The 243,793-nt window shown below is 47.1% G+C and overlaps 5 protein-coding genes, 1 long non-coding RNA gene, 1 other non-coding gene and 2 pseudogenes across 13 annotated transcripts; 3 read left to right on the top strand and 6 right to left on the bottom strand.

Moving 5' to 3' along the window:
• Positions 1-848: 848 nt before the first annotated feature.
• ZZEF1 (zinc finger ZZ-type and EF-hand domain containing 1) lies at positions 849-108,561 on the bottom strand. Of its 2 annotated transcripts, none has more exons than XM_061605360.1 (55): positions 107,773-108,561; positions 96,514-96,658; positions 91,398-91,592; positions 90,132-90,303; positions 87,915-88,114; positions 83,482-83,692; positions 81,835-81,951; positions 80,144-80,322; positions 78,658-78,756; positions 75,978-76,069; positions 74,380-74,528; positions 73,600-73,711; positions 72,665-72,877; positions 71,930-72,030; positions 71,026-71,195; positions 69,801-69,931; positions 68,407-68,477; positions 66,431-66,545; positions 65,418-65,577; positions 64,886-65,007; positions 64,657-64,779; positions 62,582-62,748; positions 60,692-60,773; positions 59,551-59,752; positions 57,934-58,082; positions 56,537-56,777; positions 54,676-54,755; positions 53,188-53,281; positions 51,192-51,684; positions 49,632-49,796; positions 47,667-47,786; positions 42,251-42,412; positions 39,091-39,220; positions 36,888-37,026; positions 35,634-35,799; positions 34,017-34,279; positions 33,275-33,423; positions 30,006-30,180; positions 27,862-27,998; positions 27,270-27,547; positions 24,188-24,362; positions 22,645-22,777; positions 20,767-20,963; positions 19,476-19,595; positions 18,439-18,627; positions 16,571-16,671; positions 14,901-15,036; positions 13,604-13,981; positions 12,153-12,296; positions 10,129-10,297; positions 7,694-7,792; positions 5,350-5,515; positions 4,696-4,846; positions 4,100-4,171; positions 849-1,367 (listed from the first exon to the last, which is right to left on the bottom strand). In XM_061605360.1, exons 1-55 carry the CDS (start codon positions 108,292-108,294, stop codon positions 1,293-1,295), a joined length of 9,096 nt encoding a protein of 3,031 aa, XP_061461344.1. In that variant the 5' UTR covers positions 108,295-108,561; the 3' UTR covers positions 849-1,292. The 2 variants fall into 2 exon arrangements, with proteins under 2 accessions (XP_061461344.1, XP_061461345.1); XM_061605361.1 differs by having other exon boundaries at positions 13,604-13,963; positions 107,773-108,559.
• On the bottom strand, positions 37,820-37,939 carry LOC133374518 (5S ribosomal RNA). The gene has a single exon (XR_009759913.1). It is a non-coding gene; the product is annotated as a 5S ribosomal RNA (ribosomal RNA).
• Positions 108,562-110,861: 2,300 nt separating the features above from the next.
• On the top strand, positions 110,862-117,809 carry LOC133374428 (uncharacterized). 3 transcript variants are annotated; one of them, XR_009759892.1, is made up of 4 exons: positions 110,862-111,002; positions 114,843-115,093; positions 115,260-115,480; positions 116,824-117,809. It is a non-coding gene; the product is annotated as an uncharacterized LOC133374428 (long non-coding RNA). The 3 variants fall into 3 exon arrangements; XR_009759893.1 differs by having other exon boundaries at positions 115,214-115,480; XR_009759891.1 differs by having other exon boundaries at positions 114,843-115,480.
• Positions 112,665-112,819, top strand: LOC133374509 (small nucleolar RNA U3; annotated as a pseudogene).
• Positions 117,810-119,892: 2,083 nt separating the features above from the next.
• Positions 119,893-131,925, bottom strand: UPK3B (uroplakin 3B). 2 transcript variants are annotated; one of them, XM_061604699.1, is made up of 6 exons: positions 131,869-131,925; positions 126,820-126,969; positions 124,735-124,960; positions 123,214-123,290; positions 122,021-122,150; positions 119,893-120,182 (listed from the first exon to the last, which is right to left on the bottom strand). In XM_061604699.1, the coding sequence occupies exons 2-6, from the start codon at positions 126,929-126,931 to the stop codon at positions 120,059-120,061; spliced, it is 669 nt and encodes a 222-aa protein (XP_061460683.1). In that variant the 5' UTR covers positions 126,932-126,969; positions 131,869-131,925; the 3' UTR covers positions 119,893-120,058. The 2 variants fall into 2 exon arrangements, with proteins under 2 accessions (XP_061460683.1, XP_061460681.1); XM_061604697.1 differs by lacking the exon at positions 131,869-131,925 and adding an exon at positions 130,651-130,734.
• A 5,466-nt stretch (positions 131,926-137,391) lies between these two features.
• Positions 137,392-152,838, bottom strand: LOC133374482 (uroplakin-3b-like). Its single transcript, XM_061605506.1, has 8 exons — positions 152,768-152,838; positions 151,988-152,191; positions 148,326-148,453; positions 147,066-147,215; positions 145,337-145,556; positions 142,179-142,255; positions 141,510-141,639; positions 137,392-138,459 (listed from the first exon to the last, which is right to left on the bottom strand). Exons 1-8 carry the CDS (start codon positions 152,836-152,838, stop codon positions 138,285-138,287), a joined length of 1,155 nt encoding a protein of 384 aa, XP_061461490.1. The 3' UTR covers positions 137,392-138,284.
• A 6,914-nt stretch (positions 152,839-159,752) lies between these two features.
• DTX2 (deltex E3 ubiquitin ligase 2) lies at positions 159,753-192,332 on the bottom strand. Of its 3 annotated transcripts, none has more exons than XM_061604694.1 (10): positions 192,141-192,332; positions 187,283-187,680; positions 183,149-183,767; positions 178,297-178,355; positions 171,902-172,033; positions 166,672-166,742; positions 165,498-165,656; positions 164,931-165,092; positions 162,728-162,817; positions 159,753-160,292 (listed from the first exon to the last, which is right to left on the bottom strand). In XM_061604694.1, the coding sequence occupies exons 2-10, from the start codon at positions 187,560-187,562 to the stop codon at positions 160,068-160,070; spliced, it is 1,797 nt and encodes a 598-aa protein (XP_061460678.1). In that variant the 5' UTR covers positions 187,563-187,680; positions 192,141-192,332; the 3' UTR covers positions 159,753-160,067. The 3 variants fall into 3 exon arrangements, with proteins under 3 accessions (XP_061460678.1, XP_061460679.1, XP_061460680.1); XM_061604695.1 differs by lacking the exon at positions 192,141-192,332 and adding an exon at positions 191,672-191,693; XM_061604696.1 differs by lacking the exon at positions 171,902-172,033 and having other exon boundaries at positions 192,141-192,330.
• Positions 192,333-198,723: 6,391 nt separating this feature from the next.
• On the bottom strand, positions 198,724-198,842 carry LOC133374549 (5S ribosomal RNA; annotated as a pseudogene).
• Positions 198,843-199,295: 453 nt separating this feature from the next.
• SSC4D (scavenger receptor cysteine rich family member with 4 domains) lies at positions 199,296-225,384 on the top strand. The gene is made up of 10 exons (XM_061605505.1): positions 199,296-199,413; positions 202,246-202,281; positions 205,472-205,777; positions 209,236-209,307; positions 212,180-212,494; positions 215,119-215,199; positions 216,794-216,871; positions 219,275-219,586; positions 222,745-222,822; positions 225,068-225,384. Exons 1-10 carry the CDS (start codon positions 199,296-199,298, stop codon positions 225,382-225,384), a joined length of 1,713 nt encoding a protein of 570 aa, XP_061461489.1.
• The last annotated feature ends 18,409 nt before the right edge of the window (positions 225,385-243,793 follow it).

The following is a 243,793-nucleotide window of genomic DNA, read 5'->3' as shown; positions in this document are numbered from 1 at the left end:
CCACCACTTCCCACTTGCCGACACCGGCTGGCCACCTTGCTGCTCTGGTCATGCAGCTGCACCAGCCCTCAGAACTCTGAGAAAGACATTGAAGCACAGCAGACGTCTTGCACGTATAACGCAGGACCAAATAATAATAAATGAAACAAAAGCTTGCAACTTTGGAGCAAATGCGCAACGCCCTTGCCTTTCGTGCTGCTTGTCCTTGGGGGGAGGAAGAAGCCCCCTTGACTTCCCTCCCAGGACAAGAGATTAAAGCCAATTTATTTCCACCTCGGAAGCCTCCCTGCGTATTCCACATTCAGGAGGAACAATGGGGTTATTGCTGTGTGAAGCCAGATGGGCTAGGCGCTCGTCACTTGACAGCTGACCACATCCTACCTCGCCAGCATTTGAGGTGAGGGACAACCCCGCTGTACGTCCCCCTCCTCCCCTCCAGATGCAATCTTGGGGAGAAGCAACTGTCCCTTTATCGCGCCTCCTCATGGAACAACTAGGGCAGCTTCCAGGCAACAAGTCCTCAGTCCCAGGAGAGAAATCAGGGCTGCTGGCGGAGGAACAGCATCCAGCGGAAAAAGCAGAGGAGTCAGCCTTTCAAGGAGGGCCTCCCGACACGTTCGTTCCATGAATCCATGCAGGATTGTCCTCTCCCCTTCCCCCCCTTATCATTGCCGATGGCTGCAAGCTGCCCCCTTTGCTGGGGGTGCAGCCGAAGAAGATCCAAAGGCGCAGCCTTGAGGATTTGTCAGCCTCGAGGCACTTTCAGATTCCTCCTGTTGCATCCTCAGCCAGGCAGATACCATGGGCGGGACCCGCTTCAAGTTCAAAAAGACACTTCAAGTCACACATTCTCAGTTCATTGCTCAGTTTATAGGAAAGGTCGGGGAGGACGACAGCCAGGAGACAGCCTGTGTCGTCATCGTTTGGGGGAGGCTTCATCCCCTCTCGCCCCCCTCTACTCTTTCCTTGTTCTCCTTCCAAAATTCAGAGAAAGTAAATACTGTTCCACAGGCATGCTACAATAGAAGTGCATACATAACTCGAGGTGACGCGCGAGGTGCTCCGGAGAGAATGCACCCAGTTTCCTTGGGAGCGCGCTTTTTGCTTTTACAGAATCTACATTTAGGGTGGCAGGAAGGTTGGCTGGCTGGCTGCCTGCAGAGTGCACGTGCACTGAGGCAGAAGCGGCCCCCTTTTTTCTCTTCCCCTGGTCCCTGAACAGAGCGAAGGCGCTCGCCCTCGCAGTGCCTACAGACAAGAACTTTCCAGCTCCAAGCCGCAAACAGCCATGATTAAACATTCCAGGGGCTTGTCGACTTGTTGGGATAGTTAATGGCAAGGCTAATAGCAGCAATGTTTTTCAGGGCCTGTTTGGAAAGAGAGGAGAGTTGAGAGTCAAAGGCTTGCTGGAGTGAGCATATCACACTCGTTCTCAAGCAGCTTCCTTCACTCCCAGTTTGTTTTCTGGGCCCAGTTCAAAGTGCTGGTTTGGGACCTTCCAAAACTAGCTTTCCGAACGTTTTGGACTACAACTCCCATCAGCCCCAGCCCGAGACTGTGAGCTCTTGTCACATGAACAGTAACAGGAAGCGAATCTATATTTCATACTGCAACCTGCTTTAAGCCCTTCCTCTGCCAAGGGCACTCGTCAGATCAACACAAACTTTGCACCAAGGAAATCCAGAAGGCAGCGCTTGAAACGCAACCTTGGGAAACGAGCACAGCTCAGTGGTAGAGGGCATGTTCTGCAAGCAGGAAGGCCCCATCTTCAGTCCCCAACGGCAACTCCCTGAAGCCCTAGAGAGCTGCTGCCAGTTTGTGTAGGCAGCATTGAGCTGAACGGACCAACGGTTTCACCCAGTACATAGCTGCCTGTTATGATCCCTAAAGCCAGGGGCTCCTAAACCTTTGCCTTCGTGGACCGCGTGAAAACTGCGGGGCCACTTAAGGACTTCTCTGCCTATTGCGGCAATTGCAACGCGCTACGCCAGACGCTGTATGACTTTACTTGCTTCTTTAATTCCTTATACTGTATTTTAAAGTGTTACAATCATACATTCCGTAGAATTCAAATTACAAAATGCAGTGTAAGAAATAAAGGGAGCAACAGTAATACAACTAAAACTCTGGTTTTGACCTATAAAGCCCTTTACAGCTTGGGACTCCAACGCCTTCTGGAACGTCCCTCCCAATATCAACCTACCCGGACCCTGAGATGATCTTCTGAGGCTCTTCCCCGGGTCCCCCTGTGATGTTCCTATATTAATGTATATATGGTAAGTGTTGGTTGTTTAGAAGATACATGGTAAGTAGAGTGAAAGAGGAGGGGGAGTGAATGGGCAGTAGAATGCGAGATGATTGGCTGAGTGTTTAAAATGGCTGAACGTATAAAAGGAAGAGTGAGAGTGGAATCGGGGGGGAGAAGAGAAAGAGTGGGTTGTTTGGTGGGGTTGGAGAGAGTGTTTTACCAGGAGAGAGTGGAGAAGGAGGGAGGTGGAGTTCGGATTAGTATTGAGTAAAACCATATGCTTATGTGCCTTAAGAAGAAATCCTGTTAATCTTGTTAGCTTTGTTATCTGTAATAAATACTTAATTTGGTTTACCAAAGGCCTGATCCTTGGCTGGGGTTTCACAGACCAGAAGGGAGGGTAAGGTAATGACCAAGGCTGAAGGGGAACTGTAACAAATGGTGGCAGCGGTGAAGAGAATAACAATACCAGTATTCAGAGTCTCTGGGAATACTAGTATTGGGACGTTACTGGTGGTTGCCTAGCAGGGGGATCTGTTGAGATCTGTGCTAGAGCGGGGAGAGAAACCATAAGAGAGTGCGGTCCAGACTGGTGGAGTCCCTGGTGGTGCCTAGTGACAGGCAGTAACCACGAGCAGGTAGGAACCTGACAGGGAGAGCCAGGGAAGGACGCCTCAACCCCCCCCTCTGAGGGAGGCCTGGAAGGCAGTGCCAAGGGAGAGGACCTTCTCGGTTGTGGCTTCCTGTTGGTGGAATGCGCTCCTCAGCTAGGTCCGCCTGGCGCCTTCCTTTTCAACGCCAGGTAAAGACTTATCTTTTTTCCCAGGCATTTGATAAGACTGAGATGATGATGTTTGTATTAGTGTCCTGCCAAAGCTTTCTGTGACTGTGGGGTGGCGGCGGCAGTTGTTTTAGTGTTTTGTTTTTGTGGTATGGAATATTTATTTTTGTTTATAACAATGTTGTAAGTCGCTTGGAGACCACCTTTTTGTAACATGGATGGGGGGGCAGAACCTCTGGCCCTCCAGTTGTCACTGGCCAACAACTCCCATAATCTGGTCACGCTGGGGTTGATGGGAGTCCAGCATCATCTGGGAGGGAGAGGGGGAACAGGACCTCCCTCCATCTCTGTCTTGCAACCTTCTGTCCAAGCACCAGCCAGGCTCAGACTTAGGCCATACCTGTACTAGTATGATACCACTTCAACAGTCATGGCTTCCCTCCCTCGAATCCTGGGAATTGTAGTTTGCCAAGGGTTCTGAGAGGACACCCATGTTCCCTTCACAGAGCTACAATTCCCAGAGTGGTTTAGCAGTCAGTCCTCCTTCCCAGGGAACTCTGGGAATTGGAGCTCTGGGAGGGGTTTCCTAACAACTCTCAGCACCCTTAACCAAGTACAGTTCCCAGGATTCTCGGGATGGGGGAAACCGTGACTGTTTAAAGCGGAATGACACTGCTGTAAATGTGTTGAGCAAAGAGTTGGGAGTCACGTAAGATTTAATCTCATGGCGCTACAGGCTGTTAGACTGCAGAAATTGGCTTCTCCTAGTAAGATGTTTGACTTAGTTTCAGCCCAAAGTATGCAGAGCCTGCTGATGATGACTGGATCTTACTAGCAATGTCAGTGAAAGCCCTCCCGTGAGCTTCACTGCCTCCTTCCTGTTCCTAATTATTTCTATCTCGCCACGGAGCTTCCCTTCTTGCTCAAACCCAAGTGCTGCTTTCTCGTCTCAACTGTCTCCGGGTGCAGCAAGGAATGCAAACCTGTCATAGAAGCAGCCTCTAGTGCAGGGGGAGCGACAGCCACTTTGGGACAGGAGAGAAATCAGTTGGCCCTCCTGGAGGCTTTACCTGTGCTGTAGAGCCGTGAAGATGGTCTTCTGTATTTAAGGCAAGCAAGTAATCCTGCAGAGATCCAACTTCCTAAAAAGCAGAAAAGGCAAATGAGAAGAGCCATGAGCAAAAACCCAAGAAAAAGCTTCTAACTGAGAGTGCATTTTTCACAAATAGATTGCACGAGGGAAATAAACTAACCCTCCCCCCAAGACCAGATTAGGAAGTCTTGTGATTTCATTTCAAAGGTTTGTCTTGTGTGTGCTGGGCTGCAAACAGACCCAATTGCAACAGGCTGAAGTCTTCAACTGGACAGCTGCGGAATGCTCTTTTCAAGCGTGCCTTGAGAAAAGGTCAAAACAGGGGCTCCATGCAGGCAAAGTTCCAGCACAAGTCTCGGGAAAAGAGCGCCGTTCTCGGCAGCGAGAGACTAACTTCAGCCTGATGCTGCTTCTCACGGAGATCACGTTCGGTACCCGAGAAAACACTGCTGTTCAGCAAAAGAAAAGAGAACAAGGGGAGGGAGAGAAAGAGAGAGAGAAAAGGAAGAACAGCCCAATCTATTGGTCTGTAAGTTGTTCCCAGCACAAGAGAGAAGAAAAAACCCCACTTACGCCGACTCTGCTCTCGGTCACAAAGAACAGCTCGGTGAGCGCCCGGTGAAGTGGGAGGAGGATCCCCGACTTGGTCACGTCGTGGAGCAGGCTGTTTTCCATGCAGCTAAAAAGATGCCAGAGCGGCTTCAGCAAAGTGAGGTCACACTCCCTGGAAAGAAAGGAGGCTGGAATTGACACGAAGGACTAAAGAACAGCTGCATGTACTGTCTGCCCTGCAAGTCCCAATGGGCACTGGTCGCGGCTGCTAAATGCTCTGGCTTTCAGTAAGGCAGAACTGCCGTGTTCTCAGGGCAGGTCCGTAGCTCAGGCTTTTGCACACAGGAAGTCCCACTTTTAGTATTTCCGGGTAAGCAGGAGAGGGCAGCTTCCCCCACCCCAGTCGAGGGCCGCATTCCTTTGGGGGCAATCTGCCGGGGGCCAAATGCCAGTGATGGGCAGAGTCAGAGATTAACTAGTCCAAAATAAATTCCCACCATGGTGGCCTCAGATCAGAATTCCCTGTGCAGGTCATCTCAGAAGAAAGTCATGAGACCGCATTTCAAAAAGGAAGTCATGAGACATCAAATCTTTTTTTTAAAAGGTGGGGAGGTTTTTGTTTTTAATGACTGGGAGCTTACTGAGAAAGAGGGGAGCTGAGTTTGGTAGACATACCTCTCGCAGCAGCGCTGAACAATCTTTAGGAGCAGATGGATGGCCTTCAATCGCTGGTGGCCCGTTTGTCTGCAGGCCACCCCCACTTGCCACTCCCAAACTTTGGCCAGCGGGATATGGGGGAATACCCTTTCCTCTGACAGCGTCTGCTTCAAGATCTCAAAGCCTGGAATTCAAACACACATTGTACACAACCCACAGTGCCACTCCAATTCTCCGATAAATGTGTTCCTTCTTCCTCACTTGTAATTCTACCCAGACACTTCCTTCTCTAAGCCAGCCTTCCCCAGTCTGGGGATGTGTTTTGGTCTACAGCGCCCATCAGCCTCAGCTGGCATGGTTGTAGGATGCCAGGGCTGATGGGAGTTGTAGTCCAAAAGAACCCCAAAACAAAAACATCCAGAGGGCGCCAGATTGGGGAAGGTCGGTCTCAACATTTTCAACCAAGCCAGCTTACAAAACTATTTAAAGCCACCAACAGTTAACAAAAGACAGGAATCAAAAGAGCAGGCCCACAACAGATTAATAAGCAAAGGTAGCTAGCAAAAGTCAGTTAAAGTTTGCTTATTTGGCGTAAGGAGGGGGAACTTGTAGTCCTCCATACACACACATCAATTTATTAGATTTATATCCTGCCCTACCTTCCAGAAGGAGCCCATGACAAGCACTTTAAAACATCTTAAAAACAAAAGACTTTAAAGCATATTGAAACAAAACATATTTAAAAACATTTTATCTTAAACAGCCATTCCAGCACAGACGAGGATTGGGGTAATGTCTCTACTTAAAAGGCTTGTTGAAAGAGGAAGGTCTTCAGTAGGCACCAAAAAGATAACAGAGATGGTGCCTGTCTAATATTTAAGGGAGGGAATTCCACAGTGTAGGTGTCACCACACTAAAGGCCTGTTTTCTATTTTGTGAGGAACGGACCTCTTGATGAGATGGTATCTGCAGGAGGCCCTCACCTGCAGACTGCAATGAGCAGCTGGGTATATAAGGCGTAAGACGATCTTTCAGATATCCTGGTCCCAAGCTGTATAGGGCTTTGTACACCAAAGCTAGAACCTTGAACTTGGCCCGGTAGCAAATGGGCAGCCAGTGCAATGATTTCAGCAGCAGGGTGACATGTTGGCGATACCCTGCCCCAGTGAGCAGTTGTGTCACTGCATTTTGCACCAGCTGCAGCTTCTGGACCAACCTCGAGGGCAGCCCCACATAGAGGACATTACAGTAATCAAGCCTGGAGGTTACCAATACATGGACAACAGTGGTCAGGCTATCCTGGGCCAGAAATGGCTGCAGCTGTCTTACCAGCCAAAGCTGGTAAAAGGCACTCCTAGCCACTGAGGTCACCTGGGCCTCTAGTGACAAAGACGGATCCGGGAGCACCCCCAGACTATGGACCTGCTCTTTCAGAGGGAGTATGATCTCATCCAAAGCAGGCAATTGACCAATTAACTGAACTCGGGAACCATCAACCCACAGTGCCTCTGTCTTGCTAGGATTCAGACTTGAGCTGATCCAGGGCTTGCACGGCCTCTCCTGATACAGATGTTACAGGGAAATAGAGCGGGGTATCATCAGCATACTGCTGACACCTCACCTCAAATTTCCTGATGACCACTCCCAAGGGTTTCATATAGATGTTAAACAGCATGGGGGACAAGGTGGTACCCTGCAGCACCCCACAGCACAACGGACAGGGGGCCGAAAGACAGTCACCCAATGCTATTCTCTGACAGCGACCCTGGAGATAGGATCGGAATCACTGTAAAACAGTGCCTCCAATACCCATCTTACCAAGTCAGCCCAGAAGGATACCATGGTCAATGGTATCAAAAGTCGCAGAGGGATCAAGTAAGAATAACAGGGTCACACACACCCTTGTCCTTCTCCTGATAAAAGTCATCCATCAGGGCGACCAAGGCCGATTCAGTCCCATAACCAGGCCTGAACCCAGACCGTAATGGGTCAAGACAAACCAGGGTCAAGACAATCCATTTCATCCAAGAGTACTTGCAATTACTGGGCCACAACCCTCTCAATCACTTTCCCTAAAAAGGGAGTATTTGCGACCGGGCAGTAGTTGTCACTGCTGGGACCACTCCCTCTCGCAGAGACGTGTTAACCACACCCTGGATTCACTCAGTCATACATTTTGACATCAGTTTCTATGCCAAGCAAAGAAAACACAACCAGTTTGTGTTGTATCTTCTCGTGTTTTCCCTGCCTCCCCCTCATGACCTGGGGAAAGCTCACAGGCCTTTACTCAGAGATTCCTGACCATCACAAGAAAAGCAAAACTACAACAATCCTCAGCTCATGACTCTTGAAAAGGACTTACCTGTCTGGAACCTCCCCAGGTGACCTGCAGTCACTGTAAACTTATAGCCCCATTCCGTGTTGCTCATGTCTGTGGTGAATCGATAGTACAGGGTATCTCCTGTAGAAGCAAGAAAAGAAAATTTTTCTCCTGAACTGGGTCAGCAAGTTAAAAAAGAGGCTTCCCTGTGTTCATTCGCTCTCTCTGTCGAGGAAGGAATGATTCTTAAAAAGCACATCTGCAACACCACTTGCCATCTACGAGTTTTATAAGAACTTGTATGAAAAAATGGTTTGTATCTATAATTAAGGGTAATCTGATGCCTTGTTATATGAGGGCACCGTTAGAATTTATCAAAATGAATCTAACCCATTAAGGGATTAAAAACGGTGCAGTCCTGGGGAAGGCTGGGGCTGATGGGAACTGTAGTCCAAGGCCTCTGTAGAGCATCTGTAGGGATGGTGGAGAGAAATTCGATCCAGTTTGCATTTAAGGCCAACTCTGTCAAATCTGCACTTTCTGAAACAATATGAGAAGCAAAACATAGCCATCCGTCGAAATTTGCACTTATATGAATTTTCTGCTGTTCTCCAACCAGAGTTTGAAAATGCTGAAGAATTTTCACAAGGAATTAAAATGCTTTTTTCCCAGTCTTGTTAAATTGTTCGGTTTTTACGTTTGCCGCCCGGGGCTCCTTTGGGAGGAAAGGCAGGATAGAAATTCAATAAATAAATAAAAACAAAATCAAATTGCTGCAGAAATATGGAGAACTGAATTTCAGACAGGAGAAATTAGAAACTGAGAGGACTGATCTTTACATCCCTACAGGTATCAGGGTGGGGAAGGCTAGCACAGAATATAACACAGCCATGGTGAAAAATCACCAGGGCCTGATGAGAACGTAGTAACCAAAGCTTTGTTGTGAAAGAATATTGTTCAGGTCATCTTGACAAGAGACAAGTGCAGTTCTGAGGGTCAGGCTTGTTTCCACACGTGCTTGTTTCACCACATTTCGCCTGTCGATTCCTTGCAGTATTCCCGTATGCTACACAGACCAGGATCATGTCTCCAACTTTGTAACGTGATAGAAACAAGGAAAAAATAGCAGCTCAAAGCATTTTTATACTTGAGCCAGTACGTCCTCCTGAATGCACCTCAAAGAACCATAAAATCACCCGCTTTTTAATTAAATGTTGTAATGTACAGGAGGCAAATTGCTTAAAAAGATTTCTGCACCAAGGAGACAATTTGCAAGACAAAACAGGATTCTGATCCCAGATGCTGAAATGTCTGCTACCCACAAAGTGCTTATAAATTACCAAGTTTTCTGCATTTTTTTTTTAATTTTCAACAGGCAACATGTTCTTAACAGAGGCAGGATTTCATGGATCTCTGTACATTAATAAACCTCTCCATAACGATGCTAAGGAAGCGATGACTCACAGCATAGGAGAAGACATATGGTGTTTTTTGTTCTCTGCCAAGTTAACAAAACGCACAAGAGCTAAGGGGGTTGTTGAGAGAAGAAATTAGGTCAAAGCTGAACCCCAGCAGTCAGCACCCACTTTGAAAGGAAAAGAGAACAGACCAAATCCTCAGAACATGCTAGATCACATAATATTAGCACTGGAAGAATGGAACCCACAGTCATTCAGTGAATGTGATGAGTTTATGACAGGGATGTGGAGGTGTGTGGCTTCCCAGCTGTTGTTACACCTCCAACTCCCATCAGCCTCCAGCCAGCATGACCAATGATCAGGGATGATGGGAGTCAAGTACGTGGTGGCCACTCATAACCTTTGTCAACTGTGAGGGGCATTCTACCAAACCGCCAGACTCTCCAACCACCCTCTGGAGGGACTTGTTCCCGCATTGTTGAAGGAGCTCCTTAGTCTGCGCATGGGAATTTATGTCTGACTTAATTTAGTTCCTAGACCGTCACTTCCTAAGCTGTACAATAGGGCCCCACTCATACGGCGGGTTACGTTCTGGACCCCCGCTGAAAAACGAAAACCGCTACAAAGCGGAACTCATTGAATAGAATGGTGCGCAATGCCCGAAAACCACTGTAAAAGTAGAACAAGCGCCGTTTGAGTGGGGCTTTAGTTTAATTGTGTCTAATTGAGACCGCCGCATTAGCAAAACGCTGTAAAGCGGGGCCCTACTGTACTGATTTTTGTATCTATGCATCACCAGAAAGTGGCAGAGCTATGTTTGCTAGTTTCTTTATATTGTTCTTTTTAAATATATATATATATATATACTGATCTTTACATCCCTACAGGTATCCCTATAGATATTTTGTATCTATGCATCACCAGAAAGTGGCAGAGCTATGTTTGCTAGTTTCTTTATATTGTTCTTTTTAAATATATATATATGTTGCTACAATTTATAACACAGCTCTATATAGCTGTGTTATAAATTGTAGCAACAGAAAGGTTCCCTCCCCATACCTGGAAGCTCAAAATCAGTCCATTTGTGCGGAGGTCCGCTGAAGGTGTGCCGGTCATGGATGAAGTCGCAGCTGCTGGCTACGATCAGCTCATCACAGCCCTCTTCAGTGTTACACTGAGGATCAAATTTGATGGAGAGGTATATTGCACCAGGGATGTGAACCTTATCCTGTGGAAAAGAGCAGATGCCAGCATTAAACGGAGTACCAAGAGTTCCAAGCACACATCAATGTGCGGTTCGAAAGGCAGCTGTTGGCAGAATGCATGCAAGGAAGGGGGGGACACAGCCCAATCAGCAAACAGGGATGTCCGGTAGCGATCTGGGATTTAAAAAGAGGCAACTTCAGGAAGAGGCTAGGAATCCGCTGAGTGAGCTGCCGGGGACCTTGTGCACTCTGGCCTCAATGCCCCATTCAAAAGCCAACAGGGAATGAGAAATGGCACCCTTTGACAGGCAGATGGCAAAATGGGATCTGGACTGGCCAGGCCACAAATATCCTCTCACCTAGTACGTGGAGTGCTCATGCAGGGGAATCCAAATCCCAGCCCAAATCCTACATTGATCATGACTCGCATCAGAGCCACCTAGCTCTAGGTAAAGCTACATGGACCAGAAGGCAAAATGACAGGCTTCCCAATTTAGGGGAAGACACACTACACAGTTTCTTATTAATTATGGTTACCCGGGCTTTCAAGGAGCTCATGCACGGAGCTCTCCCTGCTGCTTGTTTTATCTGCACAGTCACCCTGGTAGGCAGGCTGAGCTGACCAAGAGTGACTTCATGTGCTTTCGATCGGAAAGCAGGTTTCCCTCGCCTGAGTCTACTCACTACACCTCCCTGGCTTTAAGGTCCACCGATTCCTACAGGCCTTCTCAACAGTTAGCAGAGTCACTCTTGGCAACTCTAAATCAGGAGGAGTGGGACACCTCAGGCCTTGACTGTCAAAAGTATTAATTAATTCACTTTCCATCTCCCGCTACACTGATATCCTTTAGTTAGGGTTGCTGGGGTTTAAACCTGGGACCTCCCGAATGCTACACATGAGCTCTCCCACTGAACTGTGGCCATTCTGCAAGGAGCTTCTCAGCCACCACGTGCAACTACTTATACCATAATACCTCTTCCCAGAAAGGGAACAGAAACCCAGTCGTTTTAGAAGGCTCTTCAGAAGCAAAACCAGTTGAGAACGACACATGTGAAGCTGTCCCGATCTGCGTGTTGAGTTTTCGGAACGTTACAGAAGAGACACAGCCAACTCGTTCCGTCGTTGAATTTGCGAATCCTCCCTGAGCGATGCCGCTTAGGAAGCGTGACGCAGCTCACCAGGAGCAAACTTCAGTTTCGCTTTCCTTTCTGTTTTGTCAGTTATGGCCAGGCAGGAACTAGAGGCAGCCTTGCCTTGACTCTAAGAAAACCCTACTGGCATTTGCAGGATTGTTTTCACGGTAAAAAACACCGAGGCTCATTCCCTCAGGGTGGGGCCTGGGGGCCAAATGTGGCCCTCCAGGCCTCTCCGTCTGGCCCTCGGGACCTGCTTTGCAACCACCGTGTGTGGTTTTGCCTAGCATGCATCCTTGAACGCTGACAATGCCTCTTGCTTTCTTGGATGGAGGATGGGGAGGGGTGGGTGAGCATGCGAGAGACGGTAGCCATCTGCACGAAGATTAACATTTGCATTCGTGCCTCTGCCCCCGCCCACCACTGGCATGTGGTCCCTGGATGGTGGTCTAGGGGGGGAATGTGGCCCTCAAGCTGAAAAAGGTTCCCCGCCCGCCTTACTTAGAAATCTGCCTTCACAAGTAAAGCCAGCAAAGTCTTTTCTCTTCTGAATTCTTTCCTAGAATCATAGAATAGTAGAGTTGGAAGGGGCCTGTAAGGCCATAAAGTCCAACCCCCTGCTCAATGCAGGGATCCAAATCAAAGCATTCCCGACAGGTGGCTGTCCATGCCCCCACCGCCCTCCCCTGACACAGCTGTCACCTATATTCCATACAGCTGATGTCAAACAACTGGGCACGGTACCTCAAAATTTGTATTGTTGTTATAGGGATGCTTAGATTCCCGCACTTGTACAGCCATCCCAGGCTCCTCCATGAACTGACAGGCTGTAAGCACCATCGTAGCCAGCATGCTCTTGTTGCATCCATGGAGCACTTTCAGGAGAATCTTTAGGGAGACAGGAAGGAAGACGCAAATTAATCTGCTGCACAAAACAAACGCTGGTTAGCAAAACGCAGCGTGTGTGTGTTAGTCCTGGCAGCAGCGGTCAGCATAGTCAGGTGCCTGCTTAGGGGTCAGAAGGGGCCACTAGCTCAGCTCCTCCCCACATTAACCCCAACTGCAGTGCCCTTTTTATTATTATTTAATACACAGAAACTTTTTTACAAAAAAAAAAGTCTCACAGTGACTTAACCAGATAAAATACAACACTTAAAACCAGAAAATTTAAAGCAATGTATAACGAAAACATACAATGCTCATCCAGTGATATAACACTGAGGACAAATCCTGCCCGCCCCATTAAAAGATTAGCAAAAGGGAAGGATGAACAAGAACAAAAAACCCGGGGAAGTAACACAACTTTAAGAGGGAAGCGTCACACACACCGTTCACAGACAAGCAGTAGAGGAGGACTTACTAAAATACACACTGACTGCAAACGGCCTCAGAGCAAGCCAGACTCACGTCCTGTCTAACCGACAGACGGGGTCAGTCTGGGGAGAGGGATGGCTCCTCCCGCCCAGAGAGGAGGCGGAAGACTGCAAAGCACTCTGCCTGTCACTCCCAGAGGGAGGATCATCCCTGACAACAGAGGTCCCTCCACTCCAGTCTGGCAAAGAGGCCCATCCGCAGCATTCGCTGAAAACTGTACACAGTGAAGTTGCCAGAGGCATCTCTCTGTGGGAAGGGAGTTCCACCACTTTTAACAAGGCTAGCCACAGATCCTCCACATCCACACTGGAAACCCGTTTCAAACCCAGCCTGGTTAGTTGCAGATAAGGCAGAATTTGTGGGGAGGGGGAGAAGGAGAGGGGATTTGCTCAGGGTGGACTGTGGGAGGAAGGCTGCAATGCTATGCATCTCCTACCCGCAGGTAATAAATAAGCCTCTTTGGTTACACCTGGACAAGGCCTCTCCTTTCATACAAAACTCTAATATAATCCCACCCGCCATTCTACCAGGTAAATCCTTTAAAACGGGATCAAATCCTTCCTCATTCCATTATAACACACGCAGAACAAAACACAAACGCGGCAACGTTTCCGTTGACAAAGGGATCCAGCCAAAGGAAAAATACTGTTATGACTCCCAAGCTTGCATCCAGCATTTTCAAAAAATTAAACTTGCCCCAGCACAAAGTTTCTTAACTTCAGGGGGCAGATCAACGCCTTGATTCTCTGGTAGGTGTTAAAGCACCTTTTCCGAAACCACCATCCTCCAGAATCGGGAGGTTCTCTCTGGGAAGTTGTTACCTTCTCGCACAGCTGTTTCTCCTCCAGCTGCAAGAGCATATCCAGGATGTACGTCATATGAGCCGGGCTGCTGAGCTCCAACATCTCCTCGGTTATTGCCACGTCGTCGGGCCACTCGGCCAACAACAAAGCAAGGACGTGCCTGGCGTAGAGGACAGCCGTGGCCTCGTTGACCCGGTAGAGGTAGCCCCGCACGGCCTTTTTGCTCCTCGAGTCCAGCTCCTTGCGCAGGAGGACAGAGCTCTTGGTGCGGCGCTGTTTGGCGTAGCTGAGCTGGAGGTCACTTTCTGTGTTGGTGATGAGCTTCTGGGTGATGGGGTTGGATTCTTCGGTGGCCTTGTTGCAGGGGGCGGGCTTGGACTGCAAGAGAGGAGCAGGCTGGAGAGATTCAGGATTGCTTCGCTTCAAAATCCACCACTATTTACACCACCCTGGGGCTTTCTAGGCAAATGCTGCCCACACATTTTTGGGTGCCTGTTTTCCATAGCTACAACAGGAGCACAGGACTAAATCAGACTATTGGTCTGTCTAGCTCAGTATTGCCTATGCTGATTGGTAGATCTAGATGACTAGAAATTAACGGTGAGGTAGTTTAGGCTGCAAGACAGCGATTAGCCCAAATGAGCATCATGGCCAAGCTGGGATTCAAACCTAGGTCTCCCATGCCCTGAGGAACCTGTGGCCCTCCCAGGCTATGGTCTGAAGGCACATGAGGCCAGCTCCCTGCTGAAGCTAAGCAGGGTCAGGTCTGGTCAGTGCCTGGATGGGAGACCGTCTGGGAACCATATGTAAGCCGCCTTGGGTTTCTATCATGAAAAGAAAGGCGGGGTATAAATGTAATAAATAAATAAATAAATAAATAAAATAATGTTGCTAAACTACAACTCCAATCAGCCCCAGCCAGCATGGCCATTGGCCAGGGATGATGGGAGTTGTAGTTCAGCAATATCTGGAGGGCCAAAGGCTCCCCACACCTGTCCTAGTCTAACCATTACACCTCACTGAAACAGACATGGCAATTTGCCACCAAAGATTCTTAATGTGGCTCTGTCTAACAAAACGACAACATCTGTGAACCTCTCGACAACAGATTTTATATATCCCTCATAATTCCATCTTCTTCTGCATACTCCTGTTCTTAGGAGTTCTGTACTTTGCGCATGTGGGATTCCCCCCCCCCCAATTTGCTTACTTGAGTACTTTGAAATATTTGTTTTACTTATATCATTAGACGCTCCTAGCATACAAAGAACGTGGAAGAGTGTAAAAGAAATCCTTCTCAAGATAGCACACTCACCAGACACGGCAGAATAATCATGTCTGTATCCAGTGCTTTGGAACTCTGCTCCTCTGGCCGCAAATGCTTGCTTGGCTGCCATTTTTGAGCCAGCGTCCGGATCCTCTCATCTGTTGTCACGACATCGCCATCAAATCTTTACGAACACACACAAACATTTTACAGTCAAAAGGCAGCAACTTAAATAAAACAAACAAGCCAGGATTTGAATGAAAAGCCTTGCTTATTTCCATTTTCAATGATACTTCCCCAGAAACTATCTTGTTTGCAATAAACATATGCAAGATTTCTACAAAGTAGCTAATATTGTATGCCTTTCAGCTTTAATTTGCAAGATGCAAATGGTGTCAAAAGCTGACCTAGCTGACAGCAAGGAGCCTACCCCCTCCCACCCTTTCTCTAAGAGTGCAGTGCAGGGAAAGCCAATATAGTACCCTCTAGATGATGTTGGACACCAGCCTCCTGCCCTCCAGCAGCCACCACAGTCAATGATCAGGGGTGATGGTAGTTGGAGTCCAACCTCGTTTAGAGGGCACCACGATAGCCGCTCCTGGTATACTGGAATTCCTTGACGCCAAGGCAGTCAGCGTGTCACTAGGCCGCTTCATTGCAGAATACAGTGTATTCTGAACGATAAATTGGTCCTCTGTACAAAATAATTCCCTGCCCACCAAACCAACTTAGGCAAATACCTTCTTTTTGAAAAGTTGCTCCACTCTTCCCCACAACAGTTAACAGTTCATTTTAAAAAAACCCAAACCCTCCTTCCCCACCTCATCCCCGGCAACAAGCCTTTTAAGCAGAGACCTCATCCCAGTCTGCATCCATGTTGGAAGCTGTTTTAAGACTTTTAAAAGATTTTCTTTTTAAAGATGTTTTTAAGAATGTTTTATAGATGTTTTTAGTATTTTATCGCCTGTTTGCCGCCATGGGCTCCTTTTGGAAGGCAGGGCAGCATATAAAGTTAATATTAAATACATAAACATATGATTCTTAAAGCTGCCAATGCTCTTTTCCTCTTTTATTTTTTTCTTCTTACATCTGTATCCCACCTTTCTTTCATTGAGGAACCCAAGGCAGCATAAATGCTGTTCCTGGGCAGTTTTATTCCATTTATTTTATTTTATTCATAAGAACGTAAGAAGAGCCTGCTGGATCAGGCCAGTGGCCCATCTAGTCCAGCATCCTGTTCTCACAGTGGCCATCCAGATGCCAGTTATGGGAAGCCCGCAAGCAGGACCCGAGTGCAAGAACACTCTCCCCTCCTGAGGCTTCCGGCAACTGGTTTTCAGAAGCATGCTGCCTCTGACTAGGGTGGCAGAGCACAGCCATCACGGCTAGTAGCCATTGATAGCCCTGTCCTCCATGAATTTGTCCAATCTTCTTTTAAAGCCATCCAAGCTGGTGCCCATAACTGTGTCTTGTGGGAGCAATTCAAGTAGTTTTAAAGTGTTTTTAGTGCTTTTGTTTGCCGCCCTGGGCTCCTACTGGGAGGAAGGGCGGGATATAAATCAAATCAAATAAACAAACAAACCATCCAAAGCACTGACTGGACCCACACCTGCTTAGCTTCAGCGAGGTTCCAACATCAGCTGTTTGTTTCAACGCCCATCAGCCACTTCATGCCCCTATAGCGTTTCATTTTCAGCTACCTTTGAAAGCTCCCTTACCTCTTCTGAACCTCCAGGAAGAAAGAATCTGTCCGCTTCATTTGCAATTCGTACATGGCCCGTAGGATATGCAAAGGGGCGTCAAGGGCATCGTGAGTCATCTGAAATTAAGTTCAAAGAGGTTAGGTGAGGAAGAAAAAGTGAATGGTGTTCTTTTCACTTCTTTGGACTATGATGCAACACTGGATGTGGAGTTCTCCAGATCCCCTCCTCTGAGGGAGGCTTGGAGGGTGGTGACAAGGGAGACGGCCTTTTCAGTTGTGGCTCCCTGTCTGTAGAGCGCTCTCCCCAGCAAGGTCCATTTGGCGCCTTCCTTGACATCTTTTCAATGCTTTTTTCCCCAGGCTTTTGATAGACTAGGGCAGCCTTTCCCAACTAGTGGGCCACCAGATGTTGTTGGACCACAATTCCCATCTTTCCTGACCATTGGCAATGCTGGCTGAGGCTGACGGGAGTTGCGGTCCAACAACATCTGGTGGCCCCACTAGTTGGGAAAGGCTGGACTAGGATGATACTGTTTGTTACCATTTGTTATTGGCGCACTGCCAATATTTTCTGCGGCTGTATGGGGAAGGTTTCTTTTTTGTTGTTTTGGGGTTTTTTTAGGGAATGATGTGTGTTTTTTACAGTTTTGTAAGTTGCTTGGAGACCTTTGGGTAGCAAGTGCGTAACAAATCGAAATCTAAACAACAATAGCAACAACAACAACCACCAGCTATGGAAGCCCCTAATTCTACACCAGGCAGTCCAACACCCGTACTCATTAAACTTTTTTTGTCCACACTGTTAGGATTTGTGAGACTGCAGAATCTGGAATTCCTGTTCCCAAATCTATCAGTTCATTCCATTTTATTCCACCTAACCCAAGAACTAACAGAGCTTCACCCAAAGTTGCTGGGACAAAGACGGAACAGCACCAGTCATCATCCTGCGGCACCTCAACAGACTAGTAACAGATTTACAAAAGCGTAAGCCTCCTATGGACTGGAGTCCACTTCAGAGAACACTCCACGCATCTGATGAAGTGGGCGCTGGCCTACAAAAAGCTCATGCTGTGTTTAAATATGCCACAGGACTTTTTTCTCTCTGTGTTTGCAGCTGTTAATGGACCAGACCTGGTGGCGGGGTCTCGAACTTGGGAGTATAGAGAATGAAACTGGAGGTGAATCTTGGTGAGGACAGAATGTGGCTCTAAGTGATAAAATCTCAGTGTGAAACAAATGGCAAGACTGGCCACCATAACAGCAAGATGCTGCCTGTGAGGAAGCATCAAGATCCTGCAAATTCCTGACTCAGATATCTAGGCCTATCTCCTGTCATGATGGCCAGAAACACACCCTTTTTAATTCAAGGAAGATGGGGATGAGGAGCGTCAGGCCTGGGGGCCAAATCCAGCCCTCCAGGGGCCCCCTCTCTTTGGCCTTTGGGACTCTCTCCAGGGTACAGCCCCTCCCTAACCTACATCTCCATTTCCCAGGCCACACCCCATGTCCACCCTGCTTTGCTTCCTTGAGTATCTGCCTGGCTTGATAATGTCCCGCTTGATAATGACTTTTGCTTGCCTAGATGGAGGAAAGAGGGTTTGTGTGTGTGCATATGTGACTGTGTGCAGAAACTAGCCAACTGTACCAGGGTAAAGTTTACATCTATTGCTTCACACACTTTTGCCTCTGACCCTGCCCACCAGTGGCACGTGGCCTCCAAAGGCTATCCAGATGAAAATGCAGCCCATGAGCTGAAAAACAGTTGCCCACCCTCGAAGTAAGAGCCCAGCTACTATGGGACTGTGCTGCATGGAACAACGGTAGCCTTGCCAATTCCTAGACTCTCCCACACCCCATCAACCCCCACACCCCACCAAAGCGTACCAGGAAGCATATTTTGGTGGTTTCATCCAAGCCCTCCAGTGGATCGAGCCTGTTCTGGTCAGCGTCGGTGGGGGTGACAACAGACTGGTTGACTGCTTGGTCTTGATCCCTTTCACCGAGTTCTGGGCCCTTGTGCTCAGCCAGGGAGTTCATTTCCTTTTTCGATGAGTACAGCATGATCGACAAGATCTGTAAAAGGGCGATAAAGGCTAAATACAACTTGGGTGCAGAGGGGAGACCGCTCCAGTGACAACCTGTGGATTGGCCTTTGCCAATCGGGTGACTTCCAGATGTTTTGGACTGCAACTTCCTGATAGGCCGAAACATCAGAGGCCACCAGGGTGGGAAAAGACGCTACAGGCACATCCTTGACTACAGCTTTATATTCACACACACCCCACTTTTAGCAACGCAGCAACACTTTATCTTTCCAACCAGCCTGAGATTACTATCATATGCAATATACACAGATTGGAATGATGCAAACAGCTCATGGACGTCTGTGCACAACAAGCTCCTACATGGAGACAAGTATCAGCAGGTCCAGGTGCACCATGGGAAGTGTATATCCGATATCAGCAGAGACCCAGGACAGGGGCACCAGATTCATTCAGTTTTGCTTTGTGTCTTGGCTGAGGCGCAATTAAAACAACCGGAATGACAAAGAGGGTAAAACTACTGGGATGAGAAGGGTTTAGACTGCAATCCAATAGACACACCCCTGGGAGTAAGAGCCACTTAACCCAGTGGAGCTTACTTCTAAGCAGACATGTTTTGGATTGCAGCCTTAGCAGTGTTCAGGTGTTCAGAAGAATGAACGAGGGCTCAAACTCAACAGAGTCGGCATCTCCTTCCAGACCGCCACGCTCGACGCGCAAGAGATCAGGAGAGGAAGAGCCGAGGTGGCGCAAGCATGCCTAGACCCCTCCTCCACTATCCTGGAATGACTGAAGAGAGCTGCTGTAGATGAACAAAAGGTGAGAAGGCCAATTCAGCATGCGAGGACACAGCCATCTCGGAGCAAGCCGTTGCGTTACCTCCAAGTCTCGGAGAAGCCAGGTCTTACTGAAGCCCGTTCCTTTGCTGCACTTCTTCACCAACAGTTTAAGCAAACCCGTCTGAAGAAAGGCAGTGCGGATTTCTTCGAAGGCATGCATCTGTCAAAGACAGGGGAGGAAATGATTCAACTGGGGAAACCTGGCACATCGCAGCCTAGCTGGGAGACTCCATGCAGGATGTGGCCGTCATGTCACCTTTCCCTCTTCAAGGTTACGATGTGACGCTCAAGTTACGCTTTCTGCATCGCTCCTTCTGCTGCCTCTGACGAACAGCACATTATACTTGAGAGGCGCTGGACGTAAGGAGAAACAGGAGCCCATACGAAGAATGGAAATGTACTTCCAGCACCTGTCTGAGGTTTACCTCGTTTCTTTGCTCTGAGGGATTGGCACCCCTCTACTTTCTTACAACCCCAACAGGTTTTATTGGACGCAGAATTAATCTGTTAGCAGCGGCTCCCCAAACTTTCCCCCCCCGCCGCGGACCACTTGAAAATTGCTGAGGGTCTTGGCGGACCGCTTGAAAGATTCTTCCGCCTGTGACAGCCGCTGCGCTACCTGCCATATAATTTTAATTGTATTTTATTGCTTCTTCTATCCCATTACGATTTGCATATTTTTAGCACTTCGGTTTGCCGCCCTGGGCTCCTGCTGGGAGGAAGGGCGGGGTATCAATCAATCAATCAAATGTTCTTGTATTTTTGTTGCATTACAATTGCATTCCATACTACAAAGGAAATAAAAAACAATTAAAAATCAATATGAATTGATGCCGCAGAGCACCTGAATGAAGCTCGCTGACTGCTTGGGAGTGCTTGGACCAGTTTGAGAACCCCTGACCTATGGAACTCTCTGCTGCAAGTTGTGGTGAAGACCACTGGCTTAGTTGGTTAGAATATAAGAGCTTGCTGGATCAGGCCAGTGGCCCTCCTAAGGTCAGCATCCTGTTCTCACATAGCCAACCAGATGCCCACTATGGGAAGCCCACAAGCAGGACCTGAGCGCTACAGCAATCTCCCCTCCTGCGGTTTCTAGCAACTGGTATTTGGAAGAATACAGCCTCTGATTATGGAGACAGAGCATAGTCAACATGACCAGCCGCCCCCGATAGCCTTATCTTCCATGTGTTTCCCTAAACTTCTTTTAGAGACATCCAAGCTGGTGGCCATCACTGACTCATATGGGAGCGAATTCCATAATTCAGCTATGCACTGTGTGAAGCAGTAACATTCAGCCCACATCCAGCTCTGCCCACTGCACCATACTATACCTTAAGCGTTCGGTAAAGTCCCTTTAGAGCAAGAGATAAGACCCAGGTTGCTTCGACGGCCTCTGGAAAGCTGCTGTCGATGCTGGTCTGGAGGAGATGGCTAGCTATGAACACAAAGTGCTGGAGGTATCGCCGCAGCCGGCACAGAGACTCGTGGTCATCATGTCCACATGGCTGAACTAGCTGGAGGTCTTTCACTAGAAACCAGAAAAAGACAACCGCGCAGGTCTCTGTTGGGAGCTTGGCCTGGTTCAGCACTGTTTATAATCACGTTGGCCTCGACCTAGCACCTGAAATCAGCCTTTCCCAGCTTTTGGGTGCCCAGACGTCGCTGGACTACAACTCCCATCAACCCCGGCGAGCATGGCTAATGGTCAAGAATTATGGGAACTGTAGTCCAGCAACATCTGGGGACCCAAAGGCTTGGAAAGGCTGCCAAAGCTACATTGAGAACATAAACACAGATTCTGCTGGTTTTTTAAAAAATGAAAGTGAAAAGCAAGTATGCCTGTAGGATCTCTGCTGGAGGAGTGTTCCATAGCACGGGATTGGCAACACTGAACGCTTCACCTCAGGTTGAGGCCAGTTGAGGCTCTGTAACACAGTTTTGGGAAAAGCTAACAGCGCTCCTCCGGATGGTCTCAGTGATTAAGCTGGGATATAAGGGCTCAGACAGTCCTCAAGGTATCCTGGACCCAAGTTGGTCAGGGGTTTATATATCAACACAAGAAGCTTCATCCTTTGCCTAACACAAGTTACACTGACTACATTAATACAAACATCAATTGTTCTTTTTTAAATTAAAAAAAAAAAACTGTTTTCAGCTATGTGTAAAAGCGAAATGCTGCTTCTGCACCAAAATAACCTCAACACAGGCAAGAGGGTAGACAAAAGATTTTATGGTGCCGTGGCATCTATTTTGCAAATCACCTTTTAAGTAGCTACTTCTACACTTCTATCTGATTAGATAGATATTAATTTATCTGCATCTGCCAACGGCATTCACCATTTAAGTATAAAACACAAAGATATGAACAGCTAAAAATCATTAAACTAAAACACCAATCATTCTGTAGAAAAGAAGCATAACAGTACTAAACAGATAAAAACTACCTACTCGACTAGAATTTTAAAATTGTACGCTTTCAGATTCAGGGCATTGCAGTGGCCCTGTTCTAATAAAATAAAGCATCAAACTGTGATTAATGCAACGTTCCAAACACCCAAGCACTTGAAGGCCACACTCAGAGTCCACTCCATGGCCCATGTTTTTCAGGAGGGATTAAATCAGAACTTCCTGCAACCATGAAACACGAAGGGATAGCCTGGCTAGTATAGTTCATGCACTGGTGATTTCACAGTTGGGTTCCTGCAATTCACTTTACGTAAAAAAAAATGGAAATGGACTGCCTTCAAATCAATCCCAACTTATGGCGACCCTACGAATAGGGTGTTCATGGTAAGCGGTATCCAGAGGGGGTTTACCGTTGCCTCCCTCTCAGGCTAGTCCTCCCCAGCTGGCTAGGGCCGGCTCAGCTTGCCACAGCTGCACAAGCCAGCCCCTTCCTTGTCCTCAAGTGCCACCTGGGGGGCAACTGGGCTCCTTGGGACTCTGCAGCTTGCCCACGGCTGCACAGGTGGCAGGGCACGTAACCCCTGAGCCACTCCCTGTGGGGGTGATCTTTAGCTGGCCCTTGACACCCAGGAGACAAGAGCAGGGATTTGTACTCACAGACTCTGGACTCCCAGCCAGGCTCTCCTCCCCACTGGGCTATACCAGCTGTTCACTTTACATAGGGCTGCCTTTAACATGGCTTCTGACAGCAGCACAGAGTGGGATTATGTTGAGATTTAAGTTGAAAGAGAGAGATGGCGAACCTGCTTTCCTCTTCCGTGTTGTAATGTCCACGACGACCGCCCTGTTCTTCTCTGTGAAGTGCTTGAGGATGATCACATTGTGGGCCTCATTCGCATTGTCCATATACACAGACCGGGTCCCCATGCACAGAACCTACAACAGTGGGAGAGGGAGAGAGAATTCCAAAAAGCATTGTTCAATCATTGATGACCGTGACTAACTTGTCCTGAACATTCAGTATCAAACCACCTCTCCCCACATAATTGGAGGCCCTTCTTCGCATGTGCACTTCCATGGGAGGTTTGGAGGGTGGCGATACAAGGAAGGGCCTTTTCAGTGGTGGCCATCTTAAGGCACCAGACAAAGACCTCTCTTTTCCCAGGCCTTGGCCCTTGATGTGTGGGCTCTCAGCTGTTGATGATCTCTTCCATTAGGGTGGGTCCTGTATACCTGCCCTTTATTTGTATTGATCGTGCATGTTTTAACTGGTTTTTAACTGGCAGACATGTTTTTAGGTTTTATTGACTCTGTTGTTTTTAAACTGTTAATGTCAGTCACTTTATTTATTTATTTATTTATTTATTATTTCAATTTATATACCGCCCTTAGCAAAATAGCTCTCAGGGCGGTGAACAAACAAGATAAAATACAATATATCATAATAAAAATACAAAAACATATACAAACAAACAACAAAAAGCACAGCAAAAACAAAATAAATACTACAAAAATTAAAATACAGATTAAAAGATTAAAAAAGTTAAGAAGATTAAAATGCCTGGGAGCATAAAAAGGTCTTTACCTGGCGCCGAAAAGATGGACGTGTAGGCGCCAGGCGTACCTCTTCGGGGAGGCTGTTCCACAACTCAGGGGCCACCACAGAAAAGGCCCTAGATCTAGTAACCACCCTCCGGGCTTCCCGATGGGTTGGTACCCGGAGGAGGGCCTTAGATTCTGAACGAAGTGAACGGGTAGGTTCGTAGCGAGAGAGGCGTTCCACAAGGTATTGAGGTCCCACGCCGTGTAAGGCTTTATAGGTCAAAACCAGCACCTTGAATCTCGCCCGGAAGCAAATAGGGAGCCAGTGCAGACGCGCCAGAATAGGTGTTATATGCGAAGACCGACTGATCCTCGTCAATAGTCTGGCAGCCGCGTTCTGCACCAGCTGAAGCTTCCGAACTGTCTTCAAGGGCAGCCCTACGTAGAGCGCATTACAGTAATCCAATCTTGAAGTTACCAGAGCGTGGACAACGGAGGCGAGGTCGTCCCTGTCCAGATAGGGGCGTAGTTGGGTTACCAGACGAAGATGGTAAAACGCATTCCGTGCCACCGAGGCCACTTGGGCCTCGAGAGACAGGGAAGAGTCGAGAAGAACCCCCAAACTACGTACCTGTTCTTTCAGGGGGAGTGTAACCCCATCCAGAACAGGGTAAGCATCCACCATCTGACTTTGGGTCATCTTGGTGAGAAAAGCAACCAACAAACATAAATAATAACAGCAGCAGCAATTTTCATGCTATTTCGGAAACCGTTCTGCAACACCACTTAGCTTAACGTCCTCACCTCTGGAAACCCGACAAGCACCAATAAGGCAAAGATGTTGGTGTGTTTCAGCTGGAAGGGTAGCTGCTTGATGCAGTGGTCTGTGAACGCAGCAATCACGGCGTGCCACTGGGCAGAGGAGTTCAGCGCTTGCAGGATGTCGGCCATCGTGCAGGCCCAGTCTAGGCCTACGCGGCTGAAAAGCAACAGGTTTTTGTTTTTTTTAGAATGAGTGGCATGCCGCCCTGGGCTCCTACTGGGAGAAAGGGCAGGATATAACCCTAATAAGTAAATAAATAATAAATGTTTAGATATGCGTGCATGCATGCTTTATGCCTCAAAAACAAGCAACAACCAATCAAGTTAGGCACTCCCCCTCCTCCTTGATGCCTACTGGGGATTTCTCAGCGATAATATCAGCAAGGGCAGACAAGCTTTCCTGAAAAAGACAGCTGGCCGGCCTGCCACGGCCAGTTTCCCTTTGAAAGGACGAGGCAGATGTTGCAATTGCGTATGCTGCTTCAGAAGGGCAAAAGCCCTTCAAAAGCCACAGAGCCACTTTTAGCGACAAATGACAACAGCCTTCACCGACTAGATCAAGTGGACCAGGATGGTGGTGATGGAAGCCCCCTTCAATATGCTTCCAGGCTGGTGCAGCAAAGAGGTCGGGAACAAGCCTGTCCCGGTCACATGAAAACAGCAAGACCAGCTCAGGAGCCAGTGGTTCTTGTGCTGGCCCAGGTGCGTCCTCCAAATGCGAGAAGTTTCTGGTGGCTACCAGCAGAGCAGATACCACCTGTGGGACCTTCTGCCCAACCACAATTTGGGTGGGGGTATTTGGATGCTTCCTTGCCACTGCCACAGCTGGGCAGAACCGGGCAGAGGAAGCGCTCTGTCCCACCTGAACTGCCTCCCGCACGGCGGATCAAGGGGTTGGATGGCTCTGCTCTCTTAAGTCGAACGAAATGGCCAAGACTGTCAAATGTTCTTATTTATTTATTACATTTATACCCCGCCTTTCTTTCCATGATAGAAACCCAAGGCGCTTACATACAGTTCCCAGGCGGTCTCCCGTCCAGGCCCTGACCAGACCTGACCCTGCTTAGCTGCAGCAGGGAGCTGGCCTCACGTGACTTCAGAACATTGCCTGGGAATGAATGTTCTTCATTCTACACTATGGCGCCACTGAGCCTGAACTCACCTTATGCCAGGAGCGAAGGATCCTCAAGCCCTCAACTCCCTGCGAGTTCAGATACTGGTGCCCACCCCCTCCCCAATTTGATTCCTGGGAGAAACACTGGTAGAAAAGCCAATGGCGATGGCCTAAGTCAGGGGTGGGCAACCTCTGGTGCGTGCCAGGCTTCCCCATTTGGCCTGTGAGGATGTTTACAACTAGGCGTGGCAAGGAGAAAGTGGGCAGAGGAAAGCTTTTCTCCCTCTCTCATAATACTAGAACTCGTGGACATACAAAGAAGCTGAATGCTGGAAGATTCAGGAGAGACAAAAGGAAGGACTTCTACACACAGCACGGAGTTAGAACTATGGGATCCGCTCCTCCAAGGGGCAGCGACGGACATCAACCTGGATGCCCTTAGAAACAGGATCAGACAAATCCACGGAGAAGGCTGCCAACGGCTGCCAGCCATGATGGCTGCGCTCTGCCTCCACGGCTGGAGCAGCATGCTTCCAAACACCAGTTGCTGGAAACTGCAGGAGGGGAGAGCTGCTCTTGCGCTCAGGTCCTGCTTGTGGGCTTCCTATAGGCATCTGTTTGGCCACTGTGAGAACAGGAGGCTGGACTTGACGGGCCACTGGCCTGATCCAGCTTATTTTCCCTAAGCCGTGCCCACCTGATATCCTTCTGGGTTGTCAGGTGTGGGGCAAGTACCGACGTAGCTTCAAAGGAAGAATCGGAAGCTTGAAGTGAGCTCCTGATTGTTCCTTCGCTGGAGAAACACATGGAACCAATTACTAGAGAGGTGGTGGGCTCTCTGACACTGGAGGCCTTCAAGAGGCAGCTGGACAGCCATCTGTCGGGAATGCTTTGATTTGGATTCCTGCATTGAGCAGGGGGTTGGACTAGATGGCCTTGTAGGCCCCTTCCAGCTCTACTGTTCTATGGTTCTATGTTCCTCCCCACCCATTGGCTGATGGATGGGGGAGGAGAGCACCAAGTGGTCTCCCTTGAAGCTGCTGCTGCTGGAATGAAGGTGTTCCTCTTCATTCTGGCAGCAGTTTCAATGCAAACCTCTCAGTACTAGAGGAGCAGCAAAGGCCCTTGCGCTGGGCTCGCAAGCACCCAGCGACGCAGCTGGCTGTCAGGCGCTCCTTGGGTAGGTGCCGTGCAACAGACTTTTACAGATGGCCGGGACAAACCTCCTGTCCGTTATCTGACATCATAATGCCATCGGGTGATTGACAGGTGGACTGTCCCACCCCGTCAAAAGTTGGCCCACACGAATGGGGCTCATCTGACCACAAAGAAGGCTGCCCACATCTGAAGGGCACGCAACCGGTGGCCTTCCGGGTGTTGCTGGACTACAACTCCCATCATCCCTCATGGTTTTGCCTGCTGCAGGGGCTGGTAAGATCTGGAGTCCCTCATCATCTGGAAGGCGCCCCTAAGATTGATGTGGAGGTAGACATTCCTTCAGGTTAGGCAAGTGGTGAAAAGGAGAAAGGATGGGGCCTCTCACTAGAGGCCTCCCACATCTGCAACTCTTCCTCCAGGAAGGCCCACCTGGTACCAAACCAAGCATCATTTGGGTGCCAGATGAGTACTTTATTTGCCCCACCCTTTCAGAAAGTTATGTGAATGGTTTTAACATCATGGCCGTCTCTTACTGATTCCTAGATTTTACCAGTAACGTAAATGCTTCCATCCAGCCCTGCTATTTTATCCTTGGTGGTGTTACGTTTTTCTTTATTATTACTGTTATGAAAGAAGCCCTAGTTTTTTTTTTTAAAAAAAGAAAACCCTTGCGAATTTATACAGTAAATATTGTCCTTTGCTACAAACAGGCATTCAACGGTAGATGAGGAAAAAAAAGTTGTTCAGACAAGTTTGAAACCTGCTAGAACAAAGTTGCAGTTCGACATGCACCTGTCTAGGCAAACCGCTCCCAGGCTGAAGAGGAGATGGGTTGTCTTCCAGCCTTCTGGCACAGTGGATCCATCACCAGTTGCAACAAGGCTATGCTTGGCCGAGAGGGCCTTGGTTACGGCAGCATCTACTTCTGAGGGCGTCAGCCTCCAGATCAACTGGCCTAGGAGCCCCAAGGTTAAATGGTAGGTTTCATTCAAGTGGCCGGCATTGGAGATCACAACTTGAAACATGAGCGGGAGGATCTGGTCCAGGTTAATCAGAGACATTGTTAAGCCCTGCAAAGAGAGAGAGAGAAAAAGAGGTGGAAATCAGAGGGCTGGTGAGGAGACTCACTCCTTTTCAGTTTTATGCTTCTCTCCACTTCAGGGATGGGAAAACCTGCAGCCCTCCAGATATTGTTGGGACTCTGCCTCCCATCAGCCCCAGCTAGCCTGGCCAACGGTTAGGAAGGATGAGAGCTACAGTCCAAAACATCTGGAGGGCACCAGCTTGACAAAGGCCCTCTTCTTCGCATCTTCCATTACCCACTCACTTCCTGAGTTCTTCCCACCCAGGAATTCCCTTCCTGCCTTCCTGAGTTTGTTCTTACTGTTTTCAAACGAGGTAACATGGCAGCCAGCAGCCCAAGAATCCTCTTCTGGGAACATTCAGCAAATACCTCCTCTTGACTAGGCATTATCTTTTCTTCAGCTTGGTCTGGAGTCAAGATATCGGCAACTTCAGTATCTATTTAAAAAATAAAATAATCCCCCCAAATGCAGTTGAGGTGGTTGATTCACAGTGCACACATCCAATCCGTAACAATACAGGTGGGTTCGTATTTCCTCATCAGGGGTGGTATCCAATGTTAGACCTATTCAGAGTAGACCCATTGAAGTTAACAGACATGACTTAGACTTATTAATTTCAATGGGTCTCCTCTTGAGTAGGATTTAGCGGACCACACCCCCATGTCTTAATGGCCAAATAAGGGCAGGCTAAAGGCTCATGTACTCCCTCTAAATGCATGGCTTCCCCCGCTTTGCTGCCATCCTTGGTGCAGTGTGACATCGGCAACGTGCTAACCATGGTTAGCTTTAACTTTCCTTACATTCTTATCAGTAAACAAGAGCCCTGCTGGATCAGACCAAAGGCTGTCTAGTCCAGAGTCCTGTTTCCTACAGTGAGCAACCAGCGGGAAATGAGCACAATAGCCCTCCTCTGCACTGGTATTCAGAGGCACGTTGTCTTGGATCCTGGAGGTAGCATTTAGCCGTACCTTCAGTGAATTTGTCTAATCCACCATCTAAGTTGGTGGCCACCATAACATCCGGTAACTATTTCCACGGTTTAACTCTGCACTGTGGAAAACACAGAAGAGAGAGTTTTGGAAAGGCATAGCTGTTTTCAATGGATAGTATGGGCGAGATACACTGTTACTTTTTGAAGTATCCTCATAAGTGCATCCTTTCTAGGGCTGGAAGCAAGATGAGGCCCTGTACAGTTAAAAGATGAAAAATATATAAAAAGTTAAAAACAAAAACAGTACATAAGGTGGAGCAACCCTTCTTAGGGCCAGCACAATTTATACAGGTTTAGAGTATCAAATTCTAGTTGTAGCTTCCCAATATGAATGTTACAGTAAACTCTGGTTAGCACTAAAATGCGAACAGGAAGTGATGCTGTGTTTTCAGAGTGCAGGATGGGGAACACAGCATCAATTCCTGTTCGCATTTTAGTGCTAACCAAGGTTTACTGTAACATTCATATCGGGAAGCTACAACTAGAATTTGCTACTCTAAACCTGTATAAATTGTGCTGGCCCTAAGAAGGGTTGCTCCACCTTATGTACTGTTTTTGTTTTTAACTTTTTATATATTTTTCATCTTTTAACTTTATTTTTATTTTAACTTTTTTAATAAGTGTAAGTCGCTTTGAGTGTGCGTATGTGTGTAGAAAGAGCGACCAACACATTTAATAAATAGACTATTCACTCTCATTTCTCCATTTTTAAAATAAAATGTAGTCTGTAAGCACGACGACTGGGGTTGTCTTGAATTTAATTTTGAATGGTACTTAGTAGGATTTAGGCAATTCAGAAATTATTAATATCAACTACTACATGTTATTACCCCCTGCAGACATATGGGAAGCTTCAAAAGTGCGATTGGTGGGGACGCGAGATAGGGCCTTCTCGGTGACTGCTCCTAGGTTCTGGAACTCCCTTCCTAGGGAGGCACGAATGGCCCCCTCCTTGCCAACCTTCCGTCGGCAAGTAAACACTTTTTTATTCCGACAGGCTTTTGGATAGAAGGTGTTTAGGATTGGGCTTTACAAGGCTTGTTTTATTGTTTTATATTATTATTTGTATTATTTTAAATTGTTTTTAGATTTTTAAGTGCCTTTCACGGTTTTAAGGTTGTGCATAGTTTAATTGTATGTTTTTAACTACATGTAGTTCTATTTGTAAGGCCCCCTGAGTTCCAGTTTGGAAAAAGGGCGGGGTAAAAATAACATTCCAATTCAATTCAAATTTGTGTACATTTTTTAAAAATTGTTTTTATTGTTGTATTTTTCTTTGCTGCCCTGGGTTCCTTTGAGAGGAAAGGCAGGACATATAATTTAACACCGAACAAAACAAAACAGGCATTTGGAAATTTTCTGGCAACTTTGAACAAGTGTGTATACATGAGAAAGGAAAAGGAGAGCGACTCGTACAGTATTTTTAGGAAACAAATAGGAAGTAATCTTTACCTGCAGTTACAGTTTCCTTTGCCGGGATGTCTGTATTAGAAGCAAGCTTCTCTCTCTCTTGTACTACCACCTCTGTTTTCGGTGGAAGGCCGTTGGAAGGCTTGCTCTCAGTTTTCACTTTACGCGCTCGTTGGGTGTCTACAGAGGCCTGGATTCTGTTGGCATCTCCAGTCCCCTACAAACAAATTACAGACTAAAAATCGCGACCATTCTTTCATGCAGTTAGCAAGTCTGACTTGGCAAGAGCTACAAAAAATCTTTGTACAACCAGTTTTAGAGCAGAGGTGGAATACTTGTAAGTCCAAGAAGCTAATTTCATGTGGATTGTAGAAAAAGGTGAAAAATGGGTGGGCCACCCACCTTTGACTAAGGTACCACCCACCAGTTTTACAGCTCCTGTGTCCGGGTGAACATCTGAATATGGCATGTAGGTCCAAGAGCAAATATTTGTTTGTTTGTTTAATTTATATCCCACACTTCTTCCCAGAAGGAGCCCAGGGTGGCAATATATATTTGTCGGTACATAACAGTAGTCCCTGCCCGGACAGGCTGCTCTTTGGACCTTCCTGCAATTAGCTCAAAGGGTCAAGGATTATCAATACCTCGGCACAGTCATCAACCAAAATGGAGACAATAGTCAAGAAATCAGAAGGAGGCTAGGACTGGGGAGGGCAGCTGTGAGAGAACTAGAAAAGGTCCTCAAATGCAAAGATGTATCACTGAACACCAAAGTCAGGATCATTCGGACCATGGTATTCCCGATCTCTATGTATGGATGTGAAAGTTGGACAGTGAACAAAGCGGATAAGAAAAAAATAACTCATTTGAAATGTGGTGTTGGAGGAGAGCTTTGCGCATACCATGGACTGCGAAAAAGACAAATAATTGGGTGTTGGAACAAATTAAACCAGAAATGTCACTAGAAGCTAAAAAAGATGAAACTGAGGTTATCATACTTTGGACACATCATGAGAAGACGTGATTCACTAAAAAAGACAATAATGCTGGGAAAAACAGAAGGGAGTAGAAAAAGAGGAAGGCCAAACAAGAGATGGATTGATTCCATAAAAGAAGCCACGGACCTGAACTTACAAGATCTGAACAGGGTGGTTCATGACAGATGCTCTTGGAGGTCACTGATTCATAGGGTCGCCATAAGTCGTAATCGACTTGAAGGCACATAACAACAACAACATCTGGTTGTGGGTAAAATGAGTTTTCAAGAGTTGCCAATTCAACATGCTTTCAAACCTTCTTTGCACTAAGAGCAGCCTGTGCGGTCCTGGAGACAGGGCTTGTATGTGCACTGCTCCCCCCCCCGCTTTACACATCCTGCATGAAGCCTGAATGTGATCACTGCAGTTGAGGATTGCGCGCACACATGTAATTGTGACAAACAAAACAGGTTTTTTTTTATTTTTCTAGCAAAGCTTTTTGGCTTCCGCCGTTATAGGTAAGTTAGCAGCTGGTGAAGGTGGAAGCCAAAGAGTTTTGCTTGAAAAATAAAAAACCTGTTTTGTTCATCACAGTTGTGTGTCTATTTTAAAAGGGATTAATGGAATCCTTGCAGGGAACCACAGCAAGCTTGGGTGAAGTTCTGTTTGTTGCTTTTAAAATTCTGTCTGTAGGCATAGATGTGTGCAAACAGAGAGAGATAGGCTGGTGTACAGTCCTGCAACTGACAGGAAACTGCCTTCTAGAGTCAGACTGCTGGTCCATCTAGCTCAGTATTGTCCACACAGACTGGCAGCTGCTCTCCAGGACTTCAGGCAGGGAGTCCCTCCCAGCCCTACCTGGAGATGCCATCGGGGATTGAACTTGGGAATTTCAGCATGCAAGGCAGAGGCTCTGCCCCACTGAGCTATGCCCCTTCCCTGCAGCCAAGGGACAGGGCCTGATCAACTGCCGGCTGCAACTTGACCAAACTGGGCTGCCCTCGGGGAGGTTCTCTCCTGCCAGCCAGAGGAGCTGGTTCCCACTTGAGTCATGATCCTGATGGGTCCCTCACTGCTAGAGAACAGGGAACCCCATCCTCACTCTTCAAGTACATGAAAGGTTCCCACACAGAGGAGGGCCGGGATCTCTTCTCGATCGTCCCAGAGTGCAGGACACGGAATAATGGGCTCAAGTTGCAGGAAGCCAGATTTCGACTGGACATCAGGAAAACTTCCTAACTGTTAGAGCCATACGACAATGGAACCAATGACCTAGAGAGGCAGTGGGCTCTGTGACACTGGAGGCCTTCAAGAGGCAGCTGGACAGCCATCTGTCGGGAATGCTTTGATTTGGATCCCTGCATTGAGCAGGGGGTTGGACTAGATGGCCTTATAGGCTCCTTCCAACTCTACTATTCTATGATTCTCACTGTGACGGAGGAAACTGCGGTGCATGACACTGTGAGAATCAACGGCAGCTTCTCCCGGCCCAGAAAAGGGAGGGGGTGGTTGGTAGTATGTGGAAGAACGAGAGAGAGAACACCAGTGCTCAATGAATGGGCACACTTGCCGTGTTCATTGCCAAGATGAGATCTTCATTTTCTAGACCCATTAAGTATTAGCTATCAGTTTGAAAGCACCACAAATCTTCAAAGTGCTTGTAAAATAAGCCCCAAACTAGGAGAGGTTACCATTCGGCCCCCAGGCAGCCATCATCTGGCCCCACCCACCACTTATGCCCCTTTGTTGACCACAAAGGATTCTGCATCAACGACAGCATTCGCACGTCAAAGTAAAAGCTACTGTTAGTATTAGTATTATTTATACCCCGCCTTTTGGCCAAAGGCCCTCAAGGCGGCTTCCAAGAAAAATAAACACAGGTAACAAGTCACCGTGTTAAGGCAAGGCTTATTACCGGCTCACCACCTGTGCTTTGAGCAAAACAAACTGTGATCCCCCAGTTTGGACACAGCGCTAAGTCAGGGGCCGTGGGTCTTATATATTTATATCCCACCTTCCCTCCCGTGGAATCGGAGCCAACGTACTCTGTTTCACCTGTCTGGTTATAGCTGCAAAAATCTGTATGCACAGGCCCGTTTTTGTCCACTTGGCACCCTCCAGCTATTTTGGATCATAACTCCCATCAGTTCCAGCCAGCATGGCCATAGGGTTCAAAGGCTGATGAGAGATGTAGTCCAAAACATATGGAGGGTAAAAGGCAGGCAAGATTTGTCACAGCTGCCCCGTGTCACAAAAAGAGATCAGTCTGAAGCATAATTTTTTAAAAAATATTTACATTGTAGCATCATTTTTTACATATATATATTTATTTACGTTGCAATGGGTGAAAGGTACAGGCATCTTAATGGCTTCCGGCGCCTCCTCTACTCTACCGTCTGTGGAGTTATCAACAGACAGCATCGCCTTCTCAGAGGAAGATTCACCCTCTGGCAACATACAGAGCAGAGCAAGGCTTTTCAAACCTAGATGCAAGGGAGAGAGAAAGATGTTGAAGAGTGGAATATGAACGGGCCAAATCCTAAATGTGCATGGGGGGGCAGAGTGGGGGGGAAGAGGAGAAAGACATTCAACGCTCATTAAGGGCAAAATTCTGGAACTTCACGGAGTTCAGATAATGAACTCCCCCCCCCACCCACCCCAAAGTGGAAGGAATCCAAAGGGCCTGGTCGTAATGTGCTCGCCTCCATTGCCGACAGCCTTCCCTCCAGGTTATAATCCCTATTCTCTGGCCAACTGACCCCTAAGAAGGGATGGGGGGCAAGTAAAACCAAAGCTGGGTCTCGCAGAGTCCAGTGCAACTGAAGCATGTCTTGACTGTGGGGCATTAGGAATACAGGATGCTGCCCCACAGCGAGTGAAAACATTGGTCCATCTTGCTCAGTACAGTGACAGCCAGGGTTTCAGCCAGAGATCTCTCCCCGCCCTACCTGGAGATGTTGGGGACCACAAAGCCCTCTGGAAGACAATGGGCCTTAAATAGGCTGGAGAGCCTGTGCCAGAATACCACCCCTCCCCCTGATGCTTTAGCCTGGGTCTGAGCAATGTCTCAGTTCACCTTTTCTATGCTGCACTTTCATCAGGCAATCCCCAATGAGTTGGATGCACTCCTGCTGCAGGGTCCTGGCATGAGCGACAACTTTGGGGTCGAGCGCCTCGCCATCCACCTGCTCGCCACTGGACAAGTCGGCGCTGTGGAGAGCCAGCGCGGAAAACAGCAGCCAGGAGTAGTTGTGGAGGTAAGGCTGGATGAGTCTATGGCGGTCGCTGATCCGCATGGTCATCATTGGGTATGCCGTGACGCTGTGGGTGGGCAGGTGGCTGAAATGGAGGAAGGAAGACTTCTTGTTAAAAGGCAGGCCGGCATTGCTACTAGGAAAACGTCAATGGTACACCTGCGCTTGTGTACATGCACAAGGTGGGTCTTGTGCTACGAAGGGATCCCTGGGGTCATGTGGGCCCGTGACCCGTCTCTGCAATCTGCAGAGGGCCTTCTCAGTGGTGGCTCCCAAATTATGGAATGATCTCCATAACAAGGTGCGCCTGGTGCCAACACTGTTATCTTTTCGGCACCAGGTCTTCTCCCAGGCATTTTAGCATGTGTTTTAAATTGCTTTTAAAAGATGTGTTTTTAAATTTGTATATATTTTTTTTAGTTACTGTAAACTGCCCAGAGAGCTTTGGCTATGGGGTGGTATATAATTACAATAAATAAATAAATAAATAAATTCTTGACTATCATCCACCACCAACTGTACTGCAATAGGGAATCAGACACCAGGCGCCTGCTTCTCTGTGAGTTGGAATGACCCCTCTCCCAAACATGGGACCGACTCAGGGGTAGCCAATGTGGAACCCTCCCCATAAGTTGTTGGACAACAGCTCTACCAACCCTAGCCCTAGCCCTGCTCAGGGATGATGCAAATTGCAATCGAACCCCTTTAGAGGGCATCACATTGCCTACCACTGTGCTCTGTGACTACGACTTCTCCTCAAGCTGGTTATTTTTGTTTTGGTTTCACTGCATGCTTATAAAAACATCTCTGTGAGTCGCTTATAGAGGACTACAGTCGAAAACTGGATCTGCATCTAAACAAACTGCACACTTAAGGGCTGGGAGGGCAGAAGGCGGATCACAGCCTCCTTGTAGATCACTTAGCGATCTGTAGTAGATTGGCAAGGGTATCTGGCTCCCAACCTTTTAATAACAATAAAATGATGTTTTCCACCTAAGTTACTGTGGACAGCCAACATTCTAAAGGTTGGGAAAGGATCTCCCCACAAAAGGAGCCCCCCCCCCGGAGGGGGTAACCAGAAGAGTTGGGTGAGAAGGTAATGTGGGCTCCATACAGTTCTAGTACTGGGAACGAATTCATAGGGTCAGTATGTATTCAAAAACAGACTGTTCTTTATTTCTAAAGGTATGTCTTTCACACCTGGCCCTGGTTGGTAGACCTGAGGGTGGAGGGTTAGGGTTAGTGATAGACCCAAGTAGACCTAACAAAGCCTGCCCACCCCAGCTTGGGGTAGATGAGGAGAACGGCTGAGCAAACTGCAGCTGGGGATATCAAGGATGCCCCCTCTTCCGGGGTAATGTCAACAAGCAGAGATGCAAGACTCCCAAGGGTGACCACACGAAGATTCAGCCTCTCCTGGAAGGTAGAATGCACAGTACCTATCAGAATACTTCTTTGCAGAATAACACCCAAAGCAAAGGTCAAAATCTTCACACACATTGCAATTCATACGCTGGCCAACGATGATGCCTTGGCAGTGATCGCAGGCATATTCCATGCTGACCATGTCATGGTTAGCCTCATGCCTTTCGGGTCTCACTCCGCCTACGTGGGAGGCAAAAGGAATGAAAAATCAGCACGGGTGCCAGAAGCGGCGATCAATCAGCGTCCATGTCGCTATCACGGCCAAACTATTGTATTGTGAACAGGTGCCCGGTTGGCGCGGACCATGCGACAGGGCCTTTTCAGTGGTAGCTCTGTTTGTGGAATGCCCTCCTCAGTGAGATGCACCTGTCTCCATCACTGCTGACTTTCAGGAGGAGTTTGGAAACATTCCTGTTGACCCAGACATTCGATGGCTGAAGGGGGCTTTTCCTAGCAACTTGAAGATTACAAACAATGTTTTCCAGCTGTGTTTTATAATATTTTTAACTACATTTTAGAATGTTTTTCTTTCTCTTGTTCAATTGTTTTGTTTATGCTTGCTGTCCTGGGCTCCTGCTGGGAGGATGGCAGGATATAAATCAAATAATACATAAAACAAAATAAATTCAAACCCTCCTCCTCAAGGAGAGAGTTGCATACACAAGCAAAAGATCCATCGCCTCCGCTGGTGGAACATTTCAAGTGGTGAAATCGGTTTTGCATGTGTAGGAACTGCCCTGCTGGATGTGTACAAGACACATCTCGCAGCAGCCAATCGGGCGTCTCTGGGAAACTAGCAAGCTGGCCAAACAAACAGCACCTCCCTCTAAACATGGAGGTTCCATTTACCTATCCCAGCTAATCACCTGGAGAGAACAAGGATCGTGTCCCACCCAAGTTCTAAGCCTGGCTCTTCCATTTCCTGGACCCTCTAGAACATGGATGAACCATGTTGGGCTTGGGTTGCCGGGAGGCTGACAACAGCTAGAAGGCCGCAGGTTCCCCACTGTGAAAGGCTGCCTGCGGGAGGTGGGGGAAGATTGAGGAGAAGGAGGAAGTGGGTAAGATGAAGTTCCCATTCTCTGCTGGGAAAGCTAGTGGGCAGATGATGATGATGATGAATGGGAATCCACACCTGACCACCCCCTTCTTCACAAAGACAAACCACTTCCTGTATGCCTAGGTATTTTAATATTCCCAAGTTGTATACCCTCTTTATTCCTGTATGTGTGGCTAGTAGCACCCATTTTAAAATTCACCTGGCTTACCCAAAAAGCACGTTTTACAAAGATCCATGTCGTTGCACTGCAAACAGCGGTAACGATGCCAAGGAGCGATCTCGTCACACCCGTCGCACGAGATGTCTACGTGTAGCAGGTCGCAGTAGCGAGCTATGAACAAGTGCATCTGGAACAAGACACAGAAACGCTTCTCGTTTAATTTGCTTGCCCAAAACCCACCTTTGGACGAACAATGAAGTGTCACGACCTTGCCTTTGCCTAACGCAGGTGCGACTCACGAGCCAGCTGAGCTACAAATACAGATGGATGGATCAGCACATTTCTGGTCCATGTCAGCTTTGCGTGTATTCATTAATAAATCCTGTTTCTGCATTCATCTTACAACACCCTCCCTGAACCTGGTGCCCTCCAGAGGTTTTGGACTACAACTCCCATCAGCCCCAACCACCACAGCTGGGGGTTGTACTCCACAACCTCTAGAGGGCACCAGTTAGGGTGAGCCTACAAATTCTTTTTAAAAGGCCTACACACACAAAAAAGAAAAAGAACAATATTCAATGCTAGCCCGTCTCAGATTAGGCTCACTGAAATAGACATGGCTAACTTTTTTGTTGTTGTTATATACCTTCAGAGAGCCAGTGTGGTATAGTGGTTAAGGTGGTGGGCTACGAGCTGGGAGACCAGGGTTCAAATCCCCACACCCATGAAGCTCACTGGGTGACCTTGGGTAGTCACAGCCTCAGAGGGAGGCAATGGTAAAACCCCTCTGAATACTGCTTACCATGAAAACCCTCTTCACAGGGTCGCCATAAGTCGGGATCGACTTGAATGCGGTCCATTTCCATTCATATGCCTTCAAGTCGATGACGCCTTAGACAACCCTATGAACCTTTTGGATGTATTCATAGGGTTTTCATGGTAAGAGGTACTCAGAGGTGGTTTCCCATTGCCTTCCTCTGAGCCTACGGCACCCGGTATTGCCAGGCGGTCTCCCATCCAAGTACTAACCAGGCCTGACCCTGCTTTAGCTTCTGAGATCAGACGAGATCGGGTGTGTTCAGGGTAGTATGGCCGTAGGCATGGCTAACTTGGGTACATTAATTTCAATGGGTCTACTCTCAGGAGGACTTAGTTGTCTATGGCCCTAGGGTGGGAAGTCTGCTCAGTTTAAGATCAGTTACATTAGCAGTTAACAGGGAAAGGGCTTCTCAGTAGCAGTCCCTACACAATGGAGGTGGCGTGGTTGGCTCCCTGAACTGCAATAGTGTAAAAAAGGGTTTTACAACAGCTGAATTATAAATTTTAATGCATTCTTGTTTGCTTTTTGCATGTCTAAAGTTTTATGATAATATGGTTGCATTTTGATGGTTATGTTCAGCTTGTTGGCTTGGGTAGACTTAACCCTGAAAGGCTATCTAAATGCATAAATAGAACAGAAGATTAAAACTTAGAAAAAAATAACTAAAAAATAAAATGAAATTATGCCCTCCAAAACACCCCCGACTGTGGAAACAAGTTAGCGCACTCCCAGGGCCGTTCAGTGAACTTTGTGGCTCGGCAGGATTGAATTAGACCCTTTCACAGCCAACGGCACCCAATTGCCCTCTTGCGTTTAAGACAAACTCTTGCGTCCCTGGTGTCAGGTCCAGCTTTTGCAGGAAGGTCCCTGGGCAAGACATCTTCTATAGGCATCCCTCTCTGCAACAGGCCCAGAGGTCTCTTGTCAGTGTCCCTGGGCAAGACATCTTCTATAGGCATCCCTCTCTGCAACAGGCCCAGAGGTCTCTTGTCAGTGTCCCTGGGCAAGACATCTTCTATAGGCATCCCTCTCTGCAACAGGCCCAGAGGTCTCTTGTCAGTGTCCCTTAACCCCCAGCACTGTAGGTATGGGTCCTCAGCAGATGCCCAACCACGCTGACCCTCCTTCCCAGCCCTGCCTCCCTCCTTGGAAATAGAAATGGACTGCCTTCATGTCGATTCCAACTTAGGGCGACCCTACGAATAGGGTTTTCATGGTAAGCAGTATTCAGAAGGGGTTTACCATTGCCTCCTTCTGAGGCTGAGAGGCAATGACTGGCCCACGGTCACCCAGTGAGCTTCGTGGCTGTGTGCGGATTCGAACCCTGGTCTCCCAGGTCGTAGTCTGACACCTTAACCACTACGCCGCACTGGCTCTCCCCCACTTCTTAACCTATTCCAAAAACCACATCAACGCTTTTATTCTGATGACCTTCCTCTGCTTCTCTGGGTCTGCTTGGCTTATCTTGTCACACCAGCTTTCAAAGACTCCTTCTTGACACTCGTCCATCCACTCGGAGTTCTGTTTGTAGTCTGCAAGTTCCTCTTCTTCGCTCCTCGGGCTGAGGACAGAAGCACAACATTAAAAGCTTTCTACTTGAACGGCCAGACTGAAAGAATGGCCGAAAGAGAGAAAAAGAGAAAAGGCTGCAATGCTTAACAGATTAAAAACCTTTGATTAAGTAAAAAGATCAAAGACCCTCCGTGGTGCAGATTGGTAAGCGGCGGTAACGCAGCCGAAAGCTCTGCTCACAGCCGGAGTTCGATTCCAACGGAAGGAGGAAGTCGAATCTCCGGGAAAAGGGGTCGAGGTCCACTCAGCCTTCTATCGATCCGTGGTCGGTAAAATGAGTACCCGGCATATGCTGGGGGGTGAAGAAAGGCCGGGGAAGGAACTGGCAATCCCACCCCATATATACGGTCTGCCTAGTAAACGTCGCAAGACGTCACCCTAAGAGTCGGAAACGACTCGCACTACAAGTGTGGGGACACCTTTACCTTTTTAAAGTAAAAAGATGCTTCTAATTAATCTGTTTCAAACTTCAAAATTGTAGGCCGACCCTGGTGTTCCAGATAGGAGCTGGAGTGAACAGTGAATCACCTACATTTATAGAAGTTAATTTCATTATTTCATTGTAGTGTCCCACCCTCGTCTGGAGAGTGTGTCAAGACCCTTCAGCCCAGCCTGAAAGTTGAGGAGGAGTACCACCCCCAAAGCCCTGCAGTTCTTTTGAGAGTCTGTGTGTCCTGGCCCCCAACCAAGAAGCAGACTCAGGAAGCAGGATTTTCCTGCATTAAGTTTTATTCAAGAATCCACTACAGGAATGCATCATCACAAGGCATAAATCAAGATTACAGAAACACACCGAACGTATCTCCAAGCACTGTGGAGGCAGCAAGACTTCGCAACAGGGAAACGCAAATATTGCAGGACTTATGCCTCAATGAGTAGCAGTGTCTGCATACTATGGCTTAATTCTCGGTCATTCTAGCCTTTTTTCTATCAAGCACAAGCACCTTCAAGGAACTGATACTAACCTTGATTTATGTATTTGATTTATTATTTGATTTATGTCCTGCCCTTCCTCCCAGCAGGAGCCCAGGACAGGATGTAAATCTTGAGATGAATCTGCCATCTGGCCTTTCTCCTTGATGCTGGACGCTTTCGTTGTCTTCCTCAGCTAGATCTGAGCTGGATGCCCAGTGGGAATTCCTTTCTCCCCGTCAGAGTCAATGAGGGGGGAAGTTTGTGGGCGTTCCTTGACAGAAATACTTTCGGAGCATGAAACGGCCCGAGGCTTCTGGAAGCATTTTCTCCAGAGATACTCCAGCAGCCACTTTCCAAATGTCTGCAACTCCCTTATTTCCCAAACCTGCCAAGGGGTCTCCGTGGAGCCCATGACACTCTGCCTCAAGGATGCAACAAGTATAGGCCAATGTATGGTCCTGAGCTACAACCTGCAACTTAGGAGAAGGGCAGGGGCCTGGAGATATCAACTCTATGGCACAGTGGCGGTACCCTGGTTTGTAGAGTGACCCCCTAGAGAGGCTCACTTAGCACCTATGCTGTTGGCTTTTCGGCACGAGGTGGGGACCTTTTTATTTTTCCACACTTCTTAATGTTTTTTTAAGTTCTCTGAACAATTGCTCTTTATTATTTTTATTATATCTAATTAAAAACTGATCTCTGTCAATGTTCTAATTTTTTACTTTTATTTGTGAACCCCTCAGAAAAAAATTGTGAATGGGTGGCACAGAAATGTTTGATGCACTCCCAAATTTGTGGATCTCTGAAAATAATTTGTGGATCTGCAAGCATTAAACCTGTCCATTTTACATCTCTTTTTGTTGTCTATTAAGATTAATGCTTTTAAAAATACTTTGGGCAACTGACTAAATCTTTTGGAAAGACCACCTTCTCCCATATGTACTTACCTGTACCTTAAGATCCTCTCTGGGGGCCTTGCTCTGAGTGCCCCGTCAAACGAACTGCGGTGATTAAAGTCCATAAAGAAGGCCTTTTCAGTGGTGGCACTCTGGTTATGGAACAGCCTTCCAAGGGAAGCTGGCCTGGCACCAGCCTTGTCATCTTTTCTGTGACCTCTCTGTTCACACAGGTCTTTTAAATACCTGATGTAGCCTGGCATTCTCTGTTTTTAAATGTATGTTTTAACTTTGACGGGGCGGAGGGGGGGATGAGTTTCGGTTTTTGTTGCAGATTTCATGGTTTTATGTCTTGATTTGTATTTAAAATGTATTTATACTTATTTATTGTAAGCCATTCAGAGAACTTTATGTTATGGGACAGCATGCAAATATCGTTAAACAAAAATGCCTGGCCGTACAGTAAACTCTCGCCCGCGAGAGGCACAGGAACAAACATGGAATCCTGCAATGCAGGAGGCTGATCTATTAGTCCAAATTACAAATAGCTCAGTCCCCAAACAGTTTGACCTCTAGGCTCCCGCATTTGCTGCCCAGGGGCCTTTGGGAGGAAGGTGTTGGATGCAAATTTAATAATAAATTAATAGATAAAGGGCGGCAAGGAAAAAAAGGGCTCTATGATAGTTTTCTCTAGAAAGTAACTCTTGCAAGAAACAGTAACTGCTTTGCAGAAATATCTTCATTTTGCATTATCTCTGTTATCTTTTCGGCCTATTGAAGACCTTCCTCTTTTAAGCTGAGACCTATCCCAGTCTGTGTTGGAATTGCTTTGTAATATGTTTGGTTAGACCTTCTTTTTAAAATGTTTTTAATCTTAGAATATGTTTTGAAAGCTTTTTTAAGAAAAGTTTTTACAGATGTTTTGTTTTAATGTGTTAGAGTTTGTTTTTATGATGTTTCAAAGATTATGGTGCTTTTGTTTGCCGTCCTGGGCTCCTCCTGGGAGGAAGGGTGGGATATAAATCATCATCATCATCATCATCATCAATAATAATAATAATAATAATAATTTTCATTCTTTAAGATTTCTACACCACCTTTCAAGCCAAGAGCCCCTCAAAGCAGTACTGGGCAGATTCAACTTTTCCAGCCAGCATTCTTTCATTTTCCTGTTTTGTTTCTTAACACAGAGACTCTTCCTGACTTACCAGATTACGCTGTCATGAGCACTTATGTTCTCTCGCGACATGGTGATAAGGAGGTGTGGTAGCTGTATATCAACAAAGAAGGAAAGGTCACTTGGCTCCCAACCCATATCCAAGAGGTGAAGGAGGGACGTCTGCACGCAGGACAAGGCTGGGAGCAGAGATCTAAACAAACAGGAGAGACAAACCAGGGTGGCAGAATTAAAACATGGAGGGGCAAAGTTGCAGATGGCTGAAGTGAGGAAGAAAGGGGACAAAGGGGCTTTCATTTCGATGTGTGGGGGGGAAGGGGGACAAGATAGGAGAACATGACAAAATTTGAGGAATTTACGCATGGTGTGGAGAACTGAAACCATTTCTTCTCTTTTCTCCCCCCCCCTTCTCTACTCATAATACTAGACCCTTAGAGACACCCCGTACAATTTACTGATTGTAGATTCAGGGCAGCCAAGGAGAAAGTGTTTTTCAGAAAACACATAATTTATGGAATTGGCTACCACAGGATCTGGTAATAATTGCTGGTTTAGGATGCTTTAAAGGGAGATAAGACAAATTAATGGGAGAGAAGAGGATCAGCAGTGGCTGTTAGTCACGACAGTAATACGGGACCTTGAAGCGCAGAGGCAATCAACCTCTTGGGAGGCAAAACAGCAAATGGAGAGTGCTCCTTTCCTGGCTTGGGGGCTTCTTGGTGACATCTGGCAAGCCACTGTATGAAACTGAACCCTGGATTGGGTGAACTCTTTTGGTCTGATCTAGCTGGGCTGCTTTTATGGTTTTCTGAACCAGGCTTTGGTAGATTAACCCACATTCTGCTCCTCTGCCAGAATCAACGGCTGTTTGGTCATAACAGTGAAAGTAAGAGCCTTCTCCGTACCCAAAGCACTGAATCACACTTCCATTCCAGAGACACACAAGCTTATCAGTAGAAAATATACTGCAGATTAAACATAGGAATGGCCCAAGCAAAAGCAGGATCCAATAGTGGATTGTCAAAACAGGCTACAATTCAGAAAGCATTCTTTGATATGGTCAAGTTCTTAATGTTCCCAGTGCCCATGAACTTTCGGGTGGTCTGCTTTCTAAAAAGCCAAGGAGGCACTTCCGGGAAGGGTGACTTCGCTTGTGCCTGCTTTTGAGATGGGCTCCCGCCGCAGAAGAAGCTTATTCAGATATAAATCAGTCAGAACATTTTTTTTTTGACTGATGAAATTTCTCCCGGGCAGGGAGAAACGTAGAGATCAACCTCAAAAGCCTGTTTTTGTTGGGAGGACTGGATTTCATTAATTTATGAGAAAAGGTCCAGCCAGCAATGCCGGACGGACTTCCGAACAAGCTCTATCTGATTAATGCGATACGTTTATCTTTTCTTCAAAGAGAAAACGGACTAACAGGCAAGCACCCTTCTTTCTATCTTTTTTTTACTTGGTTTAAATTGTTGCAGCAAAAAGAGATTTGTCAAATGAATCAGCTTTAAAGAACTTCTGGGTGAGCTATAACTCTTCTCTGTTATTCACGAAATTAACAGCTTATCTCTGTTTCTATTGCAAAAAGCTGTCCTGGAAGTGCATTCTAAAGATATAAACAGAAGAGGGATTTCTATTCCGAGGAACATTATATTGTCTGGGACTATTCTCTTTTTGGTCTATTTTATTTTGACGAATCTGCTTCTTCACGACGCCACTAACTGTTTTGATGCTGGGAACTAAATTTGTTTTGTATTCTTGAACATAAAGAGATAAGGCAGGCTGCTCTGTTTATACTGTGATGTCATCAAGCCTGGAATATTAACCCAATTGTTGCTGAAATAAGAAGTGGTTCTTCTTTATTTTTGTTTTGTTTTGTTTTCGTGGTTTTAAAAATGGCAATCAAGAAAGTGGCTGAGAATCTGGAAGTAATTATGTTTCAGAAAATAATGGATGAGATTGAGATAACGAAACAAACCCTGCGACAGGGCAGTAAGGAGCTGAAAATTGAACTGAGCAAAATGACGCAGGAGCTTAAAGAAATAGGGGATCCTGTGAGAGAGGAGAATGAGATCAGAGATGAGAAAAGAAAAAATAAAGGGAAGATACAAGCCCTGGAGATTGGAACAAATGTGGAATTGGAAAAAGATCTGGAGTTTATGGATATTAGAAATAAAATCTACTGTTTGGAATTTAACGTTATCTCTGAAGAAATTAATGAAGATATTAGAGATAAAGTTATCAATGGCTTGGATAATCTTCTGGACTGGAATGACGTGATGGAGCTTGATATAGAGAAAATCTATGGAATTAACTGCAGCCATGTGACAATGGAAAAACTCTCAAGAGATGAGCCAGTGCATTTTGTAAAAAAGAAGAACAGAGATATGACTTTACAACAATATTTCAGCAACTTATTCAGAATTGATGGCAAGAAAATATTTGGGATAGAGGAAATTCCCATCAGACTCTTATTATATGACTATGGCTATGACAGCAAGATTATTATGGAATACTGATAATGGAAGATTGGACACTGAAATTACTGGACTTAACAGGACTATTGAAGATGGAAGATGGAATTAATATGGATAATGGAATAATGGCTATTGAAATTATTGGACCTAACAGATTTTGATGAGATGGATTAATCGATATGTTTATTTGGACTATGGTTATGACAATAAGATTATTATTATTATTAACGAGATGGATTAATCGACATGTTTATTTGGAGAAAAATTGATAGATATATTTCTTAAAGAATTGAAACCTCTCTTTGACTTTTTGTGGAAAGAATAAAGTAATGTTTATGAGATTTGATGATTAATTAAGATAACTACTGGAGGAAAGTGATTTTATAATATAATTTAAGAGACAGGATTGTTATATATTGTAGACCTATAACTGATTTGATCTGTGACAAATGGGAAGTCAACATTTTATTTTTTTGTTTAATCATTTTTGTTTTGTTTTGTTTTTTGTCTTTGAATGTTTTATGATTTTGTTTTGTATGTTTTATGAAAATTTGAATAAAAATTATTGTAAAAAAAAAAATAAAAAGCCAAGGAGGGAGGGGGGAGAGATTAGTGACGGAGACCATGCTTTACATGCAGAATGTCCTAAGTTCAGCGCTTGGTATCTCCAGCTAGAGGACCAATTAAGGAGTACCAGGCAGCTTGAGACCTTGGAGAGTCTCTCCTTTGAGCATCTAGGACAGATGGGGCTTGAATAAATATTACTATTATTAGTTAAAGCATTTATATGCCGCTTTTCAGGCCAACCTCACAAAGCGGTTTGCATGTTTCTTACCCGTTTCCCCATTACACAGTGATTTCAGAGTGAGCTGCAACTAGAACTGTTTCCAATTCAGTTACTAAAAACAAGGCAGGCAAGCTTAGAGATGCGAAGGCCCGGAAAAAAACCAGAAAAATTCAGGGGGGGAAACAGGTTTTTTTCATAGTCTTTTTTTTTCCTGAAAAATTGAAAAAAAATGGATGATGGAATGTTTTATTTTAGCATGATGAATAAAATGTTTGATTGAATATTGTTCCCCCCCTTTTTTTTCTCAGTTCTTTTTATGGGAATGGATGCTTTATGTCTGCTTGACACTGTGAAGGACTAGCGGAGACATAATTAATTTTCCTGGTTATTAATGTTGATGGTTTCTTCTGGGTTTTTTAAATTGTTTTTTGCCTGATCCTCATAAACTGGCAAAACGAAAGAGGTTCCTTACAGTTCAGGAGCTTGTAGATTCATTCGTTATGAAAAAAACTAAAAATTTTAAAAAGTAAATTCAATTTGTAATAACTGTTTGAATAAAATGTACTTTTAATATGGCAAATGTGATAATTTTATGCCAAACCAACTTGTACTTAATTACATTTGATGTTCCTAAAGTAACAAAATGACTTTCAATCTGTAAAAAGTGCTAATATCACATTTTTTCAGTTTTTCCAAAAAACCCCAGAAAAAAAACCCTGTTTTTTCCATGGCTTCAACATTTCCAGAAATTTTACATCTCTAGGCAAGCTGTGACCAACCCACTAAAGACATCCGCCCTGGCAGGAGATTCCGCTAAATGTCTGGGCAAATAACCAGGCCTTCAGGTAGTCCCTAAAACGTAAAGAGGAGGTATCTTGATGAGGACACAATGGCTACCTAGGAAGCGGTGGACGGAGGGGGCTTATTAGGCTCCATTCAGGGGGAATCTCAGAGCAACTACCATCCCTTATCGCCAACAAGAGAAAAACACGGACTCAGGGCAGCCACCAGGGGGCAAAGTACAATCAAGAAGATCAAGGTGGGGCAGAAACCGGGGGAAGGAGAAGGCTTCCTCCTCCTCCCTAGGAGCGTTGGGGTTTTTTTTGCAGAGACAAGTCCCTGCAGGTAAAGACTATCTAGGCAGAACATCAGAGCTCCTTGAACTTCCCATTGCTCTGCTTCCTGTGGGCTGCCTGTAACTTCAGAAACAGCAGCCTGAGGCTGAGCCTCTGGCATGCGCCTTGGTCTGTGTGCCCTTGTGTGTATACAATGTGCACTGAGGGATGACCTGGGAACTAGGAAATTAGCCTCAAATTGGTGTGACATTTTAACACTTGGGGTTTCTTGACCCACGGTTGCATTCAACTCCTTTTGGTGTTTTACCAGAATGATGGTTCCAACTTATGACCAGTGACAATAACGGAAAGAAAAGTTTGTAGAACCGGACTCTCCAGCTGCTTTTAAGCACACTAAGATTTCAGTTTTCATTAGTTGCAGGTCAGATTTGGAAAGTAGTTAAGTTGGGCTCTTCTGTAGAATCCTACTGACCCTAATGATCTTGCTGTGTGTTGTCTGGTGGCTCAACTGATTCAGCCAGAGTACAAGATTGCAAATCTACTGTTTGTCGAAGATTTGGCAAAGCTGGCAGAATCCCCTCCTGTGGCCAATTCCCAAACTCCCAGTATTTGCACTGATGGTGGTAAAGTGTTGCTCTCTCATGGCAGTAACCGGGGAACAAGCCAACTTCAGTAAATTGTCCAAAGAATTCTCACAAATTAAACAAAAAGATCTAGGTCTGCTCCAAGAGAAGCTGACTTGGGTCTTCTGAAAGTACAAGCAAGTTTTTGTTTTTAAAAAATCTTACATTTATATCTTGCCTCTCTTCCATGAAGGAACCCAAGGAGGCATACATGGGGGTCCCCAGTGGTCTCCCACCCAGGGACTGACTAGACCTAGACCTGCTTAGCTTCAGCAAAGTGGTGGACTCATGTGCCTTCAGACCATACCTTGGTCCAACATGAAAGTGTCCAAGCAAGCAGACAAGAATTTACAAGGCCTCCTTTTGCAACATGACCAGCTACTACCTAAGGGGGACAATTACCAGGGTGGGCAGGGTAATGTGCAACAATTTTTTTTTAAAGAATCTTGTACGCTTTAAGAGAGAGAGGGAGGGAGAAAGATATCCATACTTGTCATTGAGGTTGTTAAATCCTTTCAGAGCATTGACCAAAAAGAGAAGGAGCTCATAGTAGGATTCCCGTATTTCCCGATGTAGCGCAGCTCCGCAGCCTTCCAAGTGTCCAAAATAACTGGAAAAGAAGTGCAACTGCTGAACCGCTTGGAGGCCTCTTGTTATCCACGAAGAAACACCGTTTACGGTAAGAACAAACTGTTCCTTCTATAAGCCTGTCACTGACTAGCTACTTTGATCTACCACGGCATTTACACCGGCCATTCTTGTTTTGATCACCCACCACATCCTCCTCTATGGCATGCAAGGGCCAAACCAGACAAGATGTGGGAAATCTGCGACCAGACCCTCTTGATGTTTTCATTTTAACTCAAACATAGTTGCTGGGGGCCCTGACCAGCGTGTGTGATGAGTTAATCAACCCTTCCAATTCTAACTTCCTGCCCTGCCTGCTCCAACCTCCATGGGATGGAGTATTTTGTCTGTCTTTTTCTGTCCCAGAGCAGCTAGCCGGCTGGTTGGGGAGTATTAGATTCAGGAAATAACAAAGATGGAAAGGTTTTAATTCCCCCCCTCCCAAATGATTAGATCATTTCTCTAATCAAGATCAAGTCCACCTACAGTGGCTTTAAAAGTTTTATTTTGAATAAATAAAAAACAGAAAATCAGGAGATCTGATCATGCACGTCCATGGCTGTTTCAGCCCTTAATCTAACCAGGTGACTACAGTTACTGCTTATACGGGGTGATATTCAACACTAGTACTACTCAGAGCAGACTCACTGAAGTTAATAGACATGGCTAAGTTAGGTTCATTAATTTCAGTGGGTCTACTCTGAAGAGAACCTAGTTGAATATGGCCCACTAACTTCCCCCCCCCCTTAAAAAATAGCAGCTATGGTTCTACCTGTGCTATTTCTGCTCTGGGTGGACCCAGTTTGCCTGCTTCCCTTTTGTAGCAAAATCTGGAACTAGAGAGGGATATATGGTTTCGGCCCAGTCTATCTGAAGGAGCGCCTCCAACATCATCAGGGATGCCGCCCAACAAGATCAGCCTCAAAAGGCCTTCTCTCTATCCCACCAGTTAAAACAGCTAGACTGGTGAGGACTAGGGAGAGGGCTTTTTCAATTGTGGCCCCCACTCTGTGGAATTCCCTTCCAAATGATCTCCGCCAGGCCCCCTCTATGATGAGCTTCCGCCGGGCCTTGAAGACCTGCCTCTTCAGGCAGGTTTTTGGGGTGGGTTAGGTTTTATAATTATTGTTGAGATTTTTAATGTATTTGTATGTTTTTATTTTGTACGTCGCCCAGAGTGGCTGGACAGCCAGCCAGATGGGCGACTAATAAATTTAATAAATAAATAAACTTAGAAAACATATCAGGGTTTTTGTGTGTGTTTTTTAAGATTTCAATTGTCTTAAAGAACCACCGCCTAGTTTAAAACAGAACCTAAATATAATACAAAATTTGCACTCATGAACTCCTAAAACTGGAGAAACAAGATCAATCCTCCTCTATCAAGCATACTGAAGTTATAAACTCTCCCTAAACAAAAGGTCAAACAAGCAGGGATAATACATACCTTGAGCTAGTCCCAAGATCATGCGTCAAAATACGACAATGTACAACAGGTTGTGTATTGCATTATTGGGGCAAATTATGAGCATTTGCCTCTACAACCAAGCAGCGTGATTTCCCATGTCAGAGAGGAAACACCTTCCTGCACATCTCTCCTGTCTCTAGCCCAGCGACCCCCAAACTGGTGCTCCCAGATGTTTGGAACTACAACTCCCATCAGCCCTAGCATACTGGCCTGAGGTTCCCCACCTTGATACAGAGACAACGCTAAGCTAGCTGGACCTGATTTAGTGCAAGTCAGCTGCCTACATTCCACTCCCTACCAATCTGAGCTAAAAATTAGCGGTTGCCCGTGCTGGAAGTTAGCTTCCTTCCACGTTCTTACTTTGTGAAGTCTTTTTGGCAAGCCAGAAGTTCCAACAGGAATATAATGCAGGGCGGGACGAAACAGTGAGGTTGGCTGAGGGACTCTAGGCACTGGCGGATCATCTTCAGCTCTTCCAAGATGCTTTTGGCTTGAGCTTTTCTCAGAGCAAGGACTTGCAGCACACTAGAAGAAACGCACACGTGAGGACAGAGCGGCAACCAAGCGGCAACCAAGCAGCAAGCACGGGAGCATTCACCCAAGCAGAACAAAATGGGGCAGGAATGCAGAGGAATGTCCTTTAAACCACGGGTGTGAGGAGCCTGTGACCCTCCAGTTGTTCCCAGACTCTAACTCCTGACCTGGCCATGCGGGACGGGGATTGATCGCAGCTCAAGACCGATACCATCTGTAGGCTCCACGTATTCCTTACACCGGCTATAAAACCTGTCGCTCTGGAGCTCATCGTTGCTCATCCAGTTGTTTATTTACTACCACTACCACTACTAGATTTATATCCCAGTTGCCGGGCCCAATTCAAGGTGTTGGTTTTGACCTTTAAATCCCTATGCGGTTTTGGCCCAGTCTATCTAAAGGAGCGCCTCCAGCATCATCAGCCATGCCGCCCAACAAGATCAGCCTCAAAAGACCTTCTCTCCATCCCATCAGTCAAAACAGCCAAACTGGTGAGGACGAGAGAGAGGGCTTTTTCAGTTGTGGCCCCCACCCTGTGGAACTCTCTCCCAAATGATCTCCGCCAGGCCCCTTCTATGATGAGTTTCCGCCGGACCTTGAAGACCTGGCTCTTCAGGCAGGCTTTTGGGGTGGGCTAGATTTTATCCTCATTGTTTTTAGATTTTTAATGTCTAGGTATTGTATGCCTATGTTGTACGTCACTCAGAGTGGCTGGACAGCCAGCCAGATGGGCGACTAATAAATTCAATAAATAAATAAATAAATAATAATAATCCCGCCCTTCCTCCCAGGAGCCCTGTTGAGCCTCACAGGTCCATATATTTTATTTAACAAAAGTTTGCATACCGCTGGGTACATAAAATAAAAATAAATAAATAAAAAGTCAGTTCAATAAATACTATCTATTGTCATCTGAGAGGAATGCTGAGATCCTAACACCAGTAACATGTTAAATCTCAGGACCCCAAGGTAACAACAACTAAGTTGGCCGGCCCGGCCCCCTTACCCCTTAAAAAAAGGTAAAGGTAAAGGTGTCCCCGCACTTATAGTGCAAGTCGTTTCCAACTCTCAGGGTGACGTCTTGCGACGTTTACTAGGCAGACCGTATATATGAGGTGGGATTGCCAGTTCCATCCCCGGCCTTTCTTTACCCCCCAGCGTATGCCGGGTACTCATTTTGCCGACCACGGATGGATGGAAGGCTGAGTGGACCTCGACCCCTTTTCCCGGAGATTCGACTTCCTCCTTCCGTTGGAATCGAACTCCGGCCGTGAGCAGAGCTTTCGGCTACATTACCACCGCTTACCACTCTGCACCACGGAGGATCTGTACCCCTTAAAGCCCACCCCTAAAGATAAACAAAGACGGATATCCTATCTGGCCCACCTTTCATGAGAAAGAGATTGGTCCTTAATGAAGTCCAAGATGTGTTTCAGGACGGGATATTTCTCCTTAATGCTAGGCACAGGCTTGGACTCTTCCATTGAGCGGAAGGAGAGCAGCCGGAGCCGCCCCCGGCTGAATGGAGGCTTCCGTGTGGGTGTAGAGGGAGGGGACAGAGTCTCTTCTTGCTCTGAGAGGGCACTGTCGAGGGACCTGCTTTGGGACGCAGGAGACGTTTCTGTCTGTGGGGAGTCTGGCCCCTGCTTTCTCTTCGAGTCCCAGACAGTTGCTTGACCTCCCTCTGGGAAAACAAAACCAGTCACTCCAAAGGCAGGCGATGAATCCGATGCCTGGAAATCCGCTTCTACTAAAGAGCTCGCCCTCTGGAGTTTGTCCTTCTGGCATTGCTCCACGTGATCCACGTCACGGCCTTCCGCTTTGGTCCGTGCAGGCAAAAAACTGAGTAGCAGGAGGCTTTTCTGGATGCACTGCTGGGCTGTCACAGAACAACACAGGCATCAAACGAATGGCATAAATGGGTTCCTGCCGCCCTGCTGCATTACAGAAAACGTTGTGTGCCTCATACCCTCTGAGGAGCATTGAGTTATTTAATAAATGCATTCTGCCCACCTTGCAATGTAACGGTTCTCACTGTGGAGAACAAAATTAAACACACACGCGCGCAAATAGAACTGTTGGGAGAAGATGATGAGTTGGTGGAAACCAGAGCAGCAGTACTATTAGGAACGGAAAGCACCATCTTAGAAGAAGGTTCCCCTCTACGTAAGAGAGAACAGGGAATTCCTCCCTCTAAACCGATGGCTGCTGTAACAAAGGTGTGCACCATCTGGAAACAAAGGAAGTATGACTGTTGTTTCAGAACTGCTGCTTTTAACCAAATGCAAAGTTGTTTTATTTACTTATTTGTTGCATTTACACCCCGCCTTTCTTTCACCATGGAACCCAAGGCGGCATACATGTTCCCAGGCAGTCTTTCATCCAGGCACTGACCAGACCCAAACCTGCTTCGCTGCTGCAAGGCGGTGGCCTCGTGTGCCTTCAGGCCATCGCCTGGGACAAGTTATGCAAGTCTACATCAATAGCTGATTCACCAAGACCGTTTTAATCAGCTGACAGCCCTAAAGCGTAAGCCAATCTTGCGAGCGACCCAGAAGCTGAGGCTCGGGCAATTTGCTCGACTGCTCATTGGGGCGGAATGTTGCCATCATAGTACTCCACAGCTGAAAGAATTGCACTGGCTGCCAATTAGCTACTGGGCTCGGCTTGAGTTGCTCGTATTGGTGTACAAAGCCCTGTACAGCTTGGGACCAGGAGACCACCTCCTGTACATACCCAACCAATCACTACACTGCACAGAAGAGGTCGGGCTCCTGCAGATACCATCCACTCAGCAGGTCTGTTCTGCACAAAGCCAGATTCAGGGCTATAGTGTGGTGGCACCTATCCTCAAATCCCCTCCCGCTGCATACCCGACAGGCACCTTCTCTACTGTCTCTTCGGCAACTTCTAAATTTCATTTCATTTCAACTGCTAAAGACATTCCTCTTTCTAAAATCTTTCTCTCAGTTGCCATCTGTCTTGGAACAGAAATGATTTTATACATGTGCCGTTTTAAATAATTTTTATAATTGTTTAATTGTTATATACATATCTATCTGTAACTGTTTTTATATAGGGAACTGTATCATACATGTTATATTGTAAATTGCTTCAGGGCATGCAATTCTTAAATGAAATAAATGATGTCATCAGAGTAATAATCATCTTGTTGAATGGCACGCAAAGTATTTTGGAGGAATTCAGCGGCCCTAACTGTCCATGGGTGTTTCTTCGAAAATCTCCCCCCACAAAAAAAAACACACACACACAAAAGATCTGCTCCCACTGAGCCCAAGAGCACACCCTTTTTAGAGTTTGGCAATCGCAGGAGTGCAGGCAGCAAGAGTTCAAAGAGAGGCAAATGCACAAGAACACTTACCAAGGGTTTCTGGGTTTACCTCGGTCATCTCGCTGGCCCGATTCTCTTCCCCATCACTTCCATGGTCCACGAGGAACCTCTGTTTCATTTCTAGCTGTAGAAAGTTTTGTTTTGTTTTTAAAAAAAAGAGTTTAAAGTTCTTTCAAAATTTGCCATTCCCAGGTAATTTTGATGGAATCTGCTTGCAGAAATGTTGAAGTAGAGCAACAACAGCAAAAGGCTTCAGTCCACAAACTAAAAAAACAACAACCCACCACAACTATTTACATGGAAAACCTGAGGGCCAGTTTATCTAGGACAGATTTCTTGCCTGGTGAATGGCTTTCTGGTGGGAATGAACACAAACATGCACGTACAGATGACCCTGTATGTGAGTTTCCTCGACAGTCTGACACAGTTAGAAACAAACTATGGCTTTCTGTGAATGAGCAGTGCACTGGTGCACCTTGCTCAAATCGCGCCTGCCCACCCCCCTTTACTAAGCTGGGTGGAAATCATCTACAGCACTGGCTCAGCGGCGTACGTGAACCAGTGCTCATGGTTTGTTTCTTTCCAAAAACAAGCCATCAGCAGAATCCAACATTTGCTTCTATCTGTGGTTTACAATCACATGCAAAATGGGGCCATAGTGTGTTTACATGTGCACATTAAAAGAAGAAGCAAGCTTCATGCAGTTTCCTACACGTGTAGGAAGTCTTTTAACTTGTGAAGCGAACCTTCAAAAGTGGCTATGTACTGCCTCCAGTATCGAGGATGGAATGCCTGTGAATGCCAGTTGCTGGGAATCACGAGTGGAGAGTGTGCTGTTTTGCTCAAATTCTGGCTTGTGGGCTTCCTATCGGCATCTGGTTGGCCACTGTGGGAACAGGATGATGAACTAGATGGGCCTTTGGTCAGATCTGACAGGGCTCTCCAGCAGAGGTGTGAAACCTGAGCAGAGCTTGGAAAAATTACTTTTTTGAACTACAACTCCCATGAGCCCAATCCAGTGGCCATACTGGCTGGGGCTGATGGGAGTTGTAGTTTAAAAAAAAAGAGTAAATTTTCCAAGCTCTGAACCTGAGTCAGGGCTGTACCACTTTGGATGGCAGACACAGGCTCACATGGAGGATTGCTCTTGCACACAGAAAACTAGGGTGTTGGGGAGAAGGATTTTACTTGGCCTTTTCCCTAACATGCTTGGTTCATGTTGGTGTCCCATCTGCAGTCTACTGGTACAGCCAAGGAACAGGTTGACCAACACTGTGAGCAGGCCTGACTTTACAAGGCTTCCCTAACAGAGCGAGGGAATGTGGAAGGGACAGACCAGTGCGGCTGATGCTACTTAAAAAAATAAAAAAATCAAATGCTTAAAAGAAATGTCCATAAAGCTTAGAGAAATTACAAAACAAGGCTGAGACCAAGTCAGGAAATGAGCACAACAGAAAAAAATTTAGTGGCAGACGTTCTCCAGATCTGAAGGTGGGGGATTGAGAGAGAAAATCTTACCATCCATATTCTGATACCATCAGCTAGGGAATATACTTGTGCAAACTCTTCATTCAAAGGCGTTTTGCCTCCGCTGTTGACTGCAGGGGGGAAAAGGAAAAAGAGCCTTTAAAGCCCATTCTCATCACCCAAGCCAACTTGAAGATGAAAGTAAGTAACTCCAGAGGCTGTGACAGACCTCTGCCACCACCTCAAATCAACAAACAAACATGCTGTTGCCACATGGTCAGTTTATACAAACTATAGAACTGAGGGCCAAAACTCTCTCTGGCCTGGTCAATGTCAGCCTGCAGGCGTAGAATCAAATGTTTTAATGTTTGCAGAGCCATTTGGGGGTCAGAGAAGCGAGCTTAACCCAGGTCTATTAAACATACTGTTTTTCTATACATAGGGGAGATCCCCCCCCCTTACATCGTCCGGAAAAGTACAATCTAGGGAAAGCTTTATCACTTGTTTCTGCTGCTTGTATAAACTGGCCTTTAGGCTGACTAATTTATAAGCGTATTTCTATGCTGTCATATCACAGAATAGCAGGGTGTGTGCAAACTCTACAACATAATGCAAATATTTCTTAAAGGGACTGGCTAATCAATGTAAACATCTGCAAGTGTCTGTTGTTGTTATGTGTTGATTACCACTTATGGCGACCCTCTGAATCAGTGACCTCCAAGAGCATCTGTTTATAAACCACCCTGTTCAGATCTTGTAAGTTCAGGTCTGTGGCTTCCTTCATGGAGTCAATCCATCTCTTGTTTGGCCTTCCTCTTTTTCTACTCCTTTCTGTTTTTCCCAGCATTATGGTCTTTTCTAATGAATCATGTCTTCTCATTATGTGTCCAAAGTATGGTAACCTCAGTTTCATCATTTTAGCTTCTAGTGACAGTTCTGGTTTAATTTGTTCTAACACCCAATTATTTGTCTTTTTTACAGTCCATGGTATGCGCAAACCTCTCCTCCAACTCCACATTTCAAACGAGTTGGTTGTCTGCGGGCATTAAAAAAAGGTCTTCAAGTTAAAAGCAAGGGAGCCTGTTATATCTGTGCTGGAAGAGTGTTCCACAGCATGGGACCAGCAATGCTAAATGCCCAACATATAGTGGAAGCCAGGTGAGGGACAGCTAATAGTGCTCCTCCGGAGGATTTCAGTGATTGGGCTAAAGAAACATGATTCTTTAAGGACTATGTTACCAATTGACAGTCATTATCTACCAGATGCCGTTGGCCCTCATCTAGTCCAAAAACAAAATATGTTGGTTCAGGATTATGCCAAGAGGCTGTGGCTATGCCACAAGAACTGATCCATACACAGCCTTTTCCCATGAAGAGACGACAAAGACATTTTTCCAAACAGACATAGCGGCATAGAGAAAGGAAGAATGAGTGAGTGAAGGTGTGTGTGGACCCACACATGCACACAGTAGCAAGCAGCCATAATTTTTTTTTAAAAAAAGTTTCACTCTAGCTCCTTTACCAGGGTGGGGGCAAGCCCATTAGTTCTCATGCAGGCATCTCTGATCCTGCATTTCAAAAAGAGAGAGAGACACACAAGAGCCTCCACACATAAACATGTTTCTGAGCTTTGCAGATATGACTGACTGTGAATGATTGTTGAGCTCGATGAACCAGTGTGACCTACAAGAGCTTTGCCTGCAATTTTGAAAGCAAAAAAGACAACTGATTTTTTTCCCATGCCAAGCTCAGTTGCCTTATCCAAGCCAAGGGGCTGCAGGTTTTCACCTGTATGTAAAGTGACTGTAAATATTATTTGCAAGAAACATACAAGCCACACTTTTACAGCTGAATTATATAAATGTGACTAGTAGTTTCATTACACACACATATTCACTAATGTAAGAGTTACCATATTTCTGAAGCTTCTCATACAAATCTGGACAGAGGTAAACCAAAGCAGCAAATGTAGACTGGACAGCTTGATCAATAGTGGAACCAGCAACTATATCAGTCTTTGGGGCCTGTTTTTTACATGCCTGCACAAATCCTTTGAAAAGTTCAGAATTTGGCCCACAGAACTCCTGGGCAGAGTCTGACTTCGAGAAGTCAAGGAGAAAATTATGACAGTTGTTGGCATTAGAGTTCATGGCCTGAAAAGAACATAAAAAGAGGTTTTGTTGGCAACAGCTCCCACCCCAAAGTAGGTGATTATTTCCATAATCCTGACCGAACAAGAAAATAAACGGCCTATAAAAAAACCTAAAGATAAAGGCTGCAGCTCAGAGGTAGTGTTAAACCATGGTTTTTAGTGTTACCAGAATGACCTTAGTCTCCCTGGGGTCATACACCTCCTCCTTCCCAGCAAAGTCACAAAGAGATCAGAAGCGTCCACTTCCATTTCAGATTACCCACAGTTTAGTGCGTCATCCAACCCCTAAACTGTAGTTAATCTTAACTATGGTTAGCAAAAGCTCACTATAAGTCATTGGGTGGTTTTGGTTTTTTTTTTAAAAAAATCAACTAAATGCCTGAAAAAAGCACAGGCAGGAAGCAGTCTTTTGGCTTTTGTACTGTATTTGGCTTTGCAGGGGTGTGGGGGCTTCACTTTATCCACAGTCACTGGACTGCGGTGAAGGAAAGAGGAAGTCACTGCTAACTAATCGGAAGGAGAGCAGCGGACGTCCAGACCATGCTGCCTAAAGGCTAGATGGCAACAATGAAGCCGCATCTCCGGGGGTGGGAGCCCCCTTTGTTATGGAGCAAACAGGACTGGAACTGGAGAGGAGGTTTCTCCCATTGGAAAGAATGGAGCACAGCCCAATTTGCAGGGGGAAGAGGTGGACTACTCAAGTTGCCCTCCTCCACTGCTGGGGTGTACTACAGCTTCACTGCACTATGGCACAGAGCTGTAGTTACCACCTTAGTAACCAACAACCCTTGTGCCAGCGATAACCCTGCTTGGTGACTGGAGAGCAAATTACAGCTTTCCTCATCATACTTCTGGCCCATCCCATCCTCGGCCCTTGGAAGTGGTGGGCAGAAGGCGGAGCCATAGTCAATGACAGGCAGAGCCAACTCATTCTAGTTCTGTCTCCATCCTCCTTCTCCTCCTCCCTGCCGAGTTCTACAAGGAGCAACGCGGAGACTAAGGAAAGGGAAGCTAGCAAGCAGTGGTTGTGAGAAGACAGGCAAGGGGTGGTGGTGGCTGAGGGCAGACTGAGACCAGCCTCCACTGAGCCCTGGTCATCTCTTGCTAAAGCTCTCCGTGCACTAGCACAACTAGCTTTAAGAAGCTGATTTAAATACCTCTTTATTTTCCGGGGGTGTTTGGCTGTGATCACTGCTTCCAGGCCTGTGCTCAGAACGCATCTGATGCCTGAAGACTGGCTTCCACAGAGGAGAGTTAAGAACAGCCGTCACTTTTGCAGGAGACAATTCTGTTCCGTTTCCTACCTCTGGAGAAGGGAAAACAAACAAACAGGTGGAATCAGATGGAATAGAGGCTATGCATCTGCTACATTAAGTATCTCCTTCATATTTCTAGTCCTTCAGCCTTAAATCTATGGAAAGCGAAAAGGAAATTAAACAGAGAAACCAGCCAACGTACAGGATGCCTTGTGGGTTCTACAATATGAAATAGGCACCTCTCATCTCCCCTCTTTTTGGGGCTCAAGATACATGTACAACGTTCTTGTCTTGGGACATTTCAAATAGTACTTTTTTTGGTAAGCCACCTTCAACTATTGTTGGGGAGGAGGGGTATAAATTTGTTCACTTTGTTGCATCAGTAACCAGGCCAAGGGATGTCAGAACTGGCCAATGAGATTCACCGCCGAGAGCGACCTGAACCTCAGATCGCATGATCAGAGCCCCACATACTACTTAGTGTAGCAGCTAAAAGGGCGCCCAATTGTGAATTGCTGTGAGTTTTTCTAAATTAAGAGAGATAGTTTTAAAAAAACCTAATGAATAAATAATTGCCAGAAAAGCACAAGAGACTGGAGACGATTGTGCTGTCCCACTTTCTTATCAAGCACCTTCTTCCCCTTCTCATGACATCAAGGATCCTCGCCCCGGACACCTTTCAAGTCATGCTTTTGGGGGAGGGAGCAGGGCAAGTCAGCCAAGGGCTGTGTGCCGATGTCAGGTATCAGTTTTACAATGGTACTGGTTATCCAGTTCTTTATTTCTTTTCTGTTTGAGTCCAGAGTTGGTTCCTTTCTTCAGCATAATCCTTGGCCAAAAAGATCCATTGACAATGGATTGTACCCAGCTAAGTTCTACTCTGAGTAAACTCCTTAAAGTCAATGGACCTAGGTTAGCCATTAATTTCAATGGGTCTACTCTGAGTATGACCAACACTGAATACAACCCAAGAATGCTGGATACAACTCTGGGTGCCGATTACCTACTGGGCTAGGTTCAAGGTGCTGGTGTACAAGCCCTAATATAGGTTGGGACAGAAGATTATCTCAAGCCCAACCAATCACTGTGTTCTGCAGGGGGAGAGGGCACCCTGTAGATGCCATCCTATCAGGAAGCCCGTTCTGCACAATGCTGGAATTGGGCCTTTGGTGTGGCGACATTTACCCCTTTGGAACTCCCTTCCACTGCATATCAGACAGGCACCTTCTCTATTGTCTTTTTGGCACCTGTTTCATAAATGAAATCCTTGTCTTCCTCAACTACAAGACTAGCAGCGCCCGCCAGATACTGCTGGACTACCACTTTCATCAGTCCTGACCACTGACAGCAGTAGCTGCAGGAGCTGATAGGAGATGAGAATCCAGAAACATCTCCAGAGCCTCATGTTGACTACCCCTGCCAACCCCCTTGGCTCCACAACCCCTACCCCCAATTAGTGAAAGCACCAACGACTCAGAAACAAAGGAAAAAAAAGAGGGGACGCCTTACTCAACTCACCTCGTAGGGATTTCAACACCATACTCTGAGAAGCCAGGCGCCCCATAAGCCTGGCCACAAGAAGATGTAGATCCAGGCCCCAGGAAACTTCCACATCCGGCAAGCCGTATGCAGTGACGGAGAATTTGTAGCCCCACTCGTTGTTACTGCTGTCTGAGTGAAAGAGAAACTGCAGCCGAGGGCCAGCCTTAAAGGTCACTTTCTACAGAGTAACAAAACAGGTGAGGTTTTTGCCACGGGTCACACGACAGGAAGTCATATCAGGGCGACGAACGCCAACCCAACATCCCTTTCACCACGCTTCCGGCTCTCCCAAGCAGTACATGTCCCCAGCTAAATAAATGTGCTGTATTTTTATTATAGGAAAGCCATCCTGGGAAGTTTTAAATTGGAGGATGAAAAGCAAATCTATTAAAACCTGGGCATTCTAAAACAAAGCTTTCCATTCCAAGGGCTCTATCCCACGCTCGCCCTACTCAGAGTAGACCCATTGACTAACTTAGGTTTCATTACTTTCAACAGGTCAACTTTTGAGTAGAACTTAGCTGGCAACAACCCCAAGAGTTCTACAAAAAGCTTGGCAGCGTGCTTGAAACTTCAGCCTGCAGCACTGAGGTCTAGAAATCTGTAGATTTAACAACTGCTTTTCAGTCTTGAAAACTGCAGTCTCTTTGGTCAGCAAGAGGTGACGGCTCACTACGCAAGCTTCTGGAGCTGAGCGAGATCGACATTGCCTAGTCGCAATGAAGGCTTTAATCCCTTTTCAAGTGGTCTAAAAGACACGCTCCTGACTGTGAACTAGTGTAGGGATTTCAGCACCATATTCTGAGAAGCCAGGTGCCCCGTTATTGTTGAACTACAATTCCGATGTTGTTGGACTACAATTCCGATCATTCCTTGACCACTGCCCATGTTAGCTGGGGCTAAGGAGGGATGTTGTCCCCCAAAATCTGGAGGGTCACAGGTGAGCCACCTCTGCTCTTCACCTCCCTTCACCTCAGAAGTCAGAAGATTCATGGTTTTCCTTCAAGAACCTCCTACTATAGTTGCAAGCAAAAAAAACAAGGCATAGCTGAACGTGACAGCAATGCAGAAGGTTGACATGTCACTCAAAAGTCTCGCTTGCTCTCAAGTCACTCACCTCGGGCCACTTGTCCGTCCCAACTTTGGTATCGTAGCGAGTTTTCCCGCCTCTGGCATCGGTAAATTCCAGATAATCATACCTACAAAGATGTATTTGTGCAGCACGTGTTAATTCACAAAAGTTCTAAAGTACCTTCAGAACCGCCTGATCCCTTACGCTGCACCGTGACCACCAAGTTCCTCTGATGGGACACATCTGAAGGTGCCCCTGATATTTGCTTGGCCTTCACTAAGGACTGAGCCTTCCCTGTGGAACTCCCTGCCAATAACAAGGTTCAGCAGGAACCGTTCCTGCCTTCTTTTAGATGTTCCTAAAAACGTTACTTACACAGGCCTTTGAAATGAGAATTTCCAATAAGTATTTATGGGCTTTTTCTCCCCTGATGTTTTCACTTTTATAATGTTTGTATGGTGTACACTGCCCTGTATTCTTCTATACAAAAGTGCAGCTTAGAAATGAATAAAACAAATCTCTTTAATTGTGCGTTGTGTGTGGAGGGGGTGACTAATCGGGACAGTCAGGTGTGCAAGCGATACCTGCATGACAATCCTCATGGCGCAGAGTCGAGGGCACACTCCCAATTAGCCAGAGCTCTCCCTGGTTTGGAAAGATCAGCAATTTGGGGGCGGGGGGGGTCTGCTGTGGAAGATGGAAAAGCCGAATGGGAAGGAGCGCAGCATTGGAAGTGTAAACCCTGCCAGGGAAATGGCAGAAAGCCTGCTCCCACCCAGCCAGGTGCCCTTGAGCTGGAGAGAAGCTTCCAAAGAGCAAGGACAAAGAGAGGCACAGGTAGCAGCTCAGAAAGAGCTGTGCTTAAAAATGAGGCAGAGGAAGGAGCTCTTTCTGCTCAGGAAGTGAACGCTACAGGGCCAGGTTAGGAGTAACTCCTTTCCCCCAGCTGAGGTCCAAAGGGCACCCAAGGATTGCCTTAACTGTGCCCTTCACCCTGGGATAGAAAATCAAATACAGACACCACAGACTGGCTACAAGGGGCTGGGCATGCATGTGGGTATGACGTTAAGGGCCTCTGCTTGCTCCAGCCAAAGGAGTGTTTTGGGAAGCGGCTAGCCAAACATATACAGTCAGGCCAGAGATCATAGGAGACAAACCTAGTGTTATCTGTCCTACTGACAGGAGCTCTCCTGCCCCTGCTACCCGAGCCTTTTAACTGCAGATGCCATTGAGGATTGAACCTGGGAGCTTCTGAATCCAAAGCAGGAGCTCTCCCACTGAGCTACGGTCCCCACTAAGAGGCCGAGCCCTGAACAAATGGTTGCTAGTCTAAATTAACAGCAGGGTCACCATTTGATGGGGGGGGGGCAAAAGCAGCCATCATGCAAAGCCACAGGCTCCTCTTGCAGAAGGCACTTACTATCATTATTATTAAATTTATTCACATACTGCATTTTCCACAAATACACATGTGCTCAAAGAGGTCCACACAAATAGTCCAAATGCAACAGCACACCACGTAATAAAAAGTATAATCACTACCTTAATATATATATACATCAAAGCATAAATGAGCATAAAGCTCAACAAGAAAGCCAAAGCAAAAATATTTAAAAACTAGCCCCCAAGCTGATACAAAAATCTCTCCCATCCCCCCAACCCCCATAGCTCAACCCAAAGGGCCCGAAAGTCTTCTGAAAGAGGCTGCTTTTGAAGGCTTCCAGGGCTGGAGGGTGGGGCAAGGCAGGTGGAAACAGCTTCCTCTGATGACAAACCGAGTCTCTCTCCCCTCACTTGGCTCGTCTTCGCAGGCGAAGCCAAACGCAGGAAGCGTTCTCACGCAAGCGCTTCTTGAAGTAGCCCACTGACAATAAAGCCCAGAGGAGACTTTAACACGGCAGTCGCACTCAAGACAGGAAACTGCTGCAAAGTTACCTCCTCTCCGTTTCACATCTGTCATCAAACTCCACCTCGAAGTACGTCGCCCCCGGACAAAGGAAGGCCGTGACATCATGGCAATTGTTCTCGTAGTTATGGGGAGATTCCATGGCCCACGTTCGCAGGACCACCGGCTGCTCTTGCTGCCAGCTGTCCATGCCCACCTGGCACAAAGAAAGACCATCTTAAAAAAGAGAGCAAGGATGGGTCGACTCACCAGAATCCAACCTCGGAAAAGAAAGTCCCAGATAACCCAGCGTAATCCAGAGCTTGGAATCAGGTCAAGACTGGAGCCCTTGGAAGCACACACTTAGGCCTGCCTACCCATAATAATAACAAATAATAAAATTTTATTTATTAGTCGCCCATCTGTCCGAATTATCTCTTGCCATGGTATCTTCATACCCCAAGGCTTAAAGCAGACTGTACAGCAGCGTTTATATTGTTTGGACTTGGGCCCTCTTGTCAACATCCCCCTCTTTGCATTACTTGACACAGGAGGAGGCTATGCTCATTTCACTGTTATCCCACTTTATGTAGAAAACGCACTCAATGCAGCAAAATATTGTGTGTGTAGGTAAAGGTAAAGGTGTCCCCGCACTTGTACTGCGAGTCGTTTCCGACTCTTAGGGTGACGTCTTGCAGCGTTTACTAGGCAGACCATATATATGGGGTGGGATTGCCAGTTCCGTCCCCGGCCTTTCTTTACCCCCCAGCGTATGCCGGGTACTCATTTTACCAACCACGGATGGATGGAAGGCTGAGTGGACCTCGACCCCTTTTACCGGAGATTCGAGTTCCTCCTTCCGTTGCAATCGAACTCCGGCCGTGAGCAGAGCTTCAGCTGCGTTACCGCTGCTTACCACTCTGCGCCACGGAGGGTCTATATGTATGTGTGTGTATCTCGCCAGCGGCTGCCTTTAATCAGGCGTGCTGCCGCATTCTGTACCAGTTGCAGCTTCCAGACCTTTTCAAGGGTAGCCCCACGCAGAGCACATTACAGTAGTCTAGGCAAGAGGAGACCAGGGCATGTACCACCGATGGGAGCAGATGGTTGGGAAGGTAGGGGCGCAGCCTCCGTATCAGATGGACTTGATACAGCGCCGCCCGGCTCACAGCCGAGACCTGAGCCTCCATGGACAGCTGGGAGTCAAGAATGATCCCGAGGCTGCGGACCTGGTCTTTCAGGGGCAATTGTACCCCACTGAGCACCAGGTCAGCATCCCCCAACCTTCCCTTGCCTCCCACGAATAGTACCTCGGTTTTGTCAGGGTTCAGCTTCAGCTTATTCCTTCCCATCCAGCCACTCACCGACTCCAGGCACTTGGACAGGGTTTCTACAGCCAACCTCAGTGAAGATTTAAATGAGAGATAGAGCTGCGTGTCATCTGCATATTGGTGACACTGCAGCCCAAATCTCCTAATGATAGCCCCCAGCGGCTTTATATAGATGTTAAATAGCATTGGGGAGAGGATGGAGCCCTGTGGCACCCCACAGGTGAGAGGCCAAGGATCCGAAACTTCATCCCCCAATGCTACTCTTTGGTGCCTATCAGAGAGCAAGGAACGGAACCACTGCAATACAGTGCCCCCCATGCCTAACTCCTCCAGGTGGTCCAAAAGAATACCGTGGTAAACAGCATCAAAAGCTGCTGAGAGATCCAGGAGGACGAGGAAGGTGCATTCACCCCTATCCAACACTCTCTTCATATCATCCACCAAGGTGACCAACTCAGCCTTTAGTGTCATTGGTCCAGCCCTGTGGAATGCTCTGCCAAGAGATTCAGGAGGCACCTTCTGTTCTGACTTTTCAATGCCTGCTGAAAGCTTTTCTATGTCACCAGGCTTGTGCAGGCCATTGAGGATATATCCTTCTGCGATAAATAGTTAATTACTTCTGATTTTAAATTTTTTACATGGTTTTATAATGTATTTATACATGTCGTAAACCACTTTTGATTGTTTTTATGGTATATTTTTTTTTATAAATCACTCAATTTATAAACATCATCTGGAGAGCCACAGGTTTCCCAGATGATGTGCAAACAATTGGCACCTTTTTCTGAGGCTACCTTATTTGGACAGTCCCCAGGCTCTGCCGTCAGGTCATTCAGTAGCTTTGTCAACGTGCTGACATCCTGCAGAAGGGCACGATGCGGAATGTCTAAAGCACAGAAGTCCTGCAGGAAAGTCATCTGTAAAGTGCAAAAAGCTCCCTGTTACAATCACGGATTTTTATACCAGGACACACACACACACAAGCACAGATAGCGGTTGCAAAAATCTTGTTGGTTCGCTCACCAGCTGGCGGGCTACCATGGAAAAGACGGAGTTGCTCAGTTTCTCCACTATTTTTCTCCCCTTGTACCGGGACAGGAGTGACTCTAAAATGGTCCTGATGCTCGACAGGAACTGCTGCAGATCTAGACAGGAAAGAGCAACATGATGCTTTAGTGAATGATGCGTATCGGCGTTCCCCAACCGGGCGCCCTTTCAGATGTTTTTGGCTCTACAACTCCCGTCAGCCCCACTCAGCACATGCTGGCCGGGGGCTGGCGGGAGTTGCAGGCCAAAGCACCTGGAGGGCACCAGGTTGGGGGTTAGCGAATGTATATAGTATTTATTTATTTATTTATTTGATTTATATCCCACCCTTTCTCGCAGTAGGAGCCCAGGCGGCATATATGCTATGCGTTCTTCTGCTCCTTGATCAGCATCAGCAGGGGGATGGCCAGTGGGTCACAGTCATATACAGGAAGGCGCGAACTTGAGGGTTTGTGATTTAAGTTCTTTACCCTAGTCCTTTTTACCTCCTTCACGCTCAAATACTTACATTTTGTAAGGAGTTCTATGGCGATGTTCTTGGGCGCTGCATCGCTGCCCTTAAGTTGCAAGTAGCACCAGGCAAGGAGGCTGCCCTGGACAGACCAGAATAAGGACGAGAGGACAGGGCCAGTGTCTTGCTGGGAAACGGCCATCATCAACATTTCACACTGCAAAAATGTAGACAGATTCAAGCCGTGAGAGAGGATGGCCTTGAGCAGCTCAAACTGGGTTGGGGAATCAGTCCGAGGGCTACAATCCCATCTAGCCAAGCCCTCTGGAGCCGCATGCCACCGATGGGTGGGAGCAACAAATGCAAGCTTTACCCTGTAACGGCTTTCTTATATGCTCAAAAATTTGTCACACGACCTGTGGTGAAAGGGGGACACTACTTCGTATGTGGTGGGGTTGTGAGACAGCACAAAGATTTTGGAAGGAAATGTTTAAGATCACCGCAGACGTCCCAAGCCAGCGACTGTTGCTAGACCCTGTTCCTGGGTTCTTTTCTCTTGAAAGTGATAGAAACCCAGCAGTGGCACACAAAGAACATACAGCCAGGCTTTCAGGGGCAGCTCGGTTAGGATCAGCTCAACACTGGAAGGGGGTGGCTTCAGGGATTGATTGATATGGCAAGGGATGTTACTATTGCATAGCTTTGTCAGAACATGTGATGCAGCATCGAAGGATCATCAAATGTGACCATTTTGACCCACACATAAACACAGGGTCTCCCAAACCTCCCCCCCCCCAGGGACACAATTAAAAACCACACAGCATCTAGCATAGTGCATTGCAATTGCTACAACTGGCAGAAAAATCATGAAGAGGTCCACCAAGATCATCATCAGTTTTCAAGCAGCCTGTGGGGGAACAAAATGTTGGGGAGCCGCTGCACTGTAGCGTATGACAAGGAACATCTTCCACAATCATCTCCCAAGAAATGTAGCTCATAGTTAAATGCTTAGTACTTCAAAATGCAAAACAACCAAGAAAGCACCAAGAAAAGCCAACAGTAGCAAGTACCTCTCTTGATGTCACCATCAGGAGTGTTTCCATCACTGCTAGCACTTGATCAACATCAACATCTCTGGAAGCTCCTTTGTCTGGCAATAACAGAAGCCCACCTGGATCCTGATCACTGCCAAAGAACAGACATTTTCACAGCATTGCTCTGAAGTCACCCAAATACAGTCTTTCCCAGATTTCAGAATCCATCCATTTCAGCATCCCGACTTTCAAACAGGGCAAAATGTTCCCAGTCCTTATGGTTACAGATACCCAACTAAGTTCTATTCAGAGTAGACCCACTGAAATTAGTGGACCTAGTGAGCTGTCTCCATTCATTCCCATGGGTCTACTTGAAATAGAACCTACCTGGATCCTATTTACCTTCAAGAAGAAAACTGGCACATTGCGTTATTAGCAAAACTAGCTCCTTGCTCCAAAAAATATTCAAGGAACCAATTAACAGGTTCATTGAAAGAACGGGCATCGTTTATTAACTTCTGGACTATCAACTTTCAAGACAAAATACAATTATATGGGTGATAACCAGCTTAATCATATCCAGAGTAGACCTACTGGAATAAATAAATGGACCTCAGTTACTTCACCACCGATTTCAGTGGGTCGACTCTGAGCATAACGTGGGCTATCACATGTCTTTTTCCCCCTATGTTGCAAATTATTGGTTTCATAAAAATCAAATAACGGAAGTTTTTAACATTAGTAATAGCAAAATTCAAAATTTCTTTTATGTCACTTGGTCTCAGTTCTCAAATGATTTTTTAATTTTTATTCATCTAAAGACTAGTGAATTAATGCTACGACTCTAAAATATGGCTGTTGTGTTCTGTCGCTGCTTGCCCTTCTGGTTCTTTTTAAATTTCCAATTTTGGTACTCTGTTCCATTTTTTTAAGATTTAAATTTAAAAGTATTGAATAAAAGAAGACAGTGGGTGATATCAAAGGCTAGTCCTACTCAGAGTAAACCCACTGAAGTTAAGAGAAATGTCTTTTAGGTCCATTAATTTCAGTGGGTCTACTCAGAGTCTGACTTGGATGAATATCAGCCTGTGCCAATGAACAAAATGAGGCAGGTCCCCACCAGGTAGAGAGTCTTTTTGGTAGTGGCACCCCAGTTATGAAACAGCCCTTCCAGGGAGGCTGACCTGGCACTAGGCAAAGACCATTTTGTTTACCCGGACCCTTTTTTAAAAAAAAAACTTAGGGTTTTCTTGACCTCTGTGTTATTTAAACTCTATGTTATTTCTTCTGGGGTGTGGTTAGTTGATTTGCTCATATTTCTTTTTTTTAATGGGTAAAGGCTTATTTTATTTATTTATTTATTATTAAATTTATATCCTTCCCTTCCTCCTAGGAGGAGCCCAAAAATAAATATTTTGTTATTTATTTATTATTTACAATATTGAGATCATGCTTAATCATTTGCATTTCTAAGTGGGGTACATAAAAACGAGCCATACGTAGAACAGAATTTTTTAAAAATCACAAAACCAAACGCTACCTTAAAATGCCTGCCTGAATAAGAAAGTCTTAGTCGTATGCCTGAAGTTCCGTAAGTTCAATTTATTGTATAATGCTCAGATAACTTTATGTTATGGGGCAGCACACAAGTGTCAATTAATGTAACGCTTTATCTATCTTGCTTAAATCAGCAATCTCAGTGGACTATTTCACTGATCTGCAGCGTTGCAGCCCCAACTAGGAAGAAGACAGAGTTTGGAAGAGGAAAAAAAAGAATGCCAGGATAGAGATCTGTTCCCTCTCTCTTTTTTAAAACACCATTAACAACATGACTCTGTACGTGCCTACTTAGAAGTAAACTTTCAATGGGACTAGAGATGTGAAGGCCCAGAAAAAAAAATGGGAAAAAGTTTTCCCCCTAATTGTTCTGGGTTTTTTTTTCCTGGTCCTTCACATCTCTAAATGAGAATTTACTCCCAGGTGTGTACAGGATTGCAGCGGAAGTTGCTTACCTGAAATATGCACAGAGAGATTTGAAAGTAAGATGGACAGACGGTTTGCGTTCCTGCTCTGTAATGTTTTTCTGGGAAACAGAAAAAGCTTGATTAAAAAAAGCTCACACACATTTCCCTGCCCACCCCCAAAGTAAAATAAGCAGGAAGGATAACAGGTGTACGGCACCGTGAGAGCAAGATAGCCAGTGTCAGATTGATCAGAATACTGGATATAAACTGGTAGATATGACTGCAAATGGTAACCAGCCACGAAGTTCCACAAGGCTACAATTCTATACTCAAATGACCCTTACAGGACTTATTTCTGAGCAGATTATGTATACAATTGTGTAGCTCAGAACAATTAACACCCCCCCAATTTACTTTATATCCCTAGAGCAATCTTGTGAAGTAGGTTAGGCCCAGAGCGAGTTATTGGAGCAAGGTTGCTCAAAACACAAAGCTTTAAAATGTTTTTAAAGTTGTTTTGTTTTAATGTATTTTAAAGTCTGTTTTTATGATGTTTTAAAGTGTTTTTAGTGCTTTTGTTTGACACCCTGGGCTCCTGCTGGGAGGAAGGGCGGGATATCAATCAATCAATAGATAAATAAATTTAACTTAGTTCTATTTTTCCTTTCCTTTAAATAATTTTTCTTTTCCTTTTTTAAAAAAAAAAATCAATTTGTTACAAATTGTAATGTTGAAGTAACAAAATGAAAGATTATTATTTTTTAAAAAATCAAAGGAGAAAAGAAAATGCTTCAGCAGGGAGATCAAGACTTGTGGGCCTTGCAAAAGAAGCGCCCATGCATTTTTGAAATTTCCAGGATGCAATTGCATTTTGAAGTTTGAGGCTTTGGCTAGCTGTCAGGCAAGCCTTGCAGTTTAGCCATGCATCGACCTTATTTGCATTCTTCTGCTGAACTCACTAAACTTCATTTTGCCTTTTGCAATTCAGAAGAGATAAAGGACGTTGGAAAGCTTTTTTACAAGCTCGTTAACAAATCTACAGGGAGACAGAAGGCAAGATTTGAGTGGCGTTAAACACATTCTCCTGTTTCCGTGGGAAACGGGTAGCCAGGCGTGACAGAGGGTGAGTGGATCTTACCCTCCTCGCCATTGGAATGCAGCCTCCTATAGCTTTCCATCACAGTAATGTGGCCCTTGGTCCAAAAGAGTTATCTCATCCCCTGCAGTTAATAAATACGAAGTTGATAAAGCAGCGTATCATTGGGACAGGTGGGCAGAGGAAGGAGAAGCACGCATCTTAAGAGAGAAAGCCAAAAATGTAGAAGACTTTCTAAAAATAGCATATTTTGTGCAGGGAGATTCTGAATTTAGAGGTGCCGGATTTCTGCCAAGAGGAAGCAAAACCCATTTCTTTATTACAGTTTTCTATGCCCACAACATACCAACATTGCAAAAAGCTGCTCCCGCCTCGTATGTCGGTGGGGGAAAAAGACGGCTGCTCCGTTGAGCAATGTGTGGTCCACTTCCTGCTTCAAGGTCTTTAGCGATGTGGACTCGCTGCCACTGTCAACAACTGCTCATAAAAAAGACAAAATAAAGCGTTACGTTTAACTAAGGAAGCAAGAACAACTAGAACCTCACTTCCTTGCTTGCATTTCTAACCTTCTGCATGTAGCCTCCAATGGCACCCAGTGCTTTCAATGGCTGCCTTCACACATAATGGTAAGCCATGGTTTGTTTTAATCCTGATTTGTTCAACAAACGCTAAGCTGCTTCCCCACAGAAGTGTGAACAAGCCATGGCTTTTCCTGCCTCGCTGCTCATGCCTTGTGCCTCTCTAGCTTGGCCAGGGCCTGAGCTGGGGTGGTAAAACAAACCATGGGTAAGCAAAGCTGTGGAGTCCGGATGTATAAACTAAAGTTTATTTGGCTCTAGGCGCTTGCCAAGCTACAGAGGCACGAGGCAAGAGCAGCTGGAAAACAAACCAAGCTTTAGGAGAAAGAAGCCCCAGCGCATTTGCTCGTCTGTGGCATGGCTTGTTGCTTGCTGAAGAAACCATGGTTAACAAACCATGGCTCAATGTTATGTACAAACACAGAACGTTTCGAGTGGACAAAATGCTGGGCTTCAATTCCAGAGGCAGACTGTATTCACATCTCAGTGAGGGACACAATGTTGCTGTGAGAACTGACACACATATGCAAATCAGAGCTACCATGCGAACATCAGAAACAGGTTGTAACACGAGGCAAGAGCCAGGTTATAAAGCTATGGTTTGAAGTCGGCTTATGACTCCTGGCTTATTTAGAAGCTTCCAGGTTCACGCATAGCAAGAAGGTGCAGACAACTGCGTTTTGCTGCTCGTGTGAAGAGGCTACATACAGATGCCTGTGTGTTGCTTACTAAGCCACGAGTGGGTCATGAGTTTACTAGGCTGAGTAAAGCCATTCACAATTCATCCGGCCCAGGACTGTCTGACTGGCACATCTTCTCCAGGATGACGGGCAGAGAGGAGTCTTTTCCAGTACCGATTTTTGAAGTCCTTTTAACCAGAAATCCCAGGGACTTTCTGCATGCAGAGCCTGTGTTCTACCGCTGACCTGTGCCACGTGGAAAAGGGTGGGTTTTGAGGAGGCAGGGAGGAGGGGGTCAGGGTTAAGAGGTCACCTTCACACAGATGCTTGTAGAGTTCCTCTGCTGCTTCTGCGCCGTCAGACACTTTGCTCTGAACAGCTTCCTGAGACTTTGCAACTTTGTTCTCTGCAGTGAGCGCTGAAAAGCAACTCTGGAGAAGCTGTAGCAACATGGCTTGGGCATCAATGCACTCTTCTCTTGGGCTAGGGATGGGGGGAAAGCCACAATGCTGCTGTAATAAAGATCCAGTTATAACCATGTGTGCAAGACCATTTAGAAAAATACCTCCAAAAGGAAAAAGCCAGGCATTTGATTTCAGAGCGGTTTAACAATCAATCCCTCTTTCCCGGGGAATTCGGGAATTGTAGCTCTATGAGGGGGAAAGGGGCCCTTCAGAAACAACCCTTCCGAGGATTCTTTGGGGGAAGCCATGTCTGTTTAAAGTGGAATAAAGTGAATGGTGCAAGTGTGGCCCTGGACAACTCCTCCCTCCAGCGCCCACGGCGGTGCTGGTCGGGGCTAATGGGAACTGCAGTCCAAAACATCTGAAGGGCACCAAGTTAGCAAAGGCTGAGCGAGCGCCTTTGCTATGGGGGTTGAATGCCTCCAGAACGCTCCGTTACCACACCTGATGAGGAAGATTACCAGGGAGGTACTTCTGCTGTACTGGATTATCCATCGGTATCTACTTTTGTTAATACACTGGCTTCTATTTAACAGCCGAGTCTGTTGGCAATATATTACGCTTCTATGTCACCGTGCTTAGCGATAAGCCTGTGAGGTCTCACTGGGAGCATCCACCTGAGTGCTACATTGAGCCCCAGGACCTGCAGCGCAGGCAGGCCAAGGCTGACGCTTCTGCCCATCGCCACCACACTGATGACTCAGCCAGCTCTATTTCCTTTGAACTAATGCAAAGTGATGGGGAGCGACCTACTTTTGGCGAAGTTTACTATAGAAATTCCAGAAAAGCTTTAACTCCAGGCCTGCAAAGTCGAGGTATGATCGGTATCGTAAGCCACTCTCTTTCTTCTGAACCTAGACAGAAAACACTGATGTTATACCAGAGCCGCAAAATAACTTAATGGACGATAGGATCAGAGATGAAAGTTCTCCTGAAAATTAAGAGTAATTTGCATAGGGTAATTTTAAGTTTGCATTGAAAAGTTTTCTGATGCCTTAGAGCAAGGGGTCACTGATCTTTTTGGGCCCATGGGCACATTTGTAACCTGAAGAAACCATTGCAGGCAGCATGGATGTATACACACACACACACACACTATTCTATTGGCTATAATAGAACACTTCTTTCAAGACTAATTTCAGCAGGGCGAAGAGTGGGGTGGGAGGAGACTCTGTGGGCACCAGGAAAAGTGTACACTGGGAATTGCTGCCCCAGAGAGTCATCCAATTTAGCATTTTTTGTTTAGTAAACAAAGCTAAAACTTTGGAACGACCAAGCTCCTGCCTAACATTTATTTGCAACTGGCATCCATTCCTTGTTCGCTTTCCAACCCACATCACTAAGGATTATCAATGGCTACATGCTCGTTATGGGAACCACCCCCAATCCCAGATCTAGATGCTCCCTGTTCCTGTTAGCTCATCGTGTATTTAAGAAGCGGCCCAGATCATGGAAAGAAGAGGCAGCAGTGGGTAGGGTAAAACATACCAAATCCTGCGCAAGCTGTTGGATGAAGCACAAAGTCTTCAGAAGAAGAGTCGTCCCACAAACGGTATCACTGGGCTTGCCACATTCCAAGCAGTTTTTGCTTCGATTGGGCTCTGCTGTCATGGGCCGAAGGTAACCAAAGACGCTCAAGCCTTGCACTCCGAGCCGCTCTGCTTTGTCTTGTCTTGTACACAAGAACTTCACCATCAAATACTAAAAAAAAAAAAGGGGGGGGAAGGGACATCATGCCCAAATCATTATTTTTAAATTAAAGTGACGACCTGCTTTCTGTCTAGAAGCCAAAAGATGCTCCTGCATGCAAAACCTAGGGTTAAGTCAGTTAAACCTGTTTGCTTAGTGCATTTCAAAGCCTTTTATCTGTCTAAAACATTTGCCCCCAATTAAACACTCCAATGATGAGTTACATTTTAGAGAATATAGCAAGTTGCCGTTTGCCAAGTCAGACCACTGGTTCATCCAGCTCATTACTGTCAAAGGCAAGAGTCACGTCAGTTGTTCCACCCACTTTGTGCCTCTGGCCACTGCCACCACTGGCACGTGGCCTCGAGAGAGCTGCCTAGAATCATAGAATAGTAGAGTTGGAAGGGGTCTACAAGGCCATCTAGTCCAACCCCCTGCTCAATGCAGGGATCCAAATCAAAGCATTCCTGACAGATGGCTGTCCAGCTGCCTCTTGAAGGCCTCCAGTGTCGGAGAGCCCACTACCTCTCTAGGTCATTGGTTCCATTGTCGTATGGCGCTAACAGTTAGGACTTTTTTCCTGATGTCCAGTCGAAATCTGGCTTCCTGCAACTTGAGCCCATTATTCCGTGTCCTGCCTATGTGATCCTTGGGCTGAAAAAAGCCCCCCCAATCCCTACTGTACAGTAAAGGCCAGCTCACTTGCGCCTGAATAAACAGGACTAAGGCTTTACCTTGGAAACTCTGCACTGCTGCAGTTTGATTTCCACTTCATCCCATTCCTCCTCCATTTCAAACCAGCCGACAGGATCCTCCTCTGCCAGCTCATCGTGTGGAGCGCCGTTCCTACAAGTGTGTAAAAAAAAATCCACGGGGCTCATGCTCGTCATTTGCAGCCACACAGCCCACCTTCAACTAACGCTAATGGCTAGAGTTTTGAAATGCTGCTTTAAGGAACTATGGAATGGTATACAAGGGACAATTAACTCTTAACCCATGCACTATTTTATGAGAAAGTATGGTTCCATGCAAAATGGGCCTCCTATTTGGTATTAGCAATGATCACTAACGTGTTGTGGTTATTTTTATTATTTAGCGTAAACGAAATTGGTTTTATTGTCAAGAATGCGATCTGCTATTTTTTGTTGTAAGTTGTACTTTTCTTTGTGTTCTGGTGTAACAAGGTGCAAGAAAATGTAAATTCATACACGCTGTTAGGAGTACTGTGAAATATTTGCTGATGCAATCTGCATATTTTATCTGGTGGTGTATAAGAATACATTTTATTTATTCATTCTCTTTACTTCTTCTGTTGTGCAATATACACCTGTGCTGTATATGTTGATCGTCAAATAAACTGTTAAATCAATCAATCACGTAAACAAGTTGAGGGGAAGGACCCTTCTCTGCCAGACATCCTGGAGAGCCGTTGTCAGATTAGACAATACTGAATGATCCAACTCAAAGAAAGGCAGCTTTGTGTGACCCAGGAGACAAACTGGGTCTGCAGTTACCTGTTTTTCAAGAATTGCCGGAAATCCTCCAGCTTCCATTTGTCGTAGCTCTCAAATCTTTTGAAATGCTCCTCCGCGTGAAATTTCTCTGAAGCAGAGTTGTAAGCAAACGCCAACCCGCACCGGGCCCCGATCGCTCCTCTCCGCACCTGGGAGGGGAAGACAGCTGTAACCGTGCACTAGCAACTGGGAGGAGGAAAACTAAAGAGGTCTACAGCACTGTTCGTCAAGCTCGGGTCCCTAGATTTTGTTGGACTATAACTTCCATCAACTCCAGCCGCCTTAGCCGATAGCCAGGGGTGATGGGAGTTGTAGTCCAAGAATGTCTAGTGTTATTCTAGAGTTATAAAGTTGAAGAACAGTGGTCTACAAGGTCTGCCAGCTATAGTGCAGTGTAAGGGTGGGGGACCTGCTGGCCCTCTAGATGTTGCTGGACAACAACTCCCATCGTGCTTAAACCCTTGGCCATGCTAGGTGGGGCTGATGGGAGTCAGAGTCCAACAACATTTGGAGAGCCAGCAGGTTCTCCACCCCAGCATTAAAACGTTGCAGCCAAACAAGTTCTACTCAAAAACAGGCCTGTTGGAATTAATAGACCTTTACCGATCATAAATTTCAATGGGTCTACTCTTAGTTATAACCCTGGATAACACAAAGGAGGTCAGCATGGCCACTCGCCCTAGAGCAGAAACTGGACTGAGACAGCAACCTGCCGACAAGGCATCCACTGAGCTTACGGCAGAGGTGCCATTCGAACCAGGAGCATCCTAGTTCAAAGGGGATGCTGTAAAGCCAGCCTGTCCCAACATGGCGCCCTCTGTGGCTCGCTGGGACCGATGGCAGCTATAGTCCAAAACAACTGGAGGGCCCTATGTTACGGAGGGCTGGCATATAAGATGCACTCATTTCACAGGACAGATGGCTTGGAAGGTTCTGGCCATTCCCCACTCACCTGCCGAAACATTTAGCTCAGCTGCAGTTTCTCTGCTTGAAAGAAAGTGCACATGAGTTTTTGCCAGTTGGCAGCTCATGTCGTTTATCTCTTTTGTATTTAATTATTTCATTTATATCCCACCTTTGCTCCAAGGAGCTCAGGATGGTGTTGAGGATAAAATGGAGAGGGAGGAGAACTATGTATGCCACCTTGAGCTCCTTGGAGGAGAGGCAGGATATAAATGCATTATTGTCATAATCACCATCAACAGTAGCAGCATCTCACCTTTCCTCCAAATAACTCAAGGAGGCCTACAAACATGGTCCTCCCTCTCCCAATTTTATCCTCACAACAACTTTGTTAGGTAGGTTAGACTGAGAGACAGCGACTAGCACAAAGTCACCCAGTGAGCTTCATAGCCAAGCCGGGATTTGAACTCTGGCCTCCCAGGTCCCAGTCCAACACTCAGATCACTACACCTCACTGAAACTGTGCTTTAGAGCCCTCAAGGGGCCAAGTTGGTGAACCATTACCATCCGCTGGAGCCAGCCCTTCTGCCCACATTAGCCAACTCTGCAATTAAGTCTTTCAAAATCACGTCCACCTATAGAAAGTGATTCCTTGTGTCCAGATGATCCAAAAAATTCAACACAAGCATGTTTACCTTTACTCTGATTTGTGTGACCTGAAAGGCTGATTCAGTTCCAGTCGAGAGAATGACGCTGGCTTGTCTCTTTCCAGTCTCAGTAAGAAAGCCTTTGAACAAAAACAGCAGGACTTAAAAATTTACCAGGGACTTTCAGAATGAGCATCTTCAACATGACACGTATCGCTCTGGACTGGGCCAAAAAAGAGAAGTTGCTTATGACCGATTCCTTGGGATGCAATTTGATTAGGACAAGACCTGTCCTTAAAATCACCCTACTGACTGGCTGTCTCCTTGCCTGAGCTACAAGTGCGATTTGTGACAATCCCAAGTTGATTGCTCTGGGGTACTTCAACATTCACGTAGAGCACTCCCTTATCAGGAGTGGCTCAAGATTTCAGGGAAGTGGCTCATGGGTTTGTCCCAGTTGATATCTGGCACCCTCCACTCATCATCAGGCCACATGCTGAGTCCAGAAGGTTTTCCAACAGCTCCACAGAAATTTTCTCTCACTGCAGCCTTTGGAGGAGCAGGGGAGCAACCCTTAGGGGTACAATGGAAAGAGTTTGCAAGGCACTTTTCTGGATCAAACTGCTCACACCCGTTCCAACATTAAGACACCACAATGAATGCAGATTCATTTGAGGTACCGCCTGAAGCTGACTGTTGCTGTGGATGACGTGCAATTTGTGCAATCTGAGTGCGCAGACAGAACCCTTGGAAGAATCTGGCCACCTCGACAGGTTTGACCATTGCCCCTCCTGGTTGAATGACGGCTTCAATGAAGCTGCGAAGCTCAACCTAAGTCAAGACAAGGACTTAGGCTGTGGTCTGAAGGCACATGAGGCCAGCACCCTGCTGAAGCTAAGCAGGGTCAGGTCTGGTCAGTGCCTGGATGGGAGACCGCCTGGGAACCGTATGGAAGCTGCCTTTCTGGGATTCTGTCATGAAAAGAAAAGGCGGGGTATAAATGAAATAAATAGGACCCTCCGTGACGCAGAGTGGTAAGCGGCGGTAACGCAGCCGAAGCTCTGCTCACGGCCGAAGTTCGATTACAACGGAAGGAGGAAGTCGAATCTCCGGTAAAAGGGGTCGAGGTCCACTCAGCCTTCCATCCATCCGTGGTCGGTAAAATGAGTACCCGGCATACGCTGGGGGGTAAAGAAAGGCCGGGGAAGGAACTGGCAAACCCACACCATATATAAGGTCTGCCTAGTAAACGTTGCAAGACGTCACCCTAAGAGTCGGAAGCGACTCGCACTATAAGTGCGGGGACACTTTTACCTTATATATGTATCTGCTCAGAGAACTATGTGATTTTAGAGGGATTTGCCCTCACTAATCAATCCGTAGCATTCAGCCTTCCAGCACTAGATTTAGAATCCTCCGTGGCACAGAGTGGTAAGCGGCGGTAACGCAGCCAAAGCTCTGCTCACGGCTGGAGTTCGATTCCAGCGGAAGGAGGAAGTCGAATCTCCAGTAAAAGGGGTCGAGGTCCACTCAGCCTTCCATCCATCCGAAAAATGAGTACCCGGCATACGCTGGGGGGTAAAGAAAGGCCAGGGAAGGAACTGGCAAACCCACCCCATATATACGGTCTGCCTAGTAAACGTCGCAAGGTGTCACCCTAAGAGTCGGAAACGACTCGCTCTACAAGTGCGGGGACACCTTTCCCTTTTTAAATGAAATAAATAATAAGGAAGCAGCCTTATAATGAGTCCATCCAGCTCAGTACTGTCTGCAGTGACTGGCAGCAGCTCTCTAGTGGTTCAGGCCCCCAGTCCCACTGGGAATGGCAGGGATTGGACCTGGGACCTTCTTCATGCAGGGTCACGGCAGGACGGCCAATCTGTCGTCTGGGTTTATCCTTGGCTCTGGATGGGAGCGCAACCCCTTTTATGAATGGGACACTGGTTGCGTACCGCTAACGGGCCTCCTTGGGTGGAGAGGCGAGCCAGCCACACAAGCGCTCTATGATCCCCTATTTGTCCAAAGCAGGAACGTGAGACTAGCAGAATTGCTTAGGGTTCCTCCTTCCAGTTTCCATCCATGACGAAGCTCGTTCAGGTAAGTGTTCAATTGGACCCGAAACTGGAGGCTACAAGTGCGCATGTCCTAATTACACCAAGACGGGATCGCTTCTGCTCATTCAGAAGCGAAGCCATGAGGCTGCTTACGGAAGCCAGTGATTTACCGCATGTGATGTCACTTTTGTATACCAGCTGCTCTGGCTTCCGGTTTAATTTCGGGTGCAATTCAAACTGCTGGTTTATTTCCTTTAAAGCCCTACATTGCTGTAGGGCCAAAAAAATCTAAAGGATCACTCCCCACCACTCTCTTGGAAGATCCTGCTGCAAATCCCATTGCCGTCAGAACTTCAGCTGGCAGGGACTTGGGATAGAGTCTTGGCTGTTCTGGTGCCTAGACTCTAAAACGTATTGCCCTGGAAGGTCCATCCCACCTTCAGCCTGCGGGATATCTGCTATAGATTTATTTCTCTGCCCAATTCCCTGTTGCTATGCTGTTTTATACTATCTGCTGCTGCCTATATTTGTTTTAAATCATTTTAAAATGTTTTTAGCTTTTTTTTAAAAGAAAAAAACTTAAGCCACCTACAGCTTCTTCCTTCTAAAGCAGAAAGGCAGGATACACATGTACAATAAGACATGCATGAACAGAATCAAGCGTGAGCCCTTACCATCCCCTGTCCATGGCTCTATAAAGAGATTTTCAGGTCCTGATTTGTCTTCCTTTCCTTTGACATCGCAGGCCTGCACAACCAGCCTCAGGGGTGTTCCTGGAGATGGCACAAGACAGCGAGAGGGAGAGGCTCAACAACAGAGAGAGGCTGCCCCCCCACAGCAGCCTGCGCTCTTCCGTCTGAAGGCAGGTTAGGAAAGCAACAGCTGCAGCTTCTCTGTAAACAGACACGCTTTAAAAGGAGAAACAAACCAACAACCCCGACAAGGGTAGTGATATATTTTAAAACACAAGAATCTGCACCTTGGGGTTTGTTTTCAGTCCAAGTCTGGAAACACTCTCAGGATCTGGTTCCTTAGCTTCACCCCCCCCCCAAAAAAAATACGGCTAAAATGATTATTTAAACAAGTATCCACTTTGGCTTGCAACCATGGGGTGGGCCAGTGGATCATCTCCAAATATTCTTGCTGCAAACTCAAGCCCAACAAAAAGCTCCCCACCTCACCCCCCCCCCAAAAATAGGTTTGTGTAATGAACACAGCTTGAGGGGGAACTCTGCTTGTATGTGGAAGGTCTGCGAGATCAGTTTCCGGTACTGAAAACCAATTCCTGGACCAAGGATGTGCTCAGAGGCACCCTTAATTCTCTGCCCTCCTTTGACGTGAAGAACTGGAAAGGAGGGAGGGAAAGAACTGTGGGAGGAAGAAACATTTTACTGGTGGGTCCTGGGCCAGTTGGGGCCTCTCTGCACAGCCTGCCTCACAGGGATTCACACTGGGAGTGCGGGAAGCCATGAAGCTATTTTGTGTGTGACTTGCTTTTACGTACGCCGCTGAGAAATGCGACTGATTTAAGCAGTATATAAATGTCTTTTAAAAAAAAACTCCCAGCAAGGAGTTTCGCAAAGATCTCCCTCATCCTGGGCTCCTGCTGGGATATAAATCAGATAATACATAAATAAATAATAAATAAAAGATCTCCTGGACAAAAAAAAATTAGCGGGAGGGAAAAACAGGAGTGGACGTGAAGCAGGAAAGGAATATGTAACCCTGGTTGTGTGGTTTGCTTTCGTTCTTTTTAATTAAAGTGTTCACACCAGCGAGAGGCAGTTGGGGCTTATCTTGGGCACGCTGGCTGCACGCACGCACACTTCGCATCTGGCTGTAGTTTGTGGACCTGAGGATTCTAGTAAAATCACCCAAAGTTGAGAGTTTAGATCCCACAAGCCTGACATCTGCCCAACCTTGTGGTAGGAACACCGGTAGCTGACTCATACTGAGTCAGACCGCTGGTCCCATCAGGCTTATTATCACCAACACTGACCGGCAGAGGCTCCTCAGCATTTCAGGCAGGAGATCTCCCAAGCCCTACGGGAAGAAGCCGGGGGACTGAAACGGAGACCGTCAGCACGCAAAGCAAGTGCTCTGCCCCCAAAGAGAAGGCAGCAGGAGGTCACTCTCAAAATCGCCCCAAGCAACGCTTACCGTATTTGTAGAGCAGGTTTTGCCGGACGGTGGCCATGGAAGCGATGAGCGAGGCGGCCTTATAAGGCGTTTCCAGGTGGTCGGCGATTGTGCAAAGCGAACCCAGTACTTTCGCAATGCTCCCTCGGGCCAGGGAAAAGGCCAGCAACGTAAGCTCCACTTCAGGAGAGGCACAACAACTGGGAAAGGCAAAAGACAGGGATGACGCAAGCAGGCTTGAACTATGGTTTACTAGCAGCCACGACAAGCTCTAATGCATGGCCACCAGGCAGAGGGGAAGCCCAAGTTCTGCGAGGAGGAAACAGGAAGAAAAAAAACCCCCAGTACTCAGAACTGCCTAAACTTCTAAAGAGCAGTACGGCAATGGAACCCATGACCTAGGGAGGTGGTGGGCTCTCCAACACTGGAGGCCTTCAAGAGGCAGCTGGACAGCCACTTTCGGGGATGCTTTTATTTGGATTCCTGCGTTGAGCAGGGGGTTGGACTAGATGGCCTTATAGGCCCCTTCCAACTCTATTCTATGATTAAGCATTTACCTTTAGTGCCATGCCTCTGTTAAAGGAGCCCCCATCAGAGGGGGACCTGGCACTCCCTGAAGGGAACCACACAGAAGAAGAGGTTGGGTCAGGCAGCAGCGAGGACGAACCAGGATTGTCAGGCCTTACAGCATCCCAGCTGCCGCCCATCTCTGGCAGAGAGCCCAAGCTCGGAGGCAGAATGTGAGACTCCTCCAAGACCAGGACTGCAGGCACAAGAAGGTGCAAGTCTGGGTAGCAGCCAGGCGTGGACTGCCAGTGGCAAAGCCAAAACCTCCTTGAGAGTAACGGGCTGCACGTGAGGAGCTGCTTCCTTAGGAGTAGGCCCAACTCCTCCAGCTGCTCTGATGACCCCCCAGCTGTGCCCAAGATGGGGCTTGGCAGGCTCCTGGATAGAAGCCTTGTCCCTTGGGAAAAGCGGCTTGAACAGCTTCTATATTCCCTTGCCCGAGTGTTTGGCCTTGGCCTATGAAATGGAATTTGCTTCTCTTGTTCAATGACCCCCCCTCCCCAACTTGACCTGACCTCGCTCTCTGGACTATCTGATAAGCAGAATCTGACTCCTGCATCATCTCACAAGACAAAAAGAAAGGTCTTCCTTTTTTTTGTCTGAACGAAAATGCTGCAGCTCTCACCGTGTAACAAAAGTGTGGGGAACTTCAGGCTGGGGGGGAGGGAGGGAGTTAATGTCAGAGCTTGGAAAAGTCCCTTTTTTTTAACTACAACTCCCATCAGCCCAATCCAGTGGCCATGCTGGCTGGGGCTGATAGGAGTTGTAGTTCAAAAAAAGTAACTTTTCCAAGCTCTGGTTAATGTGACCCTGCAAGCCGCTCTCTGCCTGGCCCTCAGGACTCCCTCCCACTGGCCTGCTTCATGACCCCCTTGAATGCTTTCACCTGGCAAAGGATGCGTGCTTGACCTGTGATACCCCCCTTGCTCGTCTGGATGGGGAGGGGCGTATGTAAAAACCAGCCAAGCGTACAAAAGTAAAGTTTGCATCCATCGCTCCGCCCACTTTTGCATCTGGCCCTGCCCACTGCTGGCATGTGCCTCCCCCCCCCAGGAAATGTGGCCCTGGGGCTGAAAGGGGGTCCTCGTTCCTCGTGTAACACTTGATTCGGTATATAATGCTCTGAGGCTCCGTTATGACTCTACCTGGTGATTCCCAGGAGAAAACTGTCCACTTCTTCCAACACGTTGGGGGAGAGGAAGCTTGAGAAGTCTGTGGACCCTGGAGACAAGGAAAGGGGGGGCATATGCTGCAGGGCCTTCCTGGAGGAAGAGGAAGAGAGCGTCCCATCAGAAATGGCCTCCAAACAACTGCAACCAGGAAGTACTGCTGACGCGCGACATGCACGAGCTTGAAGCACAGCAGAGCGGCAGAGGAAGTCGCATCGCTGAGAACACTTGCCCAACCTAAGGCCTGGATACACCCTGGGTGTTACTTTTTGCTGATGTTGCTCATTTAGGCCACATTCACACAGTACAATTACTCCACTTTAAACGGGCACGGCTTCCCCCAATGAATCCTGGGAAGGGTAGTTTGCGAAGGGTGCTGAGAGTGGTTAGGAGATTTTGCCCCCCCCGCCCCAGTCCCATCACAGAGCTACAATTCCTCAAGTGGTTTAATAGTCAGCCCCTTTTCCCAGAGAACTACAGTTCCCAGGATTCTTTGGGGGGAAGCCGCGCCCGTTTCAAGTGGAATAACAGTGGAATGAATGTATGGCATGAGTGCGGGCTTAAAGAAGCCGCTTGCTGTTGTGGGCTCTTGACCAGAAGAAAACCAGTACAATTTTTAAAAAAAGAATACCTATATTTCACTTACAGTGTTAACAGCCCCACCCTGAGAACTTTGCCTGTAGAGAACGTAGGAGGGCCTCTCCCTCTTCCAGACAGAGATCGAAAAGTGGAGGGGTTAGGAAAGCTTGATATATTTATACGCTGCATTTCAGCCAAGATTGGCTCCCAGAGCAGTTTGCCCTTAAAATCCACCCGCAGGTGCAATATAGCAGAGACGAGTGCTAAGGGCAAGTCTCCTCTGCCCCCTGGCAGCCAGCCTTATGGGTTCCGTTCTTTCCCCTTCAAAGAAAGGAGTAAGAGCGAGTTGCGGATGGCAGTAAAGATGCCCACCCACAGAAAACAGCCCTTTTGCTGATCCACAGAATCTCCTGGTCCTAGAGTCTCATGGTTAGGTAGCTAGCAGCTTTCCCCCTTACTCCCATGGAGACAAGCAGAAAACAGCCAAGAATGTCACCACGCCCTTTATTCCCAAGACTAAAACGATTATTTTTCCTTTGGGGGGGGGGGGGATTTACCAAATTTCAAAACAACTCTTCAGCTGCGGCTGCTAAAGCAGTACAGAAAACAGTGTTTTTTCTTAATCATGTCATTTGTTATTTAGTTTAATTTTTGTAAATTGTATTGGTTTCATTGATGTATTTTGAAACTTGTGTTTATTTTTCTTTGTAAGCTGCCTTGAGGGCCTTTGGCCGAAAGGCAGGGTATAAATAAATTTATAATAATAATAATAATGTCAGCCGACACATCTTAAAATCAGACGACCACACACAGAAACGCCCGCCCCCTCTGATCTTCATATCCACCCACTCCGGGGTGTGTGTGTGCACCCCACCAGGTGAGAAGCACTGACCTAAAGGAATAGCTAGCCACAAGTGAGCATGGATGTATACTCAATGCTGAAGAAAGAAAACAGTTTACAATAAAGCTTGCACGCACTGCAGGAAAAAAAGAACGAGAATGGCTGCGGAGGAAGAAAACCAAAAGGGGAATACAGAAACTCACTGAGTATTTTGCAGGATGGCGTGAACAATTGCAGGGTTGGTCTCCATAGACGCTGTGACCAGAGAGGTCAGGAGGGACCAGTACCAGATCGCAGAAGCGTCGCAGACCGAGACGCCTCCCTTCTTTACTCTTTGGTAGCCAATAGCCCTGAGCCCGTGAATTCTGGTGTCGCAGCCATCGCTAAGGCAACGCTTGATGTTTATCTGTACATCTGTCAAAGAGTACCAAACAAGGGTAATTTCTTCCAGCCATGGGCCGAAACGCAGGTTCTATGGCTCGAACAAGAGCTGCGGATTATCCAATGACATTTAAAAACAGCTAACAAGGCAACACAGCGGTCTGTACACGCTGTGAATCTTATCTCAGAACATCCTTTGCTTTACATTAGTACCGCATCGTGTTTTTTTTTACATTCTCCTACAGTCTCGAAGATGGCTGCAACTCAGAACAAAACAAGAATTAAAAATAAATTCTTAGGTCTAAGTTTACCAGTAGAGTTTGCAAGCTATTAACCAAAAATATCAAGCAAGGTGGAAAGAAGTCCATCGTGAAGTATGCTGTCACCAAACTAAGGCGAGTAGACAAATTTATTTGGTTTTGGGGGGCGGGGGAAGAGAGAGAACATACACAACCAATCTGGTTGTGCCAGAACTGCCAAATTCATGCACCCTGTTTTGGGTTATGCAGAGCGCACCAACTACGCCTCAAGCACTGCCAATTGCCACACCACAAAAAGGCAGATGGACCAAGCCGCCGATCACGTGTCAAATTTAGGGGTGATGCAGATGTATGGGAAATCCGTATGTCCTAAACTCCAGGCCAGGATATGGCGACAGCCACATCTTTTTTCCCCACTTGTCCCCCCACCCCGGCCTTCCTCTGTTGTACCATTTGTAAGAGCTATCAAGCCAGAATATCTTATCATTATTTAGTGGGGTGCTTTTCTTTTATCTTCCTTATCCCTTCTTCTTGAACATCCCTGTAGAGTGCAGAGAGAGAGTTTTCACTTCAGAACATGCATCCTTACAGCCCTAGCGTGACCCCGTCCAGGATACTTACTGTACGTTGCCAGGGGCAATTCCCTCTCTTCTCTTTCCATTTTCCTTCCCACCCATCCACACCAAAACAGATACCTCAACAATCTGTAGGCCCTGGAAGCTCGCAGCTCCTTGTCAGGCCGTGTTTGGGTCTTTTCTTCAAAACAAACAAACCTGTCCACTTCTGCATACCTAGGCAGCTCCCTGAGGGTGTAGAAGCCACACTTATTTTTAGGTGGCCACATTCTGCTTCCAAACTGATGGGCACTTACTCAGCTAGACTTGCTACTTGTATATGACGACGGTTCTAGCAATGGGCCAAACTGCAGCCCCAAGCAGAGAAGGGTGTTTTTGTACGGTGTATAGGCCCCAAGATGATTGTAACAAAAATAAATGACCTTTAAAAAACAGAAAAGCTCCAGTTCTCTGGGTAAGACAGAATTCCCAGATCATGAACAGATCAGTCCCAGATCATGAACAAACCCACCATCATGTACGCCACACCAAGCTGAGGGACCCATGAGTATCTGCTCAGATATACTGTGCATTTTAAAGCATTAGTTTTCACATGTTTGCTGGGGTGCCACTCAGGTGTTTTATTCATCCTCACAAGTCACAAGATGTGTGCATGGAAATTAGGATGATGCATGGCAGGGCCGGTGCCAGGCATGACTGTGCCCTTGGGCGCCAGCTGCCCTGGGCATGTGGCTCCTGCCTGTTCCACCTACCTCTCTCCTGTGTTTGTTGCTGTGTGCGCTGTCTGTGCAGGGCTGCCATCAACCAAGATGGCAGCAGAAGCTTCTCTAAGGGGCTGATGGCATGCATGCACGGTACACTACAGCAGCAGTGCAGCAGCAAACACAGGAGAGAGGTAGGTGGAGCGAGTGAACCAGCGGGCAGCCTGGAAGCTCCCTCCCTGCGATCTGTGGCAGGGATTCTGCCGTGGATCATGGAAGGGGAGTGCTATTCTCCGACCCTAACAAGGGGCCCTTCAGAGCCCCCTCGGCCACGGCCCATCCTGGCCACCCTTTGGAACTGGCCCTGATGCATGGGAAACTGAATCATGCCTGAAGGCTGACATTCACAAAACACCTGATTTCCATGCTTTCTAAGTACTAAACCTCACATTTCTTGTGCCACAGTTACAAAAGTTGTACACACTTTGCTTGAGCATTAGAACCTGTAAATCTGAACTCCAAAAATGTGTGTGTGCGTGTGTGTGACAAAGAGAGAGTAAAACCATGCACTTAGCAAAAACTCATCAGAACCTGCTCTCATATGCAGAGGCTTAGCCATGGAACAATAAAGACTGCCTCTGAACATGGACAGACAGTGTTTCACTCATTCACAAACTGACAACCCAACATCCCGGGGGGGGGGGAAGAGGGAGGCAAAGTACCCAGCTCAAAAAGGTTGCAGCTTCCAGGACATCTCTTTTTAGAAATTAACCACTGGAAATGCTTTCGCTCAACAACAATCAAGTCCTGAATGTCACAATCTCTTGCTATTTATTTCAGAGCCAGAATCTAACTTTTAACTATAAAGCTGTAAGGAAGAACAAGGGTCATGTAACTTTAATAACTGCACAGGAGAAAGAATTTTATTACAAGCAATTCGTCCAGGGGAGAGTGAGGGAGAAGCCTGCTGAAGATGTCCCTTTTCTAAGTAAGTATTAAAAGCACAGGAGGCCTATCTGCCTTTGCTTCTGCCATCTGCTTAAAAAAAGCAGAAGACTATTGCATGAAGCTTAACTACTGACAGCTGTCATAAGAAGACCCCCAGCTCTGGCCAAACTCATTTCCCGGTCACCTTTATCAAAGGCACCTACCTAACTTTAACTAACCAGACGCTTATGAAATGTGTGCGGTTCTCAAATGAACCTTCAGATAGGTTTCAATATGCTGACTTGCCTTGCTGACACTGACACACACAAAACAAAAAAAACCTTCCAATGTTCTCCGGGCAGGAAAGGACAAGTGCTCTTCTCCTTGGCAAAAGGGGCTTTTGTAAAAAAAAAAAAGAAAAAACCACCAGCAACGTCACAGCGACATCCCACGAAACAAAACCCCGAAGAGGAACAGAGAGAAACCACACGCCTTTCCAACTCTGTCCAGCACATAAGGCTTTGTCTCTTTCGTGTGTGACTTTCGCAAGGAGCGCTAGCGAGATGGTGCTGGCCCTTCTCTTCAAAAGCCCAACTTGCACCGTGGGGGGAAGCACACTCCTTTCATTCCCTGAGAAAGGGTAAGAAAAGGTGGTTTCGCGCTAAGTTGGAACTGCTGTCTAGCGGAAAGAGAAACGCCTTCTTTAGGCCCTGTCCAAAACAAAGAAAAGTGACAGCAACTTTCTTTCCCTTCCAATCAGGGGTTCTGGGGATTTGTGTGTGCGTGTTTTATGCAGAAGACAGCAGGAAGGCATGGCTGGCCCTTTTTGGAAAAGCTAGCTCAGCTTGGTGGGATGAAACCCTCTCTCCTCCCCGCCCTGCCCCACAGAAAACAGGCAGGACAAGGAGACGCATCTTCCATTCTGCAAATTGTGCTGCTTTTCCAGGAAGCACCAGCAGTGCCTTGGCTGCTTCTACGTCCTGAAAATTCTCAACAGAAGGGAGTGACAGCTTTTTTTCTCTGGGAGGGATGAAGGAGGATCGTTTTAGCCCCTTCTCAGGGTTCTAGAGCAGGCAGCTGCTGAAAAAGCCCAGCACCAGGGCAACCCTCCCTCTCTCTTCCTTGAGTTCTCTGTACATGCCGTGGGATTCAGGGAAGGATTAGGGATCAGTGGTGATGTTAAAGTAATGGGTCTGGCTGGTAAGCCAAACCAAATTTTATTTATCACTGCCTATAGGTTATATCCCATGTTAGTTAGAATTTTTGTATATATGTATATTGCAGCGCAGAAATAACTGGTTGGTTAAGACTGGTAGCAGAAGGAATAAAGAAACATAAGGTTTATGACTTCTAAGAGATAATGTCATAGATGCTGAAGCAGCCATGCGGCTTCCATTCAGGGAGGCATCAACTAATGAACTGAGAACAGACAGTAAAAGAAGGGAGGACAAGGAGGAGCAGAGCTTGCAAAAACCACCAGCACTAGAGGAGGAATCAACTGAGGGAAGAATAGATTGCCTTTCTGTCTATGCCCCTTCCCACTTGTTGACACCACTTGTAACATAAGTTGGTGCCAATTACTGGGCATGACTAACACAAGTCCATTAATTTCAATGGGTCTACTTTGGAGTACAACTTAGCTGGATATAAACTAAATTTCCTATCGTTAACTCCACTTCCTAAAGAAATTGCTTTTTCCTCTTTTACCTTTCAAGCTGTTCAGTTAAAATATATATATTTTTAAAAAGAAGAAAAAGAATAGGAAACACCAATTGTATTGTTATTGACTCACACATCTGACTAATGTTAGCGTTTTCCAACAATGTCACGTATCCGGTAACATTGCTGGGAATGTGAACATCTCGGACCTCCTGGAGATTGCTGGCCGTCCTCCCAACAGCGACTGTCACCTGCTGTGGCATGTAGCTCTGGTCGTTTGCTGCGACTGCAATGGAGAGATGCCTCAGAATGACATCTGGCTTCATCTTTAAACTGCAAGGCAAAGATTTCACGGGGACAGGGATTGAGAAGAGAAAACTGGACTGCCCAGTAGACTGGTGTTATATTCTTTTAACAGATTCCTCATTTTGCAAAACTTGTTTTCAGAAATTGGGGGGGGGGGAATCATAGTAGAAAAACTTTCTGCAGAAAGTCTGCTTTTTATAGTGTGTGTGTGTGGGGCGGGGGACTTTCAAGAGAGGATATTCTCAGCCAGGTTCCCACCTAGCAGCACCTTCCAGTCCAATCCTACAGTGCAGGTAGGATTTTAACCTTCAGGTAAAAAAATCCAATCCTGACAAGCAGCAAAGCGTAGGCAGAAACTGCCACCCTCTTTGCACCACACACCCCACTAACTCCTTTTCTACCTTAGTGTGGAGCATCTGCAAAACAAACCCCCAAATGATACAAAGCAATGAATGAAAAATATACCCTGCCCTTGCCACTCGACAGCCAGGAGGCATTTATACTATTTGTTTTGGTTTTAAGTTGGGTCTGGTTTTAAAATTGCATTTTTATTGTTGGAAATTGCATTGGGAGCTTGATGAAAAACTGAACTAAAAAAAACCCTTACAAACAAAATTTATGCAGGCCCTCAGTCCCACTTTTACTTCACAGAACTATAGAAAGCAAAAGAAGATGAGAGCGGTCCAGCATTTCGGGTGGTATTCAAAGGTAGTCCTACTCAGGGTAGACCCAATGGAATTAGTCATGTCAGTTCAGTTAGGTTCATTAATTTTAGTCAGTCTACTCTGAGTAGGACTTTACTGGAACAAAATCGTATCTCCAATTGCCTTCAACTCTTTGAAAAACCTATTTTCTTAACTAAGGCTGCAATCCTAGGCACACTCACCTGAGAAGCAGCAGCACTGAATATAGTGGGACTTACTCCCTAGTAAACATACGGAGGCTTGTGCTGTCATTGTGAGGCAGCTATGCATTCTTCTCTTGGTTTACGTTGCATAGGTCCTTAGGTTGCAATTATACACACTTAACGCATGAGAAAGTCCTGCTGAACTTTACCTGGCTGACTTCTGAACAGGATCGCATTATTGGCTGATTAAGGAGTTAGGGTCAGGGGAAGCCAATGTTGGACTTTAGCTCCCATAAGCCCCCACCCAGCATGACCAACAGCCAGGGATTATGGGAGATGGAGTCCATCTGGTACAGCATCACACTGGCTACCCTGGGTTAGAGTAGTAGATTTTGTAAAATATTCTAAGCAACTGAAGCATCATCTCCAATTAACTGGGCAGGAGATTTTTTAAAGAATATAACAGAAATACATATAAAAGCTGCAGATGGGAAATGTCACTAGAAGATGCCTTCTGTAACAATTCACAGGGAGCGCCTCTTCTAAGACAATGCCCGTGCTGACTCCTAAACAGAAAAACAAGGCTTTTTCTCCCTGTAGAACCAACAGTTTTTTTCCTTATATGTGGATTTAATCCACTAACTAACCTCATGCAATTTATTATTAACAACATTTGTTACCCGCCCTTTGCCCAAAGGTCCCAGGGAGGGTTACAACAATTTTAAGACACAGCTTGAAAAACAATTAAAAACAGCCTCTTTGGTCATCTCCTAGTGGGAGCAACACTAGCTTTTGACAGTGAAGGTATTTTGTTTTGCAGGACCAGCTTCTTGTGTTGAATCTGTAAGGTTCTGTTGTGGTTGGAGTGGTTTCTCTGTCTTAATTGTGTGTTTTTTACCGGATGGTTATATTACTGTAGCCTGCCCTTATGGTGACAAGCAGGTGTAGATAAACAGAACAAAGCACAATTCCTGGCTCAGCGTTCTGTCCAAGCCAGAAACTGTGTTTTGTTTAGCTCCAAAACAAAAACCAAACTACCCCGTGAAGGCAAGGTTTGCTCTGGAAGGCACCAGAGATGCTCCTGTCCTACACTGCTTGGGAGTCTTTTGTGACCCAATTGCCATCAAGCAGAAAGATGGCCACCCTGGGTATCCCAGAAGGCTTGTTAAGAAATCGATCAAGGACCCGATCCCTTACCGTATCCAATGAGACCGAGCACTCCCATCGGACTGCCAGAAGGAGGACGTCTCTCCGTTGGTCATTTTGTCAATGTCCGCTGAATTGGAGGACGTTTCTATGTGAGTGTAGCATTTTGCGATTGATTTGAGCTTGTCTAATTCCTGGCTTCCATTCAAATCACTAGGGCATTCTGTAAAGAGATTGGAAGGAGGGGCAAAGGAAGGGTAAGAGCGAGAGCACTCAAATAGCATATTGGATTCTGTTTTCCTCTGTCCTCCACCATCCGCCTACTTTCATGGCAATCTGTGAAGCTTCTGAGGAAGTGACTCCCTTCCATTTCCTTGAAACACACTTATGCAGAATGTGGCTACAAAAAAAGCAAGTAACCCCCCTCCCCTCCGAGGAGAGAGATAATGAGAGGTATTCATTCATTCATTCATTTATTTATTTTATTTTATTTCTATACCGCCCTAAGCCAAAAAGGCTCTCTGGGCGGCGTACATAGAGGATAAACAAGAAAATATATGAATAGAACAAACATAATATAAATATAAATCATCCAGCATCCTAATATTTTGTGTCTCACCTGACTTTTCCCCCCTTGGGCTGTTATTTTACCAACACCTTCCTGCCTGCAATGTGCTTTGAAGTCCCACATTTGGGGGCTCAAGGCACCACCAAACTGACCAGGATTAAACCCTCCCCAGCGTTTCCTTGGCACTACTATGGTGCCCTCCAGATGTTCTGGACTACAGCTTCCAGCAGCATGACAGGCTGGATTACACATTTTGGATTGTTTAGTTACAAAGCTTTAATTCTGATCTGGAAAGCTGCCTTGTAACTGGAAGGCAAGATATAAACCAGGGATAGCCATAAGCCAGTGTGGTGTAGCGGTTAGAGTGTTGCACTAAGACCTGGGAGACCAGGGTTCAAATCCCCACTCAGCCATGTCACTCACTGGGTGATCTCGGGCCAGACAGACACTGTCTCTCAGCCTATCTCACAGGGTTGTTGCAAGGATAAAAGGAGGAAAGGGGAGAGCCACTTATGCCACTTTGAACTCCTTGAAGGAAAAACGGGATACAAATGAAAATTTACAAAGGAATAAAAAACATGATGCCTTCCAGATATTGCTGGACTACAAGTCCCATCAGCTCTGGACAGCATTGGCCAATGGCCAAGGATGATGGGAGCTGCAGTCTGACTACACCTGCAGGGCAGCATGTTGGCTAGCCCCGATCACCAACATTTTAAGTAAGAAAAAGACAAGACAAATTCCGATACCCTTTTCTTTCAGGAGGAGCCGGTCTAAAGAATCCTTCAGTACAGAAGAGCGCATGGTGCAGACATTGTTGAAGTACTCCAAGGCTGGATACGGGATGACGGCGCTGGCGATACGGTGACGATGCAGGAACCGCAGAATCGCGGAAGCGTGGAGACTAAGGCGCTCGTTCGATTCTGAAAATATGTCTACAAAACCTTGAGACAAGAGGGAAATGGGCGCTTAGGATGGCTCGTTCGCATGGCAGTACAGAAAGCTCATGTTGTGATTCAGTTATTAAAAGCTGTACTTATTTTGCATTTTCTGTTGTTCGACTGGCTAGCCCAGGGAAGGGGGACGTCCGTGTCCCTCCCAATGTTGCTGGACTACAGTTCCCATAGTCCCTGACTCCTTGGCTTGGCTGGCTGGGGCTGACAAGAGTCGGAAGTCCAGCAACATCTGGAGAGCCTCAGATGTTTCCCCTCCCTGGACTAGAGTGAGATTAGTTAAGCTTACGTGCGTCCAAGCTGTGCTTGCCAGAGGGTTGGGGGGCAGGGACAGCAGAAGTCAGTTATTCACAAAACACACGAAAAAGAGTTGTTCAGGCTGAAAATGCAAGTGTTACAAACCAAGGGGTAGCATTTTGGTCTCTATGTACTGTTGTCCAGCACGTGCCCATAGGAAACATTTGACAAAATTGATCCAAGCCCAGAAAACAAGACAAAAAAGAAGAAAACAGAACTTCCCCGTTTCATTAACACACTAATTTGACAACCCAGGTGTTGTTTGCATGAGCTACACTTCCCCAACCTGATGCCCTCTGGAGGTTCCTGACTACATTTCCCATCAGCCGCATTTGGCACAGCTGTACTGGCTGGGAGTAACGGGGGCAGTTGTGGGAAGCATCTGGAGGGCGCCAGGGTTGGGGGAGGCAGGCACAAGCTTCCCTAGAACGAAAAGGGGCAGGTGGAGAGATGCTGTTGCGCTCAGGCCCTCCTTGCAGGCTTCCCTTAAGGGGCCTCTGGACAGCCACTGGCAGAGCAGGATGCTGGACGAGATGGGCCCCCTTGGCCTGATCCAGCAGCCAGGCATTTCTCACATTCTTCATGCCTGAAACCATTGCAACAGTGGTAGTTTCAACTTCTTTTCCTTAAATAGCTTATCAGTTTTTATGTTTCATTATTAAACTTTTATGTATGTTTCCGAGCTCGATTCAAGGTGCTGGTTTTAACCTATAAAGCCTTACACGGCTTGGGACCACAATTCCTGGTGGACCGCCTCTCCCGACATGAACCCACCCGTACACTACGCTCAACATCTAAGGCCCTCCTCCAGGTGCCTCCTCCGAGGGAAGCTCAGAGGATGGCAACAAGGGAGAGGGCCTTATGGAATGACCTCCCTGACGAGGTGCACCTGGAGCCAACACTGTTATCTTCTCGGCGCCAGGTCAAGACTTCTCCCAGGCATTTTAGCATGTGTTTTAAAATGGATTTTACATTTTTTAAATTGTGTTTTTGTGTTTTAAAATTTGTATATTTGTTTTTATAATTGCTGTGAACCACCCAGAGAGCTTCGGCTATGGGGCGGTATATAAATGTAATAAATAAATACATAAATTTATTACATTTATACCCCGCCTTTCTTTTTCATGAAACCCAAGGCGGCTTACGTGTGGTTCCCAGGCGGTCTCCCGTCCAGGCCCTGACCAGACCTGACCCTGCTTAGCTTCAGCAGGAAGCTGGCCTCCTGTGCCTTCAGACCATCGCCTGGGACCAGGCTCTTTTCCTGGACAAGCCACCTTGAATGTCTCCCATTAGGGTCAATATAAACATTTTCTTAAATAAATACTTCAGCCTCTGGCTTATTTGTATATCCCAGGTTGAGCAGCACCAACACAGGATCTATATATGGGACAATGAGTTGCATTCAACTAAGTCCTACTCAAAGTAGACCCACTGACATTAATGCACTTAAGTTACCCATGTCTATTAATTTCAATGGGTCTACTCTTAGGAGTAGCACTGAATACCACCCGATGTCTAGTAATATTCCTAAATATTCAAAAAGCTTCATGGTTTCAATTCTCCTTTTAATAACTATGAAGTAAAGCAGAATTTTGATCCTCAAATGGTAGATGAGGGCAGGGAATGTCACATAGTAAAGATATACAGCTAGTTAGATGCTTGCCTAAAGTCACTGAGTAAATTCATAGCTCAGCTAAAATCTCCCCCTTCCTGTCTCCGATTCCCTCTGGGGTTTGCAGTAACCATAGTTTTGTGACATCCAAATCAAGTACACCAAACCATGGTTTGCCCAAACAAGAAAGCAAACAAGGAAGTGAGGGAGGAAATCAGAGTGTGAGGAGAGTAAGCAGGAAAGCATTTGGGCCCAAGGAATGGGTTGATGGCTTAACTACGTGAACCATGCCATCATCACATCCTAAACAACTGATGCTATCTGATATAATCCCTACTGAAGGGTTTGAACTGGTAGCAGGATTGTTCCATATTGTATGATCCTAGAAGAAACCTCAGTTTCTGGAAATCTGACTTGCCACTTATTAAAAAAAGTTCTTAGTCCTAAGTTTTGAAGATATGTTTCTCCTTTACTATATTTGCTAAGAATGTCATCATGCAGCAGTTCGCTTGGCCTTCAAAAGGTGGCACTGCAAACTACAGCATGACAACAAACTTCTGAGAACTACTAGGCCAGCAGAAGAGGGAGGCAGGTGTAAGGAGGGGTTGGCAAGCAAAGCACGCAGGGGCATAGCCCTGAGTAAGAACATGCATGCAGAATCTACCCAAATCTCCAGTGTACAGACACTCCACTGTACAGACACTATCTGCTCCTTTCTTGCTGCCTTGAACAATTCCTTAACCTCGCTTGTTGCTAAAGATTGCTAAAAACTCCTGGAACCCAAATACGGGGGTTCTAAATAATGCACACAAACTAGAGAAACACTTTGCAAAACAGGAGGGGTGCAGGCACTGTTCTTATGCACAACAGACATTCCCCTGGCACAGAATTCAGAGCCCTCTCACAAGGTGCCTGAGGTTTTCCAGACTTAACTGCTTTCATTTATTTAAGCAGTTGGTGCGGTACAGTGGCTAAGAAACTTGAACTACGAAGCAGAATAACTGCTGCTTCAATCTTGCCTCCACCAGGAACTCAGTATGGCCTTAGCTAAGCCAGCTCCTGCACTCCCCCAACATCAACCTCCCATCTCTAATATGAGGATAATACTGGCCTCATCTGAACAAGATTGCTGGAGCATTTCGAATATTTGAAAAACAAGTAGTATTATTAGCTACGAGCATGTTTGTAATACCCTGGCTGTTTATTTGAGGTGTATCCAAACAAAGCTACCCAGAGATGGCTTGGCACCACCTCATGAGTCATGATCATGCACTTCTCAATAAATCTAAGTAAGCAAAACATGCGCAAGTTAACCTAACAGCTCCTGAGTAAACAGGTTATTAAAAACACATTCCTGGGCTATTAAGAATGGTGAAGTTCAGCAACAGTGACAGAACTGCACACTGAAGTAAGAGACATGCCTGGCCAAGATTCCCTGTTACCACCTACATTAACCTTCATCAGTCTTGTGTCCTCCAGATGATTTAGACTACAATTCCCATCAGATGCGCTAGCTGGGACTGGTGGGATTTGCAGCCCAAAACATTCGGAGCGCACCAGGTTAGCAAAGGCTGAGATACATGTAGGACAAGGCTGCCTATGCAACATAAACCAAGATAAGGACGCATAGCTGCCTCATAATGACAGCACAAGCCTGTGTATGTTTACTAGGGAGTAAGTCCCACTATATTCAGTGAAGCTTCTTCTCAGGTCATGCCTAGGGTCGCAGCCTTAGTTAAGGAAATAGGTTTCTCAAAGAGTTGAAGGCAATCAGAGGTAATGATTTTGTTCCACTATTGGCTGAGAGTGGGGAACCTCCGGCCCAGGGGACAGAACTGGCCCAATTTGGCCGGTGAGGCCGTTTCCCCCAAGCCACACCCACCTGCCCAAACACCTGATGCTGTATGTGATGCCAGGTGTGGAGCAGGTAGACATGCAGCTGGATCGGCTGCGCAGTTGAGTTTCCAGTGGGGTGCGCAATCCCCACAGAAAGCAGCCTTGCCAGCTCTATGCCCAACATTTTGCCTTCCACGGCAGTTCCCAAGCATCCGACAACCAGCTGCTGCTGGGCACTCAAGACAGAGGACTCTGGCAGGTGAGCGGGACAACCCACCTGCTAATCATGTGATGTGATAATGCTGTCAGGTGAGTGATGGGTAGGCTCTCCCGCCTACCTGTCAAGGCTAGCCTATGGGGGTACAGACAGACGGCAATTTGGGCCAAAAGGGCCCCCACCCCTTCTCTAGGGGGACTTAAGGCATTTTGTTCAGTCGCCATTTTTAAGCAAACCAATCGGATGGCCACTTCCCGGGCTAATAGTCCGATCAGAACACAGTTCTCCTTCAGTCTCAACAATTCTTCCCATTTCGCACTGAAGGTCCCAGCTTTAAAATGTGCGTTTAAAACAAAAAGGGTAAAAAAAACAATGCAAGTTTGTATGCTGAAAATGCAGGAAAGGGACTTATATAAGACTGAGACAGACCAGAACTAAACCAATCGGACCACCCCGACTAAATGCCTTTGTTCAGAAGTTTGGGCAGTGCATCAAAAAACCTGGCAATTCTGACCACAGATGACTGTAAGAAAGTATGTAAGAAAACCTTGAAACACCTTCAAGTTTCTTTAAAAGTACTATCTGTGGAACACAGCCCCGCTGTCAGTTTCAGTCTAATAGGCCTTCCCCAATTCAGGGAGCAATACTTTCCCAGCCTGTCTTCTTGACATCCTTTAATTAGGGGGATGGAGAACCTGTGGCCCTCCAGATGATGTTGCAGTGCAACTCCCATCAGCTCTGGTTAGCACGGCCGGTTCGTCAAGGGTGATTTTGGCGACAGGACCAACTCATTCCTATGACTAAAGGAACCAGAAACAAGACTGTGGGACTTTCTGCATTTGCTCTGATACGGGGCATCTTCCCGGTAAATACCTGGTAACGCTACGTCTGTGGTCCGCTATGTGCAAAATCCATAGCAACAAGCTCCTTCCTCTTACCCTATTTCTTACCTGGAACGAGCGAACAAGCCTGCAGCTGCCTGATCACGTGACTGAGCTCTCCTTGCAGATTGGCTCCACTGGAGGTCTTGAGAATCTCCAGCATGTGCTCCGCATCCACTGTGCCATCACCCTCAGTGTCAAACTGTGCAAAAGCCTGGGGAAGAAGACCGGCAGTTAGATGAGCAGAGGGGAAAGATCCCTGCTTTGCCGTGCCCACAGCTCCATAAAGACAGGCAACCACCAGCAGGGCTGTGGAGTCAGAGTCGTGGAGTCGGAAGCAATTTTGGGTGGAGTCAGTAGAAATGTACCGACTCCCACTCCAAAATAAATTTTGATTGACATTTTTTTTAAAATATAAATTCAAAATGTCAAAGAAGCTTCCCATGAAGTCAGCTGTAGTTGAGCATTTCACCATAACTCAAGATGGAAAACATTTTGTGTGTCAGTGTATGACACAGGACCCAGATGAAGACAAATGCTGTGATGCCAAGATCAGCGTATATTCAGGCAGCGATAAAAATGCTCCTATGAGAGCTTCCAATTGAAAAAGACATTTACAGCCCTTTCCAGGGCTGTGGAGTCGGAAGCAATTTTGGGTGGAGTCAGAGGTTTGGCGTACCGACTCCACAGCCCTGACCACCAGTGTGACAAAAAAACCACGTCACTCCATTGGCGCCAAGTTATAGCACCCTGGCATGAAATTAGGATTTGGGAAAGGCAATCTATGAGCTGCAGTGAATAAAGAGTTTATTACAGCCTTCTCTCATCTAATGCTCTCTAGATGTTGACCTTTACTGTGATGGCACTTTATCCTTTGGAATGCCCTCCCATTATAGATCAGGCAGGTGCTTTCTCTACGGTCTCTCTGGCACCTGCAAAAGATCTTCCTCTTTCAACCAGCTTTCTAAATGGCATGGTTTATCCCAGTTCGTATCTGAATTGGATTTGGACTGATTTTATGTATGCGCTCATGTCGTCTTAAGACTGTTTTTATATTATCTAATTGGATTTTAAAACATAGTTTTAGACATGCAATTTGCTTAAACTGCTTTTATATATGCTGCAAATCATTTTGGTGTGCCCTCAGGGGAACCAATTCATAAATGAAATTAACAACTGCCCCCATCATCTTTCTGACCATTGGTCATGCTGGCTGTAGCTGATGGGAACTGTAGTCCAATACATCAGCAAGGAAGGTTTTTGTGTTCCATTTTACAGGTAAGGCACTGAGGCAGAGAGACAGCAAGTCGTTCAGAGCTGGTTTCAGCAGAGATCCAATACGAGGCCCTAAGGCCCAAAACTAGTAGCAGAATCTCACTGGTTGTTTATCACGATCATTGCTTTAACAAGAGCTAAGACTGAAGTATGTTTGGACTGGCTGTTCCATGTCTTCAGAGTTTTGAAGCAAGATTGTTTGGCAAGATTCCCTGCAAACCTACTTAAGAAGTAATCTTCCCCAACGTGGCGCCTTCCAAATGTTCTAAATGTGCTCTCTCAAATGTATCCAGAGCCAAGAAAATTTTAATGAACACAAAGGATTTTTTTTTTATGTATTAGTTTGTTTCCTCAAGATGCAACCCAGAAAGAATTAGACTATGAATTCTTTTTAGGGACTGCAATAATCACAATTTTATTTATTTATTTATTATTTGATTTATATTCCACTCTTCCTCCCAGCAGGAGCCCAGGGCGGCAAACAAAAGCACTAAACACACTTTAAAACATCATAAAAACAGACTTTAAAATACATTAAAACAAAACATCTTTAAAAACATTTTTTTAAAAAAAAAAAACTTTGAAGACATCTTTAAAAAAGTTTTTAAAATATTGTTTTTTTTAAAAAAAAAAGGTTTAAAAACATATCAATTCCAACACAAAAGCAGACTGGGATAAAAGGCTTGTTGAACGAGGAAGGTCTTCAGTAAGGACCAAAAAGATAAAAGAGATGGCACCTGTCTAATATTTAAGGGGAGGGAGTTCCACAGGGTAGGTGCCACTACACTTAAGGTCCGCTTCCTGTGTCGTGCAGAATAGACCCCTGATAAAATGGTATTTGCAGGAGGCCCTCACCAGCAGAGCGCAGTGATCGACTGGGTATATAAGGGATAAGGTGGTCTTTCAAGTATCCTGGTCCCAAGCTGTATAGGGCTTTGTACACCAAAACTAGAACCTTGAACTTGGCCTGGTAGCAAGTGGGCAGCCAGTGCAATTATTTCAGCAACGGGGTGATATGTTGGCGATACCCTGCCTCAGTGAACAGTCTCGCCACCACATTTTGCACCAACTGCAGCTTCCGGACCAACCTCAAGGGCAGCCCCACATAGAGTGCATTATAGCAATCCAGCTTGGAAGTTACCAATATGTGGACAACAGTGGTCAGGCTATCTCGGTCCAGAAACAATTGAAATTGTTGAAATCCAACATAGGTTAGGGTAAATTATAAGCATCTCTGTAATGTGTCTCATGTAAACCATGAGATAAAGTGAGATGAAGCAAGTCTCCTCTCATTTCTTCTGATTATGCTGTGAAGGCCAAAGGTCAGCGACACACATGGAGTCAGCATGAAGGATCAAGGCCTACTTGCCTGAGCTAAAACTGCCATTTTACAAAGGGGCAAAATACAATTATCTGAGATATGAAAAGAATGCGTCAGCCATTCCGCGTATCTGCCTGCAACCTATTCTACGCATTGGGCGTACTGCTTTTGGAAATGAAGATGGATTATCTTCTTGTATCAAAGGTCAGCAGCGGCAATGCTAGTCACACCCCTAACCGCAGCACAGAAGTGTGGTTGGCAACCAGAGAGGTTGTTTAGTTGAGTGATCTCCCAAGCAGTACCATTTAAACAAAGATCAGTGAGTGCCTTGTTTGTTGTACAAGGCTGTCCATCAAACCTGTGCGGTCAAAAGGGATATTAAAACCTGGTTTGCATGGAGAAGAATTGTGATTTGTTGTTGGTTTCAACTGCAGAGATGATGCAAGCCAGGGGCCTTTAGCTCTGCAAAGCATGTATATTTACCTGCTCTGAATTTGGGCTATAATGTTTTCTGAAAGTGAGGTCTCTCTGTGAAAAGGAGGGAACAATTGCTAGGGAAACTGTGAGCACTTCTCCCTTCAATTCAGCCACAGTATTTATTTTATTTTATTAAATTTATATCCCGCCCTTCCTCCCAGAAGGAGCCCAAGGTGGCAAATAAAACACTAAAAGCATTCTAAAACATCTTAAGAACAAAAGACTTTAAAAACATATTAAAACAAAGCATCTTTAAAAACATATTAAAAAGCAGTTCCAACACAGATGCAGACTGGGATAAGGTCTCTACTTAAAAGGCTTGTTGAAAGTGGAAGGTTTTCAGTAGCAGACTGGGATAAGGTCTCTACTTAAAAGGCTTGTTGAAAGAGGAAGGTCTTCAGTAGGCCCTGGAAAGATAACAGAGGGGAGGGAATTCCAAAGGGTAGGTGCCACTACACTAAAGGTCCGTTTCCTATGTTGTGTGGAATGGACCTCCTATAAGATGGTATCTGCAGGAGGCCCTCACCTGTAGAGCGCAGTGATCGACTGGGTATATAAGGGGTAAGACGATCTTTCAAATATCTGTCCCCTGACATAAACTTGCTGAATTGAGGTCACATGTGTGTTGGGTGTGTTGATTTCCGGAGCGCTGAAACATTGGAAGTAACGGATGCCTCATTTTTAAGTGGTGAATGCATATTTCAATTGCTGCCCTATAAGATGTGACTGCAGCATTTAAATTCTCATGGCCAGTCTCACATTGCACTCCTATGCAGCACAGTGAGAAGGCAGGGCTGCCATGCAAACTTGTCATGGGTGTAAGTGCTTGATTGGTAGAGATGTGACAGAGATTGCACAAGCAGTTGTGTGAAGAGTGTGTTTTTATGCTGGTTAAGAGTTATGTTGCTGCCTAGTAACTTTCTCTGATATACACAGATATGGTTATTATAGATACGCATATTGTGTATTTATGTATTTTTATTTTTCTTAGAGTGTATCATCAGAAATTGTGCTTACAGTATATTTATGTATTTCAGTCTTGCTTCAAGATCTGTGGATAGTAAGCTGCCTATAAATGGACAAAATAAATAAAGCACAAGAACTTGTAACTACAAACTGGTGCCTTAAGTTTGCTTTTTCCTCCTCCCTCCTTGCCCTTTTCCTTGTGTCATGCCTTTTCAGTCGTAAGCCAGAGAGCAAGGACTATCTTCTCATGGAAATTTGAAAGCTCGGATATGTATTATTAGTATAATCAACAAATTATAGTCCTCCTCCCTCAAAACAAACTTTGGGTCCGGTTATGTTCACTTCCCCACCATTGCAAGCGTAAAAAAGAAGGTGGGGTTGGATGGCACAGACCTCCTTCTGCCACTATGGGGGAAGGGAAAACTTGGCACCGTTACAGGCTGAGCAAAGTCCGGCAGCTCAACCCACTCTCCGCAGAAACCCTCAGTTGGCCTGCTGCCTGGCAACATCAAGGCAGACCGGGAATTGGTGGCGCAGTGGGGTGGAGGGAGGGAGAGAGAAAATGCTGCCTGCCCTGAATAAGCCTGTCACTAAGTTATTTCTGACTGTATGTGCAAATCTTTTTGAATATGGCTGTATGGTAACAGCAGATCCACACCATACATTTAAAGCACAGGCAACACACATTTAAAGCACATGACGTCCTTCAAAGACTTCTGGGAACGTGGTTTCCACCCCTCACAGAGCTACAACTTTCCAGCACTCTTAACAAACTACACTTCCCATGATTCTTTGGGGGAAGTCACACGCTTTAAATGTGTGCTGGATGTGCTTTAATGCATGGTGTGGACCCCTCTAAGACCTTTTTAAAATACAAATTCCTTGGAAAAGCTAAAAACATGTGCCTATGCTTTGTCTGTGTCTTGGGGCTTATCCTTGGGGAGGTGGGGAAGAAGGGGTGGGGTTGGCATGCACTTGCTCAGAAATCCAGATGTGCCCAGAGGCTTAAAAAGGCATGTGACCTCTGTTAACTCTATATTTATCTCATACTGTGGACAGTGTTGGGAGCTCTTCCAAAGGAGAAAGGTTCCAAATAAAATTTTAATAGGCAATACATAAATAAATAAATGTGGGAGAGAAGGATGGGCACAGGAGAAGTTCAAAGGAATGGATCTTGAGGGGAAAGACCTGGAGGAGCGATCCTTTCTCCATGACGACTGAAATGATGGATTAGCAAAACCATGGTACTCAGAGTGGGTTTTAGTCCAGCCACCACCAACTGCCCCAACCCAGATCATCAAATGGCACCAGTCTTAGGAAACAACAAGTTAAGAGACTCAGAATATATCCTGCTGTATGAAGAATGCTTCAGAGCTGTCAGCATCCTGAATGTCAATTTAGGAATTTATTATTTATTTATTTATTGCACTTGTATACCGCCCCATAGCCGAAGCTCTCTGGGCAGTTTACAGCAACCAAAAACATTAAAACAAATATACAAATTAAAACACATATTTTAAAAACAATTTAAAATACAATTTAAAAATCTAAAACAATTTAAAACAATTTAAAACACATGCTAAAATGCATGGGAGAAGAGGAAAGTCTTGACCTGGCGCCGAAAAGGTAACAGTGTTGGCGCCAGGCGCACCTCATCAAGTAAATCATTCCATGATTTAGGGGCCACCACTGAGAAGGCCCTCTCCCTTGTTGCCACCCTCCGAGCTTCCCTTGGAGTAGGAATCTTTGCTTATTAACCACATATGGGGTTAGAGAAAACAGACTCAGTTAAAGTAACCTGGGGTCATTGGGGGGTGGGGGGTAGATTTTGGTTTTTTCTTTTTTAAAAAACACACAGGATTCTTGTGTCCATAATTTACAAGAAATATTTCAAATTGCACCACCCAACCAGATGAAAAGAATTCAAGCAGGGCTTTGACCAAGGCTTGCAAGTGACAGCTTCAGAGTCCCAAAATCACCTCCTCTGTCACCCTGTCCCTTTGCTGCTAAGCCTCTCACCCAGAACCAACACATGCCCAAGTCCTTTCCTCGCTTGCAATCCCCCACCCTGATGGCCAATACAGCCTGGAAAATCTGAACGACCGCTGTCTCACCATGGTGTGAACATTAAGTACACTGCACAATTTTTCAAAATTCATTCTGATAAACAGAGCCTCTCTTCTTCCTTGGCGCAAAGGGCACTTCCTTCCTCTACCCGGGTGGTATTATTTTAGCATAGTTTACACCCACCTTGAAAAAAATCAGGGACGTTCCTAACATTTTCCCCGCACAGACAATACAAAGTCACTGCAAAGCATTACTAACAAGAGTTAAATCGTAAACCACCAAAATGAATAAAATGCTACAGAACCAGTGTGCAGGGGGTAAAAATACTAGTTGGATGGGGGAATGAAAGGTTCTTTCTCCCACACATACAGAGTGAAATCAGAGGCAATTTCAAAACTCATGCACTTCCTCTCTGCTCTTCACCCACCCTTTCACCACACACCCAGGGTCTCTCTTGCAGCTTCACTGCCTGCAGTTAGGGGGTAGCAATCTTACATTCTAACTGTGGGACTTACTATGCACAGTGAGGGGAAAAGGGAATACATATTTAATAATAACAATAATACATTTAGTACCCGCCAGAAGGCCTCAGGACAAGCTACAACAATATACAATACATTGAGCAGAAGCTGAAGAGTAACATTTGAACAGTCCCAGAAAAGCCTTGACTTGCTTCCTAAAGCAGGTACTAACATGCACCAATGGGCTTTCTCTGGGGAGGGAATTCTGGAGTGAAAGTGTCACCACTGATAAGGACCTGCTTCTTAGTTGTGCTGGTAATGACACAGTGAGGATTGGTACATGAAATAAGGCCTCTCTAGAGGATCTTAATGGGTAAGTATGGGCTCACATGAGAATCTCCACCACAAATGCTACACCAATTACTAGTATAATTTCAGGCAAATATTACCAAAAATTTTGCTAATAGGCACTAAGCCTCATGTCTAGTTAAACAACATTTTTTTAAAAAGTTGTTCCATATCAATAACCAATTCTAATATGCAGCAATTGCTTACATAATTAGGATAATCTGCACATAATGTACAATTTATATACATTTTCCAACTCTGGCTGAAAAGTCTTCAAACAGATTTGGGAACCTGATCTGAATGTGGCATGTAAACATGTAAGATTGAGGTGACATTTCTACCTCAAAGCCACCACTACTTTTAATCTGGTTCTCCCTTCATGTCATCACAGTTTTATTTAAAGCATGCCCAATTGGCTTGATAATGCAAATGTATCGGGGGGGGTTCCCCCTGGCCATTCATGTAAACAGGGAGCAACAGTATCCACACTGTTTTATTATTTTGTCAGCATCCACTGGAGTACCTAAACCTTTTCAGCCTGAAGGTCCACGCTGCTTTATGGGTAAACTTCCAGGGCTCACGTGTCAATGGTGGGTGAGTCCAGAAGCAGAATGCAAACGAACCAATAGGTGCAGCTTTTACCTTTGTACGGTAAACTACAGCTCAGCATCACAAAAGCTCATAGTTTCTGCAAATACCTCTCTCCACCCAGAGAAGCAAAGGAATCGCAGCGCAAGGACACATTCAAGCCAGGCAGAAGTCCTTGAGGAGGGTGCACAACAGCCAGGGCAATAAGGGGTGTGGCCTAGTTATGAGGCCTACCCTGCAGAAAATCCTGAGGCCGTGTTTGACCCCCAGGCTGGAGGTTCCCTGCACCTGACCTACACAAAAATCTTGTCCGAATTATTAGGAAGGGACCCAGGATACAGCTTTAAGCAAACAAGGAAGTGTTTCTAAAAGGCACACAGCTCTGTCAATTGCCAAGGCTTGAGGGCAACCTAAATCAATTTCCCTGCCTGAGTATCTGCCGGTCATGTTTCTTAAAAGGGCGTCCTCCCCGAACCTCTGACCTTGAGCTATCCTTCCCTTCATTACATGTTACATAAAGGTGAAGCCTTCCACACCCACTCAGACACAAGAAACAGCAGCTGTTCACAGGCTCAACTTCACACCAGAGGCCATTTTTCACAAGCGGGCACTTAAATCTCTTTTTGCATTTTCCACATTTGACGATGCAAATTTTAAGAACAACAATTGCTAGGATGTGTATTTAATTCAAAAGTGATCCTCTTCCGTGTTCTACCTCGTAGTAAACACACAGTGACAAGCACTACATTGCAAGCTAAAATAACTCCTATCATCCTTATGAAAAACACCCTGCATTAATTCTCATTTGTGGCCAAGCTTAACTAGGAACCCTGTGAAAATTAAAGAAGAATTCTTTAATATTTCCCATAATTATCAACCTCCCCGCCCCATGCAGTCTCTTTGCATTAGATATTGCAAGGGGGAGGGAAAGATGCGGGGGGGGGGGGGTTGCTGTTGTTTTTCATAAATAGTTGGGCCAAGCCAACGGAACTCAATTCAAGGTAGTGTAAAGGTGAAGGTGTCCCCGCACTTGTAGTGCGAGTCGTTTCAGACTCTTAGGGTGACATCTTGCAACGTTTACAAGGCAGACCATATATATTCCCCGGCCTTTCTTTACCCCCCAGCGTATGCCGGGTACTCATCTTACCGACCACGGATAGATGGAAGGCTGAGTGGACCTCGACCCCTTTTACCAGAGATTTGACTTCCTCCTTCCGTTGGAATCGAACTCCGGCCGTGAGCAGAGCTTCGGCTGCGTTACCCCCGCTTGCCATGGAGGATCTTTCAAGGTAGTGTACCCCCCCCAAAATAATGTCTCTCAGCTCAGTGTATGTACTAGCCACTTAGGGCCAAACTAAAAGCCATTGTAAATGCATCAGTGGCAGATCCATGTCTCTCTCTCTCTCTCCCCCCCCCCCCCATTTAGGACTGAGTTATGCAGGCAGAGATTAACCTTTTCCTTCTGGTCCTGGCCCCAAGCTGTTATTTGGCTCAGGTGGAAACACTCCCATTGGTGAGATTCCTCCCCACAGCAGGCAGCAGCTGAAGTAGGCACTGATTTTGATCAGTCAAATTCCCCCCTCCATGGTTCCAATCCTGATCAGCCACCCTGGCTATTCAGAGCCTCCTCCCCCCCCCCAAAAAAAGGGTGTATGCAACTTCACCTTCAGTCATTTAGCGTCACACGTAGTTTGGCCTTTAAGGGGACGCTTTGTGCATGTAAGAAAACAAGCTCTGGCCCACAAAAAGTTTTGCCGTAACCAATTTGTTTTTAAAGTGCCACAAGATTTTATGCCAGGTTTGTTGTACTTAAAGTAGATCCTTCAGTGAAGCTTCTACAGGACCACTCAACAGATAGCTTGTTGATCTCTCCCTATCACCCCCATCCAGCTCTCCAAATTATGCACACTCCCTGCAAGTGTGGTGTCCTGGTTAAGATGTTGGACTACGACCTGGGAGACCAGGATTCGAATCCCCACATAGCCATTAAGCTCACTGGGTGACCTTGGGCCAGTCACTGCCTCTCAGCCTCATGAAAACCCTATTCGTAGGGTCACCGTAAGTCGGAATCGACTTGAAGGCAGTCCATTTCCATTTTTTATTCGAAGTAAGCACCTCTGAACACAGTGGAGCTCAATGGCAAGTGAACACTGTGCAGGGCCACACTGCAAGGCTGCAATTCCCTTAATGGGCATAGTTGCACTCCTGCAATGCCCACTTACAGATAGGAAGCCCTCAATGAAACACAGGTCAGCTTACTGGCGAGTAAACATTACACAGGGCTGTACTGCAAGGGTGCCCTTTTTTGGGGAGCAAGACCCAATTAACACAAGGTGAGTAAAACACAGAAGAGGAGCGCATTGCAAAGTTTTTCTAATCCCTTGCGCGTTTCCTAAAAGGAAGTCCCCAAACTCATCGCAGCAAACATTGCACAAGCACACACTGCAAAGCTGCTGTCCCTTTTCCTAGAGGAGTAAGCCCTACTGAGCAGAGATCAGGCCTCCATCCTTCCTTTGAGGTGCCAACTGCACAGGGCTGAGCTGCCCAGCTCTACACATACACACCATGCCATCGTATCAGAACATAAGAAGATGCCTTATAAAGAGTCAGACAGCTGGTCCACCTGGCTCAGTATTGTCTACACTGACTGGCAACTACTCTCCAGCGTTTCAGGTGGGGAGCCATTTCTCAATGCTGCCTGGAAATGCTTCCAGGGATCGAACCTGGAACCTCCTGTGCAGAAAGTAGATGCTCTACAACTGAGCTACAGTTCCTCCTATGGAGACGGGCAGGATGGGAGGACTGTAGCTCACCTGTTTTGCATGCAGAAGCTCCCAGATTCGACCCTTAGTAGGGCTAAGAGAGATTCCCAACGGTCAGTGTTGACACTGCCCAGCTAGATGGACCAACGATCTGATTCAGCATAAAGCAACTTTGCATGTTGCTTTTTAAATCAGTCATTTATTCAGCATCATGAGGACTGGAACCTTACTTTATTTTTAAGTCAAGGGCCATGGGTCAACGGTAGAGGACCTGCTTTGCATCCAAAAGGACCCAGGTTCAATCTCAAGTGGCATCTCCAACTAGGGCTGCGACACACCCTCTGCCTGAAACCTTAGAGAGCCGCTGCCAGTCAGAGTGGGCAGCACTGAGCTAGATGGACCAAGGGTCTGACTTAGAAGGCGGTAGCTTCCTATGATCCAACACCGTAGGAGGAGGACTGCAGGTGTGTGCATCTCCAGGTAGGGGTGCGAAAAATCCCTGTCACAGACCCTGGAGAGCGGCTGCCAGTCTGAGTACACCGAGCTAGGCAGATCCAACGGTCCGACTCAGGGAAAGGCAGCGTCTTATGTGCCAATGAGATAGAATGGGGTCTACCTGTGCATGCATCTCCAGGCAGGACTGGGGAAAGGCTCCCTGTCTGAAACCCCTGGAGAGCAGCTGCCGGTCAGAGCAGGGGACACTGACCTAGAGGGACCAAGGGCCTGGCTCAAGATAAAACAGCTTCCAGCGGGATAGGATAGCATCTGCACATTTGTGCATCTCAAGGTAGGGCTAGGAAAAAAACCCATGGCAGACCCTGGAGAGTGGCTGCCAGTCCGAGTAGGCTGAGCTAAATGGACCCAACAGGTCGACTCAGGCAAAGGCGGCTTCCTATGAGCGGAAGGGAGAGCAAGGGGTCTCCCGGCAGATGCATCTCCACGTAGGGCTAGGGGAAGGCTCGCTGGCTGAAACCCCTGCGGTGCGGCTGCCAGCCATAACAGGCGACAGCGAGCTAGACGGACCCAACCGCCCGGCTCGGGGGACAGGCAGCCCCCTGCTCACCTCTTCGCTGCGGGCTCGCTCCTCAGCGGCGGCGGCGGCGGCTGCTTCGGCTTCCCCTCCGGCTCCTGCCGCCGCTCCGCCTCCTCCTGCCCCGGCGGCGGCGGTGGCTTGGGCTGGCCCGGCGTGGGCCTCGAGGGCCTCGCAGAACTGCTCGAGGCTGACAGCGTGCTCGCCGCGGCCCACGCGGGCCTCCAGCCAGCGCACCAGGGCGCCGTGGTGCCGGGAGAGGAGCGGCTCGGCCGCGGGCGCCTCGCGCAGGCGGGCCGCCGCCTCCTCCCGCAGCCGGGCCTGGCCCAGCAGCACCGGCGCCGGGGGCAGCGGCGGCGCCGAGGAAAGCGCCGCGGCGCCGGAGGAGGAAGGCGAGGCCGACGACGACGACGCCTCCATGGCGCCCGGCGGGGGAGCCTCGCTGGCGGCGGCGGCGGCGCTGCCGCTACTTCGGGCGGCTCCTTCTCCGCCGCCGGCGGCCGCCGCTTCCTCCTCCTCTTCCTCGCCCTCGCTGTGGCTGCCCACGTTCCCCATGGGGCGCCCGAGCTCGGCTTCTCCACTCAGGCGGCGGCGGCGGCCTCCGCCTCTCTCGGCCCCTTCGTTCTTCTTCCCGCAGGCCGACAAACTTCCGCCGTCGCAAACGCCCGCCTCGCCCAGCGGCCGCTTTTTTACGGCGCTGCCGCAAAGCAGGGAGGCGAACGCGCGCGTGCGTGCGTGGCCTGAGGGCGAGGCTAGACAAGGCAGGGGAGCTTTTCCTATAGGCGTACGTTGTTAAGGGAGGAGGAGACAAACGAGTTAAAGAGCTCGCTTTGCGGCGCCGTCCCTGAGGAGAGTCACGCTTTGCAGCACTGTCGTGAGCCTGAGTCCTATCTCAGGGAGGGGAGGGGAATGCAGTCTCAATGGTTTTTTTAACAGAGCCGGCTGCGGTCGCTTTACAGCAGCGTCGCAAAGAAGAAGAGTGGGGAAGGAAGAAAAGGAAAAGGGTCCGCGGTGTCGCTTTACGGCAGAGGTAGGGAACCTTGGGCCTGCTCGGTATTGATGAACTACAACTCCCATCAGCCCCCAGGAAATTGTGGCCAACAGCCAGAAATTATGGGAGTTGTAGTTCATCTCCGTCTGCCGGGACAAAGGATCCCCACACCTGTGTGGCAGACCACTTAATGATTTTTCTGCCTGCTGTAGCGATTGTAGAGCGCTGTGCTAGGTGCTGTATGAATTTTTAATCGGATTTTTATATTGCGTGCTCTTGCGTTCCAATTTGGATTCCATGGAATTCAGATTGTGATACAATAAAATACGATATAAGAAATCATGGAAGCAATAAAAACACAAGTAAAAATCAATACGAATATTTAATGTGGACGTGGCTTGGGCCACCTGAATGAAGCTTCTGGACCACTGGTGGTCCATGGACCACGGGTTGGGAACCCCTGGTTAAGAGTTTAGGATGCGAAAAGAACATAGGAAGCTGCCCCTCACAAAAGCTGGCTACGCACACTGTACATTTAGTGCCTATGACTTCCTCCCCCAAAGAGTCCTGGGAACCGTAGTTTGTTAAAGGTGCTGGGAACTGTAGCTCGGTGAGGGCTCAATCACAGTTCCCAGGATTCTTTTGGGGAAGCAGTGTGAACTCAGTGGGGCTTACTTCTGAGTAGGCATGTATAGCATTGCACTGTGGTCTGGCCAGGGAGACTTAGAATTTTATGTTCATGTTTTTATATAATTGTATCTTCTTTATTTATTTTATAAACAAACTGTGTTTGTTTTATCATTTGTTAGTTTTACATGGATGCTTAGTTTCTGTTGTTAAATACTTGCTTGTTGGCCAGAGGACTAGAAGCAAATAAACCAAACTAGTAAGATAAGTTCTTGACATGTGGAGTCAGCGATGCTTTGCTCCGTATTGCAGCAGTGCCCTCTTGTGGGAACAACAGTCTGCAACATGTTTGTTTTATTTGCAAACATTTCTGTACTGCCAGCATTGGGGATAATATTACAGTGGTGAACAGCATAAAATCAACCTTAAAATTGCACCCATAAAACATACATGAACACTAGTTGGACCACACCTCAAGGAAAGCCTGGATGAACAGGTGATTTTTAACTTAAGCTCCTTTTGGGGGAAGATGTCCTAGAATGATTTCATAGCTAGATCCTCTGCTAGTTTGGGAAATAATCAGGATTGCATTGTCAGCATTGTGAAATGGGATTGCTACCTTGCTGTGCCAAAATCTGGAGAGCAGAGTTCATAATTCCCCATTAAAACAACAAGAGTGTGTTTCATTGTGTCAGAATCTAAACATTGAAAACACCAACCAGGATCCCAAGAGCTTGCAAAAGCTGAAGAGTTTGACCTTGTCCTCCAATGAACTGTCATGTTCTGTGGGACCATGGTCATTTGTTTGTTTGAGAACAGAGATCATGCTGCTTTTTACAAGGAATACAGGTTTCCACCCTAGACGAACCTTCAGGGCATTATCTTCCCATACCTGGAGAAAAAGGTAAGGGATGCCAGAAAGACCTGGAATGAAGGCAGTGCAAGGAAACTGTGCAACAGAGCTGCTTGCAAATTGAAGAAAGTGGGCACATGAACTGGCTTCCAGCCTTTCCCCCCAGCAGTTAGAATGTCAGTGAACATTCCGTGACTCACAGCACTCAGCCAACAAACCAAATGAACCGAGTTTGCATTGGAATTTGCACTGGCAAATAAACCTCCTAAATTGCATTTATTTCTTTATTCATTTATAAAAAAGTTTTAAAATGTGTGAAAAATAAATACAACTTTTTAAAATAAATAAAATTTGGGTTAGAAAGATCAAGGAGTTGGGGGCTTTGCTGCTCGCTTTGATTTTTTTTTTGGGGGGGGAGAGATACAAAGGAGGTCAATATCCCGGCTAGGCGAAACTGCCCATTGTCTTCTATGGGCAAATCCGCCCCATGGTGGAGATCCCCCGCAACCCACAGAAGACACGCTGCCGCTTGTAATCAATGAAATCCCCGCTCTCGCACGCCTCGCCCAATCAGAGGTCTCAGAGCCTGCACGGCACAAGGCATGACGGGAGTTGAAGTCCCCTTCATCGCACAGTACCAGGAGGCGGGGATTAGAAAGAACTACAACTCCCAAGCGCCTATTCGGTAGCACCGTGTAGAATATGGCAATAGCCTAGCCAAAGGCTATGTGCGCACCTTCGGGGACAGATTCAGGAGGGCTCTATTCCTCTCTTGAAAGCTGGCGGCGCTAGGTAAGCTTGCTCGGGAGTAAGCCCCATGGAGATCAGTGAGGTCTCGTTCCCAAATAAGGGTTAAGGGTGTATAAATGAATGCACCATAAATGGAGGCAGCAGGGACCACTCCAATTTGCAAAGGCAAAGAGAGGAAAGAAGATTATACATATAATCTAATTATTATTACAGATATATTTGCCTGGACTCCTTTGGTAGGAAGGCCGGGACATCAGTTTAATAAATAAATGCGTAAATAATTTAATGTTAAATAAGCAGTGCTGTTGCTGTATTAATTATAATTATAGCATTTTTTCTCTAGAAGAAGGATGGGTTTGTAGAAAACTGGATTTGCATTCTCTCGTGTGGAATCGTTGGATCGAGTGATTATATTAAAAATACATGTTCTTTTGGAGTTATAATAAGATAGAACTGAGAAGAAATTGCACATTGGTTGCCAAACTTTTTTTTCTCCTTTGGGACCACTTGAAAATTGTTGAGGGTTTTAGCAGTCCACCTGATTTTCCCAGCCTGTTGTAGCAATTGTAATGCACTGTACTGTATGGTTTTAATTGCTCCCTTCATTGCATTTTAATGCTTCTTTATTGCATTACAGTTTAAATTGAATGGAATTCATATTGTCAGCATGCTTTACAGACCACCTGAATGCAGCCACAGTTTGGGAATTCCAGAATAGGCCATTTGTTATTTTTATTAATGATTCTCTATATTTGTTAGACAGCTCATAAAAAGAGTTGTCCAGGCGTCCCAGATGTAACTGGGTTATGAAAAACATAATGATAACAGTTAACAAATCCATGACTGAAAAATCCAGCATTAAAAGCCAAATGCAAAACGATCAATACAAACCTGCTGCTGGGAAGAACGCATAGAATTCCTACAGACTCGAGTTCAGCTTCAAATAGATATTACAAATCATTATGCACACCTGCATTGGGTGAGGGGGGAACCAGATGCAGTCCAGCACATCTGGAAGCCATGCCAGGCATTGCCAGGAGTGGGGTGTCGACTGTGCTACTGAGAAGCCATGGGCTGGCACCTAGCAGCAGAGATGACGATGGAACAAAATGAAACAATTAATGTGGCTGGGATTTTTGTTGTTATGTGCCTTCAAGTCAATTAGGACTTATGGCGACCCTATGAATCAGTGACCTCCAAGAGCATCTGTCATCAACCATCCTGTTCAGATCTTGTAAGTTCAGGTCCGTGGCTTCCTTTATGGAATCAATCCATCTCTTGTTTGCCCTTCCTCTTTTTCTACTCCCTTCTGTTTCTCCCAACATTACTGTCTTCTCTAGTGAATCATGTCTTCTCATGATGTGTCCAAAGTATGATAACCTCAGTTTCCTCATTTTAGCTTCTAGTGATAGTTCTGGTTTCATTTGTTCTGACACCCAATTATTTGTCTTTTTCGCAGTCCATGATATGCGCAAAGCTCTCCTCCAACACCACATTTCAAATGAGTTGATTTTTCTCTTGTCTGCTTTTTTCACTGCCCAACTTAGCCGTAATAAAATAGCTCTGCTTTGCAACATTTGGCGGGCAATGGTGCCAGGGACATGAGTGGTAAGACCAAGGAAATTGAACTGGGGCCGTTTTGCTCCCTGTAACCTGGGAAGCTGCTCTTGTGCATTGGGTGCTTCAGGTGGCCACTGTGGAGTTAAGACTATACTTTCAGGGATCATTTCTATAGGGTTAAACTAGAGAAGTGCACTTGAAAGTGATTGGCTGAGTGAACCACGGGAAAGAGTCAAAGTGTTCTGTTCTGAGCATGAAGTGGGCAGATGGAAAATGGGAATGGACTGCCTTCAAGTCGATCCCGACTTATGGCAACCCTATGAATAGGCCTTTCATGGTAAGCGGTATTCAGAGGGGGTTTCCCATTGCCTCCCTCTGAGGCTAGTCCTCCCCAGCTGGCTAGGGCCTGCTCCGCTTGCCACAGCTGCACAAGCCAACCCCTTCCTTGTCCGCAACTGCCAGCTGGGGGGCAAGTGGGCCCCTTGGGACTCTGCAGCTTGCCCACGGCTGCACAGGTGGCAGGGCACGTCACCCCTGAGCCACTCACCGTGGGGGTGATCTTTTAGCTGGCTCTTGACACCCAGGAGACACAAGCAGGGATTTGAACTCACTGGACTCCCAGCCAGGCTCTCCTCCCCACTGGGCTATACCAGGCAGCTGCTAGTGGGCAGATAGTGATGCATTTATGTAGATGCTATTTGTGACTGATGCGCATTCTGCCTTCATTTTACAAGAAGATTAGAGGAAGAGAACACAGGCTCAGCGGTTCACTCGCATTTTCTACTTGTTTTAAAAACAAATGGTCTTTTAATCTTTCATCATAGTTCTATATTTCTACTTCGTAGCGCATCATTGCAGCAACTATAAATAATTTGGGTTTGCATTTTTGGTAACACTGCCCTTGATTCCCCCACTTATATTTAATTGTAAAATGTTTTATATTTTTCATGTATATGCTGCAATGATGGTATATGCTCGCCCTACCTGAACTATGTGGGACATATAAAGCAGGTGTGTGGGGAACTTTTGGCCCTCCAGATGTTGCTGAACTGCAGCTCCCATAATCCCTGGCCATGCTTGCTGGGGCTGATGGGAGTTGTAGTTCAGCAGCATCTGGAGTAACAGTTGTGTGCCCAAATGGGCACCCAGTCCTAGCTTTTGGACACAAAAAGATTCATCAGTGAACCAAGAACACAAAGTCTGATTGGAAGCCACTGAAACACTGACTAGAGGTATGAAATGTTACTAACGTGGAATAGAAGGATTAGAACACACGACACAATCATTCTTAGAGTTATTACAAACAGCCACTTTTCCTGAACAACCTCTTAACAAAATCTCTCTCCTTGCGCACGGCAACGCCTGTATCTTTGTTCTTCTTAAGAATTAAGAATTCTGCTCTGGAAGCAGTTTTTCATTTTAATTTGCTTTCTCAATTCATGCATTTGCTGGTGGGTGGGCAGGCTGGTAAGACTTCTGCTAGGCCAGTAACTTGTGGCAATGCCCGTTCAGGCTGCATTCTCTCCAGCTTTTTTGTTTGAACCACTTTGGCCTCAGCCCAAATGTCAGTGCTTGTCCATGGTAGAGAGGATTCCACGCACAAGCCATTAGAATGAAAAAATGGACGCCCAGTTCCTAGAAAGCTGCCCTGTGATGATTGGGGAGGGGGTCTCATTGCTGGGCAAGGCTTGAGAGTTGGCTGGTTTTTTACCGAGTGAACCCCTGACCACAGGGGCTGATGGTAATTGGAGTCCAAGGATAGCTGGAGGTCCATCGATCTTCTATCCCTGCTCTTAGGGGTTCCTCAAGGAGAAAGCCAGCCTTTCTCAAGATGGTGCTTTCCAGATGGGCTGGCTGGGGCCGATGGGGAGTTGTCATCCAAAGCTTCCAACTAAGTTGGGGAAGGCTGGTCAAGGCCAATGCTTCGAACTGGGCTTTAGGAGCAGGCTGGGAGCCACGGCCTTTCCCAACCTTTGGGTGTTGTCAGACTACAACTCCCATCAGCCCCTGCAGCCAGCAGGGCCAGTGGTCAAGAAAGACTGGAACTGTAGTCCAGCGACATCTGGGGACCCAAAGGTTGGGAAAGGCTGTGTTATATGATCGTAGTGCCTGCAAAGGCCTTCGCTCAGCGGCAGACCAGCTGATTTGCACGCAGAAGGTCCCAGGTTCAATCCCCAGCATTTCCAGGTAGGACTGGGATTATCTGGAAACCTGGAGAGTTGCTGTCTGTCAGAGCAGACAGCGTTGAGTGAGATGGACCCTGGTCTGACTCAGTATACGGCAGCTTCCTCTCTTCCTGTGTGTATGTTCTTGTGATTCCAGTGAGGAATCTGGCAACCGCAGTTATCGCAGCGCACGTGTGTGGACCAGGAAGAAGCGGGCAGCAGGGGTCAATGGTGCACCTGGTAAATGCCTGAGCCTGCCGTCTGCTGGTGCCATCCCCTGTAGGCAATCTCTCCAAACCAGTAACGGAGATGTAGGCTGCAGCATTTGCAAACAACGGCTGTTTCTACCCCTGACCATCAATCACTTTGGGCTGAAAAGCGAGAGAGAGGGTGTGCATCTGATGATAAGTAAGTCTCCAAGCAACAGCTCTAAAGAGATATTTTTGGGGGGAGGGGGATGAAAGAGCCAGCATTCAACAGAATTGCGTAAATCACCCTCTCTGCTTGACTTTTGTCCGAATGTATAAGCGCCAGGCTTCCATCCCGTCACTCCAATCGGCCACCTTTTGTCCAGTTCCTTCCTTGACAGCTGCAAAGCGCCATCATCCTAACGCAGGGGCCCTGGTGCCAGCGGCAGATCAGGTCAGAGAAGGCAGCCTCGTAAATTGCGTACACCCGAGGATGCTTCGGGAAAAGATGAGATGAGAGGGTGGCGGCTCTTTGTGAAGCACAGACTTTGAAGGACGAAGGCTCCAGACGTTTGGATGTAGTTGGCCAAGTTTGGGGCAAGTGAAGGTAAGTGAATAACTTGCGGGCAGTGTTTTTTTCTGGATTATAAACGGGAGATCTGCAGACCCTCGTCTCCAGAGGCGCCGCAAACTCATGTCTCTGGTGTGACTTGTAGAAAGCGCCTTTTCAGTTGTGCCCCCTCCCAGCTGTGAAATGCTCTCCCCTGGGAGGCATGCCTGGTGCCATCTTTATCCATATTTAGGCACCAGACAGAGACCTTCCTGCTTACCCGGGTCTTTGGCTTTTGATACCCTTTTTTACGCCTTGTACACCTGCCCTTTATTTGTATTGATTGTGTTTGTTTTAATTGGGTTTTTAAGTGTCAGATGTTTTTCACTTTTGTTGACTGTTGTTTTAATTGGTTATGTAAGTCGCTTTGGGTCACCTGGTGAGAAGAGTATAAATATTAATAAATGATAATAATGCCACCTGTATGTAGGTTGCTCCATGTGTTGTCAGAGGGCCTGTCTAGGTGTTTAAACTTTAAACTGTTTGAACTTCAGAGCTCAAGTTCTGGTTTTGGTGTACGCAGCTTGGGACTAAAATATCATGTTACTCCTTATATATGCAGTAGATCCCTGCGCTCTGCAGGTGAGGGCCTCTTGCAGATACACCTTATCAGGTGTTCTGCACAACACAGGAAGTGAACCGTGAGTGATGTGGCAGTGACCCTTTGGAATTCCCTCCCCTTAAATATTAGACAGGCACCGTCCCTGTTATCTTTTCGGTGCCTACTGAAGACCTTGCTCTTTCAAAAAGCCTTTTAAGTAGAGACCTTATCCCAGTCTGCCACTGAAAACCTTCCTCTTTCAAAAAGCCTTTTAAGGAGAGACCTTATCCCAGTCTGCGTCTGTGCTGGAATTGCTTTTTAAGCGGTTTTTAAAGCTTTTTTTTTTTTAAGTTTTGTTTTAATATGTTTTTAAAGATATTTTGTTTGAATATATTTTAAAGTCTGTTTTTAAGATGTTCTAGAGTGGTTTTTAGTGGTTTTGTTTGCCACCCTGGGCTCCTTCTGAGAGGAAGAGTGGGTTAGAGTGGGATACAAAGTTATTGTGAGGATAAAACGGGGGGGGGGAGAACCATGTATGCCCACATGAGGTCCTTGGAGGAAAGATGGGATAAAAACGTCATAAATCCCTTTACCCTGGCCTTTCGATAGCTGAGATGTACATTTTTAGGACCCACCCTGTTTTTGTGTGATGTGATTTTAGGTTGTTTTTAACTGTTCCTAATGATGCGTTTTAAAACTGTTGTGACCCGTCCTCAGGCCTTTAGGCGAAGAGCAGGCAATAAATCTTAATAAATACATTTAAAAGGCTGTAATAATCTTTCTTTCTTCCATTTCACAGGAGGACCACAACAGCAAATATATATAAGATGGAAGGAGAATCAGGATAAGACCTACAAAGGGCTTTCCAAGCATCTGGGCTACATTTCATCCACCCAGGCTCCGTGTTCCATGGTGATTTAGGAGAGTGGCCATGTTTGGGAAGCAGAAAGGCCCAAGGCTTGTGGCCTTGTTCCTCCAGGAAGTCCAAAGGACCCTCGCTTATTTCTTATTTGCATACACTGTCCTCTTAGGAGGGTTCATTTGTGCCGGGTTGATACTGCAGCTCCTAGCTTCGGAGTAGGGGAGGTCGAGGCTCTCGTTCGATCCTCATTTGGACGGCGGCTGGTGGCTGCATGCCAGTGGGGAAGTAGAATCCACTCTGGGTTTCAGCCTAAACTTTCAAGGCGCTGCCCATGGTGCTGAACCTATTTTGGGAGTGGTTTGCCAGGACCTTTGAAAGTGACTCCGCTCCAGGTTTTACTCCAGACTTTCAAGGCGCTGTCCATGGTGCTGAACCTATTTTGGGAGTGGTTTGCCAGCACCTTTGAAAGTGACTCCGCTCCAGGTTTTACTCCAGACTTTCAGGGCACTGTCCAAGATGCTGAACCCCACTACCAAAATGGGTTCAGCGCCTTGGACAGCTCCTTGAAACAGACCGCAATCCAGATTTTAGTCCAGATTTTCAAGGAGCTGTCCAAAGCACTGAAACCTAATCCCAAAATGGGTTCAGCCCCTTGAAACTTCCGACTAAAACCCAGAGCAGATTCTACTGTTCCACTGACATGGAGCCACTAGCCACCCCTGGATGGCAGCCAAACCGATTCATGCAACCTCTTCTCACTGAGCAGAACTGTTGGCCAGATATGGCATCTCTCCAAATTTTTCAGTGTGTAGATACGCGGATCAGAAATGTACAAAGACCTCAAACGGATATCCAAAAGACATGAAATATATGTAAAATATGCCCTCCCAAAATATGTAGAATATAGTTTTTAAATATACTTCCGTGCAAAAATGTTCATGCAGTTTGTTTTTTTTAAAAAGCCTTTTGGTGTGGAAATGAGATAGAACAGTTCGACGAGTGGGGAATGCGCAGGATGGAAGAGTAATATAGTAAGCCCTACATCTCTACTGCACATGAGAATGATGCTCACACCTTTTTTTTAAAAAAAAAAACACGGTTGCTTTCAGTGGGTCAATATTTAATTGATTTTGTTGCATGCTGTGATGGAGCAAGACACGGCCCAGCCCGGGTGCAAAGCTACGCTCTGAAGAACACACAGCTCTGTTGTTGCTCCAGCAAGGAGCAAACTGAAACGGAGCCCTTATATAGTAAGAGCAGGAAGGGCCTAAATGTCAACACTGCCTGTGGTGCAAGATGCAGCTCTGGTAAAAGGGCCGGGCCTTCTCCAGTAGCCTCCTACTGTGACAGAGCGGGGAGGGGGGGGAGCCTCAGGGCTTCTGCGGTGGTGCCGTCCAAGTCAGAGGGCAGCAGTGCCACGTGCTCAGGCCAGAGAGATCCAGTGCTCCTAAGGTGAGCCTGAGAGCACGTCTGGGGCTGGCCTCACCCTCATCCCTTGAAGAGCAGGAATCCGACTCCAGGCTCACGACAGATGTACAGCAGGGGTGAACTAAGGTGTTGTGGCCTGAGGGCCACATTTGCTTGGCCAACCCCCCGGGGGGCCGCATGCCAAGAGGGGGTGTGGCAAAAAAGGGTGTGGCTACCCCACATAGTCATGCCCCCACACATACACAACCCTCCCTATCCACCCCAATGCTGGATCTACTTTGTTCCCCCCCTTTTTTGCTGCTGCCAAAATAGGAGGGGTCTTGGGGGTCCAGAAAAAATTGTTTGGGGGGTCAAATTAGGCCCCTAGTCTGGGGATTAGCCACCCCTGGATTAAATAAATATATACACCTCCCTGGCTGCTTTTTGACTTGCATATACAGCGTGATCCTAGCCTGTTCTACCCAAAAGAGCAATGATGGTGTCAGTCCAACTTGCCTATGGAGGGATTTCCTAAGGATGCAACCACAGCAAAGTCCCTCTCTTCAGTAAGGGAGAAATTTGATTCAGTCACACTTAATGGCAAGTCTACATAATATGGGAACCGAAACACAGCCATTCTTTGAAGTATGCACTTCTCTAAATAGCACAGTGGGGAGGAGAGCCTGGTTGTGAGTCCAGAGTCTGTGAGTTCAAATCCCTGCTTGTGTCTCCTGGGTGTCAAGGGCCAGCTGAAGATCACCCCCACAGGGAGTGGCTCAGGGGTGACGTGCCCTGCCACCTGTGCAGCCGTGGGCAAGCTGCAGAGTTCCAAAGAGCCCAGTTGCCCCCCAGCTGGCGGTTGCGGACAAGGAAGGGGCTGGCTTGTGCAGCTGTGGCAAGCTGAGCAGGCCCTAGCCAGCTGGGGAGGACTAGCCTCAGAGGGAGGCAAGGGTAAACCCCCTCTGGATACCGCTTACTGTGAACACCCTATTCATAGGGTCGCCATAAGTCGGGACCGACTTGAAGGCAGCCCATTTCCATTTTCAAATTTTGCAGTGCAGTTCCTCCAGTCAAGTAATGTGTACAAGAATGCCCATCTTGGGGTAAAGTGATGATGATTTATATTTGTTGGACACTTTTCTCACCAAGGGGACCCAAAGCGGCATTTGTTAACGAGTTAAAAACAACAGTAAACTCTAAAAATACTTCTGACAATTGAAAGCAATTAAAGAGTACAAATGAAGGGCAGGTATGCAGGTCCACCGCATGAGAAGAGGTCATGAATAGCCAAGACCCCACACATCAAGGGCGAAAGGCCTGGGAAAAGAGACAGCGCTTTGCCTGGGGCCTAAGATACATAAAGATAGCACCAGGTGGCAGTCCCTGGGGAGAGTATGCCACAGCCAGGGGGCCACCACTGAAAAGACTCATTCTCGTGTTGCCACCTTCCAAACCTCCTGTGAAGGGTCTCCGATGATGCACACTAGTTAAAATAACACACAAACGTTATTTTAGGGGAAATTGCTTGCAAAATGTGTCTATTAGGCAAAATACATAGAAAAGTGCATATTCGGAGACTTTCCCACTAAAATGCTGATGGAAAAGGTGCTGTGGCCACCGATATAAATGTTTAGAGTGTAGGAAACAGCCCAAAATCATTCTGGGGCATGGACGTAGCCATGCGCCTTCCGAGGTTAGAGGTCACCTTGCACGAGTCTAACGAGCTGCAGCAGCGACAGCAGGAGGGAAGGCAGGGGCGGGCAGACTATCCGAAAACATGAGGCTCAGAGCGGCTTGCGGCAGGCTGGTCATATCTATGGTGAGTGGTGTAGTGCGTTATGGTTGGATCCCGCCCACTCACCATATCGGCACCACTGCAGATGTCGGAACTGTGGGGAAGGCAGAAAGAGAGATGAGGTCAATGTGGGCTGGTGGCGGCGAACGTTGCAACTAGCTAATGCATTTCCAATGCTTTGAATATTTGAAAGCACTGTTTGCCTGGCTTTGGTCATCCGAGAGAGAGAGATTCTCAGGAAAATGCGCACTCACAGATTCCTCTGCTTATAAATTGTTTTAACACAGTTTAATATTGTATTTTTATGTTGCTGTGACCTGCCCAGGGACCTTATGATGTAGGGCAGGTAAGCAGGGAGGTAGACCCCTTCCTTTTTGGGGAGCCAGGTCCCAGCACGGTCCCTATGTCTCCAGCATCCTATGAGTTGTCAATCAGCATGAAAGCGGAGTGTGTTAACCACTGAGAAGAGTCTTCTAACTTGCTTCCTTGTCCTTTCCTGCTGACTGGAGCCAATCGGAGTGAAAAGAGGCAAGTCAGCCACCGAGAAGACTCTTATCAGTAGCTAATACTCCCCCCTTTCATGTGGATTGGCTCCTAGGGACGTCTGTGGTTGAGGGAGAGGGCATTAACAAGGACAGAGAAGCAGAAAGGCAGTATTCAAACCGGGCCAGATTATTCTATAATCTGAGAAGGTTGCATAATTTTACAAGGGGGCATAGCTGTGACTATCATGAAGGGACCCTGCACATCTGAATTTGCCACTGCCTTGCTGCAGCTAAGAATCCCTATTACTCAGTAATAATATTGGGTAGTATCCAATCTTAGTCCTACTCAGTAGACTCATTGAAGTTAATAGACATGACTGATGTGGGTTCATTAATTTCAATTGGTCTACTCTGAGCAGGACTTAATGGAATGCATCCTGTCATCATGCTGATTCATTTATCATGTAATGTACACTCTCCTGCTCTGACTTCCAAGGTTTGGATTAGCAGAGTTGTATCGAGTGCAAGTCCTACTCAGAGCAGACCCATTAACACAAATGGACACGACTCACTTAGGTCCATTCATTTCCAAGAGTCTACGTTGGCCACACAGCCAAAGGGAACAAAACATTCCTTTATCGGGCAATATAAACTGTCTTGCTCTGACTCCCTTGGTCTGGAGGGCCTTCTGCAAGGGACCTGCAGCATCACAAGCAGACCGCAAAGGGATGCTTGCTCATCAGTTGGCTCCAGAGGGCTCACATAACTGAGCCAAGCCACAGCTAGGCAGGAAAAGGCCACCGGGTCATCTCTTTCTGGCAGGGCGGAGGTCGATTTCCCTCTCGCTTGTAAATATAAACGTACCAATGGAGGCCAGTGCCCGTTGGGTCCGGTGGGGCAGAAGGCAGGGAGCCCAACAGTAGGCAGAGCCAGAGCCAATGAGAGGCGGGGCCAGCTCATTCTGGTTTTGCCCCCATCCTCCCCCTGGCTGAGTTCTACAAAGGCAAGACTGACCCAGGAAGAGGCTGCCCACTAGACTGGTTGTAGGGTGGCTGGCGGGGGCTGGCCAAGAGTAGACTGAGCTTGGCGGGGCAATGCCCCACTTGCCCGAACACAGTAGAGGCCAGTCCATCAGGGCAAGTGTGACACTGTCCTTCCAACCTCAGTCTGCCCCCACCTGCCCACCTTCTTACAACCAGTCCAGGCGATGGTGACCCAGTCCACTTCCGCCTCCCCCGTGGTTTCAGTGTTGCCCTTGCAGGGCTTAGCAGGGAGGAGGCTGGGTACAAAACTAGAATGAGCTGGCTCGGCTCGTGATTGGCTCGGTCTCTGCCTGTCACCGGCTCTGGCTCCGCCTACCGATGGGCTCCCCGCCTTCCGCCTCACCGGTCTCAAAGGGCACCAGCCGCCACTGATCTCATGGGCACCAGCTGCCACTGAAACATACTATTTGTAGCACAAAGTGGCGATGAAGGCAGCCAGCAGGATGGCAAAGAGGATGGAGAGGATAGAGGCAATGATGGTCACCCCTGTCCTCCGGCGAACAGGCGACGTGTCGATGCTATCGGGGCTCTTCCCTGAGAAGGAAAAGAGAACAAATGTAAACACTTTAAAGGTCTACTTTCTAGACAAGGTCTGCCCAGGGTCATGTACAACACGCTAGCCACGACAGCAGAATCCACCCTCGTGGGGGAGGACTGACCCATTTGGGGGTCTGGGACCACCCACCACTGGCGTGTGGTTACCCCCGAACGAATGTGGCCCTCATCGGTTTTCTGTCTGCGGTGGATCAGGCTGTAAATGTTTCCATTTCCTCTGTGTTAAAAGCCCATCGCTCTTTTGTAGGTTGCCTTTGGCAGGGCTTGTCAATATGATGCCCGTGGGCACAATGGTCTTCCCCCAGTGCCCATGAAGCCTCTGATCCCCTTCCCCATTCAGTGCCCACAAGGTGGTGACGGTGGTTACCTTTTTCTCCCTTGAAAAGTACCTACAACTGAAGGAGGAAGTTGGAAGAGTGATGCTCTGTCCCACTTCCTCTTTCAGCTCTATGTGCTTTCCAAGGCTCTGGTTAATTCTACTGGATCCAACTTTTTCTCTTGGAAAAGCAACGTTTCTGTCTGTCTCTTGGGGGTGGGGAGTGACCAGAGGGGGTGGGATCCACAACACCGGCTCAAAAAAAAAATAATCTAAATGCACCCACAGGCCTAGAAAAGTTGGCAGCCCCTGATTTGCAAGCACCACAGCTGAAAATAATTAAATTGACAAGCCACTGAGCCTGATCCAGCTGCAGTTGATGATGGACCACCTTCAAGTCAATCCCGATTTATGGCGACCCTATGAAGAGGGTTTTCATGGGAAGCAGTATTCAGAGAGGGTTTGCCATTGCCTTCCTCTGAGGCTGAGAGGCAGTGACTGGCCCAAGGTCACCCAATGAGCTTCGTGGTTAAGTGGGGATTCGAACCCTGGTCTCCCAGGTCGTAGTCCAACACCTTAACCACTACACCACACTGCTTCAGTTAAACATGCCAAAATCGCACCGATAGCAACAGGAAGGATTTAAGCATGTCTGCGATGCTCCCGTTGAAATGAGAGTGACTCACAGCGTGTGGATCGTGCCCGGTGAGTCCCATTCATAGTTACCTTGAATCAGTGTGATAGGTTCTGACCATTTTGTCTCAGTTGTGTTACCTTGGTTGTTCATAACCACAAACTTCACTCTGCGAAGAGACAAGAACGTTGTAGACTGAGCTACTCTCATCCAACCCACGCCAATAAGTACCCTCCCTCCACTGGGAATGTAGAAAGGTGCCTTATACTGAATGAGACCATTGGCCCTTCAGTATCGTCTCCATTGACTGGCTCTCCAGGGCTTGAGATAAGGGTCTCTCCAAGCAAGGGGTGGGGGAGAAATCAATTATGCTCTCATTTAAGCCAAATTTATCAAATCAACACTCCAAAACATGAGAACTGAAACAGCCAGCCTTCGAAATCTGCACTTCTCTGAATTTTGCAGTGTGGTTTGCCAACTAAGCAATGTTTGCAAAAATGTATACAGTAGAGCCCCGCTTATACGGCGGGTTAGGGACCAGGCCCCCGTCGTAAAGCGGAAATCGCCATAAAGCAAAACCCATTGACTATAATGGGTCGTGTCGCGCGAAAATGCCGCAAAAGTGCAAAATCGGCTTTAAAACAGGGAATTTCCCCTGATTGAAAGCCGCCGCATCAGCGGGACGCCGGAAAGCGGGGCCCTACTGTATTGTTAGGGGAGAGTGTCCCTGCAAATGAATACATTAGTGAAAACATCATACAAAAGGCATTACATTTGGGGACATTGCTTGTACTGTAAGTTAATCAAAACGGCATACAGAATGTCTTAATTAAAGGAAATTCACACTAAAATGCTGGGGAATTTTCAAGAGGATTTTGTTTTGTAAAGGAATTAGCAAATTGCTGCAGAAATGTGGAGCGCTGAATTTACGATGAGAAACAATGAGAGACGGAGAGAACCAGCCTTGTCAGATCTTTCCATCCCTACTCTAAGCACAGGTTATCAGGTCTCCAGTTTTTGCCCGGAGACTCTCATTTTTTGGGGTTGTCTCCGGGTGAGTCACCTTAATCTCCAGACTCTTAGCTTTCATTTTAAAAAAATTAAGTTTGTAGGTGGTCTGGTTCAAGAGATATACACCAAAATATCAGCCGTCCCCCACCCTAGCAATGTCTGTTAGAAGCCAGCTGCTCTAATCCCTACCCTTTCAGGGTTTTAGCCAATAAGTGAAGTCAGAGTTGTGATTGACAAGAGATTTGCTGGCCTCCAGGCAAGAGCTAGAACCCATTGCAAGTCTTGAAAACAGTTTCCTTTTCCTGTTTGTCTGCACATCAGAAGCTGAGTGAGTGTACAATATGTTATACTTTTCTAATTATATTTATCACTATTTTGGGAGATCAGGAGGGGCCAGAGCCCAGTGGGAGAGCATCTGCCTTGCATGCAGAAGGCCCGAGGTTAAGTCCCCGGCATCTCCAGGCAGGGCTGGGAGAGACTCCTGCCTGAAACCCCAGAGAGTTGCTGCCAGTCAGAGTAGGCAGCACTGAGCTAGATGGAGCAAGGGTCTGATTTAGTATGAGGGGGCTTCCTATGTTCCTGGTGTGATGGAGACCCCTTACCTGTAGGGCCCCGGGTCAGGCAGGGGGCCGTTGCAGTCTGGCCTCGAGAGATCCCAAGTGCAGCTGGTTTCGCTCCCCACCCTCAGGACATTGAGATTGTTACTATCTTCCTCTGGGCAAGGATAGTTTCCCTCGACGGTGCTTAAAGTCATGTAAAAGGAATTCTTCTTGAGTTCCTGGAAGGGCAGTTCCAAAGGCAATCTGGGGGGTTTAAACTTATCCACCTCTGTAAGGGACAAGAGGCAACAGTGGTTATTCCCGAGGCCCACCTAGGCAAGCCTTTCAAAACCACAAATTGCAGGGGATGCTCTTGGAACACAAGGTGACCCCTACCAAACTCACATGCCTTTAGTAGGGAAGGGGATTCCGTTCGCATGCAAAGCCGAAGCGATCAAATCGGCACTTTCCAGTACAATCTGAGAACCAAAACGGCAGCCATCCTTTGAAATTTGCATTCTCCAAATTCTGCAATGCACTTCTCCACTCACACGGTGCTTACAAAAAATGTATACATCAGGGGAATGGGTGCAAAGAAAAATGAATCTCCTCGTGAAACGAACATACCAAAATGCATTATATGAGAAGAAACGGCTTGCAGAAAGGTGCCCCTTAATTCAAAGCTGCATAAAAAAAATGTGTTTTTTAGGAGAAATGTGCACTAAAAATTCTGGAGAATTTTCACGGGGATTTGATTATTTAATGATTTGTTTTTGCTAAGTGCTGCAGAAATGGGAACTGAATTTGAGATTGGAAAAAATAAGAAACTGAGAGACCTGGAATGGACAAATCCTTAGGGATGGACAAATCCGTTTCGCAGTTCTTTTCATTCCACATCAGTTTGCAATAGTCCTCATGAAAAATTGTCTGCATTTTTGTGCCCAGTCTCCTAATGCACACATTTTTGTACAGTTTCCCCTAAAATACACATTTTTGTTTCCCTTTCTGGGGGGGTCTCGATTGAAATGTGACTTGGATCAGACAGCTCTGCCCTTTGAGGAGAGGACTGTCTTCTCTACAGTAGGCCACCCTATGCAAAATGGACTCTTCTCATGAGCTGCTGGGCCTTGCATCTTTAGCCGTACTGGGCATGCTTCTTCCAAAGTGAAACATGTTTAGATCCCATAGATTTAAATAGGAGAGAGCCGGATAAGGGTCCAAAGGAAATGCTTTGGAAAGTCCTGCAACTCACTGGCAGGACCCTGATACAATCCAGCATCAAAAGCAATATTACAGGAGAAGCGTTCCTTGTGTGTGCCCCTGAAGATTTGGGAGACCTGGATGTATTTATTTTTATTTATAAAAATATTTATACACTACCATTCATTAAAGAAAATGCATCTTAAAAAATATTCCCTCTCTCAGCCTGAAGCAATGAGACGGTTGCTACATCTCACCTAACAAGGTTGCTGTGAGGATTGGACACGATCCACCAGACTGAGCTTCCCAGATTTTGGAAATGCTAATAAAAAAGGGAGGCAATTGAATTCACTGTTTCATGCAGGGCTTATGCAGGTCTTCGCTTTGGAATCCCTTTCTAGTGCTAGAGCCGTGGGAAGATACCGAGTGCCTCTAAGCATGCCCAGACTGCAATAATACCTTCTGATGAACTGAATGGATTTAGGGCTCAGCAGGGCCGGGTTGGGCCCACCTGGTGCCCTCCAGTTGTTGTTGGACTCAGCCTGGGCAGATGAGAGTTGGTGTCCATTAGCATCCAAAGGGCAGCAGGTTCCAACATTTTAGTGTGCATTGTTAATATACATTATTGTAAGCAGTTTCCCCTAATATGGTGCATTTTGGGGGGTTATTTTTTGTGATTTTCACTAATGTGTGCATTTTCACACACACTCTATTAATGTATGAATTTTTGTATGCATGTTTTGGTTGGAGAATTGCATCACAACGTTCGGAGATATGTGAATTTCAGAGGATAGTTGCCTTTTGGTCCAGGTGTGGCTTTGAGAAGGGCGAATTAGGCAAGTTTGCCTTCAGATGCAAACAGAACTGAATGCCTTCCACATCTGTACAAGAGAGTCAGTCATTCCCTTTTTCAAAATTACCCACAATGAGGAACCACAAGGAACCTACCGCTGCTGTAAGCAACCACCAGCCATATATCGTCATCTTCCTTGACAACATTGTTGAAAACGCATCGCGGTTGATCCAGAACAAAGGTGGAGGTGGTGATCTTCCCTTCCATGTTATGGGGAGTGAGGCGAGGGATGTACGCTAAAGTCTCTGGAGAAAGGGAAAAAGAAAATAAAGGGAGTTGTTCCCTCCACCTTGAACTCCCCCCTTGCAATGTTGGCAGTAGAGCATCAACACATGTTACGAATGACCTGAAGCAGTAAGTGGGTGAGTGGGGTGTGTGTGATAAACAGAAAGGCAATCTATTCTTCCCTCTGCTGATTCCTAAAGGGTTTGTTGTTTTTGCAGGCTTTGCTCCTCCCCTTCCTTCTCTCTCTGTCTTTGTTCTCAGTTAGTCATGGCTCCCTGAGTGGTAGAAACATGTACGGCTTTGCCTCTTTGTAGTGATAAACCTTCAGTTTCTTTCAACTATGAGTCTTAACAGACCAGTTATTTCTGCATTCCGCATACACTAAGATTAAAGAGTCCACTAACAATTCATACCGAGGCCTAACAACAGAAATAAAAGAAATGAATCCAAATATCAGCAAACTGCAAATGGTACAAAATGCATCTGCCTGAATGCTGGTGGAAACTCTGCCACCCTTGAGGGCAGCAGGGTAGCTGTGCAGGGCATGGAAGGCCCCTCACTGCTCTTTGCCATCATCTCCCAGCTTCTGCCGCGTTCTGCCTACTAGTAGAGCCGGCCCCACCGATGCCCGATGCTTCCGGGAAGCAAAGAAAGCGTAGGAGAGGGCTGTAGCTCAGTGGCAGAGCCTCTGCCTTGCATGCAGAAGGCTTCAGGTTCAATCCCCAATGGCCTCTCCAGGTAGAGATGGGAGAGACTCCTGCCTGAAACCTCAGAGAGCTGCTGCCAGTCAGTGCAGACAGGGCTGAGCTTGATGGATCAATGCTCTGACTCAGTATAAGGCAGCTTCCTGTGTTTCTAAGGCCTGAAGACGACAGCCCTCCCATGCTATCTAAACTGGTATTTAGAGATACACTGCTTCTGAACCTGGAGGTTCCATTTAACTGTCATGGTTAATCACCATTCATAGATACCTGAAAGATCATCTTACCCCTTATATACCCAGTCGATCCCTGCGCTCTATAGGTGAGGGCCTCCTGCAGATACCATCTTATCGGGAGGTCCGTTCCGCACAACATAGGAAACGGACCTTTAGTGTGGCGGCACCTACCCTTTTCGAATTCCCTCCCCTTAAATATTAGACAGGTGCCATCTCTGTTATCTTTTCGGCGCCTACTGAAGACCTTCCTCTTTCAACAAGCCTTTTAAGTAGAGACCTTATCCCAGTCTGTGTTGGAATTGCTGTTTAAGATGTTTTTAAAGCTGTTTTTTTTAATAAAAAAAGATGTTTTGTTTTAATATGTTGTTAAGTTTAATAAGTTGTTTTAGTGTTTTTGGTTGCCACCCTGGAAGAAAGAGTGGGATATAATTTTTTTATAACAACAACAACGATGATAATGATGATAATAATCATAATAGATCCATGAATCTGGGACGTCTGCAGGCATAGGATGGGGTCTGCTCCACTAAGCTATAGACCTTCCTCTCAAGTCATTACACTAACCTATATTGTATTTCATATTGTTCTGGATTTTAAATACTGTATTTTACATGTGCTGGTCAGCCACCAAAATAAATCTATCTTCCCCTCAAGCGCATTCAGTGGATTTCATTCCTTTTCAAAAATGGGGACAGAGTTTTACCAAGGAGACTTAACAAAAAGTTGGGCGAACAGCCTTGAGGAAGAGTCTGGCAGCCATTCTTGGCAGCGATGGCCTTAATTCTCGCCCTGTTTTCGGAAGAACCTCATCTGCAGATGGCCCTCACTGCTCCAATTCCCTTTTCCCAAACCAGGATGCAAAATTCACCACCCCACACATAAAGACTAAGTTCTTTAATGCCTTTTTTGTCTAAAATGGCAGCCTGTCTGTGGGTCAAATGAGACTCTCTCCCACCCCCAAACCTCTCCTTCTACCTCTTGGCTTTTAATTTTGAAAAAGAACATATGGTGATTAGGGAGAGAAAAATCTGTCAATTACAGTTCATTCCATTTCTCTTTTTTTTTCTGTCTTAAAATTCAATCCTCCACATTTCTTCCGCAATTTGCAATAAAAAAAAAATCCTCATGGATTTTTTTTGGTAGGCAGTTTTGTCTAATACACACATTTTTGCAAGCAATTTGCCATGCACTTTCCCACTAAGATATTCATTTTTATGCACATTTTCCCCTAATATATGCACATTTGTAAACACAGCTTTGGTTGCAGAACTGCATCACAATATCTGGATAAGTGCAGATTTCAAAGCGTGACATTTTGTTTCGGGAAGTACATGTTTGATCGATTCAGCATTAAATGCAAACTGGATTGAATTCTCCACCACCACTTATCATGATTTACAGGAGGTATAAAGGAAAGAAATCCAGCGTCTACCTTTTCTGGAATCGTTCTCTAATTGAAGGTTTCTTTTCCTCTGGAATCTTAGCCATATCCCAAACGTCTCTCTCACTCACACACTCCTACATCTATTTTTTTCCTCAAAAGGTCAACATTCTTGGTCAGCCCCTCCAAAGCAGATTGTATTTCTGTGGGGAGTGCCAACAGGGTAGAGGAAAATCTAGAGAGGGGGGGCTTTGTAAGGCCATTTATGAATCAGTTCCAGGGCAACATCCTGAGGTGCTTAACAATACAAACATCAACTAAAAAATCAACAATAAAAGCATTTCTAAAAACCATTTCAAATAGTGTTATATTTTTCTGGACTCCGAGTGGGCTCCTGCAGTCTTTGTTAACTGCTCAGTTTTGTAAATTCAGGGGTGGCCCTGGAGAAGGTATTCTCTCTGCGGCAGCCCCCCAAGTTGTGAAACTCCCCACAGAAGTTCATCTGGCACTTTCACTGTGTCGTTTCTGTCATCTGCTGGAGATGCACCTCTTTGACCCTGGCCTTTGACACCTGAGAGATGTAGATATAGATATTTTAGGACCCATCCTATCCTCTTGATTGTAAATGGTTTCAAACTGTTTTTAATGTTGCATTTTTAAATTGCTGAACCCTAACCTCATGGTGGAGGTTTGTTGTTCTTATGTGCCTTCAAGTCGATAACGACTTATGGCGACCCTATGAATCAGCGACCTCCAAGAGCATCTATTATAAACCACCCTGTTCAGATCCGGTCTGTGTCTTCCTTAATGGAATCGATCCATCTCTTGTTTGGCCTTCCTCTTTTTCCACTCCCTTCTGTTTTTCCCAGCATTATTATCTTTTCTAATGAATCATGTCTTCTCATTATGTGTCCAAAGTATGATAACCTCAGTTTCATCATTTTGGCTTCTAGTGATTGTTCTGGTTTAATTTGTTCCAACGCCCAATTATTGGTCTTTTTCGCAGTCCATGGTGTCCGCAAAGCTCTCCTCCAACACCACATTTCAAATGAGTTGATTTTTCTCTTATCTGCTTTTTTCACTGTCCAACTTTCACATCCATACATAGAGATCGGGAATACCGTGGTCTGAATGATCCTGCCTTTGGTGTTCAGTGACACATTTTTGCATTTCAGGACCTTTTCTAGTTCTCTCACAGCAGCCCTCCCCAGTCCTAGCCTTCTTCTGATTCCTGGTAAGAAATCGGCACCACCACCACCATCATCATCATGGATAAACCACGCACAGATGTCTTTTTGTGTACATATTAAGCGTTCAAGAAAGTCTGCAAATCAATCAATGTCTTTGTAAATGAAATAAAGCAACAGACAACGAGAAACATACCTTGGGCACTTATGAGGTCAATTCCCACCAGCATCAAGAGAATGGCCGAGAAAGGCAGCCTCGCCATGGCTTGTCCTATCTCCTGGGTGTCACACACAGCAATGCCAGGAGGAGAGTTGAGTAGACAGATCTCTCCCACCCCACTCCCTTTTTGAGGTCTTGCCCCTCTGGGCCCTGCCCACACCTGTCATCCACCTTTCCAGACACCTGCACATTTTAATTTTTCTTCTTCATAGAGAGGGGCGAGGGCTGGCAGCAAACAGGTCGGGCTAGTTTCGGAGAGGGAGGGAGAGATCAATGGAGTATGAGCAAGCAAGCAGTTCAACTGTACCAAAGAGGGATGTGCTGTGCAGTGGGTGTGTATGGGGGGGAGAAGTTCTCTCATGTGGCTTGCCAGTCTCTGGATGTCACTTCGTGGCCATTCCTTTCCATTTCTTCATTTAATCTCACTTACGAATTGCTTCCCGCGAAACGTTCCGAAGCACCTTAGCAAGAGAGACATCGTTTTTAAAAAATCAATGAAAACATCAGCAATGAAATCACTTATAAAGAGGAATTTCAAGGCCAATGCTGATATAGGCTGGGATAAAAATCTCCACTTCAAAAGGGTGTTGAAAAAGGAAGGCCTTCAATAAGCGCCAAAAAGGCATCGCTTGTCTGATATGTAACGGAAGGGAGATCCAAAGGGTGGGTATATCACTGAATTCTAAAGTCAGGATCATTCAGACCATGGTATTCCCGATCTCTATGTATGGATGTGGAAGCTGAACAGGGGAAAAAGAGGATCAGAGAAAAATCAACTCATTTGAAATGTGGTGTTGGAGCAGAGCTTTGCGCATACCATGGACTGCAAAAAAGACAAATAATTGGGTGTTGGAACAAATTAAACCAGAACTATTGCAGAAGCCAAAATGATGAAACTGAGGTTATCATACCTTGGACACATCATGAGAAGACATGATTCACTAGAAAAGACAATAATGCTGGGAAAAAGAGAAGGGCGTAGAAAAAGAGGAAGACCAAACAAGAGATGGATTGATTCCATAAAGGAAGCCACAGACCTGAACTTACAAGATCTGAACAGGGTGGTTCACGACAGATGCTCTTGGAGGTCGCTGACTCATAGGGTTGCCATAAGTTGTAATCCACCTGAAGGCACATAACAACAACAATGCTAATGTATGTATGTACAGCTGCAAATTTAGAAATCTATCTCACCATCATGTCAGCAGGTGAGCTGGGTGCAGGTGTTCACTGTGGATGGGGAACGTCGAGGCTCCTGCCAAGAAACCCTGCCATGGTTGTCAAGAGACATCTCTCTTCCCCGATAAACATTTCAGTTTCCCCTTTCAGAGCTGTCTCAACCATCTGGGTCAAAATTTCAGAACTATGTGCTGTCTAAGAATTTAAGGACTCTACACCGGTTGGGATTTCTGCTGATTAAAGCCCCCAAAACCTCACCCAGAGAGGAAAGGGTGACTGATAAGGCAACCTCTGTCCTTCATGACGACATAGCCCCACCCAAAAGTGCAGGATTTGGGACTTGTCAAAACCTATCCCTTTGCAAAGAAAACACATCACAAAGTATCAACAAGACATTCACAAGTGTCCGTGTGTGACTGGAAGATCATGCGCTGACTAGCTCAAGCAGAGAACAAAAGGCTTCCAATGAGCTGAGCTCAACCACACCTAACAAAAAGGGATGTGGTTTGCATACCGACACTTCCAAAATTGAGCGTGGCCCGGCTTGGGGTCAGCCCCACAAGCAGCAGCAGCTCAGCTCTTCAGCCTCTTTCTGTGCTCAGGAGGGGGCTGTTCCTGCCTCACCAAACAAACAAGATTTGTATAACATTTGCTACTTTCAGTAGCGTGCACAGCTGGTAAAGCACAGTCGGGAGGAGAGCCTGGCTGGGAGTCCAGTGAGTTAAAATCCCTGCTTGCGTCTCCTGGGTGTCAAGGGCCAGCTGAAGATCACCCCACAGTGAGTGGCTCAGGGGTTATGTGTCCTGCCATCTGTGCAGCCGTGGGCAAGCTGCATAGTCCCAAGGAGCCCAGTTGCCCCCCAGCTGGCAGTTGCAGACAAGGAAGGGGCTGGCTTGTGCATCTGTGGCAAGCGGAGCAGGCCCTAGCCAGCTGGGGAGGACTAGCCTCAGAGGGAGGCAATGGGAAACCGCCTCTGGATACCGCTTACCATGAAAGGCCTATTCATAGGGTCGCCATAAGTCGGGATCGACTTGTAGGCAGTCCATTTCCATTTTTTCTTTCAGTACTGTAGTGGCAAATTCTGAAGGGCAGGGTCCCTTCATGATCGCCACAGCCATGTCCTCTTCTAAGTTTATAGACTAATCTGGCCAGGCTTGAATGCCGCCTTCTGCTTCTCTGTCATTTGACTGCCCTCTCTCCCTGTCACGAGATATTGCTTGAATTACCGGATTCAGTGTCTGCACCTTTATCTCCTCCTGCTACTAAACTGCCGGATGATGTAGATGGGATGCTATCACTGGGATACGCTGTCTCTTCTTCTGCAATTAGACTTCTCATGCTCCACAAAGTTTTGAAGTAGGAATAAGAACTCATTTCACTCTGATTGTCTCCAATCAGCAGGAAATGATAAGAAAGCAAGTTAGAAAACTCTTCTCAGTGGCTAACACACTCCTCTTTCATGCTGATTGACTCATAGGATGCTGTAGATATAGGGACCCTGTAGATATAGGGGAAGGGCCATCGCTCAGTGGCACAGCACCGGCTTTGCATGCAGAAGGCTCTGGGTTCAATCCCCAACAACCCCAGGGAAGGCTGAAAATGTACCCACTCTGGAGTCCTGGGAAGCTGCTGCCAGTCAGTGCAGACAGCACTGTGCTAGCTGGACCAATGAGCTGACTCAGGAGAAGGCAGTTTCCTAGATCCGCCCTTCTAATCAAAAGTTAACTGAAGCTCTCTCTCACGAGCTGGACTACGCAGAAATCCTAGGCAGGGTAGGGCCACATTGCAAATATCTCTCTGCCAGTGATGTGTGAAGCTCACTAAGTCATTAGTCTAATAAATGAACCCCACCCTGGGTACACAAACCTGAATAATGATGCCCAACCGGAAGGGACACCTCCCTGCTGACAGACTCCCACCTGCATTAGTGGCTGAGAGGGGAACAAAAGTGGTGGCAAAAAGGGGTGTTCATTAGGATGGCTGTTTATGCATTGCCCTCCAAAAGGGAGGGGATTTGCATGATATGTACATATGGCTGTTGTCATTATGTGCCTTCAAGTCGATTTTGACTTATGGCGACCATAGGAATCAGCAACCTTCAATAGCATCTATTATAAACCACCCTGCTCAGATCTTGTAAGTTCAGGTCTGTGGCTTCCTTAATGGAATCAATCCATCTCTTGTTTGGCCTTCCTCCTTTTCTACCCCCTTCTGTTTTCCCCAGCATTATGGTCTTTTCTAGTGAATCACGTCTTCTCATTATGTGTCCAAAGTATGATAACCTCAGTTTCATCATTTTAGCTTCTAGTGACAGTTCTGGTTTAATTTGTTCTAACACCCCTAATTATTTGTTTTTTTCACAGTCCATAGTATGTGCAAAGCTCTCCTCCAACACCACATTTCAAATGAGTTGATTTTTCTCTTACCCGCTTTTTTCACTGTCCAGCTTTCACATCCATACATAGAGATCGGGAATACTATGGTCTGAATGATCCTGACTTTAGTGTTGAGTGATACATCTTTGCATTTGAGGACCTTTTCTAGTTCTCTCACAGCTGCCCTCCCCAGTCCTAGCCTTCTGATTTCTTGACTATTGTCTCCATTTTGGTTAATGACTGTGCCAAGATATTGATAATCCTTGACAAGTTCAATGTCCTCGTTGTCAACTTTAAAGTTACATAAATCTTCTGTTGCCCTTACTTTAGTCTTCTTGACAATCAGCAGTAGTCCTGTTTTTGGGCTTTCCTCTTTAACTTTCAACAGCATTCATTTCAAATCATTACTGGTTTCTGCTAGTAGTATGGTATCGTCTGCATATCTTAAATTATTGATATTTCTCCCTCCAATTTTCACACCTCCTTCATCTTCGTTCAATCTGGCTTTCCGCATATGTTCTTCATATAGATTAAATAAATAGGGTGATAAAATACAACCGTCTCACACCCTTTCTGACTGGGAACCAATCAGTTTCTCCATATTCTGTCCTTACAGTAGCCTCTTGTGCAGAGTATAGGTTGCGCATCAGAACAATCAGATGCTGTGGCACCCCCATTTCTTTTAAAGTATTCCATAGTTCTTCATGATCTACACAGTCAAAGTCTTTGCTGTAATCTATAAAGCACAGGGTGATTTTCTTCTGAAATTCCTTGGTCCGTTCCATTATCCAACGTGTTTGTGATATGATCTCTGGTGCCTCTTCCCTTTCTAAATCCAGCTTGGATGTTGGCATTTCTCGCTCCATATATGTTAAGAGCCTTTGTTGTTGAATCTTGAGTGTTACTTTACTTGCATGGGATATTAAGGTAATAGTTCGATAATTACTGCATTCCCTGGGATCCCCCTTCTTTGGAGTTGGGATATATATTGAATACTTCCAGCCTATGGGCCATTGTTTTTTTTCCATTTGTTGACAAATGTTTGTCAAAATGTGGACAGATTCAGTCTCAGTAACTTGTAGCAACTCTATTGGTATGCCATCTATTCCTGGTGATGTTTTTCCAAGTATTTTAAGAGCAGCTTCCACCTCACATTCTAAAATGTCTGGTTCTTTATCATACAGTTCCTCCATGAATGAATCTGTCATCCTGGCATCTCTTTTATATAATTCTTCAGTGTATTGCTTCCATCTTCCTTTTATTTCATCTCGGTCATTCAGTGTGTTCCCCTGCTGATTATTCAACATCCCCACTCTTGGTTGAAATTTCCCTTTCATTTCTCTAATCTTTTGGAACAGGGGTCATTCTACCCTTTTTGTTGTCCTCTCCTATTTCTATACAATAACCATTGTAATAGTTCTCTTTGTCCCTACGTACTAGACACTGTATTTTCGCATTTAGGGTTCTAACTGTGTTCCTGTCTCCTTTTGCTTTCCTTCTCTATTTAACCATTTTAAGAGTTTCTTCAGTCATCCATTGAAGTGTTTCTCTTTTTTTTAACTAGAGGTATTGTCTTTTTGCATTCTTCCCTGATAATGTCTCTGACTTCACTCCATAGTTCTTCTGGTTCTCTAAGCTTAAAGCCTCAAATCTGTTCCTTATTTGAACTTTATATTCTTCTGGGATGTTATTTAGATTGTATTTTGGCATTATGAGTGCTTTGTTGGTCTTCTTTAGCTTTACTCTGATTTTCAAAGTGACCAGTTCATGATCTGTACCGCAATCTGCTCCTGGTCTTGTTTTCGCAGAAAGTATGGAACTTCTCCACCTTCTGCTACCAATTATATAATCAATTTGATTCCTGTATTGACCATTTGGTGATGTCCACGTGTATAGTCATCTTTTCAGTTGTTCAAAAAATGTGTTTGCAAGGAACAAATAATAGCTTCACAGAATTTGATAAGTCTTCTCCTGCTTCATTTCTGTCTCCTAGGCCGCATTTCCCCACAATCCCTAGTTCTTCTCTAAGAAGCACTAAGAGCTAAGGCAGAGCCAGGCACAGTGCTTTGTAAGCCTGCTCAGCTGCTCTGCAAGTTGTGTTTGTGTGTGGCCATGTGGCTATTCACCTGCAACAGGCCTGAGCTGTTGTTGTTCCTAAACTACTGCCTGTGAAGGTAGACCAAACGATGTGTGTTTTCTCTCAGTCAATTATCACTCACTGGAATTTGTTTGGCTGTCAAAGTGAGTTTCTAGCAGCCCACAAGGTAGGCAGAAAAGGGTAGAGAATATTCTTACTGTTACTCATTTCTCAAACCTCTTTCTGAAGTGAAGGGCCAAATCTGTAAAGACATTTGGAGCAGCCATGTTAAAAGGTAGGGGCAGGGCATTGCAGGCAGGGGGTTGCCAACCCTGTTTGGATATGAGTATCTTTGCAGAGGATCCCTAGTCAAGTTTTATCAACAGCGCCACTATCCAAACCATATATACTCAGAAGTAACTCCTATAGAGTTCTATGGGGCTTAGTTAGTGTGTTTAGAATTGCAGCCTTCAGGGGCATCCGTCTTTACTCCTGAGTGCTCCCATCTAATGCCTCCACAACACTAGGCTCCTTTCTTTCTACAATGGTATTCGGGTAACTGGCCGGAAGCAAGTAGGCTAGATTAAATGTTTCCCACTCAGGCTCCATCTTTTAGTGAAGATTTCTTAACTTCCAATCAGAGAAATGTTTTTGTTTGAATTGTATGCTCCAAGCAACTGTGATTGATGCTTAATGTATCATGCTTAATTACATCACTCAGGCCCATCCCTGTGACATCACTAGGGCCTACCCTGTGACATCACTAAGGCCTGCCCCTGAAATCCCAGGGTTTGGGATGCTTCTGACCTGGCAACCCTACCTGCCACTGTCTGACAGGCTCTCCTCTTGGGAAAGGAAAGGCACACTAAGAAATGCTGGGGCACGTCGGACTCACCACCTGACCCTGGGTAGCAACCAGGAAAAGGCAGAGTTAGCCAACCTGGATTGTGTATAATCCAAATGTCGGCTCAACGTATAGGAAACAAGCGTAAGCAATCTGTTGGTTCACGGCAAACTGAGCAGAGATCACCCTGAAAGAAGGAATACGATGTAATTAATGTTCTTTTTATTAATAAAGCACCATAAATGTTGAACAGGGCTCCCTGAGATTAGGATAAAGAGAGCAGTCCACAGTTTGAAAATCTTTTAGGCAAACAACAGCATGCAATCAGGGAAGTGAGTGGCTGCAGTGCACAGGGAATTATATATGGCATTCAGTGCCTGTCCAGCGATCCAGCACATATAAGCACCAGGCAAGTAAAGTCTCCCTTCAGATGTTAAGTATTTGAAGAGGGGGAGGTATATCTCTGACTCCGGTGTGCGCGCATGCATGGACCTGAGTCCACATGGACTCAACATGCCCGTGTCCTTTCTACATATTCATGTTGCTGGGTACGTTTGTGTTGCAGCCATTCCGTCAGCAGAATCAATCCCTTGCGAAATCGTTAGAACAGCCTCTGCCCGCCTGAATCTATTCTGCACTACGACTCCCATCAGCCCAAGAGCCAGCGCTTGCTGGTTCTGGGGATGATGGGAGTGGTAGTCCAAAACATCTGGAGGGCACCTGATTGATGGAGGCGGCATTATAACGTCATTGTAGGTTGTTGTTGTTTTAAAGGGAAACAATCACAGTCATTTTAGTAATGTGACATTCAAGGAAGTGAGTGAAGAAGAGGCTGGCACTGAGTGGAAGAGTACCATGAGAAGAAGTATTTCTTTGTATTGCGGGGATCAAGCAGTGATTGTTGAGTGGAGCTGCTAGCATAAAGGTGGGTGCCCCAGTGGTGGCTGGCAGCTCCAGGTCAGTGGGGCAGTGGAATCCACTCCAGGTTTTAGTCTGAGCTTTCAAGGAGCTGGCCAAGCTGCTGAAACCTAAATTCCACTGCCCCACTGATAGGGAGACGCCAGCCACCAGTGGCTGTCTGGTCTGGATGAAATCAGACTTGGACCGGACTTGCCAAGAAAGTGCACCCATGGCTCTAGGAAGAGGTGGAGATGAGTTGAGGACTGGGCATGTCCATGGCAGGAGGAGGAGGTGGCACAGGTGGGGCAGGGGGGATGTGGTGCGTGTCATAGCGACTGGCTTGGAAGGGCTCCTGGCGCGGTGGCTCCTCTTGGTTCTCTTCTGGTGGGCCCTGCCGCCAAAGCTTGAAGCTGCCAAAAGAGAGAGAGAACTAAGCATTAAGGCCATTATTGTTCTTTACGCCCACCTGTCAAAAACACTTGTGCTTCCCTGAAGTCTCTGAGATCAAGCCTCTTCCAAGTCTCTCCCCCTTTAAGTCCCCAATTTCAGAGAATTAAAGGGAAGCACAGGGAGACCTGGAAAAGGCTTTGAGACAATCCCCACTGCCCCGTGTGAGCAAATGGGAGCGCAGGGGCTGTCTTAAAGACTTTGCAGAAGCTTCTTTGAAGCAGTTTGTGCATGCGAGCTGCTTGAAAGGGTGCTTTTGCACAGGTCCTTATGCTCAGCTGGTGATCAGGGATTAAATCCTGCTGCCTTGGCTGTGAGATCTTGTTCCTGCTGAAAGCAGGATTGTGCAGCTATGGCAGGATTAAATCTTGTCCTCCATGCCCATCAGTTGACGTCACTAGTGATGTTAGTTGGTGGGCATGGTTTGGGGAAATTAGACCCGCAGGGGGCTATGATTGGTTTGGAAGCCAGAGGTTCCCCACAATAATTTTCCTAGCTAGACCAAAGACAAAATAACAAGTTGTACTATTGTCTGTGGCACAGTTGCAATCCTATGCCTAGATCCCTGGGATTAAGCTCTACTGAACTCAGTGGTCCTAATGTATAACTGCATAGGTTTATTTATTTTATTTAGTTAGTTTTTTTAAAAAAACATTCCTGCTTAATATAAAGAAAAATCCTTAAGCGGTTCACCTACAAAGAATTTAAAAAATGCAAATAGGATGATAAGGGAGTCAAAGGTGTACTAAAGAACGATAAGGAGATTGCAGAGAAGCTCAATGAATTCTTTGCATCTGTCTTCACAGTGGAAGATATAGGGCAGATCCCTGAACCTGAACTAACATTTGCAGGAAGGGATTCTGAGGAACTGAGACAAATAGTGGTAACGAGAGAGGAAGTTCTAAGCTTAATGGACAATATAAAAACTGACAAATCACCGGGCCCGGATGGCATCCACCCGAGAGTTCTCAAAGAACTCAAAGGTGAAATTGCTGATCTGCTAACTAAAATATGTAACTTGTCCCTTGAGTCCTCCTCTGTGCCTGAGGACTGGAAAGTGGCAAATGTAACGCCAATCTTCAAAAAGGGATCCAGAGGGGATCCCGGAAATTACAGGCCAGTTAGCTTAACTTCTGTCCCTGGAAAACTGGTAGAAAGTATTATTAAAGCTAGATTAACTAAGCACATAGAAGAACAAGCCTTGCTGAAGCAGAGCCAGCATGGCTTCTGCAAGGGAAAGTCCTGTCTCAGTAACCTATTAGAATTCTTTGAGAGTGTCAACAAGCATATAGATAGAGGTGATCCAGTGGACATAGTGTACTTAGACTTTCAAAAAGCGTTTGACAAGGTACTTCACCAAAGGGTTCTGAGGAAGCTTAGCAGTCATGGAATAAGAGGAGAGGTCCTCTTGTGGATAAGGAATTGGTTAAGAAGCAGAAAGCAGAGAGTAGGAATAAACGGACAGTTCTCCCAATGGAGGGCTGTAGAAAGTGGAGTCCCTCAAGGATTGGTATTGGGACCTGTACTTTTCAACTTGTTCATTAATGACCTAGAATTAGGAGTGAGCAGTGAAGTGGCCAAGTTTGCTGACGACACTAAATTGTTCAGGGTTGTTAAAACAAAAAGGGATTGTGAAGAGCTCCAAAAAGACCTCTCCAAACTGAGTGAATGGGCGGAAAAATGGCAAATGCAATTCAATATAAACAAGTGTAAAATTATGCATATTGGAGCAAAAAATCTGAATTTCACATATACGCTCATGGGGTCTGAACTGGCGGTGACCGACCAGGAGAGAGACCTCGGGATTGTAGTGGACAGCACGATGAAAATGTCGACCCAGTGTGCGGCAGCTGTGAAAAAGGCAAATTCCATGCTAGCGATAATTAGGAAAGGTATTGAAAATAAAACAGCCGATATCATAATGCCGTTGTATAAATCTATGGTGCGGCCGCAATTGGAATACTGTGTACAGTTCTGGTCGCCTCATCTCAAAAAGGATATTCTAGAGTTGGAAAAGGTTCAGAAGAGGGCAACCAGAATGATCAAGGGGATGGAGCGACTCCCTTATGAGGAAAGGTTGCAGCATTTGGGGCTTTTTAGTTTAGAGAAAAGGCGGGTCAGAGGAGACATGATAGAAGTGTATAAAATTATACATGGCATTGAGAAAGTGGATAGAGAAAAGTTCTTCTCCCTCTCTCATAATACTAGAACTCGTGGACATTCAAAGAAGCTGAATGTTGGAAGATTCAGGACAGACAAAAGGAAGTACTTCTTTACTCAGCGCATAGTTAAACTATGGAATTTGCTCCCACAAGATGCAGTAATGGCCACCAGCTTGGATGGCTTTAAAAGAAGATTAGACAAATTCATGGAGGACAGGGCTATCAATGGCTACTAGCCATGATGGCTGTGCTCTGCCACCCTAGTCAGAGGCAGCATGCTTCTGAAAACCAGTTGCTGGAAGCCTCAGGAGGGGAGAGTGTTCTTGCATTCGGGTCCTGCTTGCAGGCTTCCCCCAGGCACCTGGTTGGCCACTGTGAGAACAGGATGCTGGACTAGATGGGCCACTGGCCTGATCCAGCAGGCTCTTCTTATGTTCTTAGGTTCAACTTGCAAAAGCATATTTAACAAAAGGTCTTCAGCCACCAGAAATGGAACCGCCAGCTTTTCATGAGAAAATGCAATCTGTCTTGCAAAGAAGGGCTACCGTTTGAACTGCCAGGACGAGGAAGGAACCCCGTCAAAGAAAAGGAAAGAAGTACCCAGCCTCTCTGGCTTGATGATTTTCCTCATCCTCCAACACCCTCTGTGTTAACTCATTCGAAACCCTCATTATCACCTCATTTACTTTGACAGGAGGAAGAAGGGCCCGTCAGTCACCATGGTATGGCAGCAAATAGCATCACTCCTGCTCTGAAATGAAGGCATGCGTTCTCTCATGGTTCCCCCTCCACTACACCTTTGAGCTCAAAGAGCTCCTTGAAACTCTGGGATATTAGGCAGCGACTTTTACCATTCATAGCAGACGGTGCTAAGGAAACCGATGGTGACGACCCCACAGAGGGCAGAGAGAATGACGGTAATGACTATCATGTCCCCGCTGCGACGTCCTGGCCAAGTATCCACCGTCTTCCATGCTTGAACTGGAACCGATAACAAAAAGAGGCATCTGTCCCATCTTCTTCCGGATTGACTCACCACTGTTCTTCCACTTGTAGTCTGAAAACATCTGGGGACCCCAACGCCCATCAACCCCAAGCCAAGGATGATGGGAGTTGTAGTCCCACAACATCTGGGGACCCAAGGTAGCAGAAGAGTGACTTAGAATATTATGAGTTTCCCCCTGGGATCTGGCGGAAGATTTACTGATCCAAAAATATGTATCTCCTGCCGAGGGGATCACATCATACTTTTTACTTCTCAATAAAGTATGGACGTTGACATACGTTGATTGGGCCGGCCCTACCATTAAGCAGAGTGAGGTGGAAAATACTAGGACAGTGGCAGGTGCAGTTGAGGACTCTGCTGGCCACCATGTTTATCTGAGATTCAACTGCCATTCCAGCTAGCTTTGATCTATGGGACAGGGGGCGGCATGTTGACCTTTGCCTCAGGAAGCAAACTGCCATGAGCCAGCCCAGATCTCTTCATCAATGAGCCTCGTTTCCTTTTTATAACGTACCTTTGGTCAGTGTGATCGGAGCAGACCACCTTGTTTCAGCTTTGGAACCATTGGAATTCATGGCGAGGAATTTCACTCTGAAAAGAAGTTTAATGGAAAGACAGGGGTTGGGGGGGGTCAAGATAGTGATTTCTTTCTCACCTCCAATGCCATCGTCGTAACTAACCCTTGGCTGGATCTAGATGTGCCAACAGGTAGGGAAATTACTTCTACACACAGCATATAGTTAAACTATGGAACTCGCTCCCACCGGAGGCAGTGATGGCCACCAACTTGGTACATGGATGATAAGGCTATCAATGGCTACTAGCCCTGATGGCTGTTCTCTGTCTCCACAGCCAGAAGCAGGATGCTTCTGAAGACCAGTCGCTGGAAGCCGCAGAAGGGGAGAGTGCGCTTGCGCTCAGGTCCTGCTTGTGGGCTTATCATGATGGGCATCTGGTTGGGACAGGATACTGGCCATTGACACAATCCAGCTGGCTCTTCTTATGATGGATGCATCTGTCCATTTCCGCCTCTCATTTTCTCCCGGTCTTAAGCTCAGCCATCCGCATTTCCATATCCGTTGGCAATTTTTTTTTTAAGAAGTCCCCATGAACATTGCTCAGCATTTTTCAGTGCACCTTTCACCTTATATTCATATTTATATTCATATTTATATTCATATTCATGCAACTTTTTGCAAGCAATTTTCCCTGTTGCATGTTTTATATATTCTTTCCACTAAGGTATGCATTTTTACGCATGCTCCCCCGCTCCAAAATACACATTTTTGTAGCTAGGGAACTGCATCAGAGTATTTGGAGAATTGCAGACTTCGAAGGAGAGATGTCTTTCGGTTTGTTGTTGAGGTTCTAATTAGGTACTTTATTATAGTACAGACCAGTGTTCTCCCCCTTAATTACTGGCATATGGGGGGAGGGAAATTCATTTAAAGCCAAATCTATCAAATTCTCACTTTTCAAAACAAGCTTAGAAGGGAAACACAGCCATCTTTCAAAATTCACACTTTCCCAAATTTTGCAATGCAGCTCTCCAACCAAAGGACGTTTGCAAAGATGCACCTATTAGGGGAAAGTGCTCATGAAAACGACGATATTCGTGAAAACAATGCACAAAAAGGCATTGGGAGAAATTACTTGCAAAAATTTGTACGTTAGTTAAAACGGCCTCCAAAAAATGGCCTTAGCAGGAGAAACATGCGCTAAAAAGCTGAAGAACTCCCACGAGAATTGTCGCAAATTATTGCAGAAATGTCACCATCCCAAGACGCTTCCGTCTCCTCACCTAATTGTCAACCTAATTTTCTCTGCTGCAGGCAGAATAAGGGAGACTATGACTTACTGAGTCCCTCCTGATCACTGTACAGATACCTCTTCTGTATCTTTCAGGCCCGCGCGGTTATTTAGTCTAGGAGACGGAGGCTTACACCTTAAACAGCTGCACCCATGATTTGCTTCACCTGAGGCCTCATTCTAGTCCCTCAGAAATGTTAGCTCACGTGGATGGCAACGTGAACATTCTGACTGAAGGAATCTGCCCTCCTCTGGATGTTGAGGGATTTAGGGATTGAGGGATCTGTCAAGAGGGATTGTCTTGAGGTGTCAGAAACTGTTGGTGCCTTAGCTAGGACTGGCATGATTGCTTCATTTCTAAGAGAGATGTAAGGAGCCTTCAAACATGTCTGGAAGCCATATCCCCAGAGGTGGACAGATGAAAGTCTACTAGTAAATCTCTGGGTGATTTCTAGCAGTTCAGCAAACATTTCTGATTTTCAATAGTTTAGCACAGGGGTCCCCCTAAAACTGTGAGCCAGCCTGGCCTGAGTTGTACTGAGATTTTTTTGTAAACCCTCACAGGAGTTTCTGAGGGCGTTCTGCTGGCCTCACAACCCAGCAGATCCTTCCCCAGAAGTTTCTTCAGGCCACAGAATGGAACGCCACGTGGCTTTATCAAATTCGCTCTTTCTGAAATAATATGAGAACTGAAACCAAGCCATCCTTCAAAATTTGCACTTCTCTGAATTTTGTGATGCGGTTCTCTAACCAAGCAATGTTTAGAAAAAGGTGTATCTTAGGTGTGCATGGGAATGAAACACATGGGAATGAATACAGAAATACATTATTTGTTGTATGCCTTCGATTACGATTTCGATTACGACTTATGGCGACCCCATGAATCAGCGACCTCCAAGAGCATCTGTCGTGAACCACCCTGTTCAGATCTTGTAAGTTCAGGTCTGTGGCTTCCTTTATGGAATCAGTCCAACTCTTGTTTGGCCTTCCTCTTTTTCTACTCCCTTCTCTTTTTCCCAACATTATTGTCTTTTCTAGTGAATCAGGTCCAAAGTATGATAACCTCAGTTTCTAATTTTAGCTTCTAGTGATAGTTCTGGTTTAATTTGCTCTGACACCCAATTATTTGTCTTTTTCTCAGTCCATGGTATGCGCAAAGCTCTCCTCCAACACATTTCAAATGAGCTGATTTTTCTCTTTCTCTTATCCGCTTTTTTCACTGTCCAACTTTCACATCCATCCGTAGAGATCGGGAATGCCATGGTCTGAATGATCCTGACTTTGCTGTTCAGTGATGCATCTTTGCATTTGAGGACCTTTTCTAGTTCTTGTCTTCCCTAGTGAATCACGTCTTCTCATTATGTGTCCAAATTTGGAGAAATTGCCTGGAAAAAATGTGTGGCTTCATAAAACTGCATAAAAAGAAAAGGTTTAGTAGGAGAAATGTGCACTAAAATGCTGAAGAATTTTCATGAAGATTTGTTTTCAAACCCCCCCCCCCATCGCTGCAGAAATGGGTAGATCTGAATTTAAGACTGGAAAAATGGGGAAATGGAGAATCTTTCCATCCTTAGCTGTATTCCACATTGGTCCTACTCAGAGTAGACCTCAAGAAATTAATAGACATGACTAACATAGGTCCATTCATTTCAGGGGGTCTCCTTTGAGTTGGATACCAGTGAAAGCCTCTGGACTGGCCAAGACCCTCGCTCCAGCCGCTTCATCTTCCCGTGCAAATGAAGCTTCTTTGCGCTTGACCTTCCCGTGCAAATGAAGCTTCTTTGCGCTTGACCTTCCCGTGCAAATGAAGCTCTTTTGCTCTGCTATGAAGTTGTCCCATAAGGCGCCTCCACCCTTTTTTACCTGAAAGGACCATGAGAAGGTAGGGGACCATTGCAGCTGGTCCGGCTGTCATCGTTCTTGCAAGACGATTCGTTCCCAACCCGGAGGACGTTTGCCTTGCCTTTTCTGCAGGGGTACTGGGAGATGGTGGATTTCATGGTCATGTAGCCATACGTGGTGTATAATGCTTCATACGGCGGGATCTGCTGAGGAGTCACTGGGTTCTTGAATTTGGCTGTGGCTGTGGGGTGGATGAAAGGCGGGAGGAATTAGAAGCACAGGAACCTACCTTACGGCATTGGTCCATCTGGCTCAGTATTGTCTACACTGACTGGCAGCAGCTGTCCAAGGCTTCAGGCAGGGATCTCTCCCAGCCTTACCTGGAGATGCCATTGAGGATTGAACTTGGGACCTTCTGCATGCAAGACAGGTGCTCTACTACTGAGCTCTGGGCCTTCCCCACTCCTTTAGTGATGGACCCTTAATTACTGTTTTTAGAAGGTTATGGGGGGATGGTAGACAACAGGCTTAAAACTGGGGGGATTGCAGGGAGTGGGGAAGGAAACATTGAGCTAGGGAAGGAATATTTCTGGAAAGGATATAATTTTAACAGCTGATCTGACCGATAACATTAAGAAAAGCCCTGCTGGGTCAGATAAAGTCAACAACCTGGTTTCCAAAGGGGTGTTTGTTAGGGGGTGGCAGAGGGTGCCTGACCCTGGGGTCTTCTGCACTGCGCCCAGATCTCCTGTCCTGCCTTTCCTCCCTTTTAAAACCTTTTCTTTCGTTTCACTTGCTTTACAGGGGCAGATTTCTCCCGAACGTCAGGCTAGAATCGTACTAGTCCCTGAAAGCAACACCACAGAAATTGGCCATCCGGAAATCTGGCAAACTGAATCAGCACTTTAATGATCCAATTCCAAAAATACGCCTATTACCAGAATTTCAATAAAGATCTGGAATATTGAGAATTGCATGCATTTTAATAATTTAATAAACCAAGGCTGCCTCTCATTGTTAGAGGAGACAATGCAGCCCTAGGGATGTTCACTCAGAAGTAAGTCCCAATATGTTCAGTGGAGCTTACTCCTAGGTAAACACACAAAGGATTGCAGCCTTAATTATATTCTATTTTTAGCCTCAGTATTACAGTAGAAGCAAAAGAAGCTTTACCTGTTAAAATTAATTCCTTGCCGGTTAATCAACTGAAGTCTTAGGTTGATTAATCTACCCATGAAAGCTTGTACCCCTGGTGTTAAGGCTGTCACATTAAATGTCAGACTGCCATGTCTACTGTTCTACACCCCTACCTTACTAAAATATCTGAGACAGTGAAGACTGGTGGCTAAGATGTCAGTGGGGCAGTGAATCCGTTTCAGGTTTTTAGTCTAAACTTTCAATGAGCTGTCGAAGGTGCTGAAACCCAGTCCCCATAGAGGTTCAGCACTTTGGACAGCTCCTTGAAAGTTCGGACTAAAACCTGGGGCAGATTCACTGCTCCACTGATATCAGAGTCACCAGTCTCCACTGATCTGAAAGCTGCAGCGTCCTAGATTAGGAAAGATGTTAAAAATTAAAATAAGGAAATGGAAAATTAAAACTTGTGACCAATGTTGGATTAACGAGAATTTAAAGTGAAATTCCCCATCACCACCTTTGCCCAGCTTTCCATCAGCTATCTGGAAGGCTCTTTAAATATGCGGAAAAGGCAATCTGGGGGGCACTGGGGAGGTGTTGACATTAGACTCACCATTGACGTATGTAACCACCAGCCAGATGTTGTCAGAGGCGTTCACAAAGGGGTCGAAAATACAGCTTGGTGGCTCCAGGACAAAGGTGCTGCCAGTGATCTTGCCTTCTATGCTTTGGTCGGAGACACGAGGAGTGTAGGGGATCACCTCTGAAAATACACAGAGAGACCCAGTGGGTTCCCAGTCCCAGGTGGCTATGCACGAGTGCAGGCACTGGTAACAGTGTGCAATGCAATGGTGCAACGATGGCTGGTGACTCCATGTCAGTGGGGCAGTAGAATCCTTGCCGGGTTTCAGTCCAAACTTTCAATGAGCTCTCCAAGGTGCTGAACTTATTTGGGACTAAACCCCCAAATAAAACCCAGAGGGGATTCCCCTGCCCCACTGCCATGTAGCTGGATCGGGATGGGGGTGGAAGGATAGGGAGATAATGCAAAATGAGCAGTGTCTTTGCAATGTTGACTCTGCTTGAAAATATGTGGGAGCCCTCGATTATTCCACCCAGAGATGTTGGACCTCTTCTCTAAGGAAAGAATTAGACAAGAGCGAAAGGCACAGAGTCGCTCAGGACAGTGTGCAGCATCCCTCCCCCTTTTATCTTCACAACAACCCTAAAAGGTAGGCTGGGCTGAGGGAAAAAAATGCCAGGCTTACCAGGCCTGAAAGCTTGGTGGCTGACCAGGGTTTGAACCCAGGTTTTTCCTGGCCTAACCATCTCACCACACAACTCTTACAACGCCTTGTTTCATTTCATTCATTATTACGTTTTATATTCCACCTTTGATCTAAAGAGCCCAAGGTGCGATTCCATAGCTCTTCCCCTCTCCATTTTATCTTCACAACAACCCTGTGAGGTAGGTTAGACTCAGAGATGGTGACTGGCCCAAGGTCACACAGTGAGTTAGCCTGACACTCTAACCACACTGGAGGTTTTGCTACAAGATTTTTGGAATACGTAAATTTATATTTATTTATTTATTTATTATACTTGTATACCGCCCCATAGCCGAAGCTCTCTGGGCGGTTTACAGTAACTAAAAACAAATGCAATTTAAAACACAATTTAAAAAATGTAAAAACAATTTTAAAACACATGCTAAAATGCCTGGGAGAAGAGGAAAGTCTTGACCTGGCGCCGAAAAAATAACAGTGATGGCGCCAGGCGCACCTCGTCAGGGAGATCATTCTATAATTGGAGCCACCACTGAGAAGGCCCTCTCCCTTGTTACCATTCTCCGAGCTTCCCTTGGAGTAGGCACCTGGAGGGCCTTTGATCTTGAACGTAGTGTACGGGTGGGTTCGTGTCAGGAGAGGCGGTCCACCAGGAATTGTGGTCCCAAGCTGTGTAAGGCAAACTTCTCTTTCCTTCGGACAGATCAACCTGGCACTAGGGATGGGAGAGAAATTTGATTCTGTTCGCATTTAAAGCCAAATCTATCAAATCCACACTTTCCAAAACAATGTGGGAACTGAAACACACCAGCCTTCGAAATTCGCACCCACTTGAATTTTGCAATGCAGTTCTGCAACCAACGTTTACAAAAATGCAAAAAGCGGGAAATGTACATAATAATGAATATGCGACTGGAAGTAACATACAAAAATGCGTTATATTCAGAGAAACTGCTTGCAGAACTGTGCACCCGAGTCAGAACTGCAGACAAAAAAGTCCGTAGTGGGAGAAATTCACACTAAACTGCTAGAGAACTTTCAGGAGGATTTTTTTTATTGCTACGGAAATGTGGAGAACTGAATTTAAGAATGGAGAAACAGAGAACTATAAATGACAGATCTTTCCATCCTTACCAGGCACCTGCTAGTCATTCTCTGCCACCGCCCAAACTAGCCATGCAAGTTAGTGTTATACCAGCAGAGGGCAGTAACTCTGCAGCCAGGCTCAACAACTGAAAAAGTGCGGAGAGAAAAATTAACAGCGCACGCCACTCGGAGGCATTTGGCATTCCGTGCCTCTTGGAATGGGAGTCCCCCTTACAGGATCACCCTCCCTCTCTCTAGCAGTGTATGGGGAACAGCATCCAGAGAAAGGGAGGCTGGGGGTTTCCTGCTGCAACTAGCCATGCTAGTGCAGAGAGCTTCAGGGGAGATTGCAGAATCCTTAAAGGTGTAAAGTTGTCCCCGCACTTGTAGTGCGAGTCGTTTCCGACTCTTAGGGTGACGTCTTGCGACGTTTACTAGGCAGGCTGTATATATGGGGTGGGATTGCCAGTTCCTTCCCCGGCCTTTCTTTAACCCCCAGCATGTGCCGGGTACTCATTTTACCGACCACGGATGGATGGAAGGCTGAGTGGACCTTGACTCTTTTTACCGGAGATTCGACTTCCTCCTTCCGTTGGAATCGAACTCCGGCCGTAAGCAGAGCTTTGACTGCGTTACCGCCGCTTACCACTCTGCGCCTTATTACCAGGAAAACCTGGCTTCATCCCTGAGTGCTGACTGACTCTGCACTATACGTTTAAAGCAGTATCATACCACTTTAAACAGTGATGGCTTCCCCCAAAGAATCCTGGGAAGTGTAGCTTGCTAAGGATGCTGGGAGCTGTTAGGAGTCCCCCTATTCCCCTCACAGAGCCACAATTTGTAGAGATCCCCGGGGAAGAGGGGTGGGTTGTGGGTATGGAGAGGTTGTGCAGATTGTGAAGCGTGGCTGCGTTTTGGTTTGTGTACTGTTTCAGGAAGCGAACATTTCGTAGGTTTGACTTTAAATGTGAACAAAATCAATCTTCTTCCCCATGTCTACGCCCACAACCCAAATCAAGGTGCAGCGTATCCTTGGCTATTATTATTAAATTTATATCCCGCCCTTCCTCCCAGAAGGAGCCCAGGGCGGCATATGCACACAATTGGCTTTAAAAGAACAATTTATTTCAGATCAGTAGGACAAGGAAACATAATTCATACTTGCACTCCTCTTCGCATGGGGCCAAAGGTATGCCCCCCTCCCAGCACCCCAGATGGGGCCAGGCACAAAATATTTGATTGACTGATTGATTGGGTTTATTTATATGCCACCTTTCCACAGTGATCTGTGCCCAAAGTGGCTTACAACAAGCACTCAAAATAAAAGCCAAATAAATTTGCTATAAGGTACAGTACATCCTATGGGTTGATGCAGGCATGGCAGACAAATGCTCCTCTTGCTAGATTTACCTGTGAGGAAGTACTGTTAGAGCCTGGTCTGATCTAGGTTGTGGGCATTTGGGAGGGCTGTCCTTGCCTCTCTACCCCCCTCATGAATCTGCCACTTGAAGCCACCAGCTCACTTTGCCAAATGATAGGGCCAGCCCTGAGGATGCCTGCTTATTGCTTTGGAGCGAGAATCTCTCTCCCTACCTCTACCTGCAAAAACTCTGCGGCTTTTTTGGGATCAAGACTTTAGGAAACTGCTTGAGCAAATGAGCCAAGCTATACTCTACTGGAGAAAGCAGAGCAACCTCCCCCCCCAAAAAAAAGGGCTACTGTGAACCTGACCTAGAGGCACATGCCTTCTTGGCCTGCAGTCAGACTATGCCTATGATAAATACCTGTCTGTTCAGTCAAACCCCCTCCACCCCAAAATTACACTGGAATTGTGCACTGCCCTCCCACTTGTCTCCAGTGAGGACAGCAGCCATCACCTCAAAGGAACAAAGGGGGAAATCAAAATTGTATACTCACTACAACAAGGCCATTGGAAAGGAGATCACATTCAACGCCTCCCATACGTTTCTCTAGGCCTTTGTGTGTGTGCCGAGTGATCTTTACTTTCGTTTACTTGTCTAACGAGACTGTTTCAGGATTTTGACACCTCAACTTGGAAGGATTATTGCAGCAAACTGCTTACGTCTAAGCACAGGGTGCTTTCCAAAGCAAAAAGTGAGAGGGATTTGTATCCTACAGTAGACCCATTGAAATGAACTGATGCCAGTTACTCATGCCCATTAATTTTCATGGATCTACTCTGAGTATGATTAACGTCAGGGGAAAGGATGTAGCCAAGTGGGTAGAGCATCTGCTTTCCATGCAGAAGGTCCCAGGTCCAATCACCAACAGCATCTCCAGGTAGGACTGTAGGAGAGAATCCTGTCTGAAACCCGGAAAGGTGCTGCCGGCCAGTGTAAACAATACTGAGCCAGGTGGGCCAATGGGCTAACTAACTACAAGGCAGCTTTCTATGGGTCCTTGCCACAAGGAGGTCACAGTCTAAATCTTTCCCACTGCAGAAAACAGCACAGAGGAGGTAACAAAAAAAATTGAGGGGTGGGAGAGAGGCAAAGGGTACACCATACATTTAAAACACATTATTACCCCCAAGGAATCCTGGGAACTAATTTAGCCCTCACAGAACTACAATTCCCAGCACCCTTAACAAATGACAGTTCCGTTCCTGGGATCCTTTGAGATAATATCAGCTTTAAATATATGGTGTGCACTCAGCCTTTCAGTCTATGGGCATAGCTACTCCTGGGATGAGGCTATAATAGACACATTTAGGGACAAACAGTCTGCCCATTTGCAGTTCTCTCATTTTTCATATCTGAAATTCGGTTCTCCACATTTATGCAGCAATGCGGAAACTTCTTTTTTTAAAAAAATCCTTTTGAAAATTCTTCAGCATTTTAGTGTGAATCTCTCCTCATAAACATATTTTTCTATGCGGTTTGGACAAATATACACATTTTCACAAGCATTTTTCCCTAACAGAATGCATTTTTAATGTAATTTTCCATGGATATATTCATTTTTGTATACCTTGCTTGGCAGGAGACTGCAAAATTTGGAAAAGTGCACATCTTGAAGGATGGCTGCATTTCAGTTTCCACATTGTTTCAGAAAGAGCAAATCTGGCAAGTTTGCCTTTAAATGCGAACTTAATCAAATTTCTCCCTCGTCCCTAGTCACAAGGTTACCAAACAATAATCACCTATGCCGGCAATGATCCTCCCAGCAGCCAGGAGCAGAAAGAAAGAGACCATCTTTGCATAGGCAGAGTCTTCTCCAGATGGTTCTTCGAGCTAAAAATGGGAGATGCTCAGGGCTCCAGACACAGCCTCGCTCGCAGTCCTGGGTGCAAGTGACGAGAGGACCACCGAGGCAAAAGATCCTCTTCCTGCCCAACTCATTGGCACTTTGTCTTCAGGGGCTGCCCTCGGCCCTTCCCCTGCCCACTTTGTACATTCCTCCTGGTCTCTGTCAGGAGGATCTTGACCCTGATAGCAAACAGGTTTGTCTCGTTCTTACCCCCCCAAAAAACAAAGCAGCAGGGTTTACATGGGCACCGCTGGGGAAATGAGGCAGGAATAAGCATGGGACAGAAAGGTAAACAGAGGGGACCGGGAAGCAGAATTCAGCAGACCAAGTTGGGAGTTGGAAAAGGGAACAAAGTGGATCCGATGGGGCAGGAATGGGGAACCCGAGCCCCTCCAGAGTTTGACAGACTCCAACGCCCATGGTCCTTGGCTAGGGATGGAAGAATCTGTCAATTTCAGTTCTCGCAGTGTCTCATTTCCCCAGCCTTAAATTCTGTTCTCCACATTTCTGCAGCAATTTGCAATTAAAAAAAAAAAAAAAATCCTCATGAAAGTTCTTCAGTAATCCAGTGCAAATCTCGCCACCTTAACGCATTCTTGTATGCAGTTTTCAAAGTTTTTGGCAAGCAGTTTTTTTCTCCGAAAAGAATGCACTTTTGTGTATTTTCACTAACGCGTGCTTTTTATGCACCCTTCCTCCCAACACCTGCAGTTTTGGAAACCGTGTTCGGTCGGAGAACGGCATCGCAACATTTGGAGAAGTGCCAAATTTCGGAGGATGGCTGCGTTTTCGTTCTCACGTTGTTTCGGAAAGTGCGAATTGGAGAAACCGAAATAGAATTTCTCCCACATTCCTGTCCCTGGCTATGCTGCCGGGGGCTGATGGGAGTTAGGGTCCCAATGATACCAGAAGGGCTTCAGGTTCCCTGTTCTTGTGATGAGGGGAGAATAGTCCAACTCAGTAGAAGGCATTGTCCTCTATTTGTCGTTACCTTTTTAGCCTGTCCTTCCTTCAAGCCCATTTTGACCCTCACAACCCCCTTATGAGGTAGGCTAGACTGAGAGATGGGGACTTGCCAAAAGAACCAACCGGTGAGTGAGGAATTTGAATGTCACTATTCCTGGTCCAAGCTCAGAAGAACCTAAGAGCCCTGCCGGATGAAGGTTAAAGGTTCATCTAGTCCAGTGTCCTCTTTTCACAGTGCCCAACCAAATACCCTGAACGGAAACCCACGGGCAGGACCAGGGTGCAACAGCAACTCTCCCCCTCCTGCAGTTTCCAGCAGCTGGTGTTCAGAAGAGACTGCCTCCGACCATGGAGGCAGAGCATAGCCATCATGGCTAGTAGCCAGGAGTAGCCTTATCCTCCATGAATTTGTCGAATCATTTAAAGACGGGAGGGCATCTGCCTTCCATGGAGAAGGCCCCAGGTTCAACTTCCAGGTATAGCTGAGAAAGACTCCCTGCCTGAAAACCTGCAGAGCTGTTGCCAGTCAGTGCAGACGGTATTGTGCTAGATGAGCCAGTGGTCTGAACTGGTATAAGGCAACTCAGGAAGGGCCTTTGCTCAGTTGGCAGCGCATGAAGAAGGCCCCAGGTTCAGTCCCTGGCATCCCAGGGTAGGGCTGGGAATGCCTGAAATCCTGAAGAGCTGCATAGACAAGGAGTTGGGAACCTTCGGCCCTGCAGATGTTGCGGAACGACAACTCCCTTCAGCCCCAGCAAACATGGCTGATGGCCCGTGATGATGCAGGGCTAATGGTTCCCCAGATCTGGTGTAGGTAACGCTGAGTGAGATGGATGCGCAGCCTGACTGAGTAGCTGCCAATATTTTAAAGTAGACACACGGCAGTGTGCTGGCAAATTTAGAAGTGTGGGTCCCTTCATGATAGTCACAGCCACGCACATCCTTTTCGGCTACCAAGTTGTAGGCCTTCTCCCACAACATCAGATGTCCCGCGGAGCCAATCAGCATGAAAGGGGGGAGCGTTAGCTACTGAAAAGAGTCTTCTCAGTGACTGATTCACCTCCTTTCCCGCTGATTGGCTCCAATCAGCAGGAAAGGACAAGGAAGCACATTAGAAGACTCTTCTCAGTGACCAACACACTCCCCCTTTCATAAGATTGGCTTGTAGGAAGCTGGAGACATAGGGACCCTGCTCCCAAAAAAGTAAAGGGTCTAAGACCCCCCGAGACCCTGGATGACTACACCCTTGTAGACACATCTTCAGTCTTCAGGCCATGCTGCATGCTTTTTGGGAAGAATTCCTGTGGGGCCACTAGGCCCCTTGTGCTGGCCAGCAAAACACAGGAGCATTGTTGGGAAAGTCATAAGCACTTGAAAAATGCCGCCAGACCTGTCTGGATCTGGGAGTGTGTGCATATATGAGCAAATGTCCCAGCCATACTACTTGCCCCACTGGTTATAAGCAAGGTATGGGGATTATGCTACCAAACCAGTTCCACGAGATTGGTTTATACGGGGCAGCCCAAAACTGTGCCACCCCCATCCCCAAGCCCAGTTATTCCCAGAGACACAAGATTAAATCATGAGAAAGCTCCCGGGAACTCAAAGAACCTGTTGGAAGAAGAGGGTGCCTGCTGTCTCTCTGGATGATTCGCTTCCTTGAGATTTCCTTCTTCCAGACTGGCCTCTGCTGGGGGTGAGGGAAAGGATACTTCTGCCATGTCTCTGTGACTGAAAAATCAAAGATGCAGGGGGATTGCTTACACTCAAGAGGATGTTGCTCACTCTATCTGTGATGGGTCCCATGGAGAACCTTTGGCAGGGTTGTGGAGGGAGCTGGGGAAATTCTTCCAGAGGTCCCCAGACCCCTGTTTAGTGAGTTAATTGATTATAGTAACCACTCTTTGTTTATAACAATGGGAAAGGAATCCACAGTGGCACCCAGCCCAGACCTAGCTGTTGAACAGATACACCCGAATGAACAGCCTGGATTCTTCCAGAGAGACCATAGTGAAAGTAGTATGTCAAGGATGGAGATAACAGTATCTCCAAGGTCATGTAAAATAGAGAAAAGGCGTCTTCAGCTAAATGAATCAGCGTCTCTCCAGAGAAGGAGCCCCCACCTTGCTGCAAAAGCTAGAGAATGCTATTCTGCCGTGGGGTGTGACCGGATCATCCAGTCACTCATGAAAACATAAAAAAGCCTGCTGATCAGGCCAGTGGCCCATCTAGTCCAGCATCCTATTCTCACAGCGGCCAACCAGATGTCCCAGTGGGAAGCCCACAAGCCGGATCTGAGCGCCAGAGCCTTCTCCCCTCCTGCGGTTTCCAGCAACTGGTATTGCTGACGATGGAGGCAGAGCATAGACATCTCAACTAGCAGCCATTGACAGCCTTTATCCTCCATGAATCTGTCTAATCCTCTTCTAAAGCTATCCGAGTTGGTCGTCATCAGTGCCTCCTGTGGGAGCATACGTCACAGTCTGAAATCCTTTCTTTTGTCTGTCCTGAATCTTCCAGCCTCCAGCTTCAATAGATCCCGTGTTATGCGAAACGGAGGAAAGCTTTTCTAGACCCCACTTTCTACACGCTTCTGTCACGTCTCCTCTTGCTCACCTTCTCTCTGAACTAAAAATCCCCAGATGCTGCCACCGTTCCTGCTGTTGTGTCAGCCATTTTCATGTGCCACACGCATTTCTGTAAGTCTTTATAGATCGCTCAGCAGCACTCAGTTGGCCCTTCAGAATGGCTCAAGGGCCTGGGCCAGGAGAATCATGGGATTCTGTGGCAAAGAGCCGGCTGGGATGGCTTGCAGACTCCTCCCGTCAGCCAGAAATCCTGTCGGGACAGGGAAGGTGACCTCCATATCGTCTCAAGCTCTTCTGAAACATCAGCAATGCAATGTTGGGCCCATGCAACCCATGTGACCCAGAGTTTCCAAAAGCTCACAGTCCACAGTGCCCCCATTTTGTTTTTTTTTAAAGCAGATGCAGAAGCGTGGAGAAAGGTCTCATCTCTTGCCAGGGTGACTGAGCGACCTCACCAAGTGGCTGCACTCCAATATAGAAATGGGTACAACGTGTGGAAGTCTGCAGTTGGAAGGCTGAATTTCATGGTAACTTTTAAGAGAAACAGACTAGTCCTCATGGCTGCTAAGGCAGGCTTTGAAACGGAGATGGGGGTAAGGGCATGAATGAGGCCCATGAATCCAGTTTCTCTCAGTGTAGAATTTCTGACACTCGCCAGTTCTTAAGAAACAGGAGAGGAAGAAATAACCAGTTTAAAGTGCTGTGCAAAAGTATTTATTGCTAGAGGTTATGCTCTGTAAATGTTGATCTAAATTTGGAACTTTGGCTCATGTAGACACTGAGCCATATTAATAAATAATGGGAAATTCAAAACTCAGCTTTAGGACATTCATACAAATGCAGCAAAAGAAAAAAGCACAGGGAGAAGGTGCGCCTGTTTTCCTGTGGATTTCCATTCCCCCCACTCCATAATCAAGTTTCTAGTCCACAGGAGGCCAGAGAAACTTGGAAGGTGTCTGCTGAATCCTCAGAAGCTAGAGGGAGAGTGGCGATGGGAGTTGTAGTTCAGCAACATCTAGCCAAAGGTTCCCCATGCTTGATTTTACACCATACCTCCCTCCCCCAAACCTTTCCAACAGGTGAGCTCCACGGGGAAAAGTAATCAGTCAGGAATTATACAGCCACAGGAATGGCTGTATACTATGGTCAGCACGGATTTTTCGCATTCCGCAATATTAAATTGAAAATACCCCCCTGTGCCATTCTGATGCTTCCCATAAGCAAATTTCAAAACCTTACAAAACATAGTCTTGAACTCAGGAATGCTTGCTTAACAACCCTCTAAATTTTCATGCCAATACACAAAACAGTCAGAATCGAGAGTTCAAAGTGTAGAGAGAAAACAGACCCCTTATGGACTCTTTTCTGTCAGAGTTCTCATAATTTGTTGAAATTAATTCAAAATCAGCCATGTTCACAAGCTACCTGTAATCCTATTACTGACATTGCCCCGCGCTCTGACCTTCATCTTCTGCAATTTAAAAGTTAAAAAAAATGCCTGGCTGATTCTTACTTAATTAAAGAAATTTTGGCTTCAACTGAATGATATGTTGGGCATGCTCAGTATGAACCAACTGTCAGTGTTCTAAAAGCCCGACTCACAGCTGCTGGGCATGGCTAACCAGGGGGCCACACCCATGCCAGACTTTGATTTCACGTGAGACAGTGATGGCTTCCCCCAAAGAATCCTGGGAAGTGTAATTTGTGAAGGGTGCTGAGAGGAGACTCCTATTCCCGACAGAACTCCAGTGGCCAGTGCTTTAACAGTCTGCTGCTTTGATGGAAGCAAGAGGCCCATGTTACCAAATTCTTCCAAGCGACACAGGAAGTGGATTGGACTGTGAAAGACCAACCCAAATTGTGTTTGCATTTTGACAAATGTGTAGGGCAGTACAATATCTCAGAGAGGAGGTCAGGTCTCCTGCTCCCCTGGTGCATTCACTATAGCTGCCCAATTTCCCTGCTTTTTAAAGTTTGATAGAAATATCTGTGGGCTATAGATATGTTCTTAAACTGCAAGGGTTTTTTTTGCCGGTTAGTGATTATGAATCCTGTACTGGACAGGGAATTGGATTTTCCATCTCCACTGCGGCTCTTTGCCTCCCTCCAGTGGTCAACCCTGGAATCAAAGGAACACAGGAAATTGCTTCACACCAAGTCAGGCCATTGGTCCATCTAGCTTAGTAATGTCTAGCCTGATTGGCAGAGGCAGAGGGATTCAGGCAAGGGGCCCCAGCCCTACCTGGAGATGCAGCAGATGGAACCTGGGACCTTCTGCATCCAAAGTAGGTACTCTACTGTTGAGCTATGGCTCCTCCCCATGCCTTCGCTTCCTTCCTTCAATTTGCTACACTGGGGGGAAAAAAAGGCAGTGGGCAGCGAGTGAGTTGTGTCCCGATGGAGCCTTCCGCCCCTCCGTTCCTTTCCCAGAGCGCTTACCTGCTAAATGGGTCAGCCTCACACTCTGCAGGCTATATACATACACCAAACCACACCCCCACCCTTCTGAAACTGCAGGGGTCAAAGCACCCAATGTTTCCTGCCCCGATTGCGCTCCTGCGCTTAGAGAAATGAAGCACTTGGAAGAGGGGAGCAGGCGGCTAAGCACCACAGCCCCGAGCCTGCTTTTTCCTGACAACTCAATGCCACTCCTTCCCCAAAAGAAACAGATTTTGATGGGGAGTTACCAAGAAACACTGCACTTTGTGTGGCTGCTACGGTTCTGCAACATAAAAAAAGCAGTGTGTGATATGTGCAATAGAATTTGGCATCCTGAGAATCTTTACGTTTCAGGTTATTTTGGAAAGTAAGTTTCTAGTCCTTATGGCTGCAAAGATAACACTTCAACATGCATAGGCAATGACAGGAGAAATCTCAGAAGGCCAAAAGGGTTAAGATTTACCCTGGGACTCTTCACAGGCACAGAGAGAAGCAGGGAGCTAACCAATAAAAAGCGCAGAATTGTAGAAAACGTTATGCAAAGCTATTGAAATTTGCATAATTTATGCAGGGTGCAGAATCCTTTTACTTATGCAGGCTTCTATTTTATTTTAAATTCCAAAGGACACACAGCTCTGCCGATAGTTTTCGCTGTAGGCACATTTCAAGAAGGGTGCTGGGATTCAGGGCCGGGGGCGAGCGTGAGTTCTGAATTTGAACCTGCCCCATGTTGTGACTTCGGTGGATGTTTGTAACTCCCTTACTCCTCTCTCAGATCAGCACAACGTGAAGAGTGACCATCTATGTCACAGGTTTTGGAATAATGGCAAAGGGCTCAATTAGCGCTAGAAAGTGCCGGGAAAGTGACTGACAACAGTCTGTCACCAAAGCCCGCCAAAAGGCTTCAGCGTCAAGCAGAAGATTACGATCACCCTCAAAGTGTAACGTTGCTTCCAAACTGACTTTTATTCCCTTCAATCGCCACAAACCCTTTGCAAAAACTTCTTTTTTTGGGGGGGGGGGGTCAATGCTTTTAGCTCAGTTTTTTGGCCTCCTTCAGCAATTAAACCCTTAAAGAGGCGAACTCAGCTGCCAATGAGCAGGGAAAACTCATCCATGGAAGGATGAGTTAATTCCTTTTTGTTGGGATTTGTAAACCACTTGGAGGTTTCTGTTGAAACATGAAGCGGTATATAAATTAAGCAAATGAAATGAACAAATGAAGGAGATTTAGCCTGAAGAGCTGAGCAGGAACTGGCTTCTTTTTGGGGGGGGCGGGGAGAAGAGAGAGGATGGAAAGGGAGAAGGAACAAACATGGAACAGACAGCCCTACCACCAATAAGAACGCAAGAAGGGCCTGGCTGTTAGATCAGGCCAAAGGCCCAACTAGTTCAGCATCCTGTTCTCACAGTGGCCAACAAGATCCTTCTTCTGGAGAGCCGGCAAGCAGGACCTGAGAGCAACAGGCCCTGTGATCCTCAGCAACTTGTATTTGGAGACATATTGCCTCCGACACTGCAGACGGCACTTTGGCATCGCAGCCACCGACAGCCTCATCCTCCGCGAATTTGTGTAATAACTTACGTCTCCTGGGGCACTAAAAGCACCTCCAAGCCCCACCTGGGTGCAACCACACGTCGCGGAAGAAGACAATCGGGGGAGAATTAAGCCACCGTCCTTTTATGTGTTTCACCTACACAGGAGGGAGAAGGCTGCACTGCATACATTGAGGTTGGATGAGGACCGGGAGCCCTTAGGAAGATACAAAACTTAGCACAGAAACCTTCTCCCCACACAGCCAGGCTGGGTGGTCCCAGAGACAATGTTATTGCTCAAGAAAAAAAAAGGGGCCAAGCGAACTTAAGGCAACAGGGGCGACCGGCTGGAACAGCGGCCGCAACCCTCAGGGGAGGCACCCGCAGTCCGAAAGCAGGCTCCGCCGCACTGACACCGGTCCGGTCCACTGGGGAGAAGCACGCTCAGGGTCTCAAACAGTTCTCCGTGACGCCCTGAGCTGCCAACTCAGCCAGCACGTTGTCCAGGTAGTTGGGGTCTGGGTAACCGTGGCCCGAGATGTTGGAGTGCATCTCCGTCTTGTGGTGGATCTCGTTCCACACCACGGTGTTGCTCTCGCCCGTCGTGCTGGAGGTCCCCACGGTGAAGATCAAGCGCCGCCTCCAAGCCACCTTCAAGAGCTGCAAGGCCTGGCAAGGGGAGGCAGAGGAAGACAGTTCACGGGGACACTCCTCATTCCTAACCTCCTCTCCCCGTTTTGAGATCCAAATCCCAACCACACCACCCGTGTTCCTGTTTTTTGCTGCAGCAGCAGCAGCAGGGAAAAAAGAAAAGACCCAGGGAGGTCCAGTCTCAGAGGTCCCACGTTACATCGAGTTTGAGCCCAATATTTGACGGGGGGGAGAAACTCAGAAAGCGCAGCACGGAAACAGAGTGAGCTTGCCTGCAGATAAATAGATTGCACTCCTCTGCCACTACCTTGGCAGAAAGGGGAGACCTCCTCTCAGCGCACAGCAGATGCCGACCTTCTGGGTGTGAGACAGGGTGATGTGCGCGCATGTGTGTCAGACAGAGACAGAAAGAGAGAGTGCAGGGCGTGCATGTATGCTTTGGCTCCACCCACCCCTGGTATGTGGCCCTCAAGCCCTTTCGCTTCAGGCAAAGTGGCCCTTGGGGGTAAAAACATGTGGGATTCTGACTTTGGCATTTTGGAATGCCCTCCCCTATCCTTTCGGCGTCCGGCAAGTCTGTTCTGTTCATGAGTAATGAACACTACCTGTGTCACTGCATGCATGCTGCTGCTTAATGTATTATGGGCATTTTTTTTTAAGGGTTTGTACTGCTCAGATTTATTTGCGGCAGTTTCAAAGTACGCACTGTAAGCTGTCCTGAAGACTATTTGAAGGTCAAATCCATTTTTTAAAACAAGAACAAACCAGCCGCGATCCTCGTCAGGAGATGTGCATCGGACTACACTGTTAAGGCCTCCGATTGCAATCTCTGGCTGAGGCGGTCTGAAGCCCACCCTAGATTGGCTCAAAGGCTAAGAGCACCCTGACTACAGAGTTGCCAGCTGTTCACTTGCAAGAAACATAGCGGAATTTGGGACACTGTGTGTATGTGCAAGTTGTTCTTACTAATCCATGGCTGCTATTCTTTGCCGAATGCCTTGAAATAGGGCTGGGCGAATCTGCTTGTTTGAGTTTATCGTTTTTCTAACCTTAGATTCCTCTCTTCCCATTTCCACATCAGTCTGCATTACAACCCCCCCCCCCGACTGCATGAATTTTCGTATGAAAATCCTTAAACACCTTCCCTGATTTTGCATTTTGTGTGCAATTTTGCCAAAGGCAAGTGTCCCCAAAGTGGTCTGTGACCTTCCTTCAGGTGGTCCGTGCCAACTCTGTTTTATTTATTTTAGTTGTTATTCTCTTGACTGCTTATCCTTTTATTGTATTAAAATCTGGATTCCACATAATTTTTCAAAAATATTACAGCATCCTCCACAGCACATTACAACTGCTAAACGACAGGCAGAAATGTCATTAAGTGGTCCTCACAGACCCTGAGCAATTTTCAAAGGAGGGGAAAAAAAGCCGTTTCTCCTAATACAATGCACACGAGCTCACCCTGAAAAAGAAGCAAAAACGAAGAAACCGTGATTTCTACGGCCAAGTATGCACATCAAGGCAAATGACAGTTAATAGTTTACCTTGAACACACCAATCTCACCCGCAGTGCGAAGACAAAACAAGCCAAGGTCCCCGGTTCAGACATCATGCTAAACCAGGGGTTGCGGTTAGTTTCACCTGTGCACTGAAGCGGGTAAGATCAGCAGAGCCACATGAAACCGTTAACCATGGTTATCCATAACAGGCAAGCTGGGCCTGTGCCTCTCTCTCTCTGCTAGCCCAAATTCTTACTTTTTGTCATCCAAGATCTCCAACAAAGAGAGAAAAAACCTCAAGGATTAAGAACCTCTTTGTGTGGGGAAGGAGAATTGTGCTAAACAGGCAGATCGCTCTCTTGGCATGATTTGCCCTGGGCTTCTGGGACAGAAGACAGACATAACAAGTGCTCTCCTCATTCCCCCATGACAGCATTGGCCAATCTGGTGCCCTCCAGCTGTTTTGATCTACAACTCCCATCAGCCCTGGCCTGGGGAGCAGGGCTCATGCCGTCAGCTTTGCTCTAAGACCAGCTCCATCAGTCCCCTCCTCCCCCACTGTCATCTGGCAGTGGTCATTCCATCAGGCTGCCTCGGGGGTGGGTGGGATGCAAAGCGGGGCACATCTCATCAACTTTGCCCCCCAAACTGTTTGTACGACAGCTGCTCAGTAGAAAAATGACTGCTTGGAATTGGTGCCTGAGTGTGTTGTGGTTTTCTCTTTTTTTTTAAGACAGTGGTACTGCAAGTGGGGACTGCATTGTACATAAGCTTTTTGAAGCGGGGGCTGAAGAGTGGGGTACAAATACCCTAAATAAATAAAAACATCTGGAGATAAAATAAAAACAGATAAAAACATCTGGAGGGCACCAAGTTGGTGAAGGCTGCTCTACTAGCTCCCTTGCAAGACAAGCTGCCACAGGTAAACCAAAATCGCAAGTGCTGATGCCACCATACCTTTCTTCCCTTCTCATTATCTGGCAGGTAACAATAGCGCGGAAAGCCCCTGGCGGTATACGGGTGCCCAGGGTTGGGATGCTCCGGACCCTGGAACAGACAAAGACAGAGAACCACTTCACGTGCAGTCGTTCATTATTGTTCATTAGATTTATATCCCAGGGCCTCAAACGAGAAGCGTTAAGACAATAGAAACATCTTACAAAACAAACCACCTTCGAAACAATTCCAGTACACATGCAGACTGGGATAACGGTCTCGACTTAAAAGGCTTGTTGAAAGAAGAAGGTCTTCAGTAGGTGCCGAAAAGACAACAGAGATGGCGCCTGTCTAACTGAAGGGGTGTGTAGATTTACGCAGATCTTGTAAGAGATCTCCTGCCACATTCATCTTCAAACTTTTCAGGGCCCTTAAAAAATACTGCCAAAGAGTTACAAAAACCATCTCCACAAACCAGCAGTGTCTGAACAGACTTTATTTGATTATCATCATCATTTATTACCCACCCTTCACCCAAAGGTCGCAAGGTGGGTTACAACCACCTTAAAATACAGCATTAAAAATAATTTAAAAACAACCTAAAATCCCCCAAATGTGGGGTTCTATAGCGGGGTCCCTAGCCACAGGAGAAATCTCCGTTAACACCTACAGTTTGTTAATGGCTTTAAGCAAAAAAAACCAGACAGAGATATATGGTATAGGAATGTGAATAACTCTGGAAACATATTTAGAAAACTAGACAGGTGTTTTTCCCCACTATTTGTTTATACACTCAGCTGATCACTGCCCTCTGCAGGTGAGGGCCTCCTGCAGACACCATCTTATCAGGAGGTCCATTTCGCCAAACATAGGAAGCAGACCTTTAGTGTGGTGGCACCAACACTCTGGAATTCCCTCCCCTTAAATATTAGACAGACCCTGAAGACCTTCCTCTTTCAACAAGCCTTTTAAGTAAAGATCTCATCCCACTCTGTGTTGGAATTGCTGTTTAAGATGTTTGTAAAGCTTTTTTTTTTAAAGGTGTTTTTAAAGCTGCTTTTTAAAAAGATGTTTTTAAAGATGTCTTAATACGTAAGGCGGGTAAGAGAAAAATGAGCTCGTTTGAAATGTGGTGTTGGAGGAGAGGGTGGGTATATCACTGAATACTAAAGTCAGGATCATTCAGACCATGGTATTCCCGATCTCTATGTATGGATGTGGAAGCTGAACAGGGGAAAAAGAGGATCAGAGAAAAATCAACTCATTTGAAATGTGGTGTTGGAGCAGAGCTTTGCGCATACCATGGACTGCAAAAAAGACAAATAATTGGGTGTTGGAACAAATTAAACCAGAACTATTGCAGAAGCCAAAATGATGAAACTGAGGTTATCATACTTTGGACACATCATGAGAAGACATGATTCACTGGAAAAGACAAGAATGCTGGGGAAAACAGAAGGGAGTAGAAAAAGGGGAAGGCCAAAGAAGAGATGGATCGATTCCATAAAGGAAGCCACAGACCTGGACTTACAAGATCTGAACAGGGTGGTTCATGACAGATGCTCTTGGAGGTCTCTGATTCATAGGGTCGCCATAAGTAGTAATTGACTTGAAGGCACATAACAACAACAACAACAAAGTCTTTTGTTTTTAAGATGTTTTAGAGTGTTTTTGTTTGCCACCAGGGGCTCCTTCCGGGAGGAAGGGCCGGATATAAATGTAACAAATGAAAAAATAAATAATAAATGGGTCATTTTGATCAGAGCTGGGGCACCTTTGGCCCTCCAGATGTTGTTGGGACGGCAGCTCCCTTCATTATCCGGGACCATTGGCCATGCTGGCTGAGGGGCTGATGAGAGTTGCAGTCCAGCAACATCTGGAGGGCCAACCCTGAATTAGATAGTACTTAACTCCCCAACTGGGTAGCCAATGCAACACCCTCCAGATGTTGTTGACCTACACAGGAAGCGGCCTTGTACTAGCAGTTGTACACCTGCTTCTTTTCAGGCTCCGGGTCCCAACAAAGCAAGGACATAGGAAGCTGGCCCACTGTTCTCCAGGACCCTTGGGTAGGGAAGGGCCTTTTCCTATCACCCAAGGCCCGATCCCTCTTAACCGGAGGTGCCGGTGGGGACTGAAGCGGGAACCTTCCACGTGCAAAGCTGGTGCTCAGCCACTTAGCCGCGCCCCTCTCCCTTCTCGCAGGTGCGTGTGACTTTCTCACCTGAATGCCCTTGTTGATGTAGTACACAATCTGTATCGTCCCACAGTCCTCATGGCCCGGGAGGGACTCAGGGAGCGTGGAGACGTCCATCTTCCCACTGGGCTGGGTGCCCGTCTTCTCCCCGTAGATGGTCTTGCAAGACGGACACTGGAGGCTGCCATCCTGGGGGGCAGGAGGGAGGAATAAAAAGGCATGGGCGGTCAGGTCAGCGGAAGGTGCAGGGTCCTCAAAATCAGGGGAGGTCCAGGATTCTGTGGCGGGTCCCAGATCTCCTGTCCATCCCTGACCCGCCGCTTGTTTACACATCAAACTTGGCTCACAAGGGAGGGATCCAGTCCATTGGCTGGAACCAGTGTGCTCCGCCAGGGTTATAAGGTAGTTGGGCATACTGCAGAGCAAAATGCAGGCAAGATTCCAGCCTCGCACCATCTTACATTTCATCTAAATTAGCACATGCAAATATTATGTCACGGGCCTGTCCCTCCCTGCCATGGCCTTGTGAGCACCTGGCAATGACCCTGCTGGCAATCCGTCGTTTCAAGTTCTCTTGCCCTGGACCCCGAGTACCTTGTTGCCGCTGGTGTACATGGCCAGCATGCAGAGGAGGTGAAAGGCGTGGGTGCACTTGGCAAGCTTCCCCACGCTCTCGGGCCGGATTGTCTGGCTCTCGTACGTGTCGCTGTAGCCCGAAGCCGCCCCGAGTTTTTCCATGCAGATGAGGCAGTCCTGGGCACACACAGAGAGAGTCACTCTTTCACCACGGTAAGCTTTAAATTAAAGAGCCATTGTGCAAGCAACATCCTGCGGAGGAGGGACCAGCTACCGGTTACCCCAGCCCTTGCCAACCTCCAGGTGTGTCCGCCAAGTGTCTCAGGACACAACTCCCACCAGCTTTGGTCTGTTCTGCAGCTTCAAAAGGAGGGGCAGTGCCCTCAAGGCCTTTCTATTCCGCCCTTGGGACTATCCTCAGGCCATACTGCCTCGGCTTTGCACCCTCAAGTGTTTTTGCCTGGCTGCAACGCACCCTTGAACTCTAAAAACGCCTCCTGCTTGCCAGGATGGAGGAATCATAGAATAGTAGAGTTGGAAGGGGCCTATAAGCCCATCAAGTCCAACCCCCCGCTCAATGCAGGAATCCAAATCAAAGCATTCCCGACAGATGGCTGTCCAGCTGCCTCTTGAAGGCCTCCAGTGTTGGAGAGCCCACTACCTCTCTAGGTAATTGGTTCCATTGTCATATGGCTCTAACAGTTAGGAAGTTTTTCCTGATGTCCAGTAGAAATCTGGCTTCCTGCTACTTGAGCCCATTATTCCGTGCCCTGCACTCTGGAACGATCAATAAAAGATCCCAGCCCTCCTCTATGTGACAACTTTTCAAGTCCTTGAAGAATGCTGTAACATCTCCCCTCAGTCCTCTCTTCTCCAGGCTAAACATCCCCAGTTCTTTCAGTCTCTCCTCAGAGGGCTTTGTTTCCAGTCCCCTGATCATCCTTGCTGCAGAAGACAGAGAGAGGTGCGTGTGTGTATATGTAGAAACTAGCCTACTGTACAAAGGTATGAATTACATTAGTTGCTCCGGCTACTTTTGGCTCTGGCCCCACCCACCACTGGCATGCGGCCCCCGGGAGGTTGCCTGGGAAGGAATGTGGCCCTCGGGCTGACAAAGGTTCCCCACCCTGCCTTTAAGGGAGCTCTCCATTCCCAGCTTGGAGACGGCCATGGGGGCTCTTCCTCCGCTTACCTCGTCGGCAGGGGGCGCCTTCAGCTCCTCCAAATACTTCTTCACCACCTCTTCAGGGTCGCTGATGCCGCCTACAGGCAGAGAGAGAAAGCGCAGAGGGAGACATCAATCTACGCTCAGGCACAACCCGACTGGGATGGTGGAAGCAACAGACACGCAGGAGAGTCGCGACGACGGGGAGGGAGGATTAGAGAAGTGGCGAGAAAGGTTAAATCCAGCAAGGCCAGTTCTGAGCGGTCGACTAGAGGGCAGCCAGCGCTTCGATGCTACATGCAGAAGGCGCATGGGGGGGCACTTCTGCCTCCGGCATGAGAGCTGAGCAGAGAGTAATTCGACAGCGCAGAAGAAGGGCAGGAAAGGAACTCCCTTGGAAGAAGGCCCCATGCAGAGGCTCAGAAGATGATAACAAGGAGGTTCTCTTGAGGATCAGACTCAGGCCTGGCCTCCACAGGTGGAGGAACGGGGGGGGCGGACTGTACCATTGATGACTGAAGGTAGGGAGAACACGCTTTCAAATGTTCCCTCCTTCCTAGTTGACAATGAGCCTGGTAGGGTGGTGACTTGGGCAGAACCTTCTTTATCTGATGTGCTGGGAGTGGAGTTCCCTGCCCTTGCTTGCAGGAAGCCAGGGCGTGGGGGGACACTCAAACGCACTGCCCCACCCCTGTCCTCAAGCTGCAGCGTGAAGTGGTACAGGGCATCCGGCCACCCGATTCTGCCGCACTAGCTGACCCTGAATGGAGCTCAATGTGAAAAGAGTCGCTCTCTCCACTGTGCAATGACATGGAAAGCCCTCCTCTGCTCTTGCAACGCACCTGGAGGGGAGGGCCAGTGATCTGGACAGACAACCTCCTGCTAGAGAGACTTTTATTAGAGTTCGAGTTCCCCGACCTGGAAGAAGTGCTCGAAGCTAAAAATGCAATGACACCCAATCATGACAAAACACACACACAGGGAGAAAACTTTGGGCACCTGTCGGAAGCTGCAATTGTTTACCAGGGAGACGATCACCTCTGTGCATAAGCAAAGTGCCTTTTGCTCATCCCAGAGGATAGAGTCAGGTAAATGTATTGAGACTGTGGCAACGCTACCCTCAGCCCAGGGATGAGGAACCAACCAGTGGCGCTCGAGATGTCGCTGAACTGCAACTCCCATTGACAATCGGCCACGCTAGAAAGGAACTATGAGTGTTAATCCAACAACATCTGGAGGGCCACAGGTTCCCCGCAAGTGCCTTAGACTATTGAGGGGAGGGGGGTAGCATGTTGTCCCAATGCCACCAAGATCCAAGCATGCACAACACCACCTCTGAGGACATGTGCAAAATGCGAGTTTGTGGGGCACAGCCACTGGGGCGGAAATCAGGGTGCCCACGGTAGGTGGAACCAGAGCCAATCACAGGAGGAACCAACTCATTCTGGTTTTGTCCCCATCCTCCTCCCTGTTGAGTTCTACAAGGGGCAACACTGAGATGGAGGAAGAGGAGGAGGCTGCCAGCCAGGGCCACCCCTTGGATTGGTTGTAAGTAAGAAGACATAGTAAAGTTGGTGGGGCGGTGCCTCATTTGCCCTACAGGACAAGCCTCCACTGAGCAGAGATGAAACATTTGGGAACGCATTAGCCCATTTGAAACCACTGCATCTGTTCTGCAATAAAATAATCTTGCGATGCATCCCAGGGTTAAAAAGCTGGCACCGTGGGGGAGGAACGCTGTGATGCAATTTACAAGGCAGTTTACAAAGGTATTAGCCAGACTGTGGATTTTGGACCAGCTCGACAACAAAGAAATTGGGCTTTTATTATGCTTAAGCAGTCTATAAATGTAAATGGACTGCCTGCAAGCCAATTCTGAAATGAAAGTACAATGAAAACCCTATGAATACATCCAAAAGGTTCATAGAGTTGCCATAAGGTGTAGTCGACTTGAAGGCATATGAATGGAAATGGCCTGCCTTCAAGTCGATTCCGACTTATGGCGACCCTACGAATAGGGTTTTCATGGTAAGGGGTATTCAGAGGGGGTTTCCCATTGCCTCCCTCTGAGGCTGAGAGGCAGTGACTGGCCCAAGGTCACCCAGTCAGCTTCGTGGCTGTGTGGCGATTCGAACCCTGGTCTCCCAGGTCGTAGTCCAGCACCTTAACCACTACGCCACACTGGTTGAATGAGCGAACACATAAATAAAACTGTTAAGAGGAGCCCTGCTGGGTCAGCCCCAAGACTACAGGATAAAAACTTTTTGAGGGGTCAGGATTCTGCCCGTTTGCAAGTCTGGGAAAGCCTGCTGTGGCCAAAGCAGCCTTCTGTCCTTCCAGGGGATCATCGTGCCACAGGCTCAACCCAACCTCGCCCAGAGAGAAGTGAGTCAATTCACTGCCGCCGCCTGCAAGCAACATGGCAAGGACACTCCTGAAAACGTTTGCTGCTGGAGGCCGCATGTCAGCCGCTCTGAGGCAGAGTAGGGTATAATTCAGGGGCAGGGCCAAACGCGCCCCTCCTGGCCTCTCCATTGGGCCTTGGGACTTTCCCCAGGCCACACCCCCTTCTCCAGAAGCCACACCCCCTTCTCCAGAAGCCACACCCCCTTCTCCAGAAGCCACACCCCCTTCTCCAGAAGCCACACCCCCTTCTCCAGAAGCCACACCCCTCACAGGCCCTGCTTGGCACCCTGAGTGTTTTTGCGCCGCTAGAATGTATCCCTGAACTCCTCAAGCTTCTTGCTTGGCTGGATGGAAGGCACAGAGGAGCAGATGAGTAAATTAACCTGTGCTGCCACACCGCTTTCTTAACCAGAAGATCCAAATGCTGGCCTGTACAGCAACCCTCGCGGAACCCTTCAGCCCCAGTTCAATTTGCTCAGCGACAACCCGGTGGAACAAGGGGCAAAGCACACGACCACTGACAAGATCACAGAACTCAAACTGTAACTGGAAAAGAGTCAGTGGCATGAGAGCCAAGGAGTGAATGGCACGGACAGTCAGAGAGGACTGTTGCCTTTGTGTCCCGCTAGAGCTTTTTTCTCTCCACGGACCACTTAAAAACTGCCAAGGGTCTCGGTTGATCACTCAATGGGTTTTATCTGTGATTGAAGGACTATATTATTACTACTACCAATATTACTACTGCACCAGAATCAAGCTCACGGGTCTTTTCAAACAACAAAAACCACTCCTGGTCCCCGACACGAGCAGTCTTTTTCAGTAACCTAATTTAGTGTGGAAATTCACGGGAGGACCGTGGCTCAGTGCCAGAGCATCTGCCCAGCATGCAGAAGGTCCCAAATTCACTCCCAGACAGGGCTGAGAAAAACTACAGCCTGAAACTCTGGAGAGCAGCTGCTGGTCAGTACTGAGCTAGATGGAAGCCCGGGGGTGGATCACTTCTTTGAAGCTGCAATTTGCACTGGGTGGAAATCCCCCACTGGCTATTTTAAAAACCAAAACACACCTTGAATGCAAAAACATATTTCGCTTTACATCCAAGTTTGGCCCTCAAAAGGGGCCCACTGCGCCTTCTCCTAAAAGCACAGATCTTGCCCCGGGGCAGATCCAGACGTATAAATTAAAGACTGGTGGCAGTGGGTTGGAAACTGGAAAGGTTAGAGTCAATTTGGGCAGGGAAAGAGGACCTGGGGAGGAGGAAGGGGCGGGTACCTGGTTGAGGAAAGAAGTCCCAGCTGCCACCCATCCCACTTTCCCCTAAAACTAAAAAGGTCAATGTGGGCTTCAGGATTGTCTGACGGCCATAGGGCTGGAAATCTGCTGCTTCAAAACAAACCAACAAACAGACAGAATACTAGAGGGGTGGGGAACCTGTGCCCACCCCTGGACCTCCAACTTCCGTCAGTCCCAGCCAGCTCTGGACAATGTTTGTGGGGATTGTGGGAGCTGTCATCCAGCACTGTCAACAAAGGGCACACAGGTTGCCCGTACCTGAACTATAGGCTCCTACAGTCAGATCAGGTGGACCTTTCTTGCTTGGTTGTACAACAAATCTATCGCGACGTGATCACAGACAACACACAGACCTGTTGAAGATGAATGAACGTCCACACAGATCACGGCCTGGCTGATTTTCCTGCCTTGCTCACCATTGCTGAGCCAGCATTCCCTGGCTGTGGCCTCATGGGGAAGTCTGGCCAAACCTGATGCATAGCGAGGGGGCGGGAGTGTGTGGGCCCCCAATGCTCGTTTTTGACTTTACACAAACCTTGGAGTGGAATGCAAATGGCTAATTTACGGAGGGAGGGGAGGCCAAGTTCGGGGTTGGGAAAGAACATGAATGGGGAATGTTGGTTGTCCTGATAATGGAGGAGGGAATAAGGATGAGGAATTTTTGGGAGGGGGTCTTTGACCTGGAAAGGGGTTACTGGAGGGAGGAAGAAGCCTTGAGGGGAATTGATATGGTGGGGGTGGGAAAGCTATGACTGGAAGCTGAATGGAGACCAGGGATGGGATTCCTAAGAGGAATATTTGGGGTGGGGGTGTTTTCTGATCAGGAAAGTGGGGGGGGGAGATGTCCTGAAAGGAATAATTATGGGGAATTAATACAGGGGTTGTTAGTGGGGTTATGACTGGAAGCTGGAAGAGAAATCTTTTTTTTGCGGTGGGGAAGATGTTCTGAGGAGAATAATGAAGGCTGACATGAGAAAAGTATTGGGGGATGTCATTCCTGTTTTTATTGATGCATTTTTATATTTGTGTTTATTTTTTGTAAGCCGCCTTGAGGGCCTTTTGGCCAAAAGGCAGGGTATAAATAAACAACAATAATCAACTGGCATGTTATAAAACACCTGAGAATGATTCAGGATCAGCCACCAGGTGGTGAACCAGGGCGAATCCAATGCAATCTGCCACATGAGCATCAAGCACAGCCACCTCCTACGCCTGGTGGTTGTTTTTTCTCCCAAGGATGGAAAGCCTGGGAACTGCCGGCTTCTCTGTTCAGGAGTGCAGAGGTGCCTTTGGAAGTGTTAAAAAAAAGGAAGAGCCATGCAGATTCTCGAGAGGCCACAAAGCAGTAGCGTGCAGGCAAAGGTGGTTTCTGGGCCTCCTGCAGCAAAAAAGGCCAGCTGTTGCTCTGCGGGGAAGAAAGGCCAAAGCCATCCAGTTTTCCAGAGAAGCCAGAAATAAGGAAAGAAAAGTGGAAGGCAGACAGGCGGAGGAAGAGGAAACCGTGGCAGCCGGGAAGAGATCTCCCCCGGCTCCCGCGGGATCCAAGCAAGTGAGCTACCTTTGGAGGTCTCTCTCCTCCCCTCCTTAACTGAGCTGTGTTTTTTAGAGGCTCTATGGGCTCTGACGGGCTGAGGCGTCAGGGTGAGGTGCACAGGAAGTCCGGGGACTGACATCAGAAAGGTCATCACGCCTACAGGGGGCATGAGATCATCATGCAAGGGAGGGGGGGAGAGGGGTGAAAAGAAAAAATTGCATCACACCATTTGCGAGAAAATTAAAACCCCAATGCAAACCGTGATCCAAAAACTTGATTCAAGCAAAAGAAATCACCCCCAAAAAACCAAACAAAGCCACACACAGAATGGAAAAGGGAAGCGATTCAGCACTGGGCGGACAGAGACTTAAAAACTCCTCCAGTTCCTTTCTCTCAAAAGAGGATGGAAGGAGGCGAGTCACACAGCAGCTGCGTTCACAACTGTCTGCTTCAAATGTTCCAGGGGATCTGCGGCCTTCCAGATGTTGCTGGACTCTGGCCACGCTGACTGGGGCTGATGGGAACTGTAGTCCAAAATGTCTGGACGGCACAAGGTTAGAGAAGGCTGATTTAGATGATTAGCAGAGATAATGGGAAGGAAAACTTCCCAGCGCTTTACTTTTAAGCATAAAAGAAACTCTGTTTCTTAAGTTCATGAGTAACCATGAACGGATGCCAACTGCAAACAAGTATTAGGCAAGGCTGGCAGTTTCTACGTTTTTGGTTTTGTTTACCAAATACATGTAAAATAAACATACTAAATTAAAATCATCTCTCTAGGGCATCAGAAAATTCAAAATTTTCCAGAAAATCCACACCACTGGTGATGAGGAATGTGTGCTCTTCTCCTCAAGCATGAAGGACAGAACAGCAAAAGCTTCCATTTTCACTTTAGAATAAAACCACAGTTCCATGTTACATACAAGCTTGGGGAACTGTGGTTTGGTCTACCCAACGTTCAGGGGAAAAAACAAACCAGGGTCCAAGCTGTGGTTTTAGAGGGGGAGCAAGCAAGTCATGAGGCTGGCTGCAGTTCATTCTCAATCACGAAACCATGGTTTAGACAAGTCATCTGAACCAGGCTAATATGTAACATGACCAAAAAAGCCACAAAACATGTACACCAATGAGTTTCAAACTTTCTGTTTCCAGGAAATCCCTCCTACGACAGTCTGGCTGCAGGAAAGCTCTAAGCCCATAGCACAGAACAGAATTTCTGTGTGCGCTAAAGGATTGTGGGGTGCCGAGTTTATGAGGGCCCAGAGGCATAAACTCGCCACTGGTGAACATATCTAATAATGGCGAGCACTGCTGTGGTGCCTACTCTAGCCCGCAAATGAGAAAAGAGCAGGGGCTTGTCCTTGCAGTTGCACTGGGTTTCTCAGGCACTCCGATACTGCAAGATTTCTTGCAGTTTCTAAGCGCTCGTGAAGCGCCAGCCTGCGTCAGAGAGGAGACTGGCCGCCTGGTCCCCAGAGTCAGGGAAGGGTCAGCGGTGGCCACAAATTCTGGCTGGTTACCAAGGCAAGCCAAAATCTGTAGACCCCTTTTCAAGAAACTGGCCAAGGTTCCTCAGCCTCAGTGTCACCTCAAGTACAGACGACAGCCTTCTTCTGGAAGGGCTGTCAGATCATCTACTGTAGGGATGGGGAACTGGTGGCCCTCCAGATACGGAGACTCCAACTCAGCCTCAGCCAGGATGGCAAAACAATCAGAGATGATGGGAACTGTGCTCCAGGGACACCTGGAGGGCCACAGGTTGGTCAGCTTTGCTCTCCTGGAAGGGCCGTCTTCTCCCGCTCCAGCTGAAAGGTAAAGAACCATAAAACGGGAGAGCAGGCAGGCCTTTGAAGCTGTCCCGTCAACAGGAAGCAGACTGAAAAGGCACCCAGCACACTGGCTTCCCCACAATGGCAAAGAGTGTTCTTAGTTGAATATCACACAACCAAGATATCTAAATTTATACGTAGAAGTGACCATATGCAGGCTTTATGCAAGCCCGTATTCTCTTTGGTGGCGAGCCATTTCCTCTCTTGTGGAGACCCATATGTGGCCGCCCTCCACCTCACATCAACGGAGGGTGCTCCCTGAAAATGTCACTCCCGACTTATGGCAACCCTATGAAGAGGGTTTTCATGGTAAGCGGTATTCAGAGGTGGTTTTACCATTGCCTTCCTCTGAGGCTGTGAGGCAGTGACTGGCTCAAGGTCACCCAGTGAGCTTCATGGCTGTGTGCAGATTCCAACCCTGGTCTCCCAGGTGGTAGTCAAGCACTCTAACCACTACACCACACTGGCTGTCAGGGTGCCCCCTAAACACACCCAAAGACTCCCCGGCAACTCTGGGGTGCAATGGAAGACCAACAGCAGCAGGCAAGCAATATTTCAGTGAAGCTTATTCGCAGTTATCGATCTTCCCATCGTCCCTGGGCAGTGTTTGAAAATGGGCATAGAGGGTGGTGGGTTTTTTTGCCACATTACATATTACATACAACCAGTTTCTCACTCACTCACACACACAAAAGCCACGAATGCTGTAGGACGGAAGTGTGTGGTAAGGCATTGAGGAACCAATGGGATATAAAGAGGTACAACATGAGGAGCGCACAAGCAGTGATCTCTTGTAAAGCCGGCCAGAAAGCAGCCTCACATGCACAATGGACTCCCTCATTCCTGCCTCCCTGCAAGCGTGTGCTGTAGGATCAGCTACATTTGACACAGAGCGCCGTAGGACTATGCACATATTAAAGCTCTTTTCTCCTGCACCACCGGCATCATCGCAGATGTGGAAAAAGCAACAGAACTGAGCACTAAAGTTGTGAAAGCCTGGAGAAAAATAAACAGAAAAATTTGGGAGGATTGGAAGGTTTTCTCCCAGGCCTTCACATCTCTACTGAGTGCTGTGCACAAAAGCTCAACGTGCCCTCCTGAGAATCTCAGTATTCCTTCAAAAACATTTCTAGACCTTACGGGTGTGGAGGCACGTTTGCAAGCCAGGACAGGGGACGGGTGGAGGGGGAATGTGGGGAGGGGTGGAGGGGGGTTCCCAACGGATGAGGGCACGTGGCTTGGGTAGCCTGCACTATTCCTTACCTTTCCCCTGTGACCACCTGTAAGGATCTCTTACTCCAAGTCACGCCTGGCTCTAGTGGGGACTTTTGGAAGGAGTCTAAAAGAGGTGAACGGTGCTTGGGATATTAACAGGAGGAAGAAACAGAAAGAAAGGAGTGGAGCTGGAGAAAGGTTGGCAGAGTGCAGGTAGGATGCACTGCAACCCTGCATCTTAAAGGATACCCCAAGTGGCTCCCTAGTCCACATGGACGCCATCAACCTGTGCCTGGGCAGCACCGCTGGGCTTGCCTGGCTCAAAAGGAAGAAAAAAAATAAAATAAAGTCCACGCACATGGAACGGTAGCGTGTCAGGGAGAAGGCTAAGCTAGAAGCCTGACAGCATGTTGTGGAAAGCACAGTTTCCCCCTCCCTCTTGCCCTGGCTTCTTCTCCAAGGGCATTTTTGCGGCCTCCGTCCACGGAAAGGCCATCGAACGCAAGGAACCCTGTAAGACAGCAGCGGGAGAAACCTCCAGCCTGCCAGACCGTTGGGCCACCCCACGCCCACCTGCCCTAAGCCCAGCGGGGCAGGCAAAGCCGTGGCTCTCTGCTGAAAGCAGGGTTTGCATGTGCCATCGGTTGGCTGACCTGCAGTGCCAGTAAAGCCCATGCTTGTCAGATCTTGGGAGAGCTGCTGCCGGTCAGAGTAGACACTGCTAAACTAGATAGGCCAAGGGGGCTTTCTCGGTTCCTGTGACAACACAAGGACATCGGAAGAGCCCGGCGGAAGGGCCATCAGACCAAAGGCCCATCTAGTCCCGCATCTGGTTCTTGCAGCCGCCCACAAGATGTTGAGGGAGGGCCTTAGCGTTTGCTTTGCAGGCCAAAGGTCCGCGGTTCAATCCCCAGCGGCATCTCCAGGTAGGGCTGGAAAGGTTCCCTGCCTGAAACCTTGGGAGAGCCACTGCTGCCAGTCAGGGTAGGCAATACTGAGCTAGATGGACCTTTGGTCTGACTCGGGGTGAGGCAGCTCCCTAACGGGAAAGCTCATTGTGGAAGCAGAGAGCTTCAGCTGAGATAGTTGCGCTGGCGAGGACTGACGGCAGTTGCAGTCTAAAACATTTTTAGTCCATGCATTGGTAACCTCAAGGTTGGATTACTGCAATGCGCTCTATGTGGGGCTGCTCTTGGCCCTGGCTCAGAAGCTCTGGCTGGTGCAAATTCCGCTGGCCAGAACATTGATGAGGGCACATGGCCGACAACATGTGAACCACTCTTAAAACATCTGCACTGGCTGCCCATCTGCAACCGAGCCAGGTTCAGAGTCCCTGTATTAATTTACAAAGCCCTGAACAATTCAGGTCCAAAGTATCTTAGGGACCGCCTGAACTCTTAGTAGGAAAGCTCAGTCACTGAGATCATCTGCAGGAGCGGCTTTGATCAACCCCCGAGTCGGCGAGGCTCATTTCACATCGACACGAAATCGAGCCTTCAGTGTCATTGGCCCAGTTCTCTGGGATGTTCTGCCAACAGAGATTCGGCAGTTGCCTTCCGTCTTAACTTTTAAGGGCCTGCCGAAAACCTTTCTGTTCCAACAGGTTGATGCAAGCAATTAAGAAGATGCTTTTTTCGCAACAGCTGACCTTTGTTTTTATTGTCTGTCTTAACGTTTTTATCGTATTATTGTTTGCTTGTTGGAACTTGCTGTAAACTGCTTTGATGTTTTAAATTAAATAGCGGCATGCAAATATATGTATAAATAAATAAGAAAGAAGGCTGAGCTGGACCATCAGTTTTCATGGTGCTTTTTTGGGGGGGGGGAGGGGGAGTAGAAGAAGAGACAACAGCATACCAAACCTTATTTTTGGTCCATCTCACAGTTGCATCCACAAGCTGTAGTTTTGGGGGAATGAGGAGTGTGTGTGTGGGGGGCTTGTCTTAGACCTATTCATTCTTGTCCCAGAATGTTAAAATAAAAATGGAAATGGACTGCTTTCAAGTCGATTCCCAGTTATATCCAAAAGATTCATAGGGTTGCCATAAGGCATGATCGATGTGAAGGCATATGAATGGAAATGGCCGGCCTTCAAGTTGATCCGACTTATGGCGACCCTCTGAATGGGGTTTTCATGGTAGGTGGTATTCAGAGGGGGTTTATCATTGCCTTCCTCTGAGGCTGAGAGGCAGTGACTGGCCCAAGGTCACCCAGTGAGCTTCACGGCTGTGTGGGGGTTCGAACCCTGGTAGTCCAGCCCCTTAACCACTACACCAGACTGACTCTCAAAAAAAATAAGATAACCTTTAAACCTATGAACGCAACCCATTCCTTGCAACATCACTTTGCAGCCTTCCAAAAAGCCCACAACACGAGAGAGAGAGAGAGAGAGGGAGAGGGGGAGAGGGGGAGAGAAGCAGAAGATGTGGACAGACCAGGGGTGAGGGACGTTTGTGGCCCCGGGGGCAAACTCCGGCAGGCGGACAAGGCAATGCACCTGTCACCTGCATGATGTCACTATGACATCACATGATTACAGGCAGATTGCGTCCCCACTTGTCAAAATCCCAGGTCTGCTTAAGGCAGCTTCCTGGGTTCCCGCGAGAGGCTCTCTGGCACTCTGGAACACCCTTTGCCCGGCCAGAGCAACTCCTTCGGGCCTCACGCGAGAACAGGTGGTTTGCGCAAGCCAAAACAAGTTCCTCAATCACATACATATTTGCCCTTAAGCGTGGATTGCCTAATATTAACAAGTTATTAAGAGAGAGAACGTCCACAGCCCAGTGGTAGAGCCCAAGGTGTGCGTGCAGAAAGTCTCGCTCTCGGTCCCAGTTAAAAAGGATTAGACTAGAAAAAAAAGTCTCTCTGCTCAAAATGTCAAGACAAGAGCAGAAAATACTGGACAAAAATGGACCAATGTTCTGACTCTAGTATAAGCAGCACCCTCACCGGATCAAAAGCAGGCAGGGCGTGGGAATCTGTATCTAGTAGGGCAAGACCAGCTGCTGGGAATTCAGTCGCCCTTTTTTTAAAGTGAAGGTGACGTTAACCCACGGCCCTCCAGACACAGCCAGGGTTGAGGGCCACAAGTTTATCTGTTTTCTATTCATTTGGACACCCCTTAAGATGCCACGACTGGATTTTGCACAATGGTTCCTAAGAACTTGGGGCAGATGTTTGTCTATGTTTGGATACAATTGGATGCCATTTTGAATCAAGATGGTGGAATGAACCTTTTGAAACCGCACTGATTATTGGGTTTCTCAGAATTCCCAAGCAACGTCAGGTGTGAGGCTGGTAGGTTATTTGCAAGTCCAGCTGTCAATGTGAGGCATTGAGGGAAAATCAACAGGAAGGCATCAGAGAAGCAGTTACCTGCCAGAGCTTGGCTCATTTTGCTGGGTCTGGACATGTTCACTGGTAGCTTTGGTACACTGGAGAGATAAGAGGAAAATGTCATTGTATTATTTATTAGACTTATAACCTGCCCTTCCTCCCAAAAGGAGCCCAGGGCTGCAAACACACAAGCGATAAAACAATTAAAATGTCTAAAAACAATTCCAATATGGAGGCAGACTGGGATAAAGGTCTCTACTTAAAAGGCTTGTTGAAAGAGGAAGGTCTTCAGTAGGCACCGAAAAGACAACGGCGCCTGTCTGATACTTAAGGGAAGGGAATTCCAAAGTGTTGGTGCCACCAAATGAAAGGCCTGCTTCCTATGTTGTGCAGAACGGACCTCATGTTAAGACAGTATCTGCAGGAGGCCCTCACCTGCACAGCGCAGTGATTGACTGGCATATAAGGAGCAAGATGATCTTTTAGGTCTCCTGGTGCCAAGCTGTACTATATAGCTACGAGAGTGGCTGTATTTTCTGCAATGTTAAATTGAAAATAACCTCCCCATGCCATTCTGATGCTTCCCATAAGCTCATTTCAAAACAAAACCTTACAAAACGTATAGTCCTGAACTCAGAAAAGCTTCCTTAGCAACCCCTCTAAATTTTCATGGCGATACACAAAACAGAGAAAATCAAGAGTTCAAAGTGTAAAAAGAGAGAGAAAAAGCCAGACCCCTTTTGGACTTTTCTGTCAGAGTTCTCATAATTTATTGAAATTCATTAAAAATCATCCCATGTTCACAGAGTACCTGTAATTCTATTGCTGACCTTGCCCCATCCTCTGACCATCACCTTCTGCAGTTTAAAAGTTAAAAAACTGCCTAGCTGACTTTTAATTAATTTAAGAAATTTAGCATTGAAGTCAATGATAAGCCCGGGCTGTCAGTGTTCTAAAAGCCAGACTCGCAGCTGCTGCGCTTGGCTAATCAGGGGGTTGCACCCACGCCAGACCTTTATTTCATGTGAGACAGTTATGGCTTCCCCCAAAGAATTCCGGGAAGTATAGTTTGTGGAGGGTGCTGACAGGAGACTCCTATTCCCGACAGAGCTCCAGTGGCCAGAGGGGTTTAACAGTCGGCCGCTCTGATGGAAGCTCTGTGAGGGGAACGGGGCCTCTCCTAGCAACTCTCAGCACCCTTCACAAAATACACTTCCCAGGATTCTTTGGGGGAGGCCATGTCTGTCTAAAGTGGAAATAATGTCTGGTATGGATGTGGCCAGGGACAGCTTTGGTTTAAATTTGGGTGGGAGGCTACATGTGCCTGCTGTAGAATAAAATGGTGGAGGAAACGTTGAAAAGCAATGATAATGTTCACAGTGTTTTCCTTTTGGAAAAGAAAGGGGCTTCCCCTCTGTCCAGTGCCCGCCCACCCAATCTCCTCCCCTCCCTTCCCCTCTCCCAGGTCAGTTTCACCTAAGCATGATTGCATGGGAGTAAATCCCACTGAACTCAAAAAGCATGCAAATGATCAAACCTGCCCTCCCCTCCTCCTCCCTTTCATCACCTCCCTTTTGTCCCTGCCCTCCCTCTTCCTTTGCCCCTCCTTCCCTCTCCCCTTCCAATCCTCACCTTCCCCCTCCTCTCCTTCTCCCCCATGGTGAGTGGTGGCAACACCTGCAATCAGCCCAAAGAACAGAAACAAGACATGTGCTCTGCTGATCTTGTTTTAGCATGGAGGAAGCAACAATACTAAGATAGTTGATATAGTTCAGGTAGTCACTTTAAATATGTTTGATTTACTTTACAATTTGAGTGGAGTTTCCTATCCCTTCCTTTCATTCCGATCATTCTCTTTTGCTTCTGTTTCTGAGAAATATGTGAAGTACAGCAACACTTTGCAACTCGAAAAAAGCTCCAGAAACAATTGTGGAATAATGGCATTGACTATTCTGCAGAATAGTTTCCAGTGGACATGAAGAGTGTCTCCGTTTGCACAAGATAAAACAGCGGGAGATGAAATATATTCTAGCAAAATTCTAGGTGCGCGCTACGTTTTTAATTGACCATGCCCACCTTTCCTTAAGTGGAGTAGTTGAAGCCACCAAACTAAGTTTTGTAGAGGATAATTAGAGGACTTTTACACTCTGGTCCCCAGGACGCAATAACACCATCAATTGCCCGCTGTAATGAGTTTGCGCGACACTTTCGTGATAAGATCATGAACATCCGCCGGGACCTTGACTCCATTATTGTAGCAGTTGATCCTAATGAGGTGTCCAGAGCACAGTCTTGTCCTGTTTTATTGGATGAGTTTCAGTTGGTACAGCTCGAGGATGTGGACAAGGTGCTTGGACAGGTGCGGGCGACCACTTCTGCTCTGGATCCTTGCCCCTAATAAAAGCTAGCAGGAATGGAACAGCTGGCTGGGCCAAGGAGGTGATTAATGCCTCTTTACGAGAGGGAGTGGTACCACCCTGCCTGAAACAGGCGGTGGTGAGACCGCTCCTAAAAAAACCCTCCTTGGACCCTGATAATTTGGACAACTATAGGCCGGTAGCAAATGTTCCATTCCTGGGCAAGGTCCTAGAGCGTGTGGTCGCTCGCCAACTCCAGGCTCTCTTGGATGAAACTGATTATCTGGACCCATTTCAATCGGGCTTTCGGCCGGGGTTTGGTACAGAAACAGCCTTGGTCGCCCTGTATGATGACCTCTGTCGGGAGAAAGACAGAGGGAGTGTAACTCTGTTGGTTCTCCTTGATCTCTCAGCGGCGTTTGATACCATCGACCATGGTATCCTTCTGGAGCGACTTACGGATTTAGGAGTGGGAGGCACTGCTTGGCGGTGGCTCTGCTCCTATCTCGGGAATCGTCTCCAGAAGGTGATGCTGGGGGAACATTACTCGAGTCCCTGGGTACTCCAATATGGGGTCCCGCAGGGTTCAGTTCTGTCCCCCATGCTTTTCAATATCTATATGAAGCCGCTGGGTGAGGTCATCAGGAGTTTTGGAGTGCGTTTCCAGCAATATGCTGATGATACGCAGCTCTACTACTCCTTTTCATCTTCGTCAGGTGAGGCTGTTGATGTACTAGACCGCTGCCTGGCCGCAATAATGGGCTGGATGAGAGCTAATAAACTGAAACTCAATCCTAACAAGACTGAGATGCTGTTGGTGGGAGGGCCCTCTGCCCAGATGGTTGATGTTCGACCTGCCCTAGATGAGGTTACACTCCCCCTAAAGGAGCAGGTACGTAGTTTGGGGGTCTTATTAGACCCGCTCCTGTCACTTGAGGCTCAGGTAGCCTCGGTGGCACGGAATGCATTCTACCAGCTTTGGCTGGTAGCCCAACTACGACCCTATCTGGACAGGGAGAATCTCGCCTCAGTTATCCATGCTATGGTAACCTCTAGATTGGACTACTGTAATGCACTCTACGTGGGGCTACCTGTGAAGACGGTTCGGAAACTTCAGCTAGTGCAAAATGCTGCGGCCAGAGTTCTCACTGGGACAAAGAAATTTGACCATATAACACCTGTCCTGGCGCAGCTGCACTGGCTACCGATATGTTTCCGGGCCAGATTCAAAGTGTTGGTTCTTACCTATAAAGCCCTAAACGGCATCGGACCGCAATACCTGGTGGAACGCCTCTCTCGCTATGTACCTACCCGTTCACTACGCTCGACGTCGAAGGCCCTTCTCCGGGTCCCAACTCATAAAGAGGCCCGGAGATCAACAACTAGATCTAGGGCCTTCTCGGTGGTGGCCCCCGAACTATGGAATGCCCTCCCAGACGAGATACGCCTGGCGCCTTCTTTGTTATCTTTTCGGCGCCAGGTAAAAACCTACCTTTTCGCCCAGGCTTTTTAAACATTTTAAATTTAATTTTAAACCTAATATGGATTTTAATTTATAAACTCAATGGCAATTCTATTTCGGATTTTTATCATGTTATATTTTTCACACTTGCTCATATTTTAATTGTGATTTTATTTGTTGTACACCGCCCTGAGAGCTTTCTGCTATAGGGCGGTCTAGAAATGTAATTAAATAAATAAATAAATAAAATAAATAATTAGAGCAACCACAGACATATCCAGGGCTGCGCACACTCTGAACTAAAAGCTGTAATTCTGCACCCAGACTGGAGATATGAAGGCCCGGAATTTTTTTTTTTTTTTTAAAAAACAGGTTTCCCCCATTTTTTTTTTTAAAAAAACAGGCCTTTTCCAATTTCCCATGTTTCCCCCAGGCCTTCACATCTCTAGCCCAGATAATCTAGCTTTGGTCACTAAAAAAGCTGAACGCTGTGACATGTCAAAATGCCTTTACATAGATCTATGGCAGCGTCACCCTTGGAACACTGGGCAGTTTTGGCTGGCACATCTCAAAAGGGATACTGTACAGCCAGAACAAGGGAACGGAAAATGATCCCAGGTGCGTGTGTGTGTGTCTGGTACCACCATTTAGTTTAGAAGGGGGGGGAAAGGCGAGCAGAGGCAAAGGGGAGAACACGACAATGTATAAAAAATTATGCATGGTGTGGAAAAAAGGGAGACATCAATGTTTCCCCCCCCATAACCCAGGATCGTCCAGTGAAAGGTGTCAGATCGAGGTCAGACAAAAGGAAGTCTTCCATCACACAGCATGTAGGAACTATCTACCACAAGATATCGTGATGGTCACCAACTTGGGATGCCTTTAAAAGGAGAGGAGACAAATTCACAGAGGAGGAGGGCTATCAAAGGGGCACAAAGCAGTCCTGAGAGAGTCCCAAGAGCCATACGAAAAACCTTAGAGGGCCATATTTGGCCTCCGGGCCCGAGATTCCCCATCTCCAGCTTCAACAGGGCACTCGTATCTCAAGTTGGGAGTGATGACTATAGCATACCTGGCTCCTTTGGATGCGGTGTTTGCTGGGCTCGGCCCGCCAACGGCTGAGGGTTGCGGCACTGCGCTGGAGCCGTGTAGATTCAGTCTCGGCATCGACCTCGCTCCAGTCAGGGTCGGCTTGTTATAAGGCACAAAGCCCCCGAGAGGAGAAGTAAGCCCAGCTGTCCTGCCAGCCCCCTGCATCCCAGCGGCAGGTCGGGGGGCGGTCCCAGCCGAGGGCCCAGGGACGTTCACCATGGAGTGCCGATATCGGGAGGTAATAGGGCCCGTCCCACTGTTCAGCAAGCACTGTTGGCATGAGCACGTGGGTCCCGCATGAGGAGGCCCTGCGATCGTGGCAACCGGGTACGGAGAGTCCACCCGCCTCTGGATCCGTCGCTGGTAGCCAGTGGTCTTCTTGGTCTGGGTCTGCGCGAGAAAATCGACCCAATACTCTAGGCCAAAAGGTCCGAGATCCACCCGGGGGCTGTTGACCATGAAGGCTTGCTCCAGGTAGGTGCAGACGTTCATCTCGTAGGGGAGCCAGCCTCCATCGTCATTCTGCCACTCCCAGATGACGCCCTGCCCGGCTGCCGAATCCAACTGGAAAACGTGCCTGCGCACAGCCCGCATTGTCCCTGGGTGAGAAAGGGCAGAGCGCATTGTAAGAAACAAAAAACCTCTGGAAACTCGAGCAATAAGGCAAGGTTTGCATACAGCAGGAGGAGGACATCTCAGGCCCTGGGGGCGGGGGGAAATGCAGCCCCCCAGGCCTCTCTACCCGGCCCCCGGGACTCTCCTTAACCCACACCTCCTCCTCCACAGGCCGCATCCTTCACTGACCACTCTCTCTGCTCTCTCCAAGTGCTTTTCTCTCGCTGGAATGTGTCCTCGAAATGTCACGGGGGGCCTGCTGCGACGGCCCTTCCTCAATAATGGAGCTTGGTTAGGCAGAGCATTTTCTCTTCCTCCAGGCGAGAGACGGTCGCTTTTATTCTCGGGGAAGGGGCCGCAGCTCGGTGGCCGAGCACCTGCCTTGTGCACAGGAGGTGCCAGGTTCAATCCCCCTATGGCAGCTCCAGGTAGGAGAAGAGAGTCGTGCCTGAAACCCCCGGGAGCTGCTGCTGCCGGTCAGTGTAGACAGTACTGAGCTAGATGGACCAGCGGTCTGACGTGGCATAAAGCAGCTTCCTCTGTTCCTATTCTGGGCCATGGAGAGAAGCAGACGCCCCAGCAGTCACCCGGAGAGTCCTCGCTCACAGGCAAGTGACGACCATGCCCTCCAGATGCTGCTGGACTCCAACTCCCATGTGGCTCCGCCTCTGTGGCCAGGGATGACGGGAGCTGTAATCCTGCAACAAGCGAAGGGCACCGCCTCAGCTACCCCTGCACCTGCCAACCGGTCCACTGCCGACCGCCGAGGCTCCGCACCCCTGCAGCCCACCTCTGCGGCAGCCGCTCCCTTCCGCGAGGATGTTCAGCAGCTCGGGAAGGAAGATTTCCTGCTATTCTTTCTGGCTTCCGGCAAAGAGCCCAGATTGCCTGTTTTGTTTTTTTTACTTTGCAGCGAGAAGGTTTTGCAGAGAGGCACTTCCTGCTTGGCGAAATCCAGCGTTGGCCCTACGCTGAGTGAACCCACTGAAAGTGATGAGTCCAAGGCCGCATTCACACCACACATTTGTTCCACTCGAAACAGTCGTGGCTTCCCCCCAAAGAATCCTGGGAAGTATAGTTTGTGAGGGGTGCCGAGAGTTGTTAGGAGACACCCTATTCCCCTTAGAGAGCTACAATTCCCAGAGTTCTCTGGGAAGAGAGGCTGACTGTTAAACTACACTGGGAACTGTAGCTCTGTGAGGGGAATAGGGAGTCTAACATCTCTCAGCACCCTTCGCAAACTACACTTCCCAGGACTCTTTGCGGGAAGCCATGACTGTTTCGAACAATAGTGGGATAAACGCATAAATAAATGAATCAGCTGCTCAGTGGCTACCGCTACCTCCTTCCAAGATGCGCTTTCAGCATCAATCAGTCGATTGGCACTGGGTGCTCACCTTCACAGGGGCTTCCAATGCAACAGTAATCAGCTGATTGTCACAGGAAGCCCCTCTGAACTCTCTGCAGAAGGGAAAAAGCTCTTGAACCTGGATCATTTCTTCCCCTTTTGAAAGGAAGCAGGCTGTATTCAACGTGATGAAGGAGGTGCTATGAATTCAAGCCATTTTCCTCCAGTCCGCTGGGCTGAACCTGGTGCAGCAGATCTGTGGGGCTTCAGCTGTGCAGGGCTCCATTCGAGCCGTCTGCCAGCGCTTGCAGACAGCCCTCCACTGCTGAAGCCCCGGGAATCAGCTGACAGTCGAGCCCTCACAATGCACTGCAAAAGTCTCTGCAGGCGCCGCCGATCAACTGCCTCTGCCACGTAGCTGACATAAGGTTTTGTACTGGAAATTCTTCTGGGTGTTGAAAAGGTACGCACACCCTGGTGGGATATCCCCAGATGTAGAGGAAGAAGTTTCTAAGACGCGATCGGCTTATGCCATTTATATTCCGTGCACATACACACCTGCATTCATATGGATCGTGTGTATGGCTTAATGCTTCATCAGCATAATTCTAGTAATCCTTGCAACAACCCTGTAAAATACATCAGTAATTTTTTTTATGCCCATATTACAGATTCGGGAGCCAAGGCTGAAAGAATGGGGACTTGCTGGGAATCACAAGTAGGAAAGAATTGCTGTTGCACTCAGGTTTTGCTTAACAGCTTCCCACAGGAATCCCGCAAGCCACTCAGAGCACCCTGCAGGGCTCTCCTTATGTTTATTAAATTTATATCCCACCCTTCCTCCCACAGAGCTCAGTGCGGCACGCAAGCGATAACACACTAAAAACATCTTTAAAACATTTGAAAGACTATTCCACTGCAGATGCAGACTGGGATAAAGCATCTACTTCTAGAGGCTTGCTGAAAGAGGAAGGTCTTCAGCAGGCGCCCGAAAGAGAACAGAGATGGTGCCTCCGCAATATTTAAGGGGATGGAATTCCAAAGAGTAGGTACCACAACATTAAAGGTCTGCTTGGGAAGGACCTCCTGATGAGATGGTATCTGCAGCAGGGCTGTGGAGTCGGAGACGTGGAGTCGAAGCAATTTTGGGTGGAGTCGGTAGAAATGTACCGACTCCGACTTCAAAATAAAATTAATAATTTAATTTTTTGTCTTAATGTATTTTAAGGTCTTTTCATGATGTCTTAAAGTGTTTTTAGCGTTTCTGTTTGCTGCCCTGGGCTCCTGTTGGGAGGAAGGGCGGGATATAAATCAAATAATAAATAAATAAAATAAATAAATAATATACATTTGCCATTTATGAAGGAGTCGGACAGTAGAAAAATAGAGGAGTCGGAGTCAAAGGTTTGACGTACCGACTCCACAGCCCTGATCTGCAGGAGGCCCTCACCTGCCGAGTGCAGAGATCAGCTTGGTACATAAGGGGTCAGATGATCTTCCAGGTACCTGATCCCAAGCTGCGCAGAGCTTTATACACAGGGCTGGCACCATAAGGCGGCCAGGTTCGGCCTTGGCCGAGGGGCCCACAACCCAGAGGTGCCCCTCATTAGGGTGGGAGGGTAGTGCTCCCATTCTGTGATCTGCAGCAGCGGTGACTCCTAACCCTGCCAGGAATTAAGGAGAAGGAGCACCTAGGCACCCCCCCATAGATAGCGTGGGGTTCCATAAGCCCCCCCCATGCCCCACCTACTTCTTCCATTGCTGTAAATGTCGTGCGTGCTGCGTGTGCAGGCCAACCGTCAACTAAGACAGCTCACGCCCCTGCCACCATCTTGGTCGACGGCAGGCATTCACGTACAGCGTTCACGACGACAGGAGAAGTAGGTGGGACGTGTGGGCAGGCACCGCAGGCTCAGGGCAAGCTGGTGTCCAAGGGCCCAGTCATACCTGGCACCAGCCCTGCTTATACATCAAAATCAGAATCTTGGAGCTGGCCTGGTAGCTAATCTAACCAGTTCCCAGCTGATAGCAGAGTCCAGTGAGGAGCTTCCTAACTTGGTTTCAGCCTGGAAGAGAATGCTACCAGCACGCACTGTACGCAGCTGCCGCACTAAGCCACCCCCAACCCCAGCCGGCAGAGCCACCCCCTACCTGTATCTTGACGGAACTGCGTTAGATTCGGGATGTCGATGATGTAAGGGGCCAGGGTGGAATCCGCTTGCCCCAAAGGAATGCTGCCATTGACAGGCCAGGAGCCCAGCGACCGACGCCCCTTCTGCAAGAGGGCCTGGAAAGACTGCTCAACGTAGCTGCACACACCGCTTGGGTACGGCCTCCACCTGCCAAACTCATCCTGCCACTCCCACACCGCCACGCCCGGATCCGGCAGGGACGAGGGAGGCCCGGCAGAAGGACCCGGCAACGTTGTCATTTCGACTGGGCTTTCTGACCTTCCTCCCCAAAAAAAGGGGGCAGGGGAGGGAGAGTTTGAGATGGGGTGTCCAATCAGAATTCAACCTGCCATCTTCAGGAACAGCAATCTGTCAGACCTGCAAACAAAAAGGGGAGGAAAATCCGTCAGGGGCCTCTGCGTTGTGACTCAAGATTCAGACCCCATTCATTCCACTATCGTGCCGCTTTGGACAGGCACGGTTTGCCCCAAAGGATCCTGGGAAGGGTAGTTTGTGAAAGGTGCTGTAAGCTGAGTCTCCTAATCCTCTCACAGAGCCACAGTTGGGACAAAGGGACTGACTGTTAAACCACTCTGGGAGTTATAACTCTGTAAGGGAGAATAGAGATCTCCTGCCATCTCTCTGCAACCTTCACAAACCTTCTTTGGGGGAAGCCAGGGCTGTTTAAAGTGGAATAAAGTGCATGTTGTGAATGTGGCCTCAGCCCCGGTAGCATCAGATGCCGCACAAATATCAGAAGTAGTATCACCCCTTCCAAGATCAGGGCAGGAGCAAGAGGAGTGAGTAGTGAGGATAGCGACGGCTGAGCAGCCTGATTCTGATTCCCCCACCCGCTCAGTTTCGATAGTGCTCAATCGTAAGTCCATTCCATGCATAGTTTCTGCAAGAACGCACCAAACATCTGCATTTAAATCCTAAGCAATTTACACACATTTTTAATGCCATGGATACAATTTTCAGCACTTCCCCCTCCCCGTCGAACACACATTTTCAATGTAAAATGTGCATTTAGTGTGTCTTTTGCGCGTAAGGAAACTGCATTGCAACAATTCACAGAAGCACATAAACTGGGAGTTGCGTTCCAATCTACAAGCAGGTTCGGGGGGGGGGCTGGGGATGGTCACTGACAAAAATAGACCGAGCGAATCCTACCTCCATCCCTATGGGAGGAAAAAATAGCAGTGAAATAGCAGGTAAAATTAATTTTTTTAAAAAAACTAGGATAGTTCTGGTCTCCCTGCAGTAGCCTGTGAACAAGGCTCCATCTGGGGAGAAGTCTCTGGCTGCTGGTGGCAGTCAGCAGTTCTGACAGCTGCTACAAGCACCCGGGCAGAGCTTTCTTCGGATCCTTCTGCTCGAACAGCCTCCCTCTAGCAGGACCAGAAAGGAACAAGATAGATATAGCAGGACAGACAAGCAGGGGAATCTAGGACACTTTCAGAGAGAAATCTTTTCCCGTCAAGCACAGAAGCTCCACAAAAGAACTGCTTCCTTCTCCTGTGGTTGTTTGGAAAGGCCAGGAGGAGAGAGCAGCCAAATTGCTCCCAGCACACTTCAAGAGAGAGGTCGTGGCATTTTTCTAACCAATGACACAAAGGTCCTCAGCATGGGCTGATTACTATAAAATCATAAGGTTTCAGATTCATTCTTGAATCTGTTTTTGCTTTCAGCGTTCCTCAAGCAGACAGGAAAGCCGTGGACTTGGTTTCAAAGTGCTGAGGGAAAAAGCTATCAGCCAGAAGGCCCACGAAGACACAAACCCTGAACTTTGGCCCAAAGTTCAAAGCTGACAGCATGCGCACATATCTTTTTAGGATGGATGCATCAAATTGGTCAATGGGAATAAAAACCGTGAAGGTACCCCAAGGAGGGGGAAAGTGGTCATCAAACCTTTGGCTGGATGTCAAAAAGAGCTAGCAAAGCCATTTTAAAGTCAAAAACAGGTCGGTGTGTGTGTGTTTTTAAGAAACTACTTCACTGTGAAGCAAATTACATGCCGCCTCCATCTACCACTACAGTTAAGTAACCCAAGCTGGTAGGTCAATTGCGAGCCAACCTGCCCCACTGAGCTCAGTGTTGTCAACGACGGCTCTCCGAAGTCTAAGGCAGGGGAGTCTTTCAACCCTGCCGGGAGATGCTGGGTACTGAACCCGGGACCTTCTCCACACAAAGTGGGGGCTGTGCCCCCCCGAGTCACACCCTTTCACCACAGGGCTGGGCCTAAACATTAGTGGACCAGGGCCCACTTTGTCAGACATGTGAAAAATGACACTCTGCCGTTAACCAGCAACTGGTAACCACCCGCGTACTGCCTCTGATGTTGGAGGACACAGCCATTGTGGTGGAAGCCTTGGATAGCCTTCTCCTTCTTCATGAATCCATCTAGTCCTCTAGTCCACGTTGGTGGCCGCCTCCGTTTCTTGCGGGAGGGAAACCCATCGTTTAACTATGCACTGTATAAAGTGGTCTTTTCTTTTGTCTTTCCGGGATCTTCCAACATTCAGTTGCCCTTCCAGCAGCCTCGCTAAACAAGCGCTCAAAAAGCATCGACAGTCCCGCCCTCCAAAACACCGGTTACCAATCTGCTCATTCCGCGCACCCACAACGGAGCTAGTGAAAAAGAAGAAACACTAGGAAACAGGACACACCGTGGAAAAAACACACCCTTGGTAAAGTTTCCTTGCCTGGTTGCCTAGAGATGACCCTTTGTTTGTCACAGAGAACCAAGGAAGCGGCTGTTTCTAAGCTTGCTCCAAAGTAAACCAGCATCGCTGAGGTTCGAGGGGACACAAGCGAGCAAACCTGCTGATGTGAAGCAGGGATGGGAGACTGATGGGACCCCCATAGGTGCTATCTTGAGCTCCAGGGAGAAGAGGCAGGCCCCCTCTTTTGCGCCCAGCTCTCCCTCCTCTGCCAGCCCTCAGCAGATTAGCAATACATTCTTTGTTGCAGGCAACAGTGAGCTTATTTACAGCAGGGGGGGGGCGGCACCAAGGATCAGAGTGAGCGACCATCAAGTGAGTTCTCAGCAGGCCAGTCACTTGACCGAAACAACCAAATCTTTTAACATTAGAATAATACAGGAACGCTCATAGGTATTCCACCCCTCAAAAATCCCCAAACAAAGGTACCGCGAATCTTCCCTTATAACCCTAGCAAGAGTGAAGAGGTTCCACCCAATTCATGCACAAATTACACAAGACACTTCCCACAACGCCGGCAGGAGGGTGGAGGTGGAGAAGAAAATTAAGTCCAGGGATCTTTCAAGAAATGTGTGGATACTCCACCAAGGGCTGAATTGAGGTGGAAATAATAATAATAATAAATTTTATTTCTACCCCGCCCTTTTTCCAATAGGACTCAGAGCGGCTTACAACTAAAAACAACACCATTAAAACATACAGAAGTATACAATTAAAAAAAAGAATTAAACTCTGAGAAAAATTAAAACCATAAAACATACGTTAAAAACAGCAGACAATTTAAAATAATAAGACCATATAATGTAGTCACCAATCCTAGGAGACTTAATCCTAGTCATTCTCTATCCCAAATGCTTGTTGAAATAAAACAGTCTTTACTTGTCGCCGGAAAGACAGCAAGGAGGGAGCTAATCGCACCTCACTCGGAAGGGAGTTCCATAGCCTAGGGGCGGCCACCGAGAAGGCCCTATCTCGTGTCCCCATCATATGTACTTGCGAAGGTGTGGGGAGCACAAGAAGGGCCTCACCTGAAGAACTCAAATCCTGGGCAGGTTCATGTAGGGTGATACGATCTGCCAAATAGCCTGGACCTGAGTCTATACAGTAATACCTCGCATTAACGTACTCAATGGGACCAAAGCAAGTACATAAACCGAAAATGTCTTTAAAGTGAAGCACTACCTTTTAAAACTTTTTTTTACCTCCTTCATGCGGAGCCTCAAAGCCTCTGCTGCTGCGCCTCTCAGCTGATTGCAATCGCGCCTCCCAGCTGATTTGCAGTGGCGCAAACTAAGCCCTACTTCAAGTAAACCCACTGAAATCAATGAACCCAAATTAAGTCTATTAAGTTCAGTGACTCTACTCCCAGCAGGGCTAGCACCGCATACTACCCCATATAATAATAAACTATAAATAAATATAATCACAAGCTTCTGGGAGGAAGGGCGGGATATCAATTTAACAAAACAAACCAACGAGCCTGGGGGTGTAGGGCGCCAGCATTGGGGTGGGATGGGGGGAGAGGGGCTGAAGAGGTCCGGGTTCCAATCCCTTCTTAGCCGCGCGGTGGGGTGCCCGGAGAGGGAAGCGCTCGCTTGCTTAGTAACGTCCCCTCCCCCCGCTCTCTCTTGGGAGCCTCCACCTACCTCGCAGGGTTGTTGTGAAGACAAAATGGACCTCAGAAAGGGAAGGGTGGGGGGGGAGAAAGGAAAAAGAGGAACAAAACCACGAATTGTTGGGGGGGATTAAAAAAAGTCGAGTAATCCCACTCCCCCCCAACTTCCCCGCCCCCACACTCCCCCCCAACTTCCCCGCCCCCACACTCCCCCCCAACTTCCCCGCCCCCACACTCCCCCCCAACTTCCCCGCCCCCACACTCCCCCCCAACTTCCCCGCCCCCACACTCCCCCCCAACTTCCCCGCCCCCACACTCCCCCCCAACTTCCCCGCCCCCACACTCCCCCCCAACTTCCCCGCCCCCACACTCCCCCCCAACTTCCCCGTCCCTCACTCCCCCTTCCCCCCCGGCAACGGTCATCAAGCCCCTCCCCCATTCCTTCCCTCCTCGGCCCTCCTTCTCCTCGCCTGTGCCAGCCAGTCAGGCAAGCCCCTCACCCGCCGCCCGGGAGCGCCGCTGGCCTCCTTCTTCGCCGCCGCTTCCTCCACCGCTCTCAGCCACTCGACGGAAGCGCCCGTCCGCGGACTACGCATGCGTCGCCGCCTCCTGCCCTCGCTCCACCCACCGCTGGCGTCACCGCCGCCGAGCATCATGGGGGCTATAGTCATTACGAGTCGTCGGCTGACGCCTCTTGGCTCCGGCCCCTCAAGATGGCGTTTGAGTCTTTCCCTTCGCCCCGCCCCCTCCCGCGCCTGCGCGTCAGTAGCCTCAGCCGCGGTGCCTCATGGGGCGGGTAGTCTAGAGGACTGGGAAGCTGTGCAGTCCTGGGGACAACTCTAATTATTATTATTAGTAGTAGTAGTAGTAGTAATAGTAATAGTAATAATAATCCGTTCCAAATTATTATTATTATTCCTTTCCAAAGTAGAGAAGAGTGTCGTCGTAATCATCAATCAATCAATAATAAACAAAAATGATAATTATTATTAATAAACAATAGTTGCCCTTGTTATTAATAAGAACTAATAAATAATAAACAAAGTTATCACTAATAAACAAGATTTGGTAATAAACAGCCATGGTTACTAATAAGCAATAATTGTAGATATAAATCAGAATACTAATTAATAACAACAGTAATATTATAATAATTGCTGGATGAACCTTTTAAGGATTTTGGATTGGTATTGCTTTAAGTTTTGTTTTACTTTTTTATATATAATGTAAACAACTCTAACAGTTAGGAAGTTTGTTGTGATGTTCAATTGAAATCTGGCTTCCTGCAAGTTGAGCTCATTATTCCGTGTTCTGCACTCTGGGATGATCGAGAAGAGATCCCGGCCCTCCTCTGTGTGGCAACCTTTTAGGTACTTAAAGAGTGCTATCATATCTCCCCTCAGCCTTCTCTTTGCAAGCATAAACAGGCCCCAGTTCTTTCATGAAGCTCGCAGACCAAGTTTGGGAGCCCCTGCTCTAAGTCATAAATTTGATTGTTAAAAAGCTCTTGCTGACAAGGCGTTCCTTCTAATCTTCAAGTGAAATCCCCCCTCCTGTAACTAAAGCCCACCAAGACCTATTCCAGTAAATCTAGATCTAGTCCACCATTTTGAAATTGACTAGAGTCCTGGCTTGTATTTTAGGGCCACCGGGGTGAGTGTGCATATGTGCCCTTTGTTCTGGACCACCTCTGCCAGGGCTAGGGAGTGGTGGTGAAATTGAATGAATGTGTGTGTTAGGAGAAAATTCACACTAAAATGCTGATGTATTTTCAGGAGGATTTTTTAAAAAAATCACAAATTGCTTCAGAAATATGGGGAACTGAATTTATGTGAGAAGAGAAATTGACAGGACCTTACATTCCTGTTGTTATGTGCCTTCAAGTCCATTACAACTTATGGCGACCCTATGAATCAGCAACTTCCCATAGCATCTGTTATAAATCACCCTGTTCAGATCTTGTAAGTTCAGGTCTGTGGCTTCCTTTATGGAATCAATTCATCTCTTGTTTGGCCTTCCTCTTTTTCTACTCCCTTCTGTTTTTCCCAGCATTATTGTTTTTTCTAGTGAATCATGTCTTCTCATTATGTGTCCAAAGTATGATAACCTCAATTTCCTCATTTTAGTTTCTAGTGATAGTTCTGGTTTAATTTGTTCTAACACCCAATTATTGGTCTTTTTCGCAGTCCATGGTATGCGCAAAGCTCTCCTCCAACACCACATTTCAAATGAGTTGATTTTTCTCTGATCCGCTTTTTTCACTGTCCTACTTTCACAGCCATACATAGAGATCGGGAAGACCATTCCTAGTAATGGCCATTTTAGCTCTCTTGACTCCTTGGCCTCAAGGTGTATCCACACAGTGATGTTTGTCCTAACCGAGGGTTTCCACTGGTTCAGGCCAGAACAAGATTGTCTTTGTTCACCTGTGTTTATCTGCTGTGTCCTGGCGGGAGCATCAGGAATGTCAAGCCAGGGAAAGGGCCTGGGAGAGTTGCCCAAGGGCACTCTGCTGAAAAAGAGCTTTGGGGGTGCCAAGTGCTAGACACCTGCAACTTGATGCCAAGGGAGAATAAATCTTGGCTAAAAGCCACATTTCCTTTCTGCTGCTCTTCCAGTCCGGATTGGTTCTTGTGACTCCGAAACGCCCCCTGTCGTGATGACCCACGGACTGAGGACTCTGAGCCAGAAGGGGAACTTCATGCAAGGCCTGCTCCAGAATCATGCCCGCAAGACCAGCCCGTGACACGGATGCTTCTCCTTCAGAGGACTCCATCGGAGAAACCCCAGAACGAGCCAAGTCTCCCCCATGTCAGGGTGGAAGGATCTGCCCATTTACAGTCTTTCCACTTCTCATTTTTGCAGTCTGAAATTCAACTCTCTACATATCTGCAGCAAATTGCGTGTGTGTGCGCGTTTTAAAAAATATTCGGCATTGTAGAGCAAATTTCTCCTATTAAACGCTTGCTTTCTTTCGTTCTTTCTTTCTTTATTACACCTTTATACCGCCCCATAGCCGAAGCTCTCTGGGCGGTTTACAACATAAAAACAATATACCATCACATTTGGTACAATTGATAGTAAAACAAAAAGAACATATCACATTTTAAATGAACACAACTGAACAATAAATTGCAAACAATATGCCTATCTTCAAAAACAAAATATAACAATTATAAAAATATCTAGACAAAAATAGAAGAAAACCATACATCACGTTATAAAACATAAACCAAACAACAAATCTCAAACCATATACATTTCATCAAAAGCAGAACAAAAAAAGAAACAACAGTTGTAAAATATGTCTAATAAGTTATAAAATATGTCTCAAACAAAGTTCTCTACTGTCCCGTTGTGTTCTCCCCACTAGAGCTTGGAAAAGTTACTTTTTTGAACTACAACTCCCATCAGGCCCAGCCAGCATGGCCACTGGATTAGGCTGATGGGAGTTGTAGTTCAAAAAAGTAACTTTTCCAAGCTCTGTCCCCACCTAACCACCATCTTCTATAACCAGTAGGACTATAAACAGTTCTTCCATTGTCCTCTTTCTCCTCTTTTTTGTTGCGTGCAGTTTTAGCTAATGTTCACATGTGTGCAAGCAATTTCTCTCTGTTTGTTTGTTTATTTATCAAATTTACATCCCTCCCTTCCTCCCGGAAGGAGCCCAGGCAGCATTTTTGCACACAATATTTATGGGGAGATCTGTGGGTACCCACATCTGCACCTCCTCCAGAAACAACAGCAGGCCAGACATACCCAGACCTGCTTAGTTCCAGCTCGCTAGCTAGCTAGTGGACTTACTTGCTTTTAGACGGTACCCTGGGGCCCATTTTAGCGCTGCAAGTGTTAAGTTGGAAATGTAGATTGTGATGGTTATTGTTATTTAACTCTTGTAAATTGTGTTTTGACAATTGTATTGTTTTATCGATGTATTCTTATATTGTATTTTGATATTTGTGGCTTCTGTAAGCTGCCTTGAGGGCCTGGGGCCAAAAGGCGAGGTATAAATAAATTATAATGAAACAATAATAATAATATTTTTTGTATGTTATTTTCACTAAGATATTCATTTCTATACACATGTCCCTCCCCCCAAAATACATGCATGCTTGCAAACATTGCTTGGTTGCAGAACCGTATCGCAAAAATCAGATCCTTGTGAAGTTCAAAGGATGGCTGTGTTTTGGTTTTCGCGTTGCTTTGGAAAGCGCGAATTTGATCGATTTGGCTTCCCATGCCGACTGAATTGCATTTCGCCTCCATTCCTAGACCTCACACACCCCTTTGTATCCTCAGTCTAGGCAACAATAGAGTTCAAGGACACATTCCAGGCAAAAACCCTGAAGCAGGATGCGAAGGAGGGGGGGGATGGCCTGGGGGGGGCTTTCAAGGGCCAGACAAAGAGGTCTGGAGGGCTGCATTTTAACCCCCCTGCTCTGGGGTTGAGTTCCCCATCATTGACAGATACAGCCCAAGAATGACTTTCCTTTTAATCCATGAGAACTAGAATATGTTGTTTTTTTTAAAAAAAATAGCTCTGAAATATGATCTTTTCCAGGATTCCAGGTATATTATCAGGCCATGAATTATACCGTTGAATCAGTCCCCTGATTCATAAAGGGAAAACTGACAGGCAGTGACCTGACAGTTTGCATATCTAGCTGTCTCCCCTCACCTGCCTTATTTCTCACCCAGAAGAGGTTGCAGGGAAGGCAAAACTCAGCCAAAAAACTGAGAAAGCCCTCCCCCCTTTTCTCTCTGCTAATATGTTGGAAAGAACCACTGGATACGCAGAGGCCCTCAGCCAAGAGCCTTGCAGCCCAATGATCATTACTGACTTCCTCCCAATTTAGCCCTGCCTTTTTTTTCTTCAAAGGGGCATAAAATTCCCTTGCCAAAAAAAGTTTCCTTTTGTGAGTTGGTCAACTAGCCTCCACTTTCTGTCAGCAGTCTACAGCAAGCGCATCTTGCACAAAAGCATTTCTTTTGGTCTTTCTGGAAATTTGACCCATTTTGCAGGGAACGATGGATCTTCAGAGATGTCCAGATTGGGGCTTCGCCCCTGCTCTCCCTTTCTGCTAACGGCGATCCAAGCGAGGATGCAAGAGAATCTTAAGGCTGGTCCTCTTCCATCAGCAGCAAACATACAGTCCCACAAGGTTACCGCCATGACAGTCTGGAACTGCTCAGTGGACGGATGAGGGATTTTTGGCATGCGTGCCTCTTTGTAATTTGCAAGAAAAGGAAAAAGGAAAGAAAAAAAGGGGTGTCTGACATCACTTGGCATTAACATTAAAAAATCCTCCAAGTTCTGTTTTAAAAAGTGCTTGCCTCACGAACCACGTTTCTTTCCTTGCGTGACTTCATCTCCAAAGATTAAATTTGGGGATGTGACCCCGGGATCCTTTCTAAAGTGCAAAACAAGATAGCAAGCAGGTATGTGACCTTTACCGCTCCATCTTTGACATGATAGCGAAGGGATTCACCGCTCTTGGGCGCTTGGGGAGCAGAAGGAGGGCTGTGAGGGGTGGGGAATAGGTTGTTGTTGTTATTGTTATTGTTATTATTATTTTGCTTGAGTAGCTCAGAGGAGGAAATTCAGGGGGAAAATAGAACTTGATCAGCTTTAAAATCTGAAGTCTGTACACGTTGTGTGAGTCAGCCTTCCATTCACTTGGAGCAACAGGCAGAGTGCAGATCTGCATTCGCCAGATTGTTGAGATGGGGGGACGCAGGTCTACCTGAGACAAGCTGCGCACCTTCGTGTAGCGAGGACAAGGTACATGGTCTTGGCTTTAGGCCATCTCATCTGCCATCATCCAGCTCTTCTCAGAAGGAGAGCAGGCAGGCAGGGCCTCTCAGGGAGACAAAAAGCAACATTATTCATCGAGGAGTCTTGCACCGCGATGGATGAATGGAGTATTCAAAGAAGCAACATTTATGGACTGGATTATTTTTCATCCTCAGATATAACTGTGCCAATTGTTCTGCTGGCATGCAGAACTTAGCTGTGGGAGTTGGGGGGAAACGGCAAGGCTTAATGTTTGCATGATCTCCAGAACAGTGTTAGAGAAGTGATATTCAGGCTGGATTCTTACTCACCGGTACAGGGTACCTGAACCTCTTTTTTGGCTGCCCACGGCAACAGTTGGGGCTGGCCCCCACAGCACTTTTATCAAGGCATGAGTACCAGCACCTCATTTTTTTTAAACCAAAAAGCACGTATTATTAATATGACCGTCATCATCATCAATAGTAGCAGTAATTTCATGTATTGCACATCAATAAAAATAATTTCAAACAACTTAAAATCACACATATCACAAAAAATAGGGTGGATCCTAAAAATATACGTCTCAGGTGTCAAAGGCTAGGGTGAAGAGATGCATCTTCAGCACTCGCCAAAAACTGTATAGTAAGGTTGCCGGATGCCTTGCTTCACAGACATGCCACATGTCGGGAGTAAAGCACCATCACACGGTACAAGTGTCGTGAACCGTGTGTGTGTGTGTGAGGGCGATAGACAAAAAGGCCCTCTGTTCTTCTCTCTCCTGATTCCTCCTCTAAAGGGTTTGTTGTTTTAGTATCAAGTTTCTTTGTTGTTGTTATATGCCTTCAAGTCGAGTACGACTTATGACGACCCTATGAATCTTTATATAGGGAGAACTTTTGGATTTACTCTCTGAACACATTGGCACCTCATGGCCTGAACCTGCAGGACAGTACCACCACTACTTAGCTTCTGCAAATGAAGCCCCTCTGAGCATTCCATCCTCAAAGCTCTATAACTGCCACCTTGGTAACAGCATTTGTATGTTGGCAGCTGATGAAGGCGGAAGCTGAAACGTTTTGTTAATGCAATAAAAGCCTCTGTTTTGTTAATCACAGTTACGTTCATATATATTTTTAGGTGATTAACGGAATCCTTATAGGGATCCGGAGCAAGCTTGAGTGAAGTTCTGTTTGTGGCTTTCAAAACTGCCATATATATATATATACACACATACATATATACATATATATTCATAGGGTTTTCATGGTAAGAGGTATTCAGAGGTGGTTTCCCATTGCCTTCCTCTGAGCCTACGGCACCCGGTATTGCCAGGCGGTCCCCCATCCAAGTACTAACCAGGCCTGACCCTGCTTAGCTTCCGAGATCAGGCGAGGTCAGGCATGTTCAGAGTAGTATGGGCATAGATCAAGCTTCTTAGATGGTTTGTTTTCTGTGAACCACTTTGAGCAACGAGGGCATGTGTGGGAAATGCAGCATATAAATAAATGATGGCTATGACAAATACCCTACCGTTAGGCATAGATTATTTGGGGAGGGGTGTTTTTGCTGCCAGGGAGGTTGTGCTTGTGGGATTGTCTGCTTCAGGTGCCAAAACAATGCGACCAGCCTTGGGCACGATGCACCTTGACCTGGTTTTTTTTTGGTGGGGTGGCACCATTTACCGCTCCTCCGCGGGCAGCAAAATGCCCTGTGCAAAAACCCAGGATGAAGATCTGTAGCGAGAAGGGTGGCAGTAATGCACTCAGGCAAGCTCAGTCATGCTCACGCACCTTCCCTTGGCTTACCAGGTGCGGCTCTGTGGTGATTTTTTGGGGGAGCCTGTCGGAAGAGCCTCTGCGTAACCCTGGGAAGAGCAGAAATGAAAACTGGTCCCTCTCCAGGACACAGGAAGAGAGACCAGAGGCCTGGGCTTTGGGTACCGCCTGCCTTGCTGATCTGGCCAGCTCTGGGCCCCTTCCTCTTCTTCCTCCCCACAGGTGAGCTGCTCCTAGGGTACAGGAGAGGAGTTGGGCTGCACGCAGAAAGGTGCTGTTGGGAGATCACCTTGAGGGCTGAGTCCGGGCCGGCCCTTGCCACTAGGGAAAGTGAGGCAGCCACCTCAGGAGGCAGCTGAGGCTGAGGGGTGGCAGTCACGCCCTAGCAGGAGTTGGTGCCATCAGTCAATCAACTCCCACTGCCTGGAGGAGGGCCACAGAGTCAACAGCAAAGAGCTTTCCAGCACCTGAAAGACTTCACAGTCCTTACAGTGCAATCCCAACCAGGACTATTCAGAAGTCCGTTCTGTTGAACTGAGAACATATGAAGAGCCGGGCGGCTGGATCCCAGGTATCGCCAGGGAGGGTTGGGAATGCCCCCTGCATTCTGGAGAGCCAGTCAGTGTGGATGATGTGGAACTAGATGAACCGACGCTCTGACACAGTTTAGCTTCCTAAACAGATGGGCCATGCCGGCTGGAACTGATGGGACCTGGAGGCCATCACATCCGGGCTCCCTTTGGGAGGAAGGGCGGGATATAAATGTAATAATTTAATAATAACTAGAGGGTTGCAGGCTGCCTGTCTCTGATTCTGAGACTTCAATAAATGCGCAGATTCTCTTCCCGGGTGGCCACTTCATATATAGCTTATATTTATAAGAAGAGGAAATACATCAACAAAAGAGGACAAAAGAGTTGAAACTTGAAAGCAGCAAGAAGGGGTTCTCTTTGCGTGGATTTTGTTTTTTTTTGCATACTTCAGCATGACTTGCACTTTGCCAAAAAGGAGGGAATGCATCACCACCACCCCCAAATGAGGACACAAACTTTCTGCATGCTAATTTATATATTTATTTATTTATATTTATGTATTTATTGCATTTATATACCGCCTCATAGCCAAAGCTCTCCGGGCAGTTTACAACAATTTAAAACATTAAAAACAAGTATACAAAATTAAAACCATATACAGATCAGTGGAGGCTGGTGGCTCCGTGGCCAGTGAATCCGCTCCAGGCTGAGCACTTTGGACAGCTCCTTGAATGCTCGGACCGAAACCCGGAGAGGATTCACTGCACCGCCGATGACGGAGCCACCCGTCTCCAGTGGTGCAGACGCAAAATCAGAAAGGATTGCCATAATTCAAATAGAAGTGCAACCTAGCTTACCATCCTGCGGGAAGGCTTTGGCCAGGTGAGCACTGTGCTTGCTCAGTCTGCCGTCTAGGCACTCGGTGTGGACAGGCAGCTTCAAGTTCCCTCTTTCTCTCCCGTCTGATGGATCTTTTATCCTTAGACTAGAACTGGACTGGACGGCCCTTCGAATGGTGAACAGTAAAATAGTGCATGTTCAGTAAAATCTCGTATGTGTTGCTGCTCAGAGGAAACCTCTATGGAGTTCAAGGGGACAGAGTTGCAGCTCAGTAAGTGGAGGATTTGCTTTGCATGCAAAAGGCCCCAGGCGGAATCCCCAATGGCATCTCCAAATAGGGCTGGCAAAAGACACCTGCTTGAAACCATGGATAGCTGCTGCCAGTCAGGGCAGACAACCCTGAGCTAGCCAGGCCAGTGGTCTGACTTGGAATAAGGCGCCTTCCTATGTTTCTGTGTTCCCATTGGGACTTAGTCCCCGGTAGCGATGGGGGAGAAATTCAGGTCCGTTCGTATTTAAAGCTGAATCGATCACACTCGCATGTTCCGAAACAGTTTGAGAACCAAAAGGCTTTGAAATCCGCACTGATCCAAATTCTGCAATGCAGTTCTGTGACCAAAGAGTGTTTACGAAGATGCTCATATTAGGGGAAAGTATCCGTAAAAAGGATAGATTGGTGAAAACAACATGCAAAAATGCATCATATCGGGGGAAATTGCTTGCAAACGTGTGTACAGTCAAAACCGCGGGCAAAAATGTGTTTAGTAGGAGACATTTGCACTGAAACGCTGAAGAACTTTTATGAGGAATACATTTTTTTTAAAATCGCAAATAGCTGCAGAAATGTCTGAATTTAAGGCGGCAAAAACGAGATACTGAGAGGACCAAAACTGACAGATCTTTCCGTCCCTACTCCTATACGGCTTAGGTCCGGGCTATCTGCCAGACCATATCTCCCTATATGAACCTGGTTGGCCACTGTGAGAACAGGATGCTGGACTAGATGGGCCACTGGCCTGATCCAGCAGGCTCTTCTTATGTTCTTATGTTCTTATGTTAACCTGCCCGGGCCCTGAGATCTTCAGGAGAGACCCTTCTCGCAATCCCAACACCTTCACAAGTGCGACCAGTGGGGACACGAGACAGGGCCTTTTCGGTGGCTGCCCCTAGGCTCTGGAACTCCCTCCTTAGGGAGGCAAGAATGGCCTCCTCTCTGCAGTCCTTCCGCCGACAGCTAAAGCCTTTTTTCTTCCGGCAGGGCTTTGGCACTGAAGGCTTTAAGGGTAGTGATTGAAGAGGGTGCTGTATGTTACTGTTTTACTTGTATGCTCTTAAACTGAGTTGCAGTATTTTAAGTGTATGTCTAATTGGTTTTAACATCTTAATAGTTTAATCCTGTTTTAATGCCGATTTTATATGTTTATATGTTTTATATGTTTATAGGTTCTTAATGATATGCGCTTATTTTTATCTGGAAGCCGCCTTGAGTTCCAGTTTGGAAAAAGGGCGGGGTATAAATAAAGATGATAATAATAATGATAATAATAATGATAATAATAATGATAATAATGATAATAATAATAATAATAATAATACTGTGTACAAGTGCATAGGATTGCACCCTAAGTGTGGACCCAGGATGCTATTCCCTCTGCCTTAACTTCTGTTTTCTCCATTTCAGCTGGTGGCTCCGAGGCTGCACAGGTGCCAGTTCCAGGTGAGCTCTCGTTGCCAAAGAGAGACCAGCGTTTGAAGCTGCGTCTTGTGGATAACGCCTGAGAGCTAGGAAAGGAATTCCTAAATAGTGTCTGGGTTGTTGCTGAATGTTTGCCACTTCTAACTTCCCCCAAGTGTTTCGCTGCAAGCATGAAGGTTGTGATGCTCCCATGGAGCTGATTGGACAGTGTCCGTGACGTCACTGGCAGGCATGTCCCCTAGTGTTGTCTGGTGCCCATTGGGACTGGTGGGGCAGAAGGCAGCCCGCCCACACAGTACATGGAGCCAAAGCCAATGATGGATAGAGCCAACTCGTTGTAGTTTTGCCCCCATCCTCCTCCCTGCTGAGTTCTATGAAAGGCAACCCTGGACTAAGGAGGAGGAGGGGGAAGCTGGCCGCCAGGGCCACCCTCTGGGCTGGTTGTAAGTAAGAAGGCAGGCAGGTGGGGGCTGGCTGAGGTTGGTGGGGCAACTAGTGCCCTAATGCACTAGGCTCTGCTGGCATTATCCCTCCCTTCCCCTGGGCTCTGCCACTTTGGGTAACCACAGTTTGAAACTGGACAGTTGCCAGTTCATTTCTGGGCCCAGTTCAAGGCACTCCCATTAGTGTTGAAAGCCCTAAATGACTTAGATCCCAAATACCCCCTCCTTCCCCACAGATCCTCTCGGGTGTTCAGATCAGCAGAAGGAGCCTTCTTTGTTGTTCCGCCCACCTCGGAAATTCAAGGGTTGGTGGCCCGGGAGAGGGATTTCCGTGGGGCACCCTCTAAGTTGTGGAATTCCCTCTTCACTGAGGTGTGTCCGGCACCTTCACTGTACAGTTTTTGAATCCTAAAGACACACCTCTTGTCCCCGTCCTTTGGCACCTAAGTTGTATGTTTTCAGGACACACCCTACTCCTGTGAATGCAATGTGCTTTAATGGTTCTTACCGCTGTATTTTAAATTTCTATAACCTGCCCTGGGATTTACTGGTGAATGGCAGGAAATAATAATAATAATAGTAATAATAATAATATATTTATTATTTGATTTATATCCCACCCTTCCTCCCAGTAGGGGCCCAGGGTGGCAAACAAAAATGCTAAAAACACTTTAAAACATCAAAAAAGTACCTTAAAATACATTAAAACAAAAACATTAAAAAAGCTTTAAAATAATAATAACCAATAAACAACAATAACAATCAACAACAAAAAATTATAATAATGAACAATATACAAACAACAACAATAACAATCATCAACTAACAACAACAACGTTTTCCCCTAGCTTGCTGGGGGTGGACTAGCTCATCCTCATATGGATGTGTTAGTGCACCCTGTCATAATCTGTATGTCTTGGGGGTCTCCATGGGGCACCCTCTCATTTTGCATGCCCTGCTTACCGTTAGTGCCAGGAATCGAGGCTTCCCACCCTGCAGGCCAAAGCTAGCCCACTGTATACCCTGTGCCAGCTAATGATTTTAAGCAAGCTGTTTTAGCCTTAAGTTAATCAATATATATTCAACATGTATTTGTTAGCAAAGCCTGGAGGCTTGTATTCCCCTTTCAGGCCCCAGCATCTTTGGGTATGTCAGATCACCTCATAGCCACCTGCAGTCTAATCTAGGTGTTTTAATGAGGATATGATGGCTTGCCCAGTATGATGCTGGGAATGTACCTTGTTAGAGAAATATCAAAGGAGTTTAATTAGGCATATATTTAAGTATATGTTTATCAGTAGGCAGTTCATAGTTGGCTTGCCTAGTATGGTGTTGGAAAGCACCTTGTTAGACTTCAGAGAGTCCTGATAGGCATAGATTCAATGGATGGGTCGAAGGACGGTCAATGACACGAGTCAAGTAACGGTCAAAGAGAACTTTGCATGTTAGTAAAGATGAAGATAAAGATGGTAGCCATATAGTTTGCCAAAAGAAGATGTCAAGGTGCTCCAAGAAAGATATTATAGTTTTTTAGCAATTAGTCTGCTTTGAAGGTGTTCTGTGAAAAGGTCAGAACTGCCAATTATATGCAACATATGTTACTTCAAAGTGTATAATCTCATTAATCATGTATGTAACTCCATGTGTATGCCAATGATATGTGCCAAGATTTATACTATATAAGCATGATCTGTGCCCAGCGTGAGTGTTCAGTCTCTGACCTCCGCTACTGCAGAGCGGTGGGACTGATCCACTTTTATTGGGAATACTTGGCTGAATGCTGTAAGTTACTCAATAAATTTTAACTCTTTGTAAGCAAACCTCTTGTCTGCATCTCATCTCTGGTAATCCAAAACAACCCTGAAGGTATACACCCACCAAGCCTCTCAGTGTGTCTTCCAGCAGCCTGCCTTGTCCACCCACACTCTTCCTAGGCTTCGTTTCTCACCGGCCATGCCACTCATCTCCCACCAGTGGAGACTGGCGACTCCTATTTCAGTTCAGCACCTTGGACAGCTCCTCGAAACTTTGGACTAAAACCTGGAGTGGATTCACTGCCCCACTGACATTGGATCCTCCAGTCTCCTCTGATCCCCACCCAAACAAAGGGGTCCTCCTGAAGCTGGTCCTGCCTAGAGACCTTCATCAAAATTGCCTACAAAAATGTGTTTATTAGGAGATATGGAGACTAAAATGCTGAAGAGTTTTCATGAGAGTTTTTCCCCGCTCCAAAAATAGCAAATTGCTGGAGAAATGTGGAAAACTGAGGCTCTGGGCACACTGGTCGCTTCGAAAGCAGCCAGAATGGTTTTTCTGGCTGCGTTTTGAAGCCGCTCTGCCCTCGGCTGGCCGCACCTCCCTTCCCCACCGCTGCCTTCAGACCTTTCAGGACTGCCCACACATAAGTGTCGGGCCAATCCCTGCCTCTGCCTGAGCCTGCAGCAAAGCGGTTCCATTGGACAGACCTGGAAGACAAATGGGCTGATCTACCAATCAGTTGCAAAATCTGCCCAGAACTGAGTTTTAGTTTTCTGACCAGAAATTGTTCTGACTTGAATTTTAGAATCTGACCAGAGTTTCAGAGTAAAAAGGGGTGGAGTTTGACTAGTGTTGTGTGCCCCAGCTTTCAGAAAAGAGGTGGAGACACACTGGAGCTGGCACAACAGTAATAAATTCAGTAATATCCTGAATTTAAGATTGGAAAAATGAGAGCCGAAATGGATGGGCCCTTCCATCTCTAGTCCTGACTGGTGGCCTTTTTCTTCCAGAGCTCCAGCTAGTCAATGGGCGCAGCCGTTGCCAAGGACGTGTGGAGATCTTCTACAACAACGCTTGGGGCACCGTGTGTGATGACGACTGGGACATTGTGGATGCCAATGTGGTTTGCCGCCAGCTCGGTTGTGGCCATGCCATAGCCATGCCACCCACGCTCTTCTTTGGCCCGGGGCGCGGTCCCATCTTCCTAGACAATGTGGACTGCAAAGGGAGAGAGGTGGCCCTCAGTGAGTGCAGCAGCCATGGATGGGGCATCCACAACTGTTACCACTACGAGGATGTTGCTGTCACATGTAACGGTACAAAGGTTTGGGTCCGATGGATGGCAGTGGCAGGAGGGAGAGGGGTTAAGCAGCGTTAAGTGGTGGGAGGGAGAGGGGTCAAGTAACCTTAAGTGGAGGAAGGGAGAGAGAGGGGTTAAGTGGAGGGAGGGAGGGAAAGAGGTTAAGCAGTGTTAAGTGAAGAAAGGGAGAGGGGTTAAGCAGTGTTAAGTGGTGGGAGGGAAGGGAGTTAAGCCATGTTAAGTGGTGGGAGGGAGAGAGGTTAAGCATGTGCTTGGATGGGAGACCACTAAGAAACTGTGTGTATGATGAAAGGCTAGATATAAAGAAGGGCTAGATATAAACATTAAAAAATGATGATAATATAATTGTGTGGGGATTAAATGGCATTTCTGAAGACAAAATGATACCTTCTTTGTTTTTGTTTTTCCTGTTGTTACTAATTTGATTTCTTGCCTGCCTTCTACCCTAAGGTCCCAGGAGGGGTAACAGCAATATAAAAATGCAATCTTAAAAGAAAGTTTCAAACAAATTACCATCCCAAGAACAGGCTGGTCCTGAAAATCTCATTTGTCAAAGGCTGGGGTAAAGAGGTGCATGCAAAGGAAACTACTACATAATGAGGGTGCCAGGTGCCCCTCTGTGGGGAGGGAATGCCACTACCTGGGTGGGCTGCCACAGGGATTGCCCTCTTCCGGGCTGCCATTCCTGAGGGCGGCGGGACTACCAAGAGGGCCCCGTCTACTGATCTCAACACCTGAGAGGGTCTGTAGGCAGTAGAGACCAATGGCTCTGATGTCAGTGGGGCAGGGAATCCGCTCCGGGTTTAATCTGAACTTTCAAGGCGCTGTCAAAAGCGCTGAACCAAATTAATTGGGGGATAGGTTTCAGTACCTTGGGCAGTTCCTTGGAAGTTCAAATTCTGGATTTACTGCCCAACTGACATCAGAGCCCCCCCCCCCGTCTCCACCGTCTGTAGGGAATTAGAAGATGCACAGCTGTGTCAGAGGAGGCACCATCTTTGAAGAGATTTCCCCTCCTGTCCGAGAGTAAAGGAAAATGGCAGGGGTGAATGTTTGGCAAGAGATTGTATTACCAAGAATTAGGGGCTTTGAAAAAACTTGAAGCGTGTTTCGTCTGGATAATTTAACAAGAGTTATATATCACTTTAAAAAAAACCCACCCACCTCTAAGTGGTTTACATAAAATAATATAAAATATTCATAAGAAAATACTGCTAAAACCAGCAGGCCTTAAAAACAAGTCACCATTTAAAAAGCCCTATCGATATGCAGACAAAATCAGCTGTTTTTAAACAGAACCAATGCACCCAATAAAATCACGTCTGGCTCAAAGCAGCAAAGTTCTTCAAAATGGAAATAGACTGCCTTCAAGTTGGTCCTGACTTATGGCGATCCTATGTATAGGGTTTTCATGGAGAGGGGGTTTACCATTGCCTTCCTCTGAGGCTGAGAGGCAGTGACTGGCCCAAGGTCACCCAGTGAGCATCATGGCTATCTGGGGATTCGAACCCGGGTCTCCCAGGTCACAGTCCAACACCTTAACCACTACACCACACTGGCTGTCTTAGCAAGCTCAAAAAACAACTTCACGAAGGCACGTACCTCCTCGTCATAGGCAGCCAGATTTAATCAACCAAAATGGATTAATCTAACAAATTAACCGAATAAGCCCTTCAGACAGTGCTTGTGTATTGGTGTGGTTTTCAGTGCAAGTCCTACTCAGACGTGATCGTCTGTGGAGCAAATTAGAACTGCTTTCTATTGAGAAAAGGCTATTGCTCCTGATTCGCTATTGAACCAAAATACATCTATCCAGGTACGATGTAGCTTTTGAGGTCACTTCTCGAAGGAGATCTCCTCCTCACGAGGTGTCAGACAAGGGTGTGTTCTCGCCCCCACCCTATTTAACCTATACTTGGCTGATCTTCCTTCTGTCCTGGGAACGATACAATCCCATCCACCAAAGATTGGGCATACAAAAGTACTCATTCTGCTTTATGCACACGATGCGGTTCTAATTTCCCAAACCCGGCTGGGTCTTAAGAGACTACTCAGTAGCTTTGCAGAATATTGTAAAGATAATTACCTTACAATTAACTATACTAAATCTAAAGTAATAGTATTTTCCAGGAGAAAGGTCAGGTACCCTTGGTTCATGGGGAACGACAGAATCAAACAGGTTGACCCCTACAAATACCTGGGTATCTGGTTCCATGAAACAGTCAGCTGGAGAATCCATGGCAAATATGTTAAGGCCAAAGCTGAGAAAAACATGGGTGCAATGACCCGCTTCTTTTTCACAAAGGGCGGGAAATTTTTGCCAGCGGCAGTATGTGTTTTAAGAACCAAAATAGTCCCGATGATATTCCATGGGGCACCAATTTCCTTACATCTATTTTTGGTGTCCCAAGATGTGTTTCTGGAGCTACCCTTAATCTGGAGGCTGGCCTTAACTCTTTAAAATGCTTAGCTTGGACCTATGTCAATAATTTCTGGCTACGCTGCTGTCTTATGTCTACTCAAGGCTCATTTACATCTCAGGTAATGAGAGACCCTCTTAAGCCATCTTGGACCAAGGTGGTGGTGGATAAAGTTGTTTCAGCTGGCCTTTCTCCTTCTGACTTGCTCTCTATGGAACTTGGTAGGGCCAAGGCGATTGTTAAACAGTGGCTAGTGGACATTGACATCCAAGAGCTTCTTGTAGCTGCTTCGGGCCCCTGTTCCCCTCGATCACTGGGTCTAACAGGTTTGCCTTGTAATGATGGGATGCTCTATCTAAGTTGGCTATCTGTACCCAAGTACAGGAGGACATTTTCTCTGGCCCGATTCAACGCCCTACCTTCTAAACTCTTGGAGGGTAGATACGATAAAACTCCACAGAATAATAGATGCTGCCCCTGTGATAATGCTGGAGTCTGTTTTACATGTTCTGTTTAATTGTAGATATTATGAAGGGGCCAGAAAAGATCTTTTATACCCTATTATGCAGTCTCTTCCAGGCCGCTCCCCTGAGTCTCTTCTGCCTGTTTTACTAGAGGGCTCTGACAAGGCAATTACCATTCAAGCGGCCACATTTCTGAACTTGGCCATTGTGACCAGACCCTGTAAGACTGTGAAATGTAATTAATTTTATCGTATTGTTTTGATGTCTGCCATAGCTCTGTCACGAAGCAGTCTCGTGTTAATATTTTTATACTGTATTGTGGTCGGCTGACTGAAATAAAAATGATTCACGCTGCTCAGAGTAGACCCATTGAGGTTTCTAGATATGATTCACCTAGGCTCCTTGATTGCAGTGGGTCTTCTCTGACTAGCTAGGACTTAGTTGAATACAACCCTGTGTGTGTGTGTGTGTGTGCATGGCAGAAGGCTAGCAGCTATGAGGTTGGTGAAAAAGATTGACTGCGCCTATGCTAATATTGATACTTCTGTTGGATTGCTTGTCTTTTGCAGAGCTCTTGCCCACCCAAGCATCAAGGGGACCAGGCGGCAGAACAGCCACGGCCTCATTACAGAATGGGGGAAGTGAGTGCTTTTTGGAGTTAGCTGAGGATAGCCCCTCAGATAATATGATTAAAAATAGCTTTGCAGTGCAGAACTCACATAACCTAAGGAGAACCTGCTGGGTGAGGCCAGTGGCTCATCTAGTCTAGCATCTTCTTCTCATAGTGGCCAACCAAATGTCCATAGGTATACAACAACATACAATTTTTAAAAAATATATAAAGAACTTTTTTTCAAACAACTGGCTGCTTGGAAAACTTTTTAAAGAGCTGCATGGGAGTGTCGGCACAGGAAAGTCATCAGGACATACCTGAAAGTCAAAAGTGAGGATGTGAGGATGTATCATGCATGTACAGTGGACTAGTAGACCAGGAGGCTAGTGGGTGGAGCCAGGTGAGTTTTGTTGAGCAGGAGGGAATTTTAAAAAGTCAGTTCGGTGGCTCTACAAACCGGGGGATAGTTCTGGGCATCTGGGGGAGCAAGACAGAAAGGCAGAGTCATGAAAAACTATGGGATGCTGTAAAAGAAATGGGGGTGCCACAGAATCTGATTGTCCTGATGCACAACCTATACTCTGGACAAGAGGCTACTGTAAGGACCGAATGGAGAAACTGACTGGTTCCCAGTTGGAAAGGGTATGAGACAGGGGTGTATTTTATCACCCTATTTGTTTAATCTATATGCAGAACTTATCATACAGAAAGCGGGATTGGACCAAGATGAAGGAGGTGTGAAAATTGGAGGGAGACATATCAATAATTTAAGATATGAAAATGATACCATACTACTAGTAAAAACCAGTAATGATCTGAAATGAATGCTGATGAAAGTTAAAGAGGAAAGCACAAAAGCAGGACTACAGCTGAACATCAAGAAGACTAAAGTAATGACAACAGAAGATTTATGTAACTTTCAAGTTGACAACGAGGACATTGAACTTATCAGGTGTTATCAACACATTGGCACAGTCATTAACCAAAACGGAGACAATAGTCAAGAAATCAGAAGGTGGCTAGGGCTGGGGAGGGCAGCTATGAGAGAACTAGAAAAGGTCCTCAAATGCACAGATGTATCATTGAACACTAAAGTCAGGATCATTCAGACCATAGTATTCCCGATCTCTATGTATGGCTGTGAAAGTTGGACAGTGAAAAAAGCGGGTAAGAGAAAAATCAACTCATTTGAAATGTGGTGTTGGAGGAGAGCTTTGCACATACCATGGACTGCAAAAAAGACAAATAATTGAGTGTTGGAACAAATTAAACCAGAACTATCATTAGATGCTCAAATGATGAAACTGAGGTTATCATACTTTGGACACATAATGAGAAGACCTGATTCACTAGAAAAGACCATAATGCTGGGAAAAACAGAAGGGAGTAGAAAAAGAGGAAGGCCAAACCAGAGCTTGGAAAAGTTACTTTTTTGAACTACAACTCCCATCAGCCCAATCCAGTGGCCATGCTGGCTGGGGCTGATGGGAGTTGTAGTTCAAAAAAGTAACTTTTCCAAGCTCTGCCAAACAAGAGATGGATCAATTCCATAAAGGAAGCTACAGACCTGAACTTACAAGATCTGAACAGGATGGTTCACGGCAGATGGTCTTGGAGGTCGCTGATTCATAGGGTCGCCATAAGTCATAATCGACTTGAAGGCACATAACAATAACAGTACACCGGGTTATGGAAAGCCACGGACACGTCCGGACATTTGAGAAGATTGGCACCTAAACAAATTGGGTTGTCATCTACAAAGTCCTATTCAGAGTAGACCTATTGAAATTAATGGACCTAACCTAAGTAGCCATGTCCATTAATTTCAGTGGGTCTGCTCTGAGTAGGACTAGTGAGTGCCACCCATAATCTCGTTACTTGCTGACCGTTGTTGTTTTACTGGAAAAAACCTACAAACTTCTGTTTTATAAGGAGAGTCCCAAATTGCAACTAGAAGGATTTTTTCACACGGCATATTGTTAGAATGGTGGGATTTGCTCCCATAAGGTGTCGTGATGGCTCAGGCCCTGTTTGTGGGCATCTCATTGGTCACAGTGAGAACAGAAGAAGACTACATGGGCCACTGGCCGGATCCAGCAGGCAGGCTCTTGGGTTATGCTGTTGTTGCGTGCACCCCAGTCTCTGAGCGGTGAGATACTGCCAGGATTCCCAGCGCTTACCCAGGGTTTTGCTTTCTTGGTATGAAGATGAGTGGAGACTGTGGTGTCTCTGTGATATATGGCTTTATTTACACATATATACAACCTGAGTGGAAGATGCAAGGGGCTCACAGCATTAACACCCCAACAGAACCCCTTTAGGCTTCACAGGAGTCCCCAAACCCATAGCTTGGGATTCAGCACAGAGCACGAGGCAAGCCTCCCTGGGTACTCCCAGCTCCCAGCTTCACATCGGTCTCACCGGCACACAGAGACTACTTCCTTTGGGAGGGGGAGGGGGTCACTCTCCTGCAAGAGTTCCCATAGCAACAGGACTGCTCTGGACCAAGTCTTTAGACATGTAAATCAGGTCCATCAACTGAACAAGGAAGCTAGCTTGACCAGAACTGTTAACTGGTTTGACACGTTCAAGCAGGTCTCCCTAACACAAACTGCATCTCTGTCTATTCAAAATCACAGGCCAGAAGGGGACACACAAACATTATCCTGACCAACCAATCCCCCAATCCTATAACATTATATGATTTTATTTATTTATTTATTTCAATGTATTTATCAACCTCTTAACTTTTCACCTACAGTGTGCAAAGTCTAAATGTTCTTGTTTTTGATCTAGTAGGACTTACTTCTGAGTAGGTATGGTTAGGGCCACCCCCACTAGTCTTTAAGGTGCCACAAGACTCTGCTGTTCCCTTCTATGCCTCTCTGGTCCCGCTCCAGGCAACGGTAGCCTCCGACTGGTGGGCGGAGCCAATTCCTGCCAAGGCCGAGTGGAGGTATTCTACAAAGGGAACTGGGGGACGGTGTGTGATGACGACTGGGGGCTGAGCGATGCGGGCGTGGTGTGCAAGCAGACGGGCTGCGGGCGTGCTGTGGAGTACAAGACCAACGGCTACTTCGGCTATGGCACGGGGCGCATTCTCCTAGACAATGTGAATTGCGAGGGGAGCGAGCCACACCTCTCGGCCTGTTTCAGCCTTGGCTGGGGCATCCATAACTGTGGGCACCATGAGGACGCTGGCGTCATCTGTGCTGGTGAGTGAACCTTCAGGGCTGGCTCAACCATACGGGCAAAGGGGGAAGCCACCTGGGGTGCTAAGATCCCGGCCTCAGCAGCGGTGGCTGGTGCCCACTGGGACTGGTGGGGCGGAAGGCAGGGAGCCCAACGGTAGGTGGAGCCAGAATCAATGACAGGCGGAGCCAATTCATTCTAGCTTTGTCCCTATTGTCCTCCCTGCTGAGTTCTACAAAGGCTAAGGAGGAAACTGCAGAGCTTGGGAAAGTTTCTTTTTTGAACTACAACTCCCATCAGCCCAGTCTGGTGGCCATGCTAGCTGGGGCTGATGGGAGTTGTAGTTCAAAAAAGCAACTTTTCCGAGCTCTGGGAAACTGACAGCCAGTGCCGCCCCCTGGACTGGTTGTATGTAAGGATGAAGACAGATGGGGGCTGCTTGAAGGCAGACTGAGCTTGGTGGGGCGGTGTCCCACTTGCCCTAATGGACCAGCCTTTATTGGGTCTAAGCCGGCACCGGCGGCTGGCTCCATGTCAGTGGGATGATGGCATCTGCTCCAGGTTTTAGTCCATACTTTCAAGGAGCAGTCGGAAGTGACTTACATTGGGTGCCATTCAATGATAGTCCTGCTCAGAGTAAACCCACTGAAGTTACTAGACATGACTAATGTGGGTTCATTGATTTCAGTGGGCCTACTCTGAGTAGGTCTTAGTGGCATGCAACCCATAAAAACCATTTTAAACAAACATGGTGAATAAAACACAGCCTGGGCTCCTGCTGGGAGGAAGGGTGGGATATAAATCAATTAAACACACAAATAAATAAAAAGCTAAAAACACATCTGTACAGGTAAAGGACAGGTCTACAGACCCCACTCCCTGCAAATATTTGATTTCCTTTGTGTGATATTATTACTGATTGATTAATTAAATTTACGTCCCGCCCTTCCTCCCAGTAGGAGTCCAGAGCGGCTCCTCTGCTAGAAGGCAGAGATGGGGTGGGAAGTCTAAGGACTAGGGATGGAACAATCTGCCAGGTTGGGTCCTCTCGGTTTCTCATTTTTCAAATTGTAAAGTTCAGTTTTCTTCATTTTCTGCAGCAATTTGCTTTTAAAAAAAATCCTCATGAAAGTGCTGTGGCTTTTTAGTACAAATATCTCCCACTAAGCACATTTTTTTGTCTGCAGTTTTGACTCGTGTACATGTTTTTGCAAGCAATTTCTTCTGATTGTAATGCGTTTTTTGTATATTGTTTCCCCTAATTTTTAAGCACATTTTTGTTTAACTGATGTGTTTTTGTAAACACTGCTTGGTCTGAGAGCTGCATCACAAAACTCAGATACATATGAATTTCGAAGGATGGCTGTGTTTCAGTTCTCACATTGTCTCAGAAAAGATGGGTTTGATAAATTAAAACTGAATTCATAGAATAGTAGAATTGGAAGGGGCCCGTAAGGCCATCAAGTCCAACCCCTGCTTGATGCAGGAATCCAATGTAATGCATACCCGACAGGTGGCAATAGTGTTAGATGGGTGGGGTCCTATCCTGAACAGGGGTGGGGTGCACTAGGCATGATTTCAGAGTCCAGCAAGGGAAGGAGGGCAACATCAAGCAAGTCCATGTTCAGGTTTCGGCAAAGTAATGCCAAGCAAAGCAGATTCCGATAAGTCAAAGCCAAGCAAAGTAGAACTCTGGTCCCATAAGGTAAATTCCAAACAAATCAGGTAGCACCCTGGACAGCTCCATGTAGAGTTCAGGCAGGAAAGTCATACAAAGGGGCTCAAAAGTTGTTTCAGCAGCAAACTCAGAGCGAGACTATGAGGCAGGTCCACACCATGCATTTAAAGCGCATCCAATGCACATTTAAAGCACACAACTTTCCCCCAAAGAAATGGTTTATTAAGGGCGCTGGGGATTTGTAGCTCGGTGTATGGGAAGCCACAGTTTTCAGGCTTTATGTGCTTTAAATGTGTGTTGGATGTGTTTTAAAGGAATAGTGTGGACCTGCCCTAAAGAGAGGTGCTGCTGCATCTCTGTGGCTAGCTCAGTTAAGGGGCAGTGCCTGCTTCAACAGCCACTGACTCTGACTCCGCTGTAGTACCTGCTTCACCTTCCGGGCTGGAGTCTGAGGATGGCCGTCAGGCTGGAGCAATGCTGGCAATGGGGTGTAATGGTTAGAGTGTTGGCCCAGGACCTGGGAGAGACCAGGGCTCAAATCTCCGCTCGGCCATGAAGCTCCCTGGGTGACCTTGGGCCAGTCACTGCCTCTCAGCCTAACCCACTTCACATGGTTGTTGTGAGGATAAAATCGGGAGAGGGAGAACCATGTTTGTACGTGACCTTGCACTCCTTAGAGGAAGCTGGGACATAAATGTAACCAACCAACCAACCAAACGCGCCTCTGTTGTGCTGGCGTGTCCAGAGTCGTGGGGACATTTGGAGCCTGCCTCGAGGGCAAATCCCTCTCGCACATTTCTACCAGACCCACAGCTTCATCCCCTAAAGGTGGAGATTTGGGTGTCTGTGGTCATGGTCATCTTGCATAAGGGTCTGGAGCAACGAGCATCACTCACCCTTTGGCTTGAAATCCTTTACTGGAATGGCGACAGGCTATGATGTGCCTTTTCTGCTGCTGTCTCCTTCCAGGGCTCAGGACAACGACTGCCACGGCTGTCACCACCTCAGTGGCCCAGGACTCTGAGCAGTCATTTGCAGATACAGACACAGGTGAGAGAAGACAGGCCATCATTCATCCCACCCTCCACAAAAATCCCATCATGGACCGTTGGCAGGTTATGTTTTCCTGACTTCAAATGCAGGATGCATTTCTGTACATCTGCTTACCTGGAAAATCACCAGCGGCTGTCGTAGATCAGTGGCGGAGAACTGTGACCTGCAGGCCAAAATAAACCTGCCAGGTTCAGAGGCTGACCCACCTGGCATTTGGGGAGAAGCATACTCCCCTTTCTTGAGCCTGATGTCACATGACAACAGGGGCAGGTGGTGGAGGCTGGTGGCTCTATGTCAGTGGGGCAGTGGCATCCGCTCCGGGTTTTCATCTGAACTTTCAAGAAACTGTCCAAGGTGCTCAAACCTATTCCCTAAATGGGTTCAGCACCTTGGACAGTTCTTTGAAAGTTTGGACTAAAACCCAGAGCAGATGCCACTGCCCCACTGGCATCGAGCCACAAGGGAAGTTCAAGCCCAGAACATTCAAAGGAAGGAAGAAGCAGACTCTTTCACTGCAGCTCATGGTTTGACATTGCAAAGCACCTAGCACCATATGACTTCAGGTGTTCAACAGGGTTGACAGAAGTGGTCTGTGGAACGTTGGCCACTTCTGAATCTGGCCTCCAGTCAGATCCAGTCCATCGCCACCCCAGTCATAGATGGACAAGCAATTCCCCCATTCTCAATCCTGTGAAATGGAAAGAGAACCTCACTTTTGACGTTTGGGAGTCTCTTGAAGACTTTTTGGTGCTGACTGGCCTATGCAGCAGTTTGAAATTTTTGTTTATTAAATAGCCCGTCATTTTAATGATTGTTTCGTACGGTTTTAATTTATGTTTATGTTCTATGCTGCCCTGATGTTTTGCCAGAAGGTGGTATATAAATACTTTTATAAGCAAACAACAGATAAACAAACCACAATTGGCCCATTGTTTCTTGAGAGTGGGGAGACCTGAAAAGATTTCACATGTAAGAGAAGCTTTTAACAGTATAGAAATACATGATATTGGCTATTAACTGCTGCAGATCAAGCCTGTGTCCATATCAGACATTTAAAGTGCATCCTTGCCCCCAAAAGAATCCTGGGAACTATAGCTTCACAGAGCTACCATTCCCAGCACCTTTATAGAATCAGAGAATCGTAGAGTTGGAAGGGGCCTTTAAGGCCATCAAGTCCAACCCCCTGCTCACTGCAGGAATCCAACTGAAAGCATCCCCGACAGACAGCTGTCCAGCTGCCTCTTGAAGGCCTCCAGTGTCGGAGAGCCCACCATCTCCCTCGGTCATTGGTTCCATTGTCATACCGCTCTAACAGTTAGGACGTTTTTCCTGATATTCAGTTGAAATCTGGCTTTAACAAACCATTCTTTGGGGGCAGAGGAACAGGTGTGAAATGTTTTAAATGTATGCCATGCACACAACATGAGCCACTTTTAAAGGGCCCATTGAAAGGTTGGCAATCTCGTCCCACGAGCCGGGGCCAAGCCGCAGGACTGTCGGTCTTCCTGGTGGCTGGGCTGAGTTCTCAAACAGCATCTGGCTGAGTGCCACTGGAGGCCGAAGGTTGCTGTGATGGCATGTGTCTTTGCAGTCACGGAGGGCCAAGAACAACCTTCTCCTGAAACTGAGATGATGGTGACCTCAGCTTTCCTACTGCTGGAAAAACAACGTAAGTACATTTGCGTGTCCTTTGTAGATGGGAATAAGGCTTTATCAGAGATCAAAATCTCCAAAGAGAAGGCTAAGGGTTTAGGAGAAGGTCTTGGTGGTGGGACGATGCGAAGGTTTTTAGTTCAGGAAAGAAAGGAGAGGTTCCCAATGATACAACATAAGACACAAAACCAAAAATGCCGGAACCAATAATAAGGAGGCAAGTACAAGCCACAATTTATAAATGCAAAACACTCGGATGGCGATAAGCACAAAAATGCAAAACACAGATAATAATAATAATAATAATGATAATAAACAACTTTATTTCTACCCTGCCCTTTTTCCAATAGGACTCAGAGCGGCTTACAACTAAAAACCAACACCATTAAAACATACAGAAATATACAATTAAAAATAGAATTAAACTATGAGAAAAATTAAAACCATAAAACATACGTTAAAAACAGTGGACAATTTAAGATATGAACCCGCCCGTATACTACGTTCAGCTACGAAGGCCCTCCTCCGGGTTCCAACCCATAGGGATGCCCGGAGGGTGATGACAAGATCTAGGGCCTTCTCGGTGGTGGCCCCCGACCTGTGGAACGGTCCCCCCGAGGAAGTGCGCCTGGCGCCGACGCTGCTTTCCTTTCGGCGCCAGGTTAAAACTTTTTTATTCTCCGAAGCATTTTAATCTAAATTGATTTAAATTTAAAATGTTACTGCATTGATTTAGATTGTGTTATTTTGTATCATATTGTGTTATTTATTGTATTTTTTATGCTTTGTATTTCTATGTTCACCGCCCAGAGAGCTATTGCTAGTCGGGCGGTATATAAATTTAATAAATAAAATAAATAAATAAATAAATAAATAAAATAATGAAATCATATACTATAGTCACCAATCCTATGACACTTAATCCTGGCCGTTCTCTATCCCAAATGCCCATTGAAATAAAACAGTCTTTACTTGTCGCCGGAAAGACGGCAAGGAGGGAGCTAATCGCACCTCACTCGGAAGGGAGTTCCATAGCCTAGGGGCGGCCACCGAGAAGGCCCTATCTCGTGTCCGCGTCATATGTACTTGCGAAGGTGTGGGGAGCACAAGAAGGGCCTCACCTGAAGATCTCAAATCCCGGACAGATTCATATAACTGCGAAAACAAAGCAATGTACAAATTCAAAGCAAAGAGATGGAAAGTGAAACCAGACTCCGAAGTATATCAGTGATGAGCTCTCCAAGGTTGCCAGATTAGTTCAGATCAAAGCATCAGGAACAGAAGCATAAATTGCTGGTGTTTCCCGTTCAACCCTCATCCCATAAAAATCTGCCTTGCATGCAGAAGGTCCCAAATTCAATCCCAAATGGCATCTCCAGGTAGGGCTGGGAGGGACTCCTTGCCTGAAATCCTGGAGAGCAGCTGCCAGTCAGTGTAGACAATACTGAGCTAGATGGACCAATGGCCTGACTCTGTATAAGCCAGGTTCCTAGCTTCCTAAAATCCAAAGCAGTTAGAAACATGAACTGGGGTCTCCTAACTCATAGCACCCTTTCCAATCTATAGCTCCCAGGATTCTTTGGGGGAAGCCACAACTATTTAAATAATCGTGGAATAAATGTGTAGTGTGAATGTGGTCTTAGCCATGCACCTGACGCTCAGCCAGGAGAGTGTCTGCCTTATCTCAATTGGGAGGGAGTTCCACAGGCTTTTCTCCCCCTACACTGAATGTGCGGGTTGTAGTTGCTACAAGTGTATGTGTGTGTGTCTATGTGTCCATGTGTATGAAACTGAGGTCATCATACTTTGGACACATAATGAGAAGACGTGCTTCACTAGAAAAAACAATAATACTGGGGAAAGCGGAAGGGAGTAGAAAAAGAGGAAGGCCAAACAAGAGATGGATTGATTCCATCAAGGAAGCCACAGACCTGAACTTACAAGATCTGAACAGGGTGGTTCACGACAGATGCTCTTGGAGGTTGTTGATTCATAGGGTCGCCATAAGTCGTGATCGACTTGAAGGCACATAACAAGAAGCCCATGGGCAGGTGGTGTGTCTGTGGCTTTGCCCTCTCCCAGTGGTCTCGAGAGGTTACCCATGAGGGAATGCATCTCTCTGGCTGAAAAAGCCCCCCCTCCCCGATTTAGGTTATGCTTTTTCTGAAAGGATGTCGAGCCAGTTCTTGAATGCAGGATACAATCTGCAGATGGTAAGACACCAGAATTCATGAGCATCGAAACCCTTTCTCCAGGCCTCTTGGTAACCTGCTGCAAAAATAAAAGGGAAATGCACATTCCCCTGCGGTGGAGCCAGGCGGCGGAATATCCGCCAATCAAAAGTGAGCTTGGGGATGTCCCACTGTTATGGCCACATTTCAGCATCTCTCCTTCCCCCACTCCCAAATCCGAGCAGCAGGTGGCGGCATCCGACTAGCAAATGGGAACAGCAGCTGCCAAGGCAGAGTCGAGGTCCTCTATGGGGACACCTGGGGGACCGTTTGCGACGACGACTGGGATTTCCCCAATGCCCAGGTGGTCTGCCGGCAGGTGGGCTGCGGCTCGGCACTTGTGGCCACCGTGCTGGGCTACTTTGGCTACGGCACCGGGCCCATCCTTCTGGACAACGTGGACTGCGCTGGCACCGAGGCGGACTTGGCCGACTGCTTCAACCTGGGATGGGGGCAACACAACTGCAGGCACCACGAGGACGCCGGCGTCATATGCAGCGGTGAGAGATTGTTGTGCACTGGTGGCAGTTAGCCATTCCCTCCCGTCCTTCAACTCCTGCCTCATGTAGCTAAAGGGACCCACAGTCCAGCCTTGGGGCTGTCAAGACACCTTCCGCCAACCTGGGTCCCCTCCGGCTCTTTTAGATGGCGACTCCCATCAGCTCCCACCAGCACGGCCTAGACCCCACCAGGCCCGGCACCGTATGGCTATGCCAGCACAGGCTGACGGGGCCCGTCGTCCAAACTAGCTTGGGGGCGCCAGCTTGGTGAAGGCTGCTATAAGGGACTGCATTATGGATCTGGCCCCTGCTTTGAATTTCACCTCTGCTAGGAAATCACCAGGCAGCCCTTGGTAAGCCTTGTAAGGACTGACGTAGCATCAACCTGACCCCGCCCAATCTGCAGTATGCTAGATAATAACATGGACATACCTTACAGGGCTGTCGTAAGGAATGTGATTATTTATTATTATTGTTGTTGTTTACTTATTATTTATTGAGTTTATATCCTGCCCTTCCTCCTGAAGGAGCCCGGGGCAACGAACACATCGACAAAACAATTAAGAAACGTTATCCTTTGTATAGTTAAAAACATTCAAAAAACAGTTACAGTTAAAAACATCCTTTCATCCACGATCTCTGGGTTGCCGGTAGGGCTGTGCACTGGATTCAACTGAGGGCGGAGCCAAATTGGGCCCATTCAGATATTTTTAGGCCTTGGCCGAATCGGGTGCTGACAGCCATGGATCGCTATGGGTCAGATTTGATGACCCAGCGCAACCCAGGGCTATCAGGCAGGAAGAAGGGGCAGCTGCACCTCTCCTTCCTGTCTGATAAGCAGAGGCAGTGATCCTCTGGGGGTGCGGGCACTGTTTTGCAGAACAGCGTCTCCCAGGATACTCCCTTCTGTGCGATGCTATTTTGCAGAAGGCTTTTCTGCACACACAATCTAGATCCGTAGCATATTTTGTTGTCCCTGAAAAGCACTTCTTGAGAAAATGGCTTCATTCCAAATGGAAGAGCTCGTTGCTGATTGATCCTGCATTACCTCGCAATGTGTCCGCTTGGAAATGGATGTAGGCAGTCTCAGCAATGGAGGGTGTATCCGCACCTGCCCAGTGACATTATGAATGGGCATTAGAGATAGGGAGAAATCCGACTCAGATCTCAGTTAAAGCCAACTTGATCAAATTCATACTTTCTCAGAACGGAAACACTGCTGTCCTTTGGAATTTGCACTGATCCAAATTTTGCGATGCAGTTCACTAACCAGTGTTTCCAGAGATGCATAGATTACGGGAAAGTGCATAAAAATGTGTATATGTGCAAAACAAACAAAAATGCATAATATTAGAAATTGCTTGCAAAAACATTATTCACAACTGCATACAAGAGGGTGCTTATGAGGAGAACTTCACACCAAAAGGCTGAAGAATTTTCATGAGGATCAAAAAAATATATATCTGCAAGTTGTGGCAGAAATGCGGAGAACCCAATTGGACAGATCCTTCCATCTCTAGTGGGCCTGTGCCAAGATGGCAATCAGAGCTTGGAAAAGTTACTTTTTTGAACTACAACTTCCATCAGCCCCAGCCAGCACGGCCACTGGATTGGGCTGATGGGAGTTGTAGTTCAAAAAAGTAACTTTTCCAAGCTCAATCTCCACTTCATCTGGGGCTTGTACATGGAGGGAAAGGGGTGGCTAACCTAACCAAAGGGAGGGTCTTCAAATGCTTGTCAAGTAGCCACACCCACCCTTGTGGACGGCAGGATCTAGACGCAATCTCGTGTGCACGCAACCTGGATGCTATGCAAAACGGGATAGTAGTGGGTAGAACTCCCTTCCCGCAAGTACAAAAAACACAAACCCTTGCCACCCAGTAACTCACACTGACGTGTTATATGGGCTCTACCAGGACAAAATCTTGGGAGATAGAAATGTATGGTGTTATAAAACATAACTGGTGCCAAATAGCCCCCCAGGGTGCACTCAGACTGTCAGTGCTCTGCAGGAGGAAAAACTCAGTTTGTATGATTAAAGTGGATTAAAGCACTCTGTCACCCTAAGATGACAAATCAACGTTTTTTTTTAAAAAAAAACCACACAGAGAGACATTTTGCTATGTGGAAAGTGAAGGAGATATTCAGTGACAAGTGAACGGATCCTGGGGAGACGTGCAAACACCATGTAAACAAATCAGGATTAATGCAGGTTGAATGCTCATTGCCATATATAATGCTGGATATAATGCATAGAGGCAGGGGGCTGTAGTGGTTAGAGTGTTGGACTAGAACCTGGGAGAGACCAGGGTTTGAGTCCCCACTTAGCTATGAAGCTCAGCGGGGTGACCTTGGGCCAGTTACTTGTCTCTCAGCCAAAACTACCTCACAGGGTTGTTGTGAGGATAAAAACAGGGGGAGGGGAAGCAGATACGCTACCTAGAGCTCCTTGAAGGAAAAGGTGGGATATAAATAAATAAATTTGTTGTCTTATGCCTTCAAGTCAATTATGACTTATAGAATTGTAGAGTTGGAAGGGGCCTATAAGGCCATCAAGTCCAACCCCCTGCTCAGTGCAGGAATCCAAATCAAAGCATCCCCAACATGTGGCTGTCCAGCTGCCTCTTGAATGCTTCCAGTGTCGGAGAGCCCATTAACTCTCCAGGTCATTGGTTTCATTGTCATATGGCTCCAACAGTTAGGAAGTTTTTCCTGACTTTCAGTTGAAATCTGGCTTCCTGCAACTTGAGCCCATTATTCCGTGTCCTGCACTCTGGGACGATCGAGAAGAGATCCTGGCCCTCCTCTGTGTGGCAACCTTTCATGTACTTGAAGAGTGCTATCATATGGCGATCCAATTAATCTTTTGGATATGTTCATTGGGTTTTCATGGTTAAGGGGTATTCAGAGGTGGTTTCCCATTGCCTTCCTCTAAGCCTACGGCACCCGGTATTCCCAGGCGGTCTCCCATCCAAGTACGCACCAGGCCTGACCCTGCTTAGCTTCTGAGATCCCAATAACGACTGGACCTATTCTAGTCTAACCTCTGCATAAGCTTTTTGCAAGCAAATCAGAAAAGCTCAAATGATTGCAGAAGCCCTTGGGGTAGGGTGGGGTTCTTTGCTGTTAAAATGTCCCTCCGCTTTTTCCTGGACCAGGTGCAGAAGAATCCGGAGAGCCCTTCCAAGAAGACCCTTTTGCCATGCCCCCTTCGACCACCACAGGCCCCAAGGATGGTATGTGGGGCCCAGGGCCCGGGGCTCTCCCTCTATGATCCCCACAGCAGTTGAGTTGCCTGCTATTTAGCTGAAACAGGGCAAGAGGCTCCTGTGGGGGTGACTGCCTAGGACAGGAGTCTGCAGGGAACGGCACTGTTGTAACAGGTACGAGAGGAGGGGGCCTCCTTGTCCGAGCACAGCTTTGGTGCCTTGTGGTCCAGCTGCTTGGGAACAGGAAGGTAAGAGGAGGTGGTGATGCAAGGTAGCGTGGCTGCAATTCCCCCTGGTGTGGCAGGGCCTTGGGAGTGTGCAGACGGTCATCAAGATAGGCACCGTGGACAGTCCATAGCTACATCCTCTGTCATCTCTTTCTCTCTCCCCCCCCCCAGCTCATGGAAAGTGCTCACTAGCAAGAGCCGGCTTTGGATCCCATTAACATCTAGGGATAGGAGACAGTTCACCTCGCATTTGAAGGCAATCTACAAAATCCATACTTTCCCAAACAGGAAGAGAACTGAAACATGGACATCCTTCCAAATTTGCCATCCTTGAATAAATACCCCCCCAAGGTCTTCTGACCGCTGCCATCCCTAATGGGCTGGCCGACCCTGGTCTTGGTGTCATAAATCTAACCCTATTTATTTAGTTTGAGCATTTGTGCTCCGCTCTTCAGCCAAAAAGGCTCCCAGAGTGGCTCACGGACAATCAGTAAAAACAAGGCACTCCCTGCCTGCTGGTTTACAGTCTAAAGAACACGACACACAAGGGGAACGGGACAGGGAGGGAAGAGGAAAAAAGCAAGCTCAGGTACCACTTGTAGTACAAATCCAGGGGCGAAGCCCATCATTCAGGCATTGATCTGTTTTAGTGCTAAGGCCAGAATTTGTCCCCATTCCAATGAGGGGGGGGGAGAAGAAAAATTAGATTCAGTTTCATTTAAAGTGGAAACTATCACATTTCTGAAACAATATTATTAATTAATTATTTAAATTTCCATGCCACCTTTCCTCCTAGAAGGAGCCCAGAGCGGCAAACAAGGACAGACCGCTAAAAACATCTTAAAGTAAAGGTGTCCCCGCACTTGTAGTGCAAGTCATTTCTGACTCTTAGGGTGCCGTCTTGCGACGTTTACTAGGCAGACCGTATATATGGGATTACCAGTTCCTTCCCTGGCCTTTCTTTACCCCCCAGCATATGCCAGGTACTCATTTTACCGACCACGGATGGATGGAAGGCTGAGTGGACCTCGACCCCTTTTACCGGAGATTCGACTTCCTCCTTCCGTTGGAATCGAACTCCGGCCATGAGCAGAGCTTTGGCTGCGTTACCGCAGCTTAAAAGCAAAACAGCTTTTTTTTAATATATAAAAAAAACACTTTTAAAAAACCCTTTAAAGTAAGAGAACTGAAACACAGTTACCCTTCAAAATATACACCTTCCCGATTTTTGCAAAGCGGTTCTCCAACCAATGTTTACAAAAAATGCATTTAATAGAGAAAGCGGGCATAAAAATCAATACATTCATGAAAAGAGCATACAAAATTGCATTACTTTAGGGGAAAGGGCTAGCAAAAATGTGTCCATTAGTCAAAACTGCCTACGAGAATGTGTTTATTAGGAGACCTTCGCACTAAAATGCTCATGTATTTTCATGAGGATTTAAAAAAATTAATTTTGCAACTTGCTGCAGAAATGCTGGGAGCGGAATTTAAGATTTGAAAATAATGGGAAACCGGGAGGACTCAAACTTCACAGATCGTTCCATCCGTACTCTGAACATGTATAGAGTACATTCCTGTAGCAACTGGGGAGCAAGAGAAACATCTCTTGTGGTGCTGCCACTGGGTCATAACTTGTTAGAATCTATCCATCGATTGAAAGATATAGATATATTGCGGTGGAGTGCAGATCTGTTAAGACTCATTATTGACTTGCTGAGAGGTAAAGCCATACATGCTGATGCTACCATGAGGTCTGCACTCAGGAATCCATGACTGACTAATTGAGAACAAAGACGGGAAGAGAAGGGAGGAAGAGGAGGAGCAAAGCCTGCAAAGACAACAACCCCTTTAGAGGAGGAATCAGCAGAGGGAAGAATAGATGGCCTTTCTGTCTCTCCCCCTCCCTTGTAGGTCACTTGTAGCACACATTTACTCCCAACATAACAAAGGTTATGAGAATAGGAAGGACACAGATTTGGAGGAAGTCCCAAACCTTTCTATGCTGTTCTCCCCCCCTGCCACCTGGTCTCCCCAATTTGCAGGTTTCCTGCGCCTGGTCAATGGCAGCCACCGCTGCGAAGGGCGGGTGGAGATGTTCTATCTCTCTCAGTGGGGGACGATCTGCGATGATGCGTGGGATGTCAAGGATGTGAAAGTGGTCTGCCGGCAGCTCGGCTGTGGGGTTGCCTTGGCCGCCTCAGGGGAGGCCCATTATGGCCAGGGCACCGGCTACATCTTCCTCGACAACCTCAAGTGCAAAGGGGATGAGACATCCCTGCTGCGTTGCTCCCACATCCGCTGGAACGTCCACAACTGCGACCACTCGGAAGACGCCGGTGCCCTCTGCAAACTCCGATGATCTGCTGGGAGGTACGTTCTGAGCCAGGCCCTGATCCAGGCAGGGGTCAGACATGAATGTCCCCCTCCTCGTGAGGAGACTTGGATGCTGTTGCCTGCTGGATCCCTGGGCTTGTTGAGGGGGTCACTATACGAGAGCCGGTCAGGAACCCAGGCCACATGTGTGAAGACTTTCAGACGTGCACAGTTGAATTGTCTAGGTCCAATGGCTCCTCAGGGTCAGTGGCGGTGTGTGGGTACGTCTGCTTGGGTGGTGTCTTCCTCCTCCTCTGAGGAGACCTTGGGTTCCAGTTCTGGGCAGGGGTGAGCCAAGATCCGCAAGGGCTGCTGTACTGCAGCACCACCAAAATTGCAAGTGACCAGAGGGTGGTATTGCCGATCCATGTTCTGCGTGGCTCAGGTGACCCGTGGAGGCCAATTGGGTTCTCTCTCTGTCTCTCGAACAACAGGTTGTTTCTCGAGTCATTTCCGGAGTCAAGACTGCCTGGGCAAACTGGTTCCTTGCTCTTTCAGACCAACGCCGCCTGTCCTCGTGAGCGGAGCATTCCAGCGGCGAGAGGCTGATCTTCCTCAAACCGTCACCAAAATCTTCTCTCTCAGGTGGTGCCTTTTCAGACACTACATCCCAGGAGCGGCCTGCGTCTCTCGATTGGAAATCTGCGTATCAAATCGGTGTTTGTTCCAGACTGAGAGAGACCCCTTTCCCCGCTCCGGCAACCTGGAAGACCGTTTTTCACCCAAGCAGGGGTGGGGAACCATTTTCACCCTGGGGGGGGCGTTCCCAGCCTGCTGGGGGCCATAGAGCGGTGGTGGGTGGGGCCAAAGTGGGAGGGCAGAGGATGCGACTTTTCCCTTTCTCCAGCAGGCTGCAGAAGTTTCAATACCCGCACTCCACCCTGCAGGTGGCACAGTGGTTAGAGTGCTGGACTGGGACCTGGGCGAGACCAGGGTTCAAATCCCCACTTGGCCACGAAGCTCGCCGGGTGACCCTTCGGACAGTCACCCTCTCTCAGCCTGACCTACCTCACAGGGTTGTTGTGAGGAAAAAATGGAGAGTGGGGTAGAACCACGTCTGCCACCTTGAGCTCCTTGGAGGAAAGGCGGGATATGAATGCAATAATAAACAAATAAAAGTGCTGCTGTCCATCCTGCATCCAGGCAAGCAGGAGATATCACCTTTTTAAGAGATATCACAGTTGAAAGACACATGCTAGCCAGCCAAAAGCACTTAAAGAGAGCGCACAGCAGGGTTGGTGAGGGATATGGACTTTCAGGGTGACGAGGCGGGGCTGTGTAGAGAAGCCTGGAAAGTTTCATTCTGCCCCTGTCCTGAGGTCTCTGCCTTAATCACATACCCTAGGGATCCAGTGCAAACCCTTTCTACTCTGTCACCCCACAGATTCCTGGACTGTGCCAGTTCACCGGGAAGGGTGCAGTTTGCCTCTTTGACGATTTCAACCCCTCGCGTGTAGAAAATCAGCATGTCAGGAAGCTGTGTTTCGCCTAGATTTGTCCCTGACAAGCTTCCTTTCTGCATGCATGGGATTGGGTGTGTAAGGGGGGGGGACCGGCAACATCCCTGCTCCCCCTCCAAGCTTTGCATGCAGATTCCCCCCCCCCGCCTTAAAAAGCCTCTTTGGGCCAAAACAGACAATACTTGAAATGCATTATCTCATTTAACACACCTAGTTCCCCCCCCCTTTTCTGTTGAATAATTTCTATGAGGGACAGGCAAGCAATCCGGACTTGGACCGTAACACTGGGGGAAGAGGGGTGTTTGTGTCAGATCTTTCTCTTTCCGCCGGTGGCGGCTGGTGCCTCCGTGTCCACGGGGCTCCGGGATCCGCCCCTGCCTTTCCCAGTTGGTCCTGACAACTGTAAGATGCAACCTTTGCACGGAAAGACCAAAGGATGGCGACCAAAGGACTGGGCTGAGAATAAATCCAGCGAGAGAAAACCTGTTTTTGCAAACTGGACAGGAGGGACGCCAGGGATTGAACTGGGGACTTTCTGCATGCAGATGCTCTCCTGCTGACCTACAGTCCTTGCAAGCCCCCCAGTCCTCATAATGCTGAAGAAAGGGCTGATTTAAAAGGGAACATAGGATGCTCCTTTTACACTGACCAGGGGTCCATCTACCTTAGTATTGTCCACACTGGCTGGCAGTGTCTCCTCTGGTTTGCAGGTAATCGAGACTTACTCCCAGGTAAGCAGGCACAGGACTGCAGCCCTATCCATAACATCTTCCTTATGTTTGGTGCTGGCTTCTTCCCCTCTCCCCTCGCCCTGCATCTCAAATGCATTCCCATTGTGCATAGAACTTAATCGCTTTTCAGGGGCACAATGTAAGCAAAGTCCATAGCAGGATAGATTGGGAGCAGCTCGTAGGGCACCAGCAATTTAGCAATAGGGTAAAATGAGCCACCGGCATTGAGCAGGGAAACAGAGATGAGTTGGGAATGGTTTCTCAGTGCAGGATTGGCTCAGAAGAGGGATCTGAATGAACAGCAGAGCTGCCACCATGTCAATACATGTCATTTGGGGGGAGGGTGGGGGGGAAGTATGTGTATAATTCTTTTATACTGTGCATATTGCAGGTTGTGATTTTTTTTCTTATAATTTTTAAATAAATAAAAGCTGTTTCAAAACTCTCTCTCTCTCTCGTGTGTGTATTAGGGATGGTGCAGAACATTCGCTAAATCTGAGTTATTACCAGATTTTGACATAATCTGACATTGCACCATTTTCAGACTGGCATTGATTTTTCGTGGCGGGTCATGGCTTTCATTGGCACTTTTAAAAACAAAATCCACTCCAAATTTTACTTTATTGTCTTCATAATCAGCTTCCCTCCAAGCTGATGCAAATTGGTGGAACAAGTGCCTACAGCGTGAGCATTTTCAGTAGCATTTTTGCCAGCAATTATGTTATTTTTTTCCCTCGGGGAAAATACCCGCCAATTCACAATTGCAAAAACAATCAGGAATAAAAATTCTTGGTTACAGATAACTGTTTTACAAGGGCTAAGGTGCTTCCGCTGCAGAGAAAGAACTGAAATTTGGTACTCATGGAGTCCAAGAGACTCTGATTATGGGATGTTTTTAGTTGCATGTGATTATTGGAACCCATGACATGATAGCACAATAACAACCCAGGACACTGCAGCAAGTAATTCGAGGGTGGTGTCGTGGTCAGAGTTTCGGGGCTTCAGCCAATCACAATCGTTCAACCTCACTTGCCTCACAGGGTTGTTGTGTGGACAAAATGGCTGCAGGTGATGGTGGGGAAAGAGCCACGTACACTATCTTGAGCTCGTTGGAAGGAAAGATAAATGTGAAGATAATAAATAACTAGATGATGATGACGGAATAAATAAGCAACATGCAACTTTTTATTGCTGCCTGGTGGACTGTAAATAAATTATGCTTGCCCTTTAAACAGAAACATATCTCATCGCGGTCAGAGGGTGTGACCAGGGGCATTAACGTTTCTGCTCAATCTTTTGTCCACATGCTGATTGTCAGCAGTCTACTTAAGAAGAGTCCGGCTGCTGGATCAGCATCTGTCATCGTTCAGCATCCTATCCTCAGAGCCAACAAGGCAACAGGAAGAGTTAGTGGAGTAGGGCCCACTGTATCAGATACGTGAAAAATTATACTCTGCTTTAAGAACATCAGAAATGCTGGGCCAGATCAGTCCAAAGGGGCCCCATCTAGTCCAGCATTCTGTTCTCACGGCAAGCAACCAGATGTCTCTGGGAAGCCTGCAAACAGGACCTGAGCGCACCAGCACTCTCCCCACTTGTGATTCCCAGCAACTGGTGTTCAGAGGTATAATGCTTCTGAGAGTGGAGGCAGAATGTAGCCATTAAGGCTAGTAGCCATGAGTAGCCTTATGGACATCAGAAAAAACTTCCTAACTGTTAGAGCCATACGACAATGGAACCAAACACCTAGAGAGTTGGTGGGCTCTCCGACACTGGAGGCATTCAAGAGGCAGCTGGACAGCCGTCTGCTGGGAGTGCTTTGATTTGGATTGCTGCATTGAGCAGGGGGTTGGATTTGATGGCCTTAAAGGCCCCTTCCAACTACTATTCTATGATTCTATGATTTGTTTCACCCCCTTTTAAAGCTGGCCATCACGGCCTCTTGTGGGAACGAATCCCAAGGTTTAACAATGACCTGCGTGATAAAGTCCTTTCATGTGCCTGTCCTGAATCTTCGAACCTTCAGCTTTATTGGATGTCCACAAGTTCTAGTGTTGTGTGCGAGGGAGAAAAATGTCTCTCTATCCACTTTCCCCACACCGTGTATAGAATCATAGAATTGCAGAGTTGCAAGGGGCTTGTAAGACCATTGAGTCCAACCCCCTGCTCAGTGCAGGAAAGCAAGTTAAAGCATCCCCGATTTCCATTGTCGTATGGCTCTAACAGTCAGGAAGTTTTTCCTGATGTTCAGTCAAAATCTGGCTTCCTGTAATTTAAGCCCATTATTCCGTGTCCTGCACTCTGGGACGATCCAAAAGAGATCCTGGCCCTCCTCTGTGGGACAACTCTTCAGGGATTGGAAGAGCGTGATCCTATCTCCCCTCAAGTCTTCTCTTCTCCAGGCTAAACATGCCCAGTTCTTTCAGTCTCTCCTCATAGGGCTTTGTTTCCGGTCTCCTGATCATCCTTCTGGCCCTCCTCTGAACCTGTTCCATGTATAATTTTATACATTTCTATTCTGTGTAAGGATCTGTCCATTTCTCATTTTTCAAGTCTTATATTTGGTTCTTCCCATTTCTGCAGCAATTTGCAATTTTTTTAAAAAAAAAAATCCTCACGAAAATTCTTTAGCATTTTAGCACAAATGTCTCCTAATAAATACAGTTTTGCATGCAGCTTTGACTAACGTACACATTTGTTGCCAGCAACTTCTCCCAGCAGAATAAAGTTTTGAATGTTACTTTCACTAATCTATTCATGTTTATGCATGCAATAGATGCATCATTGTTTTTGCAAACATTGTTGAGTTGGAGAACCGCATTGCAACGTTGGGATAAGTGCAGATCTCAAAGGATGGCTGTGGTTTGGTTCTTGTGCTGTTTTGGAAAGTGCAAATTTGATAAATTGGGCTTTCCATGCTAACTGAATCGAATGTCTCCCCCAGCCCTAATCATGTGCACTTTTCTCTAAAGGAAAAAGCATCAAAGGCCCAATTTTGCTCTTCACCCTTCTTGGGGATTTTTTATCTTTACACCTGACTTGGGCTGACAGCCCTTCAATCAGCAAACTATTCTCTGACACCCTCCAAACAGAGGCCTGTCCTCTAACAAGTAGGACTTCTGGGCTAGCGACCACCCTATGCCCTGATCACTGGTCCAGTGAAGCAAAGGGCATCCCAAATGGAAGCCTTTGTACTCCAGTTAACCAGCCTGTTATGCAGACAGCTCAGTTCTGGCTGGATCAATACGTTCGACCAATTCCTGCTTCATCATCTTGTAAAAGGAAACAGTGGAACAGGAGGCGGAGAGGAAGAGACATGAATATTTCACAAGGTCTGAAGCAAACCCGGAGGTTATTTTCGGGCCAGATTTACAGCCTGTCCAGAGTTAGAAATGAGCAGGAGGGAAGGGAGAGGTGCTAAAGGAGACGAGATTGATAGTTCCTCCCATGAGAAGCGGCAACCAAACCAGGGAAAACTGGGGTGCAGAATGCTCCAGGCTCTCTGGAACCTTCTTTTAGCGCCTTGGTATTTCTATGCCCGAGGGAACGGGCCCCAAATCTGCAGCCCTCGCTGGCATGAGCTAGCACTGGATCCAGTTAACAGGCACTGTCCTCAAGATTTCACGGACAGAAACAGGCAAGCTGTTGCATTCTTGTGACCTTCCTCACCGACCCCGCTGAAGGTGCGCCTCTGCCTCTCGCCTGGTGTGTTCGTTGGCCATGCAAGCGCCCTTCTGGGTTTCCAGAGCACGCAACCGAGAATATTTAATCCCAGAACTTTGTATTTACTGAAGAAGAGATGCAGCTGCAGAAGAGGTGTTGCCCGGGGCTCCCGCTGGGAGGAAGGGCGGGATATAAATCTAATAAATAAATAAATGAACTGCCTTCAAGTCGATTCCGACTTCTTACGGCGACCCTACGAATAGCGTTTTCATGGTAAGCGGTATTCAGAGGGGGTGTGCCATTGCCTCCCTCTTGAGGCTGAGAGGCAGCAACTGGCCCAAGGTCACCCAGTGAGCTTCGTGGCTGTGTGGGGATTCGAACCCTGGCCTCCCAGGTCGTAGTCTGACACCTTAACCACTACGGCACACTGGCTCTATAAATAAACAAACACAGTGGGAAAGTGAAACAAAATTGTGGGTAGGGAGTGGAATCTCTTTAAAGGTATGGGGACCTTTGGGATCAGGGGCCGAACATGGCCTTCCAGGCTGCTCTGTCTGGCCCGTGGGACTCTGCCCAGGGCACACCTCTCGCTGGCCCTGCTTGCACCCGGAGCATTTTTATGCCTGGCTAGAACGTGCGCTGGAACTCTGAGAACGCTTCTTGCTTGTCTGGGGGGATGTGTGCATGAGTGGGCGTCGACACCCGCCTACTGTACAAAGGGAACATTTGCATTCATTGCTCCACCCACTTTTGCCTCTGCCACACCCACTGCTGGCATGTGGCCCCTGGAAGGTTGCCCAGAAGGGGATGTGGCCCTTATGCTGAGAAAGGTTCCCCATGCCTCCTTTAACCAAAGGAGCTAGAGTTTCCATCAGAGGTGGAGAACCTTTTTCTGGACTGCAGCCGCCATCAGCCCTGACTACTGGCCATGGAGCCTGGGCCTGATGGGAGTTGTAGTCCAACAACATCTGGAGAAGCAGAGATGTTCCCCATCTCTCTCTGCCCATAAGTGACAGTGTGGCATTGCTAAATGCAGAGGATGTCCTGGCAATGCCCTACTGACAGATTACTTTCTGCTCCTGACTCAACCCACAGGTGACCTCAGGGACCACTTACTCCCTATAGGAGCTTGCTGGGGAATGACCATCATTATTAGGGGTCTTGCCCTCGGTGCTTTGTCAATGACTCCATCTGGTGAGTCTGAGAAGCAGGGCCTTATTTGTGGTGGCACCGTGGATCTGGAATACTCTTACACAGGAAGCTGCTTGAGGCAGACCACTGGGCCTTCTACCTCAGTATTGTCTAAGGACAGTGGTTCCCAAACATTCTCCCCCATGGAGCACTTGAAAATAGCTGAGGGTCTTGGTGGGCCACTTCATCTTTTTTCTGCCTGTTGTAACAGTGGCATTGGACTGTGCCAGATGCTGTATGGTTTTCAATTGCATTTTATTGCTTCTTCTGTTTCTTAGATTGTATTTTATCGTGTTACAATTTGAATCCCATAGAAGACGCTACAATCTAAGAAAATAAAGGAGCAACAAAAATCAATTAGAAAGCGATACGGATATTTAATGTGGACATGCCGCGGACCACCCAAATGAAGCTCATGGACCACTGGTGGTCCAGGGACCACAGTTTGGGAGCCCCTGGTCTACACTGACTGGCTGCCACTGCCCAGCATTTCAGGCAAGGGGTCCCTTCCAGCATCTCCTGGAAATGCCAAGGACTGAACATGAGATTTGGGGCATGCAAAGCAGATGCATCCATCTGCAGCCGGTCCCCATCTTCTAGGACGGCCATGCATCTTGTCTTACGGAGGCCAGCCCTCAGTTTGAAGGACAGTCCTTTATCTGAAGCTGTCCTCTGTATAAAGGGCTGTCTGGTCTGCATCTGGTTTAAAGATCAAGGATCTTCAGAAAGGAGAGCAATCAATCAATCAATCTTTATTTTTCAATCTTTATTTTTACCCCGCCCTTTTTCCACAACTGGAACTCAGGGCGGCTTACAAATAAAAACTACACATAGATAAAAAACATACAAAAATATACAATTAAAATAGAATTAAACTATTCGTAACATTAAAAACATAAAACATACACTTAAAATACTAAGACAATTTAAAACTTTAAGAATAGGACCATAGAACGATACAACAGACCTTATGAGGCCCTATCTTAAACATCTTCTAGTCCAAAAGCCTGTCGGAATAAAAAAGTCTTTACTTGCCGACGGAAGGATAGCAAGGAAGGGGCCATTCGTGCTTCCCTAGGAAGAGAGTTCCAGAACCTGGGGGCAGCCACCGAGAAGGCTCTATCTCGCGTCCCCACCAATCGCGCTTGCAGGAGGGGGCCTGAAGTTGTCCATCAACAGTGAGCACCTGGCCAGCAGACTTTCCTCCCTTCTCCACAATGCTGAGTTGGGCTGCATTTCTGCTTCAATTAGAATAATTCTTTCTGCACGCAACTGTACGAAATGCTTGCCACGCAGATCCGTTCCTCTTGGGCAGTGCAGAAGTGGCCGCTCTGGATCCTTCAGAGACGTCTTTTGATTCCTTTCGTCATAAACGGCAGGCTTCGATGGGCTTCCGATAGGTGACGTCTTCTGGTCTTCCTACGCCGAGATTTTTTTAGGGTGGCGTCGCATGCCTGCTTTCGATCATGCCCTGATTGCCGTGGCTCAGTGGGTCAGCACCTGCCTGGCATGCAAGAGAGCCGAGAGATCCAGTCTGCAATGGTGCCCCTTGTCATGGCCCCATCAGAGGACTCATCAGACGAGGATGACTCGGGAGTAACAGCAGCAGACCCAGAAGCAGTAGACCCAGAAGGAGAAATGGAGGAAACTCCTGAGAACCCAGCTCCTTCTCCCCCTCAGCTGCAGAGCACCCCAGACACAGCTGAAGCCCTTCAGCCAGACGCAGGCAGTGAACAGGATACTCCCCCCTCACCTGCAGAACGTAGACAACAGAAGGTCAGGCAGAAGAGGGGCAGGCCTGTCCACTTAAGGCCAAAACGCTGATGGCTCACACCTGCTGACAAACCTGCTCCTTAAAAGTCAAACCTTGGCTTCAGCTTGTTGCTGACTACAACATCAGGCGTGACCACTGTGTGTCTTCCTATCCCCTGAACCTTGACTTAGACTGATCTCTCGGCAGACTAGACCTGGACCTTCACTGACGTCTCTTCTGGATTTCTGGCTTGGCACGTAAGCTTCGAACGGCCTCTGCCCTTATCTTGCTTCCTCCTTGCTAGCCTGACAGATTTATAGCCAAGCTGCCGGCTGAGGACTTACGGCCTGGCAATTACCAAGGAATCTCCAGCCCTGCCTGCACCCCCACCGACACTGCTGTCTCAGTGAAGAGCTGACACCTCTGCATAGGGCAGGGAGAGATCCCTGTCTGAAATCCTGGAGAGCTGCGGTCAGTCAGCATAGACCATAGTGAGCTGCCTTGGTATAAGCATCTATCTACTTGCCTTGTTCCAGAGCCTGGCTAAGCACTGCCATGCTGGCTGGGTCTGATGGGAGTTGTAGTCTTGAACATCTGGAGCATACCAGGTTGGGGCAGGGCGGGTCTTAAATCACCAAGCTGCACTGCTGCAGTTGAGCCTCCGGAGGCGCAATTTCCACAATTTAGCTGTGGCCAGAAGGGGACAGATCTTTCCATCTGAGTACTCATTTGTCCAATATTAAATTCATATCCCCACATTTCTGCAAAAATTTGTGATTCCCCCCCCGACCAGAATCTTCACGAAAATTCTTCAACGTTTTAGTCTGAGCTTCTCCTACTAAACACATTTTTATATGCGCTTTTGGCCAACGTACACATTTTTGCAAGCAGTGTGTCCCCTGGTATCATGCATTTTTGTAGGGTACTTTCACTAACGTAATCATTTTTTTTATGCACGCTTTTCTCAAATATCTGTGTTGCTTATCATCCTTGCTTGGTTGGAGAACAGAATTTGGATCTGTGCAAATTGCGAAGGATGGCTGTGTTTCAGTTCTCAAATCGTTTCAGAAAGGGCGTGTTTGATAGATTCTGCTTCGAAGTTATCCACACATTTGATGGCTGAAGGAGGCTCTTCATAGCAACCTGGAGAATGTCGAATGGGGGAGAAACCATTTTTATTTGTAACTGTTTTTAGAATGTTTTTAGCCGTGACCGTTTTTAGAATGGTTTTACCTATTGCTGTTTTTAGAGTCCTGTTTTTGGCTGGTGTTAAAATGTTGCATCGATGCGTTTGCTGCCCTGGGCTCCTTTGGGAAGAAGGGCAGGATATAAATCCAATAAATAAATGACTGAATGTCTCCTTCATCGCTAGAATGACTGGTGCAGTGGTGTAATGGTTAGAGTGTTGGACCAGAACCTGGGAGAGACCAGGGTTCAAATCCCCACTCAGCCATGAAGCTCGCTGGGTGACCGTGGGCCAGTCACAGGCTCTCAGCCTACCTCGCAGGGTTGTTGTGAGGGAGGAGAACCGTGTATACCACCTTGAGTTCCTTGGAAGAAGGCAGGACATAAATAATAATAGAATCATAGAATGAGTGGCTTTCAGCTGTACGCCAGAAGACAAGCCTGTACACAGGCGTGCTGCCCTTTGATGGGGGAATACGCCCATGGCCTGCCTGTTAGTTGCAGTGGGTGCTTCTGGTCCTCCTCCTCTGTTGCCCTTCTCGGATTCCTGCTGCTGTGCTGTTAGCGACGTAGCCCTGCTATTTTAAGGAGCTGCAGAGTCACTCCAGCAAAACAGCACCTCGGGTTTCCAAAGCAAAGCTGGCTGCCTTGCCCGCCGAGATTGCTGCTCCTCCTCAGAAGCCAAAAGCCTTCTTGGCACATGGCCACCGCCGAGGCCTCTTGGATGCAGAATCCTGCCCAGTGGAAATGGGCTGGGCTAGACACTTTCGCAGTCAACTGGAGCTGATCGGCTCAGAACCTTCAGCAGAATCCACAGTGGTGTCCCTCCCACTCACCCTCCCATGTACAGAAGCAGTGGAGGCTAGTGGCGCCAACGTCCGTGGGGCAGTGAATCCATGCCAGGTTTTAGTCTGAACTTGCAAGAAGCTGTCCAAGGTGCTTGGAGCTATTTTGGGTTCGGTGAAAGCTCAGACTAAACGCTGAACGTTCAGACTAAAACCTGGAGCAGATTCACTACCCCATTGGCATCGGAGCCACCAGCCTCCACTGGGTGTGAGCCTCCTCAAGTCCAGAAGAAAACTGTTTGGTCTTCCCTGCGTAAAGCTAAGTGCTCAAGCATGCTGGCCTCATCTTCTGACCCTGAGGAAGGTAGAAGGGCTACCTCCTCAGTCTGGGAGGGCATGTGAGGTTCTTCTCAAGGTTCCTTCCAAGTGTTGCATCCTATATCTCAACCTCTTCCATGTCTTCTGCAGATTAGTGCAGAGAAACAGGTTCTGAGCGTTGTGTTCTCTGACCCTGGCGCACTGGCTCAGAAGAAGACTGAGGGGGAGGAGGCCTTGCACGCAGAAGGTCCCAGCTTCAATCCCTGTCATCTCCAGATAGGACTAGGAGAAAATCCTGTCTAAAACCCTGGAGATCCCCTGCTGCCAGTCAGTGTAGACAATACTGAGCTACATGGACCAATGTTCTGGCTCAGCGTAAGGCAGCTTCCTGCATTCCTATAAGCCTCTGCCAGTCAGTGTAGACAATACTGAGCTAGATAGACCAATGGTCTCAGTATAAGTTTCTATCACTCGAAGAGCTATTCCCCCTCCCCACACACACTGCGGGATTATCTGGGCCAGAGGATATGGCTTTATCTGACTCAGAAGGGAACCCCTCCTCACTGTCCCTGTGCCACAGGGGCCAGCAGCCGCAGAATCAGGCCATGGCCCTTTAAGAAGTGGCACCCTCCTCCGAAGGTCCAGAGCAGCCAGCCTTCAAATGCCCTCGGCATGCCGCTGAAACAACACTTACAGGCAGGCTCTGCCATGGTGACCTGTCCAGGGTCCTGAATGCACCCTGCCTTGCCTGCATGTGAACCCACCAAGCCTATTGGACTCAATTCGGCTCTGCTAGGCTTGGCTTTGCACTACTGCAGGGTTTCCCAAACTGCGGTGCATGGACCACACGTGGTCAGCGAGCTTCATTCAGGTGCTCGGCGGCATGTCAGCATTAAACACTCATATTGATGTTGAATTTCATTTTTATTGGTTCTTTTCTTGTTTTTACAGAAAATGTTTCTATTTCTATTTTATGTTGAAAGTGACAAAAAGGAGGGAACACAAAGTTCCATGATATTATACGCCATTAAATAATGGTTCCAAGTTCAGCAGTTAAATAAAAATCCAAAAATCCCACATCTATTTATACATCTTTTCCTTCCCAACCTTGTGTTAAAAAAAAGTTTATCATAATTCACTGCTCCTTTCATTTCTTATCCTGCATTTTATTGCATCGCAGTTTGAATTCTATGGAATGCAATAAAATACAATCCCAGGAGTGAAAGAAGGAATTAAAATACAGTTGAAAACCATGCAGGATTTTGCATGTTGCAGTGGCTACAGAGGACAGGAAAAACAAACCATGAAGTGGTCCACTAGGACCATCAGCAATTTTTAAGTGGTCCATGGGGGGTGGAGTTTGGGAGCCTCTGCTCTACTAGATATGACTTTGCCTTTCTGGGGGCAGTGCTGCCCTGCCAGTGAGTGCCACGGCGTCAACCCAGACTCCCTTGGAGCCTTCAGCCAAGCAAGGACAGGACATTGGGAGGAGGGTTGGGGTCATGGCAATGGTATTCAGAACATTCTGCCTTTGTACACCGAGTCTCCATTTAGCAACCACCATGATTAATAGATGCCACTACGCGATGAACATTCCTTGCAGTTGCATTGCCTTATTTCAGTTTATTTTTGCAAACCTTTCCGAGTGACTCTCCTGCCTGGGTTCCTGGTTGGGCTCTGAGCTCCCAGGGGAGAGGTCTCCTCTTTATTTATTTATTGTTTATATTCATTAGATTTATATCCTGCCCTTCCTTCCAGTCAGAGCCCAGGGAGGTACCAAAGTTGTGGTAACTCTCGGTGTAGTGGACTGGCAGCGGATACAGCCAGTGGAGATGGGTGGGTCCGATGTCAGCGGGGCAGTGAATAACTTTGGATTGAACTTTCAATGAGCTGTCCAAAGTGCTGAAACCTAATCCCCAAATGGATATATATCCTCAAAATAGGTTCAGCACCTTGGACTAAAACCCGCAGTGGATTTACTACCCCACTGACAATTGAGCCACCAGTTTCCACAGGATGCAGTAGGAACAGACTGTCATTCAGACAGGCCAGGTCAGGCCAGAACTCTCGACTAGTACAGAGCTGTTGCAAGAGCCTTCTTAGGCCTTAAGAAGTCTAGCCAGACTGATCCTGATCTTGGCCCCATCTGATCTGAGGAACAGGCTGTGCCCGTAAAGGGTCTTTGCCTTGTTCTGCAGCCAAGAATGGATCCTGCCCCAAGAGTGAGTCTTCCCAGTCAGAAGAGTCCTGCAAAGTTATGTCCAGACTCAGTAAGGGAGAGAGAGATTCCTTGTCTTGGTTGTTCTCCATGCCTGGTCCAGAGGCACAAGCACAAGATCAGTTCTTTGATTATGCTTTCCCATTACACAGAACTGCGTGCATCATGAGTAACTTGCATGCTGCTGGTTACACATGACCTGTACCCAAGCTGGTATTTTGCTGAAAAATTACATGTGCATTAAAGGCATGAGTCATGATTTCCCACACTTCACCGTCATGACCCAAGACACAGACTCCCCATCCTCAGGCCATGGATTCAAAGGACATATCAGACTGGGAGGAGAATGTTCCCTCTGAAAACCAGCTTTCGATGTCCCTGTCTCCTCAGAAGTTCTGGCACCCAGAGGAGTTCCTGATACATGAAAGGCTGCCACACAGATAAGGGCAAGGATCGCTTCTTGATCGTCCCAGAGTGCAGGACACGGAATAATGGACTCAAGTTTCAGGAAGCCAGATTTCAGCTGAACATCAGGAAAGAGTGGTATGACAGTGGAACCAAAGACCCAGGGAGGTGGTGGGTTCTCCAACACTGGAGGCCTTCAAGAGGCAGCTGGGTATAGTTTACCTGTTGGGTATGCTTTAATGTGGATTCCTGCATTGAGCAGGGGATTGGACTCAATAGCCTTATAGGCCGCTTCCAACTCTATGATTCTATGCCAGTGCAAGAGGTTGCATTACCTTCCTCTTCAGACTCTGAGGACTCCAGCTTGGAGGCCAAGGTGGAACCCTGGCCTACCCTGCACCACTGGAGTCCACAGCCCTTAAAAGAGGCCGGGCCCCTTCAAGAGTAGACTCCACCCATTGGGGGTAGGGCTAGCTGCTGAGAGGAAGCTGCAGCCCTATTTAAAGCTCAGTCTGAGCTCACTGGTTGTTGGAGAAACATTCAAAGCTGCCTTGTCTGGCTGCCAATTGGGAGCTGTCCATGGTGCTACTCACCTTCTTTGCCTTGTGGGATTTGACCCCTGCTTTGCCCATGTTTGGCTGGACCAGCCTTTCCCAACCAGTGTGCCTCCAGATGTTGTTGGACCACAACTCCCATCAGCCTCAGCCAGCACTGCCAATGGCTGAGGCTGATGGGAGTTATGGTCCAACGACAACTGGAGGCACGCCAGTTGGGAAAGGCTGGGCTGGACCTTGCCCTTTGCTTGATCTGGCATTGCCTCTCGGATCTGGAACTGATGTTAGTGGCATCTGCCCTGGTTATCCCTGGACTCCTTTTGCACAAGCCTTCCCCCTCCCTGACCTAGAGCCCAGTCCCCCTGCTGGGGCCATTGCCTGGGACAGAACATGCACAGCATGAACTATTTTTGCAAAGCTGTGGTTCCAAATGGACAATTCGTTGATTTACTGTTCCTGCTTCTACATCCCGGACTACCATAAAGGTGTAGTCTCAGAGCAATTCATAGTCACTGAAAACTTTATCAACCAATTAAAAGGACGTAGCATGGAAGGAAGCAAAACAAAATCTAATGAACAAAACTGCAATTAAAATTATGAAACAATTAGGCCACGAAACAGCAACATCAGATGAACACATTATTAGAAACAGTAGACCAATAAACATTACATGCCTGTTGGAACAGGCAGCATTTCAAAGTGAGTCTCAGTCTGAAAACAATAACATAAAAGGTCTTGGGGAACCTTTGAAGACTAACCTTTTCTAGCCTGAGGGCCACATTCCCTGCTGGGCAACAGTCTGAGGGCCAGAGACAGAAGTGGGCAGATTAATGTCAACCTTATGTTTCTATGGTAGGCTAGTTTCTGTACACCCACCGCTCTCTGTCCTCCATCCATTCATGCAGAAGACATTATTATGTGGGGCTGCCCTTGAGGTTGGTCCGGAAGCTGCAGCTGGTGCAAAATGTGGTGACTGCTCACTGGGGCAGGCTATCGCCAACATGTCACCCCGCTGCTAAAAGAATTGCACTGGCTGCCCATTTGCTACTGGGCCAAGTTCAAGGTTCTAGTTTGGTGTACACAGCCCTATACAGCTCGGGACCAGGATACCTGAAGGACCGTCTTATCCCTTAATATGCCAGTCGATTGCTGCGCTCTGCAGGTGAGGGCCTCCCGCAGATGCCATCTTATCAGGAGGTCCGTTCTGCACAACGTAGGAAGCGGACCTTTAGTGTGGCGGCACTGACCCTGTGGAACTCCCTCCCCTTAAATATTAGACAGGCGCCATCTCTGCTATCTTATTGGTGCCTACTGAAGACCTTCCTCTTTCACCAAGCCTTTTAAGTAGGTCTGTGTATGTGTTGGAATTGCTTTTTAATATGCTTTTAAACCTTTGTTTTTAAAAACAATATGTTTTTTTAACCTTTTTTTTTAAAGTCTTTGAAGCTTTAAAAAATGTTTTTAAAGTTGTTTTGTTTTAATGTATTTTAATGTCTGTTTTTATGATGTTTTAAAGTGTTTCCGGTGCTTTTGTTTGCCGCCCTGGGATCCTGCTGAGAGGAAGGGCGGGATCTAAATCAATATTATTATTATTATTATTAACAGAGGAAGCTGCCTTATTGTCAGCTCTACACTGCGTCAGCAGTGCCAGTGGGGGCTGGAAATTCCTGGGTGGTTGGCAGGGAAGCAAAATCCTTAGCCGGCAGTCTGGCCATAAATCTGCCAGGTCTAGGAGGAGGGGAGCTGATAAGGGCCAGGCTTCTCCGAAGCGTACTTGCCGAGTCAGGAGTCCAGAAGCGAGGTCAGTAGAGGTCCGGGATCAAGTGCCAAGGGATCAGTCCAAAAGAGGTTGCCAGGAAACTAGGAACACACAAGCCACGCCTGACGTTGCAGTCAGCAACAAGCTGCAGCCAAGGTGTGCCTTATAAAGAGCAGGGTTGACAGCAGGTGTGAGCCCTCAGCGTTTGGGCCTTAAGGAGACAGGCCTGCCTCTCTTCTGCCTGACCTTCCGCTGTCTACGTTCTGCAGGTGAGGGGGGAGTATCCTGTTCACTGCCTGCGTCTGGCTGAAGGGCTTCAGCTGTGTCTGGGGTGCTCTGCAGCTGAGGGGGAGAAGGAGCTGGATTCTCAGGAGTCTCTTCCGTGTCTCCTTCTGGGTCTGCTGCTCCTGGGTCTGCTGCTGTTACTCCTGAGTCGTCCTCATCTGATGAGTCCTCTGACGGGGCCATGACACTTATACTGAATCAGACCAAAGGTCAATCTAACTCAGTATTGTCTACTGACTGGCAGCTGCTCTCCAGCGTTTCAAACAGGAGTCCTTCCCCACCCTACCTGGAGATGCCACTGTGGGTTGAACCTGGAACCTTCTGCATGCAAACCAGATGCTCTAGAGTGCAAGGATCCATTTCAGCCAGGTGAAAACTCTCAGAAAGAGTATAAACGTGGTCTGGGGAGGGTCCGGTGGAGCAGACAGAGAGGTGTGGAAGGTCTGGCCCTGAGACTGAGGCTCCAAACCCCCAGCATGAGCTTTTGTGGCCCACGGGCCACTTCATCATCAGATGCATGATGTGCAACCCAACATTGACAAGCCTATTTCTATCTGCACAGGGTGGGAGGGGAAACGCAGGGGTGTGAGGTCAGGGGAAAACGAAATGGAGAAAGGACAGTGGTGACACACTGGCACTCGTAAGCTGGTTTGGGACACGGGGCGGTTGGCTCTGCGCACACAAAGACCCCCGATATACCGGGGAGACGGGTGGCTCCAATGTCTGCGGGGCCGCGAATCGGCTCCAGGTTTTAGTCTGAGCAATGAGCTGTCTAGGGTGCTGACCTTTTCCCTTTCAACTAGGCTTCACCACATTGGACAGCTCCTTGAAGGTCTGGACTAAAACCCGGAGCGGATTCACTGCCCCGCTGAAACTGGAGGCACAAGTCTGCATTGCTTACCGTCCTCCACTGTCTCTACTGCTTTCAACTGCCTAGCCAGAGAATTATCCTCAGTTTCGAGACTGGCCCTGCCCACCCAGGCTGGCGACTGGGCCCTTCCTAAACAGGAAGGGTCATAGATGGCTTCCTATGGGGCTCCAGGTCACATCGGCCCCAGCCAGGGCAGCCTGGTGCCTTCCAGATGTGGTTGATGACAACTCCCGCAGCTGGGCTGTCTAGGGCTGATGGGAGCTGTAGTCCAAAATGTCTGGAGGGACCCAGCATGGGAAAGGCTGCCTATTCTCTGGCACCACTGGAGGGATGACAGGCCTGTGTGGTAGGCCGGGGTGGGGTGCACCCCTCCAGGTGTTGCTGGACTACAACTCCCATCATCCCTGGAGCATTGACCATGCTTCCTGGGGGTGTTGGGAGTCCAACATCTGGAGGGCCACAGGGCCCCCAGCCCTTCAGGAGAATGTCATTGAAACTCAAGGTGTTTCGCCAGCCCAGCCCAACCAGGGAGTCTTTTAGGCAGAGGTGGGATTCCAGAGGCCTGAATGTGGCCCTCCAACTCCCTCTGTCTGGCCCCCAGGACTTTCCCCAGGCCATCCCCCCTCACTTGTCCTGCTCTGCACCCTCTTCTAGTGATTTTACCTGCCAGTCACGTGTCGCTGAACTGTGATGATGCTTCTCGCTTGCATGGAAGGCGAGTGGCGTGTGTCTGACCACACCCACCCTGGGATTTGCCACCTGGAAGGTTGCCCGACAGGGAATGTGGCCCTCAGCCTGAAAAAAGATCCTCCCACCTTGCTTTTTGGGTTTATCTTCTTTCCAGCTGTCAGCGCTGTTCTCTGTAGAGCAGAAACCAGTCTTACGCCTTGGCGTGACCCCCACAGAGGCTGTCTGTCCATTTGACTGTCACGCACGGCAAAGGGCGCACTTGTGTAATAATTGCACCCTGACCCTTGTGGCTTGCGTGACCATTTCCAGCGGCGATGTGCTTTCTGCAAAGGGTAGACAAAGGCAGAGGTGTATCAGATTATGTACGGTGAGGAGAAACTGGTCAGAGAAAACCCTTTGTCCTCCCATAATAAGAGAACTCGAGGCCGTCCAATGAAGCTGAACATTGGATGATTCGGCAAACACGGAAGGACTTCCATCACCCAGCGCATTGTTCAATGACAGGATTTGTTCCCACAAAATGTAGC

Source organism: Rhineura floridana, chromosome 21, assembly GCF_030035675.1.
Source record: "Rhineura floridana isolate rRhiFlo1 chromosome 21, rRhiFlo1.hap2, whole genome shotgun sequence".
Classification (NCBI taxonomy): domain Eukaryota; kingdom Metazoa; phylum Chordata; class Lepidosauria; order Squamata; family Rhineuridae; genus Rhineura; species Rhineura floridana.
This window is presented reverse-complemented; position numbering and strand designations above follow the sequence as displayed.

What these genes read in the sequence shown, in the direction of transcription:
- ZZEF1 (XM_061605360.1), bottom strand. Translation starts at nt 108,294, where the DNA reads ATGGGGAACGTGGGCAGCCACAGCGAGGGCGAGGAAGAGGAGGAGGAA. An exon ending in CGCTAACATTAGTCAGATGT is followed by an intron (nt 83,693 to 87,914) that starts GTGAGTCAATAA and finishes ACTCTTTGACAG; the next exon opens with ATGTACAGATAAACATCAAG. An exon ending in CACCCCCGGAAAATAAAGAG is followed by an intron (nt 56,778 to 57,933) that starts GTATTTAAATCA and finishes TGTTCTTTTCAG; the next exon opens with GCCATGAACTCTAATGCCAA.
- UPK3B (XM_061604697.1), bottom strand. Translation starts at nt 130,717, where the DNA reads ATGGCGAGGCTGCCTTTCTCGGCCATTCTCTTGATGCTGGTGGGAATT. An exon ending in TGACCTCATAAGTGCCCAAG is followed by an intron (nt 126,970 to 130,650) that starts GTATGTTTCTCG and finishes CCCTTTCTCCAG; the next exon opens with AGACTTTAGCGTACATCCCT. An exon ending in CCTGACCCGGGGCCCTACAG is followed by an intron (nt 123,291 to 124,734) that starts GTAAGGGGTCTC and finishes GTCTCTTCGCAG; the next exon opens with AGTGAAGTTTGTGGTTATGA.
- LOC133374482 (XM_061605506.1), bottom strand. Translation starts at nt 152,838, where the DNA reads ATGCCGTTCTCCGACCGAACACGGTTTCCAAAACTGCAGGTGTTGGGA. An exon ending in GAGGATCATTGCCGGCATAG is followed by an intron (nt 148,454 to 151,987) that starts GTGATTATTGTT and finishes TCCCATCCCTAG; the next exon opens with TGCCAGGTTGATCTGTCCGA. An exon ending in CAAGATCAAAGGCCCTCCAG is followed by an intron (nt 147,216 to 148,325) that starts GTGCCTACTCCA and finishes GTGTATTTTCAG; the next exon opens with AGGTGATCCCCTACACTCCT.
- DTX2 (XM_061604694.1), bottom strand. Translation starts at nt 187,562, where the DNA reads ATGACAACGTTGCCGGGTCCTTCTGCCGGGCCTCCCTCGTCCCTGCCG. An exon ending in GCAGTTCCGTCAAGATACAG is followed by an intron (nt 183,768 to 187,282) that starts GTAGGGGGTGGC and finishes TTTCTCACCCAG; the next exon opens with GGACAATGCGGGCTGTGCGC. An exon ending in ACATCAACAAGGGCATTCAG is followed by an intron (nt 162,818 to 164,930) that starts GTGAGAAAGTCA and finishes TGTCTGTTCCAG; the next exon opens with GGTCCGGAGCATCCCAACCC.
- SSC4D (XM_061605505.1), top strand. Translation starts at nt 199,296, where the DNA reads ATGAAAACTGGTCCCTCTCCAGGACACAGGAAGAGAGACCAGAGGCCT. An exon ending in CTCATTACAGAATGGGGGAA is followed by an intron (nt 209,308 to 212,179) that starts GTGAGTGCTTTT and finishes GTCCCGCTCCAG; the next exon opens with GCAACGGTAGCCTCCGACTG. An exon ending in CGCCGGCGTCATATGCAGCG is followed by an intron (nt 219,587 to 222,744) that starts GTGAGAGATTGT and finishes TTCCTGGACCAG; the next exon opens with GTGCAGAAGAATCCGGAGAG.